The sequence below is a fragment of the Tursiops truncatus genome, chromosome 20 (genome assembly GCF_011762595.2).
Source record: "Tursiops truncatus isolate mTurTru1 chromosome 20, mTurTru1.mat.Y, whole genome shotgun sequence".
NCBI classification, from domain to species: domain Eukaryota; kingdom Metazoa; phylum Chordata; class Mammalia; order Artiodactyla; family Delphinidae; genus Tursiops; species Tursiops truncatus.
The window spans coordinates 25,431,475-25,715,362 of NC_047053.1; the positions used below are offsets into that span (position 1 = coordinate 25,431,475).

Consider the following 283,888-nt stretch of genomic DNA (forward strand, 5'->3'; position numbering starts at 1 on the left):
TAAGCATGAAGCAGTCAGAGCAGCTCTGACTCTGTTTCCCACACTGTAGAAGAGGGAGAATGAAATCTAACAAACACAGAGTTGTTACGTTTGCAATATGTGTGTCTGCTTGGTAACAAAAAAGCGTGTAACCTCAGTCCTACGGCATATTATATAAACTAAACCAAAAGTCTTCTCTGGGATGAAGATACATCATTTATAAAATTTATAATCTTTAGGCCCAGACTAGTATATTTTAAACTGAAAATGTGGTTTGATTTTAACGTTTGCACTGGTTCTGGCAATTCAATTATTAAAAAGTGGACTAGAAAATTCTAGATGTCAGGGTACATTTGTTTTTCTTCCCATCCTGACTTTTCAAAAAAAAAGGCTACTATACGTATTACATATGTTAGATGAGCTCAGGCTTTCAAAAATGCATTATCATTTTCACAGTCATCTAATTTAGAGACAGTGGAACAAATCCAAGTAACAATTTTATTTTAGTCTACAGCACAATTTTTTAACATACATTTTAGTGGTTTTGACAGTGGTACTTTTGAGCAGACTTTAAATGGATCCACAAAAGTTAATACATTTAAAATAAAATATACACAATAAAACGAGAGGCATCCAGATGTTCAGAATCATGCAGAAGGGGTGGTCTGGTCGGTGTTATCACTGGATACCTTGCCTATTTAAGAATTCACCAGCAAGAGGCCATTCTTCTGTTCTTCATTTCCACATAATTTAACAAAGTCAAAGAGTTCTAAACATACACACACAATATAAACCCTCATTTAAAAGCTACGTCAGTACAAAATTTCAATGAATTGAATTCAATGTATTGTCAAACCAACAATTCAATGATCAAACCCATCACTAGAAAACAGGCAATAACAGCACCTGATCTAAAGGCAAGGTTATCTCATTTATTAAAACACCAACAGGAGATTAACCAACAAAGCAACTAATATGTTAATATAAGACACTGAAGGAAAACCAAAAACAATATATTAAATACCACTCCACTGAGCCAGGATATAACCCATGGACGACAGACACATGAGTTTATCTGTCAATCAGTGCTTTAAATACTTTTCCATGAAAAAGAGGAAAGTGTATCAGAAGATGCAAAGAAAAGGTAGAAATGTGAATTTATGCATCTAGTTCCATAATTTAAAATGACTATCAAACTGATAATACAAAGCTAAGTGACAATGACTTAACCATTGGGCACCAAACAGGCATGACCACTATTCGCTGTAATCCATAACGCTCTTCAGGAGTTTTCAGTGGATGGCCAACCCAACAATACTCCCTTAGTACAGACTAGATACTCATCCGCTGTTGAAAAAGACCCTGAAGAAGACATGGCAAAGGCATAGAGAAAAAGTTGAACCTTTTGAAAAAGTTAATGATATCAAAATACTTTTCCATTGCTGGGAAACCAAACTAGGTCAAGTATACAGCCCAAAGCAACATGGAATTCAGAGTCAGAGGCTGGCAGAAGAGTTTTGGAAAACTTGTAGTTTTTAAAAATTGGCAATTTCTCCATGCTTAATAAAACTATCAGAAGAGGTATAATGTTTGTTCATTTGTGGAATGTTGACAGCTTGCTGCAAAAATTCACATGAATGAGGAACTGCAGAAATGCGCTTCAATGAAGTATTTTTTAAAAATTTACAAAAAACTGAAGTTTCTATTTAAAAAATAACCATGTTATGCCAAGATGAAACATGGTAAAAAGTAGTGTAAATTCTGTCCACGATTCTTCACACAGCTAATGGGAAAGTGATAGAAACCATTTTCTCTTAAAAAGGAAGTTTTGTTATTGCACTGACTTTTACAGCCTGACCTAGTAATTTAGAAAAATTATGTAGTAAAATCTGTAAAATTAAAATACAAAATTCTGGTTTGTAAACATCAGTTGGCCAAGTCTATCCAGAGTACTTAGTGATAGCGGAATGGAATGAATAATTAATTCACTACCTTATTTATCTGCTGTGAGGGGGAAAATTCCAGAACACAGCTTTTATACTTTCACAGTAATTATATTCAAAAGTTATAAAGTCAGTACAGCTGTCTTCTTCTTCTTTTTTTTTTTTTTTCCCTCTGTGCAGTTTTCAGCTCTTACCCCGCTCCTAAGTGCCATAATTGAAATAATACTGGTTTGGAGACCTAGTAAAGATTGGTCATAAATGTCGCATAAAGTCTGTAGGACTTCGGTAAAGATATTTCCAAATGGCATAGTAATGCACTGCAGCTGCCGTGGCCACGAACAGGTGCCAGATGGCATGGGCAAATGGAATGATGCCATCGCTCTTGAAGAACACAACGCCCAGGCAATAAATTAAGCCCCCACAGGCAAGTTCCTGAAGTCCATCGGTGTTACTCTGTCAACAGAGGAAAAAAATTAAAGGGTTTGGATGTTATTCTGATATGACAAGCTAAAGAGATCACTGCAATTTCCCCTAAGTCTCCTGATTTTCTAGACAATGAAGTAGCTCTGAACAGATAGAATCTCATCTGTAAACACGAATTACACTTAAATTGACCTGGGTTACCCTCTGAATCGGCCGTCTTGATTTGACCAAGCAGTCAGGTTACAGGTCCCATGGGAAAAAGAAGCACCTTCTGCTCGTTTATACCATGTTTAAGCAGACTGCAATCGCATCTAAAATGAACAACAGCTCATTTTAATAAAGCACAATCCTTGGCTTTCATCTTCCTCTTTAGGAGCTTTCTTCCCTACACCCATGCCACTCCATTTATAATCCACATCTCAGCCTGGTTTTCACTCCCTTTGTCCTCCTCAAACACTGTTCTACACTAATCGCTTTTCCCAGACTCTTCACCTGCTTCTGTGAGCTTATGGCTTCCTTATGGCTGACACGAGAAAATCATAGCTAGGAGTGACCTCTGAGATCTGAGACCATGTAGCACAATATATTTCCTAACATTCTAGATGTTGCCAGGCCTTTTTGTCTTTGTGCCTGGGAGTTTCTTAGCTTAGGAGGAAATTAACAGTCAGGTGTGCTTTAGCACAAAAAGGAATATTTATAGGCTACTCTTGGTTTTCAAAGACCTCGACCCATCTACAAGATTAGACTGGGCTGTATGAATGAGAGGGGAAGAGAACAGAGGCAGAGCTTAAGAAGCTGACAGAGAAACAAGTCAGGATTTCTGGGGACCAGGAATAGAAAGGTCTCAGGTTCTGCAAGGTGAGTGGAAACCTAAGTCAAGTCGTGGCAAGGCCTGGGAAGGGGACAGGTGTGTGGGTGTCCCAGAGGCCTGGGCACTGATGGCTGTAACCCTGTTAGCCTTGGAGCAGGTCCTGGTGGCCAAGTCCAACAAGGAACATGGGGAAGCTCCAGTGCAGCCACCTACTTGAATGGCCCCATTGGCCTCGGCCAGAGCAGTGGCAGCAACAGACACGAGCTAAGAACCAAGCATGAGGATCCAGGGCCAGGGGTGAGGATTAGCCCTATTTTCAAAGTTCACATAAGCACCGTGGTTTTCGTAAGATCAAAAGATGAGGAAGGAGCCAATCCAAACTGACTGATACTGGACTTCTTAACCTTGGTAAGATGGCACATCAGTCAGATTTTGTTTTATTTAAAAAGTAAAACATAGCAAAACAAAACACCAGCTACATTTATTAGTTCCTAGAGGTTATAAAGCAATTAGTATCCATTAATTATACAAAATTCTCTGTTGTATGTGTTATTAGAGGCATTTTCCTAGAGAGGATTGAGGTTTTCATGGGATTCTCACAGGGGCATCTGACTCCCTAGTGAAGACTCACTCATCCAACACAACCTCCTTAATTTAGAGATCAAGAGGCTAAGGCCAGAGAAATAAGTAGCCTGAACAAAGTAACACAGCTGGTTGCTGCCCCGAAAGACACCACTCCTTCTTCTTCCATTAAAACAATAAACAAGAGACCAAACCAAGCACACAGGTTGGTTTTGACATACATTCTGTTAATAGGTAGTTCCTCAAGATACCACATCTGCTTATCAACTTTCAAAGAACCAGAACATAGTTAATCCTAAAACAAACAAAACCAGGTATGTTTTCTTCATTATCAATGTCATTACTATGTTTCTATGTACCAGGACTTGTTTGAAGCACTCATTTAATCTTCACAACCCTAACTTAGGTACTATTTTTATCCAAACTTTACAGACGAGAAAACTAGAATACCTAGAGGTTAAATAATCTACCAAGGTCACGTAACTTTTAAGTGTCAGAATCAGGATTTGAACCAAGAACTGAACTTATATTCCTTTTTTGGGGGGAGGGGGATTTTTAAAAATTGATGATTAATTTACATAGTGTAATGCATAGATATTAAGTGAACAATAAGGTTTGCCCTTCCACTAAGGCAACCACTGTTCTTATTGCTATTACCACAGACTAAGCCTCTCTGTTCTAGAACCTCACATAAATGGAATTAAACTGTATGTACATTTTTGTGTCTGGCTTCCTTTTTGCTCAATATAATGTTTTTGAGATTCATGCATGTGCTACTGTATATCAGTTATTCATTCCTTTCTATTACTTAGCATTCCATTGAATTATTTAACATAATTTGTTTATCCTTTCCATTTTGGGGCTATCATGAATAAAATTAACATTTATATTGTTTTACAAGTCCTTTTGTAGATACATGTTTTCATTTTTGTTGTCATAAATTTATGCTTAATTTTATAATAAACTGCTAAACAAATTTCCAAAGTGGTTATACCATTTTATACTCTCCCCAACAATGAATTAGGGTTCTAGTTATTTCACATCCTTGCTGGATTTTGGTGGCATCAGTCTTTTTAATTTAACTTTAACTATTCTATAGGGTGTGTAGTGGTGGCATGTTGAGGTTTTAGTTTTCATTTCCCTGATTTCTCTGATGACTAGTTACACTGAGCAGTTTTTCAAGGGCTTACTGGATACTTGTATCTCTTTCTCTTTGTAAAGTGTCTGTTCAAGTGTTTTACCCATTTTTATAGGATTGGCTTTTTATTATTGACTTAGAGTGCTACAATATTTGATATACACCCTTTGTCAGATACTTATAGAGAAAGCAAATATTTTCTCCCAGTCTGAGGCCTGACTATTTATTTTCAAGTTCATTGATCTTTTCTTCTGCAGTATCCCATCTGTTGTTAAACCCCTCCAAATAAAATTTTTTCTTAACATATAGTTTTCAGATCTAGAATTTCCATTTGGCCCTTCTTGCTTGCCTAGTAGTATTTGTCTGGATAATGGATGCTGAGTTGTTAAAGAGGATAGATTTTGTTGCCTTCCTCGAAGGAATGTGGAGTTTGTTCCAGTAGGCAGTTTATTTACCAAAGGATCAATTTTATCCTTTCGAGGTTTCTGGGCTTTGTTATGGCAGTGCCAGAGCTGCCCTCACTCCAGGGCCAGAGTAGCTCTTATCCTGAGGTGTGGTCTTGCTAGGGTCAATGGAATAGCTAAGTTGTTCAGCATGGTATCCCCGCTCTGGCTGGCTGGAACTCTGGTGTCTCCCAGTACTAGGCTCCTTCTGGAATCTCCATTGATCTCACAGCCTTCCAACAGCTATCCTCAGCCAGGGCACAAATGCAGCTTAGGATTCAGGCAAGGACTCAAGGAAACCCCTTGTAGATTTCTGGAGACTCTTCTCTGTGAAGTTCCCTCCTCTCCAGTACCCTGCCCCAAAACTGCAGCTGGCTCGGGAGGTGAAATGCTGATTTGTTTCCTCCACCCAGACTGCTGCTCTTGGACTCCATTTTCTTTCGCAGTTTGGAAAGCATTCCAGGGAGAAAACTGCAGTGCGTATGAAGTTCATCTTTTGGTTTCTCTCCCCGCAAGGATCATAGTCCTATATGTCTGTGTCCAACGCCAAAAAATAGTTGTTTCACATACTTTTCCCACTTTTATAAGTTCTTTATGGTAGAAGGGTAATTCCGATACCCATTATTCTGACCAGAACACCAAAGGTTTGAGTCTTCATCACTTGTACCGTTCCTTTGTTCCTTCAGATGGCCTGTGTGGTTCTTTTTGATCTGGTCTCTGTCTAGCTCACCAGTTTTATCACGAGACTTGTGCTACCTGCATAATTACACCCCCTCATGCATACATGCATATTCAGATGCTCGTGCTCTCCGCATCTCTGGGGCTTCCTTCATGCTGTATCCTTTTCCTGTACCACCTGCATCACTCCTTCCATCTCTTGGCTCCTATTTGTCTTTCTGAATCAGCTTAAATAGCATTTCCTCTGGTAAATCTATCATGTGCTCCCATAGCAGGCTGTACTTTCCCCAATCAAAGACACTGTAAAACTTTACGGTAATTTCTTATTTTATATGAATTGTATTTTTCTGCTTGATTCTAAGTTCTATCTGGGCAAGTTTGGGGACTTTCCTGTTTGATTAACATAAACATTAGTCACTTGCTATTGTTCTTGAAAATGTCAATGAAAGATATAGGCTAGTAAAAATACTGGATAAACTTGCTCTTATGGATACCCAGAGGGAATTTACTTGAATTTACACTCTAATGATTAGTGACCCATCAACACAGACCTTGCTCTGGGTGTCTTCAATCGCCCTCTACCTATATGGCCTTCAAGGAAGATCTTCTCATTTCTGACTTTCACCTCCCTCCCCTCACTATTCCCTGTTGCCTTTACCAGCTAAAGTGTATGTATTTTTGCTACGAGGTAATTATTAAAGCTATTATAAATCTCATATCTCAAAGAACATATCTTGATACATTCTCATAAGACATACCCTCTAAAAAAACATAAGCAAACCTATAAATCCTAAACCTTTTACAGGTGTTTTTGTGACCAGGGCAAGAACTATACATGGCAAAATTACATTCTTATAACTTGCCTATGAGCTCAGGAGGAAATTATAGGTACAATTCTGACCCTTGTAGCCTGAGAAGAGAGTTCAAACTAAACACACAGTGGCTGGTGCCCCAAAATGCAGAGTGTAGGACTGGGAAAACATAAGCTAAAGGCACAAGTGACCAGTATATGGGATCGTGAGGTTGTTATGTTATTGTTTTAAATTGACGGATAAACTGATGTCTCAACAGTAATCAGTCTGAATGGGAGTACAAAACACATAAGTGCAAATGCCTACTACAGGTAATGAATGCTACACTTTCACCCATCAAAGTCCCCAAAAGAAAATTTCAAGCAAAGTTTAAAAAAAAAGCACTTTCCTGAGAAAGAAATAATAGGACTTAAAACCAAGTGAAAGGAAAAGTAAGAGTGAAGAAATTTGACAAATATCCAATAAAATGTTGAGCCAAATGACCTTTTGAGGTCCTTCCAATTCTTAAGTTTTAAGAAGTCATGGGACTTCCCTGATGGCACAGTGGTTAAGAATACGCCTGCCAATGCAGGGGACATGGGTTCGAGCCATGGTCTGGGAAGATCCCACATGCTGTGGAGCAACTAAGCCTGTGCGCCACAACTACTGAGCCTGCGTGCCACAACTACTGAAGCCCGCACGCCTAGAGCCAGTGCTCTGCAACAAGAGAAGCCACCACAATGAGGAGCCCACACACTGCAATGAAGAGTAGCCCCCGCTCGCCGCAACTAGAGAAAGCCCGCTTGCAGCAACGAAGACCAACGCAGCCAGAAATAAATTAATTAAGAAAAAAAAATTTCTGCTCTAAAAAAAAGAAGTCACTAATTTATATTTTCTTCATTGTAAGAAACCTCAAAATTTACCCTCACCATGGATTTAGGGTTAAGACACTAAGTAATCCAAGTAGAAATTTCCACCTTCAAATAATCTCACAATTCTTTGGGAAAAGGGTGGGAGTGGAGGTGGGGTGAACAGAAGGGTTATCCCAAAGAACAAATGCAGCAGATTATCATATGGAAGGAGTCACACTTAGATGTATAGCTTTTCCAAACTACAGACAGTAGGTAGTACAAGTTGTGGCACTTTGTAATTTATATATTTTTTCTTTTGCATCTCTAGTTATTGGACATGTCATAACTTCAGAAAGAAAAGCTTCAGATCGTATCTATAGACATATTAAGAGTCACAGTGATTTAAAAGAAAATAAGGTGAAATAACTTAAATTATGAAGTAACTTCTTACCATTGATGTCACCACCAAGGCTGGAGAAAACCCCATTGTGAGATAGAAAAAGAGCTCAACCACCTTATACCTGCAGAATAGAAATGTGTTAATTTAATTTAAGTTAATTTAATATATCTATTCCTACAACACTCAGACTATTTCCTTACCAGTTTTTCCCTTTTTCTTTTGAAAAACAAATGTAAACTCTTGACTATTCAAATGAAATGTATTTTCCCTGTAGGAGACCATTAGGGCTCTAACTGAAATACTGTAGTTGAGTAACAATGAAATAGCATTTCTTTCAGGACTGATAAGGCATCAAATTCCACATACTACATGCAAAACGTTCTCTGCCAAAAGCTGTCATTGAATCCAATTCACATGCATTTTCCGTTTCTAATCCCAGAGTGTTTGCCTTCATCACCATTCCAATCCATGGTTATAAGACACTGAAATTATGAAGCTGCACAGGGAATAGCTTGGAGCAGTTTTATCAGTGGCAAAGAGATGGGAGCCCTAAGGAACTAAGGGCATGTGTTTTTTGTTGTTATTGTTTTTTTTTTTTTAACTTTTTTTTTGGTATTTTTTTTATTTTTTGAGGGCATGTGTTTTTGATTGTCTCTTAATTTTGTATCTGTACAAACTCCAGTTTGTAAGGCTCATCACCTTAGGTGCAGAAGTCTGAAAATGCTAAAAAACATACTGTACTGAAATTCAACTTATATTTATGCCTAATCAAACTGGACTCTAAGTTCCTCGAAGGCAGGGACCAAGTTCTGTTTATGTTTGGGTCTGCAGGGCCTAGAACAGTATAGTGGCACCATTTAGGTTCTCTGTAACACCTGCCAAACCAAATGGCCAAGTGTGACTCGCATCTCATTCTTAGTGTTTTATACTCAAAGTCCACCATGAAGTAATCATATCAGGGAACTGGGGATGAATGTGGGTTTGGTTTATATTAGAAAGCCTTGAATAGGAGAAAAGATAGTTGTCTTACTTTACTTTCTAATTTATCCAAGGATATAAATTAGGGGTTTGAGCCTGAGAAGCAAACTGTTCCTTTGGATATATATATAACGCATAATACCACTCAGAATTGCTAATTATGGTCAAAAATGCATTTAAGTGAATTTCAAAGTCAGAGAGAAGTTAGTTAAAACTACCACTTTCTTCTGAAAAGAGAAAACAATTTATTACTTTGTGACAAACACAAGTTATGTTTAATTCTGAGGGCCATTCTGCCAAAAACAATAGATAAATAATTTAATAAACTGTATCCAATGACAATTATTTCATGGTTGTGAGTTTCTCAAGTTCAGGCATGTGAAATAATGAAAAGAGCCATGGAACAGGAACTAGGACACATGGGTCCTAATTCCAGATGAGTCACTATTTGATGCATGTACTAAACATTCTCATTTTTTTTTTTTCTTTTTTTTGTGGTACGTGGGCCTCTCACTATTGTGGACTGTCCCGTTGCGTAGCGCAGGCTCAGCGGCCATGGCTCATGGGGCCAGCCGCTCCGCGGCATGTGGGATCTTCCCGGACCGGGGCACGAACCCGTGTCCCCTGCATCGGCAGGCGGACTCTCAACCACTGCGCCACCAGGGAAGCCCAACATTCTCATTTTTTAAACATGAAGCACAAATAGGTGACCTTGAAGGTCTCCTCTAGAACTAAGCTGTTAAATTTCAATACGTTTTCTTTTTATATTGCTTCACACTTAAGACTAGGAGATATGAATAATGGGTTAAAAAAGGTGTGTCCCATGGTGAGGATACTAAGGGTTTAGATGCCCTTCCAAATGTCCCCTTTCTCAGGGAGTCCTAGGTTGGAACATCCTCTGGGTTTCTAACTAGGTGCTCTGTGGGGGCTTAATAGCTATTATCTTCAACCATCAAAGAAACTTAGAAAAGCAGTTATTTTTCTCATGTGGTAACTGTAAGTCATAGAGGATAAGGCTAGTTTGCTAAGACTAGCCTGCCTGAGGATGTGAAATGAGGTCTGACTGACTCCAAAACTGTCGTTTTAGATGAGGGACAAGTGCACCTTGTCCTTCAACTATATCACATATCACACAGGCACCATTCATTTCTGTCTGCAGTAATCTGTAGACCAATGATGAATATCAAATGGTTCTAAAGATTTGTTAAAACAATATGTATTCTATTTATGTATTTCTACTATTTTGAACTGCAAATATAAATTATACTGTAATGTAGATAAAACTTAGGAAGTTAATTTTAAAGCTATCAAATGTAAATTATTTTTTCTTACTTTTCATGGTAGAGAAATACATAAATGGTTCCTCCAGCTGCCATGAGCCAGATAAACCAACGCATATGAGATGCCAGGGGTCCAAGTTCACGGAGATTTAACCTAAAAATGTAAACAAGATAAAAAAGAACGGAAGTGATAAATGAAGGGAATTCATACAACCTGTGTTTTCCTCTGCTCTTGAAAACTGGGAGAGAAGGTACCAGGACAAGACCAGAAAGAAAAAGCAGTCAACATGCGGTTGGAAGTATTTGGGCAACTGGGATAAAATTAATAACTCAAGGATAAAATTGTCATTCAAGCTTTAAGACTAAGAATTAGTTCCAATGTGGTTTAAAAATAGAACCAGCTAAAAGGAGACATGTAGAAGTAAGTCCCAGCACATCTGTGATGCCCGACTTTCCTTATTAGGCAGACTGCTGTAAAGGCTACTTGCCTTATTGTTCCTGACTACGTATTTGGGAGCAGATTGTTTACAAAGCTGACTGAGAATGCAACAAAACCCTGAACCAGGTCACATACACACAGTGGATACCTAATACACAGACCAAGTGTCTCCATTATCAATTTCTCCACCGAGAGAGAACATGAGAAGGTCTAGCCTAATACATGTTATGGAAGATACTCTGTAGGTTAGAATTTAACCATGGACTCTTGTGAGGCCTGAATTTAAAATGCTGCAAATTCATCTGTACTAAATTCAGATTAAGAATAGATATGAAAATAAAATGTTCTGAATGGCTATTACTACAAGATTAATATTTCCAAATGGAAAAGGTTCCACCTGCATATCGAAGACTACATGCGAACAAACTGCCTACTGTAATATTTGATTCCTCAGTCTACATTTAAAATTTTTATTTACTTATATTAAATTGAGGTATACTTCACAAAAGCCTTTAAGTATTCTCGTTCCAGTATGATTCAGACCTATAATTTAGTAACAGTTACTGGGGAGAGACAGCACTTACTTTTTACTCCAACAGATAATTAGGTTTCTTTTGAATGATGGATGCTGCATTAGTCAGAATCTAGAGGCCTGCTGTTTCTAATGATATATAGTCGATGGCATAATATGAATTTCTGAGTGGTTAAAACTGGACCATATCTTGATAGAGGAAAATCAATGTTTCTTTAATTATGGGTTACAGAGCAGCAAAAGACACTATCTGATCTATACCAAAAAGGCAGGAAGAACAAGGACACTGAACTGAATAGTAGGTATTTTAAATAGCTAACTAATTAGGCTACTTCTCTTATTCATATAGCTAAAGAAATGAGAAATGCACTCCATACATAGTAGCTACTGTGCTGTGAAGACCAACAGTATAAATTTCAAAAGTGACCTTGTTTTCTTTGTACGTATTTACAGTATTTCTACTTAAACAATTAGGTGTCCAGGTATTCTGAGCAGCAGCAGAAGCATATAGAAAGAATATGGAAGGCAAAGGTAATATATTTCAAAGGTGAGCGTGCTGCCTACCTACAACTTAGCAGCACTTCTCTCAAACAATCCAGTGCCACATAGGTATTCTGAATGGCAGTAACATTCTCCCCTTCAAATCTGCAATCTGACCCAAGTAAATCAAAATGGGAAAGAAAAAAAAGCATGTATGTGTGTTGGGATGGGGGAACCGGGGAGCAGGGATAGGAAGGAGGAAGGGAAGGAGGACCGAGAATTCTCTCATAAAAACACTATCTTCAAAAATATAAAGACTGTATCTTACCATGGGGCGTAAGATGCAGCAATGAAGAAATAGATAACCATTCTATCACACATGTGAAAGCAATGCTCCACTGTCCTGTGGGGGGGGGGGGAACAAGTTAGAGTTTTCAGAAAATTTTACAACTGAAAGTAGGGGTTATCACTCCACTATGTCACAACTGCCACTCTTGTTCTTGGTTCTCATGGCATTTGTAACTTGGCCTTCAAAGTTGCACAGCTATTTTTAATAATATGGAGCCACAAGTCAAAGCTCTATATTATTTTTAAGATCGCATATACCATAGCTCCTCTCCATGTAAGAACCCCACAATAATCAGGAACTCAAAATCTGTCTTTTCTGATACTTTCTATTTTTTTTAGATCCTATCTAATAGGAAAATGAAATTCCTTGAGGGTAGACCACCTCTCAACCCCTATCATAGTGCAGGGCACAAAATCATGAAGGCTCAGTAAATACTCCCCAAAGCCACATTCTTTTTAGAATGTCTTAGAAGCAGCTTTTACTCCAAATCTTAGCGTAGACAGTAAGCTGCAATAAAGCAAATTTAGAAACTAATTTAGGAACAGCAATAACACAAACCAGAAAAAAGGAAAACAAAACGCTCATTTGCTGTCAAGAGGGTAGCCACCTGGGCTGCTGCTTCTTTTTTTGTTTTAACAAACTTATTTATTTTTGGCTGCACTGGGCTTTTGTTGCTGCACGCAGACTTTCTCTAGTTGCAGTGAGCGGGGGCTACTCTTCGTTGTGGTGCACAGGTTTCTCACTGCAGTGGCTTTTCGTTGTGGAGCACGGGCTCTAGGTGCACAAGGCTTAGTAGTTGTGGCTCACGGGCTCTAGAGCCCAGGCTCAGTAGTTGTGGCACACGGGCTTAGTTGCTCCGTGGCATGTGGGATCTTCCCGGACCAGGGATCGAACCCATGTCCCCTGCATTGGCAGGCGGATTCTTATCCACTGTGCCAACAGGGAAGCCCCGCGACCTGGGCTTCTAACCAAGTTTTTCCTTCTAAAACTGAAGAGTCAGGAAATGTACAAAGATTTGGCTCATTGAGGTCTATTCACAAAACGGATTAGACAGAATCCGCCCTTTACTGAGGTTATTTATTTATTTATAAATTTTTGGCCACACCGTACAGCGTGTGGGATCTTAGCTCCCTGACCAGGGATCAAACCTGCGCCCCCTGCAGTGGAAGCGCAGAGTGTTAACCACTAGACTGCTAGGGAAGTTCCTGAGGTAATTTAAAAGTACAAATGCATTGCATTGTCTTGAATCCATTTTCAGTCCAAGGGGTAGTAGCTGTGGTTTGGTGGCGCACAAGTATTAGATTTTGCCTCATCACACACTCTGTGTCGACCAAAGCAGGCTGAGGATGTTTTAGTCACTGTTAGTGCTAGTCACATGTTAGTGAAGAAGTGAAAATAATTTAGGTGTAAAAAAGCAAACACTAGATTAATGTTTCTCAAACTTGACTGCCTTGCAGAATCGCCTGGGGAGCTTATAAAATACAGGCGCAAACTCCAGTCCAGAAGATCCTGATTTAAAAGGGCTAGAAGATGTGGTAGAAGATGCAGGGAAGAGAAGAATAACTCCTTGGATGACTGTGATTCCAAGCCAGGTCTGGGGTCTTTCTAATTCTGCTTTCTAGACTGTTATGCACTGTTGCAGCAGGTAAAGTCAAACGTGCAGTTTCATTCAAGACCCACCACCCATCTCTGACCCTCACTCTCCCCAAGGGTGAAGCAGTAGTAATATCATCTGTATCACAGAGTGCGTGTGAACATTAAATGAGACGATGTAGCCATGCATTTAGCACAGCACCTAGCACACAGTAGGTACTCAATAAATGCTTGTTCCCTTCCCTCTTTTACTTAAATTAAGGCTATACTTAGGATATTTTAAAGAATTAATGCAGAGCAAAAATCCACATGTGGCTTATGATTCTAGCAGTGCTATTTCAAGGTTCAAGAGAGACTGATTTCTATTACATCGTCTCAGGCCCTGGCAGGGAGGCCCTGAATAACGAAGCAGGCACCTACAACTCTTTGATTCAGATATCTAGACAGCAAAGCCAAGTCAGCCAAGGGAACCACAAGCACTGGATCGTGCCAAGAAGATAATGAAGTGCTCCTGCCTCTGGGCTCTGCAACAGTGCACCCTGAAGAGCCAGGACAAGTACTTCTGAGGCTTGCTTTTGAGTGTGTACCAGAGCTCCCTCGTGATTCAATGCTGTGGTTTTATGTTAAACCCTGGGAACTGTCAGCTTATAGGCAAAGGTAGCAAACTGCCAACTAGAAGCCATATTGTAAAGGGTGCAGTGGAAATAAACCTCGGGACTGGGAGTCAGAGATCCTGGGATGATGATCAGATTCTGCTGGAATCACTGAGTCTCAGTTTCCCCAGGAGAAAATTATGGGGTTTGGATCAGAGGTTCCCTAAGGATCCTTCTAGCTCTAAAAGTCTGATTTTACATATGAGGAAACCAGTAATCATCATATGAATCCCAAATCCTGCTCTTAAATAAAGCATATCTTTTTAATATTAGATTGTTTGAATAACGAGATTTTTTTGAACATTCTATCTATAAAACCAAAAGTTACCTTGTTTTTTAATTTTATTTATTTAGTTTTTGTCTGTGTTGGGTCTTCGTTGCTGCGCACAGGCTTTTCTCTAGTTGCAGTGAGCGGGGGCTACTCTTCGTTGTGGTGCGTGGGCTTCTCATTGCGGTGGCTTCTCTTGTTGCGCAGCACGGGCTCTAGGCGCGTGGGCTTCAGTAGTTGTGGCTCATGGGCTCTAGAGCACAGGCTCAGTAGTTGTGGTGCACGGGCTTAGTTGCTCTGCGGCATGTGGGATCTTCCTGGACCAGGGCTCGAACCTGTGTCCCCTGCATTGGCAGGCAGGATTCTTAACCACTGCACCACCAGGGCAGCCCCCAAAAGTTATCTTCTAATATTACATTAAATCACTCTAAGTCTGTTCTGAGTCCTCCTTTTTGAGAAGAAACTTTGTCCTTTTGGGTTGTGCAGAATCCGTTTCATAAGCAACTAGATGGTGCGCTGCTACCTTTGTATCACCCAAATTAACCCTTCACTCAAAGGATGAATGCTTTTAAGTCCTCACTGGGAGACTAGGGATCACAATATTGTTTGGAAAGTGCTTGACAGCTAACTGTAGCAACATATGTGAATTTTGTTTGAGTAGATGCACGGGACCTAATTCTGAAAGCTGAACTTTGCAAAACAGTAAACCCGAGCTGTGATATACCTGTAGTACAGCTGTAGTGATTTGTAATTTTCCAATCATTCTCACATGCATCATCTCATTCACCTATCACAACAGCCCGCCAGTCGGGCATTACCATTCTCATTTTAGTGATGAAGAAACTGAGGCTACACAAGACTAAGTGGCAGGGCTTGGACTCAAGGCCCAACTGGTGACTGCAAGTCCAGAGTACTGGTCATCACCCTGCAGCTTAGGATGAGCCATGCTCATCCTTAGTGTGCTGACACACTGGAAAACAGGTGTCAGGACTGTACATTGTAAGTCCTGGGGAAGCAATGTGGTTTTGTTCGGTTTCCGAGTAAAGACCTGCTTTCTTAAGACACAGATAGGGGTGCTCAAATTCTGTCCAATCCATAGGAAATTTCCTGAGTGTTGGGACAGCATTAGACTCTACCAGGCAGGAAAATGTGCACTCTTTGCCTCACCTGACCAAAGCATGCCAGCGTGAGAGGCTAACCCGAGCCAACTATTGTGAGTGACCTGTTGAAACAGCGTACCATCCACTGTACCTTAAGTGGCTCTTTTTCCATGATACGATGTGAAATACTGTGGAAACAATGAAGAGGGCACAGAGGCCCATTCCATAAATCCATGCTGTTATCTTTTCCCAGCAGTCATCAGACAGCCGGTGGAGGAGGGCACTGCCCACAATGGCTGGAACAATGAGGAACTGAGAGAAAGGGAAAGAAAAGTAAATATTCAGCAAAACACTGAATTGAGAACTTTATTAAATATACATAGGTTTACCAGGGGCAATTTTAGGAAGATCATTTTAAAACAAACATTTGCCTTTCCTGGATAATCATAACGAGAGCCAGATGAAGTTGTCCGTTTATGGCACTGAAAACAAGTACTGCTGTTTAGGGCCCAGGACCTGTGTCCACCAATGGGTACACAGTCAAGCAGTAAGAATGAAACATTACTCAATTGTTGCAAAACAAATGTCCTCTATCCTAATTTCGTTAGTTAAGAACATGTCTCATCCTATTCTCTAATGTGATTTAAGGTAGGCACTTAAAATATTCAAATGGCAAGCATGTACCCAGATTTCCCAGGGAGGTCTTGATCTTTAAATATTCTTTCCTGTTTCCCCCATGTGCTACTGAAATCCCAATATTTCAGCAAAGGGTAACTAAATGAATCAAGTCAGTAACTATTATGTACATACCACACTCAAATAAATCATTTGTTCAAATCATATGTCCTGATTTCTAGTTTGGATGTCTACATTCCACCAATTTCCGAGCTACTGCAGAGTGAAAGGGTTATTTCATTTTTAATAGCACCTTTCATGTAGGCAAGAGTAATACACTCCTACTTATTCAAATAATTTTAAGAGACTAGAATCTTAGAGAGAACTTTGCTTTCTGCACCACATTTTACACTACATATTGACACAAATTTCAATGTCTAGTCATATCAGTGTGACTAGTAAACATTTAATAATAACAGAAATCATCAGAAGAAATAAACTACTTTATTAGATAGTGGAATAAACATACCTGGCAAAGAACACAAACTTTAGCAATCTTATCTTTTTTTATCTCCAACACCTTCTATTTCCCTCTTGAAACAGAATATTAAATCTCCCAGATGAGATGAGCACTGAATTTCAAATGCTGAAGTATTCAATGGCCCAGAACAGAAAGAAAATTAAGGACAACAAAGTTTTTCATAAAACAATTTAATTTTGAGATTATGTCCTTTCTACTTTTTTCATGTTAAAGTATCTTCTCTTTAATGAAATATGACATTAGATGGAAGTTTCTTGTTTTGTCAGTTTTAGAAATTTTACTGCTCTCTGAAATCCAAAAATCAGGGATACAGTTTAGTAAGTTTAATAAGATAACATTTTCTGTTCTGAAAAATTAATGTGGATGTTTTGTCGGTTTTTCCTTAACTTTGGTTTCTATAAGTGTTCCTTGTGACAATCCAGAAGAGATAAACTAAGGGATTATTCAGGTCTATCTCAAGCAAATATTCTTCTTAAAGGTGAGCTGTGCATCTCAACAGCCAAACCATTATATTTAAATGCTCAACATTATGCTAAGTAATAAGCATTTCATTGGTTGCTTTATTTATTTATTTTTATTTTAAATTTATTATTTATTTATTTATTTTGGCTGCGCTGGGTCTTCACTGCAGCGCGAAGACTTTAGTTGTGGTATATGGGATCTTAGTTCCCCGACCAGGGATTAAACCTGGGCCCCCTGCATTGGGAGTGTAGAGTCTTAACCAACGGACCACCAGGGAAGTCCCTCATTGGTTGCTTTTATTGGTCAGTATTATAAAAACTATCAGAGCACTATTTTCATAACTTTTACCAGTGTTCTGCAGTTGGTAAAGGCATATCCATAAAATGGTGGATGTACATTGGAACAATAAGTGAAGGAACAGGACATATAAACTGTTATTCAAACTTTTATATTCTTTATATCCTAATGCTGACCTAGATTTAAATACACACACCCCTACATTTTCTTAGGGGCCTGTGGACAATTAACTTCAGAAGTAACTTTAATCTCTGTTAAATTCATCAGACATTTAGTTAAGAATAAAAGATGGAAACAAACCAAATGCCCATCAACAGATGAATGGATATATATATTATACACACACACACACACACACACACACACACACACACACACAATGGACTATTACTCAGCCTAAAAAAGCATGAAATATTGACAATTTGCAGCAACGTGGATAGACCTAGAGATTATCATACTAAGTGAAGTAAGTCAGACAAAGACAAATACATGATATCACTTATACGTGAAATCTAAAAAATAATATAAATGAATCTATATACAAAACAGAAACAGACACAGATATAGAAACTTATGGTTCCCAAAGGGGAAAGGGAGTGGGGGATAAATGAGCAGTATGGGATTAACAAATACATACTACTATATATAAAATAGATAAGCAGCAAGCACTCACTGTATAGCACAGGGAACTATATTCAATATTTTGTAATAACCTATAATGGAAAACAAGCTGAAAAATATGTGTGTGTGTGTGTGTGTGTGTGTGTGTAAATATATATATAAAAAACTGAATCACTTTGCTGTACACCTAAAACTGACATAATATTGTAAATATTATATTTATACTTCAATTAAAAAAAAAGAATAAAAGATGGATATCCAGGCAAGTATAGTTGACAATCAAATTAGGCTGTTTTTTCTTTAAAACCAAGTTTGGACTCTAAACATTTTGACCCTCTGGTGTTGTGAAGCTCACTTCACAAAGCGTTCACTAATGCAAAGACAGGGGTCAGCTCAAGGCTAGAGAATTCCACTAAATCCTTCCTGCCCTGAGAATCCAAACCATGGGTCCAGGGAGACTGTCCACTAGTGAGGTTACTCCAAATTTCATTATTGAAGCCCTTTTATGGAATCCAGGGCAGGCATGTCAGGTACAAACTTTCTTCTAAAGAAAAAACATTTAGTAAGATTTCAGCATATTAATTATTTAAATAAAAATCTTTTGAGCACCTAAAGAAAAAGGACAGTGATGAGAATAACGTTTCAGTATTACCAAGTAGTATTTGAATTCCACTATTACAATACATAAAACTGATACTTTATAAAGTTTGATTTCTGCTAAGTAATGACTAAACAGCATTGTTCTATTAGATTACAAAGAAATCCACCAAAAACTAGCTTATTTCAGGTTTATTTGGTATCATGACCTCTTTATAGAAATACTGACTATTCTTTGAAGAAGGGTTCAAGAAATGAAAAGGCACAACTTGAATTCAAGCAAGTTTTATTCTAATAACATATGTATATAACCTACACATTGTACTAACACTGTCTAAAATAATTAATTAGCCTGTTCTAACACTTCACTAAAGGAATCAATTGGTCTCCTTCTCTATTTCTTGTCTTCAGACTATATACCAGCCACCACTTTCCCCTCAAAAGTCTCACTAAATACAACTTTCAAAGGGAATAATGAAATCATAGATAAAAGGAAATTTATATGACACAAGAAAATGCCAATAAAATGAACTTAATAGGAAAACTATGAAAATACACACATATTTACAAACACCACAGACAAAAAGAAGAAATGCATCCAAGTGTTAGCAATTTATTTCTAGGTAGTTCTGTTTTTCTCATATATTCTTCAGTATTTTCTATGTTTCTTATAATGAATATGTTTTGTTTTTATAAGGAAGAAAAAAATTAGGAATTTAGGGATTAAATCAGCTTTTTCTTCTACTATCAACAAAATTAAGAATTTAGGGATTAAATCGAACTTTTCTTCTACAATATGGACTAACATCTGCTCTGAGAAGCAAGGACCACAGTGGAGATGGAGAGGATGTGGCTACCTGTTTTAGGGGATCACTCAGGGAAAAAAAACACCTTTGTCAACAAATGGTGAATTCTTCTTGCCAATAAACACTCTGACTGTCTTGAAAAGGTGATTCATTTCATTCCAGGGGCGACAGTCTTCATAGTTTTCTTTGTCTTTTTTTTTTATAACTAAGGTACTTACTATTATTATTCTTTCAAAGACAATCTTGTCTGAGAAAGCAAGTCCAGGATAGACAGAGCTGACTGTAGTCGGAGCACTCAAAGTGTCTGACATGCTCACAGTTTCTGGTGACATGACCTAGCACTGACACTTTGGCAGGTAAGGTCACAGAGGTGGGTACACCCGACTAACGGGGCTGAGGTTAACAGAGATGATTGCCCCTTCCTCCCACCAAAGCCCTTTGGGAAGGATGGAAAAGGCAGAAAACTCATACTCACTGCATGTGTGTAACAGTTAGCAGCATGTTCATAACAAGTTGGTTTGTAGCGGCCATTGGCTGGGGCCCGGTGGTTCATGAACCTGTAGAGACAAAGACATCACGTGAGAAAAGCTCAGAGCGTGTAAAGAACAATGGTGAAGCTTGTCAGTGGTTGTTTGGTCTATTCTAACTGAAGAGGTGACTGCTGGAAATACCTAGTTACGGGATCAAAACCAAAGCCACTAAACAGGTGTAAACTGAGCCAACAGCCATAATCCTAAAGCGAATGCCCTAGTTTACTGGATTAAGTATTCTTTCAGTTCATTTAGAAGAAAAACTTTCTACCTACCAAAAACAAACAAAAACCATATCCACAACTGGTACCCCCACAGTAAAAAAAATTAAAAATAAAAAAATGGTACAACCAAATCTTAAATCTTAACAGAAAAAAAAAAAAACAAGGTCATTTTTCTAAAGTTAACAAATACCAGAAACCACCATTTAATGCAAATTCAGTGTATTTGAAAGGTTTCTATTTCTTCTCTCAAAATGTATAAAGCTTATATATGTAGATCTTTAAAGCCTCCATCCCATGATTGGCAGGCCTGTTGAACTAGTTTCCGTCTATTGCATTACTTGTTCTGGCACCAGACAGCTTAAATAAATGATACCTGGCTGCCTCCTGGCACCTGAAACAAGAGGTACGTTTTCACCTGCATTCTTCCTGAATTAAAGGTTTTCTTCAAAATCTAAATATGTGACTAGCACCAGATACACTGGCTATAAAATTCATAAACACATGTGTATGTATCTAAATATCAAAATCTGTTACACATATAGACATACACCCATATTCCATATCCCCTCTGGGCTAATTTTGTGGCAACCAGCAAAGCAGTGAAAAGCACAAATACCATCGGACATGAAGAGATAAACAGCCTTCTTCTATTTCAGTGTGTGGGTGAGGATCCCCCCAGCCCCAATTCATACCCATGCCATGTTTCATGAGGGATTCTGGTTTAGTCTGTGTGTTCTTTAGAAGGAGGGAGATGTAAACTCAGGAAGATAAAAAGGCAGCTGCCTGAAAGAAGCAGATGCAGAGAAATAATGGAGGTAAGACAGCCATGATGGCATTCAGGTCTCAGCATTCAAGCAGCATTCCTGTGCTTGGGGCATGCAAGATGTCAACAGGCTTTGCACAATAAAGTAGCTTTTTGCTTGAGCTAGGTTAAGGGGGTAGGGGGAGGAGATTCCGTCACTAGTCAGTAGTCACACCTTATTAATTAACATGATGAAAAAATGGTACCAGGCTAAACCAAATGGCACAGCCAGGTTGCCAAAAACTGACTAAAACACATGGTCAAGCGATTCCAAACAGTGCTCACTTTAAGAAAAGACTAGCCAACACTTTCTCCCTGAATTAAGAAGGGCCGGTTATCCCTAGAGCAAATAAATAAAGTGGCAGTCCCTGCTAACCCAACATAGAGAGTTCAAGTGGCAGATCCACTAGGAAATGGATTTGGGACCTTTAAGATACCTTACTTGGACCACCAATGGGTAGCTATCTAACTAGCATGCAAAATACACACATATGGAATGGAATTCACCAGATGGCTTGGAAACTGTTTAAGAGAAATGTGCAGTTAACAGCTTCAGAATTATTCCAAGCTATTCTCACACATAGATAAATAAATCTTTTCTCCCCTGACAATCCTTTAAATAATTTTACTAAATTTCCTAAGGAACGAGAGTGTTGCTATACGGCAGTTATTAGTAAAAAGGAAAATAATTACACTCTTGGGAAGGATGATTTAAAAGTGTCCCTAGCATTCAAGGATCTACCAAATCATTAGCCTGAGACATAACGACAGGGCTATAAGTAGCATATCCTATTAGGAATTGTAAAGGGTAAAGAGCAAGGCTCCGGGATGGTTGAAGGTAGATTAAACTGTGAGCACTCTGTGCAGGGTACAGTAGGTAGGGTTTGACTACCCACCACAGGCTGCAAACTAAAATAGCAATTTATATCTCTGGCAGCCCAATCTAAAAATAGTCAGGCTATTACACAGTGACAGGGATAGACTTTCAAATTTTCTCCTAAAAGCAGAGAAACTCGGTGGCCATGTTTGTGACAGCTTAGTTCCTGCCCACCTGGAATCACTCAGGTTAAAAATAAACTCAGAAGTTGCAGAGAAAAATATCCCACCCATGTGACTTAAGGTAGTTTCTCCTTAAGGGCAGGGCCAAGATTCCTGCAATACAGAAAGGGAAGAGCAAGTATTCCAGGCACAGATCACTGCCTGGGGCCCCATGGGACAGCACTTGGTTCTGCCGGGAAATTTACAATGCATTTTTCCATTTCTCTCTGATCTGCCAGGGTACAATCAAGCCTCCAACAAGGCCTCCTGCAGAAATCACTATGAAGAAATTAGTCGCCCAAGACCTAAATGGAAAAGCAGATGTAAAATGCAAATAAACTCCCACACACTGAGCCTATTCTCTTGCCCCCAAAAAGAATGAGGAAGGTTATCAAGAGTTATGGGAAATAGCACCCACTTATGGAAGACACCTCTACTTAAAGCAAAGCCACCCTAATGGTTATCCAGTGCTAGAAGACAGCATCCAGCCAGCTTCAGAGGGTTTGAGGGAAGGCGATTAAAGTTTTTAGTTGACGAGGTTTTGTTCATTCATCCCCTCACTTTCTCTTTCAACACTCTCTCCACTTCCCCTGGCCCAGTGTCCTCATGCTCTCCCGGTGATAGAATTTCAAAACTATGGAGAGAGGGACCTGGGGACACTCCTTAGCACACTTTTAATTTAGCCCAAAGCAGTGGCCTTCGGAAGGTAAATCTGCAACCCGCCAGCAGATCTCAGAGGCCTAAGATCAAATCTCAGAAGTTGTCCTTGATTCCTCTGTGTTCCCCATACTCCACATGCAAGCGCCATCAATGTTACCTTCAAAATATATTCCAAGTCAGTTCCGCTCTCTACAGTTCCAAAGACCCTACCTTAAATCAAGACACCGACACCTCTGGTCTGTAAACATACAAAGTCTCTGGTCTCCCTGCCTGCCCACACATGGGCTCTCTTCTTTACTCAGCAGCCACAAGTCTATCAGCACCAGATCACATCAAACACTAAGCAGAGCTTAAAATCTGTCTGGCTTCCCAAAGTGCTTGGGATAACACTGCATCCTCCGCAGGCCACAAGCCCTCACCCACTTCTCCAGCCTGGTGCTACCTTCCTCTCACTCTCTGCCTCCAACCAACCACATCCTTTCTGCTCCTCAAACCACCCAGGTCTTATCTGCCTCAGGGTGTCTGTGTTTGCTGTTTACTTCTAACTAGAACATTCTTCTCCAGAATGCCCAGCTCTCCTCTCACCGGTCAAACTCATCTCAAATGTAACCTCCTTAGAGAGGTTTCCCTGACCATCCTACCTAAAGTATCACTTCAGCCCTCCTCACTCCACCAGAGCCCTTATCATAATTAGTAAGAATTGGACTTTTTGAACTTGTTTATTTTTTATTTCATTTTCTCCCACTGTAATGTGAATTCCATGAAGGCCATCTTGTCCACCATTTCATTTCCAGTTCCAAACACAAGGCCCAGCTTATTGCTGGAGCTTAATAAATAAGTGCTGAATGAATGAATAGAAAGACAGACATTCTGCCTGCTGCTGAAGTATTTTATCCTACCCGAGAAAGATCCACTCGTCAATTAGTTTCACTGGGGATTCTGTATGCAACAAAGAAAAACAGGCAGTCTTAGGGCAAAGAGAATCCTCAATCTCGTGAAAATAAAATTCTCAAAGGCCAATACCATGGACATTCCAAGGGCTCCTTCAACATCACTTGATGGGGCAACATAAGCTGACCCCTGTGCACAACCTTACTAATTAGCTTCCCTATATGAATAAGCATGATGTTTAGGAAAAGTGTCTGCTGCCAGAGGTAGTGATAGTGGTGGGATACATTTAACTTAAATAAGGGAAATGGCACATATAAGGAGACTACCCCATGCCTATGATTCAATGCTCTGAGAACACGCCAAAAAACAAACAAACAAACAAAAAAAGGCAATAGGCAGTCCTGGAAGACTTCTAATGCTTTAGAATTATATGCTTTGCCACATATTCAATTTGAAGCTAACCAGTGGTCATGAGGCTGGGGTTAAGGAAAGGAGCATCCTTTTCCTTGGATTTTTGGTTGCCAGGCTGGAGAAATGAGCATGCACCAGTAAGATACCAATAAGATACATTAGAAGCTCTGGGTCCTAGGCCTCTGCGCTGTCACACAGATGTTGTGATGTGGGCGGGGAGACAGAGGTGAATGGCTGCATGGGTGGTGGAGAGGGACATGATATTGAACCCTTCAGTGTGCCCCTTCCTTGCTGTGTGATGATGGCAAGCTCACTTTTATTCTCTAACCCTATTTGTTCTTCTATTAAATGGGTATAAAATTTGCCTCCTAGGGTTACAGTTGAGGATGAGATGAGTAATCTACAAATACCCAGCTACTGCCTGGCACCAGTAGGTACTTAATAAATGCCAGCAGGTATTCTAATCAGTCAGAGATGCTGTGAAAGGGAGAGAATGACTCTGTGTGGAGGGGTGGTGGAATCAAGTGTGGAAGGGTTAAAGCACAAAAGATAAAAGGTGTCCCACTGGGGTTTTTCACATCCTAAGCTTTTTGAGAAGCCATGCCTGCATAAAGCCCTCCACTTATTACACTGGGCTAGGCATCCCTACAGCCCTCCTCCACAGATACGTCAGAACTCTGGAAGTTGATCCAAAGCCACAGTGACCGCCAAGTTTCCATTATGAACAAACCAACAAGGTGTTCAGGTTTTCTTATAATTTAGACATAGCCACAAACTATGGCCTAATGAAATGTTTTTATCGCAGTCAAATGCTCGTCAATGGAGTCCTGGTAAATCTACCAGAAGGAACACATGGGTTCAAAGATAGTGTATTCCTCTTTCTAGTTCCTCTGTCATTTACCTACTTGTATCTCTCCTGAATGCTCAAAAGATGTATAATAAACACAGTTTTTAAGAGATGCAGAACAGTACTCTCAACATGTCAATGTATGAACCACAAAAACCATGATTTTTTTTGTTATATTACTTTTTATTGGCAGGCTTTATTTCTAAGTTCAAATTGACTCTTAGAAATATCTTTCCATTTTAGCCTATAATACAGAAAACCAAGAAATTATGGGATCATTCATTGTTCAAAGAAAATCGGGGTAGTTCTAGATGTCATCAAGAAAATAACTGTTAAATATCCATTGATATTGTGCAGCCGCTGAGAAAATTACAATGTCTATGCTGCACTAAAAGAAAACGCCTGTAGGTTTTCATTTTTAAATGAATGAAGTAGAGTGCAAAATCACCTTACAACTGTGATAATAAGGACTGGATAGATTAGCGTCCAGCAAAAAGAAAAGTTCAGGGCTTCCCTGGTGGCACAGTGGTTAAGAATCCACTTGCCAATGCAGGGGACACGGGCTGTAGCCCTGGTCCAGGAAGATCCCACATGCCACAGAGCAACAAAGCCCATGCGCCACAACTACTGAGCCTGTGCTCTAGAGCCCGTGAGCCACAACTACTGAGCTCACGTGCCACAACTACTGAAGCCCGCATGCCTAGAGCCCATGCTCTCCAACAAGAGAAGCCACCACAACGAGAAGCCCGTGCACCACAATGAAGAGTAGCCCCCGCTCGCTGCAACTAGAGAAAGCCCACGCGCATCAACGAAGACCCTACGCAGCCAAAAATAAATAAACAAATAAATTTATTAAAAAAAAAAGTTCCATCAGCTGAAATGGTAGTGTCCTAAATAAGGTTTGTTTGTTTTTCATTTCTCTTAACACTTTTAATGTTTGTGCGACAACCAATAAAACGGGTTCCTTTTCTTTTTCTTCTTTCTAGAGAAGAACTGAAAGGATAGAAAAGAAATACAACTCTTAATCTAACAAAAACCAGTAATTTCACAGAATATTGCCACTGTTCTCTGAAAACAGGAAGAGCAGAGATGTGCAGAGAAGTAAGACCAAATCAAACAAACCACATGCACAGAGCTTTGCCAACCATTACTGAACCTGTGTTACATCCTCCCTTAAAGCCCCTCCAGTCCTCATGGCTGACTTCATGTTCTCAAGCCAGAACACCATGGTTTCGTTTTGCCTTTAGAAGTACTGATATGATATCCCACTAGGGGAATACTGCCAGGCATTCAACACCCTGAGTGATGAGCAATATTCGGAAGTTAATCCAAGTCTTCAAACTGATCACCCTTCTGATGGCACAATCCACCACAACCCTCCCTGTGAATATTTCACTCCTTACCCTGTTGGACTGGAGGAGGAATAAGATCAGAATGGGAGAGGGGGCGTCAAGGGATTAGGAAGTTGGAAAGAAAAAAAAAGTGCACTTTAAAATCTTGAAATAAAAAGCAGTGCCTAAAAACTCAACAATAACCTCCTTGGAAGACTTCATGCATTCTTTGTCTTTTTTCAAATTCCCCGTCACTGCACACTAAGCTAGCCTGCTCAGGGTGAAGGTCTGGGAATGGGGACGGCTGCCTGATTCAGACAAAGGGATGGAGAGTTACCACAACACAGGAGAGGTGAACTTTCACCCGCTTAAACGAAGGCGATTAGAAAAAAAAGCCCAGAGCTTCCTCTCGGAACTATGGCCAGCCTCCATCCATTGCTAGATGGCAGACACCCGGGGTCGGGATTAAGGCCACGGTACCTCCCCAGGCCGGCGTTACCATCGGCTCTCCAGCGAAAGGGCAGCCGGCCAGCCTTCCGGTGGTGCCTCCTCGGTTCCTCCTCCTCGTTTCCTAACACCGGCTCCTCAACAGCAGGTCTCACCACCCGGACGCTAACTTGCCCCTTCGCGGCGCCCCCAAATAGCACGCCCAGGGACTCTAAGCCTGAGTACCCTCAGGGCCCGGACTTGGCCAGGCAAGACTAAACCAGCAGAGCCTGCCTCAGTTTCCCCGTTGCTACGGCCGTTCAAAGACAAAGCACCTAAAACGGCCAGCACCCCCGCTTTACCACAACTCTCGCTGCAGGGCGCAGCAACGAATGGGCCCCGGTTCCGCCCGCACCGGGAGCCCTCCAAGCTCCCGGTAAGGGATGGAGGGCAAAGCTGGGGTCGGAAGACTCGGGGGCAGCGCCTGCGGCTGGGCTTCGGGTCCTCAGATCAACCAAGAGCCCCGCCTGGATGGGGTGAAGCCGGGTGAGCAATGGGATACCGCGGGAGAAGGGCAGGCTCGTGGTCCGAGGTCTGGGAATCCGAGGTTCGCAGATCGCGAGGGGGACCCGGGACAGGCACGAGATCCTGGTCTTTGGAGGAAGGGGATCACCCAGGGACAGCAGGGAGGGGAATCCCCCGGGAGCCGGTCCCCGGCCGAGGCGCGGGATCCACAGTGGATGGACCCAAGTGAGGAGCCGGGACCCACGCGGGAGGAGGCGGGATCCAGGACCCGGTCCCGGCACGGGCGGCGGGGCGGGGGCGCCATCCCTCTCACCGCTGGAATCGGTTCTGGAACCGCATTGATCCTCTGCTCCTCCTCGTGGGCCAGGAGCTCGGTATCGTCAGCGCCGGCGGCCGGGCGCGCGGCCCTCATGGGCTTGGGCTGCTCCGGAGGCCGCCGCGTGCCCGGCGGACCACTCGGCCAGGCAGGGTCGGAGTGGGCCAGGCCGGGGGTCGGGACAGGACCGGAGCCAGACCTGGCGGCTGGGGGCGGGAGGGAAGCCGCTTAAACGGCCCCGGTGCCTCCCGCCTCCAGCCTCCCGGCTCCTCCACCCACTGTCGCCCGCGCCCCGCCCCGCAGCGGAGCCCGGCTCCGCCCCCGTCCGCCCCGCCCGCCTGCGTGCTCCCGCGGCCGTCGGCGCGTCACCGCGCTGGGCGGCCAATCAGCGCCCAGAGCGGAGCAGCGGCAACTCTGCCATTCATCCCGCAGCGCCCGGGCGGAGGGGAGGGGCCTCGCGGCGGAGGGGCGGAGCGCGGGGAGGGGCGGAGAGCTAGAAGGGCGGCTCACTTGTAGAAGGGGTGGAGTTGGAGCGAGAAAATAGAAGAGCCAGAGGACAGAGGAAGAAAAATTGTAAAGGAGGAGGTGAGACACGAATCTTGAAAGAAATTGTAATGAAAATAGCAGCAAACAAGGACCTCTGTCTGCGTTCTAGTCCTGGCTCTGTGTCATTTATTCCTTCCTCATCATTTCTCCATCCCTCCGTTCATTTATTCCTTCGTCATTTTCAAGGACAGCTACACCTGGGCTGTTGTGCGAGGTTCTGGGGAAGATTTTTTAAAAACCTTTCCTTGTCTGTCATATGACATGCATTGTCTAACTCAGATTCTATGAGAAACTCAAAGGAGGGAGTCCTCCGCAGGGATGCTTGTGTTATACTTTTATTTATTTATTTAATCCAAATCTACTTTACTTAAAGTAGATTTGAATCAGGGTCCTGTGGGAAAAACCTAAACCCAGAGGGCTTGCTGTAAGAGAGGTTCAAAGGATAGTGAATGAATCGCTGATTTTTTTTGGGGGGTGGGGGGTTAGGGTTCTTGGGATGAACTAAGCTATGTACAACTTTTAATCATCTTCAAAGTCGTAAATGATAATGTTTGTTTTTATTTTTGTTTTTTTAATTTTTTATGGTGGTGTCACATCACGTGGCATGTGGTATCCTAGTTCCCTGACCAGGGATCGAACCTGTGCCCCCTGCAGTGTAAGCATGGAGTCCTAACCCCTAGATGGCCAGGGAAGTCCCAAATGGCTGATTTCTTTGTTAAAATAATTAATTAATTAATTTTTTGTTCTGTTGGGTCTTCGTTGCTGTGCGCAGGCTTCCTTTAGTTGCGGTGAGCGGGGGCTGCTATTCGTTGTGGTGCATGGGCTTCTCATTGTCGTGGCTTCTCGTTGCAAAGCGCAGGCTCTAGGCGCGCAGGCTTCAGTAGTTGTGGCACGTAGGCTCGGCAGTTGTGGCGCACGGGCTTAGTTGGTCTGCGGCATGTGGGATCTTCCCAGGCCAGTGCTCGAACCCGTGTCCCTTGCATTGGCAGGTAGATTCTTAACCACTGTGCCACCAGGGAAGCCCTATGGCTGATTTCTTGATCCTTTCCCTTATGACCCCTAGAATGTAGATGTGGCCCCCTCCAGGTAGCCTGTCCACATCATCCCCCACACCCTAAACTTCAGACTCTCAAGGGGACATTAGGCCAGCCTGTTAGGAGTGTTTACTTTTCATGCAGTGAGAGCTTTGGAAAGCTGGGAATTCTTTCCCCCATAATTCTAGTTTCCTTTCCTTTAACACCTGCCAAGTTGGTGAGCTCTAGAAGGGTGCTTTCCGAAGTTATTTCATTAATTTCCCCAAGAGCTCCAGGAGATAAATATTATCTTACTCACTTCACAGATAAGGAGGCTAAGAGGTTTAGAAACTTGCCAAAAGCAAAACTAGGATTTGTACCTAGCTTTGTCTAACATTAAAGACTCAGATGCTTTCAGTGGGCCAGACTGCCTCTCGCTAAGTTTTTATTTATTTATTTATTTTCCTAAGTTTTAAAGTAGTATATTTCTTTAAATTTTTTTTTTCTAAAAGTCAGAAAAATGAGCATGGATTGAAGGTTTACTGAACTGCTCTGTCCAGCCCCTGGGCTCAGTGAATTGGTGGGAGAGGGAAAGGTCACAAAGGAAATAACTAATAAAAATAGGTAAAAAATAATGATATGAAATAACATAGGAAGGATTAAGAAAACAATGAACCAGCAGATGTCAGGTCACATCCTAGCAATGACTTAGGAACATGCAGAAGACTGCAAGGAGCTAGCAAATTGTGGTGAGGCTAATTAGGTAATGGGAAGCAGGAGAGAAGGAAGTCTGGATATGGATTTTGAAAGAGATGATGGGCATGACGACACACAGCCTTTCATACAGTACAACAGCTTGGACAAAGAGGGGATGTGGTCAGTATGGGGAAAATTTGTGAATGGCCACCTAGGTTTAGAAACATCAATGTGAATGGCATTTACCCAAGGGGAAAAAAATGAGTGAGAGAAAAATTAGATCAAATCAGAATAAAATACCTTGACCTACAGTGGTGTCTTCCATAGAAATGTTGAAGGAATATAATATGCAGGAGTATTAACTGAAAGTGGCTTGTTTAAACAATATGATCACAAATTTAAATCAACCTCATTTTTGGTGACTCTCCCCCAGAAGTGAAAGCAATTCTCAAAAGATAAAAATAAAAACTATGAAGCAGCTTAAGATTATTTACATAAACACCTGCCACATTTTTTTTTTTTTTTTTCTTTTTTTGGTGAGGTGTCCATTTGAATCTTTTTTAGGAGAAATCCTGAGTATGTTTGCAGAAAAAAGGTACTAGATTCGACTTAGAGATTAGCGTTTTGGAGTGGAAGAAAATGGAAAGTTTTTCACATTAGTAGGATGTGACATTTTTGTTTAGCTCAAAAATATACAAGTTCTTCTTTCTGCAGAACTGCAGAAAATTATTTGCGTAGCCTCTGCCTAGAATAAAGGATTTGTGAAGGAGCAGATACCAGCTGCAGAGGAATCTCTTGGGAGAACACCTGCCCTGCTTGTTGAGGGACACAGAGTTCCTGGACTGGATGCTGACCATACTAGGAAGCACCTGGAACCTAGTCCTTCGGCTGCCATCATCCAATCAGAAAGTAGCAGCTCTGCCCCAGACTGACTCCAGATGCCCAGGAAGGTTGCCTGAACCTCTGATTGCAAGTCTTGCTCTGTGACTGGCTTTCAATATGTCTCTTTACGAATATGACAAAGTAAAGCTCTGTGACTGGCTTTCAATATGTCTCTTTACGAATATGACAAAGTAAATACTCCCATCCTTTCCCCTTTTCTGAAGAGAGGAACGCTATCTTAGTCTTAGTGTTTTGCCTACATTCCCTGATTGTCTATGCCCTCATCCCAAAATGCATATGTTGAAATACTAATGCTCAATGCGATGGTATTGGTGGGGGGGATGTTGAGAGGTGATTAGGTCAACCACCACCCTCATGAATGAGTTTAATGCCCTCATAAAAGAGGCATGAGAGAGCTCGCTGGCCTCTTTCACCATGTGAGGACACAAGCAGTCAGTCTGCAACCCAGAAGAGGGCCTTCATCAGAACCTGATCATGCTGGCACTCTGAACTTGGACTTCCAGCCTCCAGAACTGTGAAAAATAAATTTCTGTGTTTGATAAGCCACCCAGCCTTTTTTTTTGTTTTTCAATAGTGGCTCAAGTAGATTAAGACACCTGACCTTCGAGGAGTACCTGTCTCTTTCATGCCCAGTTCCTAGACTTTCATGATGAAAACAATTGGGGAAACCAATGGGAAGAGAGATCCAGGGAGAAAAACAGAGGCCTTGGCAGATAGGCTGTTTTGGTTTACATGGTGAAGATGAGTGAGAAAAAAACATTCCATAATCTGGGGCATATTGACCTTTTTTGACCCTCCTGCCTTCAGTCAACTAAAGCTTGGACTCTGTTGACCTAAGCTCCAATTCTATTCTGGATTCCCCTCTGCTTAAGCCATGAATATGAATGTATATGCATGTACCCTTAGCTTAAAACTTCCCCAATTTTGCTGTTTGGGGAGACATTGCTTTGGGAGAGATCCCTGGTGTTTTCCTTACTTGCTGCAAGTAATAAATCCTTCCTTCTCCTGCTCTTTGTCTTGGTTGTGTCTTTTGGCTTGACACCCACCAAGAGGTGAACCCAGTTTTCCAGTAACAAATTTTGGCCCAGATGGGATATCTCGCCTAACCCCTTTGGATTCCTCCAGCTCCCAATAGGCTATGCAGTGGGCTGTGGCAGCTCACCCAGGTGAATTTATCTATGTTGCTGGGGGACCTGTGGGGAAGGGCATAGGAGAATCCCTCTTGGCACCTGACTTGTTAGTCTGTGCACCTCAACTCACTGAACAGGCTCAATGGCCACTCTGGACATCTTGATTTAAGGAGTCCCTTTGGAGAGGTGAGTGACATTTATCCCACAAATGGGATTCAGGGCTCTGTCCCCATCTCAAGGGGGGAGAAGGATGCCTGATTGTGAAAGCCTTCAGTGAGACAATCTGTGTCTCTCCTGGTACTGGCCCTTGCTAGGGGGTCCTGGTAACTTGAATCATTTCTAGAGGGCTGCCAGTTTGGTATACCTGAACAACCTGCATATATACTTTTAAACTATTGATTAGAAGAAATTATTACTAACTCTCTAGAGAAGAAAATTTTCAGTGGGCTAAGAATGGCTGAATCTGTGTCTCCATCAGCCCTCATTATAGACCTCTTGGTAGTTGAATACAAATCCTCAACCAAGATCTGAGGATATGGGGAAACAGATATTTGTTCCCTCAGACAGCCAATTAGCGTGCATTCTGAGTCATCAGAAACTCTGTAGATATACCCCAATGACAAAAAACAACTTATTTTCTTTTGTAATACTGTTTGGCCACAATATCAACTAGGCAACTAGGAGAAATGGCCAGAGAGTGGTTCATTAAATTATAACACCATCTTTCAACTTGAACTGTTTTATAAAAGGAAAGGATAAAAACCCCTCCACCTTTTTGGAGAAGATTGGAGAATGACTTAGGCAACACCCCACCCTGGACTCTGAGGATCCAAGAAGTGCAGTAGGAATAAACACCTAGTTCATATCTTAGAGTGTTCCAGATATTTGCTGCAAAGTTCAAAATATTGCAGTGAGACCTAACACCCCCACCTCCCAACTAGTTGAAGTGGCCTTTAGAGTTTTCAGTAACTGGAACATGGTGAAAGAAGAAAATGAAGACAAAATATGGACCACCCCAGTATGGATGAATGGCCCCTGCCCCAAACGTGAGACATGCAGGCAGGCCTCCAGCAAAACTGGGACCCAGTCAATGCACTTACTGCAAGATAGAGGGACATTGGAAGAGGGAATGCTCTGACTCTCCCCAGAGAGGGAAGGCCTGAGCTCACCACCCTTCCTTTCAGCTCCCAGTAGCCAAAGAAAAGGACTGATGGGGCCTGGGGACCCCCCAACTGGATCTTCAAAACACCATCCCAATCTCCCCTGAGGAGCCCTGGATTACCTTAGAAGTAAGGGAAGAGCCAGTTTAATTTTTGTTTGATACCAGAGCCACACTTTCGGCGTTGACAACCTGAGGGTGTTCCCCTCTCCAAGAGGGAATACATCATCAAAGTGTCATCAAGAAAGAAAGATACTAGGAAATCTCACCCTGGAAATGGCCAAAACGGGGCTCCTCTGACATTCTAAAACTGGTTTTGCTATGCAGTTAATAACAGCTGGCTTTCTAAAAGTAACCTGAATTTCTCTCCCTGTGCCTTTGAGATGTAAATGTTCTACCCAGGCTCTCAGGAGCTTTTATCTAGACCATTCTTAATTCCTGAGACTGAAAGAAGAAAAAAAAAGAGGACTTTTTAAACTCAAGCAGGAAAACTATGAGATCTCTGTGTCTGTGTGGACGTAAGTATGTCTTTGTTCATTACAGATATGAAATGTCTTTACCTCTGGATGGTATTATCAAAATTAATTTGTTTTTTATTTTTTGGCCTCACCGCACGGCATGTGGGATCCTAGTTCCCCTTCCAGGGATCAAACCCATGCCCCCTGCAGTAGAAGCATGGAGTCTTAACCACTAGACCACCAGAGAAGCCCAAAATTTGTGAATGAGCTCTATTTAGTTGTCTTAAAGCAAATTAAGTGCTTATATAAATTCTCAGAGACATAAAAAGAAACCGACTAGAATGAATTCTGGGTTCATGAGGTCTGGAAAATATTTAATATTAAACTGATATCTGGTTTTGAGGCTAGCTTAAACTTGTTGGTTTAATTAATATAGACATGTCTTTAGAGTCATCAACATTAAGTATAATACTTTTATTGTACCTAGGTTTTCTAGAAGTTAAATAAGATTGTATTATATCTGTTGCAAATTTGTCAGCAAGGAAAATAACCTTATACAATTATACTTTTAAGTAAATTAGATGTGAGATAAGAGTTTTGTTTTTTTTTTTTTTTAAGGTGAGCTTGTTAGGAGCAATTATGTTTTATGAATTTCTACTTTAAAAATACTCTTTACAGATTTTGGTAGCTTGAAACTAAATTAAGTTAAATGAATTCATTGACTAGGTCATTTAAATGAAAATAAATACTGGAACATTAATTGCTAAATAGGTCTAAGCTTACCTACTTTTGTCTTCTTATGAGAGGGAAACTAAAGATGTTTGGGTTTATTAAATGCATGTCTTATACCGCATTAAAGAAAGATATTCTGCTATGAGAAAATGTATTTTTCTAGAGGTTATAAAATATGTTCATAAGTTTGCCAATTGGGAAGTGCTGGTGTGACAAACAGTTTACAATTTCTTATTTCTTGGTTTTTGTTAGAGATTAAGGTTTTTAAGGGTTAAAATTATATGTAATTAAAGTTACTAAAATCATAGGGGAAATATTTCAGTATGTGAGGAAAATAGGAAGCAAAGAAGGTATGAGGAATAGAAATTCATTTGCTAAAGGAACAAAAAGGTATTTTGTTCTAGAACTAGTTGTTTCTGAATGGAAAAGAAAATAAGGGGCAAAATATATGGATACAAAAAGTTATAGAAGGTTTGTGGAAAAGGAACACCGAGAAAAGAGTTTTGTAAATGGTTAGGATTGGCTAAGATTAGATTGAATTTAGTTAAGTAAATGAACTTCGTTATTAAGAGTAGGCTGATGCAAGACTGGAGTTTGGTTTTCTCTCTCTGCTGGGAAAACAGTTTTCTTAGAGTGTTGAGCTGCTTTTGATAGTAGATTATAAGTTTCTTTGCCTTTTGAGAGATCTGATTGGAACTTTCTGTATTTGCCTATGAGATCTTTTATTATCACTTTGGTTAAGTGAATGGGTATTTCACAGTGACCTCTGATCCCATTTGACCAGGTGTTTTGAAACTTTTTGATATTTTTTACAATCTTCCCAAATATCAAATACTAATTGAAGTTCTTTTGACCAGCTAACTTTGGGATGCTTTGGAGGAACCCTGAGGCATCTCACAGAGAGACTAAATTAACTAGAATTATTTGGTATGTTAAATTATGTGGGAAGTATTGTAAAATGACTGGTGTTAAGCCTTCTTAGGTTATCCTGTATGGGTAAATTTTATTAATATAGGTATTCTAAAAATCATATAAATTTCTAAAAATCTGTATGCGTGTATGGGTAAATTTTATTAATACAGGTATTCTAAAAATCATATAAATTCCTAAAACTCTGGTATGTCCTGATAAAATATTATCAGTCATAATTCTAGTTACTATAACCAAGTTTCTTTGTCAACTGCATTGTGATCAGGAGTTTCATTATGCATTTAGAGTCTTCTGTCATTCGTAGGCAACTTTTGCTTTACTCCAATGTTTTTGCAAAAAACGTTGCTTTATCTTCAAGAAGATTCACAGGAAGGAATTTTTGACAATTACAGGTTTCTGATAAATTTCAGATCATACTGCTGAACTGGGTAAGAAATTAAAGAATCTTAATGAAAACCCTGATGGCTTCATAAAACTGTTAACAGAAAGGATTAATTACATTATGAAAAGTTTCAGCACAGTCAATTTAAAAGAACCTATGTGGTGCATTAGCCAGACTTATTTTGCAAGCAAATTAGTCTTAATCTGGCTATATTTGGTGGAAATGAGGGGAATTTTAGAAAGAAAAAAATTATGTTTCTGTGGATATTAAATTCTAGTTTGTTAACTGAGGTCTGTGTTTACTGCCTAAGACTCACTTCCCAGATAGCTCCTTGCCGCTATGTTATATTATTGTAAAGTTTAATTGAATTATTAAAATGACTTTTGTCAGAAGGGACTTTGAATTGGACTGGTCTATACAAAGGACTGCTGACCCCAGAGGACACCCACACCAGAAAGGGAAAAAGACAACAGCAGTGGTAGGCAGCTGACCCGAAAATCTGGACCAGGTCTGTAAGACCCATCCTACTAATTTAATTGAGCTGTTTACAAAACATTTGTCTCCTTATCAACATTGAAAGTTCCCCCAATGTTTAGGATGGGAAGGAAATTCTGTAGTGAAATTGTCACAACTACTCATGGCATGTATCATGGCTTGCTTTAAGTCTACTGCTAAAAGCACGTGTAAAATGTTAGTGTGACAATTCAGTATAATAACATGTATAGCCTATAAAATGTTTCCCCATTAACTTAACTCTGAGCTTTTTCACTATATCTGATTAGTTTTCCCAAAATGTGGGTAACTAGGCAAATATATGAACAAGAAGAAGGCTTAGCATTGATGGACATGATGGACCCATGGCAGGCAGCAACCACCCTGTCATGTAGGGACAGATATTTTGATCTATCAAAAGATTTGCAATCAAAAGGGGAAATGATAAAAGAAATTTTCCAATTGAGGAAGTCATTCTGATGAACACATAATTTAACTCCAACTTTATACTGACCAGAGTGGCCTGTTTTGTGGCCTATAAACATGCATTGTACATCTGCTTTGGCTGTTGAGGAGGGGAATGCATTTAGAAATAAAAAATAGAGAATATTATCACTCACATAGAGGCCTTAATGAATTTTACCCAGCAAGCCTTAAAATGATAGTAATCGGGTTGTCAATCTGCTGAACTCAAATGTTTCTATGATAAAAAAAAAAAAAAAAGTGGTCCTACAAAAACGCATGGCCCTTGATATTTTAACAGTCTCTCTAGGAGGAACTTATGCTATAATGTATACCAAATACTGTTTTTTATACCTGATTAGTCTTCTAATGTGATTCAACTTATGATGCACATGAAAAATCAAATCTCCTCTCTGAATGATCCCCTTCCTAGTTTAGGGAAAACATTAGAAAAACGGTTTGATTTAGGGGGCTCTTGGCTCATATCTCTGCTAATAATGATTGCAAAGTTGCTGTTCATTGTCCCTCTTGCTGTGCCTCTCCTACAACTGCTAGAATAATGCTCTTTAAGCGAGGTTCAGACTCTGCTTCAGTGGACTCCAAAATTTATCTAGCTCTAGCAGCAAGAGAGTTTCACTCCTCTAACTAGGGAGACTACATCACCCATTCTCAGCAGGAAGCAATTACAGAAGACTGACCTTTGGCCCTGTAGCACTCGAGATTGAGGAGTGAAGTATCTCAAGGGGAGATTTTGTAAGCAGTTAAGGTAGGGAGTCTTTTGGCTTGACACCCACCAAGAGGTGAACTCAGTTTTGGGGTAACAGAGCACAGCATATGCAAAAGCATGATGTGATTCAAGACCTGCAATTCCACATGCTATAAGTAAAAGGCATTTGTGGAGAATTGTAGTAGATGAAGATGGAGTCATAAGAAGGGTTCAGATTAAACAAAGGACTGATGTGGTAAACTAAGGAGATTTGGAGTTTATACTGAAAGCAGTAGAGACCTGTTGAAAAACTTTAAACACACAAGTGAGGTGATCAGTTATATATGCTGAAATTTATATGAAGAATTGGAGGGGTGTGGACAAGATTGTTAGTTGTCTATATCAGCTCTATCCAGTGGAACTTTCAATGATGATAGAAATGTTCTATATCTGTGCTGGCCAGTATCATGGTATGTAGCCACTTACACTACTGAGCACTTGAAACATGGCTAGTGCATCTGAAAAACTGAATTTATGCTGTTACTTAATTTTAATAAATTTAAATGTAAATAGTCACCTGTGGCTAGTGGCTACCATATTGGACATCACTATTATATATCCTTCTCCTTTTTATCTGTCCTAATAGAGGCCCAATTTTTTAGCTGGGCACATGGCTGTCCAAAATAAAGACTGCATTTTCTAGCTTGCCTTATAGCTAAGTGTGGGCCATATGACTAAGTTCTGGGCAATGGGATATGTGAACTGAAGTGCAATTCCTGGGTTATGCCTTTAAAGGTAATGCCCCCTCATCCATGTCCCTTCCTCCATAGACTGAACTGCAACATGGGAAGTATGTGGTAGAGCAGAGCAGAGCAGCAAGATAGGAGTCAGGTCCCCATGGTTCAGAGCTGCCACGCCAGCCAGACTTTTGAGCCCCAGAGAAGTTCTATCTCATTTATACCACTCTTAGTCTGTGCTTCGCTCACATGCAAGTTATTCTAACAGATACTGTGACTGAAACTGGAAGTAGAGTGACCAGGTGAAACATGATTAGAATAATCCAGCCAAGAAGTGATGAAGGTCAGAACTAGGGTAATGCCATTGGAGTGGAGAGAAAGGAGCTCATCTGAGAAGGATAAAAGGGCTATTTATACAAAGCCTGAATCTGTGAAAACTCAGGGAGGAATACAGTTCCATCCATGACTGCTTCTGTGAGCATTAAGTGAAACTCACAATTCAGTACCATTTAAAAATAGAAATCTAATGAGTAAAGGGAAACAAAAATAGGACATATGCTCTTCCCCAGACCCAGCTCAGATTGCCAGCAATATAGATATGATTAAATCAATGTAGTACCCTGACCTATTCAGAAACTGAGAAATCTTTGTATTTGGACTAAGGGAGGGCAAGCTGAGAACTAACGTACAGTACAAATTCTAGAATAATTTAAGTATCTGTATCTTGTGCCTGTAAATCACCAATTCCATGTCAACAAAAACATTGATGGCAAGTCTTAAGAGATGTCTTAATGGAAAATAAGATTCACTTTAAACTGCAGCATGTCCATTACTTGCCAACAATTTCTTAAGACAATGATATTTTAAGCAAGTTAAGCAAATTTTCTATTCCCCTTTTTACACTAAAACTTTGCACCAAGCTCTTTCTTCACACTGTAAAAAATTCTGGTTGGATACAGTTTGATTATGAAAGATCTCACAGTGTTTTGAATGAATAAAGGAATTGTCACCCTTGCTATGCAGGCCAAGCCCCAGGCCCCAAAACTGTTTTTAACCGTACAGGCTAGTTGTTGTTTATTTTTTATTTTTTTGCAGTACGCGGACCTCTCACTGTTGTGGCCTCTCCCGTTGTGGAGCACAGGCTCCGGACAGGCAGACTCAGTGGCCATGGCTCACGAGCCCAGCCGCTCCGCGGCATGTGGGATCCTCCTGGACCAGGGCACGAACCCGCGTCCCCTGCATCGGCAGGCGGACTCTGCGCCACCAGGGAAGCCCTAGTTGTGTTTTATCAACAGGATGCCACAAAGACCCCCCCACAAAACCAGACTTAACCAGCTAGATCCAAGATAGTGGGCAAAATAGGCTAAAAGTCACCACTTTCATTGCCTCGATTTATCTCTGTGTTTGTTTCAAAAGCTCCTGGTGTTTGGCAGAGATGCTTTGCAGCTGTACTTTGAGAGATATATGCTTTGAGAGATTTACAGTGGTCAACTACCTCAAACTGGCTCTGATTTGACCACAGGAATGTACCTGTGCAGGTGAAATCTGGAGGTGTTTGAAAGTTACCTTAGCTTCATTACCACACTAAGATCTCCACCCAAAGGGGAGATCTGTACTCTGCTAGGCACAATTTGTGCCAGGTGCAAGGGAGCCTGAGGGACTGCATGTGCCATCTGTTTCTGGAAGTCTCTGTCCTTCTCCCCAGTTTCTGATGATGCACCTTCCTCTTACCCCTTGAAAGTTCCCCACTTTCCTCCCTTCGGGAACATGAGCTCCTCTTCTACATTCTCTGGCCATTGAATAAAAGCCTGTCTTGCTTGTACCAAACTCAGTTTTCTTATTGACAGCGTGAATGTGAGCAGGAAAGGTATTCCCTGACCAAGGCAGGGGACTTCGGTTCAGATAGGGCCCCGGGAGGGAGGCCTCACATCTAATGTGATAACAGGAGTGTTATTTGTTAAGCACAAGTTCCTGTGCCAGGCACTTTTGAAGCTGAGAAGTGCAAAGAGATCTGGGCACAAGAGGACTCCATTCAAACCCCTGTATTAGAGACCAATGGTCTGTGGCTTCCAGCGCCTAAGGCCATGTTCCTGGGATGACCCAGCCCCCTTTTGAGCTCCTGCTAGAAAAGCTCAGGGCTGTCAAAATAACTTACTCCCCAAAAAAAAAAAAAAAAAAAAAAAAAAAACTTACTCCCAGTTCTAGCCAATCCTTGACAATAGGCCCCTGATCTCCCTTTCTTAGAGCATTTACTAAAAAAAACCCTTACAAGTGTAAATTCTTCCTCTGTCACTTTGAGATGTATATTGTATCTCCTACAACTCAGGGATCTTGGGCCCTCCTCAGTGAGAGCACAGAGTCCTAACCACTGGAACACCAGGGAATTCCCCTAAAAGTTATTCCTTTGAAATGGAATCCAGAGCCTCAGTCTCCCAGTCTTGGTGGGAGGATAGATTCCTTGTTTCAGTAATTGCCAACTAGCTGACACAGCTGGCTAGTCAATTTACACTAACCGTTTGTAATTTTTCACTTCCTCTATTTGAGCCCCCAATTGCCCCCTCAACCTCCCCTAGCTCATCCTCCCTTTAAATGCCCGGTCAGCTCTGCACAGATCAGAGTGGAGTTCAGCTCTTTCCCTTACTGTCAGTACTTATTGAATAAAATGTTTTCACCACGTTAATGTCTGGCTTTGTCTCTCTTTGACAAAGGTCCACTCATCTAACAATTCTGTGATGTTGGCTTTATCATCCTTACTTTGAAGATGGGAACACTGATCCTTTCATAGATTAAATCACTCACCCAATATCACATTTGTTGTTCACTAGTATTTGAGTCACAGAATTATGTAATTATGGAGCTGTAGGAAACTTTAGGGTTCATCTTGTTCAGACTTCTCATTTTATAGAGGATTCTGAGGAATGCAGAATTTAAATGTTATCTGTTAATAAGAGTCAGAATGGGATAGTGTTGCCACATTTAGCAAATAAAAATATAGGACGCCCAGTTAAATTAGAATTTCAGTTAACAACAAATAATTTCTTAGTATAAGTTCATCCCATGGAGAGTTGGTTGTGTCGGCTGAAAAAAAAAGGCACAGCCTAAAAGTTGAGAATTATGTTTTTAAAAAAATTAATTTATTTTATTTTTGGCTGCATTGGGTCTTTGTTGCTGCGTGCGGGCTTTTCTAGTTGTGGTGAGCAGGGGCTACTCTTCGTTGAGGTGTGCAGCCTTCTCATTGCGGGGGCTTTTCTTGTTGCAGAGCACGGGCTCTAGGTGCATGGGCTTCAGTAGTTGTGGCTCGCGGGCTCAGTAGCTGTGGCTCGCGGGCTCTAGAGCACGGGCTCTAGAGCACAGGCTCAGTAGTTGTGGCACATGGGCTTAGTTGCTCTGTGGCATGTGGGATCTTCCCGGACCAGGGCTCGAACCCGTGTCCCCTGCATTGGCCACCAGAGAAGCCCGAGAATTATATTTTATTTGGTGCACATATCGAGGGCTTAAGCCCGGGAGACAGCCTCTCAGGTATTTCTTAGGCACTTTTCTGAAAAGGTAAGGGGGAAGAAAAAAGAAAAAAGGTAAGGGAGGAGCCAGGATATATAGGAGTTTTTGCAAAACAAACAAGCAAACAAAACCAAAACCAAAAACACAAACAAAGGGGGGTTTCCCTGGTGGCGCAGTGGTTGAGAGTCCGCCTGCCGATGCAGGGGACGCGGGTTTGTGCCCCGGTCCGGGAGGATCCCACATGCCACGGACTGGCTGGGCCCGTGAGCCATGGCCGCTGGGCCTGCGTGTCTGGAGTCTGTGCTCCGCAACGGGAGAGGCCACAACAGTGAGAGGCCTGTGTACCGCAAAAAGAACCCCAAAAAACCAAAGAAAAACCCAAACAAAGAAAAGATAGTTAAAACAAAAGATTACTGCTAATTAAAGAAAAAACAGACACCTCTAATTAATGAATTTAGCGCTTTTCTATGTATGGGAAGATGCAAGAGTCTGGGCTCATTGAAATCATTTCTTTGATATTCACCTTAACGATCTAGGGCCAGTATCCTGTTTTTCTCTGTCCTGAATCCTCTCAGGGTGCACATTGTACCTCTCAGGTGGGTGGCTGCAATGACTGATGGCTTAATGGCTGCCACATTCTTTGTCTACTGATATGGCAGGAGACATTTTCCATCTGCAGTTGTTTATTCATTATTTATCTGAAATTCAAATTTAACTTGAGGGTCCTGTGTTTTATCTGCCAGCCTACCTCAGGGCTCCTATGTCTCAGGATCCTCCCTACTCCCTAACTTAAGAAAGCAAGCATAAACTATCTCATCATTTATTTATGGGAAATTTGGGTTATGTCTGCATGAGTTACAAAATAGGAAGACTATGATTTAGTGACTTTTGTAGTTTTGCTGAGATGATAAACATTTCTGAAGTTGGGAAAAACCCACAAAATAATATTTATAAGGAAGGTTCATTTACTAACAAACCCGCCAAAGAAATTAAACTAGATTTAAAACCCCTCTGTCTTGTATCACAAGATACAATTGATCTTAATTATATCAGAGAATCACACAATTGGCCTGACTCTCAAGCTAATATCTGTCTCTGCCATCTCTTTGTTGTCAAGTAACTTTCTTCCCAGTCAGTTAAGGGTTCCCTGGACAGCAATCACAACTCTTTTTGGGGGTGAGGAGGGGGCCATATAGGCCCAGTTTGGCAGAGTAGGTAAGGTCTGCTGAAGCAGAGAAATGGGAACACTCAGAACCAAGACTAGGGAGAACCAGCCCAGGAGTGTGTTTCCACTCATGAGTACACAGAGCAGAAGAAAAATAGATGTCTTACTGATAGAGACTGGTGCTTCCAGAGTTGACTCATTAGTGAGAAGAAAGGAATGTGAGTATTTTCTGGCAATACCTGTGACCTTGTAAACAGAGACAGGAGTAAGGGAATGCGGTGGTGATAACATTACCTTTTTCTTTACTGACTGTCCCAGCACCACTGATAAAAGCCGCAGTTTACAAACAATCCCTAAGGAATGCTATGCTTAAAAGAGTGCTCCATATTTTGCACAGCCTCTTCACCTACTCTGTTAACTTAGTTAAACTGCAACCACAACTTTTGGCTGGAGGCAGGAGGCAGGACAAATGTTTTGTTATTGGCCATCCCCTCCCTGACACCCACTTTATAAATGAAGCGGTTAAGGTTTAGACACGTCGAGGACCAGTTCAAGGTCACACAGTTAATAAGATGGCTGAGCTAGAACTACAAGGTCCTGTGACTCCGAGTAAGGAATTTTTCCCTGAGCTAGAGGGTCTGCAGAGTTGGAGCAGGGCTGAGTTGGGGACCATGAAATGAGTGGGGCCTCTGAGTCCACAGGCTGAACATGCAATATGGAAACACAGGCTTTGAACAAGTGCACACGGGTTCTTTTCATTGCAAAGAAGCCCCACTCAATTTAACTCATACAAAAGTCAGTTTATCATAAGCAGTTGGGTTACAAAATTCTATGGCAGGAAACACAATACTGCCAAGCCCCTGGGAATTTTACAGCTGACGGGAAATGAGGTCTTTCTGCCACTGTGTAATCTTTCATTTACTTTTCTCTCTTCGACCCTCCTTTTGTTGTTGTTTTGTTTTCCTACAAAGACTGGCTTCCTCCACTTACTCCTTGGCTTGTCCGTGACCTTCAAAAGGTCGTCTCATCTCTCAGTCTTCAGACATTTCACCCTGCCCTGCCCTGTCCTGGGGAAACAAACATTTCCGCCCAGAGGTTAAGGGCATAGACTCTAGAGACAGATTGCTTGAGTTTGACTCCTGATTTATCACTTAACTTCTCTGTGTTCCAGTTTCCTCATCTATAAAATGGAGCTAATAACAGCCTCAATCTCACAGAATATTGTGAGGAGTAATTAAGGTAATGTCCTTAAATACTCAACATAGTCATGACACATAGTACATGCTCAATAAATACAGCTGTGTTGTTGTTATTATTACAGAAGCTCTGGTGTTTATAGCTCTTGGTTGAATACTCCAAGTCCCAATTTGACATTCTCAGTGGGAGAGCCATTGGCTGAGCTCATCTTGTCTTGCGAGGCTATGGGTAACCAGGCTTTCTGTGAATTGGCTGCCCTGATCCAATCTTCGCAGGCTGGAGGGTGAACTATGGTAGAACAACAAAGTTGACTCATCCACCACTTCATCAGGATGTCTGAGTATGGGGGACAGTCCTTTTAGAAGGGTGTGTGAGTGTGGCTAGCACCTAAAAATTGCCTAATACTACATGTGTGCAAGAATTTGTTCTCAGATGTTGAGTATCAAATTTTAATAAGTGGTTAAGCCTCTGGGTTATAGTCATACGGTTTCTCTTTTCTTACTTGGGCTACATAGGAAATTCTCCCCCATCTCCACACTTATGTTCTCCTATATCCCAGAGATTCACAGACCCAGCCTATATTTGTCAAATGCCTACAGTGTAGAAGGCACCATGGCCTGCATTGTGAAGGTGGTGATGGTGGGGTCAGGTCAGAGGATGGGATGTAAAGATGAATAAGGGGCAATTTCTGTCTTTCAAGGTATTTAAAACCTAGTGGACTTCACAAAATAACTCTAAACCAAGGGAGTATATGATAAATATGGTAACGGTGGCATAAAGTGTTGACGTCACAGAGAAGGATAAATACGTTCTGTCTGCTGGGGTTATAAAGAAAGTCTTCATGGAGAAAGTCATTTGGCCTAGATAGTGAAGGGTGGGGAGATACTGACCAGTAAAGGTGAGTAAAAAGTATATTACACACAGGTTTAAGTTTTTAGAGATAAGAAGATATAGAGCCCATTAGATCACAGTTAATGGTCCAGTTAGGTTCTAGTATAGGTTATTTACTTAATGGGGAAGAATGTGTCATGTGTGTAGAAATGTTGGCATCAGATCATAATGGACTTTGATGCCAAGCTGAAGAGTTGGTGCTTAATTTTAAAAACAAGTAGAATCTATAAAAGAAAAGTAATAAAATACCCACTGTCTAATTTTGTTTTTGTTTTATGCTCTTATTTTGTTGGCTGCATGTGCTGTAGAAGTGTGTCCTTTAAGTGTATCTTTCTCTCAGCTCCTACAAGGCAGGAATTATATAATAACTAATGTAGCCTGAATACTTACCTTTGTACCTGCCAGTTGCTAATCTAATCGCTGAACCTGTATTATGTCCTCATACTAACCCTCTGACATAGGTACCATTATCCTCATTTTACTGATGATGAGGCTGGCATTGAGCAGAAAGCAACCCATCTAAGGTAACTGCCCGGAAAGTGGCAAAGCTGATACGTGAATGCAGGCACGCTGCTGTGTCACACTGCATCTTGCTAGCAGTGAAATCCCTTTGCAGCAACACCTAATCTAGGCCAAACAACAATTCTGGGCTTTAAGGAAAATAATTTATTGCAAGTTATGCACAAGGTGATGCTTTTGATAATCATAAAAATATGAGGTCAAGGAGGCCTAGTTACCTATGGCCTAACTATCTATGTGTGGCCTTTCTCTGCATCTGAAAAATAAATGCAGGTCTGACCCAGACTTGGGCTGTAAGAGAAGATCCCTGCCTCAAAGACCAGAGAGCAATTCTCTAAAGGACTTCAAGCCCTGAATAATTTATGTAGTGATTCATTCTCCCTCTTAATAGGAAGCTTTTACTTTCAAACCAAAAGAGCAAACAGAAGCACAGGTGTTTTCTTAGAATCACCAAGTATCAGAGTTGGAAGGAATTTTAACTGCTGCTGGTTCGACATCTCCTCTCCAAATTCAATTCTTGGATCCCCCTCTACCACGGTACCATCTGTCTCAGCAGTTCAAAGTCCTTTTGTTCCACTACTCCACACGTGATGGATGATGCTACCTGTGAGATACAACACCTCTGCTGATGAGATTAAGTGAGTTAGTGGGTTGTGTGCAATTCCTGGCATTAACTTTGTGCCACGCTTTTTTTTTTCCACTCAAAGTGAATCAATAATGCAAATAGTTAAGAGGGATGCTGTTACAGAAACAGGCTTGACTGTATTCTAAAGTATATTTTTAAAGTCATTCATTTGCAAAGGTTGGCAGTTTAACTCCTAATAGCCAAAATTACTAGTAACACCCTGCTAGGCTGTTCTTGATACCTAGGTTTCGTGCATGAAAAGTGCCGATTTCACCAGTGGTTGAAATCATCCAGTGGCAGAGGTTCACCATTTCCGATGGGAGCCCATGACAACTTTGGACAGTTTTACTGTCAGCAAATTCTTCCTTTTATTCAGTTGAAAATGTCTCTAATTGTAACGGGCCCTTTACAGCACTGGGAAATCCCTTTGTCCGCTGCTCTGCATCTTCTCTTAGTGTTCTGAGTACCTGTTCTGAATTTTCACCATTTTCTTCAAGTCCTTCATTCCACCTGCATTTCCCGCACTCAATAGATGACCTTCCCTCGGACATGCTAATTGCTCAGGAAGTGTTTGTTGGGGGAATATCCCTTCCTCTACCAAACAGTTGACATGAATGCCCCAACTTCCAGATTCTATCCTGACAATGATTTTTAATTTCAGCTGCGTATCAGAATTACCTGCAGAGCTTTAAACAAAGCTAAAAAAAAAAAAAAAAACCCAAAGCTGATATTCAGGTCACAACCAGACCAGTGAAATAAGAACTTCAGAGGGTAAGGGTAGGAACCAGGCATTGTTGTCATTCCTCTTGGGTAATGGTATTTTTAAAGCTCTCCAGGTGATTCCAGGGTACATCCAAGGTTGAGAACTTCTGGTCTAAACTCAATCCTTGCTGCTCAAAACATGTTTCTAGACCACCACCATCATCACCATATGGGAGCTGGTTAAAAATGTAGAATCTCGGGCTTCCCTGGTGGCACAGTGGTTAAGAATCCGCCTGCCAATGCAGGGGACACGGGTTCGAGCCCTGGTCCGCGAAGATCCCACATGCCGCGGAGCAACTAAGCCCGTGCGCCACAACTACTGAGACTGCGCTCTAGAGCCCGTGAGTCACAACTACTGAAGCCCACATGCCTAAAGCCCGTACTCCGCAACAAGAGCAGCCACCGCAATGAGAAGCCTGCGCGCCACAACAAAAGAGTAGCCCCCACTCTCAGCACCTAGAGAAAACCCACATGCAGCAGCGAAGACCCAATGCAGCCAAAAATTAAATAAATGGATAAAAAAAAATGTAGAATCTCAGGCCTCACCTACTGAATAAGAATCTGCATTTTAACAAGACACTCTGCTGATTTCTATGCACATTACAGTTTGAGAAGCAGTGGTTTAAACCACACTAGAGCAGGAGCCAGCAGACTAAAATCCATAGGTCAAATCCAGCTCACTGCCTGCTTTTGTAAATGAAGTTTTATTAAAGAAGTCCTCCTCATTCCTTTACTCACTGTCTATGGCTGCTTTTGTACTACAGTGCAGAGCTGAGTGGTTGTAACAGAGACCTTATAGCTGACAAAGCCTAAAATATTTACTCTCTGGCCCTTTACAGAAAAAGTTTGCCAATCACTGCTTTAGAAGATGGAGTACTTAAGTCCAACCAAGAAAGCATCTCTGGGCTTTTGTCAGGGCATGAGTGGAGGGCGGGACAAGATGTATCTGCCCTTATGCCGGTGATGCCCATGCCCCTTGTGAGGACAGTTCTAGCATATAGGCCTTTTATACACACTTACCAGGGTCATCCTGTCAAAATGAGCCTGTTTTTTTCTAATATAATTAATTCTGGATCTATTCTCCAGAGAAACAGATGGGCTGGCACAAGTCTTCCCTCAGAATCATGCTCAGACACAAGCAGACATTTTATGTCATTTAAATGATGTTGCAGAATCACTTGACTAATGCAATATTGCAAATATTCTCTGCCAGAAAAACAGGATTGAATGAGTTAGGAAGATGAGCTCTTGTGCCTGGCAATCCAGATGGTCTCTTCCACTCTACTTCCCCACAAGGATTAAAAGGTTTCTTTGACTCCCACCTGGCTCCCGTATCAGCTTGATTATATCCTTTTACAAATGTGTGTCTTTCGCATTAATTAACCACCGGCCTCCAGTTAGAAAGTCAGAATTTACTTGGTTTGCCCAGGAAAGGGGCACTTGAGCTGACCTGCTCTACGTGGCACACTTTTGCGAGATACCTAGCACAGGTTGGGAAAGTTCCAATCTTTCCTCTAATCATGGAACAGAGAGAAGCTTAACTAGGTCACGGCGATACAAATCTATGACCTTGCTCCAATGGACACTATACAGCATTGCTTCTCAAACTCAAACATAGTAGAAATCACCTGATCAGCCTGTTAAATTACAGATTCTGATTCAGTACTTCCGGGCCTGGGCCTGAGAACCAGCCTTTTATAGCAGGGTCCAAGGTGAAGTTGATGATTCTAGGATCATGCCTTGAAAAATAAGAGTCTAGGGTGGGGGTTGCCAAAGCATGGCCTACGGACTCATGGGCCTGCGGTCTGTTTCTGTAAATGAAGTTTTATTGGACTCCAGCCCTCTGTTTCGTCTCACATTTTGTCTGTGGCTGCTTTCACGCTACAACGAATGCAGAGTTGAGCAGTTATGGCACAGGCTATCTGACCTGCCACACCTAAAAACGAAAAAGTTTGCAGCCCTGATTCTCTAACAGTGGTCCAAGAGTAGCCCACACCAGCATCATTCGGAGGGTTTGTTACAAATATTGCTTCTCAGTGTCATCCCAAAGTGCCTCCTAAGACAGTCTGGGATGGGCCTGACAGGCCCCATGGTTTTCAAGCTGCTCAGGTGATACCATAGCCTACTACTGAGAGAACCTGTCAGAGACATGGTTGGGGAGGACATTTGCCTAGCATAAGATGCATTTCTTTAAGGAACTCCTACTTCATTAGTTGCATAAATCTGGGTCTTGCTGAGGCTGTTTGAGCCCTATGCCTTTCCTTCCTGCCATCAAAGTCCTGATGGAAGGTGGACTATTAGAATCACAGTGGTGCTGGCTGGGTTCTCAGGAAGCTGACTCTGAAGTGGAAATTGATGTGCTGGAGGATTTTAGGGAGTGCTCTTGGATTGACACCTGTAGAAGGGAGGGAAAGGGGGAAAGAAGTGGGGAGGGGAGCAGAGGGAAGTGGGATTGGGGGAGGAGGACAGCCTTAGCCGACCCCACAGGAAGCTCTGAAGCTGAGATGACCCTTCAGACAGGCCCCCGTATTGGGTGAGAGGGTCAGACCTTTGTAACCCCGGGCCCCTCCACAGCTGCTGGAAGGATGGGGTATGTCATTGACATGCGGTCTCCAGCCAAGACAATTCCTGAAGAGGGCTGAGAGTTGAGCCCTCCCGGGCAGCATTCTCAGCATCTGGGGAAATAATTCCTTCCTTTATTCTGGAAGGGGGGATCTGGAACGTGCCTCACAACCGCCTTTCCACAAGGTGTCATTTTTATAAATGGCAATTACCATTCATTGGACTCCCATCAGGTGTCAAGCGATACCTTCACTTATTTCATTCTCACAGTACCCTCATGAGGTTGGAATTATTAGCTTACTTTTAAAGATGGCAGGATGGAGACTCAGAGAGATTAAGTAAATTTCCCAGGGCCCCACAGCAAGTAAACGATACAACGGTGACTCCAATCTAGATTTAGTAACACCAAAGGTCACGATTTTCCATTAAACCTGCATTTCCCAGTTTGTGTTCTTCAGAAGAGATGTTTATAAGTGTTGAATAAAAGAGAAAAAAAAGACAGTATGGTCAGATAGCTTTGGGAAATCTTGCACTAAACTTAAACAGCTTTCTGGACTTCCCTGGTGGCACAATTGTTAAGTATCTGCCCGCCAATGCAGGGGACATGGGTTCAAGCCCTGATCCGGGAAGATCCCACATGCTGCAGAGCAACTAAGCCCGTGTGCCACAACTACTGAGCCTGCATCTAGAGCCCGCGAGCCACAGTTACTGAGCCCACACACCACAACTACTGAACCCGCATGCTTAGAGCCCGTGCTCTGCAACAAGAGAAGCCCCTGTAATGAGAAGCCCACGCACCACAATGAAGAGTAGCCCCTGCTCGCTGTAACTAGAGAGAGCCCGCGTGCAGTAACAAAGACCCAATGCAGCCAAAAATAAATAAATAAATAATTTAAAAAATAAATTATGAAAGCAAACAAACAGCTTTTTTTCTTTCTCAGAACCTTTAACACGTCAGTGTGAATCTCTGAGAGTCAGTAACATGCATTATTCCCCAGCCTTATTTTAAAATGAAATTGTTTGGTAGCAGAATGTACATGGACCACCTTTGGGGCATGATGCATCACCCTAACCAGTCTCCTCCTTTCAAAGTCTCCTTCTATGGGGAGATGGAAGGATTTACCCTGAAAGCAGGCAGCCAGTGGTAGCTCCCCCCATCCCCACCCCCTTTTCAAGAAGAGAACTTTAACAGGACTCTCTTACAGAAGGAATGGAATGTAGAGTTTACACTTTGCTGTGTTAGGTCCTGATTTAGAAATACTGGTGCTGTGTCCTGGGCAGAGGGAGGGAGGTCAGCCTCTGAGCAAGGATGGCAGAGTCAAAGTGGGGCAAGGCCTTTCCACGTTCCCACCCAAGTCTGGCAACCAGAAAGCTCTAGTTCCCACAGCTGCTGGGGGAGTGGTAAAGGGACTCCCCCCGACTCTGCGGGGCTCTGGGTTTAGGGCTACATCTTGAAGTTGACAATATACATAACTTTGAAACTAACAATGGCAACAAACAGTAGAGGCAACCTTAAATCCCTTCCAAAAGAAGTTTGAAATGCCTCCATTTCATATATATACATTTTTAGTGTTTGTGTGAAATAAAGGTGAAAAATCAATCACAATGCAAAGTTACTTTTGCTAAAAACCTTTCTTTAAGTAAGAAAATGCTGAGGAAGCACTCCAGGAGGGAGCTGGAGCTGGGGCGGGGCTGGTGGCAGCAAGATGGATGGAAGGGGCTTCCCTGGTGGCGCAGTGGTTGAGAGTCCGCCTGCTGATGCTGGGGACACAGGTTCATGCCCCGGTCCGGGAAGATCCCACATGCCGTGGAGTGGCTGGGCCTGTGAGCCATGGCCGCTGAGCCTGCGCGTCCGGAGTCTGTGCTCTGCAACGGGAGAGTCCACAACAGTGAGAGGCCCACTTACCGGAAAAAAAAAAAAGATGGATGGAAGGTTGGCAGGTGGGTGGAGTTTGGGAGCAGTCATCTGAATGGCAGTTTGCTTCAAGAGTTCCAGCTGAAATATGGGGGTAACTGCAGACCTGCCTGCAACTTGTAGAAATCAAACCCGTTTGATGATTCTGTAAGAGGATTAGAATCCATAGCGCCTCTAACCACTTAGAGAAGTTGGCCTTGGCCACACTCACTGACCTTAAGATGGAACGGCCCTTTGGCTGGACAATTTTGGAGACTATACAGATTTGAGCAGAATTCTTGTGCTATTTCTTCATCTGATGGTTCCTGGCCTGTGGGTAGTTTAAGGTGTACGTAGTGCATTTCCTACTATTAGGGACATGAAATTGAGGTGAGGAAGTTTGGGACTGAGCTTAGCATTTCAGATGATTTCTGTTCCGAGATGCAGGCTTGCAATTTAAAGTCCCCCTACCATGCCCGCATGTTTGAACCTTGAATCTCTTGCCTCGGGTCACAAGGGGTCTCTACACTTGGTTACCAGATAAACAGACTCATGGACCATAAAAGGGGCCAGGGAGCAGCTGTGGAGGACACTTTTAAAATAGAACCATAAAACTTCCCATAGAAGGGAAGGATTTGCTCAGCTCTGAGAAACTTTGTTTAAAAAATTCCATAATTGAACAAAATAGAACAGATTGGTTGTGAAACTGACTATTCTAAGTTCCGGTTACAACAAGGCCAAGTTGGAAAGAATCTTATACTTTTTTGGCCAAACTCTTCATTTCACAAGAGAGCGGCCCAGGAAGGTAAAATTATGTCCTCCACGTCCAAGCCCCACAACTGTTAGTTGCAGAGGTGCCATAAATGCAGTGCTTCCCCTTCTTGCTATCAAGATGGAAAGAGTTGACCCTTAAGTTAAAAATTGAACAATATTCTGGTAGGATAGAGGTCATTTTATTTTACAGCTTCCTAATAGATGGAGCTTTAGTGATATCAGTAGCTGCATTAATGAATATTTAAGGAGTATAAATGGAAGACATGAGTTTCCTGGGTCAGGAGAGCACTAAATAATCTGGAATTCAGGTAGCTTTCATTCCAAGCTTGCATCTTGTCTGTTTTTGGCATTTACTGTGAGTGGAATCATTCACCATCAGGAACTGGCCTTGAAACATCCCCATATTCTTTCCTTGAGAGATCTGTACTATATAACTGAGTATGTTCCTCATCACTAAAGTGAGAAGAATATTAGAATCTGTCTCATAGAGTTGTTATGGAAATTAAATAAGCTGCTAATATAAAGTCTTAGACCATTGGCTGGCACATAGCACACAGTCAGTAAACATTAGCTATTTTTTGCTGTTGTAATTTTGATTTTTATTTTTTAAAATAATTTTTAATTTGGAAAATGTTCTAATATATAGAAAAGTCGAGAAAATAGTACAATGATCACCCAAATGCCCAACATCCAAATTTAACAACAGTTAAGGTTTTGCCATATTTGCTTTCCCTACTCCTAGGCACATGTGTGTGAGCATGTGTACTTTTTTTTGCTAAACCTTTTGAAAGTAAGTATTAGACATTGTGACACTTCAGCCTCACATACCTCAGCATGCATGCCCTAAAAAGAAGGACAATTTCCTTCATATCATATCATTATAATAATAAAAACATGAAAAATAATTCCCTAATAACTAATTTTTAGTCCATAGTCAGATTTTCTTAATTGCCCATTTTATAGCTTTTTTTGAGCCAGAATCTAATTAAGGTTCATATAATGTATTTTGGCCTTATATTTCTTTAATTTCCTCTAATCTAGACCAGTGGCCTCCTCCTGCTCCCATGGAGTTGACGTCTTGCAGTAGGAAGGTCAATTGTCTTGAGGAATGTCTTACATTCTGTCATTATCTAATTGTGGTGTGATTTGACTTATGTCTCTGCCTTGTATATTTCCTATAAGTTGGAAGCGAGGTCTAAAGGCCTCCTTATGTTCAGGATAAATATTTGGGGAAGAATACAGTGCTTCACAGGTTCTGTTGGCCCTTCATGTTTTGTCACTTCTGTAGGCACATCGTGTCAGGCATTCCTTAGCTATTCTTACCAAGAAGTGATACAGTACTTAAACCTTCCTCAGTGGTCCTTTGATTAACACACCCAGGACATGGTACCAAAAAGCAGAGTTAACCTCTGTGTGTCATATGGTGGTAGTAAAGGGGTGAGAGACCACAACCACCACCACCAGCAACAACAGAATCACTGATTGCCACTAGAATCTTTGGATTATTCAGTATCTAGGCTGGTCATATAGAGTATCTCCTGTGAGTTTTGGGGTTAAGTTTTCAAAATTTAATTCAATTAATTAAACCTTTCCAAATATTGCTTTTGGCCAGATATTTTGCCGAATACCTGGGATGAGAGACAAAGTTGGGCCTGAGCATTACAGTCTAGTGACTTCCCAAAATTCTCTCAACAGTGGCTAAAGGGGATTACTAAGTTTACTCTCATTAAGGCCACTATTTGCAGCCTTTAGGAGCCAGGTTAATGTATTTATCTTTAGTTCTTCAATTATTCTCAAAGTTCAAACAGAGCTGAACCAGGGGATAACATAGCAGACGAGGCCATCTACAGAAGAGACTTAGGAAGATGCGGTTAGATAATATTCAATGAGTGATGAGTTGACATTCTTTCCACTCACCCAGCTGTCATCTGACAACCAACCTCAGGTCAGGAAATTAGCTTGGGGTAGACATGAGAAGCTAAAGTTTACTCAGTTGCAGTTTCTGCTTTGTCTGGAGATTAGTAGTATTCTTATCTATGGATTTTTTTCTCCACATAATAATTATCATATGTCAGTTAAGTGGGTTCAGACTCTGGGTTTCCCTTTAATGGCAGTGTGATTTGGGACAATTAACCTCATAGGTTCCATATCCTATTTTTTTAGTTCTCTTAAAATACACATAACACAAATTTTTACAATTTTAACGATTTTAAAGTATACAGTCCAGCAGCATTAAGTACATTCACAATGTTGTGCAACCCATCACCACTCTCTATTTACAGAGTTTTTCATCATCTCGAACAGAAGGTCTGTACCCATCAAAAAATAACTCCTGTTCTCCCCTCCCCTCACCCTTTGGTAACATCTATACTGCTTTCTGTCTCTATGGATTTGTCTATTCTAGGTACATAAGTGGAATCATGTAATATGTGTCTGACTCATTTCACTTAGCACACGTCTTAAAAAAATTTTTTATTGCAGTATGGTTGATGTACAATATTATATAAATTATAGGTATACAGTACAGTGATTCACAATTTTAAAGGTTATACTCCATTTATAGTTATTGTAAAATATTGACTACCTTCCCCATGTGGTACAATATATCCTTGTGGCTTATTTTATATATAATTGTTTGTACCTCTTAATCCCCTACACCTGTAATACCCCTCCACCCTTCCCTCTCCCCACTGGTATCCACTCGTTTGTTCCCTATATCTGTGAGTCTTAAGCATAATGTTTTAATGTCTCATCCGAGTTGTAGCATTTACTAGAATTTCCTTCCTTTTTAAGGCTGGATAATATTCCAGTGTATATACATACCACATTTTGTTTATCCTTTCATCCAGTCATGGATATTTGGGCTGTTCCCATATCTTTTAAAGGGAATGATGATAACTACTTCACAGGATTGTTGTGAGGCTAAGATAACCAGGAAAAGGCCTGGTACATAGTAGGTGTTCAGTTAATGTTATTTTCTTCCTTTCTCTCTGGTACAAAAGTTCATGTATTTCTTCTAGCACTTAAGTAAGGGAGTGTGATGAGAAGGACAGGATAATTATTTTCCTTTTCCTGTGCCTTTCTCACCCTCTGTTATAAGTCCTCCAATTAATAGCTTGGCTCTTTAAATTATTTATGGGAGGAAGTTTTCGTGGGGATATGCTGGGTGTGGGAGGGGGGATGGAGAGGGCAGGATGAGGCTGGAAGACAGAAGCAGGCATCCAGCGGGCTATATGTTGCTGGGCTGAAGAATACTTGTTAGCTGAAGGATTTGCTGGCTTTTTCCAAAACAGCAATAGAGCTCATGGTAGAGATAGAGATCTTTGAAACTTGACCCTCCTTATTGCAAAAGCCTCAAGTGTTCAGATCTGGGCCAGCAGAACTGGAAAATGATTTTTATCTCGCTTCAATGCTTTTCTTCTTTCTAGGGCAGGAGCTTCCCCCAAGATTGCAGTAGAAGAGGGCAAAAGGCTATGTTTTCCTTCTGTAACTTAGAGGAAATACGTGTTTCAAAGGATCCTCAGAAAGAACATATTTAATTTTGAGTTCGAAGGGATTCAGAGCATGCCACCCCTTAAGATATGCCACTCTGACATAGGATTATTTTCAGCCAAAGGCAATTGAGAAAAAGCAGACACGAGAAAAACTCCCTGCCCTCCCCCTCTCTACTTGGAAAGGCAGGATGATTCTTAATCATTGGAGACAACTCCGGTCTCTTATCAGCCCCAAAATGGCACCAGAGGAACCTAGGTAACAAACTTTGCTAACTAGCCCTTATTTTCCACTGGTTTTCCCCATGTATTTACCTTCTCACAATTTGCTGCCCCTAAAAACTTAAAGTCCTCTTCCTTTGTCTTGTCACATCTCTAGAAATGTATTGTTCTTTTGCTAAGATGCTATATAAACCTAAATTCTAAGCCCCCTTTGAGATATTTATCACTGAATTCTCTCATGTGTATGCATGATACACATGTTAACGAATTTCTGTTTCACTCTTGTTAATCTGTCTTTTGCCAGTCCAATTTGCAGGGCCCACGAACCTAAGATGGGTAGAGTAAAATATTTTTTTTTCTCCCTTACAAATTCTTCTTGTGCAATATAAGTGGTGTAAGAGCTTCTAGAAGCCAATCACAGTAGGCTTCTCTTTTAGACACCAATGCCCAGACAGCCAGAGAGACTTTCCTGCTGGGTCACAAAACAGACTGGTGCAGAGTAGGGACTAAAACCTAAATCTCTTATGCCTAGCTGAGTGCATTCTTTTTGCTGCTTTACAAATCAGCTGATGTCTAGCCGATTTTCCAATCTTTGAGTTGTAAGGGAAGTACCTGGGATACTCTTACTTAAAGGTTTCCTGAGGTTTCTGTTTGAGAGCAGTGCTCATTGAATAACTACCTACTGTATGCAGAGTCTTTTACTGGGCACTACGAAGGAGAAGTGAAAGAGATGAAAGTTACGGTGGAATGGGAATCCTGGAAAGGAAGAATGAATACCCGAAAACAGTGTGAGGGCATATTAGTGAGGCAGTAATTGACATCTGTAGTGGCCTTAGTGATTGGCGCCCCAGAAAGATATGTCCACGTTCTAATCTCTAGAAACTCTTTTATGAGGTAAAAGATTGCGTATTACTTTCTTTATATGGCAAAAGACATGATAAAGTCAAAGATCTCGCGAGTAGGAGCTTACCCTAGATTATCTGGATGGGCCGTAAATGCAATATCAAGTATCTTTACTTATTTAAAAAATTTTTGGGTGCACCGTGCAGCATGTGGGATCTTAGTTCCCCGACCAGGGATCGAACCCCAGCCGCCTGCAGTGGAAGCGTGGAGTCTTAACCGCTGGACCGCCAGGGAAGTCCCAATATCAAGTATCTTTAAAAAAAACAGATGGCGGGAGGTTGAGACAGAAAAGTAAGAGGCAACAGAGACTGGAGTGATACAGCCCAAAGCCAGAATTCCTGGAGCCACCAGAACCTGGAAGAGACAAGGAATGGATTCTCCTCTAGAGTCTTTGGAGAGAATTTGGCCCTACCAACTCCTTGATTTTGGCCTCCAGGATGTAAGAGAATAAATTTCTGTTGTTCTGAGACCCTCAATTTGTGGAGATTGTTACAGCAGCCACAGGAAACTGATGTCTAACCTTTGACTTAAAAAAAAAATTGCATATATTTAATGTATATATTTTGTGGGTTTGAACATATTTTGGGTAAATACCCAGAAGTGGGATTGTTGGATCATATCGTAGTTCTATTTTCAGTTTTTTGAGGAAACTTCATGGTGTTTTACACAGCAGCTGTACCATTTTGCATTTCCACCAAGAGTGTACAAGGTGGGGCTTCCCTGGTGGTGCAGTGGTTAAGAATCCGCCTGCCCATGCAGGGGACACAGGTTCAAGCCCTAGTCCGGGAAGATCCCACATGCCATGGAGTAGCTAAGCCCATGTGCCACAACTACTGAGCCTGTGCTCTGGAGCCCGGTAGCCACAACTACCGAGTCTGTGTACTGCAACTACTGAAGCCCACGTGCCTAAAGCCCATGCTCCGCAACAAGAGAATCCACCACAATGAGAAGCCCGCGCACCACAACAAAGAGTAGCTCCCGCTCACCACAACTGGAGAAAGCCTGCGCACAGCAACCAAGACCCAACACAGCCAAAAATAAAATAAATACATTAAAAAAAAGAGTGTACAAGGGTTGCAATTTTTCCACAACCTTGCCAACACTTATCTTTTTAAAATTATTATTATTTAATAAAACCCATTCTAACAGATGTGAGAGGATACCTCACTGTAGTTTTGATTTGCATTTCCCTGACAATTAGTGATGTTGACCATTTTTTCATATATCTGTTAGCCATTTATATGTCTTCTTTGGAGAAATGCCTGTTCAAGTCCTTTGCTCATTTTTAAATTGGGTAATTTTTTTTTCTGTTGAATTGTAGGAGTTCCTAGTATATTTTGGATATTAAGTCCTTATCGGATATATGGTTTGCAAATATTTTTTCCCATACTCCAGGTTGCCTCTTCAGTCTGCTGATTATTTCCTTTATTGTGCTGAAACTTTTTAGTTTGATGTAGTTCCTGTTTGTCTAATTTTGCTTCTGTTGCTTGTGCTTTTGCTGTCATATCCAAGAAAGCATTACCAAGCTCGATGTTATGGGGTTAATCTTTAACCTTTGTTTTTCTTCCTTGTCATCTCTCAAGGGATGTGGAGCAAATCCCTAGTTCCCTTCTCTCTGTTTGCCTAGTTATGTCTCTCCCTGCCTTAAGAGGTGTAGAATGTAGATCTCAGAATCATAGAAGTAGATCACTTAGTCCTTTGGTTTCACTTTACAGATGAAGTGAGTGAGGCCCAGAGAGGTGAAGTGACTGGTCCACACTCTCACAGCTGCTTACTGTGAGCCCAGGATTGGAACCCAGGTCTTTTGATACCTGGATTTTACTCTTTGTTTTCTGCTTAGAGCCTAGAGAGAGGGAACTTGCAATTGAGTTAGAAAACAGAGGTTCACAACCACAGAAAGATAATGTGAGCAAAGCACAGATAAAGTGCCGAAGCATAAGTAGAGTCTAGACAGTAACCGGGGAGTTCCATAGGCTTTCCTACCAGGACACATTTCTTATTAACCCGCTTCTCTCCATCTCCCTTGGCAGCACCTTACTACTTAAAGCCCCCTAGGGGCTTCTTACCCTTCTTAGACGAAGACCCAAATTCCTGATTGTTGCCACCAGGCCTTAAGTGATCCAATACCTGCCACTTCCCCAACCTCATTTTCCACCACTGTCTTCATCCCTCACTGCCCTCCAGCAACCCCAACCTGGTCAGAACTTGATCTGATCCTGGAGCAGCCCAAGATCTTTCCTGCCTTTGGGCCTTTGCACTTACTCTCTTGTATGTCTAGAATGTTTTCCTCCTGGCTCTTCCTGTGGCTGACTCATGCTTATCTTCAAGTTTCAGCTCAAGTGTCTCCCCAAAGAGACCTTAAAGTGGGCCCTGGCTGTTTCCTCCATATGTTTCTTATCACATGCAGAATCTGTCTTGTTTACTGGTTTATTGTCTCCTCTCCCCACTGGAATAAAAATGCTTTGAAAAGGACCTTGAGAAAGATATATTCTCCAGGCACCTGGAACAGTGCCTGACACATAGTAGGTACTTGGTAAATATTTGTTGAATGAAGGCATTTACCAGTTTTCCTAAACTAGGTTGCCTGAGGAATTACTATTCCTACAAAAAAGATTTAAGAGTTTTTGTATCTTCTGGAACATCCATAATGCATATCAAAATCTCTGAAAAGTTCTAAAGTAAACACTTAAAAAAACTCAGCAATCCCCAAGTGTATTTAATCACATATCCTTTTGTCAGGGAATTAGTATGAATATCCCTGAGTATAGTTGCTCCACAGAACACAGTTTGGGAATTTCTGGTATAAAAATCCTGCTGCATTCTGTTAAACTACCAGTTTGTTTGAAAATAGCTGGTTGACTCCAGACTATACACATGTGTGTGTAAACACAGTATTGTGTATGGAAACAGCAGAGTAAAGTTGGTAACAGAGCTGGCTTAGTGACGGTGACGCAGGAAGGAAAATTCACAGGATGGAGAAATAGGAGACTCTAAGGTTGGCCCATGGATCACTAACGCTGAATGGAGGGAAAATGGGTGGGACAAGTTCTCAGCTTCTCAGTGGGACTTTGACCATGGCCTGGACAAACCAAGAAGTTGCTGTGAACAGCCCACTGAAAGCTCCAGCTCTGCTGTTCCAAGTGCTTCACTTCCACAGTGGCTGTCCTGTTCTGGAGAATGGGCTTTGTCATCACATCCTGTCTGGGTGACCTGAGAGCCACCTAAAAATGTTTAACTTTGCTTTCTAATAAGAAAAATGATCTGTCAGTCATTGCTGCATTTTTTTTAGTACTCCCCCCAACAAATTATGTCTTAAACACCCCAGTGAGAACAAAGCCCTTAGCTCATGGTTAATAAGATCAAATATTTTCCTTTTCTAGCTGGCCAACCTGAAGTTCAGAGAGGAAAAGTGAGATGCTCAGCGATCTCCGTGGCAAAGGCTAGAATAGGAGGCTTAGTTCCCACATGGTCACCTACCCTTTTCTCTGAAGCGCACCACCTGGGCAATTCCTCAGAATACGAGGCCACACAACTTGGTTTCCAAGCATACAGGTCTCTCTTATTTTCCACTCTCCTTCTCCCTTCCCTTCACTCTCAAGTGAAAATGCAAACCATATATACATTATCCTACACGTCTCTCGGTAAGTTCAGCACTGGTCCAACTGAGGATCCTTGCTCTGGGGATGATAATAGTGGTCTCCAGGTAGGTTTTTCTTTTAAACTTTTTATTGAAATGTATCATATATACTGAAAAAGTCATATATGTAGACTGAATGACTCTTTAGAAGCTGAATACACCCTTATAACCAGCACTGAGAACAAGAAACAGAATATCACCAGCTCCCCAGGAGCCCCCATCACTCTCTTCTCCAGCAGCAGGTGTGGAGACATATACCACAGTGTATTAATCCAGTCTACTGTTAATGGCAGGTCCCTAGGTTTTTGTAGTAAATTCCACAGATGTTCAGTGTAGTTGATCAAGACTATTTAAGTATGGCAGTGGGATGGGTCTTCATTGGGTGATATCTGGAATAACCTATAGGTTTTTTCCCTTTTGAGGGTCAATAGCAGAGCCCTTGTTTTCTAAGAAATATCTACCAGCTTGGCATTGTGGGAATTTGCCTTCTGATGTGATCCCATCAGTTCCCTGTGCAAAGACATGTCAGGCTGGAAGGACATCAGGGCAAGTTAGAGTCAAACCTACTTCCTCTTCTCTCTCATTACCAGCTGATCAGTCAGTGTCAACTGTTCAGCAATGGAACTTTTGACAAAAGTAACAAAAAAGTAACTTTCTTAGGAAGTAGGTTTTGAATGTGTGTTTGGTGGGAATCTTCAGAATCTTCATATTCAAAATAAGCTGTTTTATAGATAAGCTAAGAGGTAAATGAAGCCCCTAAATAAATTATCCCAGGCAAAATAAGTCTTCAAAATAAGATAGGAAGGGATGAGAAAGAGAAGTGTCCTGTGACATTTGGATATGCATTACAAAAGAGAAGGAACTGCTGAGAGGTTCAAAATCATCCGGGCTAGGTTAACTTCCTCACTCAGAAATAACAACACTTCGGGGATCACCGTCTTTTAAAAAATAACACCTGTATTGTTTTGCTTTTAAAATGATCACTTGTTACCCCAGTAAAATTTTTTTTAAAAATGATCACTTTTTATTTTTTTCAACCTAGAAAACATAGAAAAACAGAGCAAAATTTTTTAAATGCTAATTTCGCAATTGGGGATTACCATTATTAACTTTTTGATGAATATCCTTTTAATCTATATACATCTATTCATATGCCTTTTTATAAGGATAATAGTATACTTACTGCTCTGCAACTTGCTTTATTTCTCTAAATGTGTGTCATAGGCTTTCTATGCAGATAAAGCACAGAGGCAAGTTAAAAACCTCTGGTTTCTCATTTGAGAAAAACACAATAGGGAAGGTAAAATGTAAACAAATGTAAAATGTTCACAATTTATCATGAACATTTCCCCATTAACTACTCTTCTACAGTATGATATTTAATGATCATATTTTTTCCATCTTGAAGCGGTGTCATAATTTATTTAACGTCCTCTATGTGAGGAGATGAGGCAGTTTCTAATTATTCATTACTAGAACGAACACTGCAGTGGATAGTCTTAGGAATCTCTATGCATGTTCATTATTGTTTACTTAGAATAAATTCCTAGAAGAGGAATTGCCCAGTCCAAAGCTATGCACTGTTCAATTAATTTTGATACTGCTTCCCAAATTGCCCTCTAGAGAGGTTGTACCAGTTTACAGTCCCACCAGCAGCTTTTATGAGTGTTTACCAGTGCTGAGAAAGTGTGAGCATTCAAAGAAATCTCTGGAAATGTGACAGGGGATATATGGTACTTTGTGGATTTTTTTTTCTTTTTTTTTTTTTTGCGGTACACGGGCCTCTCACTGTTGTGGCCTCTCCCGTTGCGGAGCACAGGCTCCGGACGCACAGGCTCAGCGGCCATGGCTCACGGGCCCAGCCACTCCGTGGCATGTGGGATCTTTCCGGACCGGGGCACGAGCCCGTGTCCCCTGCATCAGCAGGCGGACTCTCAACCACTGCACCACCAGGGAAGCCCCTTTGTGGATTTTTAAACTTGTGTTGTACATGGCGTGTCTGTTCTCATCCTACATCTGACACCTTTCACAATAGGGCCACTGCCTATTTTTCCACTCCTGTCTCCTATTCTTACACACACACACACACACACACACACACACACTCACACACACACACACATTCATGTGTTCCTAACTTTATTTTTCTTGCTTCTTTTCCCCAGATGACACTCATACTCCATCTACTCTCACCTTAGCCTTCCCAATAATATGTCTCAAAATCCATCATTTGAGACTCTTTCAAAGGCCACATCCCTCATCAGGTCTTTTTTGACACTCTCAAGCAAATGTGATCTTTCCCATTTCTCCTGTAGTTCTTTTCTGTTACTTATCTTACTCTACCCCAGTCATAGCCATAGTTAGCTCCAGAATGAGGGCTGTGGCCCACGTCTTAGTGCTATCTGGCACTAGGGGCAAGTCATAGTTCCCTGCTGCACCCCAGTTTTCTCATTTGTAAACTGAAGAAGACTAATTCAGTTTAGATGGCTTTAAAATACCATTTCACCTTTAACAATTTATCATTCAGTCTTTATATATGACTTATCCCATGACTAGGCCAGAGATGCTTAAATTTCCTGAAGCCACAGATGCCTTTGAGAATCTGATGAAAGTTCTGAGCCCTATTTTTTTCCCAATGGATTTAGAAGTATGGATATTTAATAACAATATGGTTATTAAAGCATCACTAGAAGCCCACATAAGGCCCTGCGGTTAAGAACTGTGGCTCTTTAAGTCTGTGTTTTGTTAACTTTTGTTTCTCTCTTGAATATAGTAGGAAAGCTCAAAAAATATTTGTTACAATGAATCATTCAAACAGGAAGGTGGTGAGACTAAAACATGATGATGTGAGTTTACTTTTCGGGGTTTAAGGATAAATTTCATTCCTTTCTAGTCACCTTGGTGTTAAATCTCTACCCATGTCAACACATAAAAAAGGCAAATTGAGAGGCTTTCAAAATACATTTGAAATAGACCATGACCTTTAGTCTTTTAGACCCTCTTAAACGTCAAGCATTTTGGTGAACCCTACATAGCAGTTTGCAGTTTCAAATTTCCTGTCAGAGGACTGCAGATCAGCAAGGAGTTAAAATGTGATGGTTTTCCTCTAACACGAGGACACAGATTTTTAAGAGTTCATAGGGTAGGAGTAGATTGGGAGAGGATAAACCAGGCATTTTTCACATAAGTCTGCATTACTAGAAAATACAAAAATGCTCTCTAAATGAAGACCAGTATTTACACAGGCTTGCATTAAAAACAAAATCCTGTTGACAGCTCCCAAGACCTTTATCTGGCTCTATCACTAAAGGGAAAACATTGTGAGTGCCGTTAACCCACTAGCAGATCTTGCTCTTGAGAGTAATGGGAGTGGAGAGTTGGGATCCGCCTGCTGCCTGAACTAACTGATCTACACGCTTGTATGTGCTCCCTGTTTTTAGACTGTTTCCTGTTTGTTCCTCCTTCTTACTTCATATTAAATTGAAATTAATGCAATATAAAGTGCTTAGTCAGTTTGGGGGCATTAATCCTTCATTCTGAACTTGGGTGCAATTCAGTGCTAGAACTGAGAGCAGTGACGTGATCCTGTGTCCTGGGGTTGTGTTACTTACTTTCCCTAATTTCACCTCCATCCAAGCAAACAAACAGGCCCGCACTCTGACCCACCATGCATGGCAGTAGGAGCTTAATATTTCTTTTGATGATGTTGGCATGTTGTGACAACATGCACTTGCACAGAATGAGAAGGTGACGCACATTATTGATGATTCCAGTTTTCAATCATCTGTGTTCCTCTGTCATCTGAATCACCCGGCTTTGACTCATCTCCCCACAGTAGTCATTGGACCCAATTTTCTGCAGCTCAGTCCTAGATTACTTTTGTTCAAACTTACCCTTCTGAAAAAAATGCAAAACCATCTGGTATATGAACAATATATGTGGCTTATATGTGTAGGAGCCCTAGCTTAAGGGGCAAAAATTGGCTGAAGTGCCCCTGCCTTAGAGAAACAGCCCCTGAGCCTCAAGATGAGGTTAGGCCCTCTGTTAGAAACTCTCATACTAGAGAATAGGAGACTCTCACATTTCTCCATGAGGAATTGTGTCTTTTTTTTTTTTTAAAAAAAGATTTCTCTATACCTAGGGTTGAACAAAGTAGATACTCAAAAAGATTTCTTGAATAAATTATTATTACTACAACCACTACTACTATTAAAAGTAGTAGTAGAAAATATTTGTAGAGTTATTCACAGCTTACAAAGTACTATGCATTACCTCGATAGATCTTAAAAACATAGTGCTGAGTGAAAAAGAAGTCGTTCAAGCTCTATATCACAATACCCTTTACTTATATTTAAAACACATAAGTAGGGACTTCCCTGGTGGCACAGTGGTTAAGAATCAGCCAGCCAATGCAGGGGACATGGGTTCGAGCCCTGGTCTGGGAAGATCCCACATGCCGCGGAGCAACTAAGCCTGTGCGCCACAATCACTGAGCCTGCGCTCTAGAGTCCGCGAGCCACAACTACTGAAGCCTTCATGCCTAGAGCCCGTGCTCCACAACAAGAGAAGCCACCACAATGAGAAGCCAGCGCACAGCAACGAAGAGTAGCCCCTGCTCCACCGCAGCTAGAGAAAGCCCATGTGCCACAATGAAAACCCAATGCAGCCCAAAATAAAAATAAATTAATTAAATTTAAAAAATAAATAAAACACATAAGAATACACATCAGCACTATATAGGTTTTAAAGATTCTCATACACCTAAGCATGTATAATAAACATGTTAGAAAGAGAGAGAGAGTCTGGGGGGAGAAGAGCAGTGGTGTAGAGAATAAATTGAGAAACATATAAAATTAAGCAGGAGTGAATCCTCACACAGACTAAGGATAGTAGGCAATTGGGGACTGAGAATCCCAGAGTTGAGAGTGATTATCTCAACTCTGACCTAAGGCCAAGGAGAGAGAGATGGGAGAGATTCAACTAGATTAGATTTGGGGAAAATCTAGAGTAATTATTTGTACTATATTTCGAGTACATTCAATTTCTCAAATCCTGATTTTTTTAAAGGATAGTTACCTTTTTAAAAAAAATTAAATTAATTAATTTAATTTTGGCTGCGTTGGTCTTCGTTGCTGCATGCAGGCTTTCTCTCCTTGTGGCGAGCGGGGGCTACTCTTCCTTGTGGTGCGCAGGCTTCTCATTGCAGTGGCTTCTCTTGTTACGGAGCACAGGCTCTAGGCATGTGGGCTTCAGTAGTTGTGGCACGTGGGCTCAGTAGTTGTGGCTCACGGGCTCTAGAGCGCAGGCTCAGTAGTTGTGGCACATGGGCTTAGTTGCTCCGAGGCATGTGGGATCTTCCCAGACCAAGGCTTGAACCCATGTCCCCTCCATTGGCAGGCAGATTCTTAACCGCTGAGCCACCAGGGAAGCCCTCAAATACCTGATTCTTGACTCAACATCCCCTTACTCCTCAAAACAAATGTCCTATTCCTCTTCCTTCTCTCTCTCTTTTCTCTTGCTCATATACTCTCAAAACATCTTCATCAAAAATAAACGATTATCCATACAGCAACATGGATGAATCTCAAAGCATCATGCTAAGTGAAAAAAAGCCAGATTCAAAAGGCTCTATACCGTATGATTCCATTCATATGACATTCTGGAAAACGTGAAACTATAGCAACAGAAACAGGTCAATGGCTGCCAGAGACTGAAGGTGGGGAAAGAGGATTGACTACAAAGAGAGAAATTTTTGGAATGATGGAAGTATTCTATATCTTGATTATGGTGAAAGTTACACAACTATATTAGTCAGCTAGGGCTGCTCTGATAAAATACCACAGATGGGGTGGTTTAAACAAATAATTTCTGTGAGTATCCAGAACAATACAATTTGTTCATGATCTATTTGATCTATTTCTTTAATGAGGAAAAAACCCCTAGACATCTCCCCTACAGTGGTAATATTGAATGAGTTAAGTATATCCTTGACGTCATATTGTTTTTGATTCTGTAATATGGTTAATAGAACAATTCAGGGCAGAGAGTTCTTGCAGGAGAAAGTTGCAAATGTAGGCTACGTTAGGAATCCATTGGGAGATTGGTCTGGAGGAGCAGATTGGAAAGGCTATAGATAGTCTTTGGTGGTAGCCAAATTCCTATTTTTCTGGGTAACTTGTTTGGGGGTTAGTTGAGGTCAAACTTAAAATAATTGAGGACAGATTTTGGGGCAAGCAGGCTGGTACTGTGGAAAGCGTATGGCCTTGAAATAAATCTTGGATTTAGATGGATAGACATGGGTTTCAGTACTGGCTTCTCCACTTATTACCTTGGAAAAGTTATTTAACCTCTCTGGATCTTTATTTCCTTATCTGGAAAATGAGCAAATGAAAGCTAGCATGCAGTGTTGTCATGAAGATTTGAAATAAAGAATGTAAAACCCCAGTATGGGGAGCTCAGTACTCAACAATCTATAGCATTTACTCTTCATTGTGATTTGGACAGCAGAATTCAGACTAGGTCAGGCCCAGAGGTAGAATGAACACCTGGGCCTATGGGGTCATGGACCTCTGATGTGGTTTAATACTCTGGAGAAATCCCTTGGAGGCCGGTTTATATGTCTAAGGAATGATAGAAGACTTTTTTTTTTCTCCTCTAGAACCCCATAGCTACTTTCTGGAACTCTCTGTTAAGAGTCTTTCCCTTATTATGACAAATTTAGTGCCTAAAGAGGTGGGGGCTTATTTTTATCTACCCAGGAGAATTTGGTCTCAGAGTCAAAAGGAAAAGGTCTTTCTTCTGCCCTAATTGGGGTTTCCAAGGGTCCCTCCAGGCTTGATAGTAGTATAATTATGGGGGTGAACACATAATAGGAGAGTGTTGATTGGTAAGTCCGCTGCTCAGTGTGGTAGGAGGTGTTCTGAATTAGAAAATAGGAAGGCTGGATCATTGAGCTTTTTTTTCCCCGAAGTAGGTGATTTCAGGTAAATAATTGTTCCTCTTTGGGTTTCATTTTCTGACTATATGAAGAAAGGACATTGAGTTAAATGATTTTTAAGGTCCTTTCCAACTAAGATATTCTAATATTCTATGGTTTGATACTGGAGAAGGACCTTGATTGATTTATAGAAGGTTTGACAGCATCCACCTGTGTGGAGCCCTGTGCTGTGGTTTTGACAGACGGACGAACAAACCAGACATAGCCCACTCCCAGCCTGAGCTTGTGTCTCTGTCACACTGCTGTCTGTCCAAGGTCGATTCCTATTTAGCACTTTTATTAGAGACATATAAGGCATGTTCATTCCATCTGCGGGAAGTTCAGAGCTGGGCGTGTTGACATTGTAGAATTTGATTCTTGCAGTATCAGGGTAAACAACAAAACAAAACACTTTTAAAATTTAAAAAGACGGACCAAAACTCACAAGATAAATGCATAAGGTACAATTAAATACAAATAGAAGGAAAATCCTTAACTCAGGTTTAACATAGATCAATTTACAGGTACAGGATAAGACATATTGGGTGGTAGCTTTAAGCATCTGACATGCTCTTCTGCTCAGCCTCTGAATGGTACAGAGTCACAAAGTAACATTGGTCACAGAGTTGGAGGAGGATTGAGTCTCCCTAAGGCCTCTGTGCCTGACAGCTTTATAACACCAGCGATATGGCTGGGAACCAGTTCTATCATCTCTTCCACTCCCACCCCTTCTTTCTTCTCTTTGCTCCTTTGAGAACAGGGTGTACCTTATCTAACACTGTATCCACTCCTGCATTTCTAGTCCACAGCTCTTTGACTTGCCCATGATAGGCAATTTTTTTTTCAGTGAAATTTGCTCTTTATTTGGGGACCAAGGAAGGACCAGCCCTCCAGCTCAGGAGGCGGGGGCACCAAGAAATGGAATGAAGACCCCACCCCGAACCCTCCCTAGATGCAGCAGGTGGGGAGAGGAATCCCATGATAGGCAATTAATACAATAGAAATACTACATGATTTTACCGCAGTCCATGTGAATTTTAATTGATATCAGTGAACCATGTGATAGAGCTGTCAGGAAATACCAAGTTCATCTTGACCTGTGTTAACAGAAGTGCGCAGTGGGCAGTAAGAGAACTCTGTATTCTGTGCTAAGCAGAAATGTTCACAAACATTGTGTCCCATTTTGAATATCACATTTAATGAGAGACATTAAAATTGGAGACTGTCCAAAGAATAATGAACAAGTTGGTGGCAGCATAGCAGTTAAACTCATCTGCTTTGGAGTCAGCAGACTTGCTCAGGTCCAAGCTCTGACACTTACTGTGACATCTTGGGGAAGTTACTTAACCTCCCATAGCCTCAGTTTCCTTATCTATGCAATGGAAATAACTGTACCTGTCTCATGGAGCTATGGCAAGGATGATGAGGATGATGATGAATTATGATCTATATTTGAGGGAATTAGAATTGTTTAGCCAGAAAATTGAAGACCTGATGGGAGGGGATGAGGGAAGTGAAAGGGAAGTGAGATCTATCTTTTGATATTTGAACAACTACTTTTAGGAAGAGTTAATGGATTTATTTTGGGTGATTCACATGACAAAATTAGGTCAAATAGTAGGATTTGCAGAGAAGAAGATGATATTGTCTCAACACATGGCAGAAAATTTTGACAAATAGCATTGTTAAAAATGCATTTCAAGACCATTACCAGAGTGTTCAAGCAGGTGCTGACTTCCATGTCTCAGGATGGTACAGAGGGGAGTCCTGTATTGGGTGAGTGAGTTTGGGCTCTTAGGTTCCCAAACTTAGCTGTGCCTCAGAATCATCTGGGAGCAGAGTTCAGGAATCTCTAATAAGCTCCTCAGGTGGTTCTGATAAAGTCAGTACCTAAACAGGCAATTTAGACCTCTTGAACTGGAGGATGGGTCTCCTTGTACCTATTTAAGCTGTGACGAGATTCTGGTGGGGAGGTGCTGTGAGCCAGGAAGATAAAAAAGCGCCAAGCATATTTTGGAATCTCTGGGGTCAAATGGAGGTTTCATGTAGAAGTGTGGCTGGGGTCTGGTTGGAAAAAAGGGCCAGTGTGTGGAGAGCTTTAGATGTGACGTATGGGAGTTTGAGGTTGTATCACACAGGGTTCCATGATAAATGTAATGCAAAGGAAATTACAAAAATTCCTCATTCTGGAAGGGTAAATAAAGGCAATTCCAGACACTACCTTTCTTTCCTCTTGGAGTTCACCATCTTGGAACCTATATCTTGACTTGTCACCTCCCATTTTCTTCATTCCTGAGCTACTCTTAGTTGGACAACGTGTGGTGACAGATCCATGATGCATCTTTAATGCACCTTTGCATCCCCAGTATGTGGAAAGAAAGTGAAGACTGTCACGTAGGTCCTTCTCCCAGCTAGTAGAGGAAGCACCCACAGGTCTGCTCAAATGATAAGTGACAGCCTCAAGATCACAGTCTTGATGATGTCAGAGGTCTCAAGGGCTGGAAACCAAAGTTCAGAGATTTCCTCTTAAGGGACAAGTTCTTCTGCCTACGTCAAACCTACTGAATTCCGTAATGTAAGCACTTTTGTTTTTATCTCAAGGCAATTCTTAAGTTAATTAGTTGCAATTATTAGCTCTACTGCAGTAGAATGCACAATAACAGAGGGGGAAATGAGGCCATGGGGGAGATACAGCATAGATAGGAACTGCAACTGATCACACTGACCAATTTAAGTCTTAAAAAAAAGTCTAAAAAAAAACCTATTCCTGAATCCTCAGGAGCCATGGATACGTAGAAGTGCAATGCATAAGGCAAATACTGTACTTTCACACTGTTCCTTCTCATATCTGCCCACATCCTGAGGCAATGATCCTGAAGCTGGTTCAGCAGGCAGAAAGAACAGTGGGGCTTGTCAGAAGCTCTATGTTTAAAGACTTGCTTTTCTTTATCAGCTGTGGGTTTGGGGCCAGTCAGTTCCATGACCTGTTTGGACGTAGAGACCTTGTAGGGTGTTGGGAGCCTTGTGTGTGAAGAACCTCTGACCATACTTATAGTTTGATAAATGCAGATTGAGTCTGTGATGGTCTCCACTGTAACCTGGCTCTCTGGCTAAGCCAACACATGATTTGCTTGGCCCTACCTTTGTGCCTTCTAGAAGACACCACTATTTTCTAGGATTGTCTCCACTACTCTAGTAATGTTCCTAGCCAAATATATCTAAATTTGCATCTTTTCAGTGAGTAGTATAAGAAGGTGTTTAAGGTTTTGGGACTTCTATTAGTTTCTTAGAGCTGCTGTAACAAAGTACCAAAACCTGGGTGGCTTAAAACAACAGACCTTTATTGTTTCATAGTTCTGGAGGCTAGAAGTCTGAAGTCAAGGTGTCAGCAGGACCACACTCTCTCTGATGGTTCTAGTGGAGAAGCCTTCCTTGCCTCTTTTAGCTTCTGGTGTTTGCCATTAATCCTTGCCATTCTCTGGCTTGTACATGCATCATTCCAGCCACATAGGTGTCTTTTCCCTCTGTGTCTCCACATCATCTTCCCTCTGTGTGTGTCTGTGTCTGTGTCCAAACTATCCCTTTTTATAAGAACATCAGTGGATTAGGGTCCACTCTAATGACCTTGTTTTAACTTAATTACCTCTGTAAAGACCTTATTTCCACATAAGTTCAGAATCTGAGGTAGTGGGGATTAGGACTTCAACATAGCTTTTTTTTTTTTTTTTTGGGGGGGGGTATGAGGGGCTCTCACTGTTGTGGCCTCTCCCATTGCGGAGCACAGGCTCCAGACGCTCAGGCTCAGCGGCCATGGCTCACGGGCCCAGCCGCTCCGCGGCATGTGGGATCTTCCCGGACCGGGGCACGAACCCGTGTCCCCTGCATCGGCAGGCAGACTCTCAACCACTGCGCCACCAGGGAAGCCCTCAACATAACTTTTGAGGGGATGCAATTCAATCTATAACAGGAGCAATACACATCTGGGTTCAAATCTTGGCCATGCCATCTATTAGACATGATCTTGGTCAAGTTATTTATCTCTCTAGGCCTTGGTTTCCTCATCTCTAAAATCAGGACTATGTTATTAACCACCTCATGGGGTTGTTTCGAGGTTAAAAGGAGATACTATTTGCCAAGTGTCTGGCAAGTGATGAAGGAGAAGGGCATTTTCATGGACATATCACTTTTTCTTAGAGACAGGAAAGCCCTTTGTAGAAGTCCCCTGAAGGGGTGGGCCACATTCTGACATCCTCAATACAAGTGAGGCTGGGAAAGTGAATATCTGATATATTTAGTCTCAACAATGAGACATGGGCCCTGCTATCTACAAAAAAGTTAATAAACTGAAACCTCAATTAAATAGAGTTGGGAGACCAGGAATAGATACTCTCACACCCTGTAATGACAGCAGAGCCCAGCGGGAAGAAGAAAGACTCCTCTTCTTTCCTGGCAAGGACTCAGCCAATGAAAGTCCCAGATTCATCTTAGGACTGTCATGAGTTTTAAATGAGGTGATGTGCACAAAAACACTTGTTCCAGTGTGTACTCTCAGTAAGACCCCCTGCTGCTGCTGGTGTAGCATCGGCAGGTGGGCCTCCAACCCCATTGCATGCTTTTGAGTCCCCAGCTGGATCACCGTCACCATTTTTACTGTTAACATTACCTTCGACCATTTGACCTTTCTTTCAGAAACATGATCATTGCTGAAAAATTCTCAACGTTCCTGTGAGGCAGGGCCCGGCTAGTGAGAATGTCCTGTAGTAACCTCGTCACCACATCTAGCTGAGCGCCACAAGCAAAGGTAGAACCAAAAGAAATTGGGTGGCCTCTCATGCATGCCTAGGGATTCTGTTATTTTGGCACAGGCATGGGTGAAGGGGCTGAGAAGTACACAGTGAGCTGAACAGGAAAGGCAGGGGCAGGAAGAAAGATGTGCTGTGAAAAAAAGAATGACCTTCTGACTATCTAAAGCCTAGGCCTGAATACTAAATGGCTGGGAAGACAAGGCAGTTGGGTTTCTCATAAAATCAAAATCTGGTGTGATAATGGTATTGTAGTTATGATGGAATTGGATGCTTCAGTACTTAAGGGTGAAAATCTCTTCCAAACTTCTGGTCCCAATCCCAGATCTCCTAAAATAGACTTGACAATGGGACCTGAACATTCACATTTTTAATAGGTTTTCCAGGTGTTTCTGTTTAGCACACACATTGGTAGATTTTTGAGATACACTGTACTTACTCCAAACTCACATCCCTTGGTTAAATCCCTCCCCCAACCCCAATGTGGTGTAGAAGTGCAGAGGTGCAGGATTTCCTTTGATTTCTAATAATAATTATCATGTGGGTAGCATTTCATGGGATCCGGAGACCTCAAGTCTAATCATCATTTTCTTTCAATTTCCCATGTGAATTTAGGCTAACCATGTAACTGCTGTTTCTCAGAGATAATGGTTTCTCCTTACACTACCTTATAATCATCACAGGGTCTGTGTAATAGCAGGGGAACCATGATTATCTCTTATATGTAATGTTACAAAATTTCTTCTTACTTAGATTTTTCAATGCTTCTCAGTTTCTTTAGGCAAATTATAGACTGTCGCATTTTACTTATCTTGCACTTGGCCTGTCACACAATCACAGTAAAAAACCATAAGGGAAAAGCACATTTACATGTGTGCACATGTGCAAACATACATTTTCTCTCTCTGTCTCTATCTCTGTCTCTCTGTCTCTGTCTCTCTCTCTCACACACACACACCCCTTTAATTAAACGGCCAGACCAGATGGCACTAAGTCTCAAGATACTTTACATGTAAGTAATCCTCTTAGACCCTTACTCAGAGCTTATTTACTCTTACTTTACGTGTAATTCTAACAGAACTTGGTGATCTGACTTCCAGGCCTCATGTTGAATAGAAGCAGCAAACAGAACAAAAATGGGGTGAAATGGGTGGGGATGCTGAGATCATCAAAATCTGAGCTTTGAATGCTCAGCAACAAGGCAGAAAAAAAAGAAAAAAAGGTGCTTCCCTGGTGGCGCAGTGGTTGAGAGTCTGCCTGCTGATGCAGGGGACGCGGGTTCGTGCCCCGGTCCGGGAAGATCCCACATGCAGCAGAGCGGCTGGGCCCGCGAGCCATTGCCGCTGAGCCTGTGCGTCCAGAGCCTGTGCTCCACAACAGGAGAGGCCACAACAGTGAGAGGCCCACGTACCGCAAAAAAAAAAAGAAAAAAAGAAAAAAAAGAAGAAAAGGATAACAAACAGAGCAATCTGGAGTCACTGAGTTTTGAGATAAATAGTCTTTTGTGCTCCCATGTGTCGTGGCAATGCTGCGATACAGCACAGTCTGATCCTTTCTGTTTTTGAGGCTGACTCTGAATCATCAAGGAGGCTAAATTAAGTTCTGTATTTTAGGTTTGGGAAGCATGGCCATGGGTACTCTAGCTAAGAAAGATTTATATCTAACATGTTCAAAACCTTCAGAGAAGATTTGGTTTCTGAGGATCATATAGTTTTAGAATTGAAAGCATCATAATCATAATAAAATTATAATTTATTAAGTAGTTATTTGACAATAACCTTCTCCATTGAGCTGACCGACCAGATATGACCTTCTGCTACCCATTAGTAGAAGCTGGTGGGCTAGACAGAGGAAGCCTTTTTGCCATCATTAGATGAATCTTAAGATCCTCTCCAAAATTACAGAGAAGGAAGTTAGAGGTAAAGGAGAGAATTTGTAATTTGTCACAAATAGCACATGTCCAAACATCGTTCCTACTTCTTCCCTTCAAGAACCTTGTATTCTCCAGCACATTTACAACGCCCCCCCGCCAACATACCATCTGCTTCACCTTGCCTGCCCACCCCCCCCCGCCCCCCTGCCTAGGCCCAAATCTATTCCTATTCTTCAGGATAGCTCAGTGCCACCTCCTCCAAGAAGCTGTCTGGAACTTTCAGTTGAACTTGATCTCTCCTTCTCTGAATTTCCATGGGATGTCACTTATCTCTCTGATTGTACATTTCAATTTCTATATTGTATTGTATTTTTTTTTTTAATTATGGCTTCTTCCTCTTAAGAACCTGTAAATTGCTTGAGGAGAGAATCTAGATTTGATTCACTTCTGTGTCTCCAATAGCACCTGGCATAGTGTCTCACATATACTAGGTGTTTGATAAATGCTTATTGAGTAAATAAATGAATGAGTCAAGCCAGTCAGATATCCATCATTTGTATTTGTCAATGCTACATGGTTGACATACAGAAATAGGGACTCTAGGGGAAACATGAATTTACAGACAGAGACATTAATATGGAAAATTAGTACACTGATTCTTTTTTCTTTAGGGAAGTAACAATTTTCCCTCTTCTTAAAATGTGGGGCTAAGAGTGGTGGCCTCCCTCAAATGAAGAGAAAGTCACTGAACATCATCATAATGTGGCCTTGCACTTACGGCTGCAGCTTTAAAGCACATTTGCTTGACACTCTGTGATTCGTTGGCTGTTAACAAAAGTAGTCTAATAGCATTTTATGCAAATTACATTTGCAAATTACATTATGCAAATTACATTTGCATAGCATGCAGAGTTTTCAAAATGCTTTAATAGACATAATTTCTTTTGGCTGTCATGACAAAGTATAATGGCAGGTAGGACAGATGTTATTATCCTTGATTTTCAGATGAAGATTCTGAATCTCAGTGAACTAGTATAAATTACACAAGAGAAGTTACATGAGAAGTGCCAGAACTGGCACCGTTTTTGCCAACACTCAGTCTAGCACCTAAGCCAGTAGAACACACAGAAATGACTAATGCAAACCTTTCTTGTTTGGTTCAGCCCAAGAGTTCTTCTGCATCTGTGAACACCCACAGTAAGCATTGATTCTACAACTCATTTTGCATTTCCTAACTTGTACTGCCAGTTTTTTTTTTTTTAATAGAGATAATGTGATGGTTAATTTAATGTGTCAACTTGGCTAGGCCATGGTACCCAGGTATTTGGTCAAGCATCAGTCTAGATATTGCTGTGAAGGTATGTATTTTTAGATGAGATTAACATTTAAATCAGCTGGCTTTGCATAAAACATATTACCCTCCATAATGTAGGTGGGATTCATCCAATCAGTTGAAGGCCTTAACAGAAGAAGTTTAAGGCTGCTTCCAGAAGGCTTAAACTCGAGTTGTTCGGCTCATCTCTGGTTCTTCAGTCAGCCGGGCTGCCCTGCAGATTTCAAACTTGCCAGGCTCACAATTGTGTGAGCAAACTTCTTAGAGTAAATTCTCTCTCTCTCTACATATATATGCAGTATATACACACACACATTCACTGGTTCTGTTTCTCTGGAGAACCCTGACTAATACAGACAGTTCCTAATTTAATAAGTATAATTTGTTTTATAAATGTATTTAGATTTAACATAGAAGAACTCAATGAATTCATGATACCAAAATTTTAAGAATGAAATAGATAGACATCTTCCCACCAAAAAACAAGCAAACAAAAAACTTCAGAAAAAAACACCCCAAAACCAAAAAACTCTGGGTGCCATTGTAAGAGTTTCAACTCCTTACTCTGAAAATTGACCATTACAAGGAAAGAGTTCAGCATGTATTCTGTCCTTCCTATATAAACTGTACTAGAGAATAACACAGCCCTAACTGATGAGGGACAGACTTCTTTACAAAAGAATTCCAGCCAATAAATGTGGAAGGAATGATAGAGCTAGACCTATTTTCTAGCTTCTAATGCAATCATTCAGGCAATGATCAGCAACTGATGAAACCATGAGATGAAGAAGATGGAGAACTTTACGATGGCTTGACCACGTGGACAGCACCTGAATCCACCATCAATTTGCTTATCACTAAAAGTGGAACAACCAGACATTGCACACCTCCTGATATGAGGCAATATACAGCAAACAGAACCACCTATGAAGAGTTCTTGCCCAAAAAGAAGTTGAACCTGAACAAACCTTTGATAACTTCAATGTACAGGAAATACAGCATCTAGAAGAACAAATTAAAGTAAATAATGAAACGAGTGAATAAACTCCAAGTGGGTAGGGTGACCGAGAATGAAAGAGATGTTATTCATAATTATGCTGGGACAAAAAACATAAACTGGGACTGTACCAGGAAAAACTAGAAGAATTGTCATCATAAGAATTTGAGTTTGCTGATTGCAATGACATGGCCCAACTTTGCTCATCTATATCCTTCTTTTGGCATTCAATCAACATTCAAAAGTCTGTCTCCCAAGTCAGGCAATGAAACTAGCCCCATGTCTGCTGAGTCTGCAGTAGAGACTGAAAAAACCTACCCACATGATCTTTGGAGGCTGGAAGCACTTGCATCTCCTCTGGCTCCCAGGCAGAGGTGTCCCCATGCCTGGGCATGGAGGCTACATTATGAAATGCTCCCACTTTGCCTTTTTTTTTTTAAATACTTGTAATAGAGACTCATTGTAGAAAAAAATGAAAACTACAGCTCAGTACAAGAAGAAAATTTTCACAATTGCCCAGGGTGCAATACTATTAATACTTAAGTGCATGTGCTTTTAGACATACATTTGTATATTTTTTGTACCCTAATGTAACCATACTGTATATGCTGTTTGGAAATTTGCTTTTTTTCACTTAATATTATATCATTAACATATTACCATGTTAATGAATTCACTGCTACAATGAATGCCTATTATTCCATTGTAAAGATGCACCATAATTTATTAAACCATTCCTGTTTTTGAACATTTAGCTTGTTGCCAACATTTTGCTCTTTATTCATCTTTGTATGTATTTCTTATATACTTACACAATTTCTTCCATAGAAGAAATTTCTGAAAGTGGAACAGCTGGGTCAAAATGCTTTCAAATTTTAAAGGCTTTTGGCATATGTATCTGGTCAAATTGCCTTATAAATAACTTATATGAATGTATATGTTCAGCAAGAGCATGTGAGCACTCATCTCTCCCCACAACACCCCCCAACATCATCATAAAAGCTAATGTTTATTGAGCTCTTAGTATGTGCCTGGTAAAGTTCTAAGCATTTTATTCATAGCAATTCGCTTAATTGTCACAATTCCTCTGTGGTAGTTGCTATAATTATTCAAAATGTATGATGAGGAAACTGATTATATATAATTGTATTTTATTTTATTTTTTATTTTTATTATTATTTTTTTGCGGTACAGGCCTCTCACTGCTGCGGCCTCTCCCGCTGCGGAGCACAGGCTCCGGACACGCAGGCCCAGCAGCCATGGCTCACTGGCCCAGCCGCTCTGCGGCATGTGGGATCCTCCCGGACTGGGGCACGAACCCACGTCCCCCGCATCGACAGGCAGACTCTCAACCACTGCGCCACCAGGGAAGCCCTATAATTGTATTTTAAAAACAGAAACATGAGAGTGAAAAAGTAAATAAAAAGTTATTTCCCCATCTTAAAATCCCACTCTATCGAATAACCACTGTTAAAAGTTGGTGTGTATTTGTCTACATATTTTCTATGCACACAAAACATGTAAGTGTGTGAGTGTACTTTGTTTTTTAAACACAGAAGAAATCATACTACATATACTACCAAACTCCTCTGTGATCAGCATTTTTCCTCTAATGATATATGATGGGCATGGCAGTTCCTGCAGATTTACCTCATTCCTTTACAGTTTCATGACATTCTATTGTATGAATGTGCCACATTGGCTTATGTCTCTCTCATCTCCCCAATCAGGCTGTGAATTCTATAATCTATAGCACAACTTTTTGTCACTTAGCAAGGTCTGAGCTCATAGCAAATGAACACTGGATGGAAAAGCTTGTTTTCTGTAGAGTGTATATTTTCTCTGAAAATCCATGTATATTAAATGGAATCGCCCATCTGAGAAATGCCACCCTAAGCAAGTTACCAATCTCTAGGCTTTAGTTAATTCCTTTAGCAACTGGCTGTATTTGGCTGTGTATTTTCTGTGGGACTCATAACACCTTTGAAGTTGAGCAATCAGTTGCACCATCCAAAGCATCTCAAGTAAGTTGGAAAATCACTAGAGAGGGACTTGGGAGGCCAGGGTTCTGGTACTGACCATGCCATGTGACCTTGAACAGGGCACTTTTCCTTTCTGCTTCTCTCCACTGTTGCATTAGGGGTTGGGCATGGGGCCATGAAGGCCCTATCTAGCTATGAGATCCTATGAATTTACAAGCCAGAGCAAAATCCACCTCTGTGAGCCATGCAGTAAGAATGGGCATGACAGTTCATGTTCCCTGAAGAATCATTTTAACTTTTGGCATGTACACTTGACATTTTTTAAGATGGAAAAACACAGAAAGGAGAGCATATGATATAGTCTTAGAGTGAGGGTGAGAAGTGAGGCAGATCTGCCGTATGGTCTCCCAGAAGCAGAACAGGAGAAAACCAGTCTGTGCTATTCATTCTCTCCTACTTTAAGCACCTTCCAAACAGCTTTGCAACCATGATTTGGAATGCTCTGTTATAAGGGTGCAGGGAGACATTAGGTAGGGTCATATGTAAATTCACTTATTTTATGTAGAAAGTTAAAAAAAGGTACCAGCTTATACATACACTATGATTACTAATATGAAAAATATACATAAAAGTGGCAGAAAATGCAACAGAATAGTATAGTGTTTATCTCTGGGTTATGGGTGATTCCTATTTTCTTCTCTATACTTTGCTCAAAGTTTCCCTAATGGATGGGCATTCCTTTTATAGTCAAAAAAATACAATCAGAAAAACATAAATACTAATAAAAAACCAAGCATGCAATTACACTAACTGCTACTGGAGATCACTTAGGGTAGTTAAAATCATCATTATCTCTTTCTTTTCCAATTCCAGAGCTTTCAAGTTTACCTTAACAAACAGGTATTAATTTTAGAAGGAAAAACAACCCCACAAGGACAGTTGCCTATACTAAATTCATTCTCTCCCTTTTCTTTTGTAATGAAACCCTGAATTTGGTTGGGGGGAATGTCAATGTACCCTGCAAAACTCTGCATCTTCCAGCCTTCTTTGCAGATGGGGGTAGACATTTGGTTAACTTCTAGCCAATGAAATATAAGTAGAAGTGGTTGAGTGGGCCTCTCAGCTGACTTGACTGGTATCAGCCCATTTGCCCTTCCCCTCTTATTCCTCTCTCTCCCTGCCTGGAACTCAGATGGAAGGTTTGGCACTGCAGTGGCCATCTTGCAATGAGAAGACAACTTCAGAGATAGAAATCATGAAGTAAAGCTGATGGGGCAGAAATAAATGTACCTGGGTCCTTGGGGGTATCTTAGAGCCACTGTACAAGGTTGAACCATCTCCCTCCCAACTTCAAGCTGCAGGAGAGATAACAAAGTCCCCATCATGTTTCAGCCACTGTGTTTTGTGTCTTTGTTAGTCATAGATGAGCACAATTTCTAACTAATGCATCCACTTAAAAAAATTACTTTTAATTCCTAATCACTGGAACCATGTGAAAACAAGGTTTTAGGGGGAAGGCAATTGAAATTCACTTAGGATGGAAATAAAAGGCAATGTTCTACTAAAAATTAAGGATTGTCTCCGAGGCTCCAATAAATCTAATCTGTTTCACATTGTCAATGTTCCACGCTTGGCAGTAAGTTCATTATTTTTACATTTGGGGACAATAAGTTTGTTAATACATCCCAGGAACTAGGAAATCAATGCATTACCATATGCCTACACTGAGACCATTTGTCACGGTTTATGCTCCTTCCAAAGCGTGCAAAAGAGACCTTGACTTGAAGAAGCACCAACGTGGGGATAGTTAGTTGAAATGTCAGATGAAAGACATGTTAGAAAATGGTGTGTGTGCATGCCTCCTGTGAAAGAAAAGGACTTAGCCCTCCGTTAAGCCTCGCTTTGCAGCTCCCTGATCAATAACAATGCCACAACCAAAGGCAGGTTTTCGGGAAAAATCCTCCTGTCTATAGTTTCTTCATTCTAAAAGGTCAGGAGAGAGGAAAGTTCAGGAAAAAGGAGAGATATGGGGTCAAAAATGCCAGAGCTGGAAGGACCTTGGATGGTTGTTAATTAACTTCATTGCTTTCTTTCTCTAGATGAGCAAGTGGGGCCTAAAACCTCCCAGGAAGTTAGTGACTGGGTTAGAATTGGAACCTGGGGCAGCAGCAGAGTCTAATAGCACAGAGGGACGTGGCAGGACCAGGTCCAGGAGGACTTGCAACCATTTTCCTGGTGGTTCAGTAGAGGCAAAAAAGGAAAAAGAGGGAAAAGCAAAGAGGGAAAGAGGAAGTTGGAGGATTTTGGTGGCGCTGGGGCCAGAACGGGTAGAGAGGTGGAAGGACTCTTTTCTATTGCTCTGGTTTCCCAGCCTCCTCTCCACTGTGCCTGTGAGGGAGGGGGGCAGCCCTGGCATCATCTCGGCTGCTTCATTCATTACAAGACTATGTGCTGCACGTTCCTAGTCTTCCAAGCTTGGGGATGTCAGAGCAGCCCAGCCACCTCCCCCCTGTGTCTGGGGCACTTTGTTTCCACAGGATAGTAATTCCTATTCTACAGTTGAAGTAAAAAAAGTCTTCCTTTCTCTAACAGGATGAAGATTTCCTGATGTGTTCAGTCCTTTACTGGGTGCTGCGGGGACTGAAACAGGCATACAGGACACTCACTCTTTTGTTGGCTTTTCTTGACTTAAGATCCAGCCAGGAAAGAGAATTCAAAGTAAATGAATAGGATTTACAAAGGAGAAGAACTTATCTTTGCATATTTAAAAAAATCATCAAGGAATTTTGCCAAAACGTCCTTAACAGTACAGAGATCTAGTCCAAACTTGAAAATTACTGCTCATTATTAAAAAAATATATTTCCTAGATCAAGTTCTTAGACAAGGTTCCCATCCCCACTCATCCAGAGCAAAACTTAGGGTTAGGCTGGGGGAGATTGGAGGTAGATTATTGCCGTTATACACAGACAAAATCAGGAGGCAAGGTGGTGGAATGGCGTGGAGCAGTGGTCTCCAAGGTGAGGTGTACAGGAAGATCCGTAAAGTACATAAAATGTATAAGTATATGCATATGTGTATATATATCTACAAATCTAGACTTATTTAAATATATATTATTTAAATATTCATAAATGTATACTTATATAAATACACACACACAGGTGAGTACTAAAGTTTTCTTTAGGGAAAGGAATGCAGGCTCAGAGGTGCTTGGAAGCCGCTGGTCTGGAGAATAGGTTTTAGAGTCTTAGCTACCAAAAATTCATAAGATTGGGAAAAAGACAGTACCTCTTAGGGTTGTAGTGGATAGACAGACAATACATGAAAAGTGCTCAGGAATTTTTCCTGCTACTTGGCAAGCTCTGTGAGGACAGAACTTGCATCTGTTGTGTGCTTAACGTATCTCCTGGACCTGGCATGAGGCCTGTACAAAGTAGGTCAAATATTTGTCAAATAGATGAGTGATCAATAGCTATGTGCAATTGCTTCCATGTTAGCTGTCACCACACCTGTATCAGCGCTGCCTCAGCAACAACACTGGAGTACACAGAAGTGACAGTGGCATTAGGATTGAGATTACCTTTAATTCACCCCGTATTTGAAAACAGGTAAATCATTCACAAACTTAGATAACTTATTTTTAGTAACAAATGACTTGCAGACATCTCACAACTGATGGTGATTCGTCAATAGGCTATGAGTGTGATCACCAACCTTATGACTGTGATCTAATCTGATTGGATTCTTTCATGAGACATGTTTATACAAATCACCCGATAAACAGTGATTTCTAAAAAAAAATAAAACCCAGAAGGGGCAAATGAGAGAAAATGAATGTAGAGTATAAGAGGCAGAAGAGATTTAGGTTAAATTTAGGGAGACTTTCTTGTCGCCATTTAAGAAACCAATCGTTTCCTTATCTGGATCTTCTGATTTTCCTCCTGAGTATCTGTCTAATAACTGTTACGTTGAAATTTTTCTCCAAAATTCTATCACAAGTTTTTCTCCCTCACCTAATGGCAAGCAACTTGTCACTGATAAATTTCCATGGTAAGAATGTCCTTATCAGTTCTGACAAACAGTTCAGATTCCAAATTCCACTGCCACGTTTCTTCTGCATGCTTGTTGGCCAATTTTTTTTTTTTTTGCGATACACGGGCCTCTCACTGTTGTGGCCTCTCCCATTGCGAAGCACAGGCTCCGGACGCGCAGGCTCAGCGGCCATGGCTCACGGGCCCCAGCTGCTCCGTGGCATGTGGGAATCTTCCCGGACCAGGACATGAACCCATGTCCCCTCCATCGGCAGGTGGACTCCCAACCACTGCGCCACCAGGGAAGCCCCTTGTTGGCCAATTTTAAGCACACGCCACCCCAGCCCTTGGAGCAACAGGCTTTTCTCTCCCTTGGTCCCCTTCATCCTAATCAAGTCCTCATTCTTCTAGTATCTCCTAAGTCTTGAATGTCTTTCAACCTCAGATTGCAGCTGAGGCCACCAGGCTGTAGATATGCCAAACAGAGAACCAGCAGATCCCAGCATATGGCTGATGTTTAATTAAATAACAGTCAAGTACAGAGAAACTTCGAACAAAAAATAAGCATGTGCAGACAACTTCTCACTATCTTGGGAGGATGTGAAATAGCTGAGATCTTTCTTAATCTCAGTGTTACAAAACCCTTATCTGGAACACTGACAGCCCAAGTGTTCTTTTACTTTGTATATTTCAACCACTACCGTTCTCAGGGAAGATGAAGTAATGAGAAAAGGGCTATCCTTGGTACTCTTGAGCAACGCTGGACTGTGCCCTCTAGTTCTCAGGGGCTTTTGCCCTCATCAAGGGGTTTGTGTTATCGGTGCTTCCTGAAAGTAAAGGCAGTGAGAGGTAGATTGCAAAAGTGTACACTCAGCAGGCCCAATCGCTCTGCTACTCTGCATAGATTCTGGGCTGCCATGGAAATATAGGCAAACTCAGGGCTGAGTCAGGATCCCAGGGCTCTGCTAATCCTATTCTGTCCCCTAAAAGTTCAGACAAGACAATCTGAAACTCCCTTGTCTCTAAAATAAGAATAAATGTTCCTCCCCCTACAAATTTTCTGGCAGATTAAATGATGTGTCTGGCACTCACTAAAGTGGCTTCTGAAGTATCTATGGGATATCTGGAGGGACTTGGATTCTTTAAGCCTAGTTCTGAGGCTTTTTTTTTTTTTTTTTTTGACTTCAACCCAGTAGGTTTACACTTGGACTCTATAACATCTTTTCTTTGTGACTGGCCCCTTCCTCCTCTTTATAGAGCTTATTCCTCTCAATTATCCTTTACATTCTATTTAGGAAAACCACAAGCATAGTTTCTTCCTCAAGACATTTCTCCTGTATTCTACCCTCCTTAAAAACACAACAAATTGTTACTCTGCTTGTGCGTGTCTCTTTCCCAGGTAACTCTGATAAAGCTTAGCTTTCTAGCTTCTGCCCAAGGCCCCAACTCAGTATGGTGTCACATCCAAAAGAATCATGTCACTGACTCCAAAGGGCCTTAAAATGTTAAGCGTCCCATTATATGTAGTAAAATTATCTTTAGGCACTGTATGAGTTTGCTAATCCTATCCTAACAATTTACCACAAACTAAGTGGCTTAAACAACAGGAATTTATTGTCACACGGTTCTGGAGGTACAAAGTTTGAGATCAAGGTGTTGGCAGGGTCATGTTCCCTCCAAAGGCACTAGGGTAGGATCTGTTCCAGACCTCTCTCTTCCCTTCTGATAGTTCCTTGGCAAGTGGTAGAATAACTCTAGTCTTCACAGACATTCTCCTGTGTGTATGTCTGTGTCCAGATTCCCCTTTTTCATAAGGACACCAGTCATATTGGATTAGGGCTCCACCCTCCTCCACTATGACCTCACCTTAGCTAATTATACTGGTACTGATCCTATTTTGAAACAGGATCACATTCTGAAGTACTGGGGGTAAAGACTTCAACATATGTCTTCAACCCATCACAGATGCTTCCCCCTATTTCCCAATTCCTGCTGTGTGTGGCAGCTCTCCAACCTCATCTTCCTTCTCCTCAGTGGTCCCATAAATGAGCCTGAATCTGCAGGAGCAGTCTTTGCCGCTGAGTGGCAAGATGCCCTACATTACTTTCACCTTATCTGTTGGTATTATAATAATAGTGGCTTTCGTTGTGTTGAAATCATACCATATGCCAGATATTTTACATATATAATTCTAAACCTCATCGACAACGTTGTATTTAAGTTGGGCAAAAGGCTTAGGCAGTTAAGTGATGCATAAAAGGCTCAACAGCAGGTAGAGACAGAGGGTCTTGAGCTTGGCATTTCTGGCACCAAGCCCTGCCTTAGGCCATTCCATCTTGGTGTCTTCTGGAATATCAGAAGATAATGTTCTGGCCAAATTATCACAATTTATTTTTTCTTTGCTAGAAATCTGAAAAAACTGTTATATGATTTAACAGCTTTTTCTTGAGCAGTCTCCCAGGTATGCACTTCTAGCATGGGAGAGAGAAAAAGAGGAATAAACATGGGTTTGCTACTGCCCTTGAATGGCTGAGAAACATAGAGAGCAGAGGCGACATACCTACAACTGAGCTCAGATGCTGCCTCCTGCATGGACCTGCTGTGGACCTGCACAAGCTCTAGTGCATTCCTGAGCCTCCATTTTCTTATCTTTAAGCTACTTTTAATTGTGTCTGTCTCATAGGGGAGGGGGAGGGTGAAAAAAAGGCATCTGGCATGTAGAGATTCCTGACAAACCTACATTCTCTCCCTCCCTTCCCTGGCCTTGGAAGAGTTCTGTTTATGTCCTTCCCACAACTATCATCCAAATTAGGCCAAAATATTGCATTTGCTTTGATAAAAATTGTGCATGATGGGAGAATAATGAATTAAAAGAAGGTGGAATAAGGGAGTCCTAATCCCAAAAGGAAACAAAAATAATGCTGTAGTATTTGACTGTAAAAGGAGCTCCTTGGTTCTAGCTGGCACCCGCTTCACCAGGCTTTAAGACATTGGTTACAATTTCATAGCTGTGCAACTAATAATTCCATTGGGAATTAAAGCTTTATTTAAAAAATAAGAAATAAATCACAAAGTTTTAAACTACAAACAGGTAAGAGATAACGTTTACCTGAAAGAGGACTGGGGGACAAATAGGAAAAAGGGAATAACAGGATCTTTGTGTCAGTTTTGAAGCCAAAGGCTCTTGGGAAAATCACTCTTCTTTCTGGGCTAGTTTCCTTGTTGGTAAAATTCTTAAAGATACTTCTAGTTCTTATAAGATTCTAAGTGTACGTGCTATACAGAAAAGATTGTTTTAAAAGCTGAGAAGCTGGTTCCTGTTGGAGAACACAACTCCAGATGAACCACAAGCCAAAGGAACCGCAGGCTTGGAAAAGCTTAATGCCCTTTATTCCAACATCCACCCTAGAGCCTTTTTAGTTTCCTTCTTTCCTTCTTTTTTCTGACTTTATTTCTGTTCCCTTTTCTGTCGTTGTTGTTAGTTTAACTATTTGGTTTTTTGTTCTTCTCGTTCTCCTTCTTTCTCTTAGAATTTATTTTTCTTTTCTTCCATTTCTGTTAATTTTTCTTCTTCAATTGACCACAATATGGAATTGAAATATAATTGAAACTATTTGTTTATCTAAAAATTATCAATGAATGATTATATAATCTTAACTTTAAAATTAGATGAGATAAACATTTTCTATTTCTCTCTCTCAAAAAGCTATGATTACAATTATTATTGTTGTCAACACTTTTCTTGTGGTCCTTGGATTTTTTTCTTCACTGATATATTTTTTTCTCCACTAATTTATATGTATTCCCATGATGGGGAAGTAAATAAGGTTAGTCCAGATGAAGTTCACACTAGGCAAAGTGCAGGTTCTTAGAAGCTGCCTCTTAATTTACTCTATTTTCCCATTAATTTTATATTTTCACTATTAAGGTAAGGATGGCTCCTTGACCATAAAAGAAAAAAATTTCTCTGAAAGATTCTCAATATAATTTTCAAATCACATATGTAAGAGAAAATATGATTTTCTGATAAAATATAAAGAAAAATTTTTAAATATTAAAAATCTGAAAACAAAATTACTGGGATTTTGTTTGTTTTTGTTATACTACTCAACAATCCAATGTCAAAACAGTGCCCATTGCTGAAGCTGGCAGGGCAGGCTGGGCCAGTACCTCCTCTTCAAGTTTTCTATAAGCTAAAATGAAACTTAATTTCTCACTTTTTCTTCCAAGTTTTGGAAGCCATCAGACTGTCACAGTCAGTGAACGCTACAATTTCTGCTTCCAAGCTTTGTCTATATTATCTCTTCTGTCTAAAATGCCATCTCCTGTCCTACTTCCAAGCCCCCAACACATTTTTGTCCTTCTAGAAAATAGTTGCTTATCTTTCAAGACAAATCATCTCATCTTTGAAGCCTGAGTCTAAGATGAAATTGTTTATTCAACATTATGCAAATGTTTCTTGAGCCCCTTCTTAGTGCTAGGCACCCATGTCTCTGCAGACTCCTGCACTCCAGGTAGACTTCTAGCACAGAATCTGCAATGCTTTCTTGTCCTTCATCCTCTGAGTCATTCCTGACTCCTCCTCTTCCTGTTAGGCAGCAAAGACCGAAGAGAGGGTCATGACGCACTCATTTCTTTGTATTTCCAACAGGGCCTGATTAGAAGAAGGGGTTTAGTATATCACCAAGTGAACATGTAAGTTGCTCTGAGCTCAGAGCAGGGAGGATTAATAAAAAACATACATACACAATGGAGATACTAATTCAAAATTGTGAAAATAAATGAATGAGCAGAAAAACAAATTTATAGCTAGTAACAGCAAAGAAAGGGAACAGGAAGACAGCAAGTAGTGCTGGGGGGAGTGAAACACCAAACCATGGGACCTCAGTAACTTTGCATTGGACCAGGTCAGATTTGAGGACTGGAGATTAAATTTCTTGATGAGAAATATGAAAGGGAATAATATTAATATTCATCATAACAGCTAACCCTACGTGCCAAGTACTGTCTCAGGTGTTTTCAGTGAACTCACTAATTTAAATACTCCAAACAGCCTGGAGGTCCTCCCACTAGTCCTGAGGCACAAACAAATGGCTCTGGTCACACAGCCAGTAAGTGAAGGAGACAGGGTCTGAACCCAGGCTCCAAGCTTTGTCAGTAAACCACCATGCTCTACAGTTACTGTGTTCACCATATTGACTCACAGTGAGGAATGAATGTGAAGAGATGGTACCTATAGAAATAATAAAAATCTTAAGTCTGGAAAAGTTCAGTGGTTGCCTTGAAAAGAAAGGATTTGCTAAGTATAGGATAGATTTGAGCTAGTCTCATTCCTCACCACACACACACACACACACACACATACCATTGCACTCCCTTCTTTCAACCCTTTCTCAAATGTCAATCTCTCCTAGAAGTTGCAAGGAGAGCTTCATCAGGAATGTACTTGTAACCAGCTTCACTAAGCAATAGTATTGCTGAGATTTTACATCTGGAGACCTTGACCAAAGGTCGCCGTGAGCTTCTTACCTTAAACAGTTGCTTCACCCTCAAGGAGGATGACAAGAAAGCAGAAAGGAAGGCAGAGCTCCCACTTACATAGCCAAGCAGGACCTATGTGCCGAGAGAATTGTAGCCATGTGGGGAAAGTTTTGTCCAGAATGTCTAGTGCTCTCTCCCCAGTATCCTTCAGCCAGTCTCACACCATTGTGCTTTTCTTCCCTAGTGGAGCACGATTCCCAAAATGAAGGCCAGGGCCCCTTGCCCAGTGGGCCCGCGGAACACTTTGCTGCATTACCACCAGGTGGATGGAGGACTGAGCGTCCAGGGTGGCCTCAGGAGCATACTCCTTACTGGGGTCCTTGCCTCGGCAGTCATACAGCACGCAGGAGATGAGGAAAACCAGGAGCAAGATGACGTAGCTCGCAACTAGGATGATCAGGTTCAAGGTGACAGGGTCAATCTCCAGGTAAAATTCCATCGCATCCCTCACGGTTGGGAAGTGGGTCTAGAGAAAGGCAGTGGGGCCAGTTTGGTGGTTGCTGGAAGCAAACCCTGGCTCGATGGAATAGCTACATTGGCTCTGCAATAAAAATACATTAATCCTCACTGCTTCAGGAGACCTCACAGATTAAAGCTGCCTGGTTTAATAACTTAAGCTCTTCTGTTAATACTGCAGCCACCAAAGCACAGAAACTGTCTCATCAACTCACCTATACAGAGAGAGAAAGAGAAAAAGAGACATGGTTCATGTTACCAAAGTGTGGTATGTAAGCAGGAGGTCCATATAATTCAATGCCCAAACACGGAGTTTTGGTGAACAAGAGTAAGTGCTGTTAATAAGCACACTGTTAAACACTGGATTGTCCTGGAAAAATTGTGAAGTATGGTCACCCTTTATATAAGGGAAGTTTATTTATTTCATTTTATTTTTTAAATTAAATACAATATTTTATTAGTTTCAGGTGTACGACATAGTGATTGAATATTTTTATAGATTATACTCCATTTAAAGTTTTATAAAATATTTACTATATTCCCTGTGCTGTACAATATATCTGTGTATCTTATTCTTTTTATATATAATAGTTTGTACCTCTTAATACCCTACCTATGCCTTGCCCTCCCCCTCACTGGTAGAGTTTGTTTTCTGTATCTGTGAGTCTGTTTTTGTTTTGTTATATTTATTTGTTTGTTTTTTTTTTTTTTTTGGATTCCACATATAAGTGATAATATACAGTATTTGTTTTCCTCTGACTTATTTCACTAAGCATAATACTCTTCAGGTCCATCTGTGTTGTTGCAAATGACAAAATTTCAGTCTTTTTTATGGTCAATATGTAAATATGTGTATATACACCACATCTTCTTTATCCATTCATCTGTTGCTGGACACTTAGGTTGCTTCCATATCTTGGCTATTATAAATAATGCTGCTATGAACGTTGGGGTACATATATCTTTTCAAATTAGTGTTTTCATTTTCTTTGGATATATACACAGGAGTGGAATTTCTGGGTCATGTGGTAGTTCTATTTTTAGTTTTTTTGAAGAATCTCCATAGTCTTTTCCAATGGCTGCACCAGTTTACATCCCCACCAATGGTGCACAAGGGTTCACTTTTCTCCACATCCTTGCTAATGTTTATTTGTGGTCTTTTTGATGATAGCCATTCTGACCTGTATGAGATGCTGTCTCATTGTGGTTTTGATTTGTGGTTTCCCTGATGATTAGCAATGTTGAGCATCTTTTTGCGTGCCTGTTGGCCATCTGTATGTCTTCTTTGAAAAAATGTCTATTCAAGTCTTCTGCCCATTTTTTAATCAGGTGGTTTGTTTTTTTATATTGAGTTGCATGAGCTGTTTATATATTTTGGACATTAACTCTTTTTTTTTTTTTTTTTTTTTTTTTTTTTTTGCTGTATGCGGACCTCTCACTGTTGTGGCCTCTCCCGTTGCGGAGCACAGGCTCCGGACGCGCAGGCTCAGCGGCCATGGCTCACGGGCCCAGCCGCTCCGCGGCATGCGGGATCTTCCCAGACCGGGGCACGAACCCGCGTCCCCTGTATCGGCAGGTGGACTCTCAACCACTGCGCCACCAGGGAAGCCCTGGACATTACTTCTTTATCAGACATATCCTTTGCAAATATTTTTTCCCATTCAGTAGGTTGTCTTTTTGTTTTGCTGATGGTTTCCTTTATTATGCAAATCTTTTAATTAGGTCCCATTTGTTTATTTTTGCTTTTGTTTCCTTCTCTATCTAAGGGAGGTTTGGGGGTTTTATTTTTCTATTTTATTTATTTATTTATCTTTGACTGCGTTGGGTCTTCATTGCTGCACGTGGGCTTTCTCTACTTGTGGTGAGTGGGGGCTACTCTTCGTTGCGGTGCGCGGGCTTCTCATTGTGGTGGCTTCTCTTGCTGCGGAGCACCGGCTCTAGGCGCGTGGGCTTCAATAGTTGCAGCACGTGGGCTCAGTAGTTGTGGCTCACGGGCTCTAGAGCGCAGGCTCAGGCTTAGTTGCTCTGTGGCATGTGGGATCTTCCTGGATCAGGGCACGAACCCGTGTCCCCTGCATTGGCAGGCAGATTCTTAACGACTGCACCACCGGGCAAGCCCTCTAAGGGAGATTTTAATGCCAAGTATCCATCTTTGGAGTGATTTGGGCTTTGGGAATGGATGTGTTTCTTTAATAAGAGGAACACGCACAGCGCCTGACATTTTCACCCTTTCTGCCTTTGTTGGTTTTTTTCATTCATTAATTCAAAAATACTTCTTGAGCACCTCCTGTGTTCTAGGTACTGTGCCAAACAATAAAAAGATAGAAGCATTTAGTCTAGCAGGGGAGACAGACATTAAACAAATAATAGCACAAGTAGGAATAAATTTATAAAGACAAGGAGAGGGTGATAGGAGAGTGTGTCCCAAGGTGGGTCAGAGAAAGCTTCCATGAGAAAGAGATGTTTAACCTATGACCTGAATGATAGGCAAAATTTAGCCGGGTTAGGACAGGAGGGGAAGACTTTTCAAGCCACAGAGAAGGGCATTTGTGAGAGGTCTGAGCAGAAAGAAGCCTGGAAAACTAGAGGAATTGAAACAAGGGCAGTGGACTGTAGTATAGAGAAAGAATGGGGAGCATAACATGAGAGCGGTGGGCAGGAGTCAAATTGCAAAAGGATGTGCTAACCCTGCTCAGGGCTTTAGAGTTGATGCTGGATGTATGGGCGCCACTGGATCAGTTAATGCCGGGGTAGGGACAAGACAGATTGCACTTTAAAGAGATCACCTTGGCTGCTGTGTGGATGCAGGAAAATAAGCAAATTGAAAAGAAGATCAGATAAAAATACAGCTATCCCTTGATTTATAATCATCTTCCTGCCTCAGTGGTAGTCTGTCCCAATAGTCCTGTAGAGGGCCAACCTCACGGGCATGGGATCTGGGCAGTTGCACAGGGCCACTTGCTCAGAAGGGCCACACACTTAGTTTAATGTCCTGCCGTCTCCATCTTCAATTTTTTAATAATTTTAAATTTTGTACTGGGCTTACAAATTATGCATCTGCCCTTGGTCTCAGGGTCTCATGTGTGTGCGTGTGTGTGTGTGTGTATATATATATATATATATATATATGTTATTTATTTATATTTTGGCTGCACCACACAGCATGCAGGATCTTAGTTCCCTGACCAGGGATCGAACCCATGCCCCCTGCAGTGGAAGTACGGAGTCTTAACCACTGGACCACTGGGGAAGTCCTTCACGTATACGTTTTTGACCAGACAGGGCCATTTCTCCAAGAGCTAATGGGATTCTTTTGATACTCCTGGTTAAAGGTCAAAGGTCCCAGAGGTCTGCTAGTTTCTTGTGGCTGTTAAGCTTTAATGGCCTAGCTTCCCGTCTAGTCCTTGATGCCTTCCCTGGGAACATGAGGGTTCAGGGTTGCTGTAAAAGGCATTCTTATTGATGTGGAGACCTTTTTCAAATAAAATATTCCATGAATCTGTGGTTCTGGACTAAGCTGTGGAATTATATTTAGAAAGATGAATGGTTCTCAAACACCATAGGTGTAGAGCCAGGCTCGTTGGAATCAACTGGGCTTCTTAGGAATACAGATTCCCGGATCAACGCCAGATCTATTGAATTAGAATCTTTGGGGCTGGAGTCTGCAGCTCTGCATCAGTAACAGTCTTCATGGATAATTTTGATATGCAGCCAGGATGGGGAATCATGGCCACAGATGTGTGAAAGAAGGGTGTGTAGAAAATGGGTCACCAGAGCAGTGGTGTCACTAAGAGATGTCATAGGAGGCATTCAACACAGACGTCACACCAGTCCAACAGGCTCAGATAGTTCATTTTGTCAAGAGAAAGTCCTTTTCCTGGTTGCAATTCACATTTACCAAGCTGATAGGAGACTGATGTTTAAAACAGAATACCGATTTATTGTTACAGTGAAACGTACACCTGTCACAAATGTTGGAAGGTCTTATGCTGGAATGACCACAGCTTTTTCTCCCTGGAGGCAGATCTAAAGACAAAGTCCATTTATAATAGAAAGTTTCTTCATGAGCACCGAATCTCAGCAAGTGGAGTTGCCGGGTGCTTCTGTAAGTCACATCAGTGCTCCCAGATTACAGCAAGGCTTTAAAAGGCAGCAGTACGTACCAGGTGGTTATTACCCTCTGCAGAGAGTGTTTTTGTCTTTGTATCTACCAGTGCCCAAAGGTCATTTCAAATCCAGCCTTGTGGAGGTTTTGCTTCCTTCCAATGTGTTAGGTGAAATGCTGGCTACCTGGTTTGTTAAATTAACCCTGGGGGTGGCTGCCTTGTTCGTACTGCAGCTCAACGTTTCCAAAGCACCTTGCCTTCATTCCTGATCTTTAAAGAACTTTCCTCTTGTGCCATCTAGTGGCCAAAGCAGAGACTGCTAACTAAAGAAAAAAACTGACAAAGGCAAGCTGGGAGGGCGCTTTGTAATCAGCAGCAGAGGGTGACAGAGGTAATAATAAGAAGCTACAGTGCAAAACAACCCCTTGACATAGTCCGGACATAGTCTTTCCTTCACTAATTTACAAACATGTATTGTGCACTTACCATGTGGCAGCCTACTCGGTGCTAAATGTGATGTGATAAATGCTGAAGCTACGCTGAGTGCCTGATGATAGGTAGAGAGCACTAATGAACAGCAGGAGCATCAGGAATGAGGAAATCTAAGCTCAGAGAGGCAATGGGGCTCTAATTAGCTCATTCTTATTCCCTTTCTCCCCGTCACCCTTCCACCTCTCTCCTCCTGCTTGAAATATAAATCAAATATCTACATAGAATACCCTATGCTATGTGCTCTGGGGCATTTGAAACCTAATCAGATAGATATTCCTTGGGCTCTCATTTGTGTACACACTTATCCACAGTCTAGTCCATTTTGTCTGCTGACCTGAGTCGTCACCTAATAATGCCAGATAAATATGTGCTCCATGTAAATGCATTTCCAGGCAACTAGAGTTTATTTCTTAAAACTCCAAACTATTTTTGAATTTTAATTATGCTGCATAGGAGTTTATCTCTGACATTACACACTGCCTTGCTTCTTCAATAAAATACAGCATCCAAAAAACCTTAGTGTAGTTTTAATTTTCAATAACTTTGGAGGTAAAAATGTCACAAACTTACAAAAGAATCATTGGAAGTCTAATTATTTTACAGTTGAGGACATAGAAGCTCAGGAAAGTGATTTGCTTAGAGCCAAGCAGATGGTAAATGATAGAAATAAGACTTTAAGCAAAGTTTTGAATTCTAATCTAGTGCTTTTTCTCTGGAGCTATTGACTAGGTAGAGAGGAAGATGAACGAGGTCTAGATGTGATAGATGTTAGAAAAGCAAGAATGGCAATCATCATAAAAACCAAATGCTAGCCATCTATATTTTCAAGTCTACCTGACCTAAAAATTTGCATTCAGAGAACATAACTACCTCCAACCCATGGCCCCTCTCAACTTCACAGTCAGAATCTAGTATGTGGCTCACCTGGGACCTTCTGGAAAAATACTTCCATGTATTATCACAGAACACTTCAAGATATTTTTTCCACCTTGAACTAGGTTGAATAGAGTCTCCCTCCAAATTCATATCCTCTTAGAAACTCAGAATGTGACCTTCTTTGGAAATAAGGTCTTTGCAAATGTAATTAGTTAAGATGAGGTCATGGTAGATAAGGGTGGGCCTTAAATCCAATGACTGGTGTCTTTATAAGGAGGATATATGAAGACACAGAGATACACAGGAGGAGAAGGCCATGTGAAGATGGAGACAGAGATTGGGGTGAGGCAGCTACAAGCCAAGGGATGCCAAGGATTGCTGGCAACCACCAGAAGCTAGGAGAAAGGTACGGGACAGATTCTCCCTCAGAGACTCTAGAAGGAACCCACCCTGCTAACACTCTGATTTCAGACTTCCAGTCTCCACAACTGTGAGAGGATAAATTTCTGTTGCTTTAAGTGGCCCAGTTTGTGGTATTTTTGTTACAACAGTACTAGAAAATGAATATACCATCTCTCTAATGCTTAGATAAAACTAGGCATGGCTTGGAGCAAACTGGGAGATAAGCAAAGCTCTACTTTGGATATACCTACCTCTACTTCCTTTGGGTACTTGCCCTTCTAGCTCTGGTTTTGGTTCCTGGCTCCTTTGCTAAGTATGGCTCCATGAAGAAAATGCCTGAGATGAAAGAGAATTCCTGTATGTGAAATTTGCTTCCATAAAAAATAAACACAAGTTTAAAAATAGCAACTGCTTGGCAGCCCATGATATAGCCTTTTATATCTTCCCAATAAAATTCCTTGGAAGATACAGAAAAATATAAAGACCTACAAAAGAAATAAAAAAGCAGTGTGACAGGGGGTAGTATTTTAAAGGTGTTTAAAGATTGTTTCTTCCCTGTCCCCTTCCCAAGAATTATTTGAACCCATTTCTCTTCCCCTTCATCATCCAGGGTTTCTAAAGGTAGTGACTCCCAGGAGATATACATCCTGAAAGAGTCAGATTCATCATTCTTGAGTTCTTTTGTAGACTTCTGTAAATTTACACTAAAGTCCATAGGCTTAGAGCCAGGCATTGTGGGGAGAGCAAAGACCATTTTTAAAATTACAAAATATTGGCTTTGTGTATCAAGAGACTAAGAACCTAGAATTTACACCTCAGGCCAAAATATAGGAAAGAGAAAGTAAAGAATGTGAGCAACTTTTCTACTTTTAAGGCAATAAAGAGTTGAAAGGGGGATTCCAAGGGGAGGTAACAAGAGAGTAGATGTTAGTGTGCCCCTGTGAAGGCCCTTCCCTTCCCCCAAACCATCTTTCGGTGGAGAGACTGTAGACTTACGCAGATAGAATTCCAAAGCTGAAAGTCTTGGGATCTGATTGCATAGTATGTCTCTGGGAGATTGTCAGATTCTTGGAGAGGCCACATGCCCTATATGACACTGAGTAGCAGCATGCTGGAACAGTAGAGAACAATTTCCAAAAAAGGTGGCTAACTGGACAAGCCAGGGCTACCTTACAATTGAAGGCATATCAGGATGGTGCAAGGAAAATAGCCAAGAGTTTCCAAGACCCACAAATACGGTTAAGGTGGAAGAGTTGAGAGATGTTCAGTTGAAGGGTTCAGAGTTTTACCAAAGAGCACAGAGTGAGCAGACTGCCAGCTGTGTGAATGGAGGCTTGGACAGGAGCAGTGAAGTAGCTGGTGCAGAGACTGATGCCCAAGAACAGATGGGACAAGCCACATGTCAGTGGGGGACATTGAAGACAAATGAAAATATGTAGACCACATGTTCCTTCTCCAAAGCTGGGACCTGAGACCCCTGGAACTTAGATGATTCCCAGAAAGGATGTGGGAAGAAGGCGACAAGGGAGAATCCAGAACTTGAATAAGGATTTACTTCCTCAAAGATGAAGCTTTAAACAAGAAGTTGTTGAACTACTTTTTATTGGCAAGATTGGATTTTTATCATTGGCAGATGTGGAGGCTTCTGAATTAATTTATCTTTCTAACAGAGAAATGAAGGAAAATAGGTTTCGTATGCTTGAGTCATGCCTGTAAATTATACATGTATTAAAATAAGACTGAAAGACAACCCAATACAAGAATTTGAGAGACTCATGACATCAGGTAGATGGAGCTAGATTTACCAGTATTTAAACAGTTTTCACTGCAGGGCATAATCAGGCCTTGCATTAATTAAATACAGAATGTTTAAGGATAGTTGGACATTTGTCCAACCAAACCCACCATCTGCCCCTGTATCACAGACCCAGGACACATAGAAACTTATTGCTGTCCTCCTATCCTCAACATCTTCAATTCAAGGGAAGTGAGTATAGAAGGAGGGGATGGTGGAGATGGTGGTGCCTTACATCATGGGCAGCTATTCCTCACAAGTTAAAGGTGTACAATGTGATGGTCTGACATACGTTATAGGTCAATTGTATCTCAGTAAAGCTGGAAAAAAGAAAATAATAAAAAATAAAAATAAAGAGAGCAAAAAAATAGGAGGAACCCTGAGAAAAGGCGCAATGGGCAGCAGAAAATTCCACCCCTGTAACAAAGCTGTAGTAGATTAATGCAGGGTCAGATCACAGAGGGCTTGGTAAGCTATACTAGAGAATTTGCATTTTATTCTAATTGCCACAGGAAGCTATCAGAGATATTTAAATAGAGTGACAGTGATCACACTTAATCTTGGAGAAACTCTCTATGTTTGATCTTCAGAGAATGAGTTACAGAGAGACAAGAGTTGGAGAAAAGAGATGGGTAAGGGAGACTGCTGCAATGGTATAGGTGAGATGTGATGATGGCATGGACTGGAGTGTTGATGAAGATGCTAAGAAGTGGCTTGGATTTGAGAAATATATGTTGCACTTGCTGAGGATTGGATGTAAGTCATGAGAGAAAGAGGATTTTGGCCTGAGCAACTGGGTATAGGGGGGTACCATATATGGGGTTATCACTTAGTGACATGCACATGGCTGATTTGGGGGGTGGATAAAGAGCTCTCCTTAGGATTAGTTAAATTTGATATGCTGGGGAGGTAGCTGGATATCTGGGTCTTTGTCTTAGTGGGAAGATCAGTGTGGCAGGTACAGATTTTGGAGTTAGCAATATAAAGGTAGCATTCATAATGACAGAACTGGACAAGATGAGATTGAGAGAAAGTGCCGATAGGGAAGAGACGAAAGGCTCAGGATGGGGTCCAGAGTATTCCAACATTTAGAGACTCAGCAGACAAGAAGGAGCCAACAAATGAAACAGAGGAGTGGCCAGTAAGGTAAAAGGTAAGCCAGGGGAGCATGGTATCAGGGAAACCCAGGGAAAAGTAGGTGTAAAAAAGGAAGTAGCTAACTGGGTTAAAAGCTGCTAAGTGATTGGGTAATATGAGAATAGGGAATTGACCATTGGTTTTGAGACCCTGATAAAAAATGAAGGAGTTTTTCATGAAGGTGGGTGGGGTGAGGGGTGAAACCCAAAAAGGTAGGTTGAGAAAAGAAGGTAAGAAAATACAGACTGAGTATAGATAATTTTGAGGGGTTTGGGTGTGAAAGACTGCAGAGAAATGAAGTAGCTGGAGGACAGTGTGGGAGTGAAAGACAGGTGTTTGCTTTAAATTTTTTTTTTAGATGAGTGATATTAAAGCATGTATGTGAGCCAATGGGAACAGTCCAGTTGTGAAAGGGCAGTTGATAACACAAGAGAAAAGGGAAAACTATAGGGTCAAATTCCTTGAGCAGGGATGAGATCCCATGTAAACATGGAAGAATGGGTCACAGCTAGGAGCAGGGACAATTATTCCGTCATATCAATAGAGAAGGAAAAGTGGGTTCTGAGTGGCTTTAGTGGTAGGAAGATGAGGTTAGTTTCATCTGATTCCTGAGTTTTGTTTTGTTTTTCACTCAGGAATGAGTCAAAGTCATCAGCAGAGATTGAGTGAGGAAATGTGTGGTCTGTTGAAAACAAGAAGTTCTGAAATATTTGTGCTGGAGAAAGAGAAAACAAATATCCTAGGGAAGTAGGGTAGGAGTGCTGGGCAGTGTTGAGTTGAGATTAGTCATCATGAATTTAAAGTAAGATGTTTAGCTCAGAGTAGGTAGATAGTTTGGTTAAGCAGATTGGAGGCTTAATCAGATGAAGAAACAAAGGGTACGGCCAATAAGGGTGTTAGGAAGGAAATGATTCTCAAACTAGATCAAAGCTTCTAAGCTGGAGGTAAATGAGGGCATACAGGGGCGGAGGGGGGGGGCAGTGTGGAGTAGTGATAAGTGGTAGGGTCAGTGCAATGGCGGCCCCTGTGTGGTCAAGAGACGATTGGGGAAGACAATTGAGTCCATGAGCCAGGAGGGCTGGAGGTGGTGGATGGTAAGGGCATGACTGGAACTGTGATTTCAGAAGGTGTATGGTTATTGGTGATGATAAGATTTTGGGAGAACCATAAAAGTGTGGATGGCTGGAGTGGAGTGAAGGGCACATCCTCTCAACTGAATAGAAAAAATCTGCAGAAACAGAGGATTGTTGAAATTTCCAAGTAGGTTGAAAGAGTAAGAGTGAAGAGAATGAAGCCAGCTGAGCACTAAAGCCCTTGATGAGCGGGGAGTGGTCAGGAGATAGCCAGATCACAGTAAAAGGAAGAGGTGTCTGATGGTCAAGTCTGGTAGATAAAGGGGAAAAATATGTTTAGAAGTAGCATTCAGGGTAACAAACCACCTACTTAAACTGCAGCTCTCAAGTATGTGGGTGTGTTAGTTTCTTGTAGCTGCTGTAACAAATTAATACAAACTCTGTGGCTTGAAACAACAGAAATTTATTCTCTCACAGTTCTAGAGGTCAGAAGTCCAAAGTCAGTATTACTGAGCCAAAATCAAGGTATTGGCAAGGCTGTGCTCCCTCTAGAGATTCTAGGGAGAATCCATTATTCCTTGTCTCTTTCATTTTTTTGGAGGTTCTTGGCACTCCTTGGCTTGTGTTTTACATCTCTTCAATCTTCAAAGCCAGCATCTTCAAATCTCTCTCTGTTCTATCTTCACATTGCCTTCTCCTCTGTGTGTGTGTTAAATCTCTTTTTGCCTCACTCTTAGAAGTGTACATTTGATTGCATTTTGAACCGACCCAGATGATCCAGGATAATCTCCCCATCTCAACGTCTTGAATTTAATGGCATCTGCAAGAACTGCCATATAAGGTAACATTCCAGGAATCGGAATGTGGATCTCTTCTTGGAAGGTCATTTTTCAACCTACCACATGGAATATGGAAAAAAAAAAATCAGCTTTTATCTGAGAGAGCTGGTGTGGAACCAGAGTCTTCAGAATGGTCATTTTTCAATTAAAATAGTACTAGTTAGTAATAGTGATAATTTTTACTTTTTTATTTTTCATCTGGCTGGGACCTTTATTATGTCAGAAATAAGCATTCTATGTGACTTGAGGCGGTAAGAATAATTATTTCTGGATTACTGTAATAAATCTTTGTCAAAACACCAACTATCTCAATAATCATACACTTATTTCATTCATAAGAACTTCCAAAAATAACTCTTCTGTATCAAAAAACTTACAAATGGCACAAGAGAGTTAAATAATGATCTGTGGAGGAGAGGAGGAAAATTCTGCTAGGGGAAGCTCTAATGAAGCATTTTCTCCATTATATTTTTGATTGATATAGTTCATGGAAAAACCTCACTTTGCCTTCCACTTTTTAGTGATTCCTCTGAGAGGGAATGCAAGAAACCAAATCTGAGGGGAAAAACTGCTTTCATAATCTCAAGTGTCAACCACAAACAGGCTTTAAAGCTTGAAGAGATGAGAAAGGCAAGCATGTTTTCCTTTAAACATTTCAATAAATTTACAAAAATATTCAGCAATTATGAACATATTGTTTGTATACTTAAAAATGCAACAATTTTCATGCTTTGAGTATTTTAAGGATATTTTGTTCTAGACGATTCAAAAGTAAGACTCACACGCACACATACTATATAACAGGAATTCTCCATATGATTGGCATTGTGGACTCTTCTAACAGTGTCAAACAATGGGAAGCCAAACATGATCACATATGTACTGTAAGGACAGCCTTGACAATCACCTATGTCTTTGTTTTCTGCTCAGTGCTTCTGCTAAGTTCAGCAGATGTACAACCATGACTTGTTTCCAAATGTCCAACCCCCCCCACTGACTCACCACAATTGCGTAAGTGCTAAGTTCTCAGCATTCAAAGAAAGAATGCAGGTGACCCTTTACTTCTCTCTGGTCCCTTTACCAAACCCCTATGTCGCTTGTGACATTACTTGTTAATAGTCCACCTTCAAAAAAAAAAAAAAAAGGAGGTACACAAGTTTGCTAAGTTTCACCTAACCAAATAAATTTAAAAATAGATAAAATACTTAACTTCCTGCAACACAAACCTTGGTTTTCACACTCATTAGAGCATTTTAGAATTACTCAAATGTGAGAATTGAAAATGTGAGTGCTATTTGGAATAGAACTACTGAATTTATTCTCCAGAAGAAAAAGCAGACCTGAAGCATCACATTATTGGAGCACTTGAAACATGCTGACAAGTTCTTATCTTCTAAACTTCCATGAAAGCTGCTTGCACCATTTAACAAATATCTGCCCCTATTAAACAAGCCAGATATCTGATGTATTAAGGAAGTCAGAAGCTGGTCACTTCACTTCCTTCTGTTGCCTCCAGTTGCTAGAATACTGGCAACTCACATAAATATGTATAATGTATCCATGTAGACTCCCAGCATTGAACTGATGGGATCACATTTTAACTCCATACACTGGTACTCTTATGCATGCTTGATTACTTTCTGTGTGTCATACAGAAGAAACATGCTGAAAAGAACGAATCCACCCTAAATTGCCACTGAGTACAGAGTGGCACCAGCCACAGTGGTAGGTGGAAGAAACATAGATCCCAGTGAGGACAAAAAGACGAGACCCAGGCCCATGCTCAGTGGTGTTCCCATGTTCAGAAACTTCTCACTGGGCACACACATGGCCACAGTGGAGAGGCGTCCCACAGTGCCAGCCGTGTACCATGCATCTCTGATGAGAAGAGGCCCCCCTAATATCATCAGAGGAGCCACCACTGCACACATCACACCAGAAAGTAATAACCAAGCAAGATGCTTTGGGCCTGGGCTCCTGTCATATGATACCGACTATACCAGCATTCCAGCTCCAATCATGGCTGCATGACAACTGGTGCAATCAAAGGTTGCACCAGTTGTCACCCAAGAGCCTCTCATCACCAAGTTCATGAGAGCAGGAGCTCTGCTCACTGCCAGGGCAGACAAAGCTGTTAAACCAATACTTCCTTCTAAGTACATATAGGTGGAATGAATTCTACCCTTCACATACTGAGGACAAATGATAGCCTTTTCAATAGCGCCAATCTCATTAGACATTTCCAAGCCACAGTAGCACAGAACACCAAAACAGACAGCAGCCCCTCTAGCAATAAAACATCTCATCTGATCAATTTTAAATATTTTTTTCCAATGATGGTTCCAAAGCTGCCTCTTTTGAGTCCTTGGCCAGTTTTCCCATGCCAGATCCCAAGTCCTGTCTTGGTGGCATATTCCCTGCTGGGTGTGAAGAGCCATCGATTCTTCGTGATGGAATTCTTCACAACAGGGGAGGCCTTGGTGAAAGCTGGGAGGAAAACTCTGGAAGGTAGTGTCCAGAGACACACAAGTCTTGTGGCCAGTATGGTGGTGCACCTGGTTTACCAAGCAGATCTGAAATGCGCAGTTCGCGTTCCGGGCGGCGAAAGGCAACCAGGCGCACTTCCCGTGCCCTCCGCCCGCCTCTTACTCGATAATTTTTACTTAATAAAAATTGTGTTGAGCTAAACTCTCAGGCTATATGAACAGAAATCAGGGAAGGAAAAGATGAGTAGAACTATGCTGAAGTCTTCATCTTAAATAGGAAAAACTCAAGAAACAACTTCTTAACGTCAGCAATTGGAGAACAATTTTGCAGCTTGCTTTCAAAAGTATTGACAAGAACTGTTGCACCATGCCAGTCACCCACTTTTAGGGTTAGCAAATTTTATCACTTTCCTGGTCTGCCTTCCTCTCTTCTGCTGTCTTTTCCTTTTCTGGTTAGAAGTGTTTCACATGCATGATGACATTTTATATTTCTTTATCCGAATATGATACCATCTGGAGGCATTCTGCATTCCTTTTGGCTTTGGACTTTTTATAACCTGTGATCAGAATATAGATGGTTAAAGATGCCTACTTTATCCAGTTTCCTATGTAGGATTTATGTAATGTTAGTGCTCATTTATTTTGATATGGAGATTGAACTTGGGAGTCTATGCATGGATTTAAGCTGTACACTTAGCTCCAGGATACAGAGAAAGCTCAGTGCAACTGAAACCTTGATAGTGCTGATTGGCAGGATGCCAAAGGCAATCTAGAGGGAGTTATGAGCACCAGATGGAATAACAGAAATTCCTGGTTGTTCTACATTCGAAACATCAAGAATCTAAACCTTTCTTACTAACTTCACTGCTTCTACTTTACTGTTACTGACAATTGTAACTAGTTGACCTACTCACTCACCCTTCCCCACTCCCTCAGCCAGTCTATTCTCAACACAATAATCTGAGTGGAGCCTTTAAAAACAAATCAGACCATGCTCAAAACCTTCTAGTGAGATATATGCACTCTTGATACTACGTGTAAAATAGATAACTAATGAGAACATACTATATAGCACAGGGAACTCTACTTAATGCACTGTGGTGACCTAAATGGGAAGGAAATCCAAAAAAGAGGGGATGTATGTATATGTATAACTGATTCATTTTACTGTACAGTAGAAACTAACACAACACTGTAAAGCAACTATACTCCAATAAAAATTAATTAAAAAAAACCTTCTAGTGACTTCTCATTTCACTCCAGCAAAAGCCAACATCCCTACAATGACAGCAAGGCACCACACAGGGGACCTGACCTACCTCTCCTCTCATTTCCAAACACTTCCTCCCTCACCTGTTCTGCTCCAGCCACATTGATGTTTCTAGTCACTCCCAGCTCAGGATCTTAGCTCTTGATGTTCTGTCGGCCTGAAGTGTTCCTCCTCCAGTTATCTGCATGGCTTGTTCCCTGACTTCCTCAAGTCACTGCTAAAATGTGACCCTAGGAGAGGGGCTTCCCATGACCCCTCCTTATAAGGTAGTCAGTCATCCCCCTGTCCAGGGTGCTCCCCTTCTCCCTTATTCTTCTTTCGTTTTCTCCATGGCACTTGTTCACATCTGACTCACTCCAACTGCTGCCATGTATTTTGTTAGATTATGGCACCCCTATTAGAATGCAAGCTTCACCAGGGCAGGCCGGTTGTTCCGTGTATGGCTGGATCCAGGCACACTGCCCAGAATACGGCACAGGAAGCACTGAGTATGTATCTGGGGATGGTCACCCCAAGTACACCTCTTGGCTTTCTTGGTAAAGTCTCAGACTCTTTATTATGAGATAATGGTCATGAAAAGAGACCTCCGTGACAGGGGACTGGAGAAAATATTATAATGAGGAGAAAGATCCTAGCTGGGTGTTGTGGGTTGAATTGACTGTGTCCCCCCAAATTCATATGATGAAACCCCAACCCCCAGTACTTCAGAATGTGACTGTGTTTGGAGAAAGGGTCCTTAGAGAGGTGATTAAACGAAAATGAGGTCATGAGGGTGGGCCCTCATCCAATATGGCTGTTGTGTTTATAAGAGGAAATTTGGACACACGGGGAGACACCAGGGATGTGTACACAGGGGAAAGGCCATGTGAGGACTCAGTAAGAAGGCGGCCATCTGTAAGCCAAGGAGAGAGGCCTCAGGAGAAACCAAACCTGCCAAGCCCTTGGTCTTGAACTTCTGGCCTCCAGTTGTGAGAAGAAAAATTCTGTGGTTTAAATCACCCAGTCTGTGGTATTGTTATGGCAACCCTAGCAAATGAATATACCTAACTTCAGGGAAAACTGATATTTTGAGTTGGACTTACAAATGCCTGGGTCTACTTGTATATATGAAGCCAAATGGAAACAAGCTCATTAAAGGTTTCTAAAGGCCCAGTGGTTCTAGAGAGTTCATGATTACTGAGAAAGAAAGGTGTCCTACCAGTAGCAATTGTATAGAGCTAGGTTGACTTCAATCCTAGAATAATGAAGGCTCCCCTTAGGGGCAGACCACGACTATCATTGTCATCACCATTGATACCAATGCTGCCCTACCATGTGCCAGGTCCTCTTCCAATGATTCCCATGCGTGCATGGAGTCATCCAATACTCACAATAGCTCTGTGAAAGTTTATCACCTCATTTTACAGATGAGAAAACTGAGAGACAGGTTGACAAAGTTGCCCAAGGTCATATATATATATATATTTTTTTTTTTTTTTTTTTTTTGCGGTACGCGGGCCTCTCACCGCTGTGGCCTCTCCCGTTGCGGAGCACAGGCTCAGGACGCGCAGGCGCAGCGGCCATGGCTCACGGGCCCAGCCGCTCCGCGGCACGTGGGATCTTCCCGGACCGGGGCGCGAACCCGTGTCCCCTGCATCGGCAGGCAGACTCTCAACCACTGCGCCACCAGGGAAGCCCGGTCATATGTTTTAAGTGGCAGAGCCCAGGTTTGAATTAGGCAGTGTCTCTGGAGCCCGTGCTTTTAACTCCTGCACTCCACCCCCTTGTATAGATCTTCCCCTGCCTGCAAAAGGCTTTCCCTGCACACTTAGATTTGCTAGTCACTGGCCTACAAGGACAAGTTCTTAGCTTAGCTTCTGTTAGCACAAACCTATATTTCCAGCTTTATTTTTATTATTCTCATACATTTAGAAAAATTGTATCATCTTGTCTATCAACTGTTCCTTGCTCTCCTCCCCCTCCCCCATATCCCTGCTTTCTTGGTCTTTGCCTTTTTTTTTTTTTTTTCCCCTTAGGTCATTCTAGTTTCCTATAGTGCCTTCTGTCCTCATTCTTACCTATTATCCTTATCTAGAATCTACTCTTGAAGACCAAATCCAAACCTTACCTCCCCCATAAGATCTTACATTAACTCTCCCTTCTGAAAATTTCATTGTACCCACAACTAATTTGAGAATTAATCACATACTTTTTAATTGAAATTTTTCTATCTTTGGCTCAATATTCTGTATAAATATTCTTAAGGCTTTACTTTTCACCAGTTTTATGTCTCATCTTCAAAATAGGTTTAATTCATTGAGGGCAGGGATAAAATATCTACTCCATATGATACTTTGAACATAACGAAAATAGAGATTTATTGATGTTCTTTGATTTGGAAAAACAGTCAAAACAGAAGAAGGAAATAATAAATGTGGTCATTCTAGTTAACAGCTAGCACCGTGCTGAATGCATTATATACACTAGCTCATTTATTCCCTACAATATATAAGTACTATCTATAAGTAATATCATTATCACTATTTTATAGATGAGGGAAATATGTATCTTAGAGGTACTATGTAGTTTGTCCAAAGTGACACAACTTGTAAATGTTAGTGCTAGCATTTAGAAGTGTTGTGATGGATTAAAATGAGGGATTTATAATAATGAGGGGTATAAATAGCATGAGTTACCAGAAGGGAGAACACAAATTGACCTCCAAAGTTCTGGTAGCCACAGCCTAGAACTTTGTTGTTCACCAAATTCTGTGTTCTTCTTGGGCATGCAGCTGGACCACTGCAGTTAGATGTGGATTTATGCCTGAGCTCTAGCCAGTGGGACTTGAGCACAAAGGATGGAAGCCATCTCTGGTCTTGTCTCTTCCAGGACTGGACAAGGATGCTGCTGCTTTGACCCTGCAGAATGGCAGAGCCACAAGATGGAAGAAACCTGGGCCCCTGAATCACCATGTGGGGCACTCGCTTCTGAGAGGGGACATCACCTTGAGACTGTGACATGAGCAAGCAAAGAGCTTATTGGAGGGGCCTACTTGTTACTGCAGCCTCATTTACCTAACTGCTACATTCTAGTAATTGTCAAGGCAGTCAGAGAGCTCTCAACCCTCCTGGCACTGAACCAAGTATTTGCTGAGGAGTGTGAAAGCCATCTTATAACACCTTTCACTCATCAGTTAGCAGCCTCTATTTCACAGGCAGTGGGGTGATACCAGTAGTGCTTGTTCAATCAGCGGTGGCCTATGATCTATTGTGACACAAACAGTTTTAGGTAAAATGAAACAAACTGAAAAATGATACCTCTTATGGTTATGAGGAGTAGACATTTCCTATCCAACCCTAAATTAGAAATTCCCTGATCCAGGCACACCAGGTTCTAAGGTTTCTGTATTTAAATGACCCAAATACAACAAATACTTTATAGAACAATTGAGAATTTATAAGGCTCCATAAAAATTCAAATTACAGTACTTCTTGTTACCTTTGTCAGTAGTTCAAACATAAAGACTTTTGAAAATATGTGGAGGATTGATACAATTTATGAAAAACATTTAGATGAGTGACAGAGTCAGACATTTCTGTTACAATGATGAGCTGGAGGGAGGCAGTTTTGGCCAGTTACAATCTCTCCCTCTCTCTCTCTCTCTCTCTCTCTCTCTCTCTCTCTCTCTCTCTCTCTCTCTCTCTCTATATATATATATATATATATATATAAATATAATTTTCCCCCTTTTTCATTCATCAAGCACCTATCTGATGTCAAGAGCTGCCCTCTGTTAAGCATTTCTAGGCATTTCACCCATTTCATCACCCAGCTCTGTGGGACTCAGGAGAGCAGGGCTCTCTTCTGGGTATGGACTCAACCTTGATTCAAGCCTTGGAAGGAACTTGAGAATTTCATGTCCACTCTCTCCCTCTCACACTCCTTTCTTCTTTTCTCTCTTCTCATTATCTAACAGTTTATTGTTTCTCAGGCCCAGGGCCAGATTCTAGATTGGCGTCATTTTCTTCCTCAGTGCAGGCGGCTGCAGTCTCCCTCCATGACAGTAGAGGGCGCCAGAAGACCACAGCCCCGTGTAAATCGGGTTTATGGTCCAATATTCCTTCTCACATGGAGCAGGAAATGGACAAGTGGTTTTTGGATGATCATGGAGTTTTCTCATTTTCCATTTCTTTATAACACAAGTGACATTTTTTGGCAGCAGCTGAGAAAATAGACTAATTTTCCCCACATGACCTCTCGTAGTCTGCATCAATGTCTCTTCTCTCCCCTCTTCATACTCTGTCTTCTCAATTTACAGAAACTGTTTTTGCTTCATGATGCACTTGCTAGATTATCTGTGGGGCATGTCCCAGACACCACAAATTTCAAGGATCCCTTCTCTACTCACCTGAGTTGGCTGGCTCACTTCAGCTCATTGTATTGAAAGCCTGAAAAATGAAATCATTTGTGAAGAAGCTATCCTCTGGATCTCGTAATAAACTCAACGTGTCTTTTGGTTGATGTGTAATTTGGCAGATTCGTAGATTAAAATGGTGGTGGGAGTGTGTTGCAGGGATGGATTGGAATTCTGCTGCATTTACATTATGTACCGTCTCCAGTAGGCTTTTTATTGCCATAAAACATGAGAGGCAGAGAAAAGGAAAATTGTCTGGGCCATTATCTCTGGTGCTGTGGAAAATTCAGAGACCAAAGCTGCCACAGCCAGAAATGACATTTTTCTGCTGGTAGGGATTCTCTGGTTTATTCAGAGCCATCAACTCCTGTGAATATGGTCCAAGTACAAACATTTTGTATTTGGCCAGGATGCAATGAGCCATATTTTTCCAGAAGACAGGGAATGTCAGAGAAAGGAGAGACGAAGGTCATTTAGTGCAGTTCACTAACTCTGTAAACAGCTCAGAGGCCTAAGGGCACTCAGCCTGTTGGATCTCAATTCTCCTCAGTCTGTGGTTCTTTCTCCCACATCTTGTCTTATTGTTGACTAAGGTAACCTGTCAGGGAAATTGTATTTTCTTAGACTTGCCTGAGGATGAAGGCAGGCGATTCTTATTTATTTATTTATTATTTTTATTGGAGTATAGTTGATTTACAATGTTGTGTTAATTTCTGCTGTACAGTAAAGTGATTCAGTTATACATATATATAATTCTTAAAAATATTCTTTTCCATTATGGTTTATCATAGGATATTGAATATAGTTCTCTGAGCTATACAGTAAGACCTTGTTTATCCATGCTATATATAATAGCTTACATCTGCTAACTTCAACCTCCCACTCCATCCCTCCCCAACCCTCTCCCCCTTGGCAACCACCAGTCTGTTCTCTATGTCTGTGGGTCTGTTTCTGTTTTGCAGATAGGTTCATTGGCGCCATATTTTAGATTCCACATATAAGTGATATCATATGGTATTTGTCTTTCTGACTTACTTCACTTAGTATGATAATCTTTAGTTGTATCTATGTTGCTACAAATGGCATAATTTCATTCTTTTTAATGGCTGAGTAGTATTCCATTGTATATATATACCACATCTTTATCCATTCATCTGTCGATGGACATTTAGGTTGTTTCCATGTCTTGGCTATTGTGAATAGTGCTGCTGTGAACATAAGGGTGCATGTTTCTTTTTGAATTATAGTTTTGCATGGATATATGCCCAGGAGTGGGATTGCTGGATCATATGGGGGACATCCAGACTCCACACCTCAGGTGTTGTGGGTCACTTCTTGGGAGCCCCCATGGGGATTGCAGGGACTCTGTGGGGCTTGACCACAGGGAATCTGCGACAGAGAAGGGGGAGGGACTTGCAAAAACCAGCACTGGGGTCTTGGCAGACCCAGTCCCTACCTGCAGAGACAAAGTCTAGCCCCAACCAGCAACTCTGCCTGTCTGCAGAACCAAATCGGCAGCACAGTCTGATCAGGGAAGCATAGTCTGGCCCCCTGCTGAGTGTAGTTCCGGAATGTTATTCAGTGCTAAAGAGAAATGAGCTATCAAGCCATGAAAAGACAGGGAAGAACCTTAAGTGCATGTTACTAAGTGAAAGAAGCCGATCTGAAAAGTCTACATATGATATGATTTCGACTATGTGACATTCTGGAAAAGGCAAAACTATGGAGAGAGTTAAAAGGTCAGTCATTACTAGGGGTGGGGTTTGGGGGAGGAGTGAATAGGCAGAACACAGAGGATTTTTAGGTCAGTGAAAATACTCTTTATGATATTATAATGATGACTACATGGCATTATATATTCATCTAAACCTATAGAATGTATAACACCAAGAGTGAACTCTAAGGTAAATAATCGACTTTGGGTGACTATGATGTGTTAGTGTAGGTTTATCCTTAGTAAAAAATGTACCACTCTGGTGAGTGATGTTGATAATGGGACAGGGTCTGCACATGTGAGAGCTGGGGGTATACAGGACATCTCTGTACTTTCCTCTGAATTTTGTTGTAAACCTAAGACATATAAATAAATAAATAAATAAATAAATAAATAAATAAGTAAGTAAGTAAGTAAATAAATAAATAAATAAATTTTTTTTAAAAAGAAGAAATGTAGCTAAAAAGATTTGGACAAAGAAACCAGGACATCTGGGTAGAATTCAAGCTCTGCCACTTACTTCCTGTGTGACATTGGGTGTCAACCTCTGTGGTTTTTAGTGGCCTCATTTGCACCTTTAGGGGATTCTTTCAGATGTTTGTTCTGGTCTTTCTGGCACTCTTTAAAATTGCATGAGGACGACTCACATATATTAATATTTATTCCAAAGAAATAGAGGAAGAATTGGTTGAAACCATCCTTTTCAGGTTTCCTCTAACTGCAGTACACAAGAGATATCCATACACAGATGTTAAAAAAGAGAATATGGTTATTTTATTTTAAAGTCTGGTTGGTTTTGAAAATAATCAGTTGAGTTTCATCCAACAAGGCATAACTAATTTCATATTAAAAGTATTTTATCTAATATTTAAACCCAACTTTTCCTCCTAAATAAATTAGCATGTGTAGATACAGACCCGCTATAGCACATGAGTCTTCATTGAGGATATCGTTGTCCACCTTGTTGAATCAACTGAGACTGTTTCCAACGTCATTCGTAAAAGACTCCAAGACAGCCCTTTGGAGACGAGGGGTTTAACTGATAACTCACCATCAAACTGAAAGCTGAGCTCTCCCCCAAAGCCCGAATGAAGGAAGAGAAACAAAATGAGAATGTTTGATCGAAAAACAACAAAATTTCACAAATCCTTCACAAGAATCTCTACACTCCACTGGGATTTGGCCAAAGATCATTTGGATGGATTGCATGTAAAGATGGTAGGAATACAACTTGGTTTTCCCGAGATTGTCAGGGGCAGTAGACGTCAGTGGTGGTGGTTTGAGGAGGGTGGTGAGGATTGCAGATCACTTCAGCTCAGGGATGTGAACTTAGTGTTGCCTTCTGAGCTCAGAACCTCAGACTGGAGTTGATTTCATCCCTTCACTGCCATTTACAGGCCAAGCCCTGGGGTCCTCCCTTTAGTCGTCTAAATCTTAGAGGGGGCAGAAAGTTTTCTGCTTAGCAATTGGGATGGAAATCTAAGAGGTTGTAGAACTATATGGAATCTAAGGGGAAAAAAAAGGTCATAAAGAACCTAGGGGTAAGACGGGAATAAAGACGCAGACCTACTAGAGAATGGACTTGAGGACATGGGGAGGGGGAAGGGTAAGCTGGCACAAAGTGAAACAGTGGTATGGACATATATACACTACCAAACGTAAAATAGACAGCTAGTGGGAAGCAGCTGCATGGCACAGGGAGATCAGCTCGGTGCTTTGTGACCACCTAGAGGGGTGGGATAGGGAGGGTGGGAGGGAGGGAGACGCAAGAGTGAGGAGATATGGGAACATATGTATATGTATAACTGATTCACTTTGTTATAAAGCAGAAACTAGCACACCATTGTAAAGCAATTATACTCCAATAAAGATGTTAAAAAAATGCAGGAAAGCAGAAAAAATTGCTTGGATATAGAGCTCCTCATTTGGGAATTGTCCAGGAAAAAAGAAAAAGTGATTTTTTTCCCCTTCCTCCCTTGGGCAAGTTTAACAGTCCATGTAGGCAGCCAGGCTCAGGGAATAAAGCAGAGGTATCCCATTTGGGCCTGGCCACTAATAAGAATATAATGTTCCTTCTCCCCTACAGTCATCATCATAGTTCAGGTCTTCTGGAGTTCCAGATTCCATTTCTATTTCCTTCCAACCCACCCTTTTAAAGCAACAATCCTCTTCATCACCCTGGTCTTTATTAAGCTGGATCTCCATCATTCATGGATTCAAGGCAGAACATCTCAGTCACGTAAGGACCTTCAGAATCCCAACACTGCCTGCCTTTCCCTTTTCTCCTGCCAACTGATTTCCCTACATATCAAGCTTCTTGTTGTTTCCTCTTGGAGGGGTGGTAGCTCATAGGTTCATGCCCCAGCCTTCTGGCAATGCCCTTTCCCTCCTATTGGCTTGGTGAACTCCCATGAATTCTTCAAAACTTGTTCCAGTTACCATCTTCTTTTGGACTTTTTGCACCTCCCCAAACCACAGTCCTTTAAACCTCCTTACATTTTCTTACTGTACTATACACACAGGCCTCCACTTCTGTTTTCATTTCTCTTTCCCTAATTAAATTGTGCCCATTTTGTATTTATCTTTATGGCCCTGCCTCCTAGCGGTATCAGTCATACAGCTGAGGGCAATAAATGTTGGTGGAATAAATGAATTTCTTGGTACCTAACTTTTGGTCTTGATAAAGTGGGAATGTTATTTCACATTGGTTACATACAGAGAGAAATGAATGCAGAAGGAAAAAAACAAATTATTTTTTCCTTTGAAATCCAACCCTATCTTGTATGGACTGCTTTTATTCTGGCTGCATATCAGTACTCGATCCCTGTTTTACGTAAACATGGACCCATAGGAGACATGGTTGTTTAAGAAGTGGAAGGTAGCCATAATAATAAGCTAAGAGAACACAATAGTCCTGAATGGGACCCAAGTAAGAGCTAAACAAATCAGACAATGGTAAGATAAAGTGAAAGACACTGAGATATTTGCTGGCATGTGGAAGAAATATTTCTCCATTGTGTAGGGGTAGGTCATTCATATGCAACCCAACTATCGGTTGTGTGTACCCCCGAGTCCCCTCACCTTCTGGAGTCAATGTTTATTTTAAAATCCAAATAAGATATTGCTATGGAAAATCCCACCTGTGGATTTTTGCCGAAAAAAATTCTGCAATGTGCTTTCTAAATACTGTTCTTGGTTTCTACTTTCTTTTTATTTTTTATTGAAGCTTTGTGGGAACTGAAGGGAGCACAGCATAGCATCATGAAGACACAATTTAAAAATGAGCATTAGATTTATTTTCCTAAAATTCCCTGCTATTGGCTGTTATATGGAGGTGATGTGGTGGGCTGGCCTTCCTTTTTGTGGCTCATGTCTTCTGTTTATCCCTTCCTATCATCCTGTCTGGGTTGCCTGCTGAGATTCAAAGTTCTTCTCACTTAACTGTGTCGAGCAATTCACTTCTAATTTTTCATATCCTTCCAGATTATGGCCTGAGGTGGGGTGGGGGTGGACATTCACAGTGAGGTTCAACACAAGGCATGTATTTTTCTAAATGAACAGCATCTCCTCTGATCTGATGCTATTTGGCAGGTGTGCAGAAGAGACCACAATCTGTTCTGAGCAGTAGCTTTCTGCTTCTGGGTAACCATAGAAATAGTTGCTTTCTAGGCTCAGAATTTTCTAGAGCTGAAAACATGGAAGCCCACAATGTCTAATTTGGAAGCAATATTAGAACTCAGTCAAATAGGTTATATCTATGTCTTTTCCTTTCCTTTGTCCACATGTTTTCAACAGTTTTTCCTCATGATATGAAAAGGCTATAATGGTAAGTTTTCTTGTAGCATCAATATTGGCCATGACCCCAAAATGAGTCAGGTGCTACCTGCAAGCTTTAGTCAGCCCTATTCTTCCTTATTCAATAATCCTTTAAGTTGATCCAATTTAATTATTCTTTTAGTGAAATTGAACTTGAATGTCTCAAAATACTATCATTAAATATATTCAGCTTTGATTACTGTTACAAACTTGTCCAACAAATCTTGTGAAATTTATAGTTGGTAGCAGTCAAACATACTAGCAGTGGGACACCCATAACTAGCTAGTCTGTTAAAAATATCCTCAGGATAGTAAAAATAATAGCAACAATGGCTATAATTAATTGAGCATTCCTATTTGTCAGGCACTCTTCTAAGCACTTAACAACATTTCTTGGAAGAAAAAAACAAAGTTTCCCTTCAAGAAAGGGAGGCATTAGCAGGTGGTCTATTGGGCTTCATTTGGCCTATGGGTTTCATGTTGGATTTTTTCTATTCCAAATGAGGTGAAGAGTCTAAGATCCACAGAGGCGAAGACAGTTGTAAAGCCTTGGATTCACATCAGCTGACACTCATTTTGGTGCACTTTGCATTATGGCATCTGCTCCCCTTTATCTGAAGGGTTTTGGAGTTTCCATTTTTGCAGAAGGGGGCATGTGTTTTGCAGCTATCTGGAAGTAGTCAACAAATAGCAGGCAAGGGGCTCCGTGGTTATTTTATTCATATGTTAGTAGGAACATTTTGCCATTGCTTTCAGAAAGTAATTAATTATTATGAATTCACCTGTGACTGATTCAGGAATGCAGCTGGACATTCCAATAAAAAGTTCCACTGCTATGACCCTCTATTAACCTGATAAGTGCAGTATATCATCTTAGTTATACACTAAAGCTTAAACTTTATAGAATAGAGACTAGCATGGAAAATAAGACAAAATTTCTAAATGCACAATCATCTTTTAATAATCTGGGGCTCTGTGATACCCAGCCACTTTGTGTCTGAGCAAATGACAGATTAATTCAGAAAAAAAGAAAAAAAAAAGTAATCCAAAAGATTTCCTCATTACAATTTTCAATTCAGTTGAAAAAGTCAATTTAACAGTAGCAAATTTTTTTTGCTGCTAATGATAGAAATTGTTTCTAGTTAATCTAAGCAAGAAGGAAGAATTTAATATAATGACCTGGGATCCAGTGACAGGAATGCAGCTGTGCCTCAAAAGGGATTAAGAAGGCCAAGGGAAGCCCAGGAAACAGGCTTTATTTATATTTTGCTTTCATTTCTTTCTGCAAATTCTTTTCTTTTTCTTTTTTTTTGGTCTGTCTTTGCAAATCAACTATCTCTGCTACTTCTACTCATACGATAATGGCTGTGCCCCAGTTCTCAAATTTATGTAGTTTTCATATAACTGAACCCAAACCCACATTGAGATTTCACTCTCTCAAGTTACAGAGCTCTGATTGGCTCATTTTGGCTCTGGTGCTCAGCCACTGCCAATCAAGTGAGTCCTGAACAGTGGTTATGTAACTAAAACGTAGCTTGGAGAATCAGAGTGGAGAACTGTTCTCAGGGAAGAGGAACTTGTGAGCAGGACACACACTACAAAAGTCTCTTTTATTACCATGTCAACTAGGTCTCTGTGTGAACCAGCCTTTAGAAATTCAAGGACTATGTCGAATTCAAAGACAGTGTCTCTTCTATCAAGCCAGGCGTATTTTTAGACTAGATTGTTGAGTATGTAATTAGGTCAACAAATTTAAAAATCAGCCCGAATAAACCAAAATGTTAATTTGAGTTTGCTGTAAACCAAAAATATATAATGGATCCTAAAGCTAAGTGGAAGTGCTTTGGATTCTTCTTTTTTTTTTTTTTTTAAACATCTTTACTGGAGTATAATTGCTTTACAATGGTGTGTTAGTTTCTGCTTTATAACAAAGTGCCTCAGCTATACATATACATATATCCCCATATCTCCTCCCTCTTGCATCTTTATTCCTGTCCTGCCTGTAGGTTCTTCAGAACCATTTTTTTTTTTTTTAGATTCCATATATATGTGTTAGCATATGGTATTTGTTTTTCTCTTTCTGACTTACTTCACTCTGTATGACAGTCTCTAGGTCCATCCACCTCACTACAAATAACTCAATTTCGCTTCGTTTTATGGCTGAGCAATATTCCATTGTATATATGTGCCACATCTTCTTTATCCATTCATCTGTTGATGGACACTTAGGTTGCTTCCATGTCCTGGCTATTGTAAATAGAGCTGCAATGAACATTGTGGTACATGACTCTTTTTGAATTATGGTTTTCTCAAGGTGTATGCCCAGTAGTGGGATTGCTGGGTCGTATGGTAGTTTTATTGGATTATTCTTGACACCACACCCTTAATTCATGGGGGCTGATGATGTTTAAGATTTAGCTTAAATAAGACTACTGCATTTCTTGCTGTGATCGATGGTCAGATCCTTGGAGACTGTAGGGTTTTCAAGTGCCTGCATATAATTATATAAATCAATCTAAGAGGTGCATGAGTAGAGAAAGAGGAAATTCTTGTCATGTTCCTAATGTATCTTTTGTATTCTCGTAAGACTTGAAAGAAACTTGAGAGATGACCCAGTTAAGATCCCCTCATTTTACAGACGGAAAGTGAAGCACAGAGCAGGGAATTGACTAGTCCATTATTAAATGATGTTTGAGTGGCAGATCTAGTATTAAAATCCTAGATTCCAGTCTTCTTTTTATTATGTCCTACTATTAATAGTACGACTCACAAAACATATGACAGCACTGCTGGGGTGTTATATTTTCACTAGATTTTAAATTAATTTTTCCAACATCTGGATTTTACTTATTCAAGTCTAATTTTTGATAAACAGGAAACTGAAAAAAAAAGTTAAATGTCATGTGCCAATCTCCCTCGACCAAATGGTGTGGGGTTAGAGTTTTGAATTCCTGGATTGTAATTTGTCCAAGTTTTAAATATATATTGCATTATTTGTTTTTTTCAATTTGACAGAATACCTTATTTGATTTGCAAATCAATCTTTATTTTAATTTCAAGATATTTTTTCTAAAAAAAAAGTGTTTGATGGAAAGCCTAAGCACATTGGTGATTATAATTTTTTAAAGTTTCAATTAAAATTATTATTAAAGAAAAGCAGACACATATTATAAAAAAATAAAATAGGATTGCAGGAGTCCTGCTTCCTAACATTGAGTTATGCTCCCCAGGAGCAGAGACCTTCAACTCTTAGCTGACTCATCTGAATTTTATCTCCATATTTCTAAATGTGCTGAAAAAATATTGATTTTTTTCAGTTTTAGGTATTATTTTACCAACTGACTTTCTGTGCACAGCTTTTCCAACTCCTCTTCTCCTGAGCTACAGTTGTGGCAACGTTTACATGATCATAATGTTATTACCACTGAATTTTGGATTTCCCCAAATTGTAATATTGGGAAGGTGGGGGTAGAAGAAGCGTGTGTATATGTATAAGTGAGGGATGTTAGTATACACAAATCTAAATCATTTTTTTCATTGTCAGCAAATGAAATAAGATATACAATTTTTAAAAAATCAAGTGTTTAAAAAAAAGAAAAGAAATCGGGCTTCTGGGCAGACTCTGCTCCTTGGTAAATATATTTTAAAAATTAAAATGTATATTTTTTATCAAAGAAATACACAATTACATGTTACTCTTTTGAATAAGGGTTTGTTTTCCTCAGCATTAATCATTGCTTTACTTTTTGATTTGCCTGTTTTGCACGTTATCAGTCATTAATTCATTCTAATATGCTCTACTGGAGTTGCATGCCACTTCTCAGTTGATAGTCTATCAATTCTATTTTTTTCTTGGAGTCACCCACGTTGGAACTTTCTAACTTCTTGTGCCAACCTTGGTAGGTTTCTGGGCTTGATGACCAACTAACATCCTGGGACGTCTCTTTACCTTCATTCTGGAAACTTCTTCCCCTTCTTGTGTTGGATCTTCTGTTTCCTGGGTCCTTTTTCTTGGGCTACTTTCTCATTTTGTAGGGTATATTTTCCAGTCATTTGTTGACAGTTAAATTTCTTTTTTTTAAACTTTGATTCATGAATTTATTCAGAACGAAATGATTTATGTTCCTATGGTCTCATTACATTCACTGGAAAAAAGGTGACTGCGAATTAGGGTTGTTCATCCCAAAGAGTGGTTTTTATGGTGGGGAGAAACGTCTGGTGAGCTGAATGCCGCCTCTTCCTGCCCCTGACCCACAGGCTCGGCTCCTTTGCAGGCACAGTGGAGGTAGGGGGTGACATGGGGCCTGGGAGTTGGGCCCTGTTTTATCTCTTGAGTGTTCTGTTCTATTATGGGCAGTAGACAGACATTGCTGGGCAGTCCAGGAGGTGTAGGAGCCGCTGTGGATGGGGCAGCTGTCTCCCTCGGCGTGGAGCTGCTGCTGACCTCAGGCCAGCCCCCGCCACCCCCCGCTGCCTAGGAGAGATGCCTGCACTGTGAGTATGCAGACCTGCAGGGTGGGCGGGGAGCTGGGCCGCTGGCCCAGGGCTCCTATAGTGAGTTGTTAGCAACTGCTCCGTGCCAGGCTCTGTGATGTTCTCGGGGCGCAGCCAGGCCAGGGAAGCGTGTAACACAGACACAAGGGTAAACTGAGTCAGCATCTGAGCCAGCATCCATGCGTGTGAGCTCCATGCAGACCCTGGCTCACGTGTTTTACATGTGTTGCCTCATTCACACTCAACAACAAACCTGGGCCATTTCTGCCCTTCTTATTCTCATTTTATGATGAAGTATTGGTAAAGAGGGGTAAACTCACTTGCTTGAGTCCACAAAGCCAGTAAGTGGCAGATCTGGAACCTGACCCCAGGCTTTTTACCGCCTCTGGACAAGGTCTAAGTGCCTCTGAACACTTGACTGCAAACATTCTTAAGTGCGGGCAGTGCCACCCACCAGTTACGAACACATACAGTCAGCAGCTTTGCCTCCAAGGTGTGTCCTCAGGTTGCTCAGTCCAAGTTGCCTGAACGGCCCTAGGCCGAGGTCCTTGTGGAGCTCTGTAAAAGCCAAGGTGAGATTTGGCAGACACGGGACAGTGAGGAGGTATGCTTCCTCACCAGGTGGGTGTAGTCAGGTCCTATCAAACCAGAGGGCACTGTTCTCTGTTGTTCCTGTTGACTATGACCCTCATACATGATTGTAAATAATAATTCCTTCTTTGCCTGTCTCACTCTGTAGGTTGGAGAATCAGCTGAGATAAGAGATTGGAACATGTTTTCTTTTCCCAAGTGCTGTATCCAGGTGTGCAAGTGGTGTGTTTACAGGGATACAAGTGAGCATCAGGCATGAGATGAGATTACACTTATAATTCAGATGTCAGGAAATTTAACCATAGACAAATGCAAAAGGCTTTTCTTTAGCTCTGTTAATGGAGGAAAGGAATGACTGCTTTTTTGTCAAAATGAAGGTGCTTGGTTTTAAACTTACTCAGTTCCTGCCAGTTTGAAATGTTGGCTCATTTCTTTTCCGCCAAGTAGGTGGACATGGAGCATTCGGCTCAGGTCAGGCAAACAAAGCAATGCTGAGAAAAGACTTCTTTTCTAAAATGATGGGGTTTGGCAGTTTTCCCATGACCTGGGACCTCTAGATCCCCAGGAGGCAGCGAGCTACTTTGATCAGCTCCATGTAGGACACATAATCTCAGTGCCATTTACCTTGACCTGGGCTGTCAGAACGGGATATAAAGGCCTGATACAGGTAAGAAAGAAAGCCTAGCTCTGTAACTCATTGAGGAGAGATGAATGGATCTGGGCCTGGGTGTCAGAACTGCCGGTGGGGCTCCCTGATAGTGAGACAAGGCCTCAGCCCAGATTCTCAGAAATGTAGCATTGGGCTCTGATTTTTTTCTTTTTTGTGGATGATGCCATCTTGGTATTTATTGAGGCTAAGTGCTAAGTTCTCTGCTCTTAGAGTGAGAGGGAATACAGAGGTAGATGCAATGGATCTTGCTCTCAAGGTACTGACAATCTACCAATGATACAAGACGACACCTCATAGGTTCACCTGCCCAGCTTAGACCAAGAGCTCCGGAAAGCAGGGCAGCACCTTGTCCCTCTCTGCTGTCTTTCATGGCCTCGTACATAGTTGGTGCTCAAGCATTTGTTGTTATGATTTACTCTCATGATTAAATGCAAATGGTGCAGCTTTTAACTCTGGTGTGGCAAACAGTTTTGACTCACCTGCCTACTCCAGTCTGGGGGCCGTGCCTGATTGGGCACCATGGGAAGCTGCATTAGGGTGCAGTGGGAGGTGTGCTGGCTGGAGACCAGCGAGCGAGGGTTGTCTGCTACAGAGGACTTGGGGAACAGAGGCAGTAGGCACATGGCGGTCATTTGCCTTCCCCGATAAGCTCATCATGTTTACAAAAGAGGGAGCAGAGGAGTGCTTGGAGGAAATGAAATGCCCCAGTATTCCCTGAAAGGGTGGAGCAGGATTTAGATCAATAGGAAGAAGTGCTTTCAGTGATGGAGAAGACCAATGACAAAGACTCTAGGGTCCAGTGAGTCTGACATATATGTCAGGGTGTTATGGGAGCCGGCAGATATAAGCAGAGGGAGTCTTGGAGGAGGAAGGGGAGTCAGGTCGGATGGAGGCCCTGTGCCTGGTGGAGTAGCATATCAGTTGGTTGTTGGTAGGTAGAGCATAGACAGATCGTGTAGAGGTCTTTGGGGATGCCAGATGGATGATCTTAGATGTGATACAGTCCTATGCTTTTCAAGAAGCTTTCCCAAATGCTCCAGACACAATTGGTTGCTCCATTCCACATCTCCCCACAGGAGATTCCCAGTGCTCTGCTTTAGCTCGGACTGTCATCTGCTGTGTCTAGAAATGTTTATGTATACATCTGCTCTCCGCGTTAAGGATGTGGACAGTGACTTAGCTATCTATGATTCCTGGTGCTCAGGACTGCACCTGGTAGGTATGGTATACCCAGTGAATATGGTTGCATTAAGTTGAGATAGGGTGCCTGAACTGCCAAGCAAGGTGGGGTGGAGGTGGGCAGTGCTTTCGTGGTGAAGCTGGGTGAGGAAGTGTATGGCTGCCAACCAGACAGTTAAGTTTCTTGAGACTATTTCATGACCGAAAACATTTTTATTCTACCCTTTTGTGTGATTAGTAGTGTGTGTGTAGAATTCTATGTGGAAGGTCATTCATTTGAATTTTGAAGACATTGCTTCTCTGTTTTCTAGCTTCAAGTGTTTCTGTAAAGAAGACTAACATTAATATGATTCATTGGTTTGCTTTAAATATATATTTATATATATAACATATTAATATATATAACATTAATAATATGTTATTAATCATATTAATAACATTAATATGATTCATTGGTTTGCTTTAAATATACCATCTTGCTATTATCTTTGTATTTGTACCATCTATATTTTGTTCCCTTTTCCCAGTCTGCTGCCTTCTCTCAGATTAATTCAGTATTTTTAAAATTCCATTTTATTGGTTTATTAGCTATGTCCTTCTTCTGTGTGATGCTTTAGAGTTTATAGCACACATCTTTAACTTCTCATAGACTACTTTTGAGTAACATTAGACCACTTCACAAATAGTATAAAAATCTTATAACAGTGTAATTCTATTCCCCTTCTCTTGGCATTTGTGCTCTTTTTGTTATATATTTATATTTTATTTCTGTCTAAATTATACATCTCATATTACATTCTTATTACTTTTATTTAAAACAGTCTTCTAGTGATTAACCTTATATCTTTTGTGAGTCTTAAAAAATCTTTATTTTACATTTGTTTCTGAAGGGTACTTTCTCTGGGTTTGGAATTCTAAGTTGGCAGTTTTTTTTTTTCTTTCCATGTTTTAAAGATATTGTTCCACTGTATTCTGGCTTACATTGTTCCTGAAGAGAAGTCTGCTACTATTCTTATCTATATTCCTTTGTATGTAATGTGCTTCCCCCCTGCCCCCCAGCTGCTTTTATGATTTTCTCTTTATTACTGTTTTTAACATTTTGATTATGACATACCTTGACTTATTTTTCTTTATATCTTGTGCTTCGGGTTCATTAAGCTTCTTGAATCTGTGGGTTTTATAGTGATCATCACATTTGGAAAAATTTTTTGCCATTTTTTTTCTTCAAATATTTTTTTCTATTTATCCCTCTCTCTCTTCCCTTCAGGGACTCCAACTAATTATTAGCCCTCTTGGAGTTGTCCCACAACTTACTAAAACTCTGGGATTTTTTTTGTCTTTCTTTTTTCTTTGTATTTTATTTTGGATAGTTTCTATTGTTATATCTTCAAGCTCACTAATATTTTCTTTTGCAGTGTATAATCTGTTATTAAGCCTATACAGTATGCTTTTAATCTCAGACATTATAATTTCCATCTCCAGAAGTTCAATTGTTTTGTTTTTTTGTTTTTTTGTTTTGCAGTACACGGGTCTCTCACTGTTGTGGCCTCTCCTGTTGTGGAGCACAGGCTCTAGACGCGCAGGCTCAGCGGCCATGGCTCACGGGCATAGCCACTCTGTGGCATGTGGGATCTTCCCAGACCGGGACACGAACCCGCGTCCCCTGCATTGGCAGGTAGACTCTCAACCAGTGCACCACCAGCGAAGCCCTCAACTGGGTTCTTGAGAAATGTCTTCCATATCTCCACATGGTTCATCTTACTTCTACCATCTTGAATATATGGAATATAGTAATAAAAACTGTTTTAATATCATTGTCTACTAACTATATTATCTTTGTCTTTTCTGGGTCTGTTTCTATTGATTAATTTTTCTCCTTAGTATGAGTAGTGTTTTCTTTCTTCTTTGCATGCCTGGTAATTTTTGATTGTATCAGACATTGTTAAATTGTTGGGTACTGGAAGTTTTTATATTCGAATAAGTATTCTTTAGCTTTGTTCTGGGAAGCAGTTACATTACTTACTTAAAGTAGTTTGATACTTTTGAGGCTTGCTTTTAAGCTTTCTGAGGTAGGATTGGAGCAGCCTTTTATCCTGGGCTAATTTTTCTCCATGACAGAGATAGCATCTTTCTGAATGTTCTACCTAATTGACCATGATTTACAAGGTTTTCCACTCTGGCTGGTGAGAACACAAACAATTCTTGGATGTGTGAATCCACTGATTGTTACCTCTTCTCCTTTGGGTTGTTCTTTCCACAGCCCCATGTGGTTTCCTCACATGCATGTGCTGGTCAGTACTCAGCTGAAAATTTGGGAGGGATCTTTTGAACATTTCTGGAATTTAATCTATCTGTGTAGATATTGTCTCTCAAGGGATTTGTCTTACAAATTCTAGGCACTTTTATCTCCTTGGACGCCCAGCTCTCTCTCCTTAGTTCAGGAAGATGCCTGAGCTCAACCTGGTTTCCACCTCCCTGCACTGTTGCCTGGAAGATATCTATAGATAGTAAACTGGGACAACTGTGCTTACTTTGATTGTTTGCTGTTTTTAAAGGAATCTCTGTCCTGCATTGCTTAATGTCCAGTGCCTGAAAACCATCATTTCATATATATCCAGTCTCATGTTACTCCATCTTTATTGGAAGTGGAAATCCTGTTATTCTATTTTTGTGATAAAACTTAAGCTCCTTGGTTCTAAATCACTTAGTTTTGCTTTAGAATATTTACACAGGCCACTCTAGGTGGCAGCATTAGGCATCATGTCATTATTCTTAGCTTTATAAAAGCCACTATAAGGGTCTTTATTTCTAACATCTGTAAGGTAGTTCTATTCCTACCTGAAGAGATATTTATTGGGGGTTAGGTCCCTGACACTTAGGATGTAGAAGTGAAGAAGCCATGTGAGGCCTTTTCCTTTAAGGAGAAAACATTAAATAAATAAACATAATACATCCTATCACTATCTCCTTACCCTACCTTAGTTTTCTTTTTTTTGAATTTTATTTATTTTTTTATAAAGCAGATTCTTATTAGTTACCCATTTAATACATATTAGTGTATATATGTCAATCCCAATCTCCCAATTCATCCCACCACCAACACCCCCGCCACTTTCCCCCCGTGGTGTCCATACGTTTGTTCTCTACATCTGTGTCTCCATTTCTGCCCTGCAAACCAGTTCATCTGTACCATTTTTCTAGGTTCCACATATATGCGTTAATATATGATATTTGTTTTTCTCTTTCTGACTTACTTCACTCTGTATGACAGTCTCTAGATCCATCCACATCTCTACAAATGACCCAATTTCGTTTTTTTATGGCCGAGTAATATTCCATTGTATATATGTACCACATCTTCTTTATCCATTCGTCTGTCGATGGGCATTTAGGTTGCTTCCATGACCTGGCTAACGTAAATAGTGCTGCAATGATCATTGTGGTACATGACTCTTTTTGAATTATGGCTTTCTCAGGGTATATGCTCAGTAATGGGATTGCTGGGTCGTACGGTAGTTCTATTTTTAGTTTTTTAAGGAAACTCCATACTGCTCTCCATAGTGGCTGTATCAATTTACATTCCCATCAACAGTGCAAGAGGGTTCCCTTTTCTCCATACCCTCTCCAGTATTTGTTGTTTGTAGATCTTCTTATGATGCCCATTCTAACTGGTGTGAGGTGATACCTCACTGTAGTTTTGATTTGCATTTCTCTAATAATTAGTGATGTTGAGCAGCTTTTCTTGCGCTTCTTGGCCAACTGTATGTCTTCTTTGGAGAAATGTCTATTTAGGTCTTCTGCCCATTGTTGGATGGGTTGTTTGTTTTTTTTAATATTGAGCTGCATGAGCTGTTTATATATTTTGGAGATTAATCCTTTGTCCATTGATTTTTTGCAAATATTTTCTCCCATTCTGAGGACTGTCTATTCACCTTGTTTGTAGTTTCCTTTGCTTTGCAAAAGCTTTTAAGTTTCATTAGGTCCCATTAGATTATTTTTGTTTTTATTTCCATTACTCTAGGAGGTGGATCAAAAAAGATCTTGGTATGATTTATGTCAAAGAGTGTTCTTCCTATATTTTCCTCTAAGAGTTTTATAGTGTTCAGTCTTATGTTTAGGTCTCTAATCCATTTTGAGTTTATTTTTGTGTATGGTGTTAGGGAGTGTTCTAATTTCATTCTTTTACATGTGGCTGTCCAGTTTTCACAGCACCATTTATTGAAGAGTGTCTTTTCTCCATTGTATATCATTGTCTCCTTTGTCATAGATTAGTTGACCAAATGTGCATGGGTTTACCTCTGGGCTTTCTATGTTGTTCCATTGATCTATGTTTCTGTTTTTGTGCCAGTACCATATTGTCTTGATTACTGTAGCTTTGTAGTATAGTCTGAAGTCAGGGAGTTGGACTCCTCCAGCTCTGTTTTTTTCCCTCAAGACTGCTTTGGCTATTCGGGGTCTTTTGTGTCTCCATACAAATTTTAAGATGATTTGTTCTAGTTCCATAAAAAATGCCATTGGTAATTTGATAGGGATTGCCCTGAATCTGTAGAATGCTTTGGGTAGTATAGTCATTTTCACAATATTGATTCTTCCAATCCAAGAACATGGAATATCTCTCCATGTGTTGGTATCATCTTTAATTTCTTTCATCAGTGTCTTATAGTTTTCTGCATACAGGTCTTTTGTCTCGATAGGTAGGTTTATTCCTAGATATTTTGTTCTTCTTGTTGCCATGGTAAATGGGAGTATTTCCATAATTTCTCTTTCAGATTTTTCATCATTAGTGTATAGGAATGCGAGAGATTTCTCTGTATCAATTTTGTGTCCTGCAAACTTTACCAAATTCGTTGATTAGCTCTAGTAGTTTTCTGGTGGCATCTTTAGGGTTCTCTATGTATAGTATCATGTCATCTGCAAACAGTGAGAGTTTTACTTCTTCTTTTCCAATTTGTATTTCTTTTATTTATTTGTCTTCTCTGATTGCCGTGGCTAGGACTTCCAAACTATGTTGAATCAAAGAGTGGTGAGTGTGGACATCCTTGTCTTGTTCCTGATCTTAGAAGAAATGCTTTAAGTTTTTCACCATTGAGAATGATGCTGGCTGTGAGTTTGTCATATATGGCCTTTATTATGTTGAGATAGGTTTTCTCTATGCCCACTTTCTGGAGAGTTTTTATCATAAATAGGTGTTGAATTTTGACAAAAGCTTTTTCTGCATCTATTGAGATGATTGTATGGTTTTTATTCTTCAGTTTGTTAGTATGGTGTATCACATTGATTAATTTGCATATATTGAAGAATCCTTGCATCTCTGGGATAAATCCCACTTGATCGTGGTGTATGACCCTTTTAATGTGTTTTTGGATTCTGTTTGCTAGTATTTTGTTGAGGATTTTTGAATCTATATTCATCAGTGATATTGATCTGTAATTTTCTTTTTTTGTAGTATCTTTGTCTGATTTTGGTATCAGGGTGATGGTGGCCTCATCACCACCATTGATTTTGGTAGTGTTCCTTCCTCTGCAAGTTTTTGGAAGAGTTTGAGAAGGATGGGTGTTAGCTCTTCTCTAAATGTTTGATAGAATTCACCTGTGAAGCCATCTGGTCCTGGACTTTTGTTTGTTGGAAGATTTTCAATCACAGTTTCAATTTCATTACTTGTGATTGGTCTGTTCATATTTTCTGTTTCTTCCTGGTTCAGTTTTGGAAGGTTATACCTTTCTAAGAATTTGTCCATTTTTTCCAGGTTGTCCATTTTATTGGCATAGAGTTTCTTGTAGTAGTCTCTTAGGATGCTTTATATTTCTGCAGTGGCTGTTGTAACTTCTCCTTTTTCATTTCCAATTTTATTGATTTGAGTCCTTTCCCTCTTTTTCTTGATAAATCTGGCTTATGGTTTATCAATGTTGTTTATCTTCTCAAAGAACCAGCTTTTAGTTTTATTGATGTTTGCTGCTGTTTTCTTTGTTTCTATTTCATTTATTTCTGCTCTGATCTTTATGATTTCTTTCCTTCTACTAACTTTGAGTTTTGTTTGTTCTTCTTCCTCTAGTTCCTAGGTGTAAGGTTAGATTGTTTATTTGAGATTTTTCTTGTTTCTTGAGGTAGGCTTGAATTGGTATGAACTTCCCTCTTAGAACTGCTTTTGCTTCATCCCATAGGTTTTGGATCATCGATTTTTGTTGTAATTTTCTCTAGGTATTTTTTGATCTCCTCTTTGATTTCTTCAGTGATATCTTGGTTATTTAGTAATGTATTGTTAAGCCTCCATGTGTTTGTGCTTTTTACGTTTTTTTCCCTGTAATTGATTTCTCATCTCATAACGTTCTGGTCAGAAAAGATGCTTGACATGATATCAATTTTCTTAAATTTACTGAGACTTGATTTTTGACCCAAATGTGATCTGTCCTGGAGAATGTTCCATGTGCACTTGAGAAGAATGTATAATCTGCTGTTTTGGGATAGAATGTTCTATAAATATCAATTAAATCTATCTGTTCTATTGTGTCATTTAAAGCTTGTGTTTCCTTATTAATTTTCTGTTTGCATCATCTGTCCATTGCTGTAAGTGAGGTGTAAAATTCCCCCACTATTATTGTGTTACCGTCAATTTCCTCTTTTCTAGCTGTTAGTAGTTGCCTTATATATTGCGGTGCTCCTATGTTGGGTGCATATATATTTATAATTGTTATATCTTCTTCTTGGATTGATCCCTTGATCATTATGTAGTGTCCTCCTTTGTCTCTTGTAACAATCTTTATTTTAAAGTCTATTTTATCTGATATGAGTATCGCTACTCCAGCTTTCTTTTGATTTCCATTTGCATGGAATATCTTTTTCCATCCCCTCACTTTCAGTCTGTATGTTTCCCTAGGTCTGAAGTGGGTCTCTTGTAGACAGCATATATATGGGTCTTGTTTTTGTATCCATTCAGTGAGCCGCCTGTGTCTTTTGGTTGGAGCATCTAATCCATTCATGTTTAAGGTAATTATCAATATTCATGTTCCTATTACCATTTTCTTAATTGTTATGGGTTTGTTTTTGTAGGTCCTTTTCTTCTCTTGTGTTTCCCACTTAGAGAAGTTCCTTTAGCATTTGTTGTAGAGCTGGTTTGGTGGTGCTAAATTCTCTTAGCTTTCGCTTGTCTATAAAGCTTTTGATTTCTCCATCGAATCTGAATGAGATCCTTGCCAGGTAGAGTGATCTTGGTTGTAGGTTCTTCTCTTTCATCACTTTAAATATATCATGCCACTCCTTTCTGGCTTGCAGAGTTTCTGCTGAGAAATCAGCTGTTAACCTTATGGGAATTCCCCTGTATGTTATTTGTCATTCTTCCCTTGTTGCTTTCAATAATTTTTCCTTGTCTTTAATTTTTGTCAGTTCTATTACTATGTGTCTCAGCCTGTTTCTCCTTGGGTTTATCCTGCCTGGGACTCTCTGTGCTTCCTGGACTTGGGTGGCTATTTCCTTTCCCATGTTAGGGAAATTTTTGACTGTAATCTCTTCAAATATTTTCTCAGGTCCTTTCTCTCTCTCTTCTCCTTCTGGGAACTCTATAATGTGAATGTTGTTGTGTTTAATGTTGTCCCAGAAGTCTCTTAGGCTGTCTTCATTTCTTTTCATTCTTTTTTCTTTATTCTGTTCCACAACAATGAATTCCACCATTCTGTCTTCCAGGTCACTTATCTGTTCTTCTGCCTCAGTTATTCTGCTATTGATTCCTTCCAGTGTATTTTTCATTTCAGTTATTGTATTGTTCATCTCTGTTTGTTTGTTCTTTAATTCTTCTAGGTCTTTGTTAATCATTTCTTGCATCTTCTCAATCTTTGTCTCTATTCTTTTTCCGAGGTCCTGGATCATCTTCACTCTCATTATTCTGAATTCTTTTTCTGGAAGGTTGCCTATCTCCACTTCATTTTGTTTTTTTTTTTCAGTGGTTTTATCTTGTTCCTTCATTTTGTACATAGCCCTTTGCCTTTTCATCTTGTCTATCTTTCTGTGAATGTGGTTTTTTTTCCACAGGTTGCAGGATTGTAGTTCTTCTTGCTTCTGCTGTCTGCTGTATGTTGGATGAGGCTATTTAAGTGGCTTGTGGAAGTTTCCTGATGGGAGCCACTGGTGGTGGTAGAGCTCAGTGTTGCTCTGGTGGGCAGAGCCCAGTAAAACTTTAATCTGCTTGTCTGCTGATAGGTAGTCCTGGGTTTCCTCCCTGTTGGTTGTTTGGCCTGAGGTGACCTAACACTGGAGCTATCCAGCTCTTTTGTGGGTCTAATGGTGGACTCTGGGAGAGCTCATGACAAGGAGTACTTCCCAGAACTTCTGCTGCCAGTGTCCTTGTCCTCACGGTGAGACACAGCTACCCCCGCCTCTGCAGGAGATCCTCAAACACTAGCAGGTAGGTCTGGTTCAGTCTCTTATGGGGTCACTTCTCCTTCCCCAGGGTCCTGATTCACACACTGCTTTGTTTGTGCACTCCAAGAGTGGACTCTCTGTTTCCCCCAGTCCTGTTGACATCCTGAAATCAAATCCTGCTAACCTTCAAAGTCTGATTCTCTAGGAATTCCTCCTCCCATTGCTGGACCCCCAGGTTTTGTAGCCTGACATGGAGCTCAGAACCTTCATTCCAGTGTGTGGACTTCTGTGGTATAAGTGTTCTCCAGTTTGTGAGTCACCCACCCAGCAGTTATGGGATTTGATTTTACTGTGATTGCACCCCTCCTACCATCTCATTGTGGCTTCTCCTTTGTCTTTGGATGTGGGGTATCTTTTTTGGTGAGTTCCAGTGTCTTCCTGTCAATGATTGTTCAGCAGTTAGTTGTGATTTTGGGAGTGAGAGCATGTCCTTCTACTCTGCCATCTTCTTATTTTTCTTCATAATACTCTTTGCCACCTGATATACCTTATGTGCATTTTAAAATTTTTTGGTTTTACTCCAGTAAGACTGCAAGCTCCAGGAGAGCTAAAACCCTGTGGTTTTCTTTGTAACTGCCATGTTCCCAAAGCCTAGAAAAATGTCTGGAGTATAGTGCATGCTAAACAAATGTTTGTTAATAAATGAGTGTTTAATGAAAGAGCTACAGAGAGGAAGGCAAAAATATAATGAAATTTTACGACCTGGAATTCCTCTCAGGATGCAGTCCTTGGAAACACCTGCATCAGAAACATTTCAGGTAACAGAAATCCCTGGTGGTCCAGTGGTTAGGACTCTGTGCTTCCACTGCAGGGGGCACAGGTTCGATCCCTGGTCAGGGAACAAAGATCCTGAATGTTGCATGGCATGGCCAAAAAAAAAAAAAAAGAAAGAAAAAGAAAAAGAAAAAAGAAAAGAAACATTTCAGGTGATTTTTTAACATGCACATTTTGATCACCTCTCCAGATCCACTGATGTTGACTTTCTGATAGTGAGGCCGGGCAATTAAACATTTTAACAATTTTCCCATATAATTTATACACACCCTGAATTTGGAGAACCACTGTTTTGGAGTATAGAAAAGGTTGAAGAGAAGTAGTCATGTAAATGAAACTCTGAATAGTGTGTGTGTGTGTGTGTGTGTGTGTGTGTGTGTGTGTGTGTGTGCAACCTCCAGGTGGGAAGGAGCTATTTCATGAGGTTTTTTTAGCAGGAGAGTGACATGATTAGGTCTATGTTTTTAAAAATATCACTCTGGCTCTAGCGAGGTAGTTTTGTTTATCTCACAAGTTCTCCTGTCTTATAGTTGAGGTCCCATATATACAGAGAACACATGCTTTGCAGTTAACTGGACCAGACACAGCCTCTTATTAGCTGTGTGACAGAGATAGAGTACATAAATCTCTTAGCCTTATTTTCCTCATGTGTAAAATGGGGATAATAATACTTTTCACATTGGGTTTTCTGAAGAATTGACTTTTAACTCATGTAAAATACCTGGTACATAACAGACCTGAGAATAATGTTGGTTTCTTGTGATCCTCATCCTCAAGGTGCTTTTGCTCTTTGGAAGAAAATCAGGGAAACACATCAAGCACTGGCATCCCCAGGGCCAATGTTGACAAGTTGTGAAATCAGTCTCAGATATGAGACATCCTGCACAGTGTTGGGGAGACCGTGGGTAGGTACAGACCCCTAGAGGCAGCATCAGGAAAAGTAGAAGAAAGTGGTGTGACCAGTTCTTGCTGGAAAAGACATGAATAATTTATGCACAGACAGCCTGTCATCAGGGACTGGGACTGGAGGCCAACTATTCAACAAGATCTTTGTCAAAGACCAGCACTAGTCACTTTAGTTCCAGTAATAAAGTTTTCCAAGTATTTGATTAGATTTCTCTCTTCCCTGGTGATTTTTGCTCTTGACTGCGTAGGAATAAAAATGTCAGGAACATTTTGTACCTTGTTTTCCTCCCTTCCTTCCTTCCTTTCTTCTTCCCTGTTTCCTTTCTTCTTAACTTACATCTTAAACAATTAGCCTCTAAGAGTTGAACCTGTTTTATATTTTCCTATTACTAGAACTGAGTGATGGCTTGAGTAGAGATCCGTGTTCCCAAGCCAGCATCATGTTCCTCCCTACAACACACACCCTCCACTGTGTCCAATCATCTCTCATTAAGTCTTTTGTTATGTTTCACATTGCCTGAGTGTAACCTCTTTCTCTTTTGAGGCTGTCCTTAATGTTCACTGTAACCTACTTTCAGCTGGTTAGAATTAATGGGGAGATACATAGGGTAAACTTTGTTTTGTTGAGACACTCTTTCATTCAATTAAATTTAAATAAAGAACACACATACTCACATAATGCTCATTATGTGAGCATTCATACTCACATAATCTTGAGTGACTACTATGTGCCTGGCAATATTGATAGTAAGTACACATCGGTGAATAAAACAATCAGAATCCCTGCAGTCATGGGGGAGATAAAAACACACATACAAGTACATGTATAATAACAATAAATGGTAATAAGCCCCATAAAGGAAATAAACAGGACACATTAATAGAGAAAAACAAGGAGATAAAGAAGAAGCTTATTTAGCATGAGCCTGGAAGCATCTCTGAAGATACGAATTTGCAGGATAAGACAGGTCAGCCATGGAAAAAGCACAGGGACATGCACTCAGAAAAAGGGAATAGCATGAATGAAGGTCCTGAAACAGGAGAGAGCTTTATTTGTGTGAGGAATTGGAAGGAGATCAGTGTGGCTTGGCATCAAGCATAAAGGGGAAGAGTGACCCAAGATGAAGTTGTAAGGTAGTGAGGACCAGGGACTAGATCTGTGGGCTCTGGGTAAGAAGTATGAGTTCTATTTTGAGTGCACTGGGAAGACATTGAGAGTATTTGTGAAAAGGCATGAAATTATCTGATTTTTATTTTAGAAAGATTTACTCTGGCTTATCTGTGGAATGTAGATTGGAGGATCAAGGGAGAAATCAGGAAGCCCAGTATGGAGGCTGTCACTGTGATCAAGGGAGAGATGCCTGTGGCTTGAACCAGGATGGTTGCTAGAGCAAGCAAAAAAGTGGGTGTACATCATGCTTATTTTGGAAGAAGAAGTGAAAGAATGGATCTAGGGTTGAGAGGAGGTAATCAAGGATGGCTTACAATTTCTAGTCACCTATTGAGAAAAGGAAAGGCTGGGAGAGAAGCGGTTTGGTGGTTAAATCAAGAGCTCAGTTTGAAAATGTTAAGTTTGAGATGTCCAGGAGAAATCCAAGAGTACAAATCAAATAAGTACTTAATTCTATAATTTTGGAGTTTAGAGGAAAGTTCAAGGCTACGATTACAAACTACAGCTTCATCAGTATGTAGATGGTATGTCAGTTGTGGCGTCAACCAAGATTTAAAAAATCAGGGCCCTAGCAGGACAGGAATAAAGACGCAGATGTACAGAATGGACTTGAGGACGCGGAGAGGGGGAAGGGTAAGCTGGGACGACAAAGTGAGAGAGTGGCATTGACACATATACGCTACCAAATGTAAAATAGACAGCTAGTGGGCAGCAGCTGCATAGCACAGGGAGATCAGTTCGGTGTTTCGTGACCACCTAGAGGGGTGGGATAGGGAGGGTGGGAGGGAGATGAAAGAGGGAGGGGATATGGGGATACATATATATATATATAGCTGATTCACTTTGTTATACAGTAGAAACTAACACAACATTGTAAAGCAATTATACTCCAATAAAGATGTTTAAAAAAATTCATAGAAATTCCTAGAAAATGTGGTGGTTTTAAAATATGAGTGCTTGTTCTAGTATACATAGGATGGATAAACAAAAAGGTCCTACTGTATAGCACAGGTAATTATATTCAATATCCTGTGATAAACTATAATGGAAAAGAATATGAAAAAGAATATATGTATAACTGAGTCACTTTGCTGTACAGTGGAAACTAACACAACATTCTAAATCAACTATGCTTCAATAAAATTAAAAAAAAAATCAGGGCCCTAAATACTGTGGATCAAGTTTATTTCTCATTCCCGAAATGGTTCAGAGGAGGTGGCTGGTCTGGGTTAGGTAGACAGCTCCACTCCACAAGGTCATTCAAGGATCCAGTTTACCTTTATCTTATTGATTTGTCATCCCCATTGAATATTATTTTTCTTTGAATGATTGACAGTGACTCACTAACACCAGGACCACATTCCATCATTCAGAAAAACGAGAAAAGACAGCATCTTCTTTTTAAGGAAGTGAGACAGAACTTTTATATATTGCTTAGCTGCAAGAGAGGCTGTAACATACAGTCTCTAAACTGGCCACATGATGAGGTGTCAATTCCACTACTAAAAAGAAAAGAAAAATACATACCAGAAGATGACACATTTTTTTTTCTACCACACAGATAGTATATGTGGTCAAGGGACTGACTATACAGGGTTTCTCAGTGCTGGTACTATTGACAGTTTGGACCAATAATCCTTTGTTGAGGGAGGCTATGTATTGTAGGATTATGTATTAACCATCAGTGTTTAGCGGCATCGCCATCCTCTACCCTCTAGATGCCAGTGACATCCTCCCAGATGTAACAATCAAAAACGTCTTTCAGGGCTTGCCTGGTGGCGCAATGTTTGAGAGTCCGCCTGCCGATGCAGGGGACACGGGTTCGTGCCCCGGTCCGGGAAGATCCCACATGCCGCGGAGCTGCTGGGCCCGTGAGCCATGGCCACTGAGCCTGCGCGTCTGGAGCCTGCGCTCTGCAATGGGAGGGTCCACAACGGTGAGAGGCCCGTATACCGCAAAAAAAAAAAAAAAAAAAAAAAGTTAAGTAGCCAGTTTGATTTGACAGAGAGTATATGTGTGGAATTAGAAAGAGAGGATGCTGACAAAATACAGTGAAGATTTAAATGGTATGAGTAATAATTACAACTAATATTTGTCAGGCACTTAAAATGTGCCAAGCCCTGTCCTTGGGGCTTTAAATTCACTACCTCGCTGAAAGCTTCTAACTGAACTTTGAGATTGATGTTATCCTTACCTGCCATTTTACAGATGGATGAAGTGAGGTTTAGATAAGTCATTTGTCTAAGGTCACATGGAGAGTAGTGATGAAGCTGAGACTCAAACCCAAATTTATCTAATATTAAAATCCCCATGTTGTTATTCATGGAACTTTATGGTCACCTGGCAAATGCCACTATTGACATCAAATGGACTCTACTTCAGAGCCACAGTTTTAAGCCACTGGGAACATTTTTCTTCTCCCCTGATTTATGTTGGTCTGATATAAGTTGTCATTTGCTGCAGACTTTCAGAAGACTGTGAGGGAGGAGTTGGCCCTAATTTCATCCCAGTATAGAAAGACTAAAGAAATGAAGAGTGAATAGGCTTACTGTCTGCTGAAAAGTTGTCTCTGTTACCCAAACTAAACTATAAGAAGTTAGGTCTTCACATTCAGGTGTAAGAGAATGGACTCATTCATCCTTACACTTACACTGGAAGGGGGATCAAGGGCATCATTTTCTGAGGCTCTGGATAATGTATCACTTGAGATGCCTTCCATGTTGGCTTTATTCAGGGTTACTGACTTAGGGCAACTATACATCCATATATATAAATTATATGGCCACTCTACTAAAGTTCAGGGTAACTAAGGAGGTTGGAACAGCTCCCCACACTGTCACTTTGGGTGAGGTTTCAGTCTTACAGAGTTGCAAGTGGGAGTGTAGACCACAGAACTCCAATTCTGCTCCTTCACAATCTGGCAGAATGAATAATGCCTTAGGGATACAGACCCTATCCATTCAGCCAAACGACTGATGGTGTCCTTGGCTGCTTCACAGACAATGATGTCAGGTGCTCTTCCTGGCATTTGAGGGGATGAACTCAGGGTGAGGTAAGAGGAGAGGCTATACTCATCCATGAGGTCACCAGCTTTGGGAATGGGAGGATATGGGCTGAGAACTTCAGTCTCAGGAGATCCCACTGAAATCTGTCATTGTGAGTCATGAGCAGGGAGACACAAATTATGCCCTGAGGTCAGGAGGCTCCTTAATGAGGCATCATGAAGCCCCTTCCTCTACATACCTATGTTGGAAGAGTTATTTGTACTCCTTGAAGTTTTCTACTAAAAATTAAAAAGTGTATAAATATCATCTATCTTGGTTTACCACTTAACTTGGCATATTTTAGTTATTGATGATTTTGAGGAGATTATTTTATCATGAATTCATTCACATGTGTTGAGTACAAGACGTTGGGCCACTGGGCTCAGGGCTGAGATTGGAGAAAATAGAAACCAGAGTAAGATAAGGTTGTAATGTTGTTCTTTCTCACAAAGCTCATTCTCACCATCCAGTACAATACACCACTTAAGCAAATATTTTTAAACACACAGACAATACTCTATATTGTTTGTAGAAACATTCGTATACAATAAAAATACAAAAATATGCAGGAGAATGATGCAACAACTCTTGAATATCGGTTAACGTTAGGGAGGGTGGGAGGGAAGGAAAGGGATGGGCCTGGGCTTTTAGCTGCATTGGGAAGCATTTTATTTCAGAGAGAGAGCGAGAGAGAAAGCAGGCTGAAACAAAAATGGCAATATTTCAACATCTAAATCTAAAAATCTTATCAGTGGTATTATTTTCTGTACTTTCTAAATGTTCCAAATGTTTTATAATTAAACATTAAAAATAATCCTATGACTGCTGTTTAAGGAAGATGGGTCTTTTTTTTTTCCTTGTTCTCCCCTTCTGAACAGAAGATTTCCTTCTTTCTTTCTCTCTTTTTTTTAAACAATCCAGAAGAAAAATTTAATGATTAAATTTTAAACTCTTTCTCTCCCTGTGCTATGCAGGAGGTCCTTGTTGGTTATCTATTTTAAATATAGCTGTGTGTACATTGTCAATGCCAAACTCCCACTCTATCCCTCTCCCCCACCCCTTCGTCCTGGCAGCCATAACTTTGTTCTTTAAGTCTGTGAGTGTTTCTGTTTTGTAAATAAGTTCATTTGTATCATTTTCTTTTAGATTCCACATATAAGTGATAGCATATGATACTTACCTTTCTCTGACTTACTTCACTTAGTATGATAATCTCTATGTCCATCCATGTTGAGGCAAATGGCATTATTTCATTCTTTTCAATGGCCGAGTAACATTCCATTGTATATATGTACTACATCTTCTTTATCCATTCACCTGTCACTGGACATTTAGGTTGCTTCCATGTCCTGGCTACTGTAAACAGCACTGCAATGAACATCGGGGTGCATGTATCCTCTTGAATCACAGTTTTACCTAGGAGTGGAATTGCTGGATCATATAGTAACTCTATTCTTAGTTTTTTAAGGAACCACCATTACTCTTCTCCATAGTGGCTGTACCAATTTACATTCCCACCAACAGTGGTGTGTTAGTTTCTGCTTTATAACAAAGTGAATCAGCTATACATATACATATATCCCCATATCTCCTCCCTCTTTTGTCTCCCTCCCTCCCACCCTCCCTATCCCACCCCGCTAGGTGGTCACAAGGCACCGAGCTGATCTCCCTGTGCTATGCGGCTGCTTCCCACTAGCTATCTATTTTACATTTGGTAGTATATTTAAGTCCATGCCACTCCCTCACTTTGCCCCAGCTTACCCTTCCCCTTCCTCGTGCCCTCAAGTCCATTCTCTGTGTCTGCATCTTTATTCCTGTCCTGCCCCTAGGTTCTTTAGAACCATTTTTTTTTTTAGATTCCATATATATCTGTGTTAGCATATGGTATTTGTTTTTCTCTTTCTGACTTACTTCACTCTGTATGACAGTCTCTAGGTCCATCCACCTCACTACAAATAACTCAATTTCATTTCTTTTTATGGCTGAGTAATATTCCATTGTATATATGTGTCACATCTTCTTTATCCACTCATCTGTTGATGGACACTTAGTTTGTTTCCATGTCCTGGCTATTGTAAATAGAGCTGCAATGAACATTGTGGTACATGACTCTTTTTGAATTATGGTTTTCTCAGGGTAGATGCCTAGTAGTGGGATTTCTGGATCGTATGGCAGTTCTATTTTTAGTTTTTTAAGGAACCTCCATACTGTTCTCCATAGTGGCTGTATCAATTTACATTCCCACCAACAGTGCAAGAGGGTTCCCTTTTCTCCACACACTCTCCAGCATTTATTGTTTGTAGATTTTTTGATGATGGCCATTCTGGCTGCTGTGAGGTGATATCTCATTGTAGTTTTGATTTGCATTTCTCTAATGATTAGTGATGTTGGGCATCCTTTCATGTGTTTGTTGGCAATCTGTATATCTTCTTTGGAGAAATGTCTATTTAGGTCTTCTGCCCATTTTTGGATTGGGTTGTTTGTTTTTTTTGATATTGAACTGCATGAGCTTCTTGTAAATTTTGGAGATTAATCCTTTGTCAGTTCCTTCATTTGTAAATATTTCCTCCCATTCTGAGGGTTTTCTTTTCATCTTATTTATGGTTTCCTTTGCTGTGCAAAAACTTTTAAGTTTCATTAGGTCCCATTCGTTTATTTTTGTTTTTATTTCCATTACTCTAGATGGTTCAAAAAAGATTTTGCTGTGATTTATGTCAAAGCGTGTTCTGCCTATATTTTCCTCTAAGAGTTTTACACTATCCGATCTTACATTTAGTTCTTTAATCTATTTTGAGCTTATTTTTGTGTATGGTGTTAAAGAATGTTCTAATTTCATCCTTTTACATGTAGCTGTCTATAGAAAAGAGTTTCTTTTCTCCATTGTATAGTCTTGCCTCCTTTGTCATAGATTAATTGATGATAGGTATATGGGTTTATTTCTGGGCTTTCTATCCTGTTCCATTGATCTATATTTCTGTTTTGTGCCAGTACCATACTGTCTTGATGACTGCAGCTTTGTAGTATAGTCTGAAGTCAGGGAGCCTGATTCCTCCAGTTCCGTTTATCTTTCTCAGGATTGCTTTAGCTATTTTGGGTCTTTTGTTTCTCCATACAAATTTTAAGATCTTTCGTTTTAGTTCTGTAAAAATAGTCATTGGTAATTTGATAGAGATTGCTTTGAATCTGTAGATTACCTTGGGTAGTCATTTTGACAATACTGGTTCTTCCAACCCAAGAACATGGTATATCTTTCCATCTGTTTGTGTCATCTTCCATTTCTTTCATCAGCATCTTACTGTTTTCAGTGTACAGGTCTTTTGCCTAAGGAATGTGGGTCTTTAAAAATGGATGGCCCTTTTGCAATAACAAAGACTGAACAGCAAGGAGGTGATGAGAGGAGAGATGGAGGAAGAGGGGACAGTGAGAGGGGATGAGGCTGGGGCCAGCTAGTCTATGAAAAATCTTCAAGTATGGTTTGACTATTTCACATAAAGTGATCTCCATATGTAATTTGAAGTTGTGTGTGTTGTTCTAATATAAACATCTCTGTCTACTTACACACATGTGCCTGGTGAGAGCTGTTGTTTTTTTAAACCAAGGAAGGTTCCAGGTTCTTATCTGGGTGACTTTGGTATAGAAATAAATAACATGGCAAGAGCAAGATTAATGTCCACATGGTTGTTGCTTGGTAAAAACAGGATTTGAGAACCAGGTTGATTTTTGAAGAAGCTACCTCTTGAGAAATGCACAGAAAATTGGAGGTGGACTTTGGAATTCTATAGGGAAGGCATAAGAGGGAATGGAGTTGTGGCAATCTTCTCTAAAGCTTAAGGGCAGGAAGACCTCAGAGGACTCTAGGTGATAGTTCTTACACTGGTGAGGGAGAAATTTGTAAGCCCTTCAACCATAGTCATCATGAGTAAGACTCTAAGAAAAGATGGGGGAAATTGGAAAAGTGTGGAGGGAGAGGAAATGTGAGGGAGACGGAAAGAAGGAATACAAATAGAAGAAAATGAATGTAAGAGGAACTTTCAGTGAGGCACAGGGTGTTACCAGGGTCTCACTGAGTGATACCTGGGCAAGAAACAGGCCACCCAGTCAATTCTCATTGGCTAAGAACAGCCTTGGGTCCTGGTGGAACACATGGATCAATAGAAGTTGCTCAGCGTTTGTGAACATTGGTGAGTTCTGAGGGAAAAGACACTGGAGTGAGTCTGCTCAGCTCATTCAGATGTCTTTTATAAAAATCAATTAATTAATTTTTGGCTGTGTTGGGTCTTCATTGCTGTGCATGGGCTTTTCTTTAATAGTGGCGAGCAGGGGCTACTCTTTGCTGTGGTTTCTCTTGTTGTGGAGCATGTGCTCTAGGCATGTAGGCTTCAGTAGTTGTGACACATGGGCTTCAGTAGTTGTGGCTTGTGGGCTCTAGAGCCCAGACTCAGTAGTTGTGGCACACAGGCTTTGTTGCTCTGCAGCATGTGGGATCTTCCCAGACCAGGGCTCAAACTCGTGTCCCCTGCATTTGCAGGTGGATTCTTAACCACTGTGCCACCAGGGAAGTCCACATCCAGATGTGTTGCTTTATCCTGCCTTTCAAACTATGGGCCACCAGGACTCTCACAAGGAGTCCTACTTGCAAACACAGTGGCTACTTCCACCAAGTTGTTGACTTTTGACAACAAAATGGACTGAGGTCCGTTGTCCCATTAACAACATAGGCAGAAGGTAGTAACCTAGAAAAGGCAAAGGCAGGGGAGTAATATTTTGCCATCGGCTGCAGCCACTGACTGAAATTTAATCTTTTTTTTTTTAGGTCTGGTATTAGCTAGGGTCATGTAGCAGCTTATTTCCTGGACAAGCAAGGAGTTGATGCAGTGGTAGATGGGGTGAGGGGTGAAATGGTGAGGCAGAGTGGGTGGACAGGGAGGAGGCAGGGCCCCAGAAGACAGCAAGGGAGGAGAAGCAAAACAGGTTTCTTGGAAATGAAACTGCCTCTAATAAAGAACAGCCTGATGTGATAAGAGCAAAGTAATCAAAAACAGACAGCTCACATTTCCCTGGAAGTGGAGAGCCAAACAGCAACTGGATTTTGACTGTTTCCAGATCATTAATTCGACCCAAGTCCTTCCCCGGGCCTTGGGTGGGGAATGGGGTGGGGCAATCTTTCTTCAAAAGCTCCCCACTAGCTCTATGGCAGAGTGCAAACCTTGGGAACAGTGAGCCCTCCTTCCTCCACCTCCCAACCAATGTGGTCCTATCAGCACTACAAACAGAGGGATGGAAAGTCCTCTTGCTCAGTCCCCTCCTCCTTCCAAATCCCCCTCACTTGATCCCTATCCCCCAGATGCTTCACTAAATCATCCAGCTCAGAAAGGACTGCCCACACCCGTGTCATTCACTCCCTTGCTTGAGTGGAGGGCCTAAGAGGCAGAAGGTAAGTGGAATCCAATTCACACAGCTCGCAAGGAGAGGACTTCATTTGATAGCCTTTGTTCAAAGGAGTCAGTGGTGAGATTTGATATTGGATCAAACAGCTTCCCCCATCACTCCCTCCTAACCCTTTGTTTTGGCTGATTTCCTCCTAAGCAGGATCCCGAGAGCTTTCTTGAACTTGTACCAAAACACAGTCTTTCTTGCACCATTCAAAGACTGCAGTTTCTGAAACCTTGGCAGGAGCAGTCTGTTTCTTTGGCAGTTGGACAAGGGAAGGGGCAGGTCTCTAAGAAGAAAGTGGGACCTTGATTCTAAGCTGATAGCTCAGTGGACCTGGAGGAATAGGCCCAATGTTATACCAGAGTCTTCATTTAGTACTGAAAGTAGCACAGGGGCAATTCCAAAGCAGAGACAACTACGCAACGGCAAGGATGAACATCTGACATTTCAACTAAAGCCTAGTTGGGGTGATGAATAAGAAAGGGCAGTTATGTAACTTTCCCACGTGTTAGCTGGAGATGAGTCTGGGCACTGGTCCCTCCGTGAGCTTCTCTCTCTTGATCCAAATGGGCTCTGAGTTTCCGAGTCCTGGATGCAACTTGGTGGAACACAGTCTCTCCTTTTCTTGTAATTGTTGTAAAGCCCAGCAAAACAACAATGATTGAATTCAGATCGTGTGTGTGGCCCTAAGAGGAGCTGAGTGCTGTGATGGCTGCTGTAAGAACTGAAGACATGACTTGTGGCCTAACAGGAGAGGAAGGACACATTGCCTGGTTTACAAAGGGTTTAGCTCAGACTTACAAGATGTAGAGATGACTGCAAATTAATAGTGAAAGCATGGTACAAAGTAATCTGTTTACCTGACACTTAAGAGATCTTATACAAGATTCAATATCCATTAAAATTTAATTTCTCTAGGTCAGGGATTTTTCTCTGTTTTATTTCCTGTTGCATCACCAATGCCTGGAATACTGCCTAAGTATACTGCACATATTAGATACTCAATGAAATTCTGTTGAATGAATACATCTACTCCAGGACCAAACCTTTTATATTAAGTACCTATTAGAAATCTTTCCTTAATTCCTTATAATTTGTATTGGTACCCTAAAAATAAGAGACAAAACTTAAATTTTGCTTGGTGACTCAGGACTGATTCCAACCTAATTACACCATTATAAGAAGAGAGTAGATTTCATCAGGTACATGTGCCTGTTTGTTGCTGTTTGCCCCTCTGCTAAATGGCCTCCGACTATTTTGAATTCTGCTGTTGTATTTGTATTGTTTTCCTTTATTCTCCTACATGGGTAAATTGTGGTTTTAATATTCTATTTTTGTTCTTTGGGCATCTATCTATAACCTCCTGAGTTCTGATTTGCTGCTTTGAAACTGACTGAAATGCCCACTCTAGTGGGAGAAAGTGCAGGCCTTGAAGATCTGGGTTTGGTTTCACCTCTTAACTTTGTATGTATAACTGACAAGGTGATTAACCCCTGTGGGGTTCAGTGTCCTCATCTTTAAAATAAGAATAAAAATATCTTATTGGGAGAACTCAACAAAATAATAAATATTAGTCAAATGCCTGCGTGCTTAGAGCCCGTGCTCCGCAACAAGAGAAGCCACCGCAATGAGAAGCCCACGCGCTGCAACGAGGAGTGGCTCCCCGCTCGTAGCAACTACAGAAAGCCCGCGTGCAGCAACGAAGACCTAACGTAGCCAAAAATAAATAAATGAATAAATTTATGGGAAAAAATGGCGAATTTTATTTATATACATTTAACCACAATTTTAAAAATTAATAATGTATTATACTCAAACCATTGAATCATACGCTTTATTTATTTATTTATTTTAACATCTTTAACAGAGTATAATTGTTTTACAATGGTGTGTCAGTTTCTGCTTTATAACAAAGTGAATCTGCTATACATATACATATACGTGTATTCCCATATCTCCTCCCTCTTGAGCCTCCCTCCCACCCTCCCTATCCCACCCCTCTAGGTGGTCACAAAGCACTGAGCTGATCTCCCTGTGCTATGCAGCTGCTTCCCACTAGCTATCTATTTTACATTTGGTAGTGTATATATATGAATCATACACTTTAAATGGGTGAATTGCATGGTATGTGAACTAGATCTCAGTAAAGCTGTTTAAGGCACTATTCTTGCTTTACAGGAGTTCATGCCCAATGAGAAAATCATTCTATGAACAAACGATTATAAAGGACAAACGTATCAACACTGAATGGTTAAGAAGACATTTAGAGAGTCACTTTGCTTCAATTGAATCACTGCTTTTCTGTTTCAATGACGTAATAATTTTTTAATAATCATTATTTTATTAGGCATTGCAGTCTAAAAAAATAAGTGACATTTCTTCATGTGTGTTTACTACTCTCACCTGAACTGAGTTGTCATGGATGTCACAGTATCCATTCACTCACAACCTGAATGTATTACTGACAGACACAACTTAGGGAGTTTTGCGTTTGGGATGCCTATGTTACCTTCTCCCCTAACTTCCAAAAGATGCCTGAATTCCCTCATCACCTTTTCTACTTGCGCAACTATAAACCTTCATTTAAAGAGTGCTCTGTGGGGTCATTTGGATTTCACTTAGTACCAATGCAATTATCACTGCAAAAGTGGTCCTGAAATTTTATGGGAGAACTTACTCATAAAGTGGTTGTCTAGAACATGCGAATTACACTTGGATTAATTTTCAATGATGGGTCATTTATACGGGTTAAAATTGTTAAATTTAGGCACAATTTTAAAATTCACATGGAACTTTAAGACCTCGGAGTACATTTTTTCTGGCACTCGGTATCAGCTTTTGTTAATCTATTGATATGTTGCAATGCTATGTATTGTTGATGTTCCTATGCTCTCACTTTCTGTTTTCCCTCTCTTTCTAAACTTCCTGTGCATGGGCTTCTACATCATCATGCTACCCTTTAAATCAAACATCTATCTCTATTTCTATCTACATTTACATCCATCCCTATATCTATGTTTAAGGTAAGAAATTCTGTTAAGATAAATACAAACTGAGCAACTATGACCCATAATGGATACCTTCCTTAAAGTTCATGCTTAGAGTTTGGAAACACAGATTCCGAAATCTAGCATTGTGGTCCATATAGAATATATGACTGCCAAACTCAAATCAGAACTCTGATTCTTTTTTAGCCTCACCTTTATTTTCTGTAAATATGAGAGGACTGCACCAAGTAATTGCTGATGCTCTGATTAGGTCAAATATTCTTAGACTGAGTTTCTCATCTGATTTAATTAAGCTTTTCCATGGACTATGGAAGTGTCTCCACTGGACAACAACATCCACAAGGGTTGGATTTTATCTGTTTTCTTTGTATTTATTTCTTAGCACAGAGCCTTGCCCAATAAATAAGGATAGAACGACCATTTATTGAATTTCATTAATATACCCTCAGATATCATATTTGTTTTGCTTCAGTTCACCAACCAGACAGATTTGATCATGCTATTCTTCCACTTCACAGTCTCTGAATGGACTCGCATTGCCTTCTTAGAATGAAATCTAAACCCCTTTCTATGGCATTTAAGGAAATCTACAATCTGGTTCCACCTACATGACGATGTAGAAAATCATGCACAGATAAGACGTTAGCCAGGAAGCTTAGGAAGAGAGGAAAAACAGAAAGTATTAGTCCCATTTCCTGACACTCTGTCCCTGTACAACAGCTACATTAAACTACTTATTGCTATTTCATTGCTCCACCCATCAATTTTGAAAGTTCTGGCTACAAATTAGTGATTTGCATCTCCAACAAGTATGGAGAGCTGAGATTTTCCCATATATTTTAAGTAAGTGATCTTCTTTGCTTTAATTGTGAATGTTATGGATTTTTCCCTCTTTCCCTTTTTAATGTAGGCATTTAAATAATTTGGGGCTTGTTTGATCCTTGATAATGTGACTATTTTAATTTTTATACAAAATTCTTTCATAATCTTATCCCTCTATTCATTTATTCATTGAACCATTGGCTCATCATTTTTTTTTAGTCTTAAATATTTTAGTTTGTGTAATCTAAATATTTTCTGGAAATATGCAAAAAGTTTACCTTCCCTAAGCAACCAAAATATATACTATTGGTTGTGTTTGTTATATGTTAATTATTAATATTTTCTTCAATATGTCTGTGCAACTTTTATTAGTCTACTAAACTTATACCTTGTGGCATTTATATGCACTTAACATAATTAGTCCTTGAAATAATTAAAAGTTGTACAATTTAGCATTTCCAATTTCTCTTTCTTGTTCTTGTTTTTCACTTAATCTATTGCTAAACTTAGTTCTTTTAGCTCATAGTGGAATGATTGAAAGTTCATCTTTTTAGGTCCACTGGAATGTTCTCTTTATCCTATACTTTGCAGGTTAAAAAAATTAGTTGCTGAATTTTTAACTTCCTTAAAAATGCTTATTGGACTTTTAGGGAAAGCTAAAAAGATGTAGAGATTTCTAGGCCACTGAAAGTTTTTATTTTTCTTATTGTAAAAGTAATTTTTTTACTTCCACTAAACTAAATAATTTATAACATTAATAATTTCAATTTCATTTATGTCATTTTAAACGTACTTACTTTATGCCAAGTGGAGAGTTAGACCCTGAGTAAGAGAGGTACATAGCCATGCTCCTTCCCTTCAAGGAACTCTCCATTTAGCTAGGGAAGCAGACAAGGGACAGACACTGAGTTCATCAGGGCTCTCGAGAGAAACAGAACCAACAGGATGTGTATATATAAAATACATACATAAATATATATGTATAATATCTATATATGTCTGTGTGTATATACATCTGCATACATATGTGTGTGTGTGTGTGTATATATGTATATATATATATATATATATATATATATATATATATAGCGAGAGAGAGAGAGAGAGAAAGGGAGAAAGAGACATAGAGAGAGATTGAGTTTGATAAATTGGCTCATGTAATTGTGAAAGCTTGGCAATCAAAAGTCTTCTGGGTGGGGAGTCAGGCTGGAGACCCAAGGAAGAATTGCAGTCCAGGTCCTAAGGCAGACTGCTGATAGAAACCCTTCTGGCTCTGGGGAAGCCAGTTTTTGTTCTATTAAGGCCTTTAGCTAACTGGATGTGGCCCTCCTATCCAGTCATAACCCATCCATTATGGAGGGTAATCTGCTTTACTCAAAGTCCACTGATTTAAATGTTGATCTCAACCAAAAGAATCTTCACAGTAACATCCAGAATAATGTTTGACCAAATATCTGGGCGCCATGGCCCAGCCATTTTGAAACATAAAACTAACCATCACAGATAGTGACACTGCAAAGAGTTTAGCACCATGCCAGTTTCATAAACAATAAGCTACATGAGCATGTGGCAGTGAGGAATGGGGACATCTAACATTTCTAAAGTGGAGAATTCTATCATGACTTCATAAAAGGAAGTTACTTTTCTGGAATTTTAAGAATAAGTGTTAATAAGACCAGTAATAAGAGGCTATTTTACCTAGATCATCCTCGTAGTAGTGTGGCTTCAAGAATTTCACTTTTAAGTGCTTTAAATGGCTGTATTTCCTTTCTAAGTATCCCACTTTTGAGGGCTACAGTGCCTTGGAGTTTTCTCAGTGTCACAGTACTGAGTGTGAGCACACTTCCTATTGCCTGAAGGATTGGTTATCAGGTATAGTGTGCCATTGTCACAAAGCTGTTTGCTTTTAACAATTCTTTTTTATTTTTTCTAACAGAATTTTACCCAATATTTTCTAAAGTGTGTTCTGTGGCACACTGGGCCTGAAAGACACTATGGGGAACAAAAGGTCAAATATATTTGCAAATAGCTGCATGTGATTCCTTTCTTAGAAGTTAACAGGGCACATGTATATTTATTAGAATGGTGATAAAGTGAGGTTAAAAATATGCTACCAGTAGACATTTGGTTCCCTTTATTAAAAAAAGTATTGTATTTGTTTAGTAAAACACCTTTCTAAGCTGCTAGGAGAAGATGAAGTCCCAAGGACTTGGATTAGCACGATACGATGTCACAAGGGAGACGACTAAATCACTGTGCCTTAGAAATGCACAGAGACTTGGGGGATGGAAGGAGAGTAGAGAAGAGAAGAGAGGGAGCAGGAAAAAGGAGAAACCAGAGTAACTGAGTAACAGTAGATTTTGTTGTTTGCCTTTTTGCCATATAACTCCCATTTATTATAGTTTGTTTCACAAGCAAAGGAATTGTGTGAGACGAATGTGACTGATTTCTTCATTTGGGTCAACACCCGTCTGGAGTTAGAGGAATAGCTGTAAGACACAGCAGAGAACCAAAATTCAGGGAACATGGGATGACATCAGAGACAGAGGCAATCATGGGCTTGTTAGCACTGGAGTATTTCATAGAAATGTGGGAGGTAATGGATTCTCCCTCCAGGCAAAGACAAGGGATTCATAACCATCTTTCAGTACGGAAAAGCCCAGTTGGCACCTGGATTGTGTGTACGTATGTGTTTTCACATGTAGCTGATGAAAGTGCACTAAAATGTTAACAATTGTCCTTTCTGGGTGATTGACTCTCAAGCAGCTTTTACTTTCTTCTTTATACTTTCTATATTTGAATCTTCTCCACTAAGCATATATTATTTTTATAATCAGATTAATTTAAAGATTCATTTTTATTTCTAAAAAGCATTCTCAAATATTGCTTCACTCAGGCAGGCTTTTGGTAAACATTTGGCAACAGTGTGCTCCCCAAGATTGCCTATCCCAAGATTGTAAACCCCAGGAAGAGCTTGGAATGTAGCTAATTAAGGTTTCCCATTACAAATCCACATGTCTTAATAGATTGTCTAGCTGGGATAGGGTGGATAGTCCTTTACGGAAATAAGACATCTCTGCTATGAAGTGGCCTAAGGGAGTGTTGTTTGAAGTCTCACAGTGATCAATATATTGATTTAAGATTAAAACATTCTTTAGTTTATTATTGGTCTTCTCTTGTTTGGGAGAACCAGGAAGATGGTTCAACTAACTAATTTTAAGATTATTATTCTTTCTTGTAAACGTATTTGTACTGTTTCAGTTCTATTTTCGACCACCTTGATCCCTGGGAAAATGAGCTTTTTCTATCTGGTCCCCAAGTCCCTATCTCAGCTTTAGGTCATGACCTTGGGGACACAAATGTGACATTCATGTGGTAGGTTAGTCTTGAACCACCCTTAGCTCTGGTACATCACACTGAGTACTAGCACTTTTCCTTGGTTTTGCTTCTGCCCAGGTGATTTGTTTCCTCCTGTCTAGTCCTCAAGAGTCAGTGCAGCAAGGGGGTTACAAGCATGAGATTGGGAGCCAAATGGTTGACTTCTAACCTTGGCTTGGTCATTTAATGACAGCATGATCTCATGTATGCTACTTGACCTCTCTAAGTCTCAAGTGACTCATCTGTAATGTGAAAATAAAAATAGCTCCTTCTTCAGAAGTTTTTGTGAAGATTAATTAGATGATGGATGAAAAATCCTTAGTAGGCTCTAGTATATCCGTGAGTGCTCAAATAAACATAAGATATTATTTCTTAAAAATATTATCTCGCTTTGTGCTTTCCTTCAACCTTTCATGACATTCTTGTAAGGCTGATATCAGAGCCTACTGAATCTCCAGCTGTTGCCACATATTCACCTCTTTTCAACAGGATGTAGTAAAAAGAGTGAGGACTTTGAAGTTAGGGAGACCTGGTTTAGAACTGTGGGTACACGACTTACTGTATGATTCCTGGCCACTGTGGCCCTTAATGTTCCAAAGCCTCAGTTTTCTCACTTATAAAGTAGAGATGATAAAACCAACTTAAAGAGCTTGTTGTGAAGATGAGTAGGTGTCCTCATCACTTCAATACTAATTATCTGGGTGCTCTGCCCATAGTAGTTGATCAATGAAAGTATCACACTTTTTCCTTGTATCTGAGCTTCTTTAAGATTTCACTCCCCAGGTCATCCAACACCCCCATCTGGGATAATACTACCCTCTTCTCACCCCTCCCTCACCAGAAAAGCCCTATCTTTAAGTCTCATTCAAGGATAGATTAGTAGGGTTGTTAAAATCTGGATTTGATTCCTACTTTTCCCATATTTATGCTGGGTAAGTTTGGGCACAGTTTCTGACATTCTATTTTTCTTCCTCTTTAAAACAGAGATAATGATAACTACTTCAAAAGGTTGTTCTGGGGATCAAATTAAATTTACTTACTGAGTATATTTTGAGGACCTGCTCTGTGCCTGCCATTGTGCTAGGTACTGGGATTGAATAAAGAGCCAGCCAGATAGTGTGTTTCTACGGTGCTGAGCACAGTGTATGGTATCCAGAAAGCTTCAACACGTAATGTCTGCCATCATCATCATCACCATCATCATCATCATCATATCTGTGTTATGCTACATAAACACAGAATCTTTCAATTACATTTTATATCCTCTAGTCTCAATCAAAATAAAGAAACCATTCTATCTTCTAAGGAAGTCTGGGGAGCTATGTCTTTCCACAGAGGTACCCATGATCCATGATACAGCAAAAACCACAAGTAAGGTAAAAAGTTATTTAAGTCATTCTCACATACAGCTGAGGTTGCAAATCATTGGTGTAGAGTGTACTGTCCTGTAGTTAGTACCTGATTAAAGTGAAAGAGTAGTCTGTATAATCCTAAAGGATAGATAATGTTTTAAAAATTAAGTGATTGAACAGTAGAATAGATAAATTATGGTATGTTCATAAACGGAATACTACACAGCACTTTTTTTTTTTAGCCATATGGCTTGTGGGATCCAAGTTCCCTGACCAGGGATTGAACCCGAGCCCCCTGAAGTGGGAGCACTGAGTCCTAACCACTGGACTGCCAGGGAATTCCTGGAATACTACACAACACTGAAAAATAATGGGCTACATCTTGTTAAATGTAACAACGTGGAAATCTCACAAACATTATGAGCAAAAGGGGCCAGATTGAAAAGAATACAATACTGTATGGTTCCATTTATGTGATGAGCAAGACAGACAAAACTTATGCATAGTAGAAGTCAGAATACTGATCACCGCTGGGGGAAAGTTATTGACTGGGAAGGCCATAAAGGAAACTTCTAGGTTATGAAAATGTCCTCTATTTTGATCTAGGTGATGATAAATGATCTCTCTTTCTCTCTCTCTCTCTCTTGCTCTAGCTCTGGCTCTCAGCAGCTTGATACATTTTACATATGTTAAAATGCATCAAGCTGTTTACTGAAGATGTGTGTTCATTATTAAATGTAATGTTACATTTAATGTTAATTATAATATGTAACAATAAATGTTAATTAATATTACATCACTATAAAGTAAATCTATGTATACATCTCTCTCTCTTTGTCTATCTCTATTCCCATTAAAATTAGTTATACATATAAATTTAACTTATATACATAAGTATAAATTTGTAAATTTTATATGAATATGTAAATTTAAATTATATAAAAATAAATTATATATATAAATTTTTTTCTCCTGCCTATTTACTTTGCAGTTCATGTGTAGTCGAGGCCGGTATGAATTGTGTTTTCCAAGTGTAGTCTCGGCTCCTCTCTTCCTTCCTCAAGCTTCTTGACAGAATTTTTTGGGGAAGAGGCTGATCAGTGGGTGGTGGGGGAAAGTCATAGGGCAAATACAAAAGTAGCCTTGGACTTAAAATGTACTGTCAATTATTATTAAAGTGAATCATTTGTATGTGGGTAACTGCTCATTATGTGAGGCTGTTAGGATTTTTTCCCTGGGCGTTGGCAATGGAGTGCTGGGGTGCCTCACCTTGGCCGAGGATTAAATAGGATAATGGTAATTACAAGCAGGTCTCTAGTCCTCCAAGTTATCATTTTGGGTGGATGATAATGGCTTTGGAAGTGTTGGGGATGTGATGGAGGCAAGAAGAGAAGGTGGAATTTCAGGCGAGCACTTCCCTGCTTACAAAGTTTAGCTGCTGCCGTCATTTTCTTTAAATTTGATTGATGCCTGAAGGGGTAAGGGGCAGGTTTCCTGGCTCCTTCTGACTTGGCTTTGGGGAGGGGCCATGATGGTGCCTGTGCAGAGTGCAGCTCGTTTGAAAGAGGAAAACGTTGATGGTCCAAACACTATGTTATAAGTGGCCATGTGTTGGGAGAGTTCCTTCCCCAGATGGGCCCACAGCCATGGGGGTGGCGGGAGGGTGGTGGGTGTGAAGCGGTGGTAAGATCTACAAGGGAGAGGAAGGAAGCAACGCAGAGAAGGCGCAGGAGCAAATGCAAAGCATATCTCTCTCTCTCTTTTTTTTTTTTTTTTTTTTTTTCAGTAAAAGAGCGAGAGAGGAAGAGAGAGAGAGAGAGAGATTGGGCTACACAAAAGAAACTAGGAAACGAATGGAGCTGGGAAGGTGGGAAAGAGAGAAACCAACCGCTAAAGAACAGTGACTTGACAACCTCCAAATCATAATTAGGAGCAACTTCCTGGCCTCACATTTTCCACATAAACACTCGGGCGCTGGGCAGAGTTAATGGGCCCTGACTCCTGCCCGCGAGCAGCTCTGGCCAAGCCCAGCCGCGATTGACGTCACCGCCGCAGCGTCTCAGAGGAATGTGCCCGCTCCCCGCGCTTCTGGGTCTGACCCTAACCTTTCCCAGATGTGCAACTGTTCTTCCTTCCAAACAGGGAGTTTCAACACTGGGCATTGTGTGCTCTCTGAGTCCCGTCCTGTGGCCAAAACAAAAGTCCCAGTTCCTGCGTTTCAGAACAGGATTGTGCGCCCGCCGGCCTTTCGCGCTCTGGGCTGCTGGGCGGTCCCGCTGGAGGCGGGTACCACGGGGCTTGGGTCCCTACTGGGGTCCTTATCTCGCGCCACAAGCTGCTCGCTAGCACAGGTGGGCCGCCTCTCTTTGGCTGCGGAGCGGTGGGAGTCCCCGGCAAGCAAGGTCCTTTAGGATCGGCCTCCAGCCGGCTCCTCCCCTCGTCCTGCCTGAACTCCCTGCCTTTCCTGGCCTCAGGCACGCAATTTGCAGTTGAACTAACACTTCTTGGTGACCCGTGGCCCTCCTTGCCCACTCTGTTCAGCCTGCTGGAATGTCCTCTACCCCCTTCCCTTTCTGACTTGGTGGACACAGAGTCCTCATTTAGTTATAAAGACAGTGCAAGCTTCCCCTACTCCGGGAAGCCTTTTCCAACCCCCTTCTCTGTTGCCTCCCGGTTTGAATTGGCTGCTCTCTCCGTAGCCCTGCTGCCCTGCTTTACACAGACTGCAAACCTTATGCTTCATTACACTGGGGATTACTTTTCTCTCTATGCTTTATGTTTGAGTTGGTTGTTCATGTGTCTATTTCTCCAACTAGATTGTAAGCCCTTGAAGAACAAGGACCATATCTTGCCCATTTTGAACCTCCAATTTAGTAGGATATGTAATAGGTATTCATAAATGTTTGTTGAATGAATTAATGAGTATGTCCAAGGACATGAGAACAATGGTGATATAACAGAAGTCAGGTATCTTGATGATTTTGGAAGAGTTAGCATTGATAAAATAGCAAGGCCTTGTTACCACTGAGGAAGATGAGCATAGGAAAATAAACATACATATTACACAATAGGAACAATTGCTGTTGCTATTAGAGGTCCTTAACCCTGTCCCTTCCTAAGTGCTTCACTGATATTATCTCATTTTCTTCTTACAACATCGCTTTCCAAGTGGCATGGGGATTCTATAATCATTGTTTGTAGTATTTCAAGTTTCTAGACAACATAATTCTGTAGCCTGCAGTGGAGGCATATTCCAAGAACTTTCAGCCCTTTGGAAAGCCCTAAATCCCTTTGCTGCAGAGCAAGTGTACTATATGTTACAAAGCAACTGAACAAAGAGTCTTGGCTTCAAAATTCCCTCTGTGCTTATTGTGTGAAAAACAAATTTCCCCTCCCTTCTGCACTCAGAGTTACCAACCCTCCTTTCCCCAAACCTAAAACCCCTGATAGAGAATGAATATAGATGAAGAGGTAACAGAGGCCACCTACTAATCTGGGCATAATTAGTTGCCTTTCCCCTGAAAGATAAGAATGGATACTTAAGATAGAGCTACATATGTCTGGGGAAAACTACGCCCCTCTCTAGACTTTCATTTGTCGTAGCAAAATTCCCAAATAGGAGTTCCCAATGGGAATAACAACTTGTCTTCCCACCACCTGCCTTGGGCCCATCTACCCATTGTATATCCTCCTCGTCTCCTCAGGGAATCTGACACCAAATGTGCAGAGATCCAAGAAAGCACAGGAGAGATGCTGTCACAGTGCTGTCACTTTGACAGCCAGAAGTCAGCTCTTTCCCAGAGGTATACAATCATAAGGGTGATTTCAGGACTTAACAGCAGCTGGGAGGCTGAGTTGCGCAGGGTATCTGCTTGTTATCATTTCAATAAGTGGAATTAGGAGAAAAGTCCCCTTATCTGACTGTTCTCTGGAGGGAAAACCAGAAGTGGTGATGTCTCTGATCTAGAAATCTTTCTGGCTTCCCACTGGAAAAGGAAATTTCCACAGGGAGTTTTCAACTTGTTGCCTTTCTTGGGGTACGTAGACATGTAATTTTAACAGAATTAAGGGCTAATGGATTAGGCCCTTCAGAGTTGCTCAGGATTCCTGGTTATGTAAAATAATGTATACATTTTGTAATACAACTATATATTATAATTATGTTTATGTAATTACTATTTTATACATAAATATAAATTATGTAAAATAATTTTAAATTTATGTAAATAATGTAAAAACCAGGCCTTTGATATTCTGCTATTCCCATACTTCTATGCAGCCTCCTTAAGAACTGCCTTCACTGAACTAGGACAAAGTGGTTTCCCAGAGTTATAGGGATTTTCCCAAGGAAGCTGTAAATTGGTGAAGCTGAGAGCACTGTAGGAAATTTATATTTTAAATCAGAAACAAAAGAGGTGTGCTTTTCCAGAAAAACTCTTTGCTATTTTTCTCTAATATCAGTGCTGGGCATAGAAATTTAGATTATAAGGCTTGGAATAAGGCTTGCATTCATTTAAACTTTCATTAACTGATATTTACGAGGAGATAAAGGCAAGAGAATGATGGGAAAAAGTAAAAGAATCCCCAGCCAAATCAGATAGAGGGACGAGAGGAGAAGAGGGGAGAACAAACACATGCTAACACACCACATAGGAGAGAGGAGACCTGGAAAAGCGAAGCTGTCCTATCACTTCTCCAGGCAGGAAACTATTGCTGAGTTAATTTCACGGGTACAGGGAAGAGTAAAATCAACACACTGTGGTAACTCTCATCATCTCATGTTTGCAAAAAATATTCCACCTTAATGATGAGGAGGTGGGAAAGAATAATGAAGCTTATCAGTGCTGCTTTAAGGACTATGGTCCCCGAATTACTGTCTCTAACAAACACTTAGGGTGTGCCTACTATGTGCAAAGCATGGGTAAGGCATTTGTAGGTATAGGGATGAATAGGCCACTTGGCCTTCCATCAAACTGGCTCTGAGTTCTCTGAAAGGGTTTGAACGAAAAAGATAAAGAGGGAGGCCAGTAGAACTGGTTGTTGTCTTGGATGAGTTCCTCCTGCCTCAAACTTCCAAACTGCTACATAACTAGCATTCTGAATCATTTTTCTGTTCTCCTGTGCGGTAGGCTTCCTCTCTTCCCTCCCCTCCCTTCCTTCCTTCCTTCTCTCCCTCCCTCCCTCCTTCCTAACTTCCTAATTTCCTTCTTTTCTTCCCCTACCCACCCACACCATCTTTCTCTCTTTTTCATTCTCACAATTATCAGATTAAGGAAGTTTGCTAAGGCTTTAAAGATTATTTAAATATTGTTAGATTTTATAACATTTTTTTAATCTATTAAGGTGATCATATTGTTTTCTATTTCTTTATTCTCTTAGTTTGGAGAGTCACATTGGTTGACTTTTAAATGAACCAATGGTGCACACCTGGGATAAACACAATCTAGTTATTCTTTTTGTGTAATTGCTGGATTTGGCTTACTAATATCCTTTTTAGGATGTTTACATCTTGTTCATGAGTAAGAGACTAGCCTATAAATTTCCTTTTTTAATAAGGTCTTGGTACATTTAAGTTAGTATCAAGATTATACAGAACTTCCTTGACTTACAATGGGGTTACATCCCAATAAATGCATTGGAAATTGGAAATATTGTAAGTAAGAAATGCATTTAATCTACCTAAACTACCCAACATATAGCTTAGCCCAACCTATCTTAAACATTCTCAGAACACTTACATTAGCCTAGAGTTGAGCAAAATCATCAAACGCAAAGCCTATATTATAATAAGGTACTGAATATCTCATGGAATTTATTGAATACTGTACTGAAAGAGAAAAAATGGCATGGTTGTCTGGATTCAGAATGGTTGTCAGTGTTTTGGTGGTTTACCCTTGTGATCAAGTGGCCAACCAGAAGCTGCACTGCTGCCCTGCTCAGCAACACCAGAGAGTGTCTACCACATGTCAGAGGCCTCGGAAAAGATCAAAATTCCAAATTTGACGTATGGTTTCTACCGAGTGTGTATTGTTTTTGCATCATACTAAAGTCAAAACCATCGTTAAGTTGAAACATTGTTAAGTCGAGGACTGTCTGTACTGGCTTCAAAAAATGGGTTTAGAATTGTTTCTTTTTTTCCTATTCTCTGGAAGAGTTTGGCTAAAATTAGTTTTATTTCTTCCTTAAACATTTGGAAGAATTCTCTGGTGAGGTAATCTGGGCCTCAAGTCTTTCTTTATCCACTAATTAGGGTTCAATTTTTTTTAATGAGTAAATGATTTATATTTTCTATATCTTCTTATATTAGTTTTGGAAACTATATCTTCTTGTACCAGTTTGAATGGTATAAATGCATTTATTCATATTTTAGAAATTGGTTCATATTATTTAAATTTTTAAACGTATTGGTATAAAGTTATTCATCATGTTCTTTTATAATACTTGCATTTAATGCTATGCATTTCCCTCTGATACGTCTTCATTTTCCTCACACACATTCTGATATGTCATATTTTCAGTAGTATTTATTTCAAAATATTTTCTAATTTCTATTGTTATTTCTACTGTGATCTATTGATTATTTAGAAATAAATTGTTATTTTTCATTTGTATGCATTTGTAACTTAATTCTACTGTGTTCAAAGAACACACTCTCTATTATTACAATCTTTTGAAACTTTTTGACACTTGCTTTATAAACCAGGATATGGCAGTTTTGGTCAAATTTCCAGTGTATTTTTGGATTTATAGATATTGGATGTAAGACTTGTCAATTTTGGCTTTTGGTAGAGGCTAAATTATTAGGTGTATACAGATCAAGAATTATTACATCTTCCCATTGAACTGAAGGTTTTATCATTAAGTAATGTCCATTTTTATCTTTTTTAAAAAAATAATGTCCATTTTTTCTAATTTTATGGTTCTTCAGTCTGATTAAGTTGATGTGGATACAGTCTGTCTTTTAATTGGAATATTTAGTCCATTTAAGGTAATCATTTATAAGTTGGACCTCTTTTTACCATTAAAGTTTATTTTATTTTATTTATTTTAGTTTATCCCACTTTGTAAGTTTCTTTTTAATCCTTACTTTTTCTTTGAATTGCTCTCTCTATATAACCCCATTATGACACAATGTTAGCTTATTCTCATATGGTTGTTCTCCATTTCCTGTTGTCCCATTATATTGACAATATCCAGACCAATGTTTCAAACTTTTTGGTCTCGGAACCTCTTTATACGCTGAAAAAATATTTAGAATTCCAAAGACTTTTGTTTATGGGAGTTATATCTATTAAAGTTTATCATATTACAAATTAAAACTGAGAATATTTAAAATATTTATTAATTAATTGAAAAATAATAATAGCAAACCCATTACATGATAACATATCTTCATGAAAAATAACTGCATTTTTTTAAATGAAAAAGTGGTGTTGCCTTACATTTTAGCCAATCTCTTTTTGTCAGTCTTAGAAAAGATTCTTATATTTGTTACTACATTTTTAAAAAATTCGTAACTCATAGAGCCTCTGGAAAACTCCTTTATACACTCATGAGAGAGAATGGAAAGCCAAATAACATTTTTAGTATTACTATGAAAATTGTTTTGCCTTTGTGGATCCCCTGAAAAAGTCTCAGGAATTTCCAGGGGTCCATAAACCACACTTTGAGATCAGTGATTCTCAAATTTTAATGGTGTATCCAAATCACTGGGAGGCTTGTTAAATCACAGACTGCTGGTCCCCACACCCAGAGTGTCTGATTCAGCAGGTCTAAGATGGGGCCTGGGAATATGCATTTCTAACAAATTCCAAGGTGATACTGCTACTGCTTGTCCAGGTACCACATTTTAAGAACCACTGATGTAGACTTTAAATCTGGGTAACTATGCATGTAATTTCTCTTTGTTTTTCTTGTAGCTAATTTTTAAGACAACATCAAACTCTACTAAGGTATTTGATCACTGTTACTTCATACACATCTTATCTCCTGGAATTTTCTCTTCTCAAATTGAAGTACTTAATACAGAATTAATTTCAGTATAAATCTTTTTGTGGCAGTCTGAGGGTTTTGATGCCTGAGAATATTTTTATCATATTTAAATAACAATTTGAAAGATTAAAAATTTCTTGGTTCTATGGTTCTAATACTTTTCCCCAATGCTTTGAAGACACTACACTATTTTTTTCATTCTTTTTTTTTTTGTTATGGTTGTTTCTAATGTGCTATTGAAAATTTGAAATTAATCTAATCCTTGCTTATGAATTCAGGACCTGTCCTTGTTGTCTAGGAACTTTCATAATTTTCTCCTTGTCTTTGATAGTCTTACATTTTCTTATTAATGTCTAATGTGGGGTTTTTGTGGGACTCTCTGGCCCTTTCAATCTGAAGCCCTTTCCTCCTCTCCCACTTCCTTCTTCTCTTACATGCAGGGAAGCTTATCTCCATTTCTTTGAATATTTCCTTCTCTCCATTACTGTTCCCTCTTTTGGAAGTTCTATTATGACTTCTGTTTCCCTGGCCCTTCACCTCTAAAGATTTTCTTTTGTGTTTTGTATTTCTCTGCCTTTTCATTCTTCCCTCTGGGATTTTTTTTCTCAGTTCAGTCTTTCAGTTGGTAATCCATTCCTTAGCTAATTCTTTCTGCTATTTCTTTCATTTATAGTTTTTTTTTAACTAATATCTTTTCATATTTAATATTTCTTCCTGGTTCTTTTTATACTTTCTAGTTCTGCTTCAAATTGCTAATAAATTTTATTATCTCTTTTACTATTTCTACTAGGCAAACATTTTTTTTTTGCTAATATTTCTGTTTTTGGTGGAATATATAACCTGCTAAGTTATTTTCATTTGAAATAATTGTGCTCCTCAAATGCTTGTTATTTTGGCTTGTGAGCTCATCTTCCCCGGGATATTGGCAATTTTGTCAGACCAGGGTAGACCTTAGTTTGCAACAACCCTAGTTAGCACAGTTTAGGGAGCTGAGCCCTGCGAAGGAAAAAGCCAGGCATGGGACAACCAATCAGTTACTTTTCACTCTTTGCCCACCGGGAAGAAGCATCCTTAAAAAGTCTGTCAGCTGCAGGAGTTTGGAAGGAGGATTTCTGCTCAAGGTTAGTCTTCACTTGTTTTTCTTAGCACCTCAAAACTACATATCTTGTGTGCCACCTTGTTTGTGTCACCTAGAACTGGACTTGTGGCTGAGAGCCACAAGTAGGAGGGCAGACAGTGTTTGCTCAAGGCAATAGCAGAGGAGAGCAGAGCAGATCACCAAGCATTTCTATCTTATTGTACCCTCCCGAAGTACGCAGTTCTGCCTCTTATTAAAGCCCCATCCATACACCATTCAAAATAGCCTAACTCCAGGTCTCCTGGAAATTTCTTGGTGTTTTTCCCCTGTAGTTCCTTGGGGAAGGGAATCAGCTTTCATACTGGTTCAGTGTCTTGGAGCATCTTTATCCTAATCTTATTTCTAATTTTTCCAAGAGTATGATTTTGGACAAGTTACTTTATTTCTCCTTAGTTTTCTTATCCATAAAATGGAACTAATATCTAACAACATCAATAGCAATATAAAGATTAGAAATAACATATATGCAGTAGTTAGCATTGTTACTGGTATGGAGTGGATGCTCAATAAACCATTGCTGCTATTATATTTATTGCTGTTGTAACTGTTGTTATAACTAATCACTAGAGCTGAGCCTGCTTCTCGGTTCTGCAATGGAATGTTCTGCCTAATTGGGTGCAATGTTGCTGTACATATAATGTAAAAATGTCTTTGTTGTGTTTGGTATCACATCACTCAGATTATGTTTGTGGTCATATATATGTGGTTAGTCAGGATTTGGGAGCCTGGGCTCCAAGAAAGGGAGATGTGGTCCATAGAAGTCTTACTGAGAATAGGTAACTGACCCTTGCAACATGCTGGAGAACCAGCGGGGAGGGGATGGATGGCCATCGTGGATACTGGAAATAGCTATATCCACAATCTAGCATTTACTTTGTGTTTTTAAATTTTTATTTATTTATGTTTTTGGCCATGCCACACAGCTTGCAGGATTGAACTGCAAGTTCCCCAGCCAGTGATCGAATCCAGGCCCCAGCAATGAAAACACTGAGTCCTAACCACTGGACCTCCAGGGAATTCCCTGCTTTTTTTAAAAAAAATTGAAGTATAGTTGATTTAAAATGTAGTGTTAGTTTCTGGTGTATAGCAAAGTGATTCAGTTATACATATATATACATTCTTTTTCATATTCTTTTCCATTATGGTTTATTATAGTATATTGAATATAATTCCCTGTGCTATACAATAGGACCTTGTTGCTTATCTATTTTATATATAGTAGTTTGTATCTGCTAATCTCAAATGCCTACTTTATCCCTCCCTCACCCCCTTTCCCTTTTGGTAACCATAAGTTTGTTTTCTATGTCTGTGCGTCTGTTTCTGTTTCATTAATACGTTCATTTGTGTCAAATTTTAGATTCCACATATAAATGATATCATATTTGTCTTTCTCTTTCCGACTTACTTCACTTAGTATGATAATCTCTAGTTCCATCCATGTTGCTGCACATGGGAATAATTCATTCTTTTTTAGGGCTTAGAACTTTGCTTTTTTCATGTTGCAATTCCCCTCTGCTAGAGCCCAGTGCCTTCAATAAAGTGCTGCTATATATTAAAGTGGCCCTGCTTGTGACTGAGTAATTAAGGGATAGAAATATATCCATTCTTAGGGTGACAAGTCTCAAGAAACTGATCATGAGATATTAAGAGAAATCTTCTACAAAAAGTAGATCCAGTCTCAGACTGGTTTACTGAGGTGACAAGGGACAAACTGGCTGGACTGTGAGACATCGCAACATGCCTCAGAGATTCTCAGAAATACTTGGGGTGAGGAACCTGTTAAAGACTGAGCAGGACAGGAGATAGACAAATTATGTTTGACATTACAGGAAATTGCGGCCCACTGTAGGATCGAGAAGCAGGCACTCTGCATTGCAGCATTAGTTCTGAACCCTCTAGGCTAACATCATCACCACATGCAGCACACTGTACCCACTAGTGACAGGACAAATGTCTGTTGCTTCCCCTCCTGCTTGTAGGGCTGCTGGAGGCAGATCTCTTGTCCTTAAACCACTTGATTGGGCATTCCTGGTGGTACAGTGGTTAAGAACCCGCCTGCCAATGCAGGGAACGGGGCTTCGAGCCCTGGTCTGGGAAGATTCCACATACCACGGAGCAACTAAGCCTGTGTGCCACAACTACTGAGTCTGCACTCTAGAGCCTGCAAGACACAACTACTGAACCCACATGCCACAACTACCGAAGCCCGTGGGCCTAGAGCCCGTGCTCCGCAACAAGAGAAGCCACTGCAATGAGAAGCCCACACACCGCAGCAAAGAGTAACCCCTACTCGCCGCAACTAGAGAAAGCCCGCACACAGCAACAAAGACCCAGCACAGACAAAAATAAATAAATAAATAAATAAAAACAACACTTGATTTGTTAGTCACCTGCCTTGGGCTCTCAGCCACCACTTCAGTCAGCATCACTGACTTCTGAAGGGGACCTGGCAACATTTCAGTGGCAACACCCACCACCAGGCCTCAGCAACATGTGTCCTCAATTTCTCTCTCCCCAGGGTGGTTATGGGGTGGGAAGCAAAGAAAATAAGACTGCTGATTTCTTAAACTCACACATATTTATTCTTGGAACATATGCTTCTTTTCTCCCTCAGGGCTAATGAAACCTGATTAGAACTTTCATTTCCATATCTAAAGTTATATGGCTCATTTCTTATCCTCCGCCGAGGAATGGCCAATTGCTGGTGGGTCAGCGAGCTCCCAAAGGAGATAAAAATGAAGCTGATGTTATTTTTAAAATGCCAGGAAATCTTCCATTATGCCTAAATATGGCCACAGGAGACCTGGGTTCTTTAGTTACATTCTCCCAAGTTCAATAATTACTTAGGGAAACAGCTTGGAGTGAAGGCTTTCTGAGCAATTCAAAGGGACTTTGGCTGCCTCTGGGGCCACTTCCATAAACTCTGCTATACAGACCTCATAAATTCCAATGAGGCTGGTCAAAGCAAGCCTCCCTTCTTTGGAGAAAGGCCCTGTTCCTTTCTACTCTAAGCAGTGACTCTCCCAGCCTTTGTTATGGTCTCTTTGGAACTCTGTACATAGCAACCACGGCATGAGGTGAGCTGGTCTCTTCCCATTAAATATGATGCCACAAAGCTGTTACTGTCAGTTACTGCCATTAAAATGACAGCTGTTGGTCCATCCTTAGGTGAAAGAGGCAACCTCCTCTCTCTTCCTGCTTCTCAAAAATAACAATCTTTTCACTCTATCCTGATCAGAAAATGCACAGGCTGACTCAGAGGGATACTCTGAGAATTTTCCCAGGCACCATCCACCCAGCAGGCTCAGAGTACTGAACTTGAGGACATAAACTTGCCAGGCTCTCAGAGAGGCATATTGAGCCTCCAACCTTCCCACCTTCCCCCTAAGCTGTCCCAGTGCTTGGACTCTGCTGTAAGATCAGTTTGGTTTCTTCCTTCAGAGAAGTAAAATTCCCCAGGAATGCTCCCTCCTCCCCCAACAAGTGAGGGAGCTGTCCTGGAGGAAAGAAAGAGGCAGATGTGTGTGTGTGTGTGTGTTTGTGTGTGTCCGCGTGCATGCACACATGCTCCCATGTATGCATGTGCACAGGGTTTTTACATGTGTGTGTAATAGGTATATGTGAGCTTTTGTGTGCATGTGCGCCAAGTGTGTGGTATGTTGATAATCAGAGAACTTCAGTCCCCTTTCCTCTCATTCCCTATCCACAGGCTGCTTCTCCTTACCCCAAGGAGATCTCTTATAATTTATTTTATCTGCTTAATCTTATCTATCTTTGTGTGTATGTATGCAACAAAAAACTGACAAGAATTTTTGCAAAGGGAATTGTTTGCAGGTGTGAACAGTTCCTCTTGGATTGGTGGAGTTCTTTTTCTGGACCCAAGTTTCCAGGGCCCATGGGGTAGGAGGACACACTGTCCCTTGCTGACATTGTAACCCTGCCCTACCACCCCACCTGCCCAGCCTTGGTTGGGAGGTTGTGTGCTCTGGGTGAAGAAGAATGATTTGAGGCAGGCTGTTAATCTTATCTGGTCAATATCGAATAGTTAAGCAGGAAAAGACAATGGTTTCTAACTGGTGTTTAATCAAGCCCAAGTGCCTGTGTTTGTTCCAAAACTTTCTCCATTTAATAATGTGTCCTAAAAACATTTTTCAGATTTAATATCTCATGATTCGTCTTCAGGGACCCACTGACACAATCACATTAACCCAGTTCCCATCTCTGTATATTTCTAGAAGTATACCATGAAATTTAAAGTCAGATAGGATCCAATCTTTTTTTTTTTTTTTTTGCGGTACTCTGGCCTCTCACTGTTGTGGCCTCTCCCATTGCGGAGCACAGGCGCCGGACGCGCAGGCTCAGCAGCCATGGCTCACGGGCCCAACCGCTCCGCGGCATGTGGGATCCTCTCGGACCGGGACACAAACCCGTGTCCCCTGCATCGGCAGGCGGACTCTCAACCACTGCGCCACCAGGGAAGCCCTAGGATCCAATCTTGAACTGGGCTACTAGCCACGTAACCTTGAACAAGTTAATTTATTCTCATTTGCTTCATCTAGCAAAAGGGAGAGATAACCATGCCTATATAATAGGGCTACTGCACAGATTAAATGAAGCTAATCTGCAAGGATCTTAACGTGATACTTCATGACTAGGAAGTGCTCTGTTAGCTATTTTTATTTTCCCTTCCCTGCTCCTACCTATTGCTGGTGCTAACTCTTTCACACCTATCCCTTCCCCTTCCCTCCCTACTGTGTTTGTTTCCTGGGGCTGCCACAGAAAGTACCACAAATTGGGTAGCTTAATACAATAGAAATATATTCGTTCACAATTCTTGAGTCTAGACGTTTGAAGTCAAGGTGTCAGAAAGTCCATGCTCCATCTGAAGTTTCTAGGGTAGAATCCTTCCTTGCCTCTTCTGGCTTCTGGCATGCATCTGTGACTTCAGGCATTCCTTGGCTTGTGGCTGCATAACTCCAATCTCTGCCTCTGTCTTCACATGGCCTTCTTCTCTCTGTCTCTGTGTCCTCTCCTATTCTTACAAGGACCAGTCATTGGATTTAGGGCCCACCCCAAATCCAGTATGAGAGCATGTTGAGATCCTTAACTAACCACATCTACAAAGATCCTATTTCCATATAAGGTCACATTCTGAGGTTCTGGATAGACATGAATTTTGGGGCTGACACTATAAAACCTACTACACCTACCAACCTAGGCTCCTATCTTTTAAAAACTCACCTCAAGATTTGTATCTCTCAAATTCACTTCTCTTAGTCCATTAGGACTTTATTCACTTTTCTCTGTCCTTATTGCATGACATACAGCAACATCCTCCTGTGTAACTCTACTACCATGTGGATAGATCTTGCTTTTTCTCTGGTCTCACTCACATTCTTTCTCCACATTGCCTCTAGGGTGGTCTTTTTAAAGTCTGGACAGATCTGATCAAGGGCTCTTTCTTCTCAAAAACCTCTAAAATCTCTCAGTTTTCTTTAGGATAAAATTCAACATCTTAGCATTCAGGGCTGTTTGATTTTCTAATATCCCACTGATATCTGCACTAATCACCCTCAACTCTCCCAGCCGCTCCAAGTAAGTCTAAGGGAGAAGAACCTCACCACCACTCAGCAGGACAGCTTATTCCAGGGTGTGGTCCTGGAGGTCAGGTTCATTTAAGTGGAAAGTTTATCGAGAGTTCCTTGGAACAGGCATTAACTCAGGTGTGAGTGTAAGGAGGCAAGTTGGAGACCAACTCTAGAGAATCTGGGTCAAGCACCAGGCTTGAAGGATGAGTTTGATTCCATAAACAGAGAGTAGGAGCTTTGGAGCCAAAGAGGTCAGTTTGGAAAGGGAAGACAAGTTGGTGAAATTGTTGACTCTAGTGCTTGAACTGAATGAGTGTGATGAACTCATTCATATATTAGGGACTAGGCAAGTGGCCTGGGCTAGGCTGGCTAACATCACTAGGGCAGGATGGGAAGTGCATTTTATGGTCAGTCTCCACAAATCTCTCTGGTCATCAGGGAGGGATGCATGGACCGCAGAGCCCAGTGACTCCCTGTTCTCTTTCTTCTTTGTTTATTCTGTGGGATCTAAGGCACTGACAACTCCAGGTCATAACTTGTGTTTATAGCTGCTTGCTGTTATGGTTTTTGAAACAGCTGGGCAGATGGAAGAACTGAGCTTTCACTGTTTTTGAAAATGTCAGACCCTTTTTTTCTTGATTCTTGCTCTATTGCACTTCTAGTTTCCAAGGCAGATTGGACTCAGACTGAGCATGAATCAGAAGAGGGAGCTTGACTTGATGGTGTCTATGGAGGTCTATATCTGACACTTTATGAATCTAACAAATTAGCTGAATGAGGTGGCATTTTCTCTTCCTCCCAGATTTGGCCAATACTCAGTGTAAGACTCTTGCTGGGTAGCTGACATCCTGTAATCTTCTGGCACAGGCTGCAGCGTAAGGAAGCAATGAGGGACTTAAGCTGCTTCAGAAGTGATTTACAAGGTTCACAAGACATAACCACTTCTCAAACCAATGTTGTAATTTATTACAAAAACTTTTTTTTCTTGCAATGCTTTCCTTGACCGTAAGTCATTTCAGAAAATTAACAGACTCAGAAGGTTTTAATGTTGGATTAGTCCTTGGGGATAACTATTTCTGTCTTAGTTCAGGATGCTATAATTAAAATGAATAGACTGGTGGCTTAAACAGTGGTTACTTCTCTGTTTCCCAGCTTGTAGACAGCCTGCTTCCCAGCTGGTAGACAGCCATCTTCTTCCTGTATCTTCACATGGCCAAGAGAGATCATCTCTCACTGTCTCTTTATAAGGCACTAATCCTAATCAGGAGGGCTCCACCCTCATGATGTAATTACTCCCAAAGACTATCCCTCCAAATGCCATCATACTGGGAATTAGGCTTTGATGTTTGAAATTGGGAGGTCACAAATATTCAGTCCATAGCAGGGTCTAACATCTTCATGCAACAAAAGAGAAAATTGAGGTTCAGGACCATGAGATCTCCTGCAAGGGTCCCCAAGCTGGTGAGCAGGTTGTTTGGTTTCCAACACAGGGCTTTTTCCTCCTACCCCATGATCATGATTCTTCCTGATTATTTAAATGATGTTATTTCATATTCTCAATCCTGCCTTGAATATTTTTTCCTTTCCTTTCACTTAAAAAATAGAAATAAGACAGTTTTTAAGAACACTGAGGAGTAAGGATTCGTGGAAGATGGGCATCTAGCTGTAGCCTTCTTCTCCTTGACTCTCAACTCCCAACTAGTACTTCTCTTGAGCTAGATGGGAAGGAGATGAGGCTGAGGTGAGGAGGGGAGATTGGGCAGAGGGCTTTCTTTCTCAAGTGTAGAGACAGAGCTGGAAAGGTGATTGTCCCATCAGGATAACAAAGGTCTGCGTGGAGGCTCCTGAGAAAATGCTGGTTTTGAGATCTATGGACCTGAGGGAAAGAATGACATTAGCCTTGAGAGTGTCTGGTTTGTTGGTCCCCATGAGGCCAAGCAGGAGCTGGATCCTCCCTACCCCTTCGGGCATGGTGTGAGGACCTATCTTGTGCTAGAATGTGGGAGAACCCTTTGTAGCAGGCAACTAAAAACCTTCTGGTTTCTAAACTGCCAGTCTCCTGGGGGTAGAAAATATTTCCCCCACATTTGTGTGACCAACACCAGTTAGGAGACTCTAACAACCAGACCTGAAAATTAATGAACAGACGAAATGAAAACTCAACTAAGTGATCCTGACAGCCAGAATAGGAGATGAGTCAGAATAGTAGAGCCCCTTCCATGAATGGCTTGATGGAGCATGACAGGTGACATTCTGAACTAAAACTGACAAGGACACTGAAGGAGGTTCAAGTGCAGCACAAACACAGAAATAAACCACATAATTTCCCAATTCAACAATTTAGCAGACTGAATGAAGGAGAGGATGGTCACTGTGGAGACAAGTGTGAGATGTATCTCAAAGCCTAGAGCAAAGATTTAAAGAAAGAAGCTCTGAGGAGAAAGAAGTTTGGGGAGAAGTATTTCAAAGACTTGACATGTGAAAAACAGTTCAAAAAGGAATTAGGAAGAGAACTAATGCCCTAACAAGTAGTAGGGAGAGAGGGTGTCCTGAGTTGAAGACAGATCTGAATTTGCAGATTAAAAGGGTTCTTCAAGTTCAGAGCAGGACTGATAAAAAGTAATATTCACCAGGCAATATTTTGGTAAAATCTGAACTCCTAAGAAAATGTGACTCTATTATATTCTTCCAGATAGAAAGAACAAGTTACCTACAATGGAAAAATAACCAGAAAAATCCCAAACTTATCATCTGTAATATTAAATGTTAAAAGATAATAGAATAGCATTTTCTGGTTACAGGGAGAAAGACAGCTCTATAAATCCTATAAAACAATATAAACGTTATTATTTGCTAAGGCACTTTGAAAATATTTGTTGATATTCAAGTCCAGAATGTAGTGTTCATCACTTCCCCTAACATTCTACTGGTTAAAACTCAGTCATATGGCTTCATTTGTGTAAGGGGACAGCCTGGGGAATGTGAACTGGCTGACTTATGCCATAAAACAAGATAGTGCTAAAGAGATAATCTAGGTAAAGGCCTTATCATTGTTTCCATGCTTGGTGTTTTCTGATTTTTACCTGATTTTTGTGACGAAAAAAGTCAGATCCATGATTCAGCCTATTAAATCCATGTGCCTTTCATTCATTCAACAGATAGTTCTTGAGTCTGCTCTCTGTCTAAGCCTGATATGCAGCAGGGACTGAGAGAGAAAAAAATCAGGTGGTGTCCTGAAGCTCTTATCAGTCATGAAGAATTGGAAGCCAGTGTCCAGAATTGGATTGTGGGCTTGGAGACAAAGAGATCTCAATTAAACTCAAATCCTGGCCATGACAGAGCCACTCTGTGAGCTTGAGAGAGTTATACAATCTCTTCAAAGTACATTTTCCTTACCTGTAAAGTGGTTGTCATAATATCCCACAGTGCTGTTTTATGAGAATTAAATAATCAAAAAATAATGCATGGAGTACAAATATCCTAGACCTTAGAAACCTATGACTACAAGAAAATTAGATCCCATATATTTATTGTAAAAATTAGTTTCACAATCCCATTTACCACTGCATCAAAAAGAATAAAATACCTAGGAATAAACCTACCTATGTAAGCAAATACCTGTACTCTGAAAACTATAAGCCACTGATGAAAGAAATTGAAGATGACATAAACAGATGGAAAGATATACCACTGTAAATCAATAGTGTCAAAATGATTATGCTACCCAAGGAAATCTACAGATCCAATGCAATCCCTATCAACGTTAACAATCACATTTTTCACAGAACTAGAACAACAAAAATTTAAATTTGTATGGAAACACAAAAGACCCCAAATATCCAAAGCAATTCTGAGAAAGAGGACTCAGGCTCTCTGATTTCAGACTATACTACAAAGTTACAGTAATCCAGTATTGTACTGGCACAAAAACAGAAATATAGATCAATGGAACAGGATAGAAAGCCCAGAAATAAACCCACATACCTATGGTCAATTAATCTACAACAAAGGAGGCAAGACTACACAATGGAGAAAAGACAGACTCTTCAATAAGTGGTGCTGGGAAAATTGGAGAGCTACATGTAAAAGAAGGAAATTAGAACCCTATCTAACACCATACACAAAAATAAACTCAAAATGGATTAAAGATCTAAATGTAAGACTGAATACTATAAACTCTTAGAGGAAAACATAGGCAGAACACTCTTTGACATAAGTTGTAGCAGTATCTTTTAGTACTTACCTCCTAGAGTAATGAAAATAAAAACAAAAATAAACAAATGGGACCTAATTATACTTAAAAACTTTTTCACAGCAAAGGAAACCATAAACAAAACAAAAAGACAACCTTAGAGAAAATACCTGCCAACAATGTGACCGACAAGGAATTAATCTCCAAAATATACAAACAGCTCATACAGCTCAATATCAAAAAAAAAAAACAAACAAACAACCTAATGAAAAAATGGGCAGAAAATCTAAATAGACAGTTCTCCAAAGAAGACATACAGATGGCCAAAAAGCACATGAAAATATGCTCAACATCTCTAATTATTAGAAAAATGCAAATCAAAACGATAATGAAGTATCACCTCATGCTGGTCAGAATGGCCATTAACAAAAAGTCTACAAACAAAATGCTGGAGAGGGTGTGTTGATGGGAATGTAAATTGGTACAGCCACTATGTAGAACAGTATGGAGTTTTCTTAAAGAACTAAAAATAGAGTTACCATATGATCCTGCAATCCCACTCCTGGGCATATACCCAGAGAAAATCATATTTTGAAAAGACACATGCACCCCAGTGTTCATTGCAGCACTATTTACAATAGCCAAGACATGGAGGAAACCTAAATGTCCATCGACAGAGGAATGGATAAAGAAGATGTGGTACATATATACAACAGAATATTACTCAGCCATAAAAAAGAATGAAATAATGCCATTTGCAGCAACATGGGTGGACCTAGAGATTATTGTACTAAGTGAAGTAAGACAGACAGAGAAAGACAAATATCATATGATATCACTTATATGTGGAATCTAAAAACATGATACAGGTGAACTTATTTACAAAACAGAAACCAATTCACAGACTTTGAAAACAAACTTATGGTTACCAAAGGGGAAAGGTTAGATGGGGAGGGATAATTTAGGAGTTTGGGATTAACATATACACATTACTACATGTAAAACAGATAATCAATAAGGACCTACTGTATAACACAGGGAACTGTACTCAATATTCTGTAATAACCTATATGGGAAAAGAATCTGAAAAGAATGGATATGTGTATATGTCTTACTGAATCACTTTGCTGTACACCTGAAGCTAACACAACATTGTAAATCAATTATACTCCAATATAAAATAAAAATTAAATTAAAAAATTAGTTTCAGAAAATTAAAAAAAATCATGATCACTATGAACAGTCATGTAGTGCAGAAGGATATAAAATGAGAGAAGAAAGTGTCTACCCTTTGCTCCTTGTCCTACTCCTCTCAGGTAATCGGGTTTACCGTCTTTGCCTGTCTTTTCAGAGATTTTCCATGTGTAGGCGAGCACCTACACACACATGCGTATGCTTTAAAAATTACAAATGGACAAATGCCAAGCAGTGCTCTGTATCTTGCTTGCTTTATCACGTAATGTGCCTTGGACATTTTCCTGTATCACTATATATAGACATACAGTATGTGTATATATCACAGTCTAAGTGTTCCCTACTGACCGATATTTGACTTATTTTCTGACTTTTGTTATGGCTACAATGCTGTCACAAATACTTATGTACCTTTATATTTGCATACATAAGAGAGTATATCTGCAGGGTGAATTCCTAGAAATTCAGTAACTGACACAAGGGGTATGTGCATTTTATATTTTGATAGAGATTGCCCTTCCAAAGGGGTTGTACCAATATTTATTCCTACCAACAATTTATGAGAGAACTTCCCCACACACTGCCATATTCATCACTAAATTATTTTTGAGATGAAAATGGTATCCCATTGTTTTTCAATGTGCATTACTTTAATGACTAGTGAGGTTCAGCATTTTACATGTTTATTGCCATTTAAATGTTTCTTTACTCTCAGACCCATGTCCTTTGCTATTTTTATGTAGGATTCCTTCTCTTTTTCATAAATGCTTTTCAAGAGTTCTTATAAGGATATTAGCATTTTGGTGTCAAATATGTTGTAAATATTTTCCAGTGTGCTATTATTTTAAATCTTTTCTCATGGTATTTTTTCTATGCAAAAGTATTTTTTATTACTGTATTTATTATTCTTTTAAATGTATGGTCTCTGGGTTTTATACCCTCATTAGAAGGGACTCTCTTACTATAAGACTAATTTGAAAAAGTACCTATGTTTCTCTTAGTACATTCAGGGTGTTTTCAAAAATATTTGAATCTTTCTTACATCTGGAATTTATTTTTGAGTAAGGATTAAGGTAGGCATCTAGCTTTATTATTTTTTCTAAATAGGTTGATAGTTATACGAATATCACATAATGAATATTTGATATATTTTCCACTAGAATCATTTGTACATGTTTCCCACTATATATCCATAAGTAGTTTGGTATATTTTTGGAGTCTCTATTATTCCATTGATATACTTGTCTTTTCAGTACTAACACTAAATAGTTTAAATTACTGTAGCTTTATAATTTTTAAAATGATATCTAATATTTATTTTCTGCTTCAAAATCTCCCTATTTTCACGTTTTAATGTTATGAGATAAATCATTTTTGAGATGTTATTGGATTTGACTGGATTACCATGAATTTATAGATTAGTGAAATTGGTTTCTTTTCAATATTGCTTCTTTTAATTTTCTATGTTCTTTAGATTAACTTTAACATTTTAAAATAAAAGTCCTGTACCTTTCTTATTTAGTATATTCCTTAGTATTTTAAACTTTCATTTACTATTGTAAATTAGATTTAAAATTTCGCATTATATTTTCTAATTTGTTTTTGTTATCAACCACTTACTGAATTCTCTTATTTTTATTTACTTTTTTAACATCTTTATTGGAGTATAATTGCTTTACAATGGTGTGTTAGTTTCTGCTTTATAACAAAGTGAATCAGTTATACATATACACAACACATGTTCCCATATCTCTTCCCTCTTGCATCTCCCTCCCTCCCACCCTCCCTATCCCACCCCTCTAGGTGGTCACAAACTACCAAGCTGACTTCCCTGTGCTATGCAGCTGCTTCCCACTAGCTATCTATTTTACATTTGGTAGTGTATATATGTCCATGCCACTCTCTCACTTTGTCACAGCTTACCGTTCCCCTCCCCATATCCTCAAGTCCACTCTCCAGTAGGTCTGTGTCTTTATTCCTGTCTTGCCCTTAGGTCCTTCATGACCATTTTTTTTTTTTTTAATTCCAAATATATGTGCTAGCATACGGTATTTGTTTTTCCCTTTCTGACTTACTTCACTCTGTATGACAGACTCCAGGTCCCTCCACCTCACTACAAATAACTCAATTTTGCTTCGTTTTATGGCTGAGCAATATTCCATTGTACATACGTGCCACTTCTTCTTTATCCATTCATCTGTTGATGGACACTTAGGTTGCTTCCATGTCCTGGCTATTGTAAATAGAGTTGCAATGAACATTGTGGTACATGACTCTTTTTTTTTTTTTTTTTTTGTGGTACGTGGGCCTCTCACTGTTGTGGCCTCTCCCGTTGCAGAGCACAGGCTCCAGACACGCAGGCTCAGTGGACGTGGCTCACGGGCCCAGCTGCTCCATGGCATGTGGGATGTGCCTGGACCAGGGCACAGACCTGTGTCCCCTGTATTGGCAGGCGGACTCTCAACCACTGTGCCACCAGGGAAGCCCACATGACTCTTTTTGAATTATGGCTTTCTCAGGGTATATACCCAGTAGTGGGATTGCTGGGTCTTATGGTAGTTTTATTTTTAGTTTTTTAAGGAACATCTATACTGTTCTCCATAGTGGCTGTATCAATTTACATTGCCACCAAAAGTACAAGAGGGTTCCCTTTTCTCCACACCCTCTCCAGCATTTACTGTTTGTAGATTTTTTGATGATGGCCCTTCTGACCAGTGTGAGATGATATATCATTGTAGTTTTGATTTGCAATTTTCTAACGATTACAGATGTTGAGCATTCTTTCATATGTTTGTTGGAAATCTGTATATTTTCTTGGAGAAATGTCTGTTTAGGTCTTCTGCCCATTTTTGGATTGGGTTGTTTGTTTTTCTGATATTGAGCTGCATGAGCTGCTTGTAAATTTTGGAAATTAATCCTTTGTCAGCTGCTTCATTTGCAGACATGTTCTCCCGTTCTGAGGGTTGTGTTTTTGTCTTGTTTATGATTCTCCTTTGCTGTGTAAAAGCTTTTAAGTTTCATTAGGTCTCATTTGTTTATTTTTGTTTTTATTTCCATTTCTCTAGGAGGTGGGTCAAAAAGGATCTTGCTGTGATTTATGTCATAGAGTGTTCTGCCTATGCTTTCCTCTAAGAGTTTGATAGTATCTGGCAACACATTTAGGTATTTAATCCATTTTGAGTTTATTTTGGTGTATGGTGTTAGGGAGTGTTCTAATTTCATTCTCTTATAGGTAGCTGTCCAGTTTGCCCAGCACCAGTTATTGAAGAGGCTGTCTTTGCTCCACTGTATGTTCTTGTCTCCTTTATCAAAGATAAGGTGACCATATGTACGTGGGTTTATCTCTGGGATTTCTATCCTGTTCCATTGATCTATATTTCTGATTTGGTGCCAGTACCATACTGTCTTGATTACTGTAGCTTTGTAGCATAGCCTGAAGTCTGTGAGCCTGATTCCTCCAGCTCCATTTTTCTTTCTCAAGATTGCTTTGGCTATTTGGGGCCCTTTGTGTTTCCATAAAAATTGTGAAATTTTTTGTTCTAGTTCCGTGAAAAAATGCCAGTGGTAGTAATCATTTTCACAATATTGATTCTTCTACTCCAAGAACATGGTATATCTCTCCATCTGCTTGTATCTTCTTTAATTTTTCATCAGTGTCTTATAATTTTCTGCATACAGGTCTTTTGTCTCCTTAGGTCGGTTTATTCCTAGATATTTTATTCTTTTTTTTTGCAGTGGTAAATGGGAGTGTTTTCTTAATTTCATTTCTGATTTTTCATCATTAGTGTATAGGAATGCAAGAGGTTTCTGTGCATTAATTTTATATACTGCTACTTTACCAAATTCATTGATTAGCTCTAGTAGTTTTCTGGTAGCACCTTTAGGATTCTCTATGTATAGTATCATGTCATCTGCAAACAGTGACAGCTTTACTTCTTTTCAAATTTGGATTCCTTTCATTTCTTTTTTTTTCTGTTTACTGTGGCTAAAACTTCCAAAACTATGTTGAATAATAGTGGTGAGTAGGCAACCTTCTCTTCTTCCTAATCTTAGTGGAAATGGTTTCAGTTTTTCACCATTGAGAATGGTGTTGGTTGTGGCTTTGTCATATATGGCATTTATTATGTTGAGGTAAGTTCCCTCTATGCCTACTTTCTGGAGGGTTTTTAATCAGAAATCTGTGTTGAATTTTGTCAAAAGCTTTCTCTGCATCTATTGAGATGATCATATGGCTTTTCTCCTTCAGTTTCTTAATATGGTGTATCACATTGATTGATTTGCGTATATTGAAGAATCCTTGCATTCTTGGGATAAACCCCAATTGATCACAATGTATGATCCTTTTAATGTGCTGTTGGATTCTGTTTGCTAGTATTTTGTTGAGGAGTTTTGCATCTATGTTCATCAGTGATATTGGCCTGTAGTAGTTTTCTTTCTTTGTGACATCTTTGTCTGGTTTTGGTATCAGGGTGATGGTGGCCTCGTAGAATGAGGTTGGAAGTGTTTCTCCCTCTGCCATATTTTGTAAGAGTTTGAGAAGGATAGGTGTTAGCTCTTCTCTAAATGTTTGATAGAATTCGCCTGTGAAGCCATCTGGTCCTAAACTTTTGTTGGTTGGAAAATTTTTTTTTTTTTTTTTTTTTGCAGTACACGGGCCTCTCACTGTTGTGGCCTCTCCCATTGTGGAGCGCAGTCTCTGGACACAGAGGCTCAGTGGCCATGGCTCACGGGCGCAGCCACTCTGCGGCATGTGGGATCTTCCTGGACCGGAGCACGAACCCACGTCCCCTGCATCAGCAGGTGAACTCTCAAGCACTGTGCCACTAGGGAAACCCTGTTGGAAGAATTTTAATCACATTTTCAACTTCAGTGTTTGTGACTGGTCTGTTCATATTTTCTATTTCTTCCTGGTTCAGTCCCTGAAGGTTGTGTATTTCTAAGAATTTGTCCATTTCTTCCCGGTTGTCCATTTTATTGGCATAGAGTTGCATATAGTAATCTCTTTTGATCCTTTGTATTTCTGCAATGTCAGTTGTTACTTTTCTTTTTTCACTTCTAATTCTATTGATTTGAGTCTTCTACCTGTTTTTCTTGATGTGTCTGGCTAATGGTTTATCAATTTTGTTTATCTTCTTAAAGAACAAGCTTTTAGCTTTATTGTTCTTTGCTATCGTTTCCTTCATTTCTTTTTCATTTATTTCTGATTTGATCTTTATGATTTCTTTCCTTCTGCTAACTTTGGGGTTTTATTGTTTTTCTTTTTCTAGTTCCTTTAGGTGTAAGGTTTGGTTGTTTATTTGAGATATTTCTTGTTTCTTAAGGTAGGATTGTATTGCTGTAAACTTCCCTCTTAGAACTGTTTTTGCTGCAGCCCATAGGTTTTGGCTCGTTGTGTTTTCATTGTCATTTGTTTCTAGGTATATTTTGATTTCCTCTTTGATTTCTTCAGTGATCTCTTGGTTATTAAGTAGTGTATTGTTTAGCCTCCAGGTGTTTGTATTCTTTACAGATTTTTTCCTGTGGTTGTTATCTAGTCTCATAGCTTTGTGATTGGAAAAGATACTTGATACGATTTCAATTTTCTTAAACTTACCAAGGCTTGATTTGTGACCCAAGATATGATCTATCCTGGAGAACGTGGCATGAGCACTTGAGAAGAAAGTGTTGTTTTTGGATGAAATGTCCTATAAAGAACAATTAAGTCCATCTTTTTTAATGTACCATTTAAAGCTTGTGTTTCCATATTTATTTTCATTTTGGATGATCTGTCCATTGGAGAAAGTGGGGTGTTTAAGTCCCCTACTATGATTGTGTTACTGTCGATTTCCCCTTTTATGGCTGTTAGTATTTGCCTTATGTATTGAGGCGCTCCTATGTTGGATGCATAAATATTTACAATAGTTATATCTTCTTCTTGGATCGATCCCTTGATCATTATGTAGTGTCTTTCTTTGTCTCTTTCAATAGTCTTTGTTTTAAAGTCTATTTTGTCTGATATGAGAATTGCTCTTCCAGCCTTCTTTTGATTTCCATTTGCATGGAATATCTTTTTCCATCTCCTCACTTTCAGTCTGCATGTGTCCCTAGGTCTGAAGTGGGTCTCTTGTAGACAGCATATATACGGGTCTTGTTTTTCTATCCATTCATCCCATCTATGTCTTTTGGTTGGAGCATTTGATCCATTTATATTTAAGGTAATTGTTGATATGTATGTTCCTATTCCCATTTTCTTAATTGTTTTGGGTTTGTTATTGTAGGTCTTTTCCTTCTCTTGTGTTTCCAGCTTAGAGAAGTTCCTTTAGCATTTGTTGTAAAGCTGGTTTGGTGGTGCTGAATTCTCTTAGCTTTTGCCTGTCTGTAAAGGTTTTAATTTCTCCGTCAAATCTGAACGAGATCCTTGCTGAGGAGAGTAATCTTGGTTGTACGTTTTTCTCTTTCATCACTTTAAGTATGTTCTGCCACTCCTTTCTGGCTTGCAGAGTTTCTCCCGAAAGATCAGCTGTTAACCTTATGGGGATTCCCTTGTGTGTTATTTGGTTTTTTTTTTCCCTTGCTGCTTTTAATATTTTTTCTTTGTATTTAATTTTTGTTAGTTTGATTGATATGTGCCTTGACATGTATCCTCCTTGGATTTATCCTGTATGGGACTTTCTGTGCTTCCTGGACTTGATTAACTATTTCCTTTCCCATTTTAGTGAAGTTTTCAAGTGTAAGATCTTCAAATATTTTCTCAGTCCCTTTCTTTTTCTCTTCTTTTTCTGGGACCCCTATAATTCAAATGTTGGTGTGTATTTAATGTTGTCCCACAGGTCTCTGAGACTGTCCTCAGTTCTTTTCATTCTTTTATCTTTATTCTGCTGTGCAGTAGTTATTTACACTATTTTATCTTCCAGGTCACTTATCCATTCTCTGCCTCAGTTATTCTACTATTTATCCCTTCTAGAGAATTTTTAATTTCATTCATTGTGTTGTTCATCACTGTTTGTTTGCTCTTTAGTTCTTCTAGGTCCTAGTTAAACGTTTCTTGTATTTTCTCCATTCTATTTCCAAGATTTTGGATCATCTTTACTATCATTATTCTGAATTCTTTTTCAGGCAGACTGCCTATTTCTTCTTCATTGTTAGGTCTGTTGGGTTTTTGCCTTGCTCCTTCATCTGCTGTGTGTTTCTCTGTCTTCTCATTTTGCTTAACTTACTGTGTTTGAGGTCTCCTTTCACAGGCTACAGGTTCGTAGTTCCCATTGTTTTTGGTGTCGGCCCCCAATGGCTAAGGTTGGTCGAGTGGGTTTTGTAGGTTTCCTGGTGGAGGGGACTAGTGCCTGTGTTCTGGTGGATGAGGCCGGATCTTGTCTTTCTGGTGGGCACATCCACAACTGGTGGTGTGTTTTGGGGTGTCTGTGGTCTTATTATCATTTTAGGCAGTCTCTCTGCTAATAGGTGGAGTTGTGTTCCTGTCTTGCTAGTTGTTTGGCATAGGGTGTCCAGCACTGTAGCTTGCTGGTCGTTGAGTGGAGCTGGGTCTTGGCGTTGAGATGGAGATCTCTGGGAGATTTTCTCTGTTTGATATTACATGGAGCTGGGAGGTCTCTTGTGGACTAATATTCTGTACTTGGCTCTCCCACCTCAGAGGCACAGCCCTTATGCCTGGCTGGAGCCCCAAGAGCCTGTCATCCACATGACTCAGAATACAAGGGAGAAAAAGAAAGAAAGAAGAAGATAAAATAAAATAAAGTCATTAAAATAGAACATAATTATTTAAAAAAAAAGTAATAAAAAAAGAAAGAAAGAAAGAAGAGAGCAACCAAACCAAAAAACAAATTCACCAATGATAACAAGTGCTAAGAACTATACTAAAACAAAACAAAACAAAAGAAAAAATGGACAGACAGAACCCATGGACAAATGGTGAAAGCAAAGGTATATAGACAAAATCACACACAGAACCATACACATACACACTCACAAAAAAGAGAAAAAGGGAAAAACCATAGATATATCGTTGCTCCCAAAGTCCACTTTCTCAAACTGGGATGATTTGTTGCCTATTCAGGTATTCCACAGATGCAGGGTACATCAAGATGACTGTGGAGATTTAATCCGCTGCTCCTGAGGCTGCTGGGAGAAATTTCTCTTTCTCTTCTGTGTTTGCACAGCTCCCGGGGTTCAGCTTTGGATTTTGACCCGCCTCTGTGTGTATGTCACCTGAGGGCGTCTGTTCTTTGCCCAGACAGGTCGGGGTTAAAGGAACAGCTGATTCGGGGGCTCTGGCTCACTCAGACCAGGGGGAGGGAGGGGTACGGAGTGCAGGGCGAGCCTACGGCAGCAGAGGTTGGTGTGACGTTGCACCAGCCTGAGGTGCGCCGTGCGTTCTCCCGGGGAAGTTGTCCCTGGATCCCGGGACCCTGGCAGTGGCAGGCTGCACAGGCTCCCAGGAGGGGAGGTGTGGATAGTGACCTGTGCTCGCACACAGGCTTCTTGGTGGCGGCAGCAGCGGCCTTAGCGTCTCATGCCCGTCTCTGGGGTCCGCGCTGTTAGCTGTGGCTCACGCCCGTCTCTGGAGCTCCTTTAAGCGGCGCTCTTAATCCCCTCTCCTCACACACCAGGAAACAGAGGCAAGAAAAAGTCTCTTGCCTCTTCAGCAGTTCCAGACTTTTCCCGGCCTCCCTCCCGGCTAGCTGTGGTGCACTAGCCCCCTTCAGGCTGTGTTCACGCCACCAACTCCAGTCCTCTCCCTGCACTCCGACTGAAGCCCGAGCCTCAGCTCTCAGCCCCCGCCTGCCCCGGCAGGTGAGCAGATAAGCCTCTCAGGCTGGTGAGTGCCGGTCGGCACCGATCTTCTGTGCGGGAATCTCTCTGCTTTATCCTCTGCACCCCTGTTGCTGCGTTCTCCTCCGTGGCTCCGAAGCTTCCCCCCTCCAGCCCCCACAGTCTCCGACCGTGAAGGGGCTTCTAGTGTGTGGAAACCTTTCCTCCTTCACAGCCCCCTTCCACTGGTGCAGGTCCCGTCCCTATTCTTTTGTCTCTGTTTTTTCTTTTTTCTTTTGCCCTACCCACGTGCATGGGGAGTTTCTTGCCTTTTGGAAGGTCTGAGGTCTTTTGCCAGCGTTCAGTGGGTGTTCTGTAGGAGTTGTTCCACATGTCGATGTATTTCTGATGTATTTGTGGGGAGGAAGGTGAACTCCATGTTTTACTCTTCTGCCATCTTGAAGCTCCTCTGACCTATTTTATTGATCATTTTAGTTACGGTTCTTTTTCAAAGACCCAGATCATACATGCATTTATTCTTTTTTGTTTATAATTAATTAACTTATGCCTTTATTTTTATTTATTGATTCTTGTATTTTACTTTCCTTAGTGTTTCCTTTTTATTCCTTTTCTACTTCTTTGTGTCAAATGCTTAATTAATAAATTAATGTAACTATTTATTCATATATTTACAGTTACTAATTTTGATTTAGTTCTAAATATAGCTTCATTTAAATCATACAGGTTTTTCCTGTTTTTTCATATTTGTATTTTTTAACATTTACCAAAGTTATACATTTATCTTATTTACAGGGTCAAATATGTAAGACTTTATTATTGGCACAGGAACTCCCTCTTCTTGGCATTTATTTGGAAGTAGATATGAAAATAGACAGATACACTTTAATACTTACATTGTACCTTATATTAATATCTTTATATTTTTATTGTCTATTGATCTGCCATATGCTACAGAGACACCAGGAAATCCTCAGTGGACCTTTCTACGTAAAAGGGACTCTCTTTATGCCTCAACCATGACAGTTCCTTTTATTTCTTTGGTATATATGGTTTTATTTGAAGATTTCACGAAAAGACAAATTAAACAGCTTATGTTTAAAACTCATTAAAATTACATACATGTACAGTGTTTATATGGAAACTAATGGTAAAAGCTCAATATATTATTTGACTCCAAGAAGCCATTGATGACAAAGCACATCATTACTAAATGTGACACTAAGAAAGAAAAAAAAAACATGGCTTAGTAGATTGTGAAACATCCTTGATTGTAAGAGATATAGCAATATCAGATGCTAAAATGTGAAAAAAATTGTTTATCTGAACATAGACTAAATATGGCATATGCTTTTTAGAAGTGAATTAGAATTAAAATCTTAGGTTTGCTCAACAACTTTTTGACTCAGTTCAAAGGTTGTGACGAGCAACATATAAATTGAGGAGGAACTCCAGCAGATCATTGGCCAAATGGGCACCTAAATTCAGCTTGAAAAGTGACATTTAAAACTTTTCTCCTCAATGTCCTCATTCTGGATGGCCCAGACATGACCAGCTTTTCTCAGTCTCCTTGGCTAGACTGCACATCGCTGAGCCAAGTATGCTGCACAGTCAGGAAGGGGAGATGTCCTGTGTTCAGGGTTTGGAGACATCTTCTTGGATAAGTTTAAGCCAATAGGTGTGCAAATGAGCTTCTGCTGTTTTGTTTTTCCTCCCTGAACCATGTGTGTCACAGCTGGAGCTTCTTCGGCAGCGGTCCCACAACCTGGAGAGCAATGCATCATCGGCCTCCTTCTCACTCTTGGCATGCATCTGCTGCTTTCTTGGCAGTAGTCCAGAGCTCCTCAAACGTTTCCATACATTGGCTCTGATGACTCCAGTGCATGAGAGCCCGGAACCTAGAAGCCAAAAGTAACCAGACTTAAATCTGAAAATATTGTATGTCTCTCCTTATCCTAAACATTTATACAAATTAAGTATTTGATTTTGTGGGTTTTGAATATAAGTGTATTTTCCCAAAAATATTTAAGTAAAATGACCCCAGGAAAATGTGCCATATGTATACATTCTTGCTTTGTGTAACCCACACACCACTTAACTGTGAGATTACACATCCTCCACTTGGAGAAGCATAGAAAAAGGAGCTCCAGAGAATCAGTTCAAGGTCTGGCTTTGTCATTTAGGAATTATGTGATCTTGGGAAGTTAATTAAACTCTCCAGTTTTCAGTTTCTTCATCTGTAAAAGGGGGCATTAAAACCACCAAACTCATGTGATTATCGTGAAGACAAAACCATATCTTTAAATTGCCTGTCACAGTCCTGGGGATGTGGTAGGTGGTCAACAGCAGTTACTTGCCTTTTATTCTGTTTTCTCCTTTTCTAAAGAAATAGCTCCTCCCACCCCTCCAGCCTCAGGCCTAGAGAAAGAGGACCACATGGGGGGCAGGTACCATCCAGCCATCCCCCTGCCTCAGCCAATTTAAAAGCACCCTGAAAGGAAAGCTGCCTGATCTTATCTTTAAAATTCCCAGACAAGTAAACTGTGATCATTTGGTAGCTCATTTCAGCTCTCAGACTTTGTTCTTTTGTCCATTTGTCTATTCACAGAAAACATGATTAGACTTGTCTATGTCAGGCAGTATGCTAGGTCTCAGATATACAAAAAGATATTTGACATAATTCCTCTCCTTGAGATACTCAAAATATAGTAGAAAAAATATGCAAATTAACAATTGTAATGCCCAGTAGTCAGTGCTATGATAAAAAATATCCACAGATAACATAAGACTGGAATCTTTCAGGAGCTGGGAGCCGATGGATGACACAGAAGAAGTATTAGAAACACTTCCCTATGGAGGGGGGACACATGATTTACGACCTGACAAGCAAAGGTGAGTGGGGTTTTCAAGATTCATTTCAGGCAAAATCTCAAAGCTAGAGAGCATGATTCAGGAAAGTGAAAGTTGTTAAATAAGACTCAACATAGATATCATGAAGAACGATGAAGAGACTGAGGTGGTAGACAATAAATGTGTTGTCCAACTTCACTCCTGTGAAAATGAAACATATAAATCTGAAGGCAGAGAAAACAGTTAGAGAAGTTACTATAGTAATCCAGGTAAGTTATGCTGAAAATCCAAGCTAATGACCAGGGCAGAATGAGAAGTCAGGGCGAAGAGACATGAAAGAGATAAAATATTCAAAATAGCAATGTCCAACTCTGGGTCTCTCTCATTCTTAATTTCCACTCCCCATGCAGGGTTCAGGGCACTTGGTATTGTATCCCCAATGTATCACCAATATATAGTTGCTAAAAGAAGAGGCAATAGAAACATTGTTTGAGAAATTTGATATTTTAAATCTGACAATGATAAAACATTGTTTTTATCATATAAAGAATACACTGTTGCTGAGTTAAATGATAAAAATTAATATTTCCAATCATTTTATTTTTCTGAATTGCTAATTAATTTCATGAAGTCAATATATCTTCAGGTCTATGGGAGAAATATGCATAATAATAATGTCTGTTAAAGTTTGTTATAAACTACAGGGTGCTTATATATATATTTGCTCATTTGATTCTTCCAATGGCCCATTCTACAGTCAAGGAAACTGAGGCACAGATTTACTTCAGGTCATCCAATAGCTAAGCCAGGACTTGGTCTCAGATTGGTATGATTCCAATGCCACATTGCCTCCTTCTATGATGCCAACGGTGGGATCAAGATTCCTTCTCCTTTTGGGAAGTTGTCAGGGACTCTGGTTTATAGCAGGAACCTGAAGGAGGAGATGAGAATACATCTTTGTTCATGTAATCCTCTCCCTGACCTTCTCTAGACAAATCACTTGGCATGCTATTGGAGGGGTGGGGGTTTATTTAGTTTCTCTGGATATTTCTTTAAGGATGTTAAGAGGAACCAGCCAATACTAATCTCAAACAGGATATCCTTTAGGGAAAACACTCCACACTAAATACAAACAAGAGATTTCAGACTGAAGAATCGCAGACACTGTAGAATCCCTTTAACTTAGTTCTTGGGGTGTGTGTGTGTGTGTGTGTGTGTGTGTGTGTAGTCAGTTTCAGAGTATCTCTTGGACTTTTAATGGAATACGTGTGAATCCTTCTGGTACTCTGCATAAATCATTGTGAATGTTTCTTCAGGGTTTTTTCTCCTTCTACATATGTTTGTGCACATATGTTTTTCTCTGTGTATTTCTTTATGTGCTATGCACATATGTTTTTCTCTGTGTATTTCTTTATGTGCTGTTATCTCTTTCTCACTCTTTCTCCTTCTCTATTTTCTAATGACCTTGCTCCTGGAGTAGTCAGGTCTATTAGAACATTTAAAAATGAGAAGGATCAGTGAGCTCATTCCCCCTAAGTTCAGCCAGGACCACCCACAGTGAATCACGTGGACCAGGACTAAACGTTCCCTGGGGACACATCTTCAGCAGATTTTGCTGTCCTCTGGCTTTAAGATTTGGTCTTCACCATCTCTTGGGTCACAAAAAGTAGGAATCTACTTCTGTAGTCTTCTTGCCGAAGTTCAATCATTGTCCCTGGAAGAAGAGGGAGTGACACTTTAGTCGCCTAACTCTCTGTTGCGTTTGTGTTTGAACATCCCTTTCCTGCCTACCAAGTGTTCTTCTGAATACCCCATTGTTATAGTCCTACTCACCACCCTTTCGAGGGATTTAATGGCTAAATCAGATCTTTTTTCATGGCATATCTCAAGGCGGACCCCAACCCTTATCTCAACAACTGATCTTTCCCACTGCAAACCTGGTGCCAGTGTGTCCCAGAACCCTCTCAGCCCCTGGGAAGCACTTCAGAGTAAACAAATTGAAATACCAAGAGGATATTTACAGCTACTGACCAAGCTCCCAATTTCCTTGGCTGGCCCTGTAGACAATGTACTCCTGCATTAGCCTTCAATTGTACTGTCAGAAATTGATACAGGACGAAGATTGAAAAAATATTATGCTAAGCCAGTCAATAGGCAAACAAAACATTCTCTACCATTTCTTTAGAGGATCTTGGGCTAAATGCTTGTTTGCTTTTACAGTGGTATCTCAGCCATCACAGACTTTGGGCCTCTCCTGCGTAAACTTTCTGATCTATTTCCCAGGGACTTGAGGGAACCTGGCTTTAGAGTAGGGGGAGCCTCATGGCACCTAACAGCTTATGCTTTCCTCATGTCAGGGGACAAAGCTCTCCTCAGCAGGAGTCCACCTAGCTGGCCCCACTGTGCAGACTCATACAACTCATATTAAAGCAATTCTGAATGGAAACATCTCCTATGCCCATCTAACACCCTTGATGCCAAGGCCTCTTTGGGGCCAATACTATCAACCAACCAATGTTGACAAATTGAAGCCTCTAGATTTTGTTTTGAGGCCCTGGAGAGAAAGGCCGTCAACTATAGGGTGTTCTTAAATTACTTTCTTCTGTTTTAGAAGCTAGTTCTTTTTCAAGAATCTAACCACACATTAAGAATCCAACCCAGTATTCTAGAGTCCATGATCCGTAGTGAGGTCCCACTGAACTCTGCTTGTCCCCTTTCCTCCATGCAGTCATGTTCATTTCCCCCAGCTTCCCACACCTGCCTTTGTTCCTTTGCATTTTTTCATTGAACCTAGAATGCCTTTCATTTCTCTGCCTTGCAAAAGCCTACTCATCTGTTCAGGTTTGATTTAAATGTACCCTGTTAAATCCATCCATTAGGATATGATGTACACAGCCCTGAGCCTTCTCATCCTCCTCTACACTTCCTCATCATTTCTACCACTTGCTCTTGCTACCACCACTTTTATAGTATACAGAGCTCTTCCTTAGGTCCAGGACTAGGGTGAGTAAAGTGAGAGATCTAAGGGATAAAATGTAAGGAGATCCTCACTCTCAGGGCTGTGCACTTACATTTTGAGCCCTAGGCACCTCATCTGCCTTACCCCAGTCCTTGCCCTGTTTTCCATGAACAAATCCTCTCTCAAGAAAGACTGGTACAAGTCATATAGGCCTAAGTGTAAATGTATTGCCTTATATTCAAATAATATGTTTAGGCTACTTTCTCTTGATTTTTCAATTTAAAATCTTAGCTAAGGATTTCTTACAGAAGACAATTCAGCTCTCTTAAACTGCCCTCACTCCTGACACACATGCTTTCCTTCCCACATTCTTACAATATAATCCACACCACAGTTTCAAAATGATGGGTTCAATAGCCTATGTTTACATTATTATGACTATTTAAATGTCATCATATCTGAGTCTGTTGAATATAGTGTTTATATTTCCTTTCTATATAACATTTTGCTTTCTTACAATTGATGGTTTCTTTACCATTTTATTTTTGCTTAATTATTCATTTACCTTTTACTCACTGAAGCCTAAATCATTTCCCAAACTACAAAACTCCTTTTGGTGTGGTCACACCACCAGGGGACTTACTTATTCCATCTCCCTCTGTCCCCCTGGAGTCCTCCATTCTCCAAACTGGATTGCTTGCCTCTGGGCCTACTGCTCAGCTAGCACAGGGGGGTTGCCCTTCATCCTCTCCTGGGAGTTCCTTCACCTCTCTGTCCTGGAGTCCAGGACTTCTTTATTCTTGGCTTGCACTCTTTTGGCAGAACGAAGCTTTGAGAACGTACATGTGAAAAAGGATGTCTTTATTCTTCACTCACAATTAATCGTTTGGTGGAATAGAGTTCTGGGTTAAATTTTTTTCCAATAACTATGAAGCATTGCTTTATTGTCTTCTACCTTGCAGCACTGCTGTTAGGAACAATTTATTTCTGATATTTGTATGTGGCTCCCTCACCACCACCTCTCCCTCTCTTTGGAATTTTTTAGGATTTTCTCTTAATCCCTAGTATTCTGAAATTGTATGATGATGTATCTTGGAATAGGTATTTTTTTAATGCATTGTGTTGGTCACTCAGTACTTTGTTTTTCCTTTGGTTTAAATCTATAGACTCAGTACTGGGAACTTTTCTTGTATTATTATTTTGAAAGCTTCCTTCCTTCTATTGTTTTTTCTTATTTTTCTCATCTCTCTTTCTAAAATTCTTATCGGTTAAATGTTGGCCCCTGTTCCAGTTATCTACTGATATATAACAAATCACCTTAAAACGAAGCAGGTTAAAACAATAGCAATCATTTATTTTGCTCACAAATCTGTAATTTGGGCAAGGCTTGGTGGGGATAGTTTCATCTCCATTTTATGTGGCATCGCTGGGGCATCTCCAATGGGACAAGAAGTCCTACTCCCAAGATGGTTCAGTCACAGGGCTGGCAAGTAGGTGGTGGTTGTTGATGGGCAGGGGGGCACTTTGTACTTTTCCACGTGGGACTCTCCACAGAGCTGCTTGAGCTTCCTCTGGGTATGGTGGTGGGCTCCAGTGTATGTTGTAGGAGGCCTGGATAGGAGTTGCAAGGGTTCTCATGGCCCAGCCCTGAAAGTCTCAGAACACCATATCTGCCACATTTTACAGGTCAAACAACCACAACGACCAGCTTTCCTTTAAGAGGAGGGGATTTAGACCCTACCTCTCAATAAAAGGGATAGCAAAGAAATTTTAGCCACCTTTAATCTGCCATAACACTCACTTCTCTAATTTTAATATATTTCTCTCTTTTTTTCCATTTCTGACTTTTTTCTAGATTTTAGAAGATTTCCTCTACTTTATTTTTCAGACCTTCAATTGACTTTTAAAAACAGCAACAAATTTTTTTTATTGTATTGGTCTATTTCTACAGACTCTTCTCTGAATCCAGCAGTTCTTGCTCTGTGGATACAATATTTTTTCTTATCTTCTAAGGATGGAAATTACAGTTTGTTAGTTTCAGTTTTCTTCTGCACCATGCAAGATCCCCCTTTCCCCTCTTCTTCTCCTTCTTATCCTCCTTCTTCTTATTTGTTTTGATCTCTGTCTTTAATATTAGAGACTTTTCTCAAACATCTGGCGTTCTTTGGCTAAGTAAAGCTCTTAACAGCTGAACTCTGGGTGCAGAGAGAGTGTATTGAATGTTAGGTATCATTATAGGGTGATGAAGACTGAGCTAGCTTTTTCATTGCATGAAATGTCAATATCTGTAGTTTTTTTTTTTTTTTTTTCTGGGGCCAGTCCACTTCTATGAAGAAGAAATATCCAAATCCTGCGCAGGGAGTGTAATAAGACCATCTGACAGAAGTCTGGGAGCCACACAGTAAAAGGAAGCTAAGGATCTTAGCATTCACAATGTAAACATTCATTTTAATAGTCTTGTTTTCAGTACAGCACTTCACCCTGCTCCCGTCTGTACCTGGTGGCCCCAGTTCAGGGCCTCTGTGGTTCACTTCTGCAGAGATCAAGTCTTTAATTTTCAGTCTGTTTGCTCAGGAGGAAGGAGGGGATGAGTGGAACCAACTGCTCCATATACACACCATCAACTCACCCTGTTTTGTCTTACCTGTCAACTCTGTTTTCAGAGATATCTGGTATCTCAAATTCCTGAGCCTTTTCGGAACTTCATGACCCTAAACCAGCTTGCTTCATTTTGATTTCCCTTAGCAGTCTTTTGTTTCAGCATTTCCTCCCTAGTAAGTCTGTAATGCAATTATCCTTTTTCATCTTCAAAAATATTAACATTTTAAAATTTATTATTATTTTATTCTGTTCTTTTGACTTTGTGAGTTTCTACTTTCTTTCTGCTTTACTATAATTTTATTGGAGTTTTGAGAGGGAGTGGATGTATCTGTTGAGTCTTCTATGTTTAAACAGAAATCTACCTGTATTTTTTCCCCTACTAGGGAACATTCCAGTGTTTCTTTTGTGATAAGAGCAACCTCCTTTCAGATGACCTTGAGGAGGTCCATGGTAGACCAAAGACTCTCTCATTGCTGATCTGCAGGACAAAGGCATGCTTAGTAGTGCTGATCCAGACAGTGAGGGAGCAACTAGGAGCCATGGCTGCCATTAGCCCTTGCAGGCTCCTATCTCACTCAGGGGTGAGCAGAGCCAACTACAGTCCAAGCTCCTGCCTGCTTCCACATTCAGGGACCTAAGAAAACACCACATTTATTGGATTTCCCAGTCACTAGGCTAAGCACTTAGATGTGGTGCATCTCATTTAATGCTTATAACAACCTTGTATTGTTATTACCTCTGTCTTAGAGACAAAGCATCCGACCACAGAGAGTTTTAACACCTTTCCAAGCCCATACAGCTGGTACATGGCAGAACTAACCAAGAGGTCTGTTTTGAGACTGTTCTGTATTTCACTTTGCCTCCTAATTTGATATCATCTGTGTGATATGAGGACCTAATTACCCCTTGCCCAGGGACCATCACATCTGGACCAGGAGTTTTTGTCCCTGGCCTGAGTACTGAGGGGAGGAGAGACCCATCAACTTTTCAAACATAAAACCAGGATGTAAGGTAAGATGTTACATTGGGTCACTGTAAGTTGGTTGAGGTGGGTGGAACATGGGAATGAATAAGACTGTCTACGCTACATGGATTAGGATTTAATGAATAAAATGCCTTTTATATACCAAGCAGTATGGTAGATGCATGCAGACTTATTGCTTTGTTTAAGCTTTAAAACAGCCTTCAGAGAAAGGTGATACTTTTTCTACTTTTCAGATGAATTAGTTCATAATCAGATTGGTTAAGATACCTGTCAAGCTCACATGGGTAAAAAAGCACAGAGCTGGGACTTAAACCCAGACTTGTTGACCATAGTCAAACCTAGTTCCCTTTTCAAGGGAGGATTTCATTGTTTTCAGGAAAAATAAGATCTGCTATGAAAATCTTTTATCACACTGTTTGGTATGCTTCAGACCTTAGAAAAGTCTAAAAGATCAAATTAATATGATCAGGATTCTGTTAAATGTTGGCATTGGCTACAGATCTTGGGCAAATGACTTCACCTCAGGTTTTTAACCTATTAGATGGAGGTAATATGGGATATCAACATGGGATATCAAACAGAAAATACCCTGCATGGTGACACATGAACCTACATTTCAAAAAAGTGGTAAATATTTTTCAACAGCCCTATGATCAGACTATATCTTTGGCTGTATTAAGTTATATCAGGCTATATTTGAAAAGTGCATCTACCTTTAAATGAACTCCAGGAGGTGGGGTCCAGGCCTTTCCCTTACACTATATGATTTAGTACTCTATGGCTTTGATGTCAGGTCTTTGGGTACAGATGGAAGATAAATGATGGGAAACATTTTGCCAAGTTGTTGTAATTCATGTGGACATGGCCTTCTTCATGACCTACCAGCTTTCAGGAGGTGCATCCTCTCTCCTCTACAGGTTCATGTCTCTTTAGGGATTCCTCCACACAATGATTTCCAGTGTCTGATTAAAATCTAAATGCTGACAAGTCAGGGGAGAGGGCTATAGGTCTGATTTATCACTGGGTGCCTGGGGCTGGATCTCATTAAAAGCAGATTCTGATGCATGAGGTCTGTAGTGGGACCTAAGATTCTGCCTTTCTAATCAACTTTCAGGGGCCACATGCTGCTAGTCCTTGGAGCACACTCTGATGAAGGAGGGTTCAGAAAAAGTCAGAAGATGTGGGCCAGAGTTACTACTTGTGGCATCTTGGGCAAGCCACTTTCTTGCTAATCCTCAGGTTCCTTATTGTTGAAATGGAAAACATAGTACTGAAGCAGAGATGTTTAAAGGTGTATATTGCTTTAAATGTTTGGAAAGGTATTTGGGAAACTTTAATGAACCCTTTAAATTTAAGGGACCATTACTTTTGCCTGTTTAATAAGCAATTTATTCTGAATCCAATAAACTCAATATGTGGCTTATAATACACCTCAGATTTCTAAGGGTTCAAAGGAAACTGTTAATATAACATGGGTTAATTTTATTTTGTTTAAAGCAAAAGCACTTCCTATTTCTTTATATTTAAGAAATTTATGAAATTACAGTGCTCTGTGAGGCAATGCTTCTTAATTTAAAATTCTTCTGATTTTGCATAATGGAAGTTATTTGATTGACTAGAATCCCTTGCGATTGGCATTGGCAAATCCTACATTCACCGCTAGTAGGACTCAAGTGGCTTCAGTTTACGTTTATTTGAAGGTAGAGATGAAGAAAAGAGCTGTGAGAAGGATTTAAGAAAAACCTACAATAATTACCAAATGTTACAAGATAGAAAACAAACAAATAAAACTAAAAAAATTACACCCTTCATGAGAAAAAGAGATAATAATTTTTAAGAGCTTCATAAATACTAAAGCACCATAAAATGTCCTATACGTGACTATCAAATAATTTATAAAATCAGAAAACTTTTGGTTTCAGAGCTCAAAGTATAATTTATACTGATCAGATTAGGTTAGCATAATTCTTTCCATTCTGAACTTTCAGTTAATATAATGTAATAGTAATAGTAACAATAGTAATGATTATAAAGCAACCTACAGCTAACTCAATTTATAGAATCCACTTCTTATTGAAAACAGCTGTGGGGTTTCTTGCCAAAATAGCTGTCCTCTGACTTTCTGGGACAGTTTCTGAAAGTGGGGAGCTTTTCCATTGCAGGACATCCTATCTGATGGGTAAAGAAGGAACTTGGGCCCTCTTGTACTCTGGGCTTTGATTACAAGACTCTGGATTGCTTTGGACACCTAATTACTCTTGTACCTGTGAACACAGCATTTGTTTAGTTTCTCAAGTTTCCCAGCTTCTCAGAATAACAAAGCCAAAAGTGGGGGTGACTTTGTATTTGGGGTACAAGTTGTGGCAATCTAGCAATGTTTCTTCTCACTGTCTTGGAGAAAGGTAAAGGATCCTTGTGCTTGTGCTGAAACTACATTACTGTCGGCTGTGTACTACATTGAGGTCCCCAGGCTATGAGGTGCTACTCAGCTGGAACCAGCCAAGAAGCCTCAGGCTAGTGGTTCTCAAAATGTAGTTCCTGGATGAACACCCTATCATCACCTGGGATCTTGTTAGAAATGCAAATTTTCAGGCCCTAGCCCAGGTCTACTGAATCAGGAACTCTGAGGGAGACACCCAGAACTCTAGAGTTTAACTCGCTCCCCAGATGATGCACAGTAAAACTAGAGGACCACTACCTCAAGACAACGTCTTCCACTGGAACCAGAGCCATCTTGGCAATTTCTTTCTTCAGTACTGCTCAGAGGTTATGAGTTCCTGGTCACTGTGAATGCTCATTCTTAGGTTGGTGCTTCTTCAACTTTAATGTGCCTGGGAACCTTCTGGGATCATGTTATAATGCAGATTATTACTCAGCTGGGTCTGTGGAGGGGCCTGAGATTTATAATCCTGAGTAGCACCCAGATGATGCTGATTTGCCAATGGTTCCATCAACGGATCTTCCACTGACAGAGATGGATCCTTGATCATTCTTGAGTAGAAAAGACTTACATCATGTATTCTCAACAAGGATAGTATCTTCTCCAAGGGGGTGAAAATTGATTGGGAAGAGGGGGGCAAAACAGTGTGACTCTTTGCATATGAAAATCACAGGTACACATGTAGTACTGAAACAGAGATACAGTATACCATGGTATTAACATTTAATGGGGATAAATGATTAGGAAAAAATGTCTAAAAGAGCTCCTGGGGGGAGAAGGCCAATAATAAAAAAGAAGGTTGAGAATCACTGCATTATACACATAAATTGGTAGAGCCAGCCTGTCCTCATCTGTGGTGAGGGCAGGAATGCTCTGTCTTCATTAAGCTATACTCTTCCCACCCCAGACAACAGCAGAGAACACCTAGATGAGGGGATTGCAGGAATTCTAGGGTTAAAAACTTAGCACCTCCCTGCATGCGTCCTTTCTCTATGTTAAGAAGAGCCCCGCCCAGTAATCCATTAAGATGTTAACAATTTCACAAGGGCCACGAGTGCTGTAAGTTATCCTTAGGCCTCAAGGTCCCAGATATCCTATGTGGTTTTCAGACTCAAAAGAAGCACAAATAAGTACTGATATCCTAGAGTGACTATCTTAGCAAACAATGAATCATTGGAGGGTTTTCACCCTTCCCAGGAATCAGTAAACTCCTGTCCTGGGGCAGGTGAGACAGTTAGGGACTCCTGTATTCTCTCCTCCACACGGCTGGCCCTAGTGGGACTTGTGACACCTGTGATTTATTAACTGGCTCCCATCCTGAGCAGAAGAAACCTGGCATCTTTAACTTCCAACCAGCCCTGACACAGCACCTGGATAAACTTTCTGAGTCCCAGTCTCCTCGTTAGACACTGTTACAGAAAAACAGTGCCTAATTGTAAGATTATTGTAAGGATTAAATGAGACAAGAACCAGACACTTACTTAGCCCTCCGCTAGCTGATGCTGTTCTTATTGTTGCCCCGGATTTTATTGCCAAAATGATGGCTGGGTACACTCCATCAATATTTGTTGAATTACTGATGACTGGGCGTAGCCTGTTTACTTTTGTCTCTCTGTCCTATTTACATTGTCCTTATCTGAAGTTTGCTTGGGTTTCCTTAAGAAGTTCCCACAGACCACACAGTCATAAAGGGCCACATGAGCTACCCTGAGCCTTTCCTGCCACTTCACTTTCATCCCCATACCTTGAGCTACAGGTACACATCTCAGCAGCCTGTCTGGCCAACACTTGCTTGTCTGCTCTTACAAATTTGGTCATGGCTCACGTGAGCAAAAGTCTTTTCTTGATCACAGGGTGATCTATTCCTCACTTTCTTCCTTTGTCAATTCATGATTTCTTCTAAAGATTGAGGAGTCACTTACCCTCTGTCTTCTGTGGCAGTTTCTTGCCTGATGAACTAGGTCTCCTATTATCCTAACCAGACATGACAGCAGGCAGGATACCTATAAACTGCTTCTAATAAGTATGTCCAGAGGTCAGCAAACTTTTCTTAAAGAGCAAGAGAGTAAATATTTTAGATTTGCAGGCCTTGTGGTATCTGTTTCAACTACTAAACTGCTGCAGTAGTGCAAAAGCAGCTAAAGGCAATGGGCATGGATGTGTTAATTGAAGTTAAAGTAAAGTTTTGTTTTCAAAAATCATATTTGGCTTGCAGGCCTTAGCTTGTTATATCTAATTTTCAATTTCTCAAGTATTTTTCCTTTTCTCTTTAAAGTTCATTCGTAACACTCCCTGTTTTGTCAAGTTGGTCACATTTCCATTTCTTCCATGTCACTAAAAATCTAAATAGTTTGCTGGGGAGTCTCATGGTGCATACAATAAGGTCATAAAGCCATCAGAACTACACTTCTTGTTCTCTTTTCCTGGCTGATAAGTTGACTGTATCATTCAATACTAGAGAACAATCCCCCACATCAATGTCTCCATCCTTACCATAGTCATGGGGATTCAGTTTCAGTATAAACTGTGTTTCTCCATTGGGATTCAGAATAGTGTAGAAACAATTATGCATGAAACTTTAGTCAGGATTCTGGGGTTCGAGACACAGTTCTGCCACTTGCTAGCCATACAACCTTGGCAAATTACTTAATAACTGAACCTCAATTTCCTTCCATGAGATAAGACTGATAATAACTAGGGTTGTTGTGAAAATAACATGAGATAATTTATGTAAAGTATCTGGTATTTAGTAGGCACTCAATTTATGTTAAGTATACTCAGAAATGTTTGAGCATAGAGATAATTTGCTGGGGCAGGCTTTCTCAAGAGGTCTATTTTATGAGTTAATTCAGTGAGAAAATATTCACGTGGGATTCTGGGGTCAGTGAATGGCAGGATGGGGGTTGGATGGATAGTATAGATCCTTGGTACTCAAAGTATGGCCCATGGACCAGCTGCTCTACTTTATTCACTTTAAAGATATTTAGTTTTCATTATTAATTTCTATAGATGAGGCAATGAAATAAAAGTCTAGACCAAAGAGATTTGCTTTTAAGAAACATAAACAAAAGAGTTTTGTCTTTTTTATTGAAGTCCCTTGGGAAGGGGACAAGGAGGGAAGATCTATGGTCATTTCAGTAACATTGCTATCGATCACAATAGATTGGGATGTAATTTTGGTAAATACCTTCAGAAAAAGTTTGAATCAGTCTAAGAAAATCAGTCTAACTGGGTCTTATTTTTGATAATTTTAAAATTTCTTAGTTTGACCACTGTAGTGGTTTTAATATATGTCTGAAGATTTGACATCTTTCCCTTTAAAAGGTGAAATCTAAACCCCTGTCTAATAAATGTAATTTGGCAGAAGTAATGCTCTGTGACTTTTAAAGATAGGTTATAAAAAGGATAGCTTCTGTCTGGCTTTCTCTCTTTCTCTTACCTGGAAAGCCAGCTGTTTTGTCATGAGGACACTAGAGCAATCCCCGTGGGATGTGGGGAGGAAGTAAGGCCTTCCACCAACAGCCGTTACCAATGTACTACTCATTGGATGAGTCACTTTGGAAATGGATTCTCCAGCCCAGGCAAACCTTCAGATGACTGCAGGCCCTGGTGACATATTGGCTGCAACCTCATGAGAGAACCTGAGCCAATTAAGCTGCCCACAAATTCCTGGCCCACAAAAACTTTGAGAGAGTATTTTTTATTGTTTTAACCCACAAACTTTGGGAATAAGTTGTTATGCAGTTATAGATAACTAATGTAGATTTGCTACTTGGAAATAGGGTATTATCAAAATAAAAATCTAAAACGTGTGAAGGGCTATGTTACCAGTCAGTAAATAAGACCTGAAAGGGCCTTCCAGAAAGTGTCAGGGAAAGCATAGAGCTTTGGAGAAACTGTTAAGAGAAGTCTGATGGCCTTCAAGAGGCTGGTAGGAGGAATGGAAGGAAAGTGAAGAAATGTTATTGGAAACTGGGGAAAGATATGCTTTTCTGTAGTGGCAGAAGGTTTAGCAACACTGTCACCTGTGATAATGCGAAAAGTAGGAAACATACTTTATGAACTGTGTGATCCAGCTAAGGACACTTATGGGCAGAGTGTTGAAGATGCCGGCTTTTTTGTTTGCTACTTTTAGTAAAATGCTATAAAGAGCTATTATAATTATTTATAATTATAAAAAGAGAAACTAAGGAAGGAATGTTTAACAAAAAGGGGCAGAACTTGTGGGTTTTGAAAATTCCCAGCCCTCTCCTCAGGTAGTAATTAATGCTAAAATCAAGATATGGGTTCTGGCAAACATCAAACCCAGAGCACTGTCAGAAAAACATTGCCTAAATATGAAGCTGAGGATAGGACTGTAAAATTCTTTAAGGTCTCAAAGATCAGAAAAAGCTAGGACTGTAAAATTCTTTAAGGTCTCAAAGATCAGAAAAAGCTTTAGTCAAACAATAGAGAGTCTAAGGTGGTTGTTCCTCAAGACCTTCATCAGAAGCCAGATACACTATGGACTGAATGTTTGTGTCCTCCCTTCCCCCGCAAATTCCAATTTTAAATCCTAACTGCTGAAGGTGATTGTAATAGGAGGTAAGGCCTTTGAGAGGTGATCTCTGGGATTCGTAAAGAGACCCTACAGAGCTTCTTAGCCCCTTTCACCAAGTGAGGATACAGTAAGAAGTTAGCCACCTACGATCAGAAAACGGCCCTCATCAGAAACCAACTGCACTGGCACCCTGATCTTGGACTCTTAGCCTCCAGATTTATGAGAAATAACCCATCCAGTCTGTGCTATTTTGTTAAAGCAGCCCAAGTAAACAAGAGAGGTACTTATTTTGAAGAGATTTGTGAATACAGCTTTTGTCTAACTCCGCTACAATTCATAGAAGACGCACAAACTTCTTAGGAGAATTTTGTTGTCAGAAATGCTACCAGCTTGGACTAAAAGGGACATAGATAACACAAAATCAAAATGCATCCTTTAGACTCTCAAACTTCTACAAGGAGAAAACAGCCTGAGGAAGTTGAAAATTCGTGCTATTTTTCAAGGGAAGAGAAGTATCAAGAGTCCAAAAGGCAGAGCCAAGAGCCATGGAATATTATTCCCAAGACTAGAGTCTAATCAAGGAATTGCTACCATTAGCCCTGATCAATTTCAGAATTGTTGTGAATCAGATACTTCTTTGAGCCTCTCTTTTCCTTCTATTTTGAATGGAAAGATCTACAGATGTGCAATAGAGCATTTTTGTGAACCTTTTCAAGAAAAGTTTGCTGACCCCTGGTCTAGAGCACTGGAGAAGGGTCTGGACTGAAGATAAAGATTTTGGAGTCAAGAACATCTCAGTAATATTTGAAGTTATGGGAAGAGATTGTTTGATATGTGTATCTAGGGCTTGGTTCCCAGGTCTGTTACCACTGGAAAGGAGATAAGTCCTAGGCTTCCCCAGGCAAAATATGAGAGATACAAGTGTCATTTATATCTGTCCCTACCCAACCCAGGCTCAAGGTTTCTCACAACTGCCTCTACTCCCTCCTAGTTGACTAGTGCTGCCACCATCTGATCCCCTCTAGGCCTTGGTTCTCAGGTGCAGGAATGAGCTCTCATGGGGAAAGCTCCTGTAGGTCTTCCAGGTGTACAGGCCTGCACCTAACAAACCGGGGGCAAAGTGAAGACTTGTAAGTGGTGTCTCCTCTCAGCTGGGTGTCAGCTCTGTCTGCCTGTCCCTTCTTCTCTTCCAAGGCCTGGGTCCTAGCTATGCATCCTCTGGGAATGAGGGTCTGTGGTTCTTAATGGTATTTGACCTTATCAGTCCAGAGCTCAAGAGTGAGAGAGGACACACAATTGGTCCTCTACCCACCCAAGCTGGCTGCCTGTTCTGCACCAAAATTACTATGATAATTGAAAGGACCTAAATTGCCCTTGCCAGCATCTGCATGGATTACTATATACACATCTCCAGACCTAAAGAGCAAATGTGCTCCATTTTGTCAGATGTCTCATTCTGTGGATTCAGCTGGCGTTCACCCTTTAAAGCTCAGTGCTCTCAGCACTCTTTCTGTGCAGTTTGCAAATCCCTGCAGCTGTAAGTCAAATCAATGTTTTCTCCTTCTGCTCTCAGAGAAATGGAAATCAGCTCTTCAATCTTGTTTAATCTACATTTAATTTTCAACTGAAGGAACCAAGTTCCACTTTGTGTAACATAAATAACAAATGGTCATGATCCCAACTTCATTCAGCCTGTGTTCCCAGGGACAGGGAGGAAGGGATTGTAGACATTTCTTCAGATCTCTCTGGTTTGATGGGAAAAGCTCCTTATTTGGGCATCCAAAGAACTGGATAAAACTAAACACAATAGTAATTGCTTGGGAGGATAACGAGAACACAGTATAGTCATATGAATAATATGTCACAGTTGAAAGTAGAGCCTATAATGGACTTTTAATATCATGTTCTGCAATTAGAGGAACTGGATAAAAGTCCTAGCTTTGGGTGGCCTTAAAAAGACATTTAGCCTGATCAAACCCCAGGTTAATTAATTGGTATCATGCCAAGGATTACATATGATGAAATTTATAAAGGCATTTGTATCCTGAAAATTTGTATGTCTAAAGAAGGAGATGTTTTTATTTTATTTTCAAAGGTAGGAAAATAGTTCAAATCTTTGTCCACTGGTGATGCTGTTAGAGTTTCTGTTTAGCATAACTTATATCACAGCTTACATATACGGACAGTTCGTAAGTTGAGGTTACTGTGTTCCTCAAGAGAATCCAATTACATCAGTTAATAAACTCTTTTCATAAACAGTTGTCTTTCCACAACTGATGATAGATGGGGTGAACTTGCTATGCCATTCCTACTTAAAATGAGAGGCAACTTTATGAGTCTTGGCTAAAGCAGAGGAGAATCAACCCAAAGAAATATAATGCTCATTGTCTTCTTCCCACATGCTCTTTTTCCTCTAAAATTGGTTCACCATTTTTTTTTCAGTTGTTTTTATTTTTGTAGAATTAGCCCCTTGGGAAGAAAACAATACATTCAATCTCTACCAATGTTTTCAATGGAATACATTTCAACCACCCTAGTGGATGAATGGGAATGCAGTGGGAAAGTGAGTTTGACCTTGTTCATTTCATCACTTTCCTTAAGAAAGTTACAGCCTCACTGAAAAACTTTTAAACTGGCAGGACCTATTGAATTTCTCTCATGGGCACATGGGGATGGGATGGGTAGGCCATCTCTGGTCTTGACTGGGATTCTGAGAGTCAGGTCTGGAATGATGAGAGGTGGAAAGATCCCTGTCACCTTTATCTGCAAACCTGAACTTTGTTTTTTTTTCTCGCCTGTTTGGATCGGTGTCTAGATTTAAGGTGATCTGTTTGTTTCTGACCTGAGTCTCTCTTTGCATGGTGAATGTGAAAACTGTCTTTTAGGGTTCTTATGCTACAACTATGAGCAATAGGTGTTGTACCCCTTTCCTGGCCCAAGTTTGTGAGCACCTTCAAAAGAGACTTACCTGTATTTGAAAGCTACTTCCTTTACATTTAGAGTAAGATCTAAAGCACCTGGATCAGAATATGTACTATGTAAGGGGCAGTTTTCTTCCATCTCCTCTCCTTCAATTACTGTAAGACCACAACACTGTCCACTATCGGGTCCAACTCTTCCTTCCATCCTTTCCCAGGCTTTGGGTCCAGTCTTTAGTCTATTGAAAAAATGGGACTTTAGAGTCAGCCCTTGTAACTTAAAGATCTTGGGTTGGAACCCAGATCCAAGGGCAACCAGCTCAGTGGCGTGAGGCTTAGGTAATACATTGACCCTAAAGGAGTTCCCTTGGAATCACTTGCACCAGCTACCTTTCTATTCTATTTCTACCTGCAATTGTTTGAAGACAGAATGGCTAACAGCTATTTCTGATCCCTTGAGGACTCTATCAGGATTTATATCAGTAATTAAAAGTTTGGATAAGTTTGCTGCGTAAGGCGGCTGAATGCATCCAACAGTACAATTTTAGGCAGGAAACAGTGAGTTACTCCCATTCACTCCCAAGCCACAACAGCACTTACTTGAACACTTTATCTTGGTGCAGCTGCCAGAAAACTTTTCATTCTCCTCCCTTACACACAGGGAGCCGCCTTTCCTTGGATATCTGAACTCGGAAACATTTAACATTCTCCCAGGAAATAACTCCATTCAAAGCTATTGTTTTTAAGTGCTAGAATGATTGACTGAATGTAACTTGCGTAAATCAGTGCTGTTGATTACTAAACACAATGGTAATTACTGGGAGGTTACTGAAAACACAATATGAATAATATGGCACAATTGAAAATAGAACCTATAATGGACTTTAAATAACATCATATACTGAAGTTAAAGGAACAGAGTTGGCAAGTATGTGGCTTGCATGCTTTCGCTACTTTCCCTGTTTCCCCACATGGCAAGTATTTTTTTTTAATGCTCCTATACCTCTTTTTTTTTTTTGTAGACTTCAATCTTTAAAAAAATTTTATTGCAGTATAGTTGATTTACAATGTTGTGTTAGTTTCAGGTGTACAGCAAAGTGAATCAGTTATACATATATATCCACTCTTTTTTAGATTCTTTTCCCATATAGGTCATTACAGAGTATTGCGTAGAGTTCCCTGTGCTATACAGTAGGTCCTTATTAGTTATTTATTTTATATATAGTAGTGCATATATGTCAATCCCAATCTCCCAATTTATTCCTCCCCCTTACCCACTGGTGGTCATATTTTTTTCCTTCTGCACTTGGAGGCTTCAGAAGCATTCTCAGCTAGTGCTTCAGTGGCCGTTACCAACCAACTGGATTTGCACAAAGGATGAAAAGGATTTTCTGTCCTAATATCCTAGATGATGAGTTCTTTGAGGGTGATGGCAGTCTTTTCTTCATCTCTGTGTTCCTAGCCCCTAAGCTCAATGTTTGACACATAATAAACACTCAGTGAATGGTTATTAAATTGAACACCTGACAATACTCAATTAATGAGTCAAGAAGAGCTTCCTGACTGGCATGTCTGTGTGTCAAATGGATTATAGGTATGTGGACGTCCTGTCTCCTTCAGTTCTCACAGTCTGAAATGGTGTGAGAGTAGTCAGAGCCCCAAGGCAATGGTCTCTGAGAGCAGCTTCATCTAATCACCATGCTGTGCCATCCACATCTTATTTTCTGTGTTTGCCACGGTGTGAAAGGATTAGGGAAAGGTTGGGAAGTGCTAGATTAGATGACTTTCTCTGGGTAATATTAAGATCAAATAACATACTACCAGCTCAGCTCATCTAAACAATTGCTCTGTATTTCTTTATGAGGTATTTCAATTCCTTAAGATCTCAGATAATCACAAGCAGAAAAATATGTCAATAAAGTAAGGAAATAATTATCACAATCAAATCCCATTGTGTGTGTGTGTGTGTGTGTGTGTGTGTGTGTGTGTGTGTACCATAGGGAACAGTACCATAAGGAGTTCTTGCAGCTTTCTAAAGAGTCTCTCATTTCTCAGAAGGGGTAGCCAAGGAATTCTACATATACTGATTAGACAATATTAATGACACTTTTATGTGCAGTGGCTATAAATACTTTCCCTAGGAGAGAAATGCTATATATCTTCAAAGAGAAATGAGACCTTTCTTCTATTTTCTGGTCATGCTCTCTGAATTCTAAATGTGGTAAAAAAATGTTCAGAACCAACATCAAAGACATGAGCTGACATTGGGACCATCTACTTGAAATTGGGACTATCTCTGAAAATCCAGGACACATAGCTCTGATTTTTCTACTGAAAATGTATGCACCCAGCAGTGTTCTGAATGATGTATTTTCAGAAGGGAAAAAATATTGGGCTCTTCCTGAAGAAGGAAATCCAACATGGGGGAGGGCTATTGTTGCTGTTGTTGCTGCCTTTGAAGATGAAGAGAGCCAAATGGCTAGGACCTGGGAGTAACTTCTGGGACCTAAGACTTTAAGAATTGAGAGAAAACCCCATTGACACCGAACCAGCAGCAAGGAGCTGAATTTGGCCGACAACCGCATAAGCTAGAGGACCATGAACTCCAGATGAGAAGACAGCCAGGTGACACTTCCATCTCAGCCTGAAAGACCCTGAGTGGAGAACCCAACTACACTGTGTCCAGATTTCAGACCGATCAGAATTGTGAAGTAAATAATAGCTGTTTCTTTAAGCCACCATATTTGTGGTAATTTGTTATGCAGCAATAAGAAACTAATAGAAAGTGTTTTCAATCTAACCCATTTGGGTCTTTTCTCATCAATCTCATTCAAGGTTTTAAAAGGTCTTTCAGAATTGTAGAATTTATCACATTCTGCCAGGTATTATAAGTTTCTGTGTTCATGTACGACTTTCCAAATAGCTAGCAAGATCATTGACAGCAGGGTCCAGCTCTTGTCACTGTGGTTCCTCAAATAGTCCAGGGGAGTGCTCAGTCAATAGCTGTTGGGTAGAGCATTTGTACAGCCTTTGGCCTCCTACAAAGCATGTACATCCTCCATCTCATTTGATCCTCATTGCGACTATGATGCTGAGGCAGGGCAGAGAAGGGAGCTGAAGCTCCAAGAGGGAAAGAGATTTGCCTGGGGTTAAAAGAAAAAATCCTGTGTCCTCATAACCCCTAGTCCCATGTAGTTTCACTACATGAGAGCTTTTTCCATGACAAGGATTAGGACGTGAAGTATCTTGTACTTTGAACAGAGTTTTGCTGCAAAGGACTTTGAGGGTTCTGAAGCCAAAGGGAACATGCCCAGACCTTTGAGTCCCACCTAGTATTTTCCAGAGTTTTGAGGAGTTACATGCTTGTTTTCCATGCTCTATTTCTGAAGGATAAGACAATCAAAGAAAATGTTCTTTTGCTTTATACTAACATTAAAATGAGAGGCACGTTGCTCTAAGGAACTATTTCAAAGGCAACAACTCACATGAATATCTTGGCAACTCACTGTATTCTGAGCTTATTAGAAAACTTAGTGTTCTTGGCATTTGTGAAGTTACCTTGCTGGTACTCATTGCCACTACAAGATTGGGCATCTTGTATTTCTTGGTGTCAGAACCATATGGAGCCTCCAAATGTCAGCATAATCACTGCCTCATTCATTCATTCATTCAACAAGTTTCTGAGCGCCCACTGTGCAAGAGGCACTGTACTAAGCACAAGGAATATAATGGCACATTAAAAACAGACCTGGGGACTTCCCTGGTGGTGCAATGGTTAAGAATCTACCTGCCAATGCAGGGGACACAAGTTTGAGCTCTGGTTGGGGAAGATTCCACATGCCGTGGAACAACTAAGCCCGTGCGCCACAACTACTGAGACTGTGCTCTAGAGCCCGCGAGCCACAGCTACTGAGCCTACGTGCCACAATTACTGAAGCCCATGTGCCTAGAGCCTGTGCTCTGCAACAAGAGAAGCCACTGCAATGAGAAGCCCGTGCACTGCAGCGAAGAGTAGCGGCTGCTCACTGCAACTAGAGAAAGCCTGTGCTCAGCAAAGAAGCCCCAATGCAGCCAAAAGATTAATTTAAAAAAATCATTGTTAAAAACAAATAAACAAATGAAAAAGACCTCATCTCAGCTTTTCAGCTCTAAGTGAGCAAATTATATTCTGGAAAGCTGTCCTTGACTCCCAGAGAGAGTTTTGGAACTTCTGCTCTTTGCTCTTGTTTACCATGCATATGAGACAGATCTATTATAATCAGTATCTCATAGTATGGTAGCTCTTTTGTGCCTTTGGTTTATCAGTCCAGCCTATAAGCTTCTCTAGGTCAGGGATTGTGCCCTTCCTTTATTGCATACCTAAGACTATTGTGCCTGTACAGAGAATGTGCCCCACATATAGCTGATTAAATAATTGAATGAGTAAATAAAGGAATGGATTCCTTTGCCTGCCATATTTGGAGGTGATTGTCTGTAAACGCAGCCGGGATGGGTGTTTTAGTAAGCTTTCTTCACTGCTTGGACCATGGTAGACCTTCAATACATATTTGTTGAATTACATGTATTCTTCACAATCAAGGACATTTCTTTTGTCCCAAATGTGTTAGAAATCCTCCTGAACTTACTTCCCGTGGGGTCTCATTCCCAAAGGAGAAAACTCAACTACCAAAATCCTGAACAGACCGAAGTCAGATTCCCTAAGTCACCTTTGAAGACGGAGAGGGCCAAATGGCAAGGACCTGGGAGTAACTTCTAGGACCTAAGAGCAGACTTTAAGAATTGAGAGAAACCCCTATTGACGCTGAGTGAGGAGCGAGGAGTGAGGAACTGAATCTGGAGATGCTGTAATAGCTGTTTATAATTGTAGCACAAATCCCAAATTAGCAAGTCTAAGTGGAAGAATCAGCCAGGCATTACTCTTGGCCCTCTAAAACATCTTAAAAAAAAATGCCACACGACATTGACACTACTGCTGGAGGCTTTAAATAACCACCGCTTCCCACAGAAGCGCTTAAGCCGGGCAGCCCCTACTGCACAGTGTGTCCCTGGCTCCCTGGGCAGCAGATAACTAGTCAACAGGCCCTGGGAATCCCTTTTAGACCTCAGGCTCGTTAGCAACAACACAACAAACAGTTGAAAGGGCTTCTGCATGTAAGCTTCTGGCTGCTTCAGGAATTGCTGCTAAAATAAGGGGGTCAAAGCTGCAGGTGTTCTCAGCCTTCAGAGAAACACACTAGTAGTGCTGAGTGAAGGGCAGGCACGTTTGGCTGGGCCTAAGTGGAAGTCCTTAGGGTGAGAGTCATGGACTAGTCTGCAGACACAGTGACAAGGAAGCAGGGTTGGATGTATTTCTTTTCTTATCAGACATATCAACCATCAAACTGAATTCTCTGACCCCAGGCTCCACCCCTCCAAGTCATTATCAATATCACTTCTGGTTATCTTTTTGAAACTTATATTAAACTGTGACATTTATGCTTAAAATTCCCACCTGAATTGTCAGGGCATAGAGAACAATGCCAAGTTCATGGCAAGCATTGAGCCCCCTTCCACCACTTGGGCACAAATGATTGGCCAACCTTATCTTTGTCTTACTTTATCTACTGATGTCTATGGACCCTGGGCTTCAGCCTCATGGAACTTCATCCCCAAATGTGCCTTATCCTCGGGGACATTTGGCAATATCTAGAGATATTTCCGTTTGTGAGGGTGGGTGTGCTACTGATATTTGGTGAGTAGAGGCCAAGAATGCAGCTATGCTTCCAACAACACACCAAACTACTCCTTACATTAATGGAATATCTAGCCGAAAATGTCAATAGGGCCGAAGTGGAGAAACCCTGGCCTCAGCTATTAACTCTACCTAGAATACCCTTCCTTCTTCCTCCCTCTTGCTCTCCTGCCCTCCCTTCCCAATCTGGTGAAATGCTGTTCTTTCAAGCCCTGCAGAAATTTCCCTAGTCTGTGAAGCCCTCTTAACCCTGCTCCCCACTCTCTTGTTGCTTTAGTTTCTTTGTCCGATCCTGTAACATTGTTTCCTAACCTCTGCTAAAACATTTTTAACATTTCACTAAACTTTTTTTTTCAAAGCAGCAAAGCAGCACAGATGACAAAGGTCACTTCACCCTTAAAAACTCGAACAATCTTCTTGAACTTCCAATTCCATGCTTGATAGAAGTCCAGACCACACATCCCTGCCCCCAGTGTTTTCAGAAATAGTGGTCACATTGGGCTAGATGACTGCCTCCTTGACTTGTGGGTTGTCACATTCTATGTGTGCCCTCCAGTGTGCTGGGTTCTGCACCACTTCAGCACAGACAGGAAATGCAGGCCGTTCCTCTGTATTTACAAAACCCCACTCACACGAGGCAATTTGCGCAGAGTGGATTTTGCTGGAAGGAAGAATGGTGGGAATTTACATTGCAGTAATGAAAACAATTCAAAGTCAACATTAGACATCTCCCTTCTAAAAGCCTCAGCCAGTTTGCTCTGGAGATGCTTCATAGCTGCTTCGACACCGCGCTCTGGGCACAGCACCAGCTCACCAGCTCCTCACTCTGCCTCGCCTCTCTTGTCTCCTTTTCACCCCTGCCCTCTGAAGTTAACCCCAGGAAATATAATTAATTTTCACCTTATGTTTGGTTCTGCCACCTCCTTTTCCCCAGCTCAGATCCGTGTCCACCTTCGCTTAAGCAAATCAATTAAGGTTCTGAGAAGAAAGAAAAAAAAAAGTGTGTTTTTCCAGATAGCAACCTCAGAATGAATGTTGTTTAAAAATACCAGTTCTTTTCTCTTTATTCTATTTTGCTAACTGTTCCAGGTCCATCTTGAAAAGACATTCAAGGACGGAGATTGAACCTCATTTATCTCTCTTTCAGGGCCTAGGACAGTGCTGGGCACATCCTTGATGGTCAGAGGATCTTGAAGAACTGTTCTCCCATTTTGGTGCTGATGTGCAGAGAGGATTAGTTGGGATTAGAAGTGAATTGTGGAGGTTGGGGATGGTGGAGCTTATTTGAATTTCACCTCTGCTGGTGCACATGGTGAAATGAAAACGTAAAGGTGCTAAATGGGAACAACTTCTTTCCTCTCACAGCTTGTGCACAGATCTTTACACTTGGTGAGCAACATGTAACCCCCTTTGCTCCCATACAGAAGGGGAGGGTAGTCAATGGCAATGGGGCTTCTTTCTCCTGTGGTCATTTAGTGCCAGGACACGTGATATGTACAACTTTGTGGGCAGAAGGGTTTCAAAGGGAGAATCTTGGGCCTGACTTAGGGAAGCTACTTATCCACTGAGAATACTCGACTCAGGGGAAACCAGTCCTTGGAAACGCTGCTGGTAAGCCCCTCTCCCGGATCATGGCATGGATAAAATGGATGCACCTCATTCTTAGTTAGCCCCTCTGGGAGGCTCCAAGATTATCAGGGCTGGGAAGAGGTTCACGTTCGAGGTGAGGGAAGTAGAGTGTAGCAGAATTTGGGGTCCAGTGATGCTGCTGATACCACTTTCTCTACAATATTAGGGTTTTGTGAGGTATTTTGAAATTCTAACCACAATCATTTTACACTTCCAACGGTAAAATGTTTTATAAATATTTAACTTAAAAGACTATAAACCTTTTGAATACACAATTGGTTTTTAATTTCCTATAGCTGCATCAAGAAAAGGAACACTGTTAAAATATTGTTAGGAGCACTGTCAATAAGAACATTGAAAGCTGTGTATACAAACATCCTGAATTGAAAGTTAATGTTGTGGAAAGGAGGGGACAGGAATGCAGGGAACATAAGAAGACCTACTTTTGAATCCCAGTCCTGCCAACAACTAGCTCTGAGAACTTAAATCATGATCTCAGTTTCCTCATCTCTCTGTGAAAACAGGATAACAGCAGTTGTCCTGCCAACAGTATAGGCTTACAAGGTGGATCTAAGGAAATAGAGGACTTGGAAAAGCTTTGGGAAGTTAAAACAGTTTTTCGGAGAATAACAATAACACTGGAATTATCTGGGCCAGATTAGCTAAACCAGGTAATTGTCTTGTAGCAGAGTTGTTTTCAAACAGTGGGTCATGATCATGGCACATTGACATTGTTCAGGCCTTGTGCTTTGATGGGTCCTATGTTGCTTGGAGATGCATTCACTGACAGAGCTTTTAAGTGGCTTTGATACAGCATGGGATGGAGAAACATATGACACTGGATGATGGTGAGATGAAGATGTTGAAACTGCAACGCCTAGGAGTTGCCCACAGAATTCCTGAGACTGCTGCTTGGTCATTGGAGACATTCCTTTAGGACCTTTCAAGAGAGTTTACTGTGCTAGTAGGATGGAAGTCACATACCTTGGGGCCTCCATGAAGGAGAACCTGCAGTTCAGTGTACTCCTGCTGTTCACAGAAAACAAGTACTTGCAGTTCAGTGTCAAGTACGTTTTTCATCAGGGGACTGTAAAAGGCTATTTGGTCTCCCAAAGACTGGTCCAGGAGAGTCTTTCCTTACTAACCCATAATTTTCTGTTACCCTGAAGTGAAGATCCTCTCCATGAATGTCCACACTGTACATGTGGGAATGGTGTTTCCCCCTTGAAAGTGGTGGAACTTTCCTCTGAAGACTCAGTGGGATATCTTGAGGTGGGGGAGAATGGGATTCTGTGGTTTCTGCTCCTTTCTCAGGAGGAAACATATTTCACAGCAAACATATTTCGTAAGATGTGAAATATGCCCATTAGCAAACTTGAGGACAGTAAAAAAAGTTCAGGGTAAAAGTGCCTTATGGCTGAAAGGAATAAAGACATTCCTTCACAAGCCTTCTGTATCAATCCTGGTTCTGATAGAAAACAGGACACCCTCAAGTGAGGAAATTGAGAAAAATAATGATAAAATGACTATTTACAAAAGGGTGGGGGGAGTTAAGGGAAATCAACACAGGGGAAGGGGAAATGTGCAAGAGCTAAATAATAGCTGGGAGCCATTACCAGCTCTGGATCTGATGGGGTATGAGGAAGAGTGGTTATCTGAGCTTAGAGTTGTAGGAGAGAGACACGAAGCAGGAGCTGAGGCTTGGGTGGAAGAATGCAATGACTAAAGCCCAGAGAAGAGAGAGTGGGGGTGTGACTACTCTGATCTCATTATTTTCTCACCCTTAGCCTCCAGCCAGGGTTCCCCATTAGCTGAATCTACCAGGAAGCCAAAGGACAAGGGCCAATGTAAAGGCTGCCTGTAGCCTCCCAGAGGTTAGACAATCTTCTCAGACAGGAAAATGGAAGCTCTCCAGCACACTTTTCTTGGCTAAAATACCCTATTTTAAAACAAAACACTCAAACAAAAACATAACTTAGTGGAAAGAGCAGAGTCACCAGTGAGGAGACCAGAGTTCTGATCTGAAGTCTGTTACCCATTTGCTGAAAAGTCTTGGGCAAGTCACATTCCCTCTTTGTGTCAGTACCTCTCCTTCTTCTATATCCAGGGTAGTATACAGAAAAAGTGGGTTTATTAGTACTGGTGTGTGGTGAAGAGCTCCCCTGGTAATCCGAAGGGGAGATTGAGCAGCAGTAGATGTAACTTAAAGGAGGGAGAAGGATAGTGGTCCCATGCAGATCTCTCAAACCTGGTGGAGAAAGAATAAGAGCAGGAGGAGCAGAATCCTGAGAATAAGCAAAGCCCTGAGACTCTCCCCTCCTCCTTCGTTCAGGAAGGCACTGGGCAATGTTTGCTGACAGCTGCAGATGTGAGCATTGAAGGAAGAAGACAGAGAGGCTCTGTTTATTACTGAGCAAAATGAACACTGTTTTCATTTAATGGTTGCTTTCTTTTTTTGCCTAGTTGCCAAAAAGCACATCAGTGATTATGTGTCTCAATGACCATGTGTCTCAAATTGGCTTTCTGTTTGCTGCCCACTCTTCAGAATGTAAGGTCCAGAGAGTAGGGGGTTGTACTCATAAGTAAAGGAAATATTAAAAGAGACAATATCTATGAGATAACAGTGAAGTACAGACCTAAGCCAAATCTTATAAGTATTTGATTGGTGCCTTCCTTCCCCATAGAGCGTAAGCTCCACAAGACCATGCCTATTTATAAATCATCACTCACAGATCCTGTTTCAGTCTACAGAACTGTGTAGGTTCTTAGTCACATCAGTTCAACGGATAATGCAACACTGAAAACATGTTCTGGTTTCTCAGATTCTTATGTTTCCTGGTACCTGGAATCTCTTGTTTGGCTTGGCTTCCTCACATTGATAATTTGACTGCATATTTTGCTCGACTTTGATTTTATTTCCACCCCTCTCTTGGCTCTAAAATCTGTATCTAATTAGATAGTAGTAGACGCAGGAACCACAAAAGTAATGCAAAAACAAAGTGCTTGAAATAACAAATAAAAAGGGCCAGGACAACTGATAAAAAGAAAATGCTATAGACTGAATGTTTGTCCCCCCCACCCACCGCAATTCATGTTGAAATCCTAACCTCCAATATGAAGGAATTAGGAGGTCTGGGGTGTCTTTGTGGGTGATTAGGTATGAAGGTGGAATTCTCATGAATGGAACTGTGCCCTTATAACAGAGACCCAAGAGAGCTTTCTCTCCCTTTCTGCCACGTGAAGACACATGGAGATGATGGCATTCTATTAACCAAGGAGTGGATTCTCACCAGATACCAAATCTGCCAGTGCTTTATCTTGGATGTTCAGCCTTTAGAACTGTGAGAAATAAATATTTGTTGTTTTAAGCTACCATATCTATGGTAATTTGTTATAGAAGCCTGAATGGATTAAGACAAAAATTGAGTTAAACATTCTTTTTTATTGCTCTTTGGCTGGCTGTATGAGTAAGGCATGGAATAGAGGAAACCATGAGAGAAGACATTCCAAGAATGCCCTGAAATACTAAACACAATCAAGCATATTTGAGTAAAGGTGTTTGAGCTCATCAATACAGACTCTTATAACTTTAGATCTCTGTGACATTAATGGCTTTCTTACTATTCTCTTACCTCTTACACTACTTCTAATTTGTTCTGAACAATGCCTCCAAATTAATCTTCTGAAGTACCTATTGGCAATGAAATTGCTTTCAACTCACACTTCTGCAGGACAAACACACAAATAAAAGCCCCCAGAAGTTTGGGAGAACTTGTACTAACATTAGGACATGAGTGCTGACAATCACCATTTTTGAGTCCTTCCTCTAGCCTATTAGTGCCTGGGGCTTACCTGCCCACCTGTGGGCTGGAACCCCACCTGAGTCACCCTGGGCTGAGCAGCCAGACACGTGAGGACAAAGCCCCACCCTCCTGTGGTCCAGTAGCCACTGCACAAGGCACTGCCTGACAGCCAGCCAGGCTAGGGCAGCCCTGCCTAACTGCATGCCCACAGTAGTTGGCCCTGTCCCAACAGAAGGGCCCATGCAGCAACAGATGGGGTATTCTGAGAGCATATAGCTCCAGTGAACAGAGGGGAGTGTGCTGCTAGGCCCCATAGGACATATCCTACATAGGCCACTTATCCAAGACCAAGAAATGTAACCAACGTACCTAATACATAGAAATAAAAACAGAGAATCAGGTGAAGTGAGGTGACTGAGGAAAGGAATCCAAATATAATATTAAAGATAGTCATCAAATCACAGGGAAGAGAAGAAAAGAAGAAAGTAACATAGAAGAACTACAAAAACAATCAGAAAACAATTAACACAATGGCAATAAGTACATACCCATCAATAATTACTTTAAATGTAAATGGACTAAATGCTCCTATTGAAATACATAGAGTGGCTGAATGGATTAAAAAAATAAGACTCATATGTATGCTGCCTACAAGAGACTCACTTCAGCTTTAAAGGCACACAAAGACTGAAAGGGAGGGGATGGAAAAGATATTCCATGCAAATAGAAATAAAAAGAAAGCTGGGGAAGCAATACTTATATCAGACAAATAGACTTTAAAACAAACACTGTAAAAAGAGACAAAAAAAGACATTACATAGTAATAAAGGGATCGATCCAAGAAGAAGATATAATAATTGTAAATATATATGCACCCAATGTAGGAGCACCTAAATACATAGAGCAAGTATTAACAAACATTAAGAAAGAAAGTGACAGTAACAAAATAATAGTAGGGGATTTTAACACCCCACTTATATCAATGGACAGATCATCTAGACAGAAAATCAATGAGGAAACACTGATGTTAAATACCGCTTTAGACCAGATGGACTTAATAGATATATATAGAACTTTCCATTCAGAAGCAGCGCAGTACACATTTTTTTCAGGTGCACATGGAACATTCTCCAGGATAGATCACGTGGTAGGGCACAAAACAAGTCTTAATAAATGTAAAAAGATTGAAATCATGTCAAGCATCTTTTCTGACCACAACAGTATAGAAATCAACTGCAAAGAAAAAGACTGCAAAAAACACAAACACAGGTAAACTAAACAGTATGCTACTAAACAACCAATGAGTCACTGAAGAAATCAAAGAGGAAATAAAAAATACCTAGAGACAAATGAAAACAGAAACACAATGATACAAAATCTATGGGCTACAGCAAAATCACTTCTAAGAGGGAAGTTTATAGTGATAAAAGACTAGCTCAGGAAACAAAAATCTCAAATAAACAATTTTACCTTACACCTAAATAAACTAGAAAAAGAAGAACAAACAAAATCCAAAGTTAACAGAAAGAAAAAAAAAAGTTCAGAGTAGAAATAAATGAAACAGACCAAAAAAATAGAAAAGATCAATGAAAATAAGAGCTGGTTTTTTGAAAAGTTAAACAAAGTTGATAAACCTTTATCCAGACTCATCAAAAGGAAAAGAGAGAGGGCCCAACTAAATAAAATAAAAGATGAAAGAGGAGAAGTTACAATTGGCACCACAGAAATACCAAGGATCATAAAAGAATACTATGAATAATTATACACCAATAGAATGGACAAACTAGAAGACATGGATAAATTTCTAGAAATGTACAATCTTCCAAGACCGAATTAGGAAGAAATACAAAATATGAACAGACTGATTATCAGTAATAAAATTGAATCAGTAAAAAAAACCCAAAACTCCCAACAAGCAAAAGCCAAGGACCAGATGATTTCCCAGGTGAATTATACCAAACACTTAAAGAAGAGTTAACAGTTATCCTTTTCAAACGATTCCAAAAAAATTGAAGAGTAAGGAACACTTTTGAACTCATTATGTGAAGCCACAATCACCCTGATTCCAAAACCAAAGATAACACAGAAAAAGAAAATTACAGGTCATTGTCATTGATAAACAGATATGAAAAAATCCTTAACAAAATATTAGCAAACATTAGCAAATTCTAGCAAACTGAATTCAACACTCCATTAAGAGGATCATACATTGTGATCAAGTAGGATTTATCCCAGGGATGTCAGGATGGTTTAATGTCTGCAAATCTATCAATGTGATACACCACATTAACAAATTAAAGAATAAAAACCATAAAGATCATTTCAATAGATACAGAAAAAAGCTTTTAACAAAATGCAGCATTCATTCATGATAAAAAACTCTCAAAAAAGTGGGCATAGAAGGAACATACCCTAACGTAATAAAGGCCATATGTGACAAAGGTAACATGATACTCATTGGTGAAAAGCTGAAAGCATTTCCTCTATGATCAGGAACAAGACAAGAATGCTCCCTCTCATCACTCTGGGCTAGATCATTTCCAGACAGAAATAAGGCACAGAGAGTGTCACAACAACATCATGTAAGAGGCAGTGTGGAGATGTTGCTACGAATGATGTTGAGTGAGGGTTGAAGGAGGCTACTTCATTCACAGACATCCACTCCCCTGGGGATTCTGCCAGCAACCTTCATTTGGGCTGGAACTCTTCCCAGAGACGCTGGCCTGCTGACCTAGTACATCATATTTTGGATTCAAGAAGCCTCCACAATCATATTAGGAAAGTGAGGAAGAAAGAACTGAAATAAGTCATCCAAGATCATATATCTGCTCCTGAGACAAAAGCCATCCTGAAGGAAACCTTCAAGATGGCAGAGGAGTAAGATGTGGAGATCACCTTCCTCCCCACAAATACATCAGAAATACATCTACATGTGGAACAATTCTAACAACACTTACTGAACGCTGACAGAAGACCTCAGACTTCCCAAAAGATATATGTATATATATTTTTCTTTTTCTCTTTTTGTGAGTGTGTATGTGTATGCTTCTTTGTGTGATTTGTCTGTATAGCTTTGCTTTAACCATTTGTCTTAGGGTTCTGTCCATTTTTTTTTGTTGACGCTGTTTGTTTTTGGTATAGTTTTTAGCACTTGTTATAATTGGTGGATTTGTTTTCTGGTTTGTTTGCTCTCTTCTTTCTTTCTTTTTATATTACTTTTTAATTTTTTGTATTTTTTATAATGTAATTTTTTTTATTTTAATAACTTTATTTCATTTTATTTATTTATTTCATTTTTTCGCCCTTTTCTTCTGAGTCATGTGGCTGACAGACTCTGGGTGCTCCAGCCAGGCATCAGGGCTGTGCCTCTCAAGTGGGAGAGCTGAGTTCAGGACATTGGTCCACCAGAGGTCTTGGAGCCCCACATAATATCAAATAATGAAAGCTCCACCAGAGATCTCCATCTCAATGATAAGACCCAGCTCCAGTCAACAACCAGCAAGCTACAGTGCCGGACACCATATACTAAACAACTAGCAAGACAGGAACAAAACCCCATCCATTAGCAGAGAGGCTGCCTAAAATCATAATAAGGTCACAGACACCACAGAATACACCACCAGATGCGGACCTGCCCACCAGAAAGACAAGATCCAGCATCATCCACAAGAACACAGGCATCAGTCTCCTCCACCAGGAAGCCTACACAACCCACTGAACCAACCTTACACACTGGGGGAAGACACCAAAAACAATGGGAAATACGAACCTGCAGCCTGTGAAAAGAAGAGCCCAAACACAGTAAGTTAAGCAAAATGAGAAGACAGAGAAACACAGAGCAGTTGAAGAAACAATGTAAAAACCCACCAGACCAACAAATGAAGAGGAAATAGGCAGTCTACCTGAAAAAGAATTCAGAGTAAGATTAGTAAATATGATTCAAGTCTTGGAAATAGAATGGAGAAAATACAAGAAACATTTAAAAAGGACCTAGAAGAACTAAAGAGCAAACAAACAATGATGAACAACACAGTAAATGAAATTAAAAATTCTCTAGAAGGAATCAATAGCAGGATAACTGAGGCAGAAGAAGGCATAAGTGACCTGGAAGATAAAATAGTGGAAATAATTACTGCAGAGCAGAATAAAGAAAAAAGAATGAAAAGAATTGAGGCCAGTCATAGAGGCCTCTAGAAAAACATTAAGTGCACCAACATTCGAATTATAGGGGTCCCAGAAGAAGAAGAGAAAAGGAAAAGGACTGAGAAAATATTTGACGAGATGATAGTTGAAAATTTCTTAATATGGGAAAGGAAATCATCAATGAGATCCAGGAAGTGCAAAGAGTTCCATACAGAATAAATCCAAGGAGAAACACAGCAAGACACATATTAATCAAACTATCAAAAATTAACTACAAAAAATATTAAAAGCAGCAAGGGAAAAACAAAAAAGTAACATACAAGGGAACCCCCATAAGGTTAACAGCTGATCTTTCAGCAGAAACTCTACAAGCCAGAAAGGAGTGGCAGGAGATATTTAAAGTGAAGAAAAGGAAAAACCTACAACCAAGATTACTCTACCTAGCGAGGATCTCATTCAGATTAAACGGAGAAATTAAAACCTTTACAGACAAGCAAAAGCTAAGAGAATTCAGCACCACTAAACCACCTTTACAACAAATGTTAAGGAACTTCTCTAGGCAAGAAACACAGGAGAAGGAAAAGACCTACAGTAACATATGGAAAACATTTAAGAAAATGGTAATAGGAACATACATATAGATAACTACCTTAAATGTAAATGGATTAAATGCTCCAACCAAAAGACATAGAATGGCAGAAGGGATACCAAAACAAGACCCATATATATTCTGTCTACAAGAGACCCACTCAGACCTAGGGACACATACAGACTGAAAGTGAGGGGATGGAAAAAGATATTCCATGCAAATGGAAATCAAAAGAAAGCTGGAGTAGCAAGTCTCACATCAGACAAAATAGACTTTAAAAAAAGACTATTACAAGAGATAAAGAAGGACACTACATAAAGATCAAGGAATTCAAGAAGAAGATAAAACAATTGTAAATATTTATGCGCCCAACATAGGAGCACCTCAATGCATAAGGCAAATGCTAACAGACATAAAAGGGGAAAATTGACAGTAACACAATCATAATAGGGACTTTACCTTTCACCAATGGAGAGATCATCCAAATTGAAAATAAAAAAGGAAACACAAACTTTAAGTGATACATTAAACAAGGTGAACTTAGTTGACCTTTAAAGGACATTCCATCCAAAAACAACAGAATACACTTTCTTCTCAACTGCTCATGGAACATTCTCCTGGGTAGATCATATCTTGGGTCACAAATCAAGCCTAGGTAAATCTAAGAAAATGGAAGTCGTATAGGTATCTTTTTCGACCACAACATTATGAGACTAGATATCATTTAGAGGAAAAAACCTGTAAAAAATACAAACACCTGGAGACTAAACAATACACTACTAAATAACCAAGAGATCACTGAAGAAATCAAAGAGGAAATCAAAAAATACATAGAAACAAATGACAATGAAAACACGATGACCCAAAACCTATGGGATGAAGCAAAAACAGTTCTAAGAGGGAAGTTTAGAGCAATACAATCCTACCTTAAGAAACAAGAAACATCTCAAATAAACAACCTAACCTTACACATAAAGCAATTAGAGAAAGAAGAAGAAAAAAACCCCAGAGTTAGCAGAAGGAAAGAAATCATAAAGGTCAGATCAGAAAAAAATTAAAAAGAAATGAAGGAAATGATAGCAAAGATCAATAAACTAAAAGCTGGTTCTTTGAGAAGATAAACAAAATTGATAAATCATTAGCCAGACTCATCAGGAAAAAAAGGGAGAAGACTCAACTCAATAGAATTAGAAATAAAAAAGAAAAAGTAACAATGGACACTGCAGAAATACAAAGGATCATAGATTACTACAAGCAACTCTATGCCAATAAAATGGATAACCAAGAAAAAATGGACAAATTATTAGAAAAGCACAACCTTCTGAGACTGAACCAGGAAGAAATAGAAAATATACACAGACCAGTCACAAGCACTGAAGTTGAAACTGTGATTAAAAATCTTCCAACAAACAAAGCCCAGAACTGGATGACTTCACAGGCGAATTCTATCAAACATTTAGAGAAGGGCTAACACCTGTCCTTCTCAAATTCTTCCAAAATACAGAAGAGGGAGGAATAGTCCCAAACTCATTCTATGAGGCCACCATCACCCTGATACCAAAACCGGCTAAGATGTCACAAAGAAAGAAAACTACAGGCCAATATCACTGGTGAACATAGATGCAAAAATGCTCAACAAAATACTAGCAAAACAGAATCCAACAGCACATTAAAAGGATCATATACCACGATCAAATGGGGTTTATCCTAGGAATGCAAGGATTCTTCAATAAACACAGATCAATCATTGTGATACATCATATTAACCAATTGAAGGAGAAAAACCATATGATCATCTCAATAGATGAAGTAACAGCTTTTGACAAAATTCAACACCCATTTATGAAAAGAACCCTCCAGAAAGTAGACATAGAGGAAACTTACCACAACATAATAAAGTCCATATATGACAAACATGCAGCCCACATTCTTCTCAATGGTGAAAAACGGAAACCATTTCCTCTAAGATCAGGAACAAAACAAGGCTGCCCACTCTCACCACTATTATTCAACACAGTTTTGGAAGTTTCAGCCACAGCAATCAGAGAAGAAAAATAAATAAAAGGAATCCAAATAGGAAAAGGAGAAGTAAACCTGTCACTGTTTGCAGATGACATGATACTATACATGGAGAATCCTAAAGATGCTACCAGAAAACTACTAAAGCTAATCAATGAATTTGGTAAGGTAGAAGGATACAAAATGAATGCACAGAAATCTCTTGCATTCCTATACACTAATGGTGAAAAATCTGAAAGAGAAATTAAGGAAACACTCCCATTTACCATTGCAACAAAAAGTATAAAATACCTAGGAATAAACCTACCTAACGAGACAAAAGACCTGTATGCAGAAAACTGTAAGACACTGATGAAAGCAATTAAAGATGATAGAAACAGATGGAGAGATATACCATGTTCTTGGATTGGAAGAATTAACATTGTGAAAATGACTATACTACCCAAAGTAAATTACAAATTCAATGTAATCTCTGTCAAACTGCCAATGACATTTTTCACAGAACTAGAACAAAAAAATTCAAAATTTGTATGGAAATACCAAAGACCCTGAATAGCCAAAGCAATCTTGAGAAAGAAAAACGGAGCTGAATGAATCAGGTTCCCTGACTTCAGACTATACAGCAAAGCTACAGTAAACGAGACAGTATAGTAATGGCACAAAAACAGAACTACAGATCAATGGAACAGGATAGAAAGCCCAGAGATAAACCCACACAGCTATGGTCACCTTATTTTTGATAAAGGAGGCAAGAATATACAATGGAGAAAAGACAGCCTCTTCACTAAGTTGTTCTGGGAAAACTAGACTGCTACATGTAAAAGAATGAATTTAGAACACTCCTTAACACCATACACAAAAATAAACTAAAGACCATACACAAAAATAAAATAAAGACCTAAATGTAAGTCCAGATACTATAAAACTCTTAGAGGAAAACATAGGCAGAACACTCTATGACATAAATCGCAGCAAGTTCCTTTTTGACCCACCTCCTAGAGAAATGGAAATAAAAACAAAAATAAACAATGGGACCTAATGAAACAAAAACTTTTGCACAGCAAAGGAAAGCATAAATAAGATGAAAACACAAACTCAGAATGGAAGAAATTATTTGCAAATGAAGCAACTGACAAATGATTTATCTCCAAAATTTACAAGCAGCTCATGCAGCTCAATATCAAAAAAACAAACAACCCAATCCCAAAATCGGCAGAAGACCTAAATAGACATTTCTCCAAAGAAGATATACAGATTGCCAACAAACACATGAAAGGATGCTCAACATCACTAATTAGAGAAATGCAAATCAAAACTACAATGATGTATCATGTGACACCAGTCACAATGGCCACCATAAAAAAATCTACAAATGATGTATGCTGGAGAGGGTGTGGAGAAAAAGGAACCTCTTGCACTGTTGGTGGGAATGTAAATTGATATAGCCAGTATGGAGAACAGTATGGAGGTTCCTTAAAAAACTAAAAATAGAGCTACCATATGACCCAGCAATTCCACTGCTGGGCATATACCCTGAGAAAACCATAATTCCAAAGGTGTCATGTACCACAATGTTCATTGCAGCTCTGTTTACAATAGCCAGGACATGGAAGCAACCTAAGTGTCCATCGACAGATGAATGGATAAAGAATATGTGGCATGATGGAATATTACTCAGCCATAAAAAGAAGTGAAATTTAGTTATTTTTAGTGAGGTGGATGGACCCAGAGTCTGTCATACAGAGTGAAGTGGGTCAAATACCGTATGCTAACACATATATATGGAATCTAAAAAAAAAAAAAAAATGGTCATGAAGGACCTAGGGGCAAGACAGGAATAAAGACACAGACCTACTAGAGAGTGGACTTGAGGATATGGTGAGGGGGAACGGTAAGCTGTGACAAAGTGAGAGAGTGGCATGGACATATATACACTACCAAATGTAAAATAGATAGCTAGTGGGAAGCAACCACATAGCACAGGGAGATCAGCTCTGTTCTTTGTGACCACGTAGAGGGGTGGGATAAGGAGGGTTGGAGGGAGATGCAAGAGGGAGGGGATATGGTGATATATGTATATGTATAGCTGATTCACTTTGTTATAAAGCAGAAAATAACACACTATTGTAAAGCAATTATACTCCAATAAAGATGCTAAAAAAATAATTCGGGCTTCCCTCGTGGCGCAGTGGTTGAGAGTCTGCCTGCCGATGCAGGGGACACAGGTTCGTGCCCCTGTCCGGGAAGATCCCACATGCCGCGGAGTGGCTAGGCCCGTGAGCCACGACCACTGAGCCTGTGCGTCCGGAGCCTGTGCTCCACAACGGGAGAGGCCACAACAGTGAGAGCCCCGCGTACCACAAAAAAAAAAAAAAAAAAAAAAATTCACCCATGTCTTTACAGGACTTGATAGTTTCTTGCTTTTTATTGCTGAATAAAAATTCCATTGTACGAATGTACCACAGCTGCTGGTTTATCCATTCATCTATTGAAGGACGTCTTGTTTGCTTCCAGTTTTTGGTGATTGTGAATAAAGCTGCTAAAACATTCATGTCCAAGTTTTCTTATGGCAAAAAATTTTAAATCAGTTGTGTAAATACCTGGGAATGTGACTGCTAGATGATATAGTAGGACTATGGTTAGCTTTATAAAGAAACTTCCAAACCATCTTCCATAGTGACTATATCATTTACATTCCCAACAGGAATGAATGAGTATTCCTGTTGCTCTGCAAGCTCTCAAGATATTGACATTGTCAGGTTTTGGGGGATTTTAGCCATTCTAATATTAGTGTAGTGGTATCTCATTGTTGTTTTAATTTGTATTTGCCTAATGACACATGGTGTTGAGCATCTTTTCATGTGCTTATTTGCCACCTGTATATCTTCTTTGGAAAAGTCTGTTCATATCTTTTTCCCAAATCTATATTGCATTGTTGGTTTTCGTATTGTTGAGTTTGGGTTTCTTTTTTCCTCTTATTTTTATTTTTTTGCATATTTTTCTCTCTTTATTAAATTACTACATTATGCCTTTAGAATGATGAATACAGTAGAAATTAAGTTTTACTTTGCTTTCCAATTACCTAATATAGTTAGACTTCCTATTTCCAATTCTTTTAAGACCTAGGTTTCATTTTATTTTAATTGAAGTATACTTGACTTACAACATTATATTAATTTTAGGCATACAACATAGTGATTTGATATTTGTATACATTACAAAATGATCACCATGATAAGTCTAATTACCATCTGTCACCATACAAAGTTATTACAACATTATTGACTATATTCCCTATGCTGCACACTACATACCCGTAGTATCTGACCTACTTATTTTATAACCGGACGTTTGTACCTCTTAATCTCCCTCACCTATTTCACTCATCCTCACAGCCCCCTCCCCTCTGGTAAGCACCAGTTTGTTCTCTATATCTATAAATCTGTTTCTATTTTGATTTCTTTGTTCATTTGTTTTGTTTTTTTAGCTCCACATATAAGTGAAATCATATGGTATTTCTCTTTGTCTGTCTTATTTCACTTAGCTTAATACCCTCTAGGCTCATCCATGTTGTTGCAAATGGCAAAATTTCATTCCTTTGTATGGCTGAGTATATATATATATATATATATATATATATATATATATATATATATATATATATATATATTTTATATATATATTCTTTAGCCATTCATCTATCAGCAGACATTTAGGTTGCTTCCATATCTTGGCTATTAGAAATAAATGCTGCAGTGAACATAGGGGATGCATACATCTTTTTGAATTAGTGTTTTTGTTTTCTTCCGAAAAATACCCAGGAGTGGAATTGCTGGGCCATATGGTAGTTTTATTTTTACTTTTATGAGGAACCTCCATACTGTTTTCCATAGTTGCTTTACCAATTTACGTTCCCACCAACAGTGAAATAGTGTTCCCTTTTTCCAACATTCTCATCAACACTTGTTATTTGTTGTGCTTTTGATAATAGTCGTTCTGACAGGAGTGATGTGATATCTCATTGTGGGTTTGATTTATATTTTCCTGATGATTAGTGATGTTGAGTATCTTTTCGTCTGTCTGTTGGCCATCTGTATGTCTTCTTTGGAAAAACCAGGAGGCTGCTCCCAGGCAGAGACTACATTTCTCAGCTCCCCCTACAGCAAAGGATCCAGGTCCTCTGCCCATTTTTAATATCAAGTTGTTTGAGGTGTTCTGATATTGAGTTGTATGAGTTCTTTGTATATTTTGAATATTAACCTCCTATCTGATAAGTCATTTACAAATATCTTCTCTCATCTCCCATTCATTATGCTGGCTCTTTGTTTTCTGATAGTTGCCTTTGGTGTGCAGAAGATTTTTAGTTTGATATAGCTCCATTTGTTCATTTTTGCTTTTGTTTCCCTTCCTTGAGGGGACAGATCCAAAAAATATTGCCAAGACCAATGTCAAAGAGCATACTGCATATGTTTTCTTCTAGGAGTTTTATGGTTTCAAGTCTTACATTTAAGTCTGCAATCAGTTTTGAGTTTGTTTTTGTTCAGTTTTGAGTTTGTTTTTGTATGTGGTGTGAGAAAATGTTCTAGTTTCATTCTTTTGCATAGAGCTGTTCAGTTTTTACAACATCATTTACTTGAGTCTTTTTCCCAGTTGTACAGTCTTGCCTCCTTTGTCCTAGATTAACAGACCATGTAAGTGGAGATTTATTTCTGGGCTCTCTGTTCCATTGATCTATGTGTCTGTTTTGTGTCTATGTTGTGCCAGTACCATATTGTTTCAATTACTGTAACTTTGTATATGGTTTGAAATAATGGAGTGTGATACCTCCAGCTTTGTTCTTTTTCTCCAGATTGTTTTGGTTATTTGGATTCTTGTGTGGTTCCATACAAATTTTAGGATTATTTGTTCTACTTCTGGAAAAATTCCATAGTAACTCTTCCAATCAATGAGCATGGCATATCTTTCCATTTGTTTTTGTCATCTTCAGTTTCTTTCATTTATGCTTTATAGTTTTCTGAGTACAAGTTTTTTACCTCCTTGGTTAGATTTATTCCTAGGTATTTTATTCTTTTTGAATTAATTGTAATTTCTGATAGTTCATTGCTAGTATATAGAAAACCAACAGATTTCTGTACATTAAATAAATTAATTTTTTATTGGAGTATAGTTGCTTTACAATGTTGTATTAGTTTCTACTGTACAGCAAAGTGAATCACCTATACAAATACACATATCTCCTCTTTTTTGTATCTGTATATTAATTTTGTAGCCTGAAACTTTACTGGATTAATTTATTAGTTCTAACAGTATTTTTTGGTGATGTCATTAAGATTTTCTCTATATAGTATCATGTCATCATGTCATCTACAAAAGGTGACAGTTTTACTTCTTCCTTTCCAATTTGTATTCCTTTCCTTTTCTTTTCTTTTTTTTTTTTTTTTGGTCCCATTACTGTGGCCAGGACTTCCAATACTATGTTGAAGTAAAGTGGTGAGAGTGGGCATTCTTTTTTATTTTTAATTATTTAAAAACTTTTTAAACATTTTTATTGGAGTATAATTGCTTTATAATGGTGTGTTAGTTTCTGCTTTGTAGCAAAGTGAATCAGTTATACACATACATATATCCCCATATCTCCTCCTTCTTGCGTCTCCTTCTGACCCTCCCTATCCCACCCTTCTAGGTGGTCACAAAGCACAGAGCTGATCTCTCTGTGCTATGTGGCTTCTTCCTACTACCTCTCCATTTTACATTTGGTAGTGTATATATGTCCATGACACTCTCTCACTTCATCCCAGCTTACCCTTGCCCCTCCCCATGTCCTCAAGTCCATTGTCTACATCAGTGTCTTTATCCCTGTCCTGCCCCTAGATTCGTCAGAACAATTGTTTTGTTTTAGATTTCATATATATGTGTTAACATCCTTTCATGTGTTTGTTGGCAATCTGTATATCTTCTTTGAAGAAATGTCTATCTAAGTCTTCTGCCCATTTTTGGATTTTTTTTTTTTTTATATTGAGCTGCATGAGCTGCTTGTAAATTTTGGAGATTAATCCTTTGTCAGTTGCTTCATTTGCAAATAATTTCTCCCATTCTGAGGGTTATCTTTTCATCTTGTTTATGTTTTCCTTTGCTGTGCAAAAGTTTTTAAGTTTCATTAGGCCCCATTTGTTTATTTTTGTTTTTATTTCCATTTCTCAAGGAGGTGGATCAAAAAGGATGTTGCTGTGATTTATGTCATAGAATGTTCTGCCTATGTTTTCCTCTAAGAGTTTTATGGTGTCTGGACTTACATTTATGTCTTTAATCCATTTTGAATTTATTTTTGTGTATGGTGTTAGGGAGTATTCTAATTTCATTCTTTTACATGTAGTGGTCCAGTTTTCTCAGCACCACTTAGTGAAGAAGCTGCATTTTCTCCATTGTATATTCTTGCCTCCTTTATCAAAAACAAGGTGACCATAGGTGTGTGGGTTTATCTCTGGGCTTTCTATCCTGTTCCATTGATCTGTAGTTCTGTTTTTGTGCCATTACCATACTGTCTTGCTTACTGTAGCTTTGTAGTATAGTGTGAAGTCAGGGAACCTGGTTCCTCCAGCTCTGTTTTTATTTCTCAAGATTGCTTTGGCTATTCGGGGTCTTTCATATTTCCATACAAATTGTGAAACTTTTTGTTCTAGTTCTGTGGAAAATGCCATTGGCAGTTTGACAGAGATTGCATTGAATCTGTAGAATGCTTTGTGTAGTATAGTCATTTTCACAATGTTAATTCTTCCAATCCAAGAACATGGTATATCCCTCCACCTGTTTGTATCATCTTTAATTGCTTTCATCAGTGTCTTACAGTTTTCTGCATACAGGTCTTTTGTCTCGTTAGGTAGGTTTATTCCTAGGTATTTTATTCTTTTTGTTGCAATGGTAAATGGGAGTGTTTCTTTAATATCGCTTTCAGATTTTTCATCATTAGTATATAGGAATGCAAGAGATTTCTGTGCATTCATTTTGTATCCTTCTACCTTACCAAATTCATTGATTAGCTTTAGTAGTTTTCTGGTAGCATCTTTAGGATTCTCTATGTATAGTATCATGTCATCTGCAAACAATGACAGCTTTACTTCTTCTTTTCCTATTTGGATTCCTTTTATTTATCTTTCTTCTCTGATTGCTGTAGCTAAAACTTCCAAAACTATGTTGAATATTGAATAATAGTGGTGAGTGGACATCCTTGCCTTGTTCCTGATCTTAGAGGAAATCGTTTCAGTTTTTCACCATTGAGAATGATGTTGCCAGTGAGTTTTTCATATATGGACTTTATTTTGTTGAGGTAAGCTCTCTCTATGCTTACTTTCTGGAGGGATTTTATCATAAATGGGTGTTGAATTTTGTCAAAAGCTTTTTTTGCATCTATTGAGATTATCATATGGTTTTTCTCCTTCAATTTGTTAATATGGTTTATCACATTGATTGGTTTGCCTATATTGAAGAATCCTTGCATTCCTGTGATAAACTCCACTTGATCATGGTGTATGATCCTTTTAATGTTTTGTTGGATTCTGTTTGCTAATATTTTGTTGAGGATTTTTGCATCTATGTTCATCAGTGATATTCACCTGTGGCTTTCTTTCTTTGTGACATCTTTGTCTGGTTTTGGTATCAGGGTGATGGTGGCCTCATAGAATGAGTTTGGGAGTGTTCCTCACTCTGCTATATTTTGGAAGAGTTTGAGAAGGATAGGTGTTAGCTTTTCTCTAAATGTTTGATAGAATTCTCCTGTGAAGCCATCTGGTCCTGGGCTTTTGTTTGTGGAAGATTTTTCATCACAGAAAGACATGGGTGAATCTTAAATGCATATTGCTAAGCAAAAGAAGCCAGTCTGAAAAGGCTACATACTGTTATTGCATCTATATGAACTCCTGGACGTTATGAAAGAGTTCAGTGGTTGCAAGAGATTTGGGGTGGGTGAGTGGTGGGGAAGAACAGGTTAAATAGGTGGAGCCCAGGGGTTGTTTTTAGAGAAGTAAAACTATTTTGTGTGATATTGTAATGGTGAATATATGACACTATATACTTATCAAAGTGTATAGAACTTTTCAGTACAAAGAATGAACATTAATGTATGCAAATTTAAAAAAATCATTTAGGAGGATGGTGGAATCCCAGGATGCAGGAATGCAGACTGTGACAATAGATTTTAACTGTATTGTAAAGGCATGAAACAACTTCACCAAAGGCAGTGGGGAAAAAGGCTGACCCAATTTATGTTGAAAATGAGTGGAGTCTGTGTGTAAGACTAAAGACAAAGAAACTGTACACTTAAAACAAAAGCTTTTCATAGATAAAATTTAAAACTAAGCAAAGGATTTAGTACCTCATGGGCTACTGAGATATTTTCTGGTGATATTATATACCAATGTGAATCCAGAGAAAAATTTTGTGATCAGTAGCTGCAAATTTCCAAGGTTTGGGTTCCTTTCTTTGTTAATGCCTGATTGCTGTGTTTTATTGGACGTTAATGATTTAAACATATTTTTTAAAGTGTATACAAAATCCCAATTTCTTTTTGAAACAAAAATAGAATGAATACACAAACCAACCAAGGTGTAATTGTGGGAGAGAATATGACTATTAATTGATATTACATCCTTAACACTATTCTGCTTGATGGTCAGGAAAAGGAACTGAAGCTACAAAGGGCAAGAGAGAAAGCTGGCCTTGTGGTCTTTTCCAGGTGGGTGGTCTTTAGATATATCAGACTGCAAAGAAGTAGTTTAAAAGAAAGTACAGAGATGAGAGGTACCTGTGTATTGTTTGTATATGTTTGTTCCAGTCACAACATATATAGATACAACCTTTCTGGCAGTAATACTATTTATTGCACATAGATTTTGCCAGAGAACTTAGAAGGTGAACCCCATCAGGATAAAGTTACTGTCTATTTTGTTCTCCCCTGTGTGCTCAAGGTCTAAAAAATAAAAACTTATTGAATGGACAAAAGTGGTATCAAAAATGCAAACACACAAGAAAGTAAGCAAAAGACAAAGACAATATCAATAAAACTTTGAGGGTAGGTACAAAAAAGAAAATTGTTGGGGAGAAAGACAAGAAAGGAAGCAGAAGAGAACCAGTTGTCCTGAGGTGTAGAAATTATTGTTGGAGAAAAGACTAAGCCTGGCTATGTTGTTCTGTTGCTCCATTCCTCATTGGGGTATTTTATTAGGACCCTCACTGACAGGAACACAGCCAGTGTGACATCAGCCCATGGCCATGTATTCCCTCCAACATGAGCACAGAAAGCAAACAAATTTGAGGTTTGATATCAGTGCAAAAAAGACTTGCAATATTTCTTGCAGTGATGGTTAGGAGCTCAATGCTGCTAAGGAGAAACCACAATTTGGAGGTCAGAATGTCCATGGGAAATGAGGGCTCCTCTAAAGAATAAAGATTTTTAAGGGGAAAGATTTAGGAGAGGAGAGGAAGGTGGATGGAGCAGAGGGTACAAAACACTAAAAGAAAGTACCAAAAGTTGTCTCCACTTGTTTACTTAAAATCTGCATCTCCAATGTGAAAACCTTTCATAAAAAATGACCAGAGAGGATCAAATGAGAGGATGTCTAAACAAATGCTTTGGAAACCATAAGTTTTACATTAATATAAATCACTTACACTTGTGGGTTCTCAATCAGTATTTGCTGATTGGAGATGGGCAGGGACACAATTTGAGGATGCCCAACAAAGCCCCAGGCAGCAGTGATGACTGACATCTAAGAATCTCTGTGTGTGTGTGTTTGTGTGTGAACTTTTTATGCTTTAATCCATCACAAAACATAACATGAAACCAAGCACAAAAAAAGTGCCATTAAAACAATATTAAAGGGCTTCCCTGGTGGCACAGTGGTTGAGAGTCCGCCTGCAGATGCAGGGGACATGTGTTCGTGCCCTGGTCCGGGAAGATCCCACATGCCACAGAGCAGCTGGGCCTGTGAGCCATGGCCATTGAGCCTGTGCGTCTGGAGCCTGTGCTCCACCACGGGAGAGGCCACAACAGTAAGAGGCCTGCATACTGCAAAAAAACAAAAACAAAAAATAAAACAGTATTAAGTTTCTACAAGACTGAGAAAGGGAGGGAACTCAATGTTAAGATTGTCACAGTTCAACACATAAAAAGGAATGAGGACTATGCCTCATGACATCACTAAGCAATGTACCCATGACAAAGATTGGATACCTCATGGAGAAGTCAGAACCTAATATACTGCTGGGAATGTAAAATGATGCAGCCAATTTGGGAAATAGTCTAGCATTTCCTCAAATGATTATTACAGATAGAGTCACCTATAACCCAGCAATTCTACTCCTTAAGAATATGCCCAGGAGAAATGAGAGCATATATCCACAAAAAAACTTGTACAAGAATATTTATAACAGCATTGTTCATAAAAGCCAGCAGATAGAAACAACCCACCTGATGGGCATTCTTTTGAAGAGAGGGTTTTGGAGAGGAGTGTCTGATCCCTCCAAATATTAAGAAACACTGATTCTTTTTACTGAGCTCTGCCCACCAGAGCCACACCCAGCTCTACCCACCACCAGTCCCTCCCATCAAGCCTCTTAGATAGCCTCATCCACCAGAGGGCAGAGAGCAGAAGCAAGAAGAACTACAATCCTGCAGCCTGAGGAACAAAAACCACATTCACAGAAAGATAGACAAGATGAAAAGGCAGAGGGCTATATAACAGATGAAGGAACATGATAAAACCCCAGAAAAACTACTAAATGAAGTGGAGATAGGCAACCTTCCAGAAAAAAAATTCAGAATAATGATAGTGAAGTTGATCCAGGACCTCGGAAAAAGAATGGAGGCAAAGATCGAGAAGATGCAAGAAATGAAGAATTAAAGAATTAAAGAACAAACAAACAGAGATGAACAATACAATAACTGAAATGAAAAATACACTAGAAGGAATCAATTGTAGAATAACTGAGGCAGAAGAACAGATAAGTGACCTGGAAGACAGAATGGTGGATGGAACAGACTAAAGAAAAAAGAATGAAAAGAAATGAAGACAGCCTAAGAGACCTCTGGGACAACATTAAATGCAACAACATTTACATATAGGGGTTCCAGAAGGAGAAGATAGAGAGAAAGGATGCGAGAAAATATATGCAGAGATTACAGTCAAAAACTCCCCTAAAGTGGGAAAGGAAATAGCCACCCAAGTCCAGGAAGCACAGAGAGTCCCAGGCAGGATAAACCCAAGGAGAAACACACTGAGACACACAGTAATCAAACTGACAAAAATTAAAGACAAAGAAAAATTACTGAAAGCAACAAGGGAAAAATGACAAATAACATACAAGGGAACTTCCATAAGGTTAACAGCTGATTTCTCAGCAGAAACTCTGCAAGCCGGAAAGGACTGGCATGATATATTTAAAGTGATGAAAGGGAAGAACCTACAACCAAGATTACACTACCCAGAAAGGATCTCATTCAGATTCGATGGAGAAATCAAAAACTTTACACACAAGCAAAAGCTAAGAGAATTCAACACCACCAAACCAGCTCTACAACAAATGCTAAAGGAACTTCTCTAAGTGGGAAACACAAGAGAAGAAAAGGACCTACAAAAACAAACCCAAAACAATTAAGAAAATGGTCATAGGAACATACATATAGATAATTACCTTAAACATGAATGGATTAAATGCTCCAACCAAAAGACACAGGCTTGCTGAATGTATACAAAAACAAGACCCATATATATGCTGTCTACAAGAGACCCACTTCAGACCTAGGGGCACATACAGACTGAAAGTGGGGGGTTGGAAAAAGATATTCCATGCAAATGGAAATCAAAAGAAAGCTGGAGTAGCAATTCTCATATCAGACAAAATAGACTTTAAAATAAAGAATGTTACAAGAGACAAGGAAGGACACTACGTAATGTCAAGGGATCAATCCAAGAAGAAGATATAACAATTATAAATATATATGCACCCAACATAGGAGCACCTCAATACATAAGGCAACTGCTAACAGCTATAAAAGAGGAAATCGACAGTAACACGGTAATAGTGAGGGACTTTAACATCTCAATTACACCAATGGACAGATCATCCAAAATGAAAATAAATAAGGAAACAGAGTCTTTAAATGACACAATAGACCAGATAGATTTAATTGATATTTATAGGATATTCCATCCCAAAAGAGCAGATTACACTTTCTTCTCGAGTGCGCATGGAACATTCTCCAGGATAGATCACATCTTGGGATACAAATCAAGCATCAGTAAATTTAAGAAAACTGAAATCGTATCAAGCATCTTCTCTGACCACAACACTATGAGGTTAGAAATGAATTTCAGGGAAAAAGACGTAAAAAACACAAACACATGGAGGCTAAACAATATGTTACTAAATAACCAAGAGATCATGGAAGAAATCAAAAAATACCTAGAGACAAATGACAATGAAAACATGACAATTCAAAAGCTATAGGATGCAGCAAAATCATTTCTAAGAGGGAAGTTTATAGCAATACAAGCTACCTCAGGAAACAAGAAAAATCTCAAATAAACAATCTAACCTTACACCTAAAGGAACTAGAGAAAGAAGAACAGCAAAATCCAAAGTTAGCAGAAGGAAAGAAATCATAAAGATCAGAGCAGAAATAAATGAAATAGAAACAAAGAAAACAGTAGCAAACATCAATAAAACTAAAAGCTGGTTCTCTGAGAAGATAAACAAAATTGATAAACCATTAGCCAGACTCATCAAGAAAAAGAGGGAGAGGACTCAAATCGATAAAATTAGAAATGAAAAAGGAGAAGTTACAACAGACACTGCAAAAATACAAAGCATCCGAAGAGACTACTACAAGCAACTCTATGCCAATAGAATGGACAACCGGGAAGAAATGGGCAAATTCTTAGAAAGGTATAAACTTACAAGACTGAACCAGGAAGAAACAGAACATAAGAACAGACCAATTACAAGTAATGAAATTGAAACTGTGATTAAAAATCTTCCAACAACAACAAAACGATCTTCCAACAAACAACATCTGGTCCAGGACCAGATGGATTCACAGGTGAATTCTATCAAACATTTAGAGAAGAGCTAACACCCACCCTTCTCAAACTCTTCCAACAACTTGCAGAAGAAGGAACACTCCCAAACTCATTCTATGAGGCCTCCATCACCCTGATACCAAACCCAGAAAAAGATACTACAAAAAAAGAAAATTACAGACCAATATCACTGATGAATATAGATGCAAAAATCCTCAACAAAATACTAGCAAACAGAATCCAACAACACATTAAAAGGGTCATACTCCATGATCAAGTGGGATTTATCCCAAGGATGCAAGGATTCTTCAATATACACAAATCAATCAATGTGATACACCATATTAACAAATTGAAGAATAAAAACCATATGATCATCTCAATAGATGCAGAAAAAGCTTTCAACAAAATTCAACACCCATTTATGACAAAAACTCTCCAGAAAGTGGGCATAGAGTGAGTCTACCTCAACCTAATAAAGGCCATGTACGACAAACCCACAGCAAACATCATTCTCAATGGTGAAAAACTGAAAGCATTTCCTCTAAGATCAGGAAAGAGACAAGGATGTCCTGTCTCACCACTATTAGTCAACATAGTTTTGGAAGTCCTAGCCATGGCAATCATAGAAGAAAAAGAAATAAAAGGAATTGAAATTGGAAAGGAGGAAGTAAAACTGTCACTGTTTGCAGATGACATGATACTATACATAGAGAATCCTAAAGATGCCACCAGAAAACTACTAGAGCTAAACAATGAATTTGGTAAAGTTGCTGGATACAAAATTAATGCCCAGAAATTTCTTGCATTCCTATACACTAATGATGAAAAATCTGAAACAGAAATTATGGAAACACTCACATTTACCATTGCAACAAGAAGAACAAAATATCTAGGAATAAACCTACCTATCGAGACAAAAGACCTGTATGCAGAAAACCGTAAGACACTGATGAAAGAAATTAAACATGATACAAACACATGGAGAGATATTCCATATTCTTGGAATGGAAGAATCAATATTGTGAAAATGACTATACTACCCAAAGCATTCTACAGATTCAATGCAATCCCTATCAAATTACCAATGGCATTTTTTATGGAACTAGAACAAATCATGTTAAAATTTGTATGGAGACACAAAAGACCCCGAATAGCCAAAGCAGTCATGAGGTAAAAAAATGGAGGTGGAGGAGTCAGACTTCCTGACTTCAGACTATACTACAAAGCTACAGTAATCAAGACAATATGATACTGGCACAAAAACAGAAACATGGACCAATGGAACAAGATAGAAAGCCCAGAGATAAACCCATGCACTTATGGTCAACTAATCTATGACAAAGATATACAATGGAGAAAAGACCGTCTCTTTAATAAGTGGTGCTTGGAAAACTGGACAGCTACATGTAAAAGAGTGAAATTAGAACACTCCCTAACACCATACACAAAAATATACTCAAAATGGATTTCAGACCTAAATGTAAGACTGGACAATAGAAAACTTAGGAAAAACACTCTTTGACATAAATCACAGTTAGATCTTTTCTGATCCACCTCCTAGAGTAATGGAAATAAAAATAAACAAATGGGACCTAATGAAACGTCAAAGCTTTTGCACAGCAAAGGAAACCATAAACAAGATGAAAAGATAACCCTCTGAATGGGAGAAAATATTTGCAAATGAATCAACGGACAAAGGATTAATTTCCAAAATATATAAACAGCTCATGCAGCTAAATATTAAAGAAATAAACAACGCAATCCAAAAATGGGCAGAAGATCTAAATAGACATTTCTCCTAAGAAGATATACAGATGGCCAAGAAGCACATGAAAAGCTGCTCAACATCACTAATTATTAGAGAAATGTAAATCAAAATTACAATGAGGTATCACCTCACACCAGTTAGAATGGGCATCATCAGAAAACCTACAAATAAGAAATGCTGGAGAGGGTGTGGTGAAAAGGGAACCCTCTTGCACTGTTTGCGGGAATGAAAATTGATACAGCCACTATGGAGAACAGTATGGAGGTTCCTTAAAAAACTAAAAATAGAATTACCATATGACTCAACAATCCCACTACTGGGCATATACCCAGAGGAAACCATAGTTCAAAAAGACACATGCACCCCAATGTTCATTGCAGCACTATTTACAATAGCCAGGTCATGGAAGCAACCTAAATGCCCATCAACAGGTGGATGGATAAAGAAGATGTGGTACATGTATACAATAAAATATTACTCAGCCATAAAAAAGAACAACATTGAGTCATTTGTGGAGACGTGGATGGATGTAGAGACTCATACAGAGTGAAGTAAGTCAGAAAGAGAAAAACAAATATCGTATATTAATGCATGTATGTGGAACCTAGAAAAATGGTACAGATGAACCGGTTTGCAGGGCAGAAGGTGAGACACAGGTGTAGAGAACAAACGTATGGACAACAAGGGGGTAAAACCACGATGGGGTGGGGGTGATCGTGTGCTGAATTGGGCGATTGGGATTGACAAGTATACACTGATGTGTATAAAATTGATGACTAATAAGAACCTGCAGTATAAACAAACAAACAAAACAAAACAACTAATACTAAACTTTCTTTGGGTTATTTGTATGGAAATATGTTAATATAAATGTTTCAGACATTACATGAAATTTCTAAAAATCTTATATGTTCTGGTATAATGTTATAAGTCCTAATTCTAGTTAATACTTTAAAATGTATATCTCAGAAATTACTAGATTTCCTCATCAATTGCATTATTATGAACTTTCATCAAATCTTTAACCGTGGTCATTTTTAAGTCTTTTGTCGTTTACAGACAGTTCTGGGTGTACTCTGATGCTTTTGCAAATATGTTCCTATAAAAGGGTTTCATCTTCAAGGAATTCATGGAAAAGACTCTGAGAAGTACAGGTTTCTGGTAACTGACTATACTGCTGAACTGAATGAATAAGCGTTTTCAGAACTCTAATGGAAAACTGATGAACTCATAAAAGTGCTAACAAAAATCAAGATAAAAAAATTAATTACATGGGACTGAGTGAACTGATACAGATGATTATAATTTTTGTGACTTTCTGTTTGAATAAAAGAAAAAAATCCCACAAGGACTCAGAGGCAAAAAATATACAAATCAATTTTCACTGCAAAGTGAAGGAGCTGTTACAGTGGAGGATTCCTGGACTGAATGTCAATATTATGACATAGTATGAGTGTGTTTCGTGTTTGGTAATTGCAATCGTTGTTGCTTTTGTTGTGGTCATCCATTTACAATGCTTGGTGTCAGTCTATTTATCTCTTGTAAAAATAAAATACCATGTGTGTGTGAAAAAAAAAAAGATCTTGTATCAGCAGTAATGGTAAAACTGAGAGCAACCTCTAAAGAGTAGGGCAATAAATAAAGTTTATAAGAAAAAAAAAAAGCAGACAGGAACTACAAAAAAAAAAGAAAAAAGAAACACTGATTCAGAGAATGAGTCAAGACAGAAGGATCTTAGAACTCAATGATCTTTTAAAACATTTCCTTCTTGCAGATTTTTCTTAGAAACCTAGTAAAGAAACAAAATGAATTTTAGCCCATAAATCTTTTGGTGTTGGTTGCCATTATATCCTTTATTCATGAAAAGTGTTTAAGGATTTGATCATGCAATTTACATTAACAAGAGTCACTAATTTCCAGTAGTGATCAATAGAATTTTTTTTCTGAGAGGATATAGTAGAAAATGGAAATATGACTTTGCAAAGCCTACAAGACTGACCCAGCAATTTTTCATGTCCATGTTCACTGCTCTAGGTTTATATACCATCAGTAGAAAGTATAAACAGCATGAATTATTTATCTATATTATAGCTACGCAAGCACTAAATTCTTGGAAGCCCCTTTACTATTTTTCTATCTACTGATTAGACACATAATGTTTATAAGTATGCTACAGTGAGTATATCTGGAAGAAATAAATTCTTATCAATGCCTATTATCAGAAAAACAGGAAATTTTTAAAAAGATTGGAATTCAGCAATTTTTAAAACACATTCTGCATAAAGGAGAACTCAATTTTATAAATACTTTCATGAAATATAAGAAATTAAATTCCTAATTGGTAATCTGGGAATTTAAGTAAAATAAGCAAAGTCATGGTAAATGCCTTATCATCATTTATCCATACATTTGTTCAACATTTGTTTACTGAGGGCTGCTATGGCCTGGACTGAGCATAAAACAGTGAAGAAAAGAGAGGTGAGCAGAGGTTCTGCTGTAAGGAAGGGCTCAAAACTGATTTCTCTTCCCTTCCCTTGCTATTGCACAGGATCTCCATGTCCAAAAGATAATTCTTCAGAGTTGTTGCTAGATTTTATGTAACTGCAATGTAATGGGAAACATTGATGCATAACTCAGGGCTAATTTTCAGAGAAAGCGTCCATGAGTTTATACCAAAGAGAAAAGTCACAGAAACTATCAAGTCTTCTATGAGAATTGTAAAATGTATGGCTTGATTCTAAGCCAAGGGCAGGGAGAACGTTCTTAAATAAACACTTCTCTCATCTAGATGAAGAAAAGTAACAGAAAATGAAGATAGCAAATCTCCCATGACTTCACCGAAATCCCTCATGTGACCTTGGGCAGTGGGTGGGACACACCTTCACATCCCCCTCAGCAATCTAGAACCCTGCAACAAGCCACCTTTAGGAAATCTTTACAGTATGGTTTAAAATATTACTCTCAGGCTGGGACCAAGAACTTTCTGGACACTACCATGGAGAATGACCTGGCTTGGACCTAAACCCTTTGTATTTTATCCTGATTGAAAAATAAAGAGTATCTATCCATAAATGGATTGCTTCCCCTCCCTCCCTCTGCTGTATTATATACAAATTCCTTGTAGGCATAATCAAGTCTGTATTTTTCACTATAGCACCCAGCAGAGTGCATAGTGTGCAGCAGAGTGCATAGTGTGCAGATATTGAATGACTGAGTGAATAAGTGAATGAATGAATTCAGCAAGTATGTGTGGAGAGCCTACCATACATAAAGGATAGTTCTAGGCCCTGGGAGCAGGGGTGGAAAGGGAAGTGGATTCAAGAATGATGTAACAGCCCTGTGTTGCTGCACGTCTTTGCCCTTGTATTTAGGCAGCATTTGCCCTGGGAACACAACCTCTATAGATCAGAAGTGCCAGGTTTGTATTCCCTTCCACCACATTCTAGCCCTGTGAGCTCAGGGGGAATCATTGAAATCTCCTTTAACCTCACTTACTTGTTTCAAAATTGGATAATACCTACCTGTTCTATCTTCCAGGGTTGCTGTGAGATTCAATTGATTGAATGTGTGTGAATCCCTCTGTAAAGGAGTAAGCAATTAAGTTAATTTGGCCTAAATAGGAGATGATACTATAAAAATGCTAATGATTATAAAAGCAAAATGATTATAGCATGGGAGAAGTTCAGATAAGATACCAAGCATACGGTTCTCATTTAAAAGTAGTACTTAGAGCAGTACTGTAAACTCTATTTACTGCCTTCAATTTTATAGATGAGGAAACAGATTCAGAAAAGTGACTTGCCCAGGGTCACACAGCTAACAAGTAGCTCAGATGGGATAGCCGATCTCCTCTTCCATTGATGTCTGTGTCTGTTCCACATTCAGCTCAGTTAGTTAGCCTAGAAACATATCAGCTAAAATATGGTGGTATTATTGTTATTTTTCTACCATTTAATTTTTTGATTTCCTTCTGATTTCAGAATTAGATTATGTATAAAAGTATATATTTTCTACCTATCCTTAAATGATCATCAGGCATAAATTAGGAGAGAAATAAGGTTATTTTGGTCTATTAAATAATACAATGGTGTTTAAATTTTGGAAAACATTTGCATCATTGGTTCAGGGAAAAAGAACTGGACTCAAAACACTGAGGTGAGGGTGGGAGGGAGACGCAAGAGGGAGAGGATATGGGGATATATGTATACATATAGCTGATTCACTTTGTTATATGGCAGAAACTAACACAACACTGTAAAGCAATTATACTCCAATAAAGATGTTGAGAAAAAAAAGAACTGGACTTCTTGTTCAAATAAACAGGTGGTCAGTTTCAAATAGATGGCAGCTAGAGGACTGTAGTCTGTCTTCACCTCCCACTTGGGATATTTTGTCACGATAAGGATGTCATGCTCCCCCAGGAGAAATATAGCCTTGGAGGAAGAGAGTGAAGATTGAGGCTGTCCATCAGTGTGAGCTCAGCATATTCCTAACAAGTAATATATTTCCGTACTCTGTGACAGTCACCTTGTGACCTGGACCGGGGGTCCTCCATGCAGGATTCTGGATCTCTGCTGCGTGAGTGATGTAGCTGGAAGGGATGGGATATGTCCTAGGAAAGACGGTGGGCTACTTTCTTGTGACACTCACGTCTTTTTTCGGAGCACAGGCTCCGGACGCGCAGGCCCAGAGGCCATGGCTCACGGGCCCAGCTGCTCCGCGGCACGTGGGATCCTCCCGGATCAGGGAACGAACCCGTGTCCCCTGCCTCGGCAGGCGGACTCTCAACCACTGTGCCACCAGGGAAGTCCGACACTCAAGTTTAAAAGAGAGCACTACATGTGTCATTTTGGGGAATGGGGGCTGGATTCCTGGACAGGACAGTGGCAAGTGTATCAGTGCTTGCTCTGGGGGTTCTAGCACAGTGCCTTTGAATGCATGTTCCTGACATCCTACAGCTGCAGTCACTCATCCTTTCCCTTCAAATGCCCCCAAGTCACGCATGGCATGCCTCTGACAATTGTTTCTTTCAGCTACTGTACATTGGTTGTCGCTCCATCCTCTCAGGCTACAGAAAGGTTTGTGATGGCCTTTATAAAGGTATTCACTTGTTCCCAGTTGCCTGAGTGTCATTGTCCTGTCTTTCCTCAGATGTTTCCTAGAAGGCACCTCCAGCCTGCGTACAACATGTGCATTTTATCACCCTGCTTATACTCCTTCTTGGTGTATTAGCTGTACCTCTAGAACAGAGCTGCTTGTTGCTGGCCTCCACCGTTTATTAATTCTGTAACCTTGGGCAAATTATTCATCTTTCTGTGCTTCAGTTTTCTTAAGTAAAGCAAGGAGCGTCATAGCCCCTACCTCATACAAAGTGGAGGAAGAGAGGGGTAGTGGAACACAGTGACTGGGCGTATGGAACTGAAAGCAGACTGTGGGGCTTCAATCCCAGCTCTGTCATTTCCTGCTGAGGGAACCTTGAAAGATACTTCACCTTCGTAAACCTCAGGTTTTTCTCTTACTCAAATGGAGATCATAATAGTACCTACATCACAGAACTGAGATGGCGATCAAATGAGATCATATTGATCAAGTGCTTAGCAGAATGCTTGGCACTGAGTGTGGAGTGGTCAGTAAAGAGATGTTGGTGATGGTGATGATGATGATGATAATGATGATGGTGTTAATGGTGATGACAGTGATGGGCAGCAGCCAACCCCTCATGTTAGTTCTGTTGGTAAGTCATTCTCCTTTCTGTTCTTTTACCTAAAAAGCCCATGCTCTTTTATCTAAAAGGAAGGGGGAAGGGAGAATAATACTTCACCTTTCTCAAGTAACAAGAGTGATCAAGAACAATGGTGAGTATGAATGTACCTGGAAGACATATAAAGAGCCACACAAACCCAAGGAAGTATTATTCTTGACATATCCTTACCCAAGTAGAGTCAGAACAGCTCTAGGTCTATGTGATTGAGACATTTGCCTGCGATTCCTCAATTTTTCAAGTAACACATTCTAAGCACAACGCCTCTCTCCCCAGAGACCCGTCACTGTCATTTGACACATTTACAGCACACTTCCTTTGAAGAAAATGCTTATTGAATGTTGTACAATAAACTATTTCCTGGCCCAGCACTAAACAACAGAGACTCACAGGCCCTTTCTCCATTTCAGTGAACTTAATGCTGTTTTGTTTCACAGCCTAACCAGCTCAGCTTCCCATATCATTCCCAAAGGATTAACTCTTTCTGCTCAAGAGGGCACAATTCTTTTTGAGCTAGCGAAAATGCACTCATTCTATATCTGTAGGCATAGCAGGATAGACCAGGTCATTTGAGTTGCCTTGGAGGTTGGGTCTTTTTAACTTAAGGATCAAATCCTCTGTGTTTGGACTTGTCACTTTTACTGAACCAAAATGACCAGGACTCCAGAGGGTAAACTCCTGTCATGACTTCACCAGGACCATGGCAACCCTGCCCTGCTAGTGTTCAGGGTTTAAGGTTTACCTAAAGACCTCAAGGACTTAATATCTATGAGTCCTGGATACTCTCTTTAGCAGGCCCTTTAACAAGCTCCACTTACCTGGCAATTCTTGCCAGGTGAGCTGGTCTTGCTGACTCTGAAGTCTTGTTATTGACACCAGGGAACCTGCCTGCTCCTCCCTGCCTTGTCTGCTTTAGAGCATTGGTCAGGGAGTTACAAGACCTGGGCTTGAGCCCTGATGCAGATTTCCTAGCTGTGAGTGCAGGGGCAAGTTAGCTTAGCCTCTTCCTTACCTGCAGAATGGGGCTCATTAGTTCCCTATATGGCTACTGTGAAGATTAAATGGCATAATGAGTGCAGAAGTTGCATTTTCAACAACTGGTACATGAGATTATTTTAAGCATGCTAAGTGAAATTGGGTTCTTTTGAATCCAACCCCTTATGGCTTTCACATCCTCCAGATTCTCCTAGTCCTACCCTTAGCTGCCTAACCCTTCTTCATTGTTATTTATAAACCTTCAAGTGGATACTCTCACCTTTGCATTTGGTAGGGCTTCATGCATTTCTTAGGGCTTCATGGCTCATTTCTACTGGAAAAATCCAAATGCAAATAAGACATATGGTTCTCATGTATAGATGGTCCATGTAGTATTTACATCTTTGTCAAATAAAGCTAATGGGAAACTTGTGTAGACACAGTCCACATGTGCTCTGTTTTCTTTGTTAGGGATTAGAGAATATGATGAAAAAAATGACAAGAGTATGATGAAAATCTTTTCTGAAGTCACATTAATTTGTATTTTGCTGTAAGTAGAATCATTTGGTTATTCTGAGCAAATGCTTTTTAAAAAATTTTTCCCATGTGTGTGACACTGTTTTCAATTCTATAGGAAGTTCAAGAAAGCCATCATGTAAACTCTGCTTAGAAAGATAACATAAACTTTTAACAAGCTCTATCTTTGTATAGAGAGTCTTAAACAATGAACTGAAAATTATAGAGCTGGGTTTTCTAATCAGAATCATGACACCCAAACTCTGTGTCTGATTATTAATTTAAAATAAAATTTGATGAATATTTATTAAATGTGTACTACTACTAGCCACAGATTATCAACGATAAAGTCCAGTCCATGTCCTTTAGAAGTTTTTAGTTTAACTGGAGGAGGCAGACAAGCAACTGGATAATTATAACACTGTGTGATCAATGCAAATGTCAGTCCTATAAGAAGGAATTGAAAACATACACACACATAGGAGCTGGGGTGGATTTTAGTCCCTGCTCATATGCCAGCTTCCTCCTCTAAACTCCCCCAGCATTTTATCTGAACTTCCATCAAGGCCCTTTTCCATTTTTGCATCCTCCACAAATATTTGTAGAATGAATGAACAATTTCCTTACCTTTTCCAAACACAGGAAGCCAGTATCTATAGCTGAATAGTTGCTGCTCGATATCTGATCCTGCCTACTAGTAGCCAAGCTGCTAGCTGAGTGATAAAGTTCCTTCAGACCCCACCCCTGAGAACTTATATCTGTGCACGACCCTGAAAGGGGAAGGAATTTAACGAAATGAGTAAATGGTCAAAGAAAAAACGTGCCCCTGGAACTTTCAATATGGCTGACTTGGTGACACGTCATGCTGAGGGAGAGGGGAGGGTTACATGGAAGCCATCTGTGGTGAAAGGATCTTTCCAAAAATTCATCCAAGTATACCCTGCTGCTAACCACCCTTGGCCTGTGGTCTCCTGCTCGTCTCACTTTGTGTCTCCAACCCCCGTGTTTACTTTGGCTTCTATCTCTGTTTTGGACCCTTATTTGTTTTGGTGACTTGGCTTATTATCCTTATCTGACCTTTGCTTCCACGTTTACTCTTTGTTCTTTGTGTCCCCTTGACATCAGTGTTACCTACAGCTTCAAGCAAAGAACCCTCACAAGGCAGCTTCCTCCCTGAGATACACTCATGGGCTGGGCGGTTCCCCCTGTTTCCCCTTAGGGAGGGAAATTTGGACAAGTAAAGGGCGATGGGACTGAGATGTTTTAGTCCCACATATGTCACTTCCTGCTGTTCAAAGATTGTTTACTGTTCACTCTCTTGGTTCATCTCAGGAACACTGGAGTATTCCTAAATCCAACACATGCTGATTATTTTGCAGCTAACTCACTGATAGTTGAATGTGACACAAATTTGTGTATCGATAATACTACCAAAAGAATCAATATACTCAGCAAAAAAGGCTAGTGATGTGTTGCATTATTCCCATCAGTATAAAACAGGGATATCCTGGCTATCTTCTTTTAAAATTGTACCTTAAGGATTTTATATTGCCTTTGTGTATACATAATTTAATTAACATGAACTAAGTTGTAAGAATATTTTTGTCTTGGTAACTTAGATCTAAGTAGCTCCTTATTCCCTGAACCTCGCCATGTTGCCCTCTTGAAGAGGGAATGGCAACCCCTTGCCCTGTTGACACATCAGCAGTGTGGGTGCACCAAGAAAGAGACATAATTTAAGAGGTTTCTAAAGACGACCAAGAATGCCTCCAAGACGTGGAATCAAAAAAATGTGCCAAAAGGCTCCCAAGTTTTCAACCATTTGACTTAGACCCTCTACCCTCCACCAAAATAGGGGCTTAATAAATATCCTTGCCCTTGATCCTTACCCATCCTTGGGGATTAAGAAGGCAAATGGGACTTGTCACCCTATGTATTAGTCAGGGTTCTCCAGAAAAATAGAATGTTTATATATGGATTGGAGTATTGGAAGATCAGGATCTTGGGAAAATGTTCAAATCTATTTTGGGCATTGTAAGTTTGAGATTCCTCCCAAAAGGCAGCTAATGTAGGAGTTCAGGATACTAGGGAAGAATCAAGACAACTGGATTATCTTGAATTGTAGACAAGGAGGTCACATAAAGTTACATAGTCTACAAGGTGCTCTTTTGGGGTGTTTTATGACTGAAGTGGTATTTGGTTTCACCTGATCAAAAAATTTTCCATCCTAAGTTGATTGCAGTCTGGCATGAGGTTTGGGATTAGGTTTTTCCATCTGCTTGTGCTGTCAGAAGTAATGGATTTATTCTTTACTATGAATCCCTTGTTTCGGATTCCTCCATTCATCACAACTTTCCTGAACATTCTCTCAACTTCCAACTCAAGGGACTACTGATTCCTCTTAAAGACATCACTTCCTAAAACGGTGGCTGCTTGTTTCCCTTTGTACCTTCAAGTGAGGAAGGAGCAGGGGGTCAAAGTCCGGGATTTTTTAGCTAAAAATCCATGCTCCTCACGCCATCCAGTGCCACCATCATTTGTCCTTCCTCTGTCTCCAGATACCAACTTCCTGGCCATCTCTTCTCACTCACTGAGTATGGGCATCTGGCTCACTCTTTCTTTCTGCCCCAAAGTCTGCCATTATTTTGTTTGATCCCAATATCCACGACCCCTCGTTCACATATTTCCCTAAGGTATTCAGTGGTGTGTCAGGGGTTACATAAAGCTGCTGGGGAAAAAAAGAAAGAAAATGTAACATATACCTGGAGTCAAAATATTACTTGAGATTTTGGATGCAGAATGTGCACATTAAAATAAACACAGGTAGAATATGAAATAGAATGCAACTATATGGAGGTTTTAAAGACAAAACAGTAGCAATGGGCTGCTTAAGACTATGCCCTCAGACACCCCAGGCTGAGTATGTATTATGCTCTGTCTTTAAGGATTCTTTGGTGGAGAAGCATGAAAAGTGCTACTTTGGATTCTCAGTTCCTTGAGTGCCTCGATTCTGTCACCAGTTCCCATGGCCACACCCGATAAATCTTATTTGCCATCCAGAACTTGTTGGTCTCTAAAGTTTAATTTCCAAACATCACACTCTCTCATGTAAACCTTGGCAATTTGATGGTAGGAAAATGCTGTTTCATTGTTTAAATTCACATTTCTTTTGATTCCTAATGAGATTGATTTCTTTTATATCTGGTGGTCATTTTAATTTTCTCTTGCGTATTTTCTTACTGAGATGTCCATTTCTTATAACTGATTAGCACTTTCACCAACAAAAGTGCTTCATTTAATTTTTATTATTTCATTTTTATAAGTCATTTTAACAAAAATTATCGGATTGTTTTTAATTTAGCTAACTAAACTTTAAAAAAATCATTTTAAGAAGAACTGGGTTTAGACTCAGGTACATTTAAAAAACAATACCATTACTTTAACACTGAACTGTGTTTTATTTTGTAGGAGTCCCATCTGGCAATTTACCTGTGGCTGGTTCTTCTGAAATGAGCCTATTTCCTGCCTCTGATAGTTATAAATATTATCTAGAGGCTCAAAAAGAATACTTTTTAGTTATTTTCATTAATTTTTGTGTTCAAAATCTCGTATCTCTGAGAGAGGTTTTCTTTTTTGAGGACAGATTCTTTTTAATGTTAATGACTAATCAAATGAAATATCTAGTTTGTGATATGTATAATATCACTCCAGAGCTTGTTAGAACTACGAGGAACTTTGAAAAGACCCGAGTAAGTCAGTCCAAAATAGACCCTTAGACCCAAGACACATAGGCAGAAACTCCGCCCTATTTTACCAGCTGCCAAGGCAGCACAGAATATTGGGACCTTAATATTAGGACCTTATACACAGCCTTCCCAAACCCACTAGTGTTCTCACCGTGGAGGCATAGCCTCCTTCCCCTTGTGCTATGCAGCACGTTAGAGGCTTACCAAAGCAGTTTTTAGTATAAACAGTGCTTTCAGTTTTGTTTTGTCTCCCCTCTTCACAGGGAGAACATCCAAATTACAGACATGAATTTGTACTCTTAAGCCCCAGTTCCCTTTGTACACGGGGATTTTGTTTCTAGTAAAACTCATCTTTCTGCCTCCCTCCTTCCTTTCTCAGGGGTCCTCTCAGGCCCTCAAGCAAAAAGATCCATGGCAGGCTCTGCCTGGGAGTCTGCCCAGTGTTCACAGGTATGCAGAGGTGGTCAGGGTCTCAAGTGGGCATCCCTGCCCACGAACACTGTGTATTCAAGAGCCAGAGGGCAAACTGTGGTCAGAATCAGGGGGAGTAGCAGCTACGTAGCCTCTGGAGCAACTTTTGTTCCTGCAGCCCCAGGCATTTCTGGTTGAATGCTGCCACTCACAGCACTTGCACAAAATCTGGAAGCCATTTAGAGTTCAAAAGCACCCACAGACTTCAGCAAAGCCGAGCTGAGGACAGCTCTGACTATACAAAGGACACTAACATACACATCTGTTTAAGAGGTTTGGAGGCTACTTGGTGGAGTTACTGGCTGAAAAGCTGCTGAAGAAAGTCCACACCTGCAACATTTTCTTCAAGTCCAAACCCAACCAAGTTTGGCTTGGAAGAGGCTGGGAGCACCTTTAATACAATTTATGGAGTGTCCCGAAAGGCGTCCGTCTGCTGAAGGTCAGGAAATGAGGGCACCATCTCCACGCTCTTCTCGGCATTTAGTCAGCAAGGATTTGGCCCTCTTGACTGCTCAGAAGGCAAATGGGACCCCCTGGATGCAATGAACCCAGAGTCTCCTTGGAGCACACAGCAGATTTCCTGTGATTCTCAGCTTTGGAGTTTCGAAACTAATAACAACAACAAAAAAAGACACAGTCAATTCTATTTCTTATTTAGTAATCCCCCTTCTATCTCATCCTTCTCTTTGATTTTTCTCCTCTGTGATCCATCTTCTTATCCCCTCTTACCATTCTTCCTTCTGCCATTCCTATCTTCATTTCCTTCCATCCCCCTTTCCTCTCCCTTCTCCCCCTTCCCTTCACCCCTTGTTCTTGCTGTTGATTCTCTTAGAGCTGAACTTCAGCAGAGGTTGGCACAAGACTATTTAGACTCTTGCCACCTTCTTTTTTTGGTTTGTTTGTTTGTTTTTGTTTCTTTGTGGTACGCGGGTCTCTCCCGTTGCGGAGCACAGGCTCCGGATGCGCAGGCTCAGCGGCCATGGCTCACGGACCCAGCCACTCCGCGGTATGTGGGATCTTCCCGGACCGGGGCACGAACCCGTGTTCCCTGCATCAGCAGGCAGACTCTCAACCACTGCGCCACCAGGGAAGCCCTCTTGCCACCTTCTTGATCATGGTCATGTGGTGCCTCATGACTGAGAGGGAAGGGTACCCCACTCTAGGGTTCATGAGCCCTGAGACATTTCCTCTAGCAATTCTACTAGCAACTGATCTCGCCACGGAGAAGTTGGGCAAACTTCCAGTGTGAGACACGGAGGCAGAAACCACTGGGGAGACCCCCTGGGGGTCACTAGGGTGGGCTTTAAGAAGAGGGAGGGCGTGGAGCCTGGGGAGAACCAGACCACCTGTGATCCAGTCATACTTTCCTTGTGAGTCCTTGGATGGGGGACGGACCGTCCCTCTCTGTGCCTCAAAGTTCTAGCTGCAAGAATGAAGATGCTGGTCTCAAAGGGCTTTTCCCACTCCTTAATTTATTGGTTCCTTTTGTTATGGTATTGCCATAAAACTCTAGGCTTATCTTTCCCATAATAAACATTATCTTCTTTGAGTAATGAACGGGTTTATAGTGCAAGTGGCCCTTGAAAAAATTTCCAAGCAGAGAGAGGGGAGCAATTCCTGTTTGCATCTGACCCTGAGACTGTGAGTCGCTGGCTCCATCCTGTCTTCCTCCAGTACCCCCCCTCCCCCCACCCCCACCCCCACCCCCGCCACAGTCTCTGGCTCCTGCCACAGTAGCCCTTTCTCACTGACGCCACCCACTGGCTCCAGGAAACGCAAGCTCCTCCTCTCTCTTCTTTCCAGGGGAAAAATCTTGTTAGAAACTCAGAAGAAGATTTGGAGGTTAAAAACGGAATGTTTACTGAAAAACAAAGCAAGAAGGCAGCATTTCCGAATAAAGGCTTCTTAATGTATTTGAGAGCCAAGTTCAAGCAAGCTAAACTCTCAATCTAGGTTGTTTTGGGGGCTGAGTTTCTATAACTAGTGGGATCTGCAGACTCTCTCAGAAGACTCACTCACTCCAATTGTTATAGAAACTAAATTCCAGTATTACCACAAGAGTTCTGATAGTCCCCTCCTCAGAGCTGGCTCAGTGACGGGAACACGACCAGTGTTTACTAAAAGTGGAGTCATGTAGTGGGAGAGGGTCAACAGGAACAGATCAAAACTAATCCTCATTCACCACCTACGCTGCTCCCCCAACCCACAGCTCTGGCTTTGTTGGATAAATTCCCTTGTAGGCTATGAATGGAGCATATCAGCCTCCCTGTCCTATGGCCAGTTAAGCCTCTGGGAACAGAAAGCCAAATTCAGGAATTCATTTGGGAAAAGAAGTACTGGTTGGTTGATCTGTTTCCTTGTCATCAGGCTTGGTTTTGGTCCCTGTTCATCACAGATTGTTCCCATTGCCCTGGCAGAGTCAGACCTACGTGAGGAGGGTCAGTGACAGCCTTGGCCTTTGCTCTACTTCTGTGGCAAGGGGCTGCCAAGAGCTGTGGGGAAAGGGGGGGCTCAGACATGGTTCCCATTAGGGGAAAGTAGAATAAAGTTTAGGGCAATGACTTGTGCTTGTAAACGCATTGTTCTTTCTAGTGAGGAAGGTTCTCTCTGAAAAAGTGAATGAAGATGGAAAAGAGATGCTGCCCCTGAGAGTCTCAACAGTGCAATGAGCCTGTCTGGTTCTTCTTTCTACAGTATTTCAGTCCCAAAGTCTTTGACTGATGATGCCCAGAGAGCACTGGCAACAGACACCTCTGGTATTCAGACCCCTGTAGCCCTTTCTAAATTATTCTCTTCATAAATTATTATACAAGGAGATTAATGGAGACAGCCTCTATCCTTGTCACTATGCCTAGAAATCTTCGGGATGGAACAGGATTGTCTTCCCACTTCACTTCTGAATGCTTTGTGATAACCATGATTCCTACCCAAACCTTTGGAGTTACATCAATAAATCCTGCTTTCCTTTCACAGGTGGAAAAACAAGGTCAAATGACTTGTGACTGGATGCTCTGGATCGGGGTTAGAAATGAGACACCACCAAAAGATGCCACTTTCTGGTACTTGCCCTACTTTGAACCTCAGGAATGTGGAAGAATGTTAGACATACATGTTCTAACATGGGCTTTCTCTTTGTAAAGTCCAGTGAATGATACAAAGTGCATAATTTCTAATATACAGTGACAGCTGAAGGAACTGTGGGTAAGATGTCAACTACTAGGGAAGAACAGTGCTGGGAACACTTGGGATGCAAAGAGGTCCCCTCAAGTCACATTTCTTTGGGCACTTTTGCTGCTATTTGAATAACTTTCTGCCGTGGCTGTCACCCAGCCCACTGAGAGTTTATCCTCCAAAGACGATGCTTCTGGGAGCATCACCTGGCCCATGAGTGACTCCTCCCCTACGTGTCCTGGGCCAGATGGTCAGGGTGCCACTTTACTACAGTGGGTGGAAATATCAGGCTCTCACTCCCCTGAATAGTAACGACGTGCCTGGACTCACAGCTCACCTCAGCTGTGGCTGCCGCGGTGATAGTCACACCATCATCTCCATCTCAATTTCCTTTCTTCACACTATCACACCCTCCAGGAACCTTCCTCTTCTCTCAAGCTAGAAATCTCTCACATGCTCTCCCCACATCCCCAGATATTGCAGACAAACAAGAGTCTTTCTAGATGCATGTCAACTTTTATAGTGCTGTGTCCATGCAAGACAGGACTCCCCCCAATGCAATCATTCTTGCCTTGGCAGTCTTTCTGGGTTATGCCCCCAAACTCTCAGATCTAGAAATTTCCTTTCAAAGCATAGACCTTCCAGGGGGAACATCTAAGAAATACACCTCCAAGATGTTCTTCCAAACATCATGCTGCCCTTTGTACTTCTCTCATCAGAGACTTCTGTGGGTAAATTTTTGCCCACAACTTCTCCAAACCTTTATATCTTTTTACCCATCGCACAAGTCACCAGCCTATTTAAATGACACAGAATTCATATTTCTATATGACATCCAATACAAATATGCCTATGTATAAAATATAATTCCATTTAAATTAAAATAGATACAGCATATATGTATGTATATACAGAAACTAAGGGACATTTACTTTTTAAATATTTTAGTTATTTAAATTATGAAAGTAAGGTTGTCATGTTACAACAACTCAAAAAATGTAAATGAGTCTAAAGTCAAATGAATATCCTCACCCTCTTCTCCAGTTCCACAGTGAAAGGTGGGCAATGGCATGGTATACACAAATATGTAAATATGTGTAATGTTTTTATTCAAAATTTGAGCATACTCTCTCTCTCTATATATATAGATAAAAAGTCTTTAACTTTTTTACTTGATATATCATGACTTATTTTTATTAATATACACATTTCCCCAATTTTTATATTGTTTTTAATTTGTTGGTTTTTAAGAGTAAATAATATATGTAAAGAATATCTAAAGAGTAAAAACAATAAACGTACATGGTCACAAATGTAAACAATAGAAAATGGGCATACAGTAGAAAGTATCTTATCTTTCCACAGACTCTAGTTTCCCTTTCTCAGAAGCCACAACTTTTAGCACTCTCTTGTGACTTGTTCCTGAAATTTGGAACAATGGATCTCTCTCAAATAAAAGTCTACCTCACCTTCCCTTTCTTTTCATACTCATAGATTAGGAAAAAATAAAGAAAACCTTTTTCTTTCGTGAAAGGGTCTTCCTGACTTCATGAAGCACTGAATAGAAATCAGATATTTCTCAGGGAAAGCCACAAACTACCTGCAGTTGATAAAAGAGTGTTATGTTAGCTCAGAACTCGAAAGAGACATTGCCACTCAAGTCCAGAGGTTGAAACTGTTGAAAGCTACAAATCATCTTGAGAGAAAAACAAGCATATATGTGTTTTCATATAATTGCAGGAGGCTCATAGATGTCCTGAAGGCCAGCCATGGGCTCTAGATTAAGAGCACCTGATCTGACCCAGTCTCTTTCCTTCTCTCTTCATTGTGCAGAGAGGAAACTGAGGCACAAGTGGATAAATACGACAGACAGCTTGAGCCAGAGCTGTAATTGGGACCAAGGTCTCCTGACACCTGGCCCACTGCTTGGTTTAGATGGCATGGCCATGAGGACACTCTGTTTAATCTTACTCCACACCAAATAAAGAAGTGAGATCATCATACAAACGAGTAGTGTGGTGAATCATCCTGCATAATATTCTAAGGGAAAATGGGCCACAGTGTTTTTGGATGATAGATTATATAATATGCCTATTGGCCCATGTATTAGTTAAGAATCTCCAGAGAACAAGAACCAGTGAGATGTATATATATAGAGAGAGACTTATTTTAAGGAATTTGCTCACACTACTATGGAGTCTGACAAGTTCAAAATCTGCTGGGTAGGCTGACAGGCTGGAGATGCAGGGAAAAGCTGATGCTGAAGTTCAAGTCTAAAGTCATCTTCTGCAGAATTCCTTCTTGCTCAGAGGAGGTCAGTACTTGCTTGTTATATTAAGGCTTTTGACTGATTAGATGAAGCCCACCCATATTATGGAGGGAGAGCAATCTGCTTTATTCAAAGTCCACCAATTTAAATGTTAACCTCATCCAAAAACACTCTCATGAAAACATCCAGAATAATGTTCAACCAAATATCTGTGGGCCCAGCCAAGTTGACACATAAAACTCACCATCACAGTCTTATCTGGCTCTTTCTATCAACTTCTTCAGACTTAAGTCATAACCCACTGGAATGTGTTTGAACCTGGAAGAGCATTTCCTGGAATGAGAAGATGAATTTTTATTATTCTTTGATGATAAAACCAGCAATGTGTAATTTCTGATACCAACAACCAACTCACTAATGAACTGTATGTATTTGTAGTAAAGTTATGCTGGAAACAGAAATTTTGTACACAAATAATATTAAATTTGAAAACTTCCTTGGATTCTAGAAAGTGTCCAGACATTCAGTGTTATGAATTTCTGCTCTTTAAGAGTCATTAATTCTTTAGATAAACATATATTGGGCACCTGCTCTCAGCCAGGAATTGTATTAGCCATTGAGAGAATATAACAGTTCTTAAGTCAAGAAACTTATGGTCTAATGGGAAGAGTAGACAAGAAAAATTCCCTCCAGTTAATGCTCTGAAGAAGATTTGCACAGTGTGCTAAAGGAAGCACATTCTCAAGAATAAATCCTCTATCACAATTCATTCCCTCTTCATGTTTACCACACACGCTTGCTTCCAAGATACAGAGGCAAGCATTCCTTTGGCCAACTTGCTTAACGTTCATCTCACTCCATCACAAGTTCTCTAACTCCAGAATCCAGTTTCCCTATAGTGGTTTTATCAGAACAAAATTATTTCGATATTTTTCAGGTGCAATGTAGATTGGGGAATGAGGAGTTTGTACCCAAAGCATAACTTATCATTTCTTCTGAAGAGAGAAGCCACATGCACTGACTTGGGTCCCGAGAAGCACAGCCTCTGGCATCTGCATAAATAGAAGCCCCTCTCAGAGAGGCATCTGGGTATTTGGTGGATTTCTGAAATAAGGGTCCCATTAAGAAGGTCACTGTGTTGTACTGTTATGTTAGCAATTATCACAGAGGAAGTTAGTCTGGGATTAGGACCAGATTTTCCAAAGCTGGACTTGTAAACACCATGGAAGTGAACTTTCCTGTTGGTGATCGAAAGATTGACATTTAACAGCAGCTTTTTGTGCAGCAATGACACGTCTGATTATTCTGAAGGTTGACCAAGCTCGCGGGTTGATTAGATTATGGGTTAGTGGGTGTTTCAATTTCTGGTTCACTGAGAGCTAGCTTTAAACTATGGGTCCATGACTTTAACGTCTGATGCTTTTGTGCTGTGCTAGCCCAGATGGTCTCTGTAGGTGAGGGGAAGGTGTCAGCTATTTAAAATTAGAGAAAGACAGTATACACAGGCTGGTCATGAAAAGCTCAGTTTTGTCACCCTAAATTGACTCATACTCCTCCTGAAATCCACTGTATTTTTGTTCCAGAAGAAATTATGCTCCAGTTCAGAATTTTAAAATTGAGCAATGCGTGTATTCACTGAACATTAAGAGTAAAAGAGTGAAAATTATTTTTTTCCCCAAACTCAGAACAGAATGAATCAAACCTTATCCTGTTGAAGAAAATAGTCTCTTCATTTCAAATAGGACTAATATCTGGAACAGATTAAAATGGTAAGGAGCTTAATGTTGTTTACTTTTGAGCCAACAAAATAAAACATTGTTGGAAAACAACCCATATTACCCAAAAGAGAGAGAAATGGGAAAGAGGTCCAATTAGGTCAATCCCAAAGAGTATTTTGACTTTATCATACTAACTTGTCCTGGATCACAAGATGAGGGCTAAAAATATTAATAAAAATATTACCATGGTAGTACTACTGAGGTAAGCTTTTGATATTATTCAGTGCATTTTAAAAGAGACACTCAGATGTCATTTTGTTTCAAGCTGGCTGCTTATCTACAAACCAGATTTAAGGCACATTCTGGAAGAGTTTGGCATTGTGCAAATATTGGCTACAATTAATCAATTCTTTCAAAATATTGTGGAATAAACTTATAGACAAACAGTGAACCATAAGGTTTAAGATGAAGCAGTGACTGATTTGAAGTCAGTCATGATCCTAGTGTAAAAATATTATTCCTAAGAGCATTTACAAATTACTGATAATTTTAAAACCCAATGGACATTCCCTTTTGCTGGGTGATGTAAGCAATAGCATGGACTGCTGTTTGCAATCACGTTGAAACAAGGCTCAGTGATGATTATATTGGGAATTTATCCTTGGGAGCCTCTTATTGCTACAAGAAAGAGCACAAGGGATGGGACAAGACTGAGAAATATTTTAATTAGTAATGAGTATCACTAGAGTCTATGAAATGATTGGTTCTCTCCAACAACGTGACACTAAAAGACATCTCAGTGACCCTGGCTATTGTGATTTAGCAGCTTAAATATTTTGGGAAGTATGGGCCGAAAAATGACTAAAATAGGGTTTCTAGAAAAATATTAAATGGCTAGTAGATACAAATGAGAATGCTGTATACTTTCTATAAATCCTAATTTATTGAAAGAATATAGAAATTTAGAATTTCTCTACAGACATCCCTGCTTGTATCTTCTTTTTATCTCACTGACTCCTTTCTCTCAACCTATGACTATTTTAACGATGGTGTTTTTTAAAAGCCCCCTTTAACATAGTTTGTGTTTCTAGCTATTAGTTGTACATTTCTATTAAACATATAAAAATTAGCATACTTTTATTGTGTCTTTCCTTAACTGTATCATTTTGAATCTAATAAAATTTATTTTCATAATAATTGTTCTTGCTTGAGTCACCAATGACTTGCTAATTTCCAAATGGCCAAATCAAAGGGTTATGTCCCCATTCTGTTTGATCTCTAAGGCACTGCACTACTACAATCTCCTCTTTTAAAATCCTCTCCTTCTTTGTAACTCAGAGAACCTTCCCTTCTGACTCTCCTATCTCTGCCTTCCTATCTTCTTTATGTGGGCTTCACTTCCTCGTCCTCAGATGTTCATATTCCAGTAGGTTCCTTCCTAGTCTTCTTAGTCATTGTGAACAATCTCACTTCTCCCGTGGCTTCAGCAAATACTTATTATATTTCCAGTCCATGATTCCCAAATTTCAACAACTATTCATAAGTTCAACGATCATTCATTAAGCAACTTTTATGTGCTAGGCAGTGGGGATACAATGAAGACAAGGTATCTGACTTCAAGGTTATAAAAACTTAGAGTAGAAAAAACACAGATGATTTCTTTATAGAGGGATAAATGGAATTATGCTACAAGGACTATTTGAACACAGGAAATCAGCTCCCTCTAGTTCCCATCTCGCTTTTGAACTTAACAGGTATATTCTCAGCGTCTTTTACTGGATAGTTCTCAGTTGCCACAAACTCGACATGCCGAAAGGAGAACAATCTATTTCTCCATCCCACTTACCTAACACCCTAAACCTGCATTTTGCACTGATATTTCCTATCTTAATTAATAATAAAACAATATAAGCAATTGTCTAAGCTTGAAGTCCCATAACCTTTTTTTTTTTGTATCTATTTTTTATCCTTTACATCACCCCCTAAGTATCTCTCAAATCTTTTTTCTCCTTCCTGCATTTGCTTGTGGGTGATGTCTTATATGTGAGAAAGAACCAGAAGTGAGCTGGCCTCTATTCATACTGCCCCCCTCTGCTCTTGCTCTGTGACCTCAGCCATGCAGATTCTTCCCACATTTGGTACTTCCTGTGCTGCCTCTTGACTTCAAGGCCTTTGCACATACTGTTCCCTCTGCCTGAAACACTCCTCTCATCCATTGCTGTTAACTTATTCACATTTTAGGTCAGAAGTTCTCAAATCTGTGTGTTCATGTGAAGGGGATTTTACCCCCAGGACAAGCTAGTAGGTAATGGCCAGGGAGGCTGCTAAACTTCCTACAGAAACACCCACAACATAGAATTGTCTGGCTCCAAATGTCAATATTGCTGAGATGGAAAAATTCTGCTCTAGGTCTCAGCTCAAGGAAGATTTCTCCGACAAAATCAGGGCCCCTATCCTTCTCTCTCAAAGCACATCATTGTTTCCCTCAAAGTGCTCACCTCTCTGTAGTAATCTATCACTTGAGAATAGGGGCCATATCTATTTTGTTTGCCATTTTATCCACAGTGCTGGCTCAGAGTTAAGTCCAGTGAATATTATTTGAAGGAAGGAAGAAGGAAAGGAGGAGAAAGGCAAAAGGAACAGGATAAGAAGAGACATCTGTGTTTTATGAGGTCTAAATCTGTTATTAATTTGCTGTTATAATTAGTCATACTTTTTTGTTCTCATCTATAAAACAGAATGATAATCCAGTCTTTGCTTCCATGGCTTGAGTTGGCTGAGGAATAAATGTGCTTCTGTCTGTGATCTAGCATAGGAATCATGGGGAATGATGGTGAGAGGGACCACAGCATCTGATGCAGCAATGTGTACAAAGGCAGACAAGGAGAGAAAGTGGTAGAAGAAAGTGAAAGGATAGTATGGCTTCAGTCATAACAGAGAAGAAGCATCAGTACCCCAGGAGTTAGATGGTCATAGACCTGCATGACCTGCATAGCCCAGCAGGGTTGGCCACGGGTATGGCGAGTGCCATCTATGAAGAGAGGTTGAGAGTAGAAAACAGATACAGCGATCCAAGGAGGAAGAAGAAGCTCCACGGGAAGATAAGGAAAACATGCCTAGATGACTTCCTATAAGCTTTTCAATTTCAAGAGGCTTGCCTAGTAGATAAAGAGACTTCTTTCTGCAGGGAGGGAACACTAAAGGGACTCCTTTAAAAAATGATGAACTTCTAACAAGGTGGAGAACATGTGACTGACTAGAGTTCCTGTCTGGGGTAGGTGGGCTGACCTGGTGAGTTTTCTCCCTGTGAGAGATGCAGTAGAGTGAGGTCAGGAGAGGGAGCTTAGAATGCTCCTTCCAATGGGCAGCATGTTGGGGGAAGCCATGTGTGCAGAGTGTGGGTGACAGGAGGCAGCAGGGCAGGAAAGCACTTAGCCAAGGAGCTGGCAAAGCAGGTCTGATCATTCTCCCGTGATATCCCTGTATTTTGGGTAAAGTTGTTAAATATTACAACACTCTTATGATTGGATTTCTTGTGGAAAAGAAAGAAAGGACAGAATTCCAGATCTAAATATGGCATGGTGCAGCCCTGATGAAGCTGCAATAACTCAGGTGAAGAGGCAGAGAGAAGCTGAGGAAATGACAAATGAAACTGTGGGGAGAGCTCTGTGGGTCCTTAGGCCTTGCCCTCAGCTCTGAGTCCTCAGTTTCTGAGGACCTGGGTGCATAGGCTTCCACTGGGATGAGGGCAGATATTGAGTGAGAAATTACATAGTGAGGACACCATGTTCAATTACATTGTGGTGCAACCCATAGATATAATATGGAACCCTTAATGAACTCCAGATTGAAAAGAAAACTGGATTTGCTTTGGTGAAAATGGCCTACAAGTGCTGGAAGTAATTTATGTGACCCCACTAACAAGCTAAGACGAAAGAATCTCTTCTTTTTCTCAAACAATAAAACATCACAAAAAGGGAGAATTTGACTTAGCTGAAGAGATTGCCAGATATTTATAGATTAATTTAAAGCAGTTTAAGACATAGGACCAGGCAGAATACCATAGTGGTTAAGATCTGTTTGTATATTGGTGGGAATGTAAATTGATACAGCCACTGTGGAGAACAGTTTGGAGGTTCCTGGAAAACTAAAAAGAGAGCTACTATATGATCCTGCAATCCCACTCCTGGGCATATATCTGAAGAAAAACATGGTCCGAAAGGATACATGCACCCCAATGTTCATAGCAGCACTACTTACAATAGCCAAGACATGGAAGCAACCTAAATGTCTATCAAGAGAGGAATGGATAAAGAAGATGTGGTACAGATATACGATGGAATATTACTCAGCCATTAAAAAGAATTAAATAAGTGCCATCTGCAGCAACATGGATGGACCTGGAGATTGTCATAGTGAGCGAGGTAAGTCAGACAGAGAGAAATATTGTATGGTATCGCTTACATGCAGAATCTTAAAAATGTGATACAAATGAACTTATTTACAAAACAGAAACAACTTAGAGAATGAACTTACTGTTACTGGGGGGAAGGGTGGGAGGGAGGGATAGTTAGGGAATTTGGGATTGACATATACACACTGCTATATTTAAAATGGATAACCAACAAGGACCTACTGTACTCAGTATTATGTAACAACCTAAATGGGAAAAGAATTTGAAAAAGAATAGATAGCATGTATATTTATAACTCAATCACTTTGCTGTATACCTGAAACTAGCACTACATTGTTAAGCAACTATACTCCAATATAAAATAAAAAGTTAAAAAATGATCTGTTTGTATAAATTGCATGAGTGTGTGCGTGTGTGTGTGTGTGAGTGTTCGTGTGTGTGTGTATGTGTATGTACAGATGCGTAAAGACAGAGAGGTTGCTGTTCCCCCAAATGGTAACATTGGTCATTTTTGTGTTATGGTATTTATATTTTGGTGATATTTATATTCCTTTCTGGTTTATACTGCTTTCATTTTTTTTTTTTTTTTTTTTTTTTTTTTGCGGTACGCGGGCCTCTCACTGCTATGGTCTCTCCCGCTGCGGAGCACAGGCTCCGGACCCGCAGGCTCAGCGGTCATGGCTCACGGGCCCAGCCGCTCCGCGGCATGTGGGATCCTCCCAGACCGGGGCATGAACCCACGTCCCCTGCATCGGCAGGCGGACTCTCAACCACTGCGCCACCAGGGAAGCCCTATACTGCTTTCATTTTTTATGATAACATGCTTTCCTTTTACAATACAAAGCAATGAAATTACTCTTTAAATTTGGAAAAGGAAACAGTTTTTCTCTCTCTTTCTGTTTAAATATATATGCTAGGTATATATTATCTATCTATTGAAATCAATATCTACTTAGGTATAACAAACAGTAAACAACTTTGTAAAGAAAAGAAAGTACTCAAAAAGTCATATTTTTCTGTTGCCAAGGAAGATAAAGTTTACAGTAGTCCTGTGTAATATTCAATATTTTTAAATATAAAACACTGAATATTATATTCAGTATTTGAAATATAAGGCAAAATATGAAGCATGTTAGGAGAAGAAGGCAAACAAAGAGCCCAAGGATTTGAGAGGAATGACATATCCATTCCAGGGGCAACACCTAGAGCGGCTCTCTCCAGAAGCCTTGCAGCTGCATCTCACCCTCCCTCAGGAATTCTACAAAGGGACACCAAGCCTTTTTCCAAAACCCCCAATGTGAAGGAGATTAGTGTATATTCAGAAACGACGATTCCAGGAACCATAAGATGCTATGTGTACACTATTCATTTAATATTTACAAGAAATCAATGAGATTTTCGTCTTCACTTTACAAATGAAAAAAACTGAAGCTTAAATGTTACTTAACTTGGCCAGATTCATGCCCCAGTAGGTAGCAAAGCCAGAGGTGGAACTCAGGACCTCCTGACTTCATTGCTCTGGCTCTCTCACACATACCTCAAAAGGCTCATCCTTAAGGGGCCTCAGCATATAATAAAAAGGAACTTGGTTTATAACAAACATAAATGATATATGTGCAGATCAATCACGTCTCCATGGGAAGCAGAGGGCACATTCAGTTAGGTACTTGAAAGTTGAACAGAAGGAACCATTTACAAAGTCATAAGCAGCAGTACCAAGCCAGTCATAGGAATGAATGGCAGAGTACTCAGGGCTAGTAGCAGAGGGGTGCTGCTTACCCCTGGTTCCAAAGGGGCAGAGTAATGGAAGGATCACCAAGACCTAAGGCAGAGAGCTGTGTGGAGGGGGTCACCTGACAGCTGAAGGATGCTGTCAACCAACAGTGACCCTGCAAGTGGGGAGCCATGGGAATGAATATACTGACCCCACATTCCACCCAACCTCTGGTCTCCTTGCTGTGCTCTTGACTGGCCAGACTCAATTGGAAGTCTGGAGGCAAGGTAGATCTTGGGGGAGGCTGGCAAGTAAAATAATGAGGAACATAGGAAATCATTAAATGTGTCATCATGGTACCCTGGCTCAGACTATTAGGCATGACATTGCTGCTGTTCCTACACACAACAATGAGCCTTCAAACTAGCCTAATAGTTGAGTCTTTTGAATTCCGGGACTGTGTCTCATACAACTTTCTATTCCCAGTGTCCAGCATGAGGTCTGGCATGTTAGTAGGCTCTCAATGCATGCTTATTGAATTGACTCGAATTAATAAAGGACTCATGCTGCCTGATATCTACGAACCTAAAATGTTTTAGAAGTATAATTGTCATGGGGGGGGAAGTGCTCCCAAATTTCTCACATTTTCAGGCTGACAGTAGGATTAGAAATTGGATAAGAGCTTGAAAAAATGTAACTGGATAACTAAGAGAACTTGTGAGTAGCTCTCAAGAATGATCTGTTATTTGGAGACATGGAGTTTTGATTGATTCCTCATGAGGTTCCCTGGGAAGAGGCAAAGGAGGCTGACTCAGCATTATTGCATCTTTAGTCACAATCACAGAAAACATGCAGAACAGCAAAGATGATGCTGTCAACACTTCCTCATGGAGCAATGTGGAAGTTTCCAACACAGTGTGTGTTGCTGTAAACAGACCCTCCAAGTGACATGTAATGGACAACATGTGATGGAGACCTCAGATCCCTCTCTCCGCTGCTCACGCATTTGTCTTCATGGCAGACACTCCTGACGTTTCTCACTCTTAATCACAAGAAGCTATTCAACAAAGTTAAGAATCAGAGCAATCTAGAGCCAAAGGACCCCTAAGTATGTTTTGTTGTATTCTTTCATTCTGCAGGAGAGGAAACTGAGGCCCAAGCTAAAACATTAGTGGAATGCCTTACTTGCATTCAACTTGACAAAGCCAACTTGTTCAAACCCATACCAAGCAAATAGGTGTTGTGGAAACCTGGGCTTTGCCCTCAAAATTTCTTTGGCTGATGGAGAGTGTTGTTCTCAACCAGGGCCTTATCTGTCTGAGCATAAGTTTCTTTATTTAATGAAAACGAGTATCACAATAACTTCCTCCCAAGTTATAATGATAAAAGCGAGTGCATGCAAGCAAGTTTTATAAACTACAAAATGTAATAAAATTATTGTTATTCACTAATAAATGAACATATTGACCAACAGCCAACTCTACCATCCTCTGCTTAAGCTTTGGAGATCAGCCCCCTTTGAAGATTTTGCTCTTGAGAGTTCTCTTTCTTCTGCTTTATTATCTTTTCCCTAAATAAATCTTTTATTTTAGAGTGGTTTTAGATTTCCAGAAAAATTGGGAAGATAGTACAGAATTCTCATGTACCCAGCTCCCTGCCTTATTGATGTTTCTCTCTTACAGACTCTTCCATCAGTGTACATTTTGTAGTGCCTCCCAGCCTCCCAACTTAAAACAGGAGGACAACAACTTCTCCCCTCACACCCCCTTCAATTATTGTTCCATTTCACTCTTCCACTTCACAGAAAAACCATTCAAGTATTTATCTTTACTTATGGTCTCTACTTCACCCCTATTATCTCCATAACCCACTTTTGTCCCCATGACTCCATTGACTTGAGTTTGTTAAAGTCACAAAATCATCTGTTGCCTATTCCAGTGGTCACTTCTGTCTTTATTTTAATCTACCTCTCATCAGTATTCAATTCAGCTGATTTCTCCCTCCTTCTTGGAAACCTCTTTCCTTGGCGCTTGTGATACCAACCCTCTTATTTCACTGGTTAACCCTCTTCAATCTCGTTTTCCAGCTACTCCTTCTTTGTTTACTTTCTGAATGTTGGCAAGACGTTGGACATAATCAAAAGCCTTTTGTTTTCCTCTAATCTATATATTTGATGCCTAGGAAATCTCATTCATGCTCATGGCTTATCCACCTTATATCCAAGGATTTGCATCTCTATTTTGAGGATTAAAATTGCATCTTCACTTGCTGAGTATGCATCTCCTCTTAGGTGTCTAATAGTGATCTCAAATTTCATACAGTCAAAACAGAACTACTGGTCACTCTCCACCTCAATCTGTATGTTTCCTAGTCTCTTGTCTCAGTAAATGGCAAGATCCAGTTGTCTAAGCTAAAAGTGAGGCATTGTCCTTGATTTTTTGTTTCTCTCAACCCTTCACATCCAATCTACCGGCACGTCCCTTCAACTCTACTTAAACATATATACTCAATCCAACCACATTTTTCCATCTCCACACCTATCACTCCAGTTTAAGTCCCCATCTCGAGCCCCATCTACTGCAATGGCTTCCAGAGTGGTTCCCTTGCATCCACTTTTGCCCCTTCCTCTCCCGATTACTATTTCATATCTTGGTTTTAATTTCTCCACTGCACATATAACTGTTTTCAGTTTCCTTATTCATTTATTTGTCTGCTTTTCTCCCTCTAATGCCAGCCTCTTGAGAGCAGGCACCCTGTCTATCTTGTTCACCAATTCCAGGGCCTTGACACACTGTTGTCACATAGTAAGGTACTCAGTAGTACACGTTCCATGAATAAAGGAATGAGTGTACTCAGCAATAAGGCTGTGGTGGTGAACAAATATAAAGGCCTGTGATTACTTTTATTATCTTCACAACAGCCTACTTTTGACATGGACCGTAAGTATCCAAAACCACCCATTTAGAGCCATGCAGGTATTCCCATCCTACCTGGCCACACAACCTGAGAAGAAGAATGAGGGGATTGTTGAGAGTTTTGTGGTGGATTAGTGGAGGATGGGTGACTTCTAGACACTTGCAGAAGCCCTGGATAATACTAACAGTTGTGAGATGTTAGTACTATTCATCTCCTGGGCAGTGTAGAGACATAACACTGCTAATTGGACATCTGCTCTGTGCTGGAAACCCCGCTCAGGGCTTCACTCATATTAACTCATTGAATCATCCCAATCATTTCACAAGGAATTTATTTATCAACCCCACTTTTCAGATGAAATAACTGAGGCACAGAGGGATCAAGTAAGTTCAAAAAAGTCACAAAAATAATAAATGACAAATCAGAGAGTCCAAAGCCTGCTTTCTCCCCATTGCCTACCACAATTTTGACAACTAAGATTTATTCCCAGGTTATAATAGCAGGAAACTGAACTAATAATTGGATCCCAGTTAAGGCTAGAATTCCCAAGTAACTCCTGTCTGGGGTTGAATTCAAAGTATCCCAGGTATTGGCAAGAGGAAGAATCTTTTGTGAGAAACTGGAATGATCATTAAAATTGTTTAAATATTAAGAATTGAAATGAGCACTCTTCCCCCTCTGTTTCATTCTCCAACTCCCAGTAAATATTTACTTAGTGCCTACTATGTTCCAGGCACCTGCCAGATGCTAGGGATATAGTAGTGACAAGACTGACATAATGTCCTCTGGAGGTTTCCTTTGGAAGAAATGAGACTACATTTAATTCTTCATCACTTATACCATCCACTTCCAGGTCCTTAATAGAAGTAGGGTTCTTCCATGGTCTGGAATCAGCCAGGCATTGATGGACAAAAGGGTCCTCAGAGGCTCTCCAGGGAGATGGAGCATCAGTGATGGAACTAGATGGCACCATTCCTAGCAGGTCATCTTTGGTTCAGCTTGGGAGTGTGGCTTCCTGTAGTTAGTTAAGCTTTACAAATTTTTGCTTATTGTGGAGAAAACCTTCCTGGCACATTGTAAACTTATTGCCTGAATCTGGGACATGTTTAGGAAGTGCTATTGACAGGCTTTGGGGGATTTATTGGAGATGAAAGGGATGAAGAAATGGGAAGAGTCAAGGTTGACTTCCTGGTTTGGGATCTGAGCAACTGGGTGATTGGTATTGTCATTTACTAAGAGGAAATGAACTAGAAGAGGAGCAGGGTGTTTTGTTTTGGAGAAATATCATGAAGTCAGTCTGGGATATGTTGACAGAGAGGTGCTCTATGAGACTTTCAAGAGGGATGTCCAATAGGCAGCTGAATACACAAGGTGGGACCTCAAAAAAGAGCTGGAGAAAAAACTGGAGAATTATCAACAAATAATAATAAAACCCTGAGAGTGAAAAATATGTGTTATGGGTGGTGAACCATGGAATTCAATAATCCAGATAGAGGGAGTAGTTTTATATTACTTAGACAAGGTATTTTTAATTCTGTAGATTTGTTTCAGCATCCAAATTTCTTCCTTTGGAAAAAAAAAACAATAAAAAAGTAAAACAAACAAAACAAAACAAAAAAATCTGACACCACCTTTTCTTCTAGTATTGTCTTTAAGCTTATCTTGCCTAGTCCTTTCAGCTTCAAGTCAGATAATCATTCCCCCCAAGGGAAGGAAGCAGGCATGGAAATATTGAATTAAATTCTAACAAAAAGAGCCAATATATTTTCCCTCCACTTATGTACAATTCTGTTTCATCTCAGTTGTGACTGATACTTCTGATAAAAGAACATGCACCTCTGGCTGATTTAAGTAGTATTGGACAACACTTAACTCTGCCATGATCAAAGCTTTTGTATTCTTTTAACTTTATGTTGTTTATAAAAAGGCTTCTTCATTTTTGCTTTTCTTCTGTGAGAAAGTGGTGGGGTACACATGTATTTTGAGGCAAAAGTCGAGCATTCCATCCCAGTTCTATGTCTTTCAGCTGGTCACATTTTAGTCCCTTCCCTCCGACGCGATGCAATCACTGCCATCAGGAGCTGCAAGGCACAAAGGTGCCTGGTATGAGGTGGGGACTAGTTGCAGACACTGTTAGTTACCTGCCCAATGTCTCTGCTCTCCTCTTTCTTTACAACAGAACCCCAATTTTCAGGGAGCAGTGTGCCCAACTATTAGATTGAACCATGTGAAATTGACTCCTTGTCAGTTAAAAATGCAGAAATATTGGTAACTTCATGTGGTTTATTCTAAAGCAAACTTACTTCTAAGGGTGGCACAGAGTCCTTCTGGTCAAAGATGATGGAGGAGTTACGTTGGAAGAGGTTTACACCCTTTCTTAAATAAAAAGGTGAAGTCCATTTGATCCTTCCAGGAATATAGACACGCTGCCTGAAGGAGCAACTGACATGTTGCAATTGTGGGGATGACAGCCATGCACTAGAGATGGTGGAGCAGGAATTCAGAGGAGCCTTGGGCAGAGTAATTTCCTCGACAAATAAACCTCTTACTGGTTCACTGGTTTAAGTCACAGGTTAGTTGGGTTTCTGTTGCCTGATGCTGATTGAAATCCTTTTTGATACTGTGCTCACCAACTGTTGTTTCCTCTTCACCTACCTCCTGATAATTTTTTTAAATTCCAAGATTCCTTGGGCCCTGAGAGAGAGCTTATTCTGCACTCAGAAGTACTTCCAAGCTACTAGATGGAAAGACTTCAGTGTGCAGTGGTTGTTTGATGAAATGACCTCACCCTCAGCCCAACACTATCATTTCTTGAGCACACACAACATACCAGACATCATGCTAAGCCCCTGCATACGTGGTCTCATGGAATTCTCAAAACAAGCCTATAGGAAAGTAGAATCAATCAGTATCCACCTTTTATAGAGAAGAAAAGCAAGGAAGAGATGTTAATCAGTTTGTTCAAACCATACAGCTTCTAATAGGCTGAAACTAGACCTGAATTCACGTCTCTTCCTATCTGCTGTGCCATGCTGCCCTTGTTCACTCCTTGTGCTGTGGCCAAGCCTGCTGAAGGTTTCCCTTCATACAGAGTCATTCATTTCATTTCTCTCTCCTGCATTTCTCTAACAACACTGTTCAATAGAACTTTCTATAATGATGGGAATGCTCTATATCTTCCCCTTCAGTACTGCAGCTGTTGGCCATATGTGGTCATTGAAGACTTGAAATGTTGCTGATGCAACTAAGAAATGGAATTTTTTTGACAAAACTTATGAGATTATTTAGGAATAAATTTTATTTTTCCAGTTTTATTGAGATATAGACATATTAATTACATTAAGGTATACAACATAATGTTTTGATATATGTACATCTTGCAAAATTATCACCACAGTAAGTCTAAGTGTCATTCATCACCTCACATAGTTACAATTTATTTCCTTGTGATGAAAAATTTTAAGATCTACCAACTTTCAAAGATGCAATACAGTATTGTTAACTACAGTCACCATGCTATATATTATATCCCCAGAACTTATTTATCTTACAGTTGGAAGCTTTTACCTCTTGACCACCTTTACCCATTTGCCTCCCACACCCAGCCTCTATAACCACAAATCTGTCCTGTTTCTATGGGTTTGATTTTTTAGGTTCCACATATAAGTGAGATCACATAGTATTTGTCTTTCTCTGTCTGACTTATTTTACTTAGCACAATGACCTCAGGGTCCATCCATGTTGTCCCAAATGGCTGGATTTCCTCTTTTTTATGGTTGAATCATATTCCATTGTGTGTGTATATATATATATATATATATTCCATTGTGTGTGTGTATATATATACGTAATATATATATATTATATATATAATATATATTTTATATATATAACGTTTTCTTTATCCATTCAGCTGTCAATGGACACAGGTTGTTTCCATACCTTGGCTATTGTAAATTATGCTACAATGAACATGAAGGTACAGATATCTCTTTGTGATAGTAATTTTATTTCCTTTACCCAAAAGTAGAATTGCTGGATCATATGGTAGTTCTATTTTTAATTTTTTGAGGAACATCCATACTGTTTTCCATAGTGGTTACACCAATTTGCAATTCCACCAGTACTACACAAAAGGATTCCCTTTCTCTGCATCTTTGCCAACACCTATTATGTCTTGTCTTTTTGAATTTTTAATTTTAAGTAATTTTTTTTTAAGTAGAGGGAAAGATTTTTTATTTATTTTTGGCTGTGTTGGGTCTTCGTTTCGTGTGAGGGCTTTCTCTAGTTGAGGCGAGTGGGGGCCACTCTTCATTGCGGTGTGCAGGCCTTTCACTGTCACGGCCTCGCTTGTTGTGGGGCACAGGCTCCAGAGGCACAGGCCCAGTAGTTGTGGCGCATGGGCCTAGCTGCACCGCAGCATGTGGGATCTTCCCAGACCAGGGCTCGAACCCGTGTCCCCTGCATTGGCAGGCAGATTCTCAACCACTGCGCCACCAGGGAAGCCCTCATTTTAAGTAATTTTAATTGAATAGCTACATGTGGCAAGTGGCTGCTATGTTGGACAGTGCCACTTTCAAAGACCACAACCAGATTGAGTCCCTTAGGTGCCTGCTCCTGGTGAATATGCCCTGACATTCATGATATTTTCTGGGGTTCATAGTTGTCCTCCACAGACCTTACTTGTGGAACTGACTAGAAGGAATCAAGCCTTTCAATAACACACACCTTTCTTCAAACTTAGTGCTATGAAAATGACAGCATCTGGTTTCAGTGTGTCACGGGTGACTTTTTCACAGCAGAGGTAAAATATCAAAGTTGCGGAGAAATGATGGTAAAAATTGTGACATTTTTGTGAGTGACAGAGGGTTATGAGACCATCATTTTTTAAGGTGAGTGATTTATCTGGGGAGCTTGAATATTTAAAAGGTACAACAATATGAAATGAAAACCAAAAGAATGTTATAAAACCCCATAACACTTTTATATTTCAAAGTTAAAATATCACCTATAATTTGCACCTGGGTAGTAGCTTCACCTTTATTTCATAATTGGGTTCTGGGTTGCATCATGAAGCAATTGAATCTAGTCAGTGGAATTTCTTAAGAAAATTATCTACTTATTGTCAAGTAGTGGGACAGCTACAGCTATTTACAAACTTCCTTTGAGTGATCAACTTGGAAGGAGTCACAGAACAGAAATGGTGATTGCTATTTTATCTCCCTAATTTGGGACAGGAACTTACAACTGCTACATGCGGGGAATTAGAAAGAGTGCAATGTAAGAAAGGAAAACCTGGTTTTCTACTAATTTGCTGTGACTTTGGACAAGTAATTTAACCTGCTCAACCTCAGTATCACCATACTTAAAAATTGGGAGAATGAAGACAGTCTTTTCAACTTCAAACTATGAATTTTATGGTGAATGGTGCATGCCGAGACAGCAGCAACATGGTGTATTGGGTGAGCAGTGAAATACTGAGAGAATCCAGAAATTGTTGCAGTGGCCCAAGTAGAGAAACTAAGGTGAAAAGAAAGAGGAAGGTCATGAGGGCTCATATGTCCTAAGTCAGTGGTTAAGATTTGGGAAGAGATAAGCCTCTAGAGCAACAGCACAACTACAGAAGTTCAGACACACAGAGCTCTGGTTTCTGCTTGCCTGACCTTGACAAGGGGTATAGTGTCAAATGTGAATAGGATGTTAAAAAAGGGGAAAGAATGATCACACTGGAAAAAAAATGTGGAGGAAGAGACGGAAAGGTACAGGAAAGGAGGAACAAAGAAGAGGACAGGTCACAGAAGGAAAATCTAAGAAAAGAGAATGCTACTTACTATGATCTTCCGTAAGTATCTTCTATCACAGTTCTGCGCATACACTAGTTCAGGACAGTCTTCACCTGTCTGGATTATTGCAATACATTTCTAACTGGTACCCCTCCTATAAATCTCACACCCTCCAATCCATTCTGCATATGCAGCCAAAGTGATTTTCCTAAATCACAAATCTGATGAGCATGTCATCCCCTTGCTTAAAATCCTTCATCAGCCTTTCTGTCGCTCCTCTGAATGAAGTCTAGATTCTTAGTATGGCTTTCCAAGATCATCATGTTCTGTTTCATATCCCTTTAGCAGTGGTTGGCAAACTTTTTCTGTAAAGGGCCTGATAGTAAATATTTTTGCCCTTCAGACCAAATCGCCTCTGTTGTAGCTACTGAACTTTGCCACCATAGTAAGAAAAGAGCCACAGACAATTTGTAAATCAAATCAGCATGGCTGTGTTCCAATACAACTTTACTTATAAAAATGGTTGGCCCTTCTGCAGGCCTTAGTTTACTGACCCTTGCCCTACGATCTCAAGATCACCTCCCTCACCCAACCCTTAACCCTCTGCACTCAGGACCCACTGAATTACTTGCAATTCCCTAGTGGTACCCTGCTCTCTCTCAATATTGTAGTTTTGTATACATTCTTCCCTAGTCTAGATCACCTTCCCCCTTCTCATTGCCCAGTTAACTTTCGCTCATCCTTGTGATTCACTTTAAACTTCCTTGACCAGCCTTATGCCAACACTGTGTTCCCACTTATAACACTGAAGTGTACTGACCTGTTGGCATTTGTCTCTCATACCTCACTAGCCTGTAGGCTATTGGAGGGCAGCAGCTATGTGTTACTCATTTCTCTCCTGGAAATTAATTGACACTAAAATCTATTTATTACTATGAGGATTTGATACCTGAAGTATTCCTCGCTCTATTGCCTAGCTACAAAATGAGTGCATGGTACTAACTCTGATGATTGAGTTTGGAAGAATATAGGCCATATTTTCAATAATTCCAGTTCCTAGAATTAATAGGCTTGATATAAAGCCCTAGAAAGGAGAAACTGACCTTAAGTCTTTTCAATTTATTTTCCTGAATCCTAGTTTATAACATTAGAAAGACACAGAGAGAGAAAAAACAAAAATAAAAACAAACAACAAAAAATCAATTATACTTGTCTAATAGGGTTATTTGTAAGAATTACATGAAAAAAATGTGTAACACACTAGCATAGTCTTGAGCACATGTGTAAGAACTTAATAAATGGTAGCTGGTATGTAATAACCTTCAATGATAATAATGTTTGTAATGAACAAATTCAGATTGTACAGGACCGACTTGACTTCTGAGTACAAAGAAGTTGTGCTCACTGCACCCCGGCTTTCTTCTTCACTGTAGTTTTTCATCAAAATATCCAGTGGAGTAATGAAAAGATGGAAAAAGCTTCAAGAGTGTTTGAAACTAGGAAAGAGTGCCATCAACAGGACAGAAACTTTGAGGAACCCCCAAGAGATATGCTTCAGATGGGACCAAATGTTACTCACCCTAAGGTTAATATGTAACACAACTTCATGAAAAAAATACAGTCACAGGAAAGTAGGTTGAGGAACCCCTGAACAAGGATAATTAGGAGAGGCCAGAGAAGGTCAAGGAACAGTAGGACAACACACCACTTGATTTGCCTACTCTTTATAAATTAGTAGTATCCAAAGAAGTCTCCAGAGAGACTCTGAGACTAAGATCTCAGTTACCTTAAGAAGAAAACTAACAAGTAGACACTCAAAGGAGACTATATACCTCTATGTCTTATTCCTCAGTTAAGACCAGATGAAACACAACACTGGATATGGAATTTTTTTTTTAAGATTTTTTTTGATATGGACCATTTTTAAAGTCCTTATTGAATTTATTACAATATTGCTTCTGTTTTTATGTTTTGTTTTTTTGGCGATGAGGCACGTAGAATCTTAGTTCCCTGACCAGGGATCAAACTCGTACCCCCTGCATTGGAAGGTGAAGTCTTAACCACTGGAACATCAGGGAAGTCCCAGGAAAATTCCATTTTTAAAAAAATTTTATTTTATATTGGAGTATAGTTGATTTACAATGTTGTGTTAGTTTCAGGTGTACAGCAAAGTGATTCAGTTATATACATACATATATCTATTCTTTTTCGGATTCTTTTCCCATGTAGGTTATTACAGAATATTGAGTAGAGTTCCCTGTATATGCAGTAGGTCTTGGCTGATTATCTGTTTCATATATAGTAGTGTGTGTATGTTAGTCCCAAACTCCTAATTTATCCCCCAACCCCCACACTTCCCCTTTGGTAACCATAAGCTTCCTTTCTGTGTATGTGGGTCTCTTTCTGTTTTGGAAATAAGTTCATTTGTATTATTATTATTTTTAGATTCCACATATAACTGATAGCATATGATATTTGTCTTTCTCTGCCTGACTTACTTCACTTAATATGATAATATCTAAGTCCAACCATGATGCTGCAAATGGCATTATTTCATTATTTTTTACGACTGATTAATATTCCATTGTACATATGTACCATATCTTCTTACTCATTCCTCTGTCGATAAACATTTAGGTTGCTTCCATGTCCTGACTATTGTAAATAGTGTTGTAATGAACATTGGGGTGCATGTATGGTTTTCTCCGAATATATGCCCAGGAGTGGGATTGTTGAATCATATGGCGGCTCTAGTTTTAGCTTTTTTATGGAACTTCCATACTGTTCTCCATAGTGGCTGTACAAATTTACACTCCCACCAACAGTGTAAGAGGTTTCCCTTTTCTCCACATCCTCTCCAGCATTTATTGTTTGTAGACTTTTTGGTGATGGCCATTCTGACTGATGTGAGGTGATACCTCATTGTAGTTTTGATTTGCATTTCTCTGATAATTAGCGATGCTGAGCATCTTTTCATGTGCTTTTTGGCCATCTGTATGTCTTCTTTGGAGAAATGTCTATTAACACTTTCTGCTCTTTTTTTTTTTTTTTTACATCTTTATTGGAGTATAATTACTTTACAATGTTGTGTTAGTTTCTGCTGTACAACAAAGTGAATCAGGTATATATATACATATATCCCAATATCGCCTCCCTCTTGAGCCTCCCTCCCACCCTCCCTATCCCACTCTTCTAGGCCGTCACAAAGCTCTGAGCTGATCTCCCTGTGCTAAGCACAGCTAGCTTCCCACTAGCTAGCTATTTTACATTAGGTAGTGTACATATGTCAATATTAACTTCTCCCTTCGTCCCAGCTTCCCCTTACCCCCCCCACCCCATGTCCTCAAGTCCATTCTCTACGTCTGTGTCTTTATTCCTGCCTTGCCACTAGGTTCATCAGTACCATTTTTTTAGATTCTATATATATGCATCAGCACACGGTATTTGTTTTTCTCTTTCTGACTTACTTCACTCTGTATGACAGACTCTAGGACCATCCACTTCACTACAAATAACTCATTCATTCCTTTTTATAGCTGAGTAATATTCCATTGTATATATGTGCCACGTGTCCTTTATCCATTCATCTGTCAATGGACTTTTAGGTTGCTTCCATGTCCTGGCTATTGTAAACAGTGTTGCAGTGAACATTGTGGTACATGTATCTTTTTGAATTTTGGTTTTCTCAAGGTATATGCCCAGTGGATTGCTGGGTCATATGGTAGTTCTATTTTTAGTTTTTTAAGGAACCTCCATACTGTTCTCCATAGTGGCTGTTTCAATTTACATTCCCACCAACAGTGCAGGAGGATTCCCTTTTCTCCATGCTCTCTCCAGCATTTATTGTTTCTAGATTTTTTGATGATGGTCATTCTGACTCATGTGAGGTGATACCTCATTGTGGTTTTGATTTGCATTTCTCTAATGATTAATGATGTTGAGCAACTGTTCATGTGTGTTGGCCATCTGTATGTCTTGTTTGGAGAAATGTTTATTTAGGCCTTCTGCCCATTTTTTTATTGGGTTGCTTGTTTGTTTTTGATATTGAGCTGCATGAGCTGTTTGTATAATTTGGAGATTAATTCCTTGTCAGTTGCATTGTTTGCAGATATTTTCTCCCATTCTGTGGGTTGCCTTTTCATTTTGTTTATGGTTTCCTTTGCTGTGCAAAAGTTTTTAAGTTTCATTAGATCCCATTTGTTTCTTTTTGTTTTTATTTCCATTACTCTAGGAGGTGGATCCAAAAAAATATTGCTTTAATTTATTTCAAAGAGTGTTCTGCCTATGTTTTCCTCTAAGAGTTTTATAGTATCTGGCCTTACATTTAGGTCTTTAATCAATTTTGAGTTTATTTTTGTGTATTGTGTTAGAGAATATTCTAGGAAAATTGATAGTCTGAAATAACTCTCTGGGAACCATCAGCAAATAGCACCAGGTAGAACAGACATAACTTGAAGATGAATGAAAAACAAAAAGGCAAAGTACTCACACAAATACTACCAAAAATATGTGGGGGAGAAACAGATTTTTTTCAGTGAATGAAGAGGGAACACTTCCCAACTCATTTAATGAGGACAGTGTAATCTTTTTTTTTTTTTAACATCTTTATTGGAGTATAATTGCTTTACAATGGTGTGTTAGTTTCTGCTGTATAACAAAGTGAATCAGCTATACATATACATATATCCCCATATCTCCTCCCTCTTGCATCTCCCTCCCACCCTCCTTATCCCACCCTTCTAGGTGGACACAAAGCACCAAGCTGATCTCCCTGTGCTCTGAAGCTCCTTCCCACTATCTATTTTACATTTGGTAGTGTATTTATATACATGCCACTCTCTCACTTCGTCCCAACTTACCCTTCCCTCTCCCCATGTCCTCAAGTCATTCTCTACATCTCCATCTTTATTCCTGTCCTGCCCCTAGGTTCTTCAGAACAATTTTCCTTTTTTTTTAGATTCCATATATATATGTTAGCATATGGTATTTGTTTTTCTCTTTCTGGCTTACTTCACTCTGTATGACGGACTCAAGGTCCATCCACCTCACTACATAAAACTCAATTTTGTTTCTTTTTATGGCTGAGTAATATTCCATTGTATATATGTGCCACATCTTTTTTATCCATTCATCTATCGATGGACACTTAGGTTGCTTCCGTGTCCTGGCCATTGTAAATAGAGCTGCAATGAACATCGTGGTACATAACTCTTTTTGAATTATGGTTTTCTCAGGGTATATGCCCAGTAGTGGGATTGCCGGGTCATATGGTAGTTCTATTTGTAGTTTTTTAAGGAACCACCATACTGTTCTCCATAGTGGCTATATCAATTTATATTCCCACCAACAGTGCAAGAGGTTTCCCTTTTCTCCACACCCGCTCCAACATTAATTGTTTCTAGACTTTTTGATGATGGCCATTCTGACCTGTGTGAGGTGATACCTCATTGCAGTTTTGATTTGCCTTTCTCTAATGATTAGCGATGTTGAGCATCCTTTCATGTGTTTGTTGGCAGTCTGTATATCTTCTTTGGAGAAATGTCTATTTAGGTCTTCTGCCCATTTTTGGATTGGGTTGTTTGTTTTTTTGATATTGAGCTGTCTGAGCTGCTTGTATATTTTGGAGATTAATCCTTTGTCAGTTGCTTCATTTGCAAATATTTTTTTCCCATTCTGAGGGTTGTCTTTTCATCTTGTTTATGGTTTCCTTTGCTGTGCAAAAGCTTTTAAGTTTCATTAGATCCCATTTGTTTCTTTTTGTTTTTATTTCCATTTCTCTAGGAGGTGGGTCAAAAAGGATCTTGCAGTGATTTATGTTATAGAGTGTTCTGCCTATGTTTTCCTCTAAGAGTTTTATAGTGGGGGACAGTGTAATCTTGATACCAAAACACATGTAAAAGACTTCACAGAAAAGACTTAAAGACTTAAATAAATATAAGCATATATGCTAATCATGAGTCAAATGTCACAGTAATGTGACAATTTCTCTCCAGAGTAATCTATAGACTTTATACAGTTCTAATCTGACTCCCAGCTTACATTTTTGTGGAACTGAAAAGCTCATTGAAAAATATAGTTGAAAATGCAGAGGGCCAAGAACTAAGACAATCTTTAAAAGGAACAAATTGGAGGATATATATGGAGACTTATTATAAAACTACAGGAATTAGAAGAGCTTGATATGGGAACAAGGATAGAAAATAATGAACAGAATGGAAAATCCAGTGGTTGACCCATATCTTACATGCAGTCATCTAGTTCATGACAAAGGTGTGAACGCACTACTGTGGGAGGAAGAATTGCTAATTGGGTGAGTAGAGAAGGATCAACTGAATATCCATATTTTTTTAAAAAAAGAACCGTTATCTTACACAATATATAACAGAAATGCTAGATGCATCGTGGACTTCAGTGTGAAGGGTAAACTGGTAGAGTCTGCAGAAAATAGAAAAATATTTCCATGATTTTTAATGATGAAGAGTTCTTAAACTGGTCACAAGAGTTTTTATAATAGTGACAAATGGGCTTTATTAAAATTAAGAAGTTGTTTTCATCAAAAGACACAAGCGAGTTAAAAGGAAGGCAGTGGCAAAAGATATTTGGAGTCCAAATATCTGACAAAGAACTTATATCTAGAGTATAAGTATGCCTAAGTAGTCCATAAGTTTACCTAAGACAGCAGAAATACTAAAACCTATTAACATGAAAAAAGAAGAGAACAACAAATTAGAAAAGTAAAATCATAAGGAAAGAGAAAACACTATGTAGGGAGAGAAACAAGAGAAACCAAAAAAAGGCAAATTTCAAATGATGAGCTTATATGACATTGATAAGAAATGTTTGAGTAAATTTTGTTAGCTTATCAATGAGAAGATAACATAAACTAAGAAGAAGATATGTCTAGTGTGTAAATATCATTTATTAAAACAATGATAAGGATAAATAATAGAATAGATGGGAAAATTGTTGGAATACTATTAAGTATTATCTTTTTGGATTTCAACAACCAAACTTTTTTAGAATTCCTCAAAATCAATTTGGAAGGGATACAGAGTTGGACGATATTTCTGGCCTTGGTAGCTCAACTTAAAGGCAAAATTGAGCTGAAATAAACAGAATATCTTGTACTATCAATCATTTGTGCACAAGGAACTTTATGAGTGTGTCCAACACCTTCCAGTTGCTCCTTGAGACCCACTCTCCGACCCTACCTCCCTACTCGCTCTTTTCTCTGTCCCAGGGATTGACTTCAGGAACCCCTCTGGCTTCCATGGGTGTGGTCACTGGGACGTGCTTTCAGGAGATTAGAGGGAAGGAAGAGAGTGAGGTCCTGGTATTATTTCCCACCTCCATTCCTGCAAGTTGCTTCCAGCCGGCCACAGCTCCACTCAAGTTGGCCATCTTTACAAATGTTTCTCCTCCTAGGATTTCATGACTGCCTCTTCTTCCATACCTTTGAGCCTTGGATGGCTACTATCCCTGAGGAAGCCCACCCATACCTTTGAAAATAGTCCCTTTATGTATCTTCCTCCAATCATCTTGATTTGAGTGCGCCTCCTGTCTCCTGCTAGGTCTCTAACTGAGAAACACAAAGCAGGTGCCACTCAGAACATTTACAATCACACAATCACTTCTCTTGCTTTTCGGCAGAAACATCCTTTCAACAGCCTAGCTTGGGATACTTTCCTAATGATTTTTAGGTAAAGAGAGTCAATGTTTTCCCTCAATAATGTATCCAGCATTAAACCTTCCCAATAACTTATCAAGGATTAAACTAACCTTTGCAGATAGAAATTTATACTTCATACACAATGAAAATCCATCCCTCTTTCCCTTTTATGCTTGTTACTGGGATCATAGGATGTCAGTGTTGAGAAGGGAGATTGGACACCATCAAATCCAGAGGTTGCCAAACAGGTGTTTCTGTTTATGCCCTGGTGCATTTTCTAAATTTTCAAAAGGATAAATGGAAATCATCCGTTTGTCTATGATAGGACCACATGGGTTATTCTGTTGTTTGCGAGAGCTTTCCAAACACATGTCCCATATGAAAAGTCTGGGAACTCGCCAACCTAGTTTAACCACTTCCTTGGAGCTCAGAGAGGTTATAGCTTATTCAAATGAACCCAGTTAGCTTGTTGCATAACTTGGAACATGGCACTGGTTTCTTTGCTCCCAATTAGTCCTCTTTCCATCACACAATCTTACTTCCTGCCCCAATACAGCTTTATTATCCATGTTCCTTTGGGATAAATCTCCAAAAAGCAAATTGCCAGGTAAGCAAAATGCCACACTTTGAGTAGCAAGGTAAATGTAGCCCAGCTACTCAAAGTGTGGCCTGAAAACCAGCTGCATCTATATAGACTGAGAGCCAATTAGAAATGCAGGGTCTCAGCCCCCACCCCAACCTGCAACATCTTAACAAGATCCCCTGGTAATTCACAGACACATTAGAATTTGAGACACTCTAGCCTGTGATCTTGCTAATTTCAAATCTATGAACGGCACCTGTAGGTGGTTCATCCCCAGAATCCAGACGCACAGGTAAATGCCCATTTTCCCCACCTTCATCACCCACAGTGGAATTGGCTGTAAGAAGGCTTACGAGGAGGACGAACCATCTGAAACCTCTTTCTTCCCAGAACAACAGGCTTGACACTGAGTTAATACTACCCCACCAGACACCTAAGAGTTCTTTGCTTCTAGAGTAAAATATTTCAATTTTCCCAGTGTCAGTTGTCTTCAGGAGTTAGAGCTCCTTGAGAACCCATGCTTCTTCCACCTCGTTGCCTGAAACCTGCTAATGGAAAATAGGAAATTTAAATTGACGGAGATAGGGGTGGGGAGGGGGGAAACCCAGCTGGACAAAGGGAAATCATTTGGAAATTAAAAACAAAACAAAGTATGAATCCAGGAGTCTGGGAGTTGAGAAGGGAAGTTTTATGTAATTCTAGCCAGTTGATGTCATTGTAGACCATTCTCTGACCAACTAGAGAGGCCAAGCGGGGGGTGTGGGATGTGGAGATGGGAAGGACCCAGACATTCTCCTTTGGGCCTGATGCATGCAGGATGAGGTCAATGAGAACAAAGGGATGTGTCTGAGCAAGAGCCAGAGCCATTTCCCTGCAGAGATGATTCCGCAATCCTGAAGAGGGGCTCACAGCGAGTCGAAAGCTCCCTCATGCCTTCTGGGCCTCCCCTGCCCTCTGCCAGTCTTTCTGTGGCCTCCTGAGCCCACCCTCAGCACGGTGACACCTCCCAGGCTTCTGGCTCATCTGTGTTCAGGAATGGGAGGGTCGGGGCCACTGACACACACCGGTATCCTGCAGCCTATTATTTCCTGCCTGCCCTGGCTCCTCTCCAAGGCCCAGCATGACAGGTGGATGAAGTTCACGAGAAAGCTCAGCAACGGGCCAGTTTTCCAGGAATGCTGCTGCTAACTGGATTCACAAACCAAGCCACCCTGCACCACCCCAGGCTGAATGGAGAGCCCACTGAATGGAGGCAGAGGGTTTTTTTCTTTTTTTTTTTTCCTCTGTCTCCAGTCTGGATCCTGTGATTGTTTCAGCTGGTATAAGCAACTCCCCTCTCAGGCTCCAGGGTTCGAAGTGTTTCCAAGGCCCTGTGAAGAACAAAGGTGCTTAAACACAAGCCCCCACTCCCAGCCGAGGGTCTGAGGTTGAGGAATGGAAGGAAGAGCAGTGCCCCTGGGAGCGTGGGGTCAGGGAGCATGAGGGCCTCAGACCGTTCTAGCAAGAAAGGTGTCAGGGAGATTAGCAACCTGACTGTGGAAGATGATGTGAAAAGCAAAAACAGAGCACAGTTTTTAATAGGCCATTCAGAGGGATGTAGAGAGCCAGATTAAAATTAGAGAGATAAATTATTCCTTTTAAACAACAGAGATTGTAAAAGTGTCTGATCTTTCAATGTGCTTATGACTTTTTTCCCAAGTAAAACTGAGCTAATAGGGAAAATAACAATGTAAATGCTTCTTGCCTGTTGCCTCAGGCTGAGCAGTTTAAAGCAAACCCTGAGGCTGCTATATAAGGTCCATTCAACTGAGAATTCATTGAGTACCTAATCTCTGCCTACCACTATACTGAGAGGGAAAAGAGAAGAGAGGGAATGTACATATAAGTAAGTTCCTGCCTTCCTGGAGCTCATAGGCAAGCAAGAAAGACAGACACATAGGTGCGTAAATTGTAATATGGTGTAGCTAGCATTGAGGTGGAGGTGTGTGCAAATACATGACAATACACAGGAAGGAGACACAGGAAAATGCACCAATGTTGGTGGAAGGAGAGTTGTACTGTTTCTGATTCTGGGTAAGCTGAGCCAGAATGGCATGGGCCTGGCCCACCAGATTTTAAGGCAGAAAATCTGCTAATTAAGTTGGTAGTCAGGAAAGGTGACTTTGGGTAAAAGAGAAATCTGTGGGCATCTCCTTGGATGCTAAATAATCACCATCTGTCCCTGATATGAGCCTAGGCACCTCATTTGCAGAAATCCTTAGAAGGTTCCCCCCAAATCAGCATGGCTGCTGGGGGAGCTAGCTTCAGACTTCACAAGATGTCCTAGAGATCTCAAGGGAATCATTTTGGGAAAGATGTATGTATTCCATGGTACTAACCAGTATCTAAATGACTGACTTCACTGTTGCTTCCATGGTTAAATACTAAGTATATCTTCCCAGTGCTATAGAATCAGAGCAAAGGAATGAACCAGAAGGGCCAACCGTCCCACACCCCAAACCACTTCTTGAGATGTGAACTTGTTTTTCCAGTTTCCTGCAGATATTTCTACATCAAGCCTTTCTAGTACCCAAAACTCTATGTACCTAGACTAATGGAAGTTACCATTTTCCATCAGACCTGTCCTTCACATTTCCCACCACATTTTTGTTAGTAATACCATCAGTCTATCATTCGTCACATTTTCCTACCCAGCCCTTATCCCAATCTCCACTAATACCTGGTGGAGGCCATGAGATGCCTTCAAGGTATCCCCAGATAGGAGTAGAAGCACTTGTGTCTAAATAAGAAACAACAGGTGCAGAGAGCAGCAGTCCACTTAGCAAAATTCCTTGGAGACTTTCTAAGTCTGGTCTCCTGTCTCCCCTTTACTTTTTTTTTCTGGTCTGTAATGCTTGGCTCTTGATCCAGACTTAGTATCTGCTTTTATCTTTGATATTTGAGGCTCCAACTCAACTTTTCTAGACTTTGGATTAATGACTAATCTCTGGAGCCTCAACTATTGCAAATACTCATTAACTGATCTCCCTTCCTTCAGTGTCTTCCTGTCTAATCCAGCATTCCAAAAGGGATCACCTTAATCATCCAAATAATTCCTTTAATAATATTACTCCTCTAGGGATAAACCTCAGGAGCTCTTCCATTGTCTACAGCATAAATACTAAGTTATTTTGCCTGGATATTTAGTGAGGAACTATACTCCTTGTTTCCTACCTATCTTTCTAGACATCTCTCACCATTCCCCTAGATGAATTCTTTGCCTTAATGTCAATATAATTTACTTATTTTTAAAGTAAAATGTACTTTTATTTTTGGCTATCCCACAGTTCAACCACCTTACCTTCTTATCTGGGGGAGAATCCTCCCATTATGTTATTCTTGGTGGGAGACAGGGTCAAATGCACCATCTCTTCCCTCCTTGCTCCCATTGTATGAGAACGGACTTAGCCTTAGCCAATCATATGCTCCCATCCAAGAGAATGACTACTAAGTGAGTGGTGCAAAGATAGATAAGCAGTTGGAATTCACTTACAGTGGGGGTGGGGGTGGCATTGGCTGAGTCCTATGGCCGTTGTAGCAGCATCCTGGCTAGATTCTTCTGGCTGAAAGACTATTGTGCTGCTTGCTTCTAGGCTTTGGGGAAGTATGTTTGCTTCCTACCTTTTTCTAAGCCTGGTCCTCCCGCTTTCTGATGATTCTGTAAGCCACTGATGTTATTCCAATACATTTCCATTGTCCTTCTTACAGACAGAGCTAGTTTCTGTTGCTTTAAACCTTAAGGATCCTAACTTATCTATCCCCCAAAGTACCTTGTTGTTTTCACAATTATCTCTTTGCTGTGCCTTACTTCTCTCTGCTTGTCCATATCAAGCTCAAATCTTACCTTTCTTCATCATCCTTAACATGTTCTAAGTGTATACCCTATGTGCCCCATCCTGGGCTAGGAATACAGAGAAGAATACTCAGAGACAAAATATACAGAGACAAAAGACACAGCCCCTCTGCTCATATTGATGTCATTCTTAGTGAAAGACAAACATGTAAAGAACGATCACATTGCCAAAAGATAAAAGCCAGAATGAAGATATGCATCATGTTCATTAGGGCTTGAAGGGAAAAGTTCCTCCTTGTGCTAAGCTTCAATAGAGAGGGACTTGTCAGGTGTTGAACTGGAAGAAGGGCAATACAGGCACAGAGCAAGCACATGCATTGACGATGAGGTGTGAAAGAACACGAAATACTGAGCAGTGGCTGAAGTCCGCTGTCTCTACGAAATAGGATGTGAGGGGATGGACAGCGGTGGGAAATAAAGCTGGGGGAATGGTACCTATCTGACAAGCTCAATGATGTGGGCTCCATTCTTTAGGCTACAGTGTCCCAACCTTCTTGATCATGCATGCCATCAAATATTTTTGAGTTACTCCCCAAATATATGTCCACCTAATTACAAATCTTATTCAGTATTTTGATGGATTCATATATGAAGTATTGATCATATTAATTTCATATTTAAGTTTAAAAAGTAATGATAAATACAACACTGTGGTCTTCTCACATGCCAAAGGGTTGTCTTGCTGGTCTCAATCTGTTATTAGAAGAGCTTATTAGAGGGCAAATAAGGTAAGGTAAGGTAAGGTAATTGTGTAAGCAGAATGGAAAAAGGACTAAAGTAAAACCCTTGAGTTTTAAGGTGTGTAAAATTTACTTGCATTGCTTTAAAAATAAAGAACTGGAGTTCCCAATGAGTTAATGGAACTGAGCAATGTTCATCAATAGCTACTAATATTATAAAAACACAACCAGACATGCAGTGCCCCCAGATGGAGGTATTCGATACTTCACACCACCTAGGAAGTATTCTCGACAAAAACATCACATCTGAATCTGATCAAGGTTTTACATTTCAATGGTAATAAGGAAATTATTGTATAATTATAAGTAAATACATAATAAATTGTAAATTTAATTATTATATAACATTATTATATCAATTAAAGACAATACAGGGGTCAAAGAACAAATTAAATGATAGCACAAAGATGTAACTAACAAAATACAGACTCTGGGAAACTCTACAGGACAAACAACCCAATTTCTTCAACAAATAAGAAATAAAGGGGGAAAAGAGTGAGAAAGAAAAAAAGAGCTAAGTGATATATTAGCCAATTGAAATGCAGGAAAGTTACTCAGATTTTGATTCAGAAAATTGTGAGGCAACATGGGAAATTTGAATACTGACTAGTTTGGTATAAAAATATTCTTAATTTTTTAAGAAATAATAATTGTATTTAGAGTTTTTAAAAGTCTTTATTATTTAGAGATGGAAATATTTTCAGATGAAATGATATATCTGGGACTTGCTTCAGAATAATTTGGGGAGAGGATATTAATCAAATAATATTGGCCAGGAGTTGATAATAATTAAAGCTGGTGACAAGTCCATGGCAGGTGGTTCATTATATTTTTCTCTTTACTTTTTAAATATGCTTGAAATTTTCTTAATAAAAATATTTTGAATTCAGATCCCTTGGTTTCACTCCCTATAGATTCTGATGCCATAGATCTAAGGTGATGCTCAGAAATCTCAACTTTTAACAAGCACCACAGGGAATTTGGAATCAAATGGCCCCTAGACCATAACCAAGAAATTAGTACAGTGACTGGAAGGGAAGAAATCAAGTAGGAGAAATTGGCACCTTAAAGTGGAGTAGGTGCTCAAGATAAATATCTGCCAATTAGATTGGATGATTGTTTACAAATAATTGCCCCAAATCTTAATATGTTTGTGTGTAATAGTCAGGGTATGACTACTGGTGCTATTTCCTGATATGGACCTTTTTTTCTGTTAGACTTTTTAAGAGTCTCCTCATTCTCACCGCATGAATCAAGGCTAATTCCCTGATTAGATAATCATCCTTGTGAATGCTTTCTTGCTAATCACAATGGTAGGAGAGATGTCACCAGGCCTTCCAGGAAGGGAGAGACATCCAGTTGTGACCACTAAATTGGCATCAGCTGTCACTCCACCCCTTCCAGGAGGAAAGGATCTTATAACCCTGGAAAGGGGACAGAGCAGAGAGGTGACCCATCCATCCCAGTGCTGTCAGCTCCCATTACCTCTCACACACCCTCCACCCCCCAACCCCCCCTTTTTCTTTCCACATTTGAGACTTTTTCAACTGGAAAGCGCTCTAGGTCCTGGGGCTGGGAGTGTGCTGAAGACAGAGCTGGTTGTGTCATAAGGCAAACTAACTGAAAAGGGGACGATCCCGACATTGATCTCAGAACATGGGTCCCTCTCCAGCCAGTAACCTGCAGGTGGCCCGCCCAGCAAAGTCAACACAAGCACTGCTGCTGGCTGGGCCTCCCTGGGATTGTGAACATGCTTTCCATCCAGGCAAAGCTCTGATGTCCTGCCAGCAACCAAAAAGCCATCTTCCAGAAGAATCTCCTACTTCTCTAGAGCGGTTCCAGGTTTCAAACCTATCTGGATCAGCTCATGTCTGGGGTGGTAGGTGGAAGGATCCCCAACACAACTGTGAACTGAAGTGGCCTTGCCTCTCCTGCACCATCCAGGAAACCTCATCATGCTGCACAGATAAGGTAATGAAACAACAGTAGCCAGAGATGGGCACTGTTCATATCCTGATTTTATAGACAAAGACCTTGAAGGTTAAGGTCTCAGTGATTTATCCAAGATCACTCAGCTCAGGGCCGGAGCTAGGTTCAAGTAATCTTGCTTCAGGCTTTGTGTATTTAACTCTCTCTGAAGTTCTCTGCTACCTGCCTTGATACAATCCGCTTGCCTTTTATATCCTGTTCTACTCCTGCCAATGTGGCCTGTGTGCATTTCCCTGAATACGTTCCACTTGTACTATATTTCCCTTTTTTTTCACATTTCTTTCTTCCTGAAATGCTTTCTTCCCCTCAACTTCAATTTCACTAACTGAACTCCTGCCCCAGCTTCAAGGTCCATGTCAATGGCACTTCTTCCAAGACACCTTTTAGGATTCATTTCTCCATTTCCATCAATTAGTGACAGTTCCCTTCTTTGCATCTTCATCACCTGCTGATAACATTTTTTGTCACTCACATTTGTTTCCTTTTCTTGTATTTTTCTTATTGTAGCATTATGGCCACGTAGATACTTGCCTTAAGAATCCTGTTACATTGCAACCTCCTTGAGCCCAATGATCATTTATTGTTCAACTTTTTATTGCCCCCAGCATTTACAACAGTGCTTTTTATATAGCAGGAGCTTAAAAATCCATTGAGTTGAATGTATGCAACTGTGAAAATATATATAACTTAGTTATATATAACTTAGAAATATGTATACATATAAATTAGTTTTCATTTATCCAGATGTAATTAAATGTATGGGGGAGGTGAGATGTTGCAAAGGATTAACCCTGGGATTGATTAATCTATACACAATAACAACAAAAACTTCTTAAGCAACATTGGAATTTTATCTCTGCTAAATCTGTGCTTGCATATACTACACACACTGCAAATGGACTTCCATTGTGTTTTGAGCGTCTTACTTGCACTTCTCTGCTTTACACAGATGAGGAAGTAGAGGCTAGAAGGTAGAGCTACAGAGCAGCCCAGGGAAGTTAATATGTTCAGATGCTCACCCCCAACCTTCCTTGCCCTTTTGTGATTCCGGATTGGATTGGGTGTGTGAGGAGGGAAAGGGCTGCCCTCTGGGGAGATTAATAATAAGGTCTGAAGGATGAAGATCAAAGAACAGCTTTGGCTACAGACCACGTAGTTACCGGCAAAGACTCTCTGATCTCCGTGCCCCTCCATGCCCCCTGTAATCTCAAACTGCATTTTGCACCCTTTCCTGGGTCAGCACCCTTCTCAATTACACTCCACCCTTATTTCTCCTAAGCTACAACTCCTGCAAGACCATATAGGTCGGCTGTTTATCTGCATATAGGTCTGCTGTTCACCTGCCATCAGACAGCACCCGTAAGAAAAGTTTTACGTAACTAATGTGAAGCCAATTTTTAGTTAGTATGAAAGTTCAGGGAAAGTTTGTCTAAACTTTTCTTAGAGTATCTATTCAAAATGAATTATCCTAATTGGTCTTCTACAGCATTTAACTTCACTAACTAACCAAGTCATAAACCTTATAAAAGTTTGCCTTTTAAATCATCTATTGCACGTTGTCTGGGATTTACTCCGAAATAATCTGGTGGTAAATGGGAGTTGGGGGAGAGTACAAATGAACCAAAACAGACTGTGAGTTGATGATTGTTGAAGCTGGTTGATGGGTACCTGGGGTTTCATTATGCCATTTTCTCTTGTTTTAGTATATGTTTGAAATTTCCCTCGTAAATTTTTTTATTAAAAAAAATCTATTCTTCTTCACATTCTGCCTCTGCACAATTCTAGCGTGGTTAACTTTTCTGTTGTAGAAGATGGGGAATCTGCTACGTCTGCCTTTCTTTTTGTCCCAACTTGTCTTCTTTACCTGACCTAGCTGGTGAAACAGGGGTCTGTCTGCTTGGTGAATCTCAAATACTATCCACCGTGTGGCCCAGGAACTTTGCGGGTTGCCAGTCTGAGTGCTCAGACTCCTTTCGTTACCATTTAAAAATATTCTGTGGTATCGGCAGTTCCAAGTTCAAGGTTTGTATTTTTACTGAGAACTGCAAATACTGCCACTGGGCTGCAAATAGAAACTAGGATGATGGCTTGTTTGTAAAAGTCACCGTGTTCTTTATCTCTTTCCTCATTCCTTCTCTCTCTCTCTTCTTTTTCCTCTATTGGAAAAACATCTATTGATAGGCAGTTACCAAGTCAAGGATTCAGGAATTTTCTGGTGTTAAATATTTCCAGGACATCAATAAGCAAACCTGTTTGGACTGCTGTGAAAGGCATGGTAAATCAGCACCCTGTGTCCCCTTTTGGGAGGATTAAACTGTTATTGGTCTGGGGTGAAAGGAAGCTAAAAACTCAAATGTGAGACCCTGTATGAAAGGTGACGTTCAGGTTGTACTTCACAGGTGTTTTGACACTAGCGAGTCAAACAGGGCATTTCTTAAATCCACTTGATCCACAGCAGACTTCGTCCTGCACAAACCACATCCAAATATTATTCCACCCAGTGGGCAAGTCCCTGCAACCTGTCACTAGCAGGAGACCCTTGAAAGCTGCTCTCGGGAACTTCTCCTGAGGTGCTGCCTTTCTTTACAGCTTGTCTGATTCCATGAGGCCAGAGACTCCTTGAACCACCAAAAAAGGCAAACTGAAAAAAATAGAGCAGTCTGACTGGTTAGAACTCCGGGTTGTGGAGGAATGTGGCCAAAGAGGCTGGATTTATGACTGGCAATCACCCATCTCATTTTGCACAGGAAAGACATTTCTCTAATCCACCTGTTCAATTATTTATCATGCTATGTGTTACCCCTTAATTGTCACTTGGGCAAAGCCTTTATGTTGTAAGGTGACACCCTAGTATTTTTTAATGACCTTAGGCAAAGTGATTGACACTGGATCCTGGAGTCAGATGTTCCTAGTGACGCAACTTGTTCTCCCAGTAGCAGGAAACCTTCCTGCCATGATTAAGTTAGAACTGTGAAAGCGCTAAAATGTGTCGTCAGCCTTCCTCTGATGCAAACACTTCATTATAGAGTCTAGTTGCAGAGGAGTGAAGCAACACATATCTTGCCTCCAAATGTCCCTTTTCTCTCTGGACTAGCCACTCTCTGTAGAAAAGCAATGTGTTCCGGACCTTGAAATACCAGTGATCACAGTCACGCCTTTCCCAAATGTACAGTTTTTCTGGCTCTACCCCTTCCCTCTCTTCTATTTCTTTTTCTGGGTTCATACGACAATGTGATCACAACTGATTTATGTCTGGCAAGCTGCCAGTCTCTGAACTCTCATTAACTACCCCAGTCAAGCAAAACAAAAAGCCATCCATTCTGTATTTGAACTTGAAATGGAAAATCATCTGTGTTTGCTTTTCTCGATAGGAGGCTGAGATGGAGCAAAAGTGTAAGTCTATTTTTTTTGGACGTGGCCTACACTTCCTGATGAAAATGCTTGAGAACCCGAGAGCTCTGAGTGTCAGATCCACTGTGACTCAATGCTGGATGGTCCCCATTAAAACAGCACAAAGGGCTTTCTCAGCAGCCCTGCCTGGGTTATCTCTACTACTATTCAAGTTTCCTAGGTAAAGAGTATTTTTTTAGGATATTGTTGCCTCCTGAGTGAATATTCTGAATTGTTACTGATTCATTAATTTACCAACGTTGTACCACAAGTAATGCAATGAGACCAAACACACATAAGGCTGTGTCCTATAAACATCTGTGATTAACTTAGAAAGGAAGGGGAAACCAATAGTCTATGTTGTACTCCGGTTACTTTTACACTCAAGATTCTTATATGTATTCATTCCAGATTACCACAGACATTGTGTTCCCATTCTATCGTGATACCAGAGGTACTGGAATCCAAATACATGAGGTTAACACATAGAATGGGAAGTTGACCCTATAGGCTTTTACTCTTTTTGTAAGATTATACCTGAATACCTGAGCCAGACTTAATTCAATCACAATACATTTCTTTTCACTTAATTTCTTCTTAAATTTCCAATACCTCGATGTGAGTGCTCAGTAAATACTGAGCAAATGAGTGAACGAGTGAATGAGTAATCAGAGAGGAACCTCATCTTGGAAGGGAGCTGGTGTGAGTCAGCAATTCCCTAACATTGCTGCAAACCAGACTCAATAAGTGCTTTATTTGTATTTGTGGTATTTCTCCAAGTACCACTTTATTTTCCCCCTCGTTCTATATCCTTTTAATTATTGCTCATTATAATAATTCAAACAGTATAGAGGAGTCTAAAGAAAAAATTCTTCTTTTTCCCTGAAGTAACACCCCAGTGGTGTACCCACACTTAATGACACACCATGTGTTCTTCTATAATTTTTCTTTGTTTAAATGTGCTCAAATACACTTCCAGTTTATTTTATAAGAATGGTATTGGATGATAAATATTAGCTGAAAACTTGCTTTTTCACATAGTATATTATAGACATTCTTCCAAATTAACATTTGTACATACCAGTCTGCCTTATTCATTTTATTAGCTACATGGTATACATAATATAGAGGCACCATAATTCATTCAAAGGTTGTTTTGGTGCATGTGTGTGCACAAGCTAGCAATGCAGAAATAAATACTCACGTAGTTCTATTACATCTATAGCTATCATACATTTCCAAAAGTGGGATAAAGAGCATACACATTTAAGTTTTAATAAAATATGGCCATATTACCTGATTCTTCATCCTTACCAGTACTTGTATTTATTAATCCTCTACTTTATTATAAATCTATTGAGAAATAAAATGGTATCATATTGTGCTTATTAATTTACATTTCCTGGGACAGTTTGTTTTAAAATACAGATTCTGGGTCTCACTTTGAATCTACTGAACCAGAATCTCTGGGGTCAGCACCTGTGCATCCTGGTCTTTGTAGAGCTGCTAGGTGGATCTGATGTAGTTAGTGCATGGACAGGCATTTAGGAACCACTGATCAAAATGATCTCTTGGTTGAGACGTAAGCTTCTATTATTTAAAAACAAAACAAAACAAAATAAAATCCTCAAAAGCAATAAGATCTCGTTAGTAAAATTTGTGTGTTGCATAATCATGTTATATTTTCTATATGACTTAAAACTATACACTTTTTTTTACACCTTTATTGGAGTATAATAGCTTTACAATGGTGTGTATATGCTTATTTTAGATGTTGATACAAATCTCAGCTTACCACCTTAACTTTTTAAAAATGTCTGTGTCCAGTCAGAAAGAACGGTAAAGCATAGCTGTAGGCATAACCCATTTTAAGACTTTTGAAACATCCTTAGCTGCATGGCCAAGGGGCATAGACCCCTAAGGGTGGGCATCCTATAGGAACCTCAGTGTCCAGGGACAAGATGGAATTGAACGACAAAGACCTGGATCTGTTTGTGAGTTTTATTTCTGTCAGGTATGACCTGTTGGATCACAAGTAAACCATTTCACCTCTCCAAGCCCCCATTTCCTCATCTATAAATGAGAATAATATTTCATACAGCTTCTGGAAGGAGTTAACGAGGTGATGCAAGTGAAAATGCTATGTCTACATCTAAGCACCAATGTAAATGCTAACCGGCCCTCTATCAGATTGCATGATAGCTTTAAGGTTTTTCTGAGATATATAAATTTGGATAAGGATATGCTGAACATAAGGAACTTCTGATTAAGAAAACAAAACATTGATATGTACATGGATTTGGAGGGGGTGAGTTCCTGACAGATATGGCGTAATACAAATTCCTGTGTCAACTTGTTTTCTCTCAGTGTTTGCAGTTTCACTCCTGAGGTAAACTGCTATTTTTCTACAAATGTCCCATTTAAACTGACTTTCTTGCAGCTTCTGTAGTTTTAAATGTCATAAAAACTCACTGAAATCACGCATCAGCTAAGCTTTAAAATTAATTTTAAGATAGATAAAAGTACTACCTAATATGTTGAGTACCAGTCTTTGACATAAAGTTCTTTATATCAATTAACTCAATTAATACTACAACCCTATGAGGTATACCATTATTATTCCCATTTTGTTGATGAGGAAACTGAGGCATGGAGAAGTTGACTTGTGCAGAGGTACACAGTGAGAAAGCCGAATTTCAAGACCAGGTGCTTCATCTCTAGAGTTCATGGCTTTAACCACAGTGTTACACTATCTTCAGGGAAGATAGGTATTGATATCATAAGGAGGAAGAAGATTTTAGTTATGATAATATTTTTTATTCATGATCCCCGTAGAACTCATAGATTGAAGTAAAGTGTTTCTGCTCCTTTAGAACCTGAATGTTTGATTCTCTGGTGATAAGTTTGAGCCCTGTGGATATTGGAGTTATTGAGCCTCTTTGCTTGGACAGAATTTTGCAATTGATAAATCCCCGTAACAAGTTCTTTCATTTTTGCCTTTCAATGATCCAGTGAGGCAGAGAGGCTGAAGGCTGGCTCTATCCATGACTGTTCAGCATTCACTCATGGTGTTGCCTCTGAGAGTATCCCTTATTGCTCCTTCTTACTCCCTGCACCTGGCTAACTCTTCTAATAGTCTTACTCTCGTCAAGTCACTGCCTTAAGGAAGCCTTCTTTGGTTCCCCCTAAAGTGTAAGTTTTTCTGCTATGCACTGTTGTACCCTGCCTCCAGTTTCAGGCTGAGGCTGGCTGTTATTCTGAGTCTTGAGTTTTCCACACAGGAAACTCAAGGAGGCTGGGAATGAAAGCACCATCTTTGGTGGCAGATGAAGCTGGGCTCCTGAGACGGTCCCAGGTTCGCTAATAAGAGTCTGTAGATATTTGGAAAATGCTGCATATTAGAAGAAGACCAGGCTTCTGGTGGCAGATGGTTCAGAGGTCATCTGCATTTTCAGTTCTAGCTTCTCAAAACTGTTGACTTGGTCTTTAGC

The 283,888-nt window shown here is 40.1% G+C and overlaps 2 protein-coding genes, 1 long non-coding RNA gene, 1 other non-coding gene and 1 pseudogene across 5 annotated transcripts; 1 reads left to right on the top strand and 4 right to left on the bottom strand.

Annotated features, from left to right (window-relative positions):
• Positions 1–463: 463 nt before the first annotated feature.
• On the bottom strand, positions 464–27,946 carry MMD (monocyte to macrophage differentiation associated). Of its 2 annotated transcripts, XM_019945512.3 has the most exons (7): positions 27,649–27,946; positions 20,126–20,207; positions 15,863–16,023; positions 12,077–12,151; positions 10,350–10,451; positions 8,091–8,160; positions 464–2,375 (listed from the first exon to the last, which is right to left on the bottom strand). In XM_019945512.3, the coding sequence occupies exons 1-7, from the start codon at positions 27,672–27,674 to the stop codon at positions 2,175–2,177; spliced, it is 717 nt and encodes a 238-aa protein (XP_019801071.1). In that variant the 5' UTR covers positions 27,675–27,946; the 3' UTR covers positions 464–2,174. The 2 variants fall into 2 exon arrangements, with proteins under 2 accessions (XP_019801071.1, XP_019801072.1); XM_019945513.3 differs by lacking the exon at positions 12,077–12,151 and having other exon boundaries at positions 27,649–27,945.
• Positions 27,947–87,830: 59,884 nt separating this feature from the next.
• Positions 87,831–88,112, bottom strand: SMIM36 (small integral membrane protein 36). Its single transcript, XM_073797375.1, has one exon. The coding sequence runs from the start codon at positions 88,110–88,112 to the stop codon at positions 87,831–87,833; it is 282 nt and encodes a 93-aa protein (XP_073653476.1).
• A 12,050-nt stretch (positions 88,113–100,162) lies between these two features.
• On the bottom strand, positions 100,163–196,130 carry LOC101337710 (growth hormone-inducible transmembrane protein pseudogene; annotated as a pseudogene).
• TRNAG-UCC (transfer RNA glycine (anticodon UCC)) lies at positions 128,643–128,715 on the top strand. The gene has a single exon. It is a non-coding gene; the product is annotated as a tRNA-Gly (tRNA).
• Positions 196,131–239,258: 43,128 nt separating the features above from the next.
• On the bottom strand, positions 239,259–262,398 carry LOC141277356 (uncharacterized). Its single transcript, XR_012328619.1, has 3 exons — positions 262,183–262,398; positions 245,834–245,922; positions 239,259–240,758 (listed from the first exon to the last, which is right to left on the bottom strand). It is a non-coding gene; the product is annotated as an uncharacterized lncRNA (long non-coding RNA).
• Between the last annotated feature and the right edge of the window lie 21,490 nt (positions 262,399–283,888).

Excerpts from the sequence above, each read along its gene's own strand:
- MMD (XM_019945512.3), bottom strand. The coding sequence starts at position 27,674 with ATGCGGTTCCAGAACCGATTCCAGCG. Across the intron at positions 10,452-12,076 it reads GCTGCATCTTACGCCCCATG|GTTAAATCTCCGTGAACTTG; the intron begins GTAAGATACAGT and ends TTACATTTTTAG. Across the intron at positions 8,161-10,349 it reads GTATTTCTCTACCATGAAAA|GTATAAGGTGGTTGAGCTCT; the intron begins GTAAGAAAAAAT and ends TCTATTCTGCAG.
- SMIM36 (XM_073797375.1), bottom strand. The coding sequence starts at position 88,112 with ATGGAATTTTACCTGGAGATTGACCCTGTCACCTTGAACCTGATCATC.